Genomic DNA, 288358 nt, shown 5'->3' with positions numbered 1-288358 from the left:
TCAAATTTTTTCAGATTTTTTTACAGCGAATTTGGAAATTTCGATTTTTCGATTTTCCACGAATTCGAAAATTATCTCGGAAAATTCTGAAAAAAATTGAGAGTACTTCTTGGTAAATTTTAAGACTCTTTTGTTATTATGAATTTTTTTATTGAGTCAATAGTTTTTGAGTAAAAAATTAATCAATTTTATTCCTAGTATACATTTTTTTCAAATTGGTTTCACAAAATTTTAAAAAATTTCAAGTCTAACAATTTTTTTTTTGCTACCCTCGCTAAAAGTCAATTTTCCTGATCGCGACGAGATAGGACTTTAGGCGAGAGAGTTAATTTTCGAATTCGTGGAAAATCGGAAAATCGAAATTTCCAAATTCGCTGTAAAAAAATCTGAAAAAATTTGAGAGTATTTCTTGACTAATTTTAAGACATTTTTGTTCTTAGAAATTGTTCACTAAACTTGATAGTTTTGGAGAAAAAAATTCGTCAAGTTTAAAAAAAAAATTTTTCCTTTCGAACGCCATTTTGTGTTCGCCATTTTGAATTTCAGAAAAAATCTAACGGCATTTGAAAGAAAAGACATCTATAACACCGATAACAGTGTTTCCAATGGTGTGTGCAAACTTTTTCCATTTCAAAATATACTTTTTTTAGAAAAAAAAACGCGAAAAATTTATGAATTTTTCGGAAAACCGGCCTATAACGTTTCTGGCTTACAATTTAGGTAAATTTTGTCTACGGCATTCGAAAGAGGAGGTCAAAATCTACAAGATGTGATGCTTGATAAATTTTTCATACGATTTTTTCATTAAAAGATATGAGGATGAAAGTTAAGAAAAAATTTGTGTTATTTGGGAGGAAAAGGGTTAAAAACCGATTCTAAGAGTTGTAAGTATATATTGTTTAATCACGTAAATAATCAAGTCGTGATATATTCTTTAAATTTAATAGTTTATTTGATTCATAATTCTATAAGTATAATATTCAATTAGATTATTTTTAATCTCTGTTTTATGAATGAAATTCGTGCTATACTCGTATATTTACTACCTATTTTGTGCTCAACAATACGAGTATAGCTGTACCCTTCCAGCGAGAAGCAAAAAAATTACTTAATAAACAAAATGAATCGTTTATATACAAATTAAATTTTTGGCAATTTTTTACGTAAAGATGAAATATTACGTTTAGTTTGATAATACTTGTTTTTCATTTTTCCAAAAACTCATGATGAGTTGTATATTAAACAAACCATGGCTGAGGATGGTTGCGAAAACATTGATGAAATATATGACGAAGATACAAATGTAATACTAGTAAAACTCGTAAGATTACAAAAAAAAAGAAGCTTGATACGATAGCAACTATATCAGTGGTGGTGAATTTTCAAGAGACAATGTTAAAGAAAATGAAAGTTCTAACAACCCCCCTTACCCTAGCCTGCAAAGTGTAATGGACAGTGAAAAAAAAAAATACCATTCGAAACATCTCTAATTGAACCCTCCAAAAATGCTCAATATTTTAATTGAACCCCTTCAGTTGTCCCAAAAAAAATTAAAAACTATGATGATTTTTTCGTTTTTTGCAACTGCGATATCTTTAGTAATACTTAATATTTTTGCAAAAGAAACAAGGCAAAAAATTGAACCTTTGCTCGTTTTAATTGCACCCCTCTCACTTTTTCAAAATTATTTATATATATGTCAAAAACAACAATCTAACTTTATTGTATGTTCTTTCCAAATAACCCAATAACCCAATAATCTATTTGAAAAGAACATACAATAAAGTTAGATTGTTGTTTTTGACATATATATTAATAATTTTGAAAAAGTGAGAGGGGTGCAATTAAAACGAGCAAAGGTTCGATTTTTTGCCTTGTTTCTTTTACAAAAATATTAAGTATTACTAAAGATATCGCAGTTACAAAAAACGAAAAAATTATCATAGTTTTTAATTTTTTTTAGGACAACTGAAGGGGTTCAATTAAAATAATGAGCATTTTTGGAGGGTTCAATTAGAGATGTTTCGAATGGTATTTTTATTTTTACTGTCCATTACACTTTGCAGGCTGGGGTAAGGGAGGTGTTCTAACAATAGCTCATCAGATAGTGAAACAGAAATTTGTCCTTTAAAGTCTATCTTTGAAAGTAAATATATGATTAAAAACATATAAACATTGTACAATGAAACTTAGAAAAATGTGTATTTACTTTTGAACTGTAATTATATTTTATTCATTTTTACTTTATCGGTGCGTCTAACATTGACATCATATCTAAGAATGATTCAATGAAGGAAAACTCATCTGTGTTTGATCAAGAAGACAAGGAAATTCAAGACAAGGAATTGGATTATATTAACAAAAGTGAAAACAATGTTAATACTAGTTCAAATAGCCAAGAAAACCGTGATATGTTTATGCAATTATATTTATGTTTGAATTTGTTTTAAAAAATGATAAAATTAATCGATAATTTTACTAAATTTTGTTAAATTTTAAAACATTAAAGGCAGAATATAATGTAACATTGTAAAAAATACATGAATTAACTGATTTTATTGAAAATTCTGATGAAGCCATAGATACAAACAATGTTGACAGCTGTAAGTATAAAGTGGTATATAGTATAAAGTAACTGTTTTTGAAAATGAATAATTTTATTTGTTCAAATTTCAGCCAAAAAAAGAATTGGAGCATTGTGAAAATTGAAGAAACTAACGCATTTCATATCGTACCATCATTTTGGATTTGTTTGAATTTTATGAAATGTTCATATCGTACTGGATATTCGATGATCGTCAAGAATTTTGTAAAGCCTAGACGAGTACCTAAGGAGGACTGGCAAATGTGGCACATCATCAGAATCTATAGACAGATAGGTAAATGCTTGCTATACTTGACTGAAACCTTTGAATTATCACTTCATAGCAATACGCTTTGCCTACTCGTAATACACTAAACATATTTCTTGATTATTCGTAAAACTGCAATACCTTAAACTTCAATACATTTGTTTTAGTTATATCTCGATCGTCTCCGGCATGTGCGCGAGGGATTTATGATATAAGACCTGAGAAGCCTTTAGTGCAGATGTTGTAAGAGACCCAAGAAGCTTTTAGCACAGATGTTGTAAGAGACCCGATAAGCCTTTCGCACAGATGTTGTGAGAGACACCAGTGAAAGTATTTCACTGCGGGATTTCCCGCACGTGTCGTGGAGCCAACCGCCTAATTACGGTGAGGTCCAGCTGTGAGATAGTCCGAGGAAACGGCTATACACCCGACGGGGCCAGTTTCGGATGACACTGACCTCGTTGGTCGCTTGCTAATGAGTGGGTGGACTCTACCCTTTCCTCGGGTTTTTTCTATTCGGTGCGTTGTTCTGGGGCGGAGGCTCGTCTCTCAGTAGTTAGTTGTTACCGAGTTGTTACGGGAATAACTACGGCATCTCCGCCTCGTAGTTAGTGTAATATACGTTTTATTCTAAGTTAGTGCTTTACTCGGACGCGTCTTTATTTAAGTGTCTGTTAAAGTTTATATTTGCGTGCGTATGCGAGGTTTGAGTGATCATTGCATTGTTTGAGGGCTATATCCTCTTCTCTTCCACGGGGCTGTACCCCGCTGGATTAAGTCTCAGTTTCACTGTGTCGTGTGCGACATCTAGACGTAATAGTTTTGTATATGCATTAAGTTAAGTTCAATTATTGTAAACTTTAGTATTCGGCTTTTTCCTCCACTCATCGAGTGGAGGTTTTTTATGCCTATCTTCCTTTGTTGAATATACGTTCTCTAATTGTTTTTATCTAAATAGTTTCCTATATTTATCCTCCAGTTCACACACTCTTACACACATATATTAATTTGTCGAGGTTAACTCACAAAACTTAATCTCAAGAATAGCATTTTATAATACAGTAATAAATATTCATTTGAATTATTAATTTGTACTTGCAATCAAATACAAATTTTAATTTTTAGAGGATACTTTTGCGGTAACTAACAGAATAAAAATAAAGGCACAAGCAGACGATGATGATAACGACGTTAAAGAAACTAGAAGTACACAAACATGAAACGAAATTAACGCTGAAAATCGAAATAGACCGATAATAAAAAGTTATGTCTTGGTTCCCCAAACAAGATTGTGTATAAACGGTAGTCAGTCAGTTTTGCCGATATTAAATTGGACGAAATGGATACCAAGAATATGTTTAAAATATTGATTCGTAAGTATAACACATTCATAAATAAAAAAGTTAATATAAAATGATTGTAATGGATGACTTCACAATAATTACCTTGCATTTCGTAGGTCAAAATGAAGAAATTATAAGGAATCAACATAAAGTTTTGGTAAATGTCAAATCAGCTAATTCAAGCTCAGATAATTCTTCAGCATTATCTTTCTCAGTCTTCCCAATAGCTAGAGACATTTTTCCAATAAATAAGTTTTCAAAACTAAAAGAAATCGATGATTAGTTGAAAGATGAAGCCGACAAGTAAAAGAACCTTAAAGAATTGCCAAATGAATTTTTAACATACTATTATCATTATAACATACTTTTAACATACTATTTATTATACTTCTCATTATGTTCATTAATTTGTTCGATGTAATTTTGTAACTGTATTATTTTGCAGGTCAATTTCTTTAGGGATCAAGGAGGCAAAGACGGGCATGCTGCAGTAGTGAATATTTAAAAAAATTCTTTGGCAGATAATATATAAGAAAAATTTAATATGAAGGGTCAACGAAATAATGACAAGACAGCGTTTCAACAACTGATGTTGCGGAGATTAATGAAAGGTAATATGTCTGATGAAAACTCGATTTGAATTTTTATAATCCCTTGAGATAACATATTATTCTGATTTCAGAAGTGGTGGTGGAACACTATCGTGCCAAAAATTATAACTTGTGTGACGTAACTACTTCGTGTGCTAACTGGCTTAAGATGGTCTCAGACTGTATTAAAAAAGCAGCGGGCAAAAATGGCAAAAAGTATTTTAAAAATTATTTAGTTGTGCTCGTATGCAATTTTTTTACACGAATTATATATTATTTTACTCTAAAAATTTTAGAAATACAAATAGCAAGTTAACAGAACTAGCGAAGACAGAAGATCAAGAATGAAAATAAGCTTTTGATATATCCTTATAACGTGTAAGGAGAATAAATTACACAGGCCAAAAAAATTTGACAAAGGTTCAGAACCAGAGACCAGACATAATATATTCGAAGGATTTTGATGCGCTGAATCCAAATTCGAGCTCAGAATTGCGCCAGCACGTCAGGATTTTTAGATATCCTAACCTAAAACTGACAACGGCATCTAAAAGAGCAACTCTTGGCCTAAAAATGCACTACCGATTTTTATTTTTATGTCTTTTGGTAATGTGATATCGTCGTTTGAAATTATTATAACTCAAATCCCTGATCTTGGGGCATTGTAACCTGCGGGGCAATAAACCTTGCCCACTTAACCCTAAATCCCTTAACCCCGAGCCCTGTGACCTTCGGTGCAATAATCCCCGTCCCCTTAACTCCAAATATTTTAACCCAAGAAGGTTATAACAAGCGCGGCAATAAAACCTGCCAACTTAACCTCGAATTTCTTCACCTCGGAATTCTGTAACCTGCGATACAATAGCCCTAGATTCCTTGTGGAGCAAATTACTGGGCTCAGGCATTAAGGGATTTGCGTAACGGCATCGAGGGTTATAACATCACAGGTTTCAGGGCTACAGGTTTACGGATTTAAGGTTAAGGGGCAGTTAAAGGTTAAGGGGTCGGGGGTTTTTGGGTTAACGGATTTAGGGTTATGGCCACGCAGATTATAGCGTTCTAGAATATCTCGGAATACTGACGTGCTGGCGCAATTCTAAGCTGGGATTTGGATTTAGCGCATCGAAATTCTTCGGGTGCGTTATGTATATTTTTTGGTTCTGAAGTTTGTCGGCCTGTGACAGACAGACAAATATTAGAATTAAAAATTTAAATAATTTGTTTAAATAAATTTAAATTCACAAATCTGACATCAAACTCGTAATCAGTGACCCCTAAAACCATGGAAATGAGGTGCAACTTGCAAAAATATTCAATTTTCAGAAATTTGTTTAAACAAATGGCTTAAATAAAACAAATTTTGTAAATCTGATATCAGATTCATATTCAGCGACCTCAAAATTTAGCAGAAGTATGTGCAACTTGCAAAAACATTGAGTCTTGCAACATTTGTTTTAATAAATTGTTTAAATAAATCTAAATTCACAAATCTGACATCAAACTCGTAATCAGTGACCCCTAAAACCATGGAAATGAGGTGAAACTTGCAAAAATATTCAATTGTGCAAAAATTTGTTTAAACAAATTGCTTGAATAAAATGTGTTTTGAAAATCTGATATCCGATACGATCAGCGGAATCAAAAACCGTGAAATCTTTCATTCGTTTTTGAAATTCTATAGATAGATGATGTAGAATATTACGTAACTTGAAATGTATGATTGTATGCTGAAGCTGAGATAGGTGAAAGCTGATATAACTGATTTTGTGACATGCTAATTCTTCCGTGTTAGAGATCACGTTTGAGTGGCGGGCTAACGGTTGAATTTTCTGTAAATGCTATTATCTTATTTTCTTCTACTTTATTTATTATAAGAATATTTATCATGAGAACATTTTCTATCATCTTTTTTATTTATTATAAGAAAAATGAGTTCCAGAAGCCCTTGTGCAAGAAAAATTGATACATTTTGTTATGTTTGTGGGAAGTTTGAAACAACTTCTTATCGACGATCGATTAATGATTCAATCAAAACTCTATATATGAAATTTTATAAGGTTCCGATCAACAATTTAGATAAGACATAGGTACCATTTTCAATTTATAATTCTTGCAGACTTGCTATGTTGAAGTGGAATGATAATAGCAGCAATATGACTGTTATTGAACCGACCATCTGGCGTGAGCACAAGGACCATGAAACTGATTGTTACTTCTGCTTATGTAATACAACGGGTTTCAATAAACAAAATTTAAATAAAATCATCTACCCTGCGGTAGCGAGTGTAACACCAGCCAAAGTAGGAAAAGTAAGTAAACTCGGAAAAGAAGTTGGTTCGGCAAAAGTTGAACCATTGGATATTGATACAACTGAAGATGTCTCTTTTGAAGATAGTACTGATGACGAGAGTCCTAAGCTTTTTGACCAAAGTTCGTTAGATAATTTTATTCGAGACCTCAATCTTCCAAAGGATAAAGCTGAACTCTGTGCTTCAAGACTCCAAGAAAGGAAGCTATTATTACCTGGAACAAAAGTGTCAATTTACAGAAACCGAGAAGAGACGTTCATAAAGTACTTTACAATGGAGGATGTGATGGTGTACTGTAATAACATCGAAGAATTGGTTAACTTGTATATCCAAGATTTGTACAAGCCAGAAAACTGGCGTCTCTTCATTGATTCTTCCACACAAAGTCTCAAAGCTGTGTGACTACACAACGGAAATGAGTATGCGCACTTCCTGTAGGTCACTCAACTGCACTAAAAGAATCATACAATAGTTTTCAATTTCTACTGGAAAAAAAAATTACAAGACTCACAATTGGCTTGTTTGTGGTGACTTTAAGATAATAAATCTTATAGTTGGCTTGCAGTCGGGAAATACCAAATTTCCGTGTTTCCTCTGCCTTTGGGACAGCCGTGCAAGAGATAAGCATTGGGTAACAAAAAAATGGCCCACAAGATCAGAATGGAAAATAGGTTCTCATAATGTCGCCTACGTAGGTCTTGTTGATAGAGAGAGAGAGTATTACTGCCACCACTTCACATCAAATTAGGTTTAATGAAACAGTTTGTGAAAGCCTTGAATAAAGAAGGTAAATGTTTCAATCATTTGAAAGCCACATTTCCGAAGTTGAGTGATGCAAAAATTAAGGAAGGCATTTTCGTTGGGCCTGATATACGAAAACTCATGAAAGATGATACATTTATCGAAACCATGACTCTCGTTGAAAAGAATGCTTGGTTGAGCTTCAAAGATGTTACAGAAAAATTTTTAGGCAATAATCGAGACCCGCAGTTTGAAACTATTGTATCTAACATGTTACAGAATTTTCGAAAAATGGGTTGTCTAATGAGCCTTAAAATACACTTCCTTCATTCTCATTTGGACTATTTCCCAGAAAATCTTGAGCATATAGTGAGGAGATGGTTGAACGATTTCACCAAGACTTTAAACAAAAGGAACAACACTACCAAGGAAGGTGGGACGAAAAAATGATGGCCGACTACTGCTGATCATTGAAAAGGGATGATAATAACCCTACTAGTCACAAACGTAAATCTCTTCAACGATCGTTTGAAATGAAGCACCAACGTTTTCACAAAATGAAAGCATAACATCACAGAATTGGCGGTTATAGGTTTAAGAATATACATTCTAAAGATTGTCAGCTTCTTAGTGTAACCTCTCTAACTACATTGGAGCTTAGGTTGAAATGCTATGGATTACAGTCCACTTAAATTAATTTGTCCTGTGCTTGACCCTCACTGTTAACTGCATTTAGTTTAACCTGTTGTGAGTTTAGCGCTCGCAGATCATAGCGAACGTAAGTTCACCTGTAGTGGTCTAGAGCTCGAAGGTTACTGCGCATATAGGTTATACTGTCGTGGATTTTAGTTTGCAAGTTATATCGTACTCAATATACCTGTTGCGGATTATAGCGCGCTTAAATTAACCTGTAGCAGGTTATAGCGAATTTAGGTTAACTTGCCGTGATTTTGAGCTTGCAGGTTATAGCGCACTTGAGTCAACCAGCCGCGTATTATAACGCACTTAGCTTAACCTCTCGCAGGTCATAGAGCGCTTAGGTTAACTTGTCATGGTTTTAAGCTGAGTGTAGGTTATAGCGCACTTAGGCAATCCTGTCATGGTTTTGAGCTTGTAGGTTATAGCGCACTTAAGTTAATCTGTTGCTGGTTCTAGAGTTATAGGATTTTCAGTGCATTTAGGTCATAAACATCTGCTTTAGCCTGCCCTAAATTTATACCTGCCATTTTAGAGTGCATCTAATAAATTCAGCTAGATTTGCCGTAAATTAGTACAATGGTAGACCTTTATATGCCAGTGTAAGTTTTTCCTACTACTGAAGATTGCAAAAAAAATCAAGATTTCTTATGAGAAATCTCCAGTATAAATCTATTGATGAATGGCACAATTCAATTGACGTTATCTCTGCTGGAAAAAGATAAAAAAATCGGTAATGCATTTTGTCGGCCAAGAGTTGCTCTTTCAGATGCCGTTGTCAGTTTTGCATGAAAAAATTTATTCACAATGTTATAAGGTACCGAATATCGCCAAAAAAACGTGATTTTCGCACATTTAGGTTAGGATATCTCAAAATCCTGATGTGCTGGCGCAATTCTGAGCTCGGATTTGGATTCAACGCACTAAAATCCTTCAGGTGTACTATGTCTGGTCACTCGTTCTATAGTGTCGCAGTATAAACAAATTCATAGATGATAAATTTCAAACGATGATATCTCCATTACCAAAAGACATAAAAACAAAAATCGGTAGTGAATTTTGTAGACCAAGAGTTGCTCTTTCAGATGCTGTTGTCAGTTTTGCATGAAAAAATTTATTTACAATGTTATAAGGTACTGAATATAGCCAAAAAACGTGATTTTCGCACATTTAGTTTAGGATATCTCAAAATCCTGACGTGCTGGCGCAAGTCTGAGCTCGGATTTGGATTCAGCGCACCAAAATCCTTCGGGTGTACTATGTCTGGTCTCTGGTTCTGAAACCTTGTTGGCCTGTGTTATTAATGCGATGATTTAATACTAATTTAAAAGAAAGGAAAAATATGATCACTCTATAATTGTAGAATTTAGCGATTCTCATAAAATGTAATTATTGATGTAATTATTATACCAAATATTTAAATAAAAGTTATTTTCTTCAAATAGCATATTTTATTATGAAAAAATCACAAATGCGTTTGTTTTTTTACAATTAATTATTAGTCCCAACAGCGTTTCTGAAAAGTTGCAGCAACGTTGCATGTTCGCTCCAAATAAGTTTCGCATCGTTGCAGGAACGTTTCACCTTGCGGCGTCGGAAAAAAAATTTTTTTTCAATCGTCGCCGCAACGTTGTATAAATGAACTCATCGCGGAGTGTTCACTTGGTGACCGTGTATGAGTTTCAGCGAAATTATAGAGAAGTTTCTTTTTCGACGTTGCCACAGCGTTCCCCTGGACTTTAACAGAAACGTTTCTGAAACCAACTTTTTGCAACTTAAGCGGACATTGAGCGGTCGCTATAACCTTCTTGAAACGTTCCTAAAAGGTTTCCGCATCGGTTGCTTCATTGCAAATTCACTATTGTGGCAACGTTCTCACAACAAACTGTGTTACTTGAGGAGTGTCCACATGGAATCTGCGTCTCTCCCCGACTCCCGGTCTGTCTGTCCGAGTTCCGAATAACACAAAAACGTTTTCTGTGAAATTTTTAAACGTTTTTGAATTTGGTGAAATAAACATTTTGAGAACTTTTTGAAAATGTGAAATATGTCCGCCAATTTTTTTAATTTTGAAACTAGATAACATTTTGAAAACGTCTTGAAAACATTTTTTCAACAAAACTTCATTTAGACTTTTTTTTTTATTTCGTTTAACGTTGCTCTATTTATGCTCCATCAGTGCTAATCAACGACGGAGGCTTGCAGTGTGTTTGAGAACAAAGCACATGAAACTTTTTTCAGTGGCGCTTATCAGCAGGGACTGGGAATCGAACCCGGGACTACCGGATGCGAGTCCGTCGCCCTACTGACCAAGCCATTGCAGGCATCTTTCATTTAGACTGATTTATAAAATGTTAAGAAAACATTAATTTTAAAGTTTAATTTTAAACGTTAAAGTCTTGAAAACATTATTTCAACAAATTTTTATTAAATTTATTTTATTAAGCTGATATGAAAACCTTTTTTTCAACAAAATTTTCATTTAGACTATTTTATAAAAAGTCTTGAAAACGTCTTAAAAAACATTTTTCAACAAATTTTCATTGAGGCTGATTTATAAAATGTCTTGAAAACGTTTTGAAAACGTTTTTTCAACAAATTTTCATTTAGGCTACTTTATAACAAGTTTTAAAAACGTCTTAAAAACTTTTTTTCAACATATTTTGTTTAAGTGGTATTATAAATTTTAGAAGGAATAATAAGAAATAATATAAAAAAATGTTTTTATAGCATTACTGTGCTCTTAAAGAACTCTTCCAAAAAATAAGTCAGAAAATGCGATCATATCGTTTTTAACTGGGCAAAAAATAAAAAAGCTCGTGAACAAGAGATAAAAAAATTAACAGTCTACTTATTGATCATTTCAAAAATCATACTGAAAAGTAGATATCTGTTAATTTGCAAGATAAAAAATGCATTTTTAGTAAGCTCTGTACATAGTAACGGAGTTGCTATCGTTTAATTAATTTTATCCGCGTAATAGTATTGAAAAGCGCACGTAATTACCTATGTTCAATACGGAAGTCGGAGAGCACGAGGGAACGGGTGTCAGTCAACCAACTAACTACGAATACGAAATAAACATGTCAAAAGTACTGGTTAATATCACAGACGAAAACTCTTTATTAATTCTGAATGTTACATTACATTCGGCCCGCGTGTTTATGTTTACATACCGCGCCCGCACGGCAACGACATATGGTGTCGGATCGCTCGCCGCTCTTTGTTAGCAGAGCTATTACATGCACGCTTCGCTTCGAGTACGGAAAATTGATTATCAGGCATGCAATCGCGGTCGTGAGATTAAGCTGGCCAGCTTACCTTAATGACGAGTGTTCGGCAGCGAACGAAACTTAGCGCACACACGTTCGGATAAAGTCTTTTGTTCTCCCTTTCTTTTGGGTCGCGAACTTGCGCGCGCACGGTTTAGCCCTCGATGGCGAAATACTTCACACACTCGTGGTGGCAGGGAAGGACACCGTGTTTGCAGGCTATGGTTAGCACTCCTTGAATAACTCGGCGACAACAATCACTCGATCTCTGCGGGGCGTTCAGGCGATTAGGTTACGAGCCTCAATTTTTGCGGTCACTGTATCGGTAGCTAGTCCTATACTGGTTCGTTTTTAATCGCGCACGTTCCGTCTTCTCGCGTGCCGAATTCCCTCGTTATATTTTTCGGCTACCGGTAGGTGCTGCCCTCGCGGGCAGCCGCATGCATGGGCCGTTAGCGCTAATATGACGTTTACCGTCACAACATATTATTATAAAAAAATAATTAAATTGATGTTAACTATACGTAAATAATAATAAGACACAGAATGAATAGTAAATGTATATACTTATTTTTGAATCAACAATTTTGTGTTCTATTTATTTATTTATATCATCAATAAACAATCTTGCAATTAATATTGTATACTTCAACATCATGAAGTAGTGTGTACAATTCAAGCCTGCTCTTGTTATAATAAAATGCGACGTTGCCAAACCGTCGACTCGTGATGTATTGTCTGTATTTCTGGTGTCAAAAAGGCTTAATCGCAATATTTGGATGTGTGACGGTAAACGTCTTATTAGCGCTAACGGCCCAACCATGCAGCTGCCTGCGAGGGCAGCACCTACCGGTTGGGAAAAAGGTGACGAGGGAATTCGGTACGAGACGCGACGGAACGCGCGCGAGTGAAAATGAACCAGTCGAGGATTTGCTATCAATACCTCCAGCCGCAATTAACAAGAAAGAGCCTTTCCCGAGTTTGTCGGAGTGCAGAGACGAAAAGAGAGAAGCTGTGCCATAGCCTTACGTCCGGAAAGTGTGCGTGCAAGTGTGTGTGCAAGTGTGCGTGAGCGGAGAGTTTCGCCATCGAGGGCGAAACCGTAAACGAGAGGTATCATCGCCCGCAGATAAACATTGCCGAAAGACTAGCGTGTACCGTACGAGCCTCCTGCATCTCACTTGTTATCCGTGCGAGAGTTAATAAGGTAACCTGGCCAGCTTAATTTCGCGATCGCGATAGAATTGTCTATAACTAATCTCTCGTACTCGACAAGAAAGGCGCATGTAATAACTTTGCGAACCATGAGCGGCGAGCGATCCGACACTGCATGTTGTTGTCGTGCGCGCGGCATGTAAACATAAACACGCGGGCCGAATACAGTGTAGCATTAAGAGGCAATAAACGTTCTCGCTTGTGATTTACGTATATATTTCCGACGTATTTATTTCACGTTAGTAGATAGTTGGTTGACTGACACCCGTTCCCTCCTGCTCTCCGGTTTTCGAATTTGAACGTGTAGATAATCTCGTGCGCTCTTCGATACGATCGCGCGCAGAAATTAAATAAACGGGTATTAACCCCGTTACATTGACCTTGCGCTCAGTCAACCAGCGACTTAGGTGGCAATCAAAGTGTTGTGGTGCACACATTGTATTAAAAGCCATATAGTAAACATAGCCTCTCTATTAGTTAGCTTGCCAAGGCCCGCCGCAACGATAAATTGTAAACAGTCGCTGTAAGCGCGTGCGAGTGCGACCGGACGACTCTTAACCAAGCGTAAACACCAATAAGTTTTGAAAGTTGCCGCAAATAAATATTGTACCCGTTGGCCCGGGGAAAACTAACACCGGGAACATTCAAACAAAAGAAATTCAAATCGGTAATTTTATTTGATATCGTGTTGTCTTAACGTAAATGTAATTTTTAAATATTGTTGGCTGCGGTTATTGGTGATTACGCACATAGACGCTCGTTATAATATTTTAGATACTAACCAACACAGCCGCGCTAACAAACAGTTAGTGCGCCTGATAGGCAGGATCATTATATTGCGCAATAACGAACAAAGAGCCTTTCGGTAAATATAATAGTGAATACCCTTGGTTGAGCCTATTGTCGGCTAATAAAGTCTAAATTTTTACTTGTTCACCGATTTTTAATATAGCACTCGCACTCGCATCACGCGTGGAACAAGCATGTAAATTTACGTTAAAATTAGCCGCAACACAACTAACAGATGACAATGGACCGCACTCAAAAAGAGGTAGAAGACCGGGTGTTGACGCTCCAAGACGAGGAAATTAACGAGTACCTCGAACACCTGGAGCTCAAGACAAGCGGGAATAAGCTCTCGAGAGCTGGACGACTGCAAAACTGGTTGTTAGGCGACTACTCTGTGGCGGATTTCGCGGAAGTCGACAACCAGTACAGCAATCCGGCAAGAAGGGCAGCCCTACGCTCGGAGCTAATAGTATCCTTATACGCGGAACACACAACATCCGATCAAAGAAGGAGAACACCCGCTAGCCCAGCTAATGCAGAGTGCAGAAGTGATATCGCGGATTCAAGAAACAGCGATAAACATCACAATCGTACTGGACGACGGCGAGAGTATGAGCAGTAACAAAAACATCACGATAACGGCTAATGATGGTAGCCAATTCCAACTCCCGCCGGTATTCGCTGTGATGATTCAAGATCTCATTTTCCGGTCCAGAGAGAATGAGAAGAAGCTCGAGCTGCTAGACTCATTAAGAGTGATTGTGTCGAGTCTAACGAAAGTATTAGACCAAATATACAACAACTGCAGCAATGTGAAAAGCCAACTGGATGACCTATCTGCCAGGATGAGCGCATTGGAAAATGCCGAAAACAGAAATGTACAGCAAGACAATGCGAATAATTTCAGCGAAATGCGACAACAAGAGAACACGCGTAGGAGTGTAGCATTCCAAGATACCTTCACCTACCATTACGACACCAGGTTACCTCACAGTACTCCAGCTGGACCCGGACAGAGGCCAACGGGGGCCACCGGCAGGATCCCCCGCCGGACGCTCCCCTTCGGAGAGGGTGGACAGCATTAACTCAGTGGAGTTAATGCTGAAGTAAATAACCACCCACGGAGCACGTGGTCATCTCAGCAGACAACAAACCCTTGGTCGACTACAAGGGATGTTGGTCGCATTGTCCCAGGATGAAAACTCATGTTTTCAGGAGAGGGCAATGCTAGTATCGACACCTTCCTGTCTAGGCTGGATAACTTAAGGAACGGCGCGGGACTCACGGAAGACGAGATGCTCCTAACGGTATCGGAGCTACTCGTCGGTCCCGCCCTCACCTGGTACGAGGCGATGAAGGAGGAATGGCTCTCCTAGGCTGAGTTCAAGATGGACGCAAGAGAGTGGTTTGGGACCAGCGTGCAGCAACAACAGCGTCTCATGAGGGAAATTCAGAGCCGGTATCAGGGCCCCGATGAACCCGTGAATGTTTACGTCGCTAACATGATGGGCCTGATGAAGCAGCTGAACCCCCAAATGACGCCTGATTGTCAATTGGATCTGCTGCACGCTAATCTTCTCCCGGACATTCAAGGTCAAGTGCGGAGGTCCGAAGTGAACTCCATACGGACCCTGAACGGGCTGGCCACGGCGGCACAGAACAGCTTACACCAGCGAAAGGCAGAACGGGTGGTACCGGACCCTTAGTCAACTCTGTACCCAGAGTTAGCGTATCACCCTCGCACCGATGGAAACAAGGGCCGTAAGGGCAAAGTGACAGCGATGTCCAGTAATAAACCGAAGGTCAGCGACAGGTTGGACCGTATGGAGAAAGTGCTCGAGAAGGTAACGCACCAGGTCGTCTACACGCCGACGCGCTCGGGGGCGACACCTTGTCCGAGCCTAGAGGCAGTTGATAGCGAGAAGAAGGCTCTACCCACCGATATGCTGAGCCAAGTGCTGCTATCTCTCAAGGAGATATCGCAAGGGATGAAGAATAACTTCGCCGGGAAAAACCTGACTTCAGAAGACCGCACTAGGAAGCCGGAAGCTCCTCGAAGACGGGAGAGAGACTTCTCCAAACCACTCAAATGCATCGAGTGTGGATTACTGGGGTACAGCAGAAAGTACTGTCCCCAATGCAATAAGGGAAACGAGGAAAGGAGTGGTTAGGTGGGGTTGACCCCACTCCTTCAACCCGTAAATTAAACCCCATAAACGAGATCTCGCGGCCTTCGCCAACACAGTCAGCACCGATAGTAGCGAGCGTGTTGAGCGACGAGAGCGAGAACTCCACTGGTGACGCCAATGATGAACGTGGCGGGAAAGTGAACGCGGAGAGAGAGGGTATCGACGTTAGTAAAACCCAAGACGGCCGAGGTGGTGGCGAATGGATCGCACACGCCCTCGGGGGCGCGGGTAACGGCAGATAAACCGTCGAAGGGTAACCCCATGAAAACTCCGATCGTCCGAACCAAGGTGGTTCGAACGACAAGTGGTATCACTTTACCACGCGAGAGCACAGTGGTTAGCGCTATGGTGTGCAAAGACCAGGGCTGTGGAGCCGCCGAATCTGTTTCCCAATATTTCCCGAAACAGGAGACGCGCTGGTGGCTACAGGTGAAAATAGGAGACTTCCAGATAAAACAAATAATAATCCTTTTAATACAAAAGGAAAATTGTTAAAACGGTTATTTTTATTATTTTGTTTAATGAAATCAATTTTGTTTTCTTCAAAAATGATTTCAATTTATGTCGCATAATGGACTAATATTTTGCCATTTAATTTTTGTAATTGGTTTTTGTATATTTATTAAACTTTCTAACTCATTTAGTAAAAATAGTTTCGAAACTCTTGGATATTTTCGTTAATTGTGCGGAAACTACGTCTTTGATCAAAAAATGTGCAGGAGGTTTCAAGGAGCTGCGAATTTTTTCTATCATTCTGCTATTTTCTTAATTCATTTATATAAAAATAATTATTAAATTTTCTTTCCTATGATAAAATTTTTAGCTTCTAAAAGTGGAAACTTTTGGTAGGAATCGTGTAACAGGATGTAGTTAAAATTCCGCGGCTCCCTTACTCTATATCCAAACCTACTCAAAAAAAACTTTACGATTTTTCGGAGTAAAATTCGGAAAGTGCGTGACAAAGGGACACGTGTTTTCACGTGTTCTTTTTCCGCTTCAGCTGAATGCTCTCTTTTTCTCATTCCCAGAGTTAAAATCTAAGTCACATATTAAATGCATACACAGGAAAAAAAACATTTTCGCTAATATTAAACGGCCCGACGTTACAACTTTCATGGTTATCCACCCTGTTCTATATAATATCACATAAATCATAATATTTTAAATTTAATAAAATTATTAAAAATTAATTCATACTTGGCAAGTAATGTTTTCTAATTATTTATTTCAATTTTTTTGTAAACCCACACTTCACTAAAGTTAGGATTTCTTTTTAAATAATCATTAAATATCCGTCTGTTTATAAATAATGCTAAATAAATAACACTTAATTCTTTACGTCGCACTTTTATCTTATTTTATTACTTAGTCATTAATGTGAAAACAAAAAATTTTAAATTATTTGAAAGTAAGGAAAAAAATTATATTTTAATTTTCTATAATTCAAGCTTTGTGACAGTAAACGTCCCATTAGCGCTAGCAACCCAACCACGCGGCTACCTGTGGGGGCAGCACCTACCGGTTGGGGAAAAATGTAACGAGGGAATTCGGCATGAGACGGGACGGAACGCGCGCGAATATAAATGAACCAGTCGCGGATCAGCAATCCAAGTGCCTAGCTGCAGTGAGCAACCAAAAGACAGTTTTTCCGAGTTTTGACGAGTACCGAGATGAGCTGACGAGTTGAGAAAGAGGAACTGTGCCTTGGTGCGGCGAGAGCGAGTGTGTGAGAACGTGTGCGAGTGGAGAGTTTCGTCATCGAGGGCGAAACCAAAAAGCGCGAGAAACCTCGCCCGCAGATAAACATTTCCCAGAGACTAGCGTGCGCTGCACGGATGTTTTCTACCTCGCTTGTTGCCTGAGCGACCGTTAATAAGGTAAGCTGGCCAGCTTAATATCACGATTGCTGTATAATTGCTAATAACTAATCCCTCGTACTCAATAAGAAGCATCCATGGCGAACTCGGCGAACAATGTTATTGTCGGCGAGCGATCTGACACTACATGTTATTGTCGCATGCGTGCTTTGTAAACATAAACACGCGGGCCAAATATATTGTAGAGATAAGAGAAAATAAACGATCTCGCATGTAATATTGACTGTAATTTTGATGTTATTATTTCTCGCTGGTAGAAGGTTGGTTGACTGACGCCCGTTCCCTCTTGCTCTCCGGTTGACGAGTTTGAACGTTTAGACAATCCCGCGCGCTCTTCGATGCGATCGCGCGCATAAATAAATAGACGGATATCAACCCCGTTACAGTTTATATTAAGTATTTGCGCATTAGGTTGTCAATTTAAAAGTTATATAGAACATTAACATACAATTAGATTTATGCATATGTTAATTTATTTATATTTTCAAATAATTAAATGCATATGGTACTGTTCTTTTGGTTAATTTCGTCATTAATTAAATAATAGTCAACTAGAAATTAACAAATTAAATTAATATTTTCACAAGAAAAAGGATAATTGTACGTGGTAAACGCAGAATAAGTGAATTTTACAAATATGGTGTTGGTAATCTAGTGAGTTTATGGGAACAAGTGAGTTTATAGAGGCAGTGTGCTTAGGATTTCAGAGGTTTTGAATTGGGTGTCTTTGTCAGTTTGTGGATTTAGAATAATAGGGTGAAAAAGTTAGATACTTCAAGGGTTTATTATTTTTGGATTAGCAGATTGTTGAATTTGGTGTTTGAAAGTAAGAAAAGTTTGCTATTTTTACAAAATTTATTATGCTTAATTAACGTATATTAATCGTTACTATAGCGTGTTTGTTTGGTCGATCATGAACAACGCGTTTTTAACACTAGTATGAAAGCAATTATTTAACAAATACCAGTTTGGTTTAACCCGTTTCAGTGCTCCTTACAAATAGTTTTGTTAATAAATTTTGTTAATAATCTATTTTGTTCTATAAGAGTTTAAAAATATTGTTTAAAGTAAAAGATGTACATTGCATATTCACAGTTTTGTATCAACATTGTGAATATACTGATTCTGATCTAAAATTCTAAGTTAAACTTTTCAAAGTGTAAATGTTCCTGTTTACTCGGTTCACGTATATCGGAGATGGTTTCGCGTAAATTCGTTATAACTTCTGAAAACTAAGATTGAAAATTATCGAGCACAGAATACTATTTCATTCTTGGCTTTATAAATAACGTGATTGTCAACTATTATAAATAACACAACATAAGCATTAGATAATTCATCAGCTATCATTCTAATAAAATGAACCGCTACCCTTCAGTAAAATACTCTCGTCTTGCCTAAGAAACTCAAATAAAAAGAAAAAACAATCTACATGGAAATAAATTATTTCCAAATTTTCATCTGTCACTAGAAATTTTCCAGAACAAAAAAAGCTACCAACAGTTCGACAATTAAAAGAAGGAAATCAAATGGTCATATGTTCACATATAGTAATTAACGATTAACAATTAGCATAACTCCAAATATTCTTTGCACTCTGTACTCAATTACCAACTATAATAAATAGATAATTTTTTTATGTACATTCTATATTTGTTTTTCAATTAACCTTATTCTACGGAGCATGCGCATAATCACGGGCAACAATGTGCACGCGTCGGTGCATAATGTCGGTAAAATGTGCCATGATCACAGGGAACAATGTACATGCCTCGTTACAAAATGTCGAAAAATGAACCGATAGTTTAACAATCTATCAGTTACCGACTGTCGGTGTAGTAAAAATCAAAACTCGTATGGTAAGTGGTTCAGAACCCCCGTATATGGGAATTCTCCTAACATTATGGTTAGATGATCAGATACGAATTAATTTTTTACGGTCGTTAATTAGTTTCTTTAAAATAAAAATTACTATCTTTACCAAATTTACTCGATTTGACATAAAACTTTATTTACGTTTAGGACTGCCATGTATGAACCCTTAATATACTAAATTTTTATAGAGATAATTTATGAAATTTTTAATGTTCGATTGAACAGGTTTTGCACATTTTTATCCTACATAATATCTGAATTTTTTAATATTAATATTGATATCATTTCAATTAACATGACATAAATATTTATAAGAAATACATCGTAATTGATTGAAATATTTCTGGCTAGTTTTCATATTTTGTTTTTTTATACTATTTGTTGGTATTAGGTCGTTTTTCCATTTCATTTCCTGTACTAGACATTCTCTTTAACAAAATTTCATTACTAGATGGATCTTTTTCTGAGATACAGTATTCTATACCTTTTAAAGAATTTTCCGTTTGAACATTTTTATTTAATAAAGTTTCAAGAACTTTAAGATCAATTTCAGACTAAATAAAAGATTTATTATCTTGATTTCTGTTTTTGAAAAAACGTTTATTCATAGAAATTGAAATAATTTCTAATTTTTTTTTCTCGTTGACTTTAGAGTTTCTTTTCTTTTGACTTTGAGATATATTTTAATTGTGGATGCATAGCTCCTAGTATTAAATTTTAATCTCTAGAGTTTCTTTCTAAAATGGATTGCATATTTTGTAAAAAATTACATATATATTCTGAATCTAGTTCGATAATGTTATATTTTGTACATTTAAATCATCGATTATGATCTATTCAATACTTTTCCCAGCCATACTTACGTAGTACCCTTTATTAACCCTTTGCGGCATACATTTTTCAGAGAAACCAGTTTTTGTATAAATTGGTATACAAGGGTTTTTGGGATCGCTGATCACGATTCTGAACTCAGAATTTCAAAATTTAAAATAGCGGATCCAAAATGGCGGCAAAAATTTGGTGTATATATTTTATTTTATTGAAAGTTGGTATAAAAGGGTTTTTGGGATCGCTGATTACGATTCTGAACTCAGAATTCCGAAATTCAAAATGGCGGTCAAAATGACGGATTCAAGATGGCGGCGTAAATTCAATGTATATTTTTTATTTCATTGAAAATTTGTATATAAGGGTTTTTGGGATCGCTGATCACGATTCTGAACTCAGAATTTCAAAATTGAAAATGGCGGATCCAAGATGGCGGCAAAAATTTGGTGTATATTTTTTATTTTATTGAAATTTGGTATACAAGGGTTTTTGCGGTCGCTAACTATGAATCTAAACTCAAATTTCCGAAATTCGTAATAATGAATCCAAGACGACAGCAAATATTGATATTTCAGAATTTCTTCTGAAAATGTGCATGTAGAGGTTTTCGAGATGGGTGATCATATTTCTTCGAAAATTTCCTTTCTTTCTGCGGAAAGTTCTGAAATTTCATATTTTTAAAAGTCAACTCCTTCCATCAATAGAGGCTGTAACAAACCGGCATCTGTTCAAATGTTGTAATTTCTGTATGCTGGTACTCCATTAGATCCAATGCCAATTCAGTAAATCAGAGGATAAATCATTACCAAACTTACTTGACTTCAATAATCGTGAAATTATATACATATACATAAGAGTAAAAATATAGCGAGTGTTAAAAATTCTTTCAGTTATATAGCATATCGAACATTTCAAGTCATCTATTGGAGACCGATGGAAAAACAATTTTAGAGCGATAAAATAGATTCGTACGGATCATTGTAGTATAATACACTAAAATCTGTTGTGAGTTGCAATTTTCGTAAGAGCTTGTACCAATCCTGTAGCATTAAACATTTTTTTTATCAAGTAGTCGAGTTTTTTTATAATTACAAATATTAACGTATCTCGTACAAAATGGAAATCGCTGATATTCCTAGCGACACGGAGTCAGTAGATGGACTTGCTGATTCAGACCAAGAGGAGGATGATATAAATGTAGAAACCGAAGATCAGCTTGAAGAGAATGAAGGTGACAGCGATTCAGATGAAGATCAAGGAGAACGTTCTGGCAATGAAGTATGGAAGAAAAAAGGAAAAAATAGAGATGATCAATTCACTGCTGATTTCGGACCAAATATCCCCGAAAACGTAAAATCTCCACTAGATATTTTTTTGTGTCTTTTTCCCGACGACATACTGGATTTACTAGTTCAGCAAACAAATAAATATACACAGGAGAAAACTCAGGAAAAGCAATTGACCAAAAAAGAAGAGTTACTGATTTTTCTAGGAATTAATATTCTGATGGGAATAAAAAAACTGCCTTCTTATCGCGACTATTGGTCGAGTGACCCAAAGTTGAAGGATTCATATATAAGCTCGCTAATGCCGGTTGTTCGTTTCGAATTCATATTAGGAAATTTGCATATATCCGACAACAGCACAGTACCTAAAAAAGGTGAGCCTAATTATGATAAATTGTATAAATTGAGACCATTGCTGGATAGACTTCAAGAAACATTCAAAACTTGCTGGAAACCAAGCAAATATCAATCTATCGATGAATTCATGATAAAATTCAAAGGTCGAAGTAGCCTGAAGCAATACTTGCCAGCAAAACCAATAAAACGACGATATAAATGTTGGGTTCGTGCGGATGAGTCCAGTTACGTATGTGAATTTTAAGTTTATACTGGCAAAACCGAAAGTTCCGAGAAACAGTTAGGAGCACGAGTTGTCAAAGATTTGACGCGTGAACTTGTTGGTAAAAATCACCATGTGTACTTTGACAATTTCTTCACTGGTGTCGATCTATTAATTTCACTGAAAGAAGACAAAATATTTGCTTGCGGAACTGTACGTTCCAATCGTACTGGGTTACCTAACTCTGTAATGCTTGACAAACAAATGAAACATGGACAATACGATTTTCGAACGTCTGATATGGTATTACTTGGATAAAATGGATGGATAAGAAAGGTGTTTGTTTCCTGTCAAATTACCATGATCCATCCGAAATGACAACAGTAAATCGAACATAGAAAGATGGCACGAGTGCAGGTAGATTGTCCAGTTATGTGCTCTGATTACAACAAATACATGGGATTTGTCGATAACGCTGATCGTTTGTTATCTACATATAAAATAGATCGAAAGTCCAAAAAGTGGTGGATCAGATTATTCTGGCATTTCATTGATCTAACTATTACAAATTCATTCATCATATTTTCAAAAATAAACGCTGATAATCCTATAACATTGAAGAAGTTCAGACTACTTTTAGTGGATCGATTGGTTTCTCACAAAATTCCAACTAAAAAAGGAAGAAAGCGACAACCTACACAAACCAATCTTCACAAACCACAAGTTTCTGTTGAAAAAAGACGCTCTCTATCTGCTCATATGCCAACAGCCATTGATAATTATAGGAGATGCGCTCACTGCAGTACAAAAACAAAAGATGTGTGAACTAAATAGTCATGTAGTACGTGCAACGTACCATTATGTTTACAAGTAGACAGAAATTGCTTTTTGAAGTATCATTCATGAAAGATTGAAATGAATTAGAAAGCTAAGATAATTAAAAAATTGAAGGTGAGAAGATAAAAATATAAAAGTGAAAAAAAAACAAAAAAAAACAAAAATAGAAAAAAAAATCAATCTGATCTTGGATCCGCCATTTTAAATTTCAAAATTCTGAGTTTAGAATCGTGATTAGCGATCCCAAAAACTCCTTTGTATAAATTTTTGTGAAATTATAACTGAAAGTTTCTTCAATAATGAATTTTGTTTATAAATAGGGCTGTTTTTTCGTCTTTGTTTAACAATATTAACAAATTAATAAAAGTTGTAGCATCAATTGACGTAAATTTCAATTGTATATCATCCTATAATCGTAAAACAACAAAAAACTCAGGGTAAATTCATTAAAAACTATTCTAAATTTGCAAAAAATGCTATGAAAAAAGGTGGGAATACGTATTCCCACTGAGCCGCAAAGGGTTAACTCCATTAAAGTGGAATATAATTACTTTATAGAATATTTCTATAGAATTTATCATAAATTTTTATTTAATTATGAACATTTTTGAGACTTATATTGTCTATTCTTTTCATTAAAATGTTCATCGTAAAATAATTTGAGCTGCTAAATCAAAGTATCATTATCTATATCTTCTTTAAAAAATTATTACTTCAAGAGTGCAATATGTGTGAAATGTGCAAAGCAGCACGTAATAGAAAAATGTACTATCAAAGAAAAAATTAAAGAAGTAAGATATGCGAATTGCCAAGGAAACCACACTGCCAGCTATAAAGGATGTCGAATTCGCATACAACTGCAACAAAAATTATTTCCCAGACTAAGAAAAAAGTTACATTCAAAACAGTAAATAAGAGCAACCAAACACAAACACTAAGACTAATTCAAATATAAATGCCAACAGTATCAGACCAAATATAACATATGCCCAAGTGACATCAAAATAGAACAATCAAAACATAACAACAGCAGAATTAAAAGATTTAAATTCACAGGTAGAGCAAAATATACACTCAAATGAATACAATAACACAAACAAACTCAAACATATGATAGAGCAGCTGATTTAAAGAACGGACACTATGTTAAATCTTTTAACTGTACTAGTTAAAATAGCACAATGAACAGTCTCAAACTCGCTATCTGGAACGCAAACGGATTTTTGCAGAGGCACCTGGAATTAAAAACATTTCTAATCTACGAAAACATAGACATCATGTTGATTTCAGAAACGCATTTTACAATTAAGAACTATCTTAACATACTAAACTATACTGTACACAAAACAAATCATCCGGTTAATAAAGCACACGAAGGTACTGCGATCATAATCAAAACAAAAATAAATCACTACATCCACTCACACATTAGCGCAATTAACCTACAAGCAACCAGTGTAAATATTACGAATAAAAGCGGACCGATAACAATATCACCTGTTTACTGTCCTCCAAATAAAACAATTACTACAGAAAACTGGACAGACTTTTTCAAAACTTTAGGAAATTGCTTTATAGCAGGTGGCGATTACAATGCGAAGCATCCGTGGTGGGGATCTAGATCATCAACTCCAATATATAGAGACAAAGTACTCTATAAAATAGTACAAAAAAATAATTTCATCCCGATATCAACTGGAGAACCAACATACTGGCCTACAGACATAAACAAGCTCCCGAATTTAATTGATTTTGCTATATAGTATAAACAAGAATTATTTTGAAGTGCCATCATGCTTACACTTGTTATCAGATTACTCGCCGGTGATGATTACATTACACCAACAAGTATTTAAAAATGTATACAAACAAACTAACGTTGATTGGAAAAAAAATGCCTCCTATATAGAGGAACGCATAACGTGTAACGTTCCTCTTAAAACAGCCACAAATATTGAAGACAGCATAAATTCACTCAACCTGCTACTAACTCAATCAATAAATAAATACTCTACAGAAATAAATAAAAATAAAACACAACAAAACACGTCCAAAAAATAGCTCAAAAAATAAAAGAAAAAAGATTGTTAAGAAAAAGATATCAGATAACCAGATCAAGCCAAGATAAAACAAGAGTAAATAAAGCACCTAAAGATCTAAAGAAATTGTTATATGAAGAAAAAAATATACAAACGCAAAACTATCTGAGAATACTGAGTCTAACAGAAGCAACAGACTACTTTTTATGGAAAGCTACTAAACGACTTAAAAGACCAACCACATTTATACCGCATATCAAAATACCTGACGGAAACTAGGCAAATCATTTAAGTATAGTACAAGGTGTGTTCAAAAAATACCAGGAATTTTTAAATTTCGCGGGTCTGGAGAGTCCGATTGTCAAAATTTTTTTTTATTGTGTTGGTATACATGCCCCTGAAGTATGATAAAATTTTCAGCTATATTCACTGTTTACTTTGTCTGCGGTAGTCGCTAAGGTTTGACGTGTTTTTATGAGCTCGGCGATTTTCGTTTTTTAAAAGAAATGGGTCAAAGAATTTGTATTAAATTTTGCGTAAAAAATGAAATAAAGAGTAACAAAGTGTGTGAAATGTTACAAAAAGCCAATGGTGAGATTGCTATGAAAAAAACAAGTGTTTACGAGCGGTATAAGCGTTTCCAAGATGACCGCGAAGACGTTGAAGGTGACGAACGCTACCACGGATCTATCTAGTAGCCTAAGTGGACGGGGAGGTGAACCCCGACGTGGCGCGTCCCAGGTGGCGGATAGGGAGGCTCGCTTACTATTGGTTCGCCAATAGCGGGAGGGTCTGAGGGAAATAAAATACCTTTCGCGGACCAAACACAAACCCTGTCACGGACTAGGAGTAGGAGCTCCGAATATAAACCAATTATGGCGAGTACAACACAAAGTAAATCGTTTACGGTGCAAGGGAGGGATACCCTAGTACCGGCGCAAGTGAGGAGTGAGCAAGCGGGCTCCCCGGCGTCGTCATCACATGACCGCAGTGCTGCAGGTGTTGGTCACCTGGCCCCTGTGGCATCCAAAGCTACAAGTGACCTAGGAGAAAAACTCAACTTTCTCGAGGATGCTATAGCTGACCTCCTGCAAATGCTGGAGGACAAGCAGCAGAGAACGGTGAATAATACTACACGCGAACGTGCTCGGAAAGTGAAGAACGCCTTCAAGAGCGTGAAGAAGGAGATGCTGAAAGAGCAGGAGGAAGATATAAATCCAACCCCTACTAGAAGGGAGCTGTTCCAGACACCGGCAGGAAAACTCGGACCGTCCTCCCTCAATGGAACGCCGAAGCGAAAGGCGAACTCACCGCCCCTCGCGGAAGGCAACAGGGCTGCTAAAAGGAAAAACCAGGCCGTAAGAGCACCGCCTGAAACGAAGGAAGCTAGTACAGAAGCACGGGCTGGACGGGCGCATGACCCCGAACAACAAATGGATAAAGCCAAGGAGAACAGCAGCGGACGAGGTCAGGATCAGGGCTGGGAAACTGTGAGGAAGAAAAAGAAAGAAAAGGAAAAAAAGAAGAAGGTAACTAGGAGACACTCTCCGACCAAACGAGGTCCCCAAAATCTTCCAAACGCTCTCCTGATTCGAGCCAAAGACAAGTCATTTGCGGATTTGTTTAAGAAAGTGGAGCCACTGTTTACTGGCGGCGATAACGAAGAAGTGGGCAGTGAGCTTAAGCAAATCAGGAGAACCAAAAAGAAGGACATGCACCTCGTCCTGAAGAACAGAAATGCGAGCAGAATGGAAGAGCTCCGAAAGCAAGTGATGGAAAAGTTGGAAGGAGAAGCCGAGGTATTTAGCAAAGTACAGGAGGTTGACCTGGAAATTAAGGAAATAATGGAAGGGACCTCCAAGGAGGAGGTAGCACAGGCACTGAAGAAAGTGGCAGGCCCAGAGTGGAACATCAGAGTAGACTCGATCGAAAGACTGCGTGACTACTACGGCGGCATGCAGGTGGCATTGGTTAGACTACCTGCCCTGCTCGCCGATAAGCTCACGATCGGTAGAGCCAAGGTACTAATAGGGCCCATCAGCTGCCCTATTAGAGTTGTAAACAAACCGACTAAATGCTTTAAGTGTTGGCATCTGGGCCATATCGCGACACAATGTAAAAGTGACATGAACCGCTCGGGCTGCTGTCTGAAATGTGGTAAAAACGAGCACAAAATAGCCTAGTGCACAGAAGATGCTCACTGCATACTCTGTGCAGAGGCAGACCCGCAACAGGATTGCGACCACGTCGCAGGTAGCGTTACCTGTAGAGTACGGAGGGAGGAACTCCGAAAACAAAACCAAAGAAGAAAATGAAGGTGGTGCAAATCAACTTGAATCACTGTGCAGATGCACAGAGCATGCTGGAGCAGTCATTTAGAGAGCAGCAAGCAGATGTGGCCATCATTTCAGAGCCGTACAAACAGCTTGATCTCCCGACATGGGCAACAGATAGCTCAACAAAGGCGGCTATTTGGTCGTGTGGAAAGCTTCCTTTTCAAGAAGCAGCAGATACAATGAAAAAAGGGTTTGTTCGCCCAAAGATCGGTGGTGTCTACTTTTACAGTTGCTATGTTCCGCCACCCCCAACCTGGGAGAGTGAAGACTTCACTAGCTTCATAAATGCATTGACAAGAGATGTTGAGGAACATGTTCCTGCGGCTATTGCTGGTGACTTTTATGCCTGGGCAACGGACTGGGGCAGCAAGAGAAACAACGGACGAGGCCACATACTGGTTGAGGCAATGTCCTTACTCGATGTGATATTGATAAATGTGGGAGATGAGCCAACGTTCGAAAAATGGTAAATTCTCGATCATTGACCTAACCTTTGTTAGCAGTAGGCTGGTGTCAAACGGCAATGATTGGAAGGTGACTGATGAGTACACATTAAGTGACCACAAACTCATCACATGGACAGTATCGACCAAGCGTCAGCTAAGTCAAATCAGTCGAAATCAGTGCCACCGTGGATGGAAGATCAGCGTCTTCGAAACAGAGAGCTTTATCAAAGCACTCGACGGTACACCCACACGCTTAGAAAGCGTATTACCGATGGTAGAAGAGGTAATGAGTAGAGTTACAGATGCGTGTGATGTAACCATGCCACGCAAAGGTGGCAAAAACAACAAAAAAGCTGCTGCCTATTGGTGGAATAATGACATTGCAGCCCTACGGAAGGATTGCATCCAAGCAAGAAGAGCCGAAACAAGAGGAAGAAAGAAGAAGAGACCGAACATCGAGGAGTTAAAAGAAGAACACAGTAGAGCAAGATTAGAGCTGGTTAAAGCAATCAAGTCGAGCAAAAGGCTATGCTGGACGGAGCTAGTGGAAGAGGTTGACGGTGACCCGTGGGGGGAGACCTTACAAGACCGTCATGGCTCGCCTGAAAAAGCGGGCAACTCCATCACCAACATGCCCTACTATGCTGCAAAGGATAGTGGAAGTACTTTTTCCCCGGAGGGAAGAATACCAGTTCCGAGTTGAGCAAACCAGCATAGATGCGCCTCCACTAATATCCCTAGGAGAGTTGCAAAGAGCATGCAGCAAGATAGGTAACGCGAAGGCCCGGATGGAATCCCAAACATAGCCTTAAAAGCAGCCATAGAAGCTTACCCACAGCTATTCCTCACGATGTACAACAAGTGCTTAAGCGAAGGCGTGTTTCCTGTAGAATGGAAAAAGCAAAGACTTGTTCTCCTCCCCAAGGGAAACAAGCTACCGGATGATCCCTCATCGTATCGCCCACTGTGTACGCTTGACACAGCCGGCAAAATCTTGGAGCGAATAATATACGCAAGGATCGAAGAAATGACAAACAAACAACTCTCGGAACGACAGTTTGGATTCTGTAAGGGCCGCTCAACCCTTGATGCCATTAATCTGGTCGTCGAAACAGCAAGCAAAGCCATAGCTGGAAAAAGGTGGAAAGGTGGAAACAAGGAATACTGCCTGGTATTTACTTTGGATATAAAAAATGCCTTCAATTCAGCACTATGGAAGAGAATAATGGAAGCACTAGAAAGGTTCAATGTACCAAAGTACCTACAAAGGATGGTGGCATCATACTTCAAGGACCGAATCCTAATGTACGATACAGAAAAGGGACCGCAAGAATATAAGGTTACTGGGGGGGTGCCTCAGGGCTCTGTGCTTGGACCACTTCTCTGGAACATCATGTACGATGGACTGCTGCGAGTCCAACTACCAAGAGCTGTTACACCAGTAGCTTTTGCTGATGATGTAGCCTTGGTAATAGTCGGCAAATATCTGGATGAACTGGAAAACCTCTTTCGATTAAGTTATGGTAGGTACAAAGAGTATCTAGACTTCATCGGACAAGAACTTGCTGAGCACAAAACCGAAGCGGTACTAATATCAAGCAGGAAGATAGTTGAGACCATTACACTTAAGGTGGGACCACACGAAATCACATCCCTGCCCTCTATAAGGTACCTAGGCGTGGTGATCGACACCCGTCTAAACTTCTATGAGCAAGTTAAGCAAGCCGCTATAAAGGCATCAGTGGTTAGAGCAGCATTGTCAAGGCTTATGCCAAACACTGGAGGACCAAAGCAGAACAGAAGATTGCTCCTGGCGTCAGTTATAACATCGATAATGACATATGGCATTGCCATCTGGGCAGGAGCGTTAAAAACAACAGAGATTCGGAGAATGGCTACGTCAGTCTATAGACTGAGCGCACTTAGAGTGGCAGCAGCGTTCAGAACGGTATCTAAGGAGGCTGCAGAGGTCATCACGGGCATGCTGCCGCTGGAAGAGCTGGCTGAAGAAAGAAGACGAGTCTACGAGAGAGGGAGAAGAGGACCAAATGAGGATGCGCATGAAGTAACAATAAGGGAGAGGCAACTAAGCCTATCACGATGGCAGAAGACTTGGGACAAAGCTGAAAAGGGAAGATGGACGCACCGCCTGATTCCCGAAGTGGACAAGTAGATAAACAGAGTGCATGGTAGTAGCAACTACTCTTTGACGCAGATGCTGTCAGGCCACGGGTGCTTTCAGGCGTACTTGTATAAATACAAATACGAGGATTCCCCGGAGTGCCTAGCCTGCAGCGGACAAGAAGAGAATGCAGAACACGTGTTCTTTCCCTGTCCCAGGTTCGAGGAATACAGACATGGCCTAGAGTCATCACTGGGGCAGCGACTAACACCTGAGACTATGGTTGAAATCATGCTTTCTTCAGAAGAAGCATGGAAGAAGATGACAACCTTCGCGACTAAGGTTCTCATAGACCTACGCCACGAAGAGCAGATTCGGACGAAGAACAGGACGATACAGACCTGACGACAAAGAGAGAAGATAAGACTGAGGTGTACATCTGACGACTCGAACTCCTCCGAAGTGGGGGAGACGTAGGGAAGAGATGGCCTCTTGTCAACAAAATAGGGTGAAGAAAGAAGATCATGAAGATAATGAAGAGGAGGTCCTGGCAGAAGTCGTAACTAACGTTAGTACCTGTCAGGATCCAACATTCCTGGGGTTTCACTCAAGGTTTTACCCAGCCTTTGATGTCCCCAAAAAAAAAAAAAACACACACACACACACACACACACACATGTTCGTGAGGCTTAATTAGCCACTAACAAACATATTGGAACGTCCCGTTCATTTACTATTCGTAGTCTATGCAGGAGACCTAACGATGGGAGCTGGCCCATAATGTAATGATATGATAGGAGTTGGCTCATTATATAATTGGTACGCATGAAAGGTGGCGGTGACGCCAGGATACAGTGAGAGTTATCAGGTGATGTGATTGCTACAACGGAGGTGGGGAATGCGACATCAAGATACTGAAGAGGAGATAGTTAGTGACGTAAGGATAAGGTGACAACAACGTAAGGATATGATGATGGAAATTAGCGATAAATAGATACCCGGTATTAATCTGAAAATTAATAATGCCCATGACGTGTTTAATGGCATAGCGTAGAATAAGTGTATAGGGACCTTATGGACTAGAGGAGCTAGTGTAAGGATTGGATAGGGAAGGACAACTCTAACATAGCATTACAGAGTTGGAGACGACGCGGTCTATAGTATGCAGCAGACGATGGAGACCTTGTTGAGAGAGAGAGAGAGAAGCGTGAGATGGTGAGAGGGAGAAAGAAGCGTGGTAGTTGGACTACCGCTCGACTAGTCGAGACCGCTTTAAGAGCCTGCAATAGTATCAGTAACTCTACTCTTTATCCTTTATTATTATGTAATAAATGAAATAATTTAACATTATATCAGATAATAAAAGTATACAAGGTTTACAGGGTATTATAGAAAAAGAGACAATCATAGTTGCAAATAGGGTTTGTATATTTTTGAAAATTTATAAAATAATATAGTATACATTTTATATTACATAATTCTTTTTTCTCATTAGATATATACTACATTAATTTTTTCATATCGCCATTGACTAGTATACAATCAGTGGCTATATATCTAAGTATATATATCTAAATATTTTTGAGAATTTCAATATATTTTCGTAAATTGTGATAAACCTACTACTTCTACTATATCTATTATCATATTTTAGTGTGCACCTTTTTTCGGTAAGCCGTAAAGGCTGTTAAATGGGTATACGATTACCATTCTTATCATAATAATCTATACAGAATATTGCAGCCGCAACTTTTGATGATTCAGTATACGTTACAACTATGTATTTTAGAGATTTCAAATAGGTTCTCTATTTGAACTTTGATATAATGAGTTTTACCTATCTTTGAAAACTGTCAGAAAAAATTATAAGAGGCTGATCCTACCACTGTTATTAAAAGAATGATTCCTGAAAATGATAAGTTCAAATCCTATTCGTCAAGAGCGTTTTCTACTTGAGAGGAATTGAGTGTAACTAAAGCAACACAGTTTTCCACAGAAGCAATTCCATCAGTCATTACAAAATTTTACTAGTGAAAACATCAATTTTACCCTAGGACAGTGTTGTGTTCTCTATAAGATATAAAGCAGTTTTTTCAGAAGTATTTTCAGTGTTGTATAGAAAGTAGTTTTTATAGAAAACACAGGTCGACAAATTTTTGGTTCATATCACATTGAGAAAGCATACTCTACTTTCCTGAAGGTATTTGGTGCGCTGAACCCAAAATCGGCATCAGAGTTGCTTCATCGCGTCAGGATTCCGCAATATCCTAACCTAAAAGTCCAAAAAACACTGTTTTTCCATGATTTCGAGCTCTGATAAATTCGCTTATTCTGATTATTTTCAAAAGCTGGAAAAACTATTGGAAAAAGGAAATTTTTATCTTTTCATTTTATTATTTATAATTATGATTTGGACTTTTTTACTTGGAGATATCGGTAAATTGAAAAGTGAAAAATTTTAGTTTTTCCTGTGACCATTATATGGAAGAAAAATTATAGCATTTATTATTTTGGTCATTATTTGAATTCATTGATTAGAACAAGGCCTGACTCATGAAATAGATGACTACAAATAGGGTTGAGCTGTTATAACAAGTAATCAAAAATTCTATAACCTCAAAATTCTCAACTCGTCAGCAAGGAATCCACCACTTGAAGGGCCTTGCTTTTAAAACCTAAGTACGTAGTATCTCTTTAACTAGGAATATATATCTTTGAATTTAAGAAAGGTAGTTCTTTGCTGTTTAGACCCCAGATCTGCTGTTGCTCTGTAACCTCAAACTGTATAACATCAAACTCACGACAAATAAGGCTCTATTCTCTCTATTCTCGTTCCAATCTTAATTACACATTAACCTTATTGCTTCAAACGCAATAAAATCAAACCCACGATAGGTAGGGCTCTTCTCGGCTAATCGCAAGTATGCTGTAACCCCATAACCTCAAACGCAATAACATTAAACCCACGAAAGCTAGGGCTCTGCTGGTTTAATCCCGAAGTTCGCAGTAACCCAATACGACAGGTAAGGCTCTGCTCGCCTAGTCTTAAGTACGCTGTAACCCTACGGAAAAAACGTTCCTCATATCAACAGGAACGTCAATATCATAATTACACAATATCGTATTGAATTCGGAAAAGTTTCTCATTCAACGGAAGAATTATAAAACAAGAAATCAGGCCATACAGTAATTTATCTGTTTTTTGTTGCACTACGACTAAAATCATCTTGACTAGTATCTTTACGAGGAAAATATCTTTACTAGGATATTCGGAGTCATTCCGCTATTAGTTTTTCTTCCTATCGAATCGTAGCTTTTCAACAATTCTTTTTAGAATAGTTGAAAAGTTATTCTATGGGTGGGTTTTTTTTCTGGGACGAGTTGCTCTCCAACAGTTCTTCTCAGGATAGTTGGCGAGTAGCTCCATCAGCAGTTTTTCTTTCGAGCGTCGGGTACCTTTTCAACAGTCCTTTCCAGGATAGTTGAAGAGTTACACTTTCAAAGGGTGTTTTCTTCAGGGACGAGTTGCTCTCCAATGGTTCTTTTCAGGTAAGTAACAGTAGATACACTTATTACCTACTCGTTTCTACTTTTCAATATAAAGACACGATAATTTCCTGTACGCCACGTATTGCAAAAATCAACAAATTCTACTATGTTTGCGGGAAATATGGGATAGAAAAATTACGCATGCCAATTTCTCAGGCTATAAGGCAAAAGATTTCGGATATTTACAAAGAAAGTTCACACAACTTCGGTATACCATTAATGCCCACATCTATCTGCGATTCTCATGGAAATTGAATAACTGGGGAAGAGTTGAATCAGAAGTGATCACTCAACCAGTTAAGTAGCGTAAACCTTAAAATCATGTAACGAAAGCTCGTTCGTTCTCAGTTTTTGAGGTGGGCAAGTGAGACGCAGTCGCTCATAGTAATCGAGGCGGGAAGGGGGGGAAAGGTAAAGAAATGAAAGTGATTAGGGAATTATACACACAACACAAATTTCGCATTTAAACAAATCTAATTCAAATTGAACCAAAGTCAAATTACACCTAAATTTTAAAACCGTACATGAACAACCGCAAAAAAATAAACCGCATTATAACATGAACTCTTATAATCAACTTTTACAAACTCTTAGCCTAATGAACACAACGATGTTGCGAAATCGTCTTAACACTGTAGAATAATAGAGAACAAACAACAAGTTAACTAACTAATCGCGCTTACAAATCTAAACTATATATACTATACCACCCGTCGCCCGGCAGATGACCGCCTTGACGACGAACCGTCTTACTAGGGAGCCACCACAACCCTCCGCCGCCGATTTTTCTGTAATTGAGATACGAGGTGTGTTCAAAAAGTAACGAGAATTTTTAAATTTCGCGGGTTTGGAGAGTCCGCTTGTATAAAATTTTTTTTTATTATGTTGGTACACATGCCCCTGAAGTACGATAAAATTTTCAGCAATATTCATTGCTTACTTTTTAAGTGGCAGCCGCTAACGTTAGACGTGTTTTTCGAGCTCGGCGATTTTCGTTTGTGAAAAAAAATGGATCAAAGAATTTGTATTAAATTTTGCGTAAAAAATGAAATAAAGTGTAGTAAAGTTTGTCAAATGTTAACAAAGGCATATAGTGAGTCTGCTATGAGTAAAGCAAGGATTTATGAGTGGTATAAGCGTTTCCAAGATGGCCACGAAAACGTTGAAGATGACGAACGACCCGGACGCCCAAGTACATCAACAACCGATGAAAACGTGAAAAAAGTGAAAGAAATGGTTATGAACGATCGCCGAATCACAATCAGAGAAATCGCTGATGATGTTGGCATATCAGTTGGCTCATGCCATCAAATTTTTTCGAATGTTTTGGGTATGAAACGTATGGCAGCAAAATTCGTTCCAAAATTGTTGAATTTCGAACAAAAACAGCGGCGAATGGAAGTTGCTCAGGAGTCGCTAAATGAAGTCAATAACGATGCAGAACTACTAAACGTGTTATAACAGGTGACGAAACATGGATTTACGGATATGATGTCGAAACTAAGGCTCAATCGTCCCAGTGGAGGCATTCTGGATCGCCAAGACCGAAAAAGGCTCGACAAGTGCGGTCGAATGTGAAGGTTATGCTCACTGTGTTCTTCGATTTTAATGGCATAGTGCATTATGAATTCTTGCCACAAGGTCAAACAATCAATAAGCAGTACTACCTACAAGTTCAACGTCGTTTGCGTGAAGCAATCCGAAAAAACGCCCGGATTTGTGGCAAAACAATTCATGGCTTTTGCACCACGACAATGCGCCTGCTCACACTTCATTGCTTGTTCGTGAATTTTTGGCCAAAAACGAAACTGTAAGGATGCCTCAGCCTCCATATTCGCCAGATATGGCTCCATGTGACTTTTTTCTATTTCCAAAAATAAAGAGAACATTAAAAGGCCGTCGTTTTACAAGCATAGATGACATTAAAAGCGAATCGCTGAAAGAGCTAAAAGCTATTACAAAGATCGAGTTTCAAAAGTGTTTCGAGGATTGGAAAAAGCGTTGGCATAAGTGTATTGTATCCGAAGGGGACTACTTTGAAGGCGACAACATTAATGTAGATGAATAAATAAATATTTTTTTCATAAAACGAAAATTCTCGTTATTTTTTGAACACACCTCGTATGTTATAGTTCGTAAAAAAATAAAAGACCTGTATTTTTTTTATCGGCGGAAAAAGCTATCTAAGGGATGAAACCCACCCCCAAAAGAAGTTCTATAGCAATATCTTTAGTTGTAATGAATATTTTTTTATGAAACAAAAAACAAAATACTTATAATAAAAGTAACAGACACACATCAATTTGGTTCCCGGGGGTTGCAACCCCTACGTTGTATAGAGGAAAAACTGTATTTTTAAGTGTATTTTTACCTTAAAAAATCAAAAAATTATGTTAAAAAAATTAAAAAAATGATATTCTAGTAGAAAATGATAAAACAAAATTGACATGTTTCGGGGTTTTCCTATTATCTATTATTTCGAGGGTGAACTACCCCTTAATGTTATTAATAAAATATAAACAGTTGTTAATCGCAGATTATGCTGGTTATTTCATGTTCTATGATGTTCAAAAAAGCCAAACACGTGTATAATTTTGTTCTGCCGAATAAACTATTTAGAAGGTGAAAGCTACCCTCCAACGTTACCCCTCAACACCATTTTATAGTGAAATTATCGTATTTTGTGCAGTTTTCGACGAAACAAACTCTAACAAATTCTTTTAAAAAATTTCAGCTAAATATATGGATTTCGTCTACAGGGGTTGCAACCCCCTAAGTCGCCTGAAAGAAAACATATGTTTTCAAATTTTTTCAGAAGAAATGAAGTTTATGAAATTCCGTTTAAAATCTAACACAAAAGTATATAGTATCCGTCACCAGGAGCTGCTACCCCTTCATTGGAGAGTGAACAGAGCATTCATTTGTTACCCTGATCCCCTACTACACTGAACCCAATTTCCTTAAACCTCGAGCTAATTACCCTGCCACGCTATAACCCGTAACTCCTACACCCCAATTTCATCAACCCTCGAGCTGGTTACCCTGCCACACTCTAACCCTGAACTCCTACACCTAAAATTTCATCAATCCTCGAGCTGGTTACCGTGCCACGCTGTGACACGTAACTCGTACATTCCAATTTCATCAACTCTAGAGTTGGTTACCCTGCCACGCTGTAACCCCAAACCCTTAACTCCAATTTCCTTAACCCTCGAGCTAGGTACCCTGCCACGCTCTAACCCCGAACTCCTGCATTCTAATTTACTGAAATCCGGAACCCAGCTCCCTGTCATTCATAATCCCGATTTCGAAATATTTATAGTATCTTCAAATAAAGGGACATACGAGTATGCACATTTTTTGTAAAAGATAACGTTAAATTAATTACGTATATTTATGTATAGGTAGGAAATAGCAAATGCAACTACGAAAACATGCAAATTTTTGAAGTTCAAAATAGCTACGGGGAATTTCATTTTTAAATCATTACGTTCAACAAATATTACTACTATCCCTGAGGAAATTCGATTATTATGTTATTATGAAAAAATTCATTCCACAAACTAATTTTACCATACTAATAGGTATATGTACGTATTTCGCGAGGCGGTTTTAGCCAATATAAAAATACTAACATGAGATAATGTTAATCTTATTTTCCACCTGAAACACACTCGAGTATGTGCGTGGCAAAACAAAATCAAACTGTGGCATGACGTGGAAACCGCAACCAACGAATTCGGTTCATGTGGTTCAAATAGCAAGATTGGAACTGCAACTGTTTTTTTCCTTGATAGAAACCGCAATCAACGAATGCGGTTCATGTGGTTCAAATAGCAAGATTGGAACTACAACTGTTTTTTCCTTAATAGAAACCACAATCAACGAATGCGGTTCATGTTGTTCAAATAGTAAGATTGGAACTACAACTGTTTTTTTCCTTGATAGAAACCACAATCAACGAATGCGGTTCATGTGGTTCAAATAGTAAGATTTGAACTGCAACTGTTTTTTTCCTTGATAGAAACCACAATCAACGAATGCGGTTCATATGGTTCAAATAGTAAGATTTGAACTGCAACTGTTTTTTTCCTTGATAGAAATCGCAATCGTTGACGTATGTGATAAGCCAAGATCTAACAGTGGAGGAACCTCAGGTACCTTGATTTGATATCGGTTTGTGTGGTGCCAACTTTAAAACATGTTTTGTTCACTTACATTATATATAAGCATATTTGATCAGCCTACTTTAGTAAATTAGTAATAGAACTTTGCTTTACATCTACGTTTTTGAATATCAAAATTGTGTTAGAATGGCAATTGAAATTCACAACGTTATTCAAAAATTACTGAAAACATTCCACATAAGTGCGGTTGTAGAAAGCATACCTATATTAAACGATGCAGAGAAGCAGCTACATGATTATGTTGAAGATATATTGAGAAAAAGCATTGAAACGAAATCAGGTATTGAATGTGAGACAAGTGAGAACTTATGTTTCCTGGATGATGATTTTGATATTAATCCAGAAGTAATTGACGATCAATTTGAAGAAATACATGGTGTAGACTATGCCGAGGTATTGTCAAAATGTTATCAACCTCATAAAAACAGAATTATCAACCAATAGTGCAAGTAACATATATAATTCCGATCAAAGTGGATTCAATTTAGAAATGCATACTGGCAGAACATTGAGCGAAAAAGGTAAGAAGACAGTCGAATCAGTAGTACAATCAGTATCATCGACTACGTATAGTTATACGGTTTAACCGACAATATCTGCAGAAGGTACATTGCTATCACCCCTTTTTATGGTATTAAAAGAAACAAACGGTGAGTTTGGACCCATTGTTTCAAAAAAACTATTCAATGCACCTAATATATTTTTGCGAGCAAGTGCATCAGGAAAGCTGTCGAGTAAATTACTTCAAACATGGTTGCAACATGTATTTTTTGCTAACTGTGGGAAAACAGCAGTTTTATTACTAGACTCATGGAGTGGACAGTGTGAACGAACTGTAAGAGAAGTGACACCAGCAGATACAAATTTTCGATTGATGACAATTCCTAAGGGTACGACAGGCAAAATTCAATCACTGCATGTATTCGGTTTTCGATTTTGGAAAAACTTTGTAAGAAAAATATCTGATGTCATTATTTTATTCGGATCAGACATCAGTTTACATGAGAGGAATAATATTATAAAATTACAGTCTTTCACACATAATCAATTATCTTCACCTAGATTCAAAAGCGTATTTAAATATGCTTGGTACAAAAGTGTGTACTTGGATAAAAACCTGATTCTTTCGACAATCCTGTTGAATATTGCTTTGAAATTTCAGAACAGCCTATCTGCGAGATTTGTGAGAAAATAGCAATTATAAAATGTGCATGGTGCAAGAAACTAATATGTCTACAGCATTTATTTATAGAGTATTATTATTGTTCACCATATATACAGTGATAATGAGTGCGGATCGTCTTTTTATATTCAAAAAATGTAATCTCAATATCAGATGGAATGACAAATTAATATAACGTAAATATAACATAAAAATAAAATAAATTTAACGTTATCTTCTACAATTATTTCGCCTATATCATTTTCTTCAGAGATATTACAAATATGTCGAAATTGTGATTATGAATAACAGAGATCCGGGTTTCGGACTAGAAAATTGGAAAGGGCCGGGTAACCAGCTCGAGGGTTGATGAAATTCGGGTGCAGGAGTTCGGGGTTCGAGCGTGGCAGGGTAACCAGCTCGAGGATTGATGAAATTCGGGTGTAGGAGTTTGGGGTTACAGCGTGGTAGGGTAACCAGCTCGAGGGTTAAGGAAATTGGGGTGTAAGAGTTACGGGTTACAGCGTGGCAGTCCATCTAAGGACCAAGATCCTAAGCCATTTAATCAACTAAATTTAGATGATCTTGTCCGTAATCTGGATCTTTCAAAATGTCAGGCTGAGATGCTGGCTTCAAGACTGAAAGAAAGAAGTCTTCATTTACCAGGTACCAAAGTTACAAGGTATAGAGATAGGGACAGGGAATTTGTGCCATTTTTTTCGGTCGAAGAATCTGTTGTTTATTGTAACGATGGTGAAGGTTTCATTGCTTTGTACAAGATAGGAGAGTACAAGTCAAAGAATTGGCGACTATTTATAGATTCTTATTTAAAGAAATGTAGAAGCCTCAAGAGATCAATGGAATTGAAACGAGATCGTCCTAGCAGAAATGAAATGAAAGCCAAACTTATATGAAGATAACCATGTAGATAACACCAATGATCACGATAGATAAAGTAATGCCTGATGTTGAGAAACCTCTTTATTGGCCTTCTTATTCTCGATGCATCGCTTTACATTCCAACAATGAGACTGAACAAGCACCTTACCTTTCGTTTGTTTCATCGTATTGCGTACTTTGAATAAGAAAAGCAGAGCCCTACTTGTCGTCGGTTTGATGTTATACAGTTGGAAGTTGTGGAGTGACAGCATACTTGGGGTCTGAACAGCAAAGAACTATCTTTCTTGAATTCAACGTTATCTATTCGTAGTTAAAGAGATACTGCGTACTTAGGTTTTAAAAAGCAAAGTCCTTCATGTTGTGGGTTCCTTGCTGATGAGTTTGAGGTTATAGAATTTTTGATTACTTATTATAACAGGTCAGCCTTATTTGTAGTGATTTATTTCATGAGTCACGCCTTGTTCTAATCAATTAATTCAAATAATGACTGAAATATTAAATGCTATAATTTTTCTTTCATATAATGGTCACAGGAAAAACAAAAATTTTTCATTTTTCGATTGCCGATATCTCCAAGTAAAAAAGTCCAAATCATAATTATAAATAATAAAATGAAAAGATAAAAATTTCCTTTTTCCAATAGTTTTTCCAGCTTTTGAAAATAATCAGAATCAGCGAATTTATCAGAGTTCAAAATCATGGAAAAACAGTGTTTTTTGAACTTTTAGGTTAGGATATTGCGGAATCCTGACACGATGGAGCAACTCTGATGTCGGATTTCGGTTGTGTTCAGCGCACCAAAAAACTTTGGAGAAGTATAACCCGATTTCTGGGTATGAAATTTGTTGACCTGTGTAATTTTATTAAAATCCATTGATTGAAGTTGACTCGAAAGTAACATAACAAAGTAAATATTTTTTTTTTTTTTAATTTCTTTTTTTTTAACTTCTTCATATTTAACTTGATGATAAAGTTCAACTAGCTAAAAGAGTGAAGCTGACTACAGCAACCGAGGATCTGATAAAAAAATAGATTTTACGGTGCCACCTCCAACAATATCTGATCTATCTCCGATTATAATAATTATAAAATCTATAGAAACCATTATAGCATCATTTAATATAGTAATAATTGAAAAAAAAATTTTAAGAAAGATAAAGCATTGAAGCATAGCAAAATAATAAAACCAGAGAAAAAGAAGAGAGAAAATAAGAGAAAAAAACAGTTATGTTCTCTAGAAGTAATTTTAAAGAGAATTAGAGAAAAAAATAAAAAAGATTTAGATGATCCCTAAAGAAGTATTTTGTTGCAAAATTTAATTCTTCAAAGCAACTATCATAAAAAAGACTGCTCTATTGAAACACGGTACGGAATAGAAAAATAAATTATTAAAGAATGTGACGGTAAACGTCCGGTTTGCGCTACCATCTCGATCGAGTGGTTGCCTGCGAGGGCAGCACCTACCGGCCCGGGGAAGTCGAAAACGGGAACTCGGTCTCATATGGGAAGGAACGTACGCGAAGAGAAAAGGACCAGTGGGAGAGCTCCTTCGACACCGGTAACAGCATGCAGGAGTCGAGGAATAACGCGAAGTCAAGGAATACCACAGACTTTATCAACAACATACAACGTGTGAGAGTCTAGGAGTGCCTCTACCATCGGCAACGACGTGCGAACGTGTGACCGTCGAAAGGAGCGTGAACATTAGGCGGCCAATAGTTTTGTTGTTGCTGTGATTTTGAGTAGTTAGCCGAGACGCCATCGGAGGCCAGCCATGAGGCTGCTGGATCTGTCCGACGGAAGCAGCAGGACGACAAAGAGAGCCTCGTTTATAATTTGGAAAAGTGGCAATCTGAGCAACGCGCTAAAAGACGATGTTGAACTGCTCCCCTTGACAGCGCGACTAATCGCATGAGGTAAACTGGCCAGCTTCGCGTTATAGCTTTCGATAAGCGACCACGCATAACATCTCAGCTCTCCCCTCACGTCTGCAAATCTAGAGAAATCGGTAACGAGCGAGCATGCAAGCGAATAACTCGATCGAGCTACTTTAAAAGAAATAACGGTGCGTAAGATTGTCGCGCACATCGTATAAACGTAAATGCGCGGGCCAAATGCGTGTAGATTATACGAGGTGTGTTCAAAAAGTACCCGGAATTATCGTTTTTTCAAAAAAATATTTATTTATTCGTTTACATCAATGTGGTCCCCTTTAAAGTAATCCCCCCAGAAATAATACACTTATGCCAGCGTTTTTTCCAATTTTCGAAGCACTCTTGATATTCACTTTTTGGTATGTCCTTGAGCACTCTCAGCGATTCGGACTTTATTTCTTCAATCGAGGAAAAACGCCGTTCTTTCATGGGTCTCTTCAACTTTGGGAACAGGAAAAAGTCACATGGAGCCATACCTGGTGAAGATGGAGGTTGGGGCACGACTACGGTATTGTATTTGGCCAAAAAATTACGAACAAGCAACGACGAGTGAGCAGGTGCGTTATCGTGATGCAAAAGCCATGAATTGTTTTTCCATAAATCGGGGCGTTTTTTTCGGATTGCTTCACGCAAACGTCGCATAACTTCAAGGTAATACTCCTTATTAACCGTACGACCTTGTGATAAGAACTCATGATGCACTACGCCCCTGCAGTCAAAGAAAACTGTAAGCAAAACCTTCACATTTGATCGAACTTGACGTGCTTTTTTCGCTCTTGGTGACGTTGAATGCTTCCAGGTGGACGATTGTGCTTTGGTTTCGACATCATAACCGTACACCCATGTTTCATCACCAGTTATGACCCTTTCAAGCAAACTTGGATCGTCGTTGACGTCGTTTAAGAGCTCCTAAGCGATGTTCATGCGATTGTTTTTTTGGTCAAAGTTCAGCAGTTTTGGAATGAATTTTGCTGCCACCCGTTTCATGCCCAAATCATTTGAAAAAATGTTATGACATGAGCCAATTGATATGCCAACTTCACCAGCAACTTCTCTAATTGTGATTCAGCGATTATTCAGGACCATTTTTTCCACTTTTTTTACATTTTCATCGATTGTTGACGTGCTGGATCGACCGGAGCGTTCGTCATCTTCAACGTCTTCGCGGTCATCTTGGAAACGCTTATACCACTCGTAAACACTTGTTTTTTTCATAGCAAACTCACCATTGGCTTTTTGTAACATTTCACACACTTTGTTACACTTTATTTCATTTTTTACGCAAAATTTAATACAAATTCTTTGACCCATTTCTTTTAAAAAACGAAAATCGCCGAGCTCATAAAAACACGTCAAACCTTAGCGACTACCGCAGACAAAGTAAACAGTGAATATAGCTGAAAATTTTATCATACTTCAGGGGCATGTATACCAACACAATAAAAAAAAATTTTGACAATCGGACTCTCCAGACCCGCGAAATTTAAAAATTCCTGGTATTTTTTGAACACACCTCGTATAATGAATAAGCTAGCCCATATATGATTGAAACAGTAATTTACTGTTGTCTTTGCTATTAGTAAGTTGGTTGACTGATACCCGTCCTTTCCTTCTCCTCGGTTAGTTAACAAAAATTGATTATTTCGATCTAGTCGCACAGGTTCCGATACGACTGTGCATTGGGCGAGGCAAAGAAATTAAAACAAATTTCCACCCCGTTACATGGTGGCCAACGTAAAAGAACCTACAGCGTTTGTGATTGTTTAAAACGCCGGTTCCATTAGACACTGACCTTGCGCTTAGTCAACCAATAACCCAGGTGGCAATCAAAGTGTTGTTGTGCACACTTTTAACGTATGCCGGATAGAAATAAAGTAAATTGTAATCTAACTCGCGAAGGCCCGCCGCGACGATAGTTTGTAAACAGTGTAAGCGCGTGCGAGTGCGATCGAACGACTCTTTGTAAGTTATCTCGCAATCACCAATAGGTTTTGAAGGTTGTCGAAGAGTAACAGCATTGCACCCGTTGGCCCGGGAAAAAGACTAACACCGGCAACATTCAAAACGAAATAAACACAACACAGATGTTTTACTTCGTTTTGATCTCGATGTAGTTATATCTTTGAAGAGTTGCTAACTGTGATTATTGGTGATTGCGCGGAGATAAGCTCGCTGTATTAATTTAGAAACTAACCAACACAGTCGCGCTAACAAACAGTTAACGTGCCTGATAAGCAAGATTATTGTATTACGCAATAGCGAAAAAAAGAGTTTTTCAGCTAGCGCAATAGTAAAATAACTTGTATTGAGCCTTTCGTTGGCTATTAGAAACTAAATTTTTGTTTATGAAACATTGATTGTAGCACTTGCACTTGCATTATCCTTAAAGGAATTGTGTAATTTATTAATAAAATTAATCGCGTCGATAATAAAACAAATCGCGATATTGCAAATAAATAAAAATGGACAGCACTCAGAAAGAAATTGAAAACTGGGTACAATCGCTCCAAGACGAGGAAATCAACGAGTATCTCGAACAATTGGAGCTAAGAAAAAACGGGAGTAAGCTCTCGCGAGCAGGGCTATTGTAAAATTGGTTACTAGGCGACTACTGAGCAGCAGATTTCGTCGAAGTTAGCAACCAAAACAGTAACCCAACCCAGCAAGAAGGGCAGCCCTACGCTCAGAGCTGATATCGTTCATCTGCGCTGAGCATACAGCATCTGAAGAAGGATAACACCCGTTGACTCAGTTGATACAAAACGCAGAAGTTATATTGCGGGTACAAGAAACAGCGATAAATGTTACTGATGTATTAGACAATGGCGGAAACGGTAATAGTAATAAAAATATTACAATAACAGCTAATGATGGCAGCCAGTTTATTTGAAAATAGGAATGACTAGCAAGATGATGCGAGCCATTCAAGTGAATTAAGGCAACAAGAAAACACACGCAGGAGCGTCGCGTTTCAAGATACCTTCACCTACCATTACGACACGTGATTACCTCAAAGTACTCCAGCTGGACCCGGACAGAGGCTCACGGAGGCCACCGGCAGGACCCCCCGCCGGACGCTCTCTTTGGGACAGGGTCGACAGCATGAAATTAATGGGGTTAATGCTGAATTGGAAAACCACACTCCGAGCACGTGGTCATCTCAACAGGAAAAAACCCTTGGTCGACTATAAGGGGTGTTGGTCGTATTGTCCAGGGATGGAAACTCAAGTTTTCCGGAGAGGGTAACGCGAGTGTGGACACCTTCCTGTCCAGACTCGACAATTTAAGGAACATTGCCGCGCTCACGGAGGATGAAATACTGTTATCAGTATCAGAGCTGCTCGTCGGTCCCGCTTTTACCTGGTACGAGGTAATGAAGGAAGAGTGGCTCACTTACGCTGAATTTGAAGCAAACGCACGGAAATGGTTTGGAACCAGCGTGTAACAGCAACAGCGACTGATGAGGGAAGTGCAAAGTCGATATCAAGGCCCAGATAAACCAGTTAACGTATACGTTACCAACATGATGGGACTAATGAGAAGACTAAATTCACCGATGGCATATGAACGCCGATTGGATCTGTTACACGCTAACTCCTCATCGATATACACAGCCAGGTACGTAGGGCTGAAGTAAGTTTCATACGCGTTCTGAATACGTTAGCTACAGCGGGGTAGAACATCTTGAACCAAAGAAAGGTGGAACTTGTGGTACCTGATCCCCAGTCGACTCTGTATCCGGAGTTAGCATACCTCTCTCACACCGATGGAGCAAGGGCCGCAAGAGCAAAGTAGCAGCAATATCCAACGATAAGCCAGAGATTAGTGATCGGTTAGATCGTATGGGGAAGGTGATTGAAAAGGTAACGCACCAGGTCGTCTGTACACCGACGCCATCGGGGGCGACGCCTGGTCCGAATATTGAAGCGGTTGATAGCGACAAGAAAGCTCCGTCAGTTGATTTATTAAATCAAGTGTTATTGTCCCTCAAAGAAATATCAGAAGGGATGAAACACAACTTTGTTAGGAGAAACTCGACACCGGAGGACCGCGCTAAGAAATAAGAAGCTCCTCGAAAGCGGAAAAGAGATTTCTCTAAGCCACTCAAATGTATCGAGTACGGATTGCTGAGCTACAATAAAAGGTACTGTCCCCAATGTAATAAGGGAAACGAGGAAAGGAGTGGTTAGGAGAGGTTGACCCCACTCCTTCGTCCCCTGAAACGAACCCCGTAAATGAAATCTCGCGGCCCTCGCCAGCACAATCAGTACGAATGCGTTGAGCGATGAGAGCGAGAATTGTCCTGATTATGCTAATGGTGAGAACGTCGGTAAAGTGAACGTGGAGAAGGGGAGTATTGGCGATAGTAAAGCCCAGGATCATAGACCGGCCGAGGAGGTGGAGAGTAAATTGCCCACGCCGGAATTGGAGGCGTTAACGGTAGATAACCCCTCAGGTTATACTCCCGAAGGACCTCCGATAGTCCGAACCAACGTAATTCGATCGAATGTTGACGTCACTTTACCGCGTGAGAGTACAGTAGCTAGCGCTATGGTATGCCAAGAGCAAGGCTGTGGAGCCGCTGAATCAGTTTCGGTATATTCCCCGGAACAGGAAACGCACTGGTGGCTACCGGTGAAAATAGAAGTCTCCCAAATAAGGGCTCTCTATGATCCGGGAGCTTCCACCACGGTAATGGAAAGCAATGCTCTGCAGATAGCGTCGGCGCTGGGCATCAGGTTAGATACCACCCACGCTGGTGCGGTGGGACTGCCAGATGGATGAAATTGACAATCATCGGTCATGCGATGTTGCCGTTCACCGTGGGTGATATGACAATAACGACGAGGGTAGCTATACTCCCAACCCTTGTCGATGAATGTATTTTAGGAGTAAATTTTGTTAGATTGTTTTTTTTTTTCTGGATCATAACAATGATACGTTATTGCTCAAGAAATCGCAAACAAAGATGAAACTAGAGGTAGCTAGTTTAGAGGCTTGTTCGAGATTAGCTACTATCGGACTGGCCGAGGAAACAGCCTCACAACAGGCAATGTTGCAGAAGACCATCAACAAGGCCTTATTAGAGGCCCCCACGGGACTGGGATGTGCGACAGGAATTGAGCACGATATTCGAGTCGGTGATACAAAACCGATTAAGCAGCGCTACTATCCAGTGTCACACAAGATCGAGCAAGAAATGCATAAATTGGTAAGGGAAATGTTGGCCCAAGGGGTAATTGAGCCGGCGAATAGCGTCTGGTCGAGCCCGGTGGTAATGATACGCAAGAAGGATGGCTCATATCGATTTAGTATAGGCTTTAGGAAGGTCAACAAGGTCACCGAACCAAACGCGTACCCCTTACCATTCATGCAGGATATATTGAGACGTTTGCGTAACGCACGCTATATCTCCACGCTTGATCTTAGTAGCGGCATCACCAAATACCACTCAAACCCGAATCTCGACCCATCACTGCCTTTACCGTGCCCGGATTGGGGCACTTCCAGTTCGTGCGAATGCTATTCGGTTTCTCATACGCCGGCGCCAACTTCCAACGGTTGATTGACAGCGTAATCGGTTCAGAGCTTGGTGATTTTGCCTTCGCCTATTTGGACGATATCATCGTAGTGTCGTCGCAATTCGAGGACCACCTACGGCATCTTAGAAAAGAATTGGATAGGTTAAGCCAAGTCGGACTCTCGATTAACCGAGAGAAAAACGTCTTCTGCAAGCCGAAGGCGAAGTATTAAGGTTTGCTGATTAACCGAGAAGGAATCAGACCTGACCCTAAAAAGGTGCGCTCTATCGTGGAGTACCCCCGACCAGGAAACGTACGACAGCTGCGTACTTTACTATGGGTTGCTTCTTGGTATCGCCGCTTTTTAATGATTTCGCCACACACGCTCAACCGTTAACGAAATGAACGGGGAAAATGTGCGAATATATGTGAGGGTCAGATCAAAAACAAGCCTTCGGCAAACTTAAGACACTCATGATATCTGCACCATGTCTCGGATTACCAGAACCCGATGGGATGTACGTGTTGGAGACAGACGCTAGTGCTACGGGAATCGGCGCCGTCCTGATTCAGGGAGGAGACCGAATCATCGAGTATGCTAGTAGAGTCCATAACCCGGTGGAGCAGAACTATTCTGCCACGGAGCGCAAATGCTTGGCGGTCGTATGGGCGTTACAGAAGTTCCGCCCATATATGGGTAATTCTTGGCTATTTCGATTGACTTGTAACCCTTAGTGTAAAAATTCTTGATCCTACGTATTCCTGAGGATTTTTGCTATCGAAATCATTCATAAAATTCAAGGGCCCGACATATCGGAAAGCGTAGCCCTAATCAAAAGAAGACGCCTCGGTGTCCGGTCGCTTTCGACCGTAAGTCCGCTGGAGCGCTACCTCAGCCTTACGCCGAGGCGTCTTCTTTTGATTAGGGCTACGCTTTCCGATATGTCGGGCCCTTGAATTTTATGATTGATTTCGATAGCAAAAATCCTCAGGAATACGTAGAAGCAAGAATTTTTCAAAAAAAAAATATACTTTTTGAGATATTAGCAATTGTTTAAACAAAAAGTTAATAACTTTCGAAACAAATTTTTTATTGTTTATTGTTGTAATTATTTCGAAAGTTCAAGGTATTATAAGTAATTTGGGAAAAATCCGATTCGGTATCTTTATTAGTTTTTTAGATTAAAGCTAAAGTACCTTTCGACCGTGAGTCCGCTGGAGCGCTACCGCAGCCTTACGCCGAGGCGTCTTCTTTTGATTAGGGCTACGCTTTCCGATATGTCGGGCCCTTGAATTTTATGAATGATTTCGATAGCAAAAATCCTCAGGAATACGTAGAATCAAGAATTTTTCAAAAAAAAAATATACTTTTTGAGATATTAGCAATTGTTTAAACAAAAAGTTAATAACTTTCGAAAAAAATTTTTATTGTTTATTGTTGTAATTATTTCGAAATTTTAAGGCATTATAAGTATTTTGAAAAAAATCCGACTTCGATATCTTTATTAGTTTTTAAAATATAGCCGTTTGAAAATTTTTTATCATTTTTCTTTAATTGTTTATAACTTTTGATATAATTAATGTATCGTCTCCAAAATTTGGGAAAAATCTCAGTTTTATGTGTACAACAATTGTGCCAAATTAAAAAAAAATCCGTAACCTAAGGGTTACAAGTCAATCGAAATAGCCAAGAATTACCCATATAGAAGCATACCGATTCGAGGTAGTAACGGACCATAACAGTCTGAAATGGCTATACAATCTGAAGAACCCAATAGGAGGTCTAGCCCGATGGGCCTTGCAACTCCAAGGCCACACTTTCAAGATAGAGTATCAAAAGGGGGCTGACAACGTATTGCCCGATGTGTTATCACGCGCGTTCGAGCCCGGGAAGGCAGAGGTTAGTGCAATGGACCAGCCTAAAGAAAGGTATGACGCCTGGTACGCGGAACAGTTCTAACACATCGAAGCTAATCCGGAGGAATACCCAGATTGGAAGGTAATGTGCAGGGTGATGTACCACCAATAGCCTAACAGTGAATGAGTACGAGTATGAGGATACCTGGAAATTTGTCGTGCTACCGGAAGATCGAGAAGCCGTCCTGTTCGAGAACCACGACATTGAACCGCCGGACATTTGGGGCGATAGAAAACCTTCGCCCGCATCACCCAGTTCTACTATGACCAGGTGTGTACATGGATGTCAGAAGGTACGTCCGGAAATATCAGATCTGTTAGCAGTGTAAGGTCGAATAGCGACTACCACGCGGACTCATGAAAGATCGGATATTGTCTACGTCTTGGCAAGTTGTGGCGGGCAACATTGCAAGACCGTTTCCGAGGAGCCCTCGAGGGCACGACTACGTATTGGTGTTCGTTGACTTATTCACACGATGGGTCGAATGTATACCTATAAGTAGTGCTAATGGTAAGATGATTGTAAAGGAGCTCCGGGAACGAGTAATTCTGCGCTTCGGCACACCTAGAATCTTTTTGTCTGGTAATCGACATCAAAATTTGGGAGAAATCTCACTTTCATGTGTACAATAATTGTGCCAAATTAAAAAAAATCTGTAACCTAAGGGTTATAAGTCAATCGAAATAGCCAAGAATGACCCATATTTGTTATGGATGTTACAGAAAATCATGCGATGCAATTCCTGAGACATTCTTCGTATTATTTTATTTATGCTATTTTTTTGTAAATTCATAATCGCTTTTCGATGCGCTTCTACTCTCTTTCTACGCTTCTGTCCTCATTATCTTTATAGAATTTCTAATATTATTCATTCCAGTTATGAACGCAGTAATGTCAGCTTCACTAGTTTTTCCCAACGTTCTTAATTTTACAGCATCGTTATTCTTCTGAGGATCGGCTATATTGAAAATTATTTTGTTATCCACATTATATTATCCGTCTTTGGTCATCTTATAATCAACACCTGGCAAGTAGTGAGACCTCTTATTTCATTCTCATCCAAACATGTCAACACTTATGATGATACTGATTATGAAAATAATGCTATTTACTTTTTATATATTTTGAAAGATCATCATTATGTATTTTTACAATAGTCTCCAAATCATTGCTACTTTGCCACAATTGAGTCTTTTATTCTTGAAACTATTTCTTTCGACATCAATCAACTGATTAAGAAAATCAAAGCTTACTGCGTCGTTGGTTTTATGAGGATAAAGAACATTACAAATTCTCTTATTATCTGGTCATTTTAAACATCTTTAGTGATTTTATACCCTATACCAGGAGAATCTGGATTATCCTCCTTTTTATTTTATTTGCGACCAAACACATCAACACTCATATTATTACTGATAGATATTCAAGATAAGCAATAACAGTAAGCAATCTTAGTCGATTAACGAGCTTGATAAAAGATCTCTTCCATTAATAGTCGATCTCCGTTCTTAGCATCACCACTCAGCAATGAATTTCGTTCAATGTACCTTTTGAATTTGTTTACATGCTTATTGTAGTATTCTACATTTGCTTAACATTTCTTCTAATGAACGTCAGTGTCTTTAAGAATTTTTATAAAACACAAGCCGACAAAATTTAACGACAGCCCTCATCCAGAAATGTGACCTTATGTGCCTGAGAGATTTTAGTGCGCTGAATCTGAATCTAGCTTCAGAATTAACCGTATATGTCAAGTTTTCGGAATATTCTAAACTAAAAGTGGAAAAAAACGGTTTTTTTTGCTATATTCGAGGTTATATGACACCGTGAATAATTTTATTTTTCACAAACGGGTAATACCACCACAAAGAAACATTATTGCCCTTTGAAATATATTTTTCAGATTCAAGATAGCTTTTTTTCATCGATATAATACTGATTGAGGTTGAGTACTCACGCAGTTTTGTAACAATATTCAAACAGCCTATATAGCATATGTGAGGCTATAACCCCAATTTCTAAGTGATCGGTATCGATTGAAAAAATGTGAACATGGGTTTTCGGGAATGCTGATCGCGAATACGAAGTCAGATATAGAAAATTTAAAATAGCGAGTCCAATATGGCGGATCAAAAATTTACTGTGACCGGATTCGATTGGAAAAATATACACGTCAGTTCTTGGGATTGTTGATCACGAATTTGAAGTCAGATTATAAAGATTCCAAATGGCGGTCCAATATGGCGGACCAAAAACATTATACCACCACAAGGGTAAGAGTGCTCAGATGTGGTGGTATTATCCGTTTTTGAAAAAAAAAATTACTCACGGTGTCACATAACCTCGAATATAGCAATAGATCGTGTTTTTCGCACTTTTAGGTTAGAATATATCGAAACCTGACGTATAGGATTAATTCTGAGGTTAGATTCCGATTCAGCGCACCAAAATCCTTCGAGCACATAAGGTCCCGTTTCTGGATGAGAAGTTTGTCGGCCTGTGTAATTTTCAATATCCGATGTGCTGATTAATTTAGAATTAGGTTCTTTAACGAAAGAGAAGTTTCATTAAACCGGGCATCTTATAGTATGCTTTATCATTCACAGTTACGTTATCGTTTTCGAAGCAAATCGGAGAATAGCATATGACATGTATTTTTTTGCAGGCGAACACCAAATGTCTTGTATAAATAACTTTTCTGTTACGGTTTATGCAAGTAGCAAGTAACAACGTAGTGGGAAACTGGGCTGCACCTTAAACTCCTGGGAGTTTTTGTTTCTTCGCGCAAGTGGCACTGTTAAACCTGCTTTTCTTATTTGACCTTCCATTTTTTGGTTCGATTTTTATTTGTGTGTACAAGAAGTATCGTGTTGTGGTCAGAAGTAGCATCTCGAGATTGACAGGACCAGTAATCTGTTCCCAACCTCTCCAGTACCAGAGCGCCCTAACAGTCAGGTGGCCTTGACAGTTTCTAGCCTCCCCCTCCCCCCCAGCACGGACCCATCCGATCGCCAATCGATACTACTACGAGCGACAGGATTTCAAGCTTTTGTTCTACCAATGTGCGGGGCAGCCTCCCGTGTCGGCTACATCGGGTTCGGACCCCATCCTATTGACGCCCCAGTAGTGTCTACTGGTGTTAACGATTGTACCCTCCAGAGTGACGCCGCACACTGGCATGAAGAGGTTGTCTATTGACCGCCTTTGTCTCTCTTTCTCGGTTTGCATCTGTTGGTATAGTCTACTCGCTCTATTCTCACCCGGGATATGCTCGTTTATAGAGTCCCCGGTAAAACACATCCAGGTAGGAGGTTAACCGCTTATAGATTGTAATGGGGGAGATAAATCTGAAAATGGGAAATTTATTTAAGAACAAACTCCCACGATGCAGAGCAAACCGCCGCTCCGTTAAACACGTATGATAATACGTGTATTCGCCTTAACGTCAGATGATTTATCCTAATTGTCTTCTATCGATCGGAGTTGAACTCATCTTAAGTCACGTGTCTTGTTACACTTGATGAGTTTTAAGTGTGAGCGACTTTACTTCTAATCTTCTTAATACCCTAGATGTAATTGGATTAAAATCTAAGCCTGTTTCAAATACTTAAGCTGCCAGGAAAATCAAATGACGAAAACGGCGAATAAATTTAACAGACTTTAATTAATAAAAAATCACTACAGTCTTTGTTGGGCCGAAAGACTGACGCACGAAAATAGGATTTTACAATTTAATTATGTTCGGTGAGAAAGAGAGAGAGAGAGAGAGAGAGTAGATTTGAATTCTACCGCGAACTAACGCACGACGCGAATACAAAAAATATAACGCTATCACGAATAGACAAAATACCGAATGTATTTTGTTTCGCTTAATATGACGGAAGGTGCACCTACCATGCGGTGCAATTACGATGATCAGCCGTAATTGTTGTTGCAAAATTATCAACTGCCGCTTCACCTCGCTTAATCAGCTGCACTGCCACAATTCGCCTTATATGCTGCAAATCTGCTGCTTCTGCACCGCTGCTTGCTGCTGCAATATCGTCGTTGCACACCCGCACGTATTTGTCCCAGAGAAAACTAATTATTTTTGCGAATCAAAGTGCAAAACACAAATCGGCGGTAAACTCGCGTAAACAGCTGAGGCGTAACTGCTTATTCAAAAGATCTCGCGCCCCCTCTCTCTCTCAATAGTTCGAACTAACGCGCGAGAAGCAGAATCGCGAACGGTTCGATTAATTAAATCGACTACCGTTGAAGCCTCCTCCAAGTCCTGACTACCCGGACAGGACAAATACCCGCGATTCTCCGCCATCAGGAACCTGAAAAAAATAAAGAAGGAAAGGGATCAAATAACAAACTCCCTTCTTTATTTTGGCTAAGTTTATTGGCCTCCAGGGCCTACATCATCGTTTGGCTACACCTGTCGCTCGATGTTTCGGGTTGCGCCAGTGTGTAGCCTTCTTCGGGCACCGCTGGGAGTTGGTCACCCCAGGCTCCCCACAAATGTAGCAGCCCCTCAACTACGATCGAGATTGAGCAGCCTCCCGATCTTGTGTAGGCTGCTCAGCAGTAGGAGGGAGCTGGACGTTGGCTCCTTGGGAGGTGGTTATAGTAACGCCTCCCACCGTGGCGGTCGCACAACCATCTTGGGACCTGACAACGATTGTGGTATCTGGAGCCATACGCCCGTCCACATGGACCGTGAGCATTGGTCCAGCGTCAGTAGCTCCCGGGGCTCTCTTCTCCTGAGCCGGCGCCGGGAGCGCTGCGGGGAACTCCTGTCCTTTGTCTACCCGCAGCAGAGCCTTTCCATAGGCCCTCTGACGCTGAGCCATCTCTGCCTATTCCCCGAGCAGTTCTTCTGCACCTTGGCGGCTCATGAAGCGTCTCAGGTGCTCCTGCACCTGAGACTGGAGTTCTTGAGCGAACCGCCAGGCACTCTCCATCTCGTTGATCCCCAGACGTACGTGTCTGAAGTCGAGGAGGAGAGTAGGCTGCTCCGGGATGCGGGGATGGTTACAGACCCAGTGCGATGCCCCACAAGTTTCCCTGGGTCCTGGGCACTGGCTCGCACTGTCCGACGTCTGGGATACGTCGGACTTGAGGGTCTGCACCCCCTGGTCCACCTTGGACTTGGGACGCTCGACACTGTCCTTGTCCTCCGACTGTGTCGAAGCGTCCCGGGAAGCCTTCTTCGGTTAACCGAAGATCTTCAATTAACGCAGATCTTCAATTAACTGCGTCGCATCAGGGTCCAGCTGCAGATCTAACAGTATCTGAGTGACCACCTCGAAAGTCTCCTCTTCGACGACGATTCTCCGATCCATCTGAAACAACCAAAACAAAAAATCTCGGATAAATCTCCCGGCGCGAAGATAAACCCTAACATACGCCGCATCCCACCGAGTTATACGTCCCCTCGCGTTTCTTTGCGGGAACGTCCTGGCTCTCGTCGGTTACCGTTCGGGTTTATCGGCCCAACCGTCTTTTGCACGACGGGCACGGTCTTTCGAGGCCTACCTCTCCCTCTAGTTTCCTTCATGGGAGAGTTATTGCCTCTTACTGGATCGGTGACCGTCTCTGGGACCTTTCGAGGTCGACCTCGACCTCTCTTGGTTGGGACATATACTGGTAAATCCGACGTCTCGGTGGGATCCTTATCGACAGCCATGGGGGGCTGCTAATTCGATCCGCTCGCTATCCGATAAATCTCTCCCCGGATCTTCGCACGCGTTCGCGGAATCGTTCGCCTCCAACGGTTGTTCAACTTGCGGCTCGCGAGGATCGATGACCTCCTCGCTTTCCTCATCTTCACCCGGACCGTAGTACGGTTTAAGGTCTTTGACATGGAAGAGCTCGGACAGAATCTCCAGCTGATTGCCTAGTCTGTACGTGTTGGAACCACAAACCTCTTCAATCACGTACGGACCGGCATATTTCGGCGCCAATTTGGCTGATATGCCTTGGGCAGCCGAAGAGAGAATCCTGTTCCTCTTCCAAACCCAATCTCCGACCTTAAACTCGGGTTGCCGTCTCTTCCGGTCATAATAAGCCGCCTGACGCGCAGCTTCCTCCTTTGACTTGGAGTTGGCACTCTCCCATAAATTAGGGAGCTTCTCCATATGTTCAGATCCACCACAGCTTGACCCTCCGAACATTCAAGGGCCTGCTGATCTCGGGCTCTTCTGAACGTCAAAGGAGGTACCGGCTGACGTCCAAACATGAGCATCCCAGGACTATATCCCGTGGCGCTATGAGTTGCCGAGTTCAACGCGAAGTTGAACTCTGACAGGTGTTCATCCCAGCTCTTATGATCACGGCTTACGTAAGACGTGATCATGGTTTTGAGTGTCCTGTTTACCCGCTCTGTGGAATTCGCTTGGGGATGATACACGGGAGTCAAGGCGTACTGGATGCCGTTCGTCTGGAGGTATGAATCGACTTCCTGATTCTTGAATTTGGTTCCATTATCCGACAAGAATACCTCGGGCGCGCCAAACCTAGTGACAATTCTCTCGTGTAATTCTCTTGCGATTGTCTTCCCATTGGCTTTGCGTATTGCAACACACTCTACCCAGCGAGTAAACAAGTCTACAAAGACTAAGATGTACTCAAAACCTCGAGAGCTTTTGGGGAATGGACCAGTGATATCACCGGCCACCACCTGCCAGTGACACTTGTCTACGACTCATCAGCCCGCAAGGTGCTCTTTGTTCCACCTTGCATTGCTGACACACCGGGCAGTTCTTTACATACTCCCTGACCTGATCATACATCTTAGGCCAGTAGTACAAGCGCCTAGCCCTGGAGAACGTACGCTCTCGTCCCTGATGCCCTGCTGTAGGAGCATCATGGACCTCCTGGAGCACCTGGTGCCTTTTCTCCCTAGACACCGCAAGCTTCCACGATTCATCGTTGTCGATGGACCCTTCACCGTCCTCATCAGGCTGATAATGATACAGCCTCCCTCCCACTACCTTCCAAGTAGGGTGAGAGTGTGGGTCTTGGTATACTTCCTGGTATTGTTGCAAATACCAGGCGTCAGTGGTCTCCGGCCGACTATTTATGGCACTCACTTCAATCCTCTCCTCCTCATAGGTCCTAGACAATGCGTCAGGCACCACATTGAGATCCCCTTTTCGATATTCAATATCGAAGACATTGCCTTGCAATGCTAGCGCCCATCGCGCTAGTCTTCCCGTTGGATTTCTCATATTGTGGAACCATTTCAGGCAGCTATGATCAGTGATGACCCTGAAGTGATGCCCTTCAATGTACGGCCGGAACTTTCCAATAGCCCATACCACTGCCAGGCACTCTTTTTCTGAGACCGTATAATTTCTCTCAGCGCTGTTGAGTGATCGACTAGCGTATTCTATCACACGCTCTTCTCCATCGACGTCTTGCGTGAGGACTGCCCCGATCACACTGTCACTAGCATCAGTTTGTAGTATAAACTGACCGTTAGGATCGGGAGATTGCACTATTAGGGCGGAAGTCATCGCCTCCTGCAACCTCGTGAAAGCTTGCTCTTGCTCCTCCTCCCAAGAGAAACGTACATTCTTCTTTATCAGGCGGTTTATAGGTTCAGCGATCATGGCAAAGTCGGGTATAAAACGTCTATACTACGAGATCATTCCCATGAATCGCTTCACCTGCTTGACAGTCCGGGGTGTTGGATATTCCAATATCGGTCGTATCTTCTCTGGATCTGATCTTACTCCGTCCTGGTTTACAAGAACTCCCAAGTACCCGACTTCCGTCTTGCAGAAGTGACTTTTGGCTTTGGTGATGGTTAAACCCGCACCTAGAATTCACTTTAATACCATTTCTAGGTGCCGCTTATGCTCCTCAAAGGACGACGAAACCACAATTACGTCGTCAAGGTAAGCAAAAGCGAATGGATCCGTATCCGGGCTTATCACCTTGTCCATCAACCTCTGGAATGTCGCTCCTGCGTATAACAATCCGAAGGGCATTCTCTTGAATTGAAAGTGCCCTAATCCAGGTACTGTAAACGCTGATATCGGACGCAATTCTTCCTTTAGGGGAATTTGATGGTACGCACTGCTCAAGCCCAGGGTAGATATGAACTTTGCATCCCTTATCCGTCTTAGGATGTCGTTCATATATGGTAAAGGGTAGGCATCAGGTTTGATAATCGCATTTACCTTTTGTAATTCACACAAAACCTATATTTTCCATCAGCCTTCTTTACCATTACTATTGGACTTGACTATCCGCTGGTCGCTGGTTCAATTACATCTTTTTCCAGATTATCATTGACCAGCGCGTACATTTCCTCTCGCACTCTATCAGAGACTGGGTAGTATTTCTGTTTGATGGGTCGAGCATTTCCAACGTCTATTTCGTGCTCAAAACCCCACGGCACAGCCTCAGGAATCAATTCATTAACGAGGTCTTCTATTTCCTCCAGCTGTGTTTCCGTGGCCTCCCACAGTCCTACCGGTGCGAGAAATGCCATACCATCAATTCCAGCCACTTCCATTGGTACTTTCACTTGGGTGTCCTTAAGCCACAACTTATCCTCGTCGGGATCCAAAACTTGCGCAGAACTCTCTTATAAAGTTCGCACTTACGTAGCAGTCGTCCGTAAGCAGTGGCGTAATGGCGACACTGATTACCTTCGTGATTCCTTCTACTTTAAAGGGAAACATCACGTGACCAATTATAGGGCATGGGCGCCCATCAGCGAGCCTTGCATCGCCCGCTCTGGTCACATTCAATCCGAGTCCCATCTCTGATGCCAATCTTAGACCTAATTAACCCATGACCGTGGATGAGGCGCCGGTATCATAGAGTGCTCTAATTTTAAAGTCACCTATGTCTACCCGCAACCACCACCTGGTCTCATCCTCAGGGTCATATCCACGAGTCGCATCTTTGCCTCCCATCGTCGTGCTTTTCAGCGGCATTTTCCCTTCCGCTGCTGCAACGACGGTGGGCTTGCTTCTACTCGTCGATCCCATCGGCAGAGGAGCTTTTTGTGTGGAGAGGCTCTCCCTGGAGTCTTCCCCCTCCTCCACAATTTGTATGTGGCCATCTGGTCCCTCCAGAATGACCACTTCTCTATTCTACCGAGGGCTGGCATCAGGTTCGATCGCCTTCTGCTCCAACATACCGCTAGGCCCCGGGCTCTCTTGATGCCCTTCCAGGACCTGTTTCGATCCCTGGGTCGCCGACAACTTGCTGTTTCCCATCGGCGACCCGCAGCGAGAGGTCGAATCTACTGGAGGCGCGAAGATGACCTCTTCTCTTCGCTCTCCTTGCCGTTTCCCTTGATGCAATCTGGGCAGAATTTACGACTAAATCTCAGTTTGCCACAAGCAGAACACTGGAGAGGCTTGGTGAAGACGATCTTCCACCTCTGTCCTTCTCGCCGCTCGCCAGGAGACCTGGGAGAAGGAAAATTTTTCCTTCCCCCACGCCATCGGCTCTTACACTGTTCTGGAGGGCTGCCTTGCTTCTCATTGGCCAACTTGCGCTACATCCGCTCGATGCCCTCCAGACGCTCTTCTATCTTCTTATCAGAAGTGGAAGCTTGCGTAGCCGATACCGATGCTTGTTCGGTAGGCCTCCTGGCAGGGTTCTCCACGCCTTGTCCGCGCTGCGGATCTCCCTCATTCTTCGCACGCGCCTTCCCTTCGTTAGCCATCGCAGCGGTTTGGGATTTATTACCAGCCGTTCTTTTGCTCGGCTGGTAGGCGTGCTGAGGGAAGATCGTCGAGTTGGGGTCGGCGAACACACGTGGACGACGACCGTAAGATAAGGTGTTCTGTACCTCGGTCGCCCTCCTGTTGAATTCGCGTATCGACTTCATCTCGCTCCGACGTAGCTGAATCTGGATGTATGGGAGGAGGTTTGCATGGAGTAGGTCTAATAACCTCTCCAAGGGCCTTGGTGGTTCTAGTCTATTGACAAGAGCCTCCAGGTTGGACACGTAGTCTCGCACTAGTTCGTCCTCACCCTGGAACCAGTTCTGGGCTTCCTGCAACAGCCTTTGTTGCTGTTGCGTACTAGTGCCAAACCAATCCCGGGCGTCAGCGACGAACTCTGCATAACTGAGTCACTGGTATTTGTTGTTATCGTACCAGGTCCTCGCGTTACCTTCGAGGATCTCTGATACGGAACAAATCACTTCGTCATCAGTTAGCCCTGCGCCCACGCGCAGACCTTCCAACATTGACAGAAACGTATCTACGCTCTGTGCCCTACTGCCCGCAAACCTCAATTTCCATCCGCGGACAATTTTTCCAACATCTCAGGTTGTGGAGAGCCCTAAGGATAGTTGAGGACCGGTGCCAGATGATCTGCTACGACTCCTCTGTCGAACAGGTGCGGATCTCCCATATTCTTCCGGATCCTCTTCACCTTCTCTTCTACGGAGGGCTTCTGGTGGGGTGACGTCCCTTCTTCTGGGTAGTGGTCTTGGAGGAGCCGGTGTGCTTCCCGGAATCCCAGAATCATAGTGACAGGTGAATGTGTCCTGAAAGTCCACATTACGACCGGAGCGCGGTTGAACTGAGTCGCGCTGAGAAGAACGGCTAGCATTGGCCATCTCATGCATTGCGTCTTCCAGCTCTCGTATTCGTAGGCGCATGTCCTGTGCCTTGCGCTCCGCACACACCTATATTCCCTGCAGAGTCTGAAGGGTTTCTAGGATTCGACCTACCAGCTTGCGGTTACGGTCTGTTGATATATATATATATATATATATGTATGTATATATATGTAGACTCAATCAGCCACTTATATATATGTAGGTAAGTATATGAACGTTGTGTACGCGGTATGCAGGTATGAGAGAGAAAGAAGCGATATGACACTCTTTGTATACACGCGTATCTAATGTATTAGAAGGAGAGCAGAAGTTACGCCCTTGCACAGTTGTCGTATCGGTACGCTTGCTCCGAAAGAATGTATCCTTACGCATGTGCTCCCGCTTGCTACTATTTAATAATCATTGTGCATCAATGTTAACTTTGTTTAAACTTTTACTTTACATTAATTATTAATAAAGAGAAACATCAAGAGAATAAGTGCTCGTCTTTATTTTTGACATAAATATATATTTAAAACTATATTTTAACCAACATAGGTTATGGGCCCAGAGCACCGAGAAAACACGTGGCGATAGAAATAAGAGTGAAAGTGTTGAGAAAACGTGTGAAGTGTGAAATCCAACAAAATGGAGTCTGGAAATTCTTCACAGTTTGTTAATTTTCCGAAGCTAAATTCCGTTAATTATAATAGCTGGAAACTTGATATGAAAGTGCTTCTGATAGATAGAGGATCGTGGGAATTCGTAGAAGGTACAGCAGAAGCTTAGGCAGATACAGCAACATCTACACAGAAAAATGATTACAAAAGAAGAAAGGAGAGAGCGTATACCACCATATACCAAGGTATAGAGAGACAATTTTTACATTTAATAGCAAATACTTTAGATGGGAAGGAAGCATGGGCGATTTTAAAAGAGAACTTTGAACCGAAATCGCGTGCAAGGCTTGCAGGACTCGTAGACGAGTTTTATGATTTGAAATTTAATTCAGAAGGAGAATCTATCGGTATTTTTTGTAAAAGAGTTAATGAAAAAGCTTTGTTAATAAAAGATACAGGTTTTGAAATACCAGATATTCTCAAGTGCTTCCAATTGATCAGAAATCTGCCGATGGAATACGATAACTTAGTTCAAGTTTTATACAGAGCAGAGGAAGCTGATTTTAAGTTTGCTGATATTGAAAAACAATTGATAGCTGAAGAAGGGAGAATTAAACAGAAACGAAAAGATGATGGATTAGAAAACGTTATAAATGCATATCTCACGTCAGGTAATAAAAATTTTAAGAAAAATAATTATGACATAAAAAATAATAAAGTAGAGAATAAGAATGAGGTTATGCAAAATAAGGAGCAGCAATTTCAGAAAAATTATGGAAATATTGTTTGTCACTATTGTAAGAAAAATGGTAATATTAAGAGATTTTGTCCGATATTAAAGAGAAAAGAAGAAGGTAAGAGAAACATTTCAAATAATAATTGTGACGGAGAATTTCGGCTTGCCGGCTTCTCCTTTGTCTCTCTCTCGTCCGTTCGTTGCGCCCGGGCTGAGGGTGTATTTGTATACACTCTCATGCCTACATTTTCTCTGTTTGAGGTGCGGCGAACGGGCATTGGCGGAGCTGGAGGCGGTTAATGAGGCGACGATCTGTTGCCAGGATCGTTATGCGTGGGGGCGAGTGGAATGGGGGGAGGGCGCGACGCGTGCGCGAGTAGGATGATCGCGAATCGGTAGCGGTGACGGAGGATCTGCAGGGAGACCGACAATCGTTGCACCGGTAAGTGCGCGCGCAACAGTTTTTTTTCGTTTCGTTTTTTTTAGGATTGCCGGGCAGCGATCGCGTCGCGTCTGTCGCTCGGTCCCGTTAAGATGCCGCCCCCCGCAGCTGACGCGAATTTATACATGCGCCGGTTAACTAGGCAGCCGGAGTTACAGCACCTGAGGGCCAGCATCACCAGGGTTCCGAGTGAGGAATTGGTGAGGTATATGCGGACTCAGGGGCTGACCACAGAGGGTGGGCTCCTGGTACTCCAGGACCGCGTTTTCCGCGTGTTCTTGGCGAATACGCGATCCGGAGCTGAGGTGCCCCTGTTCCCCTCTGACTTTATGTCGGGGCGCATCCCCGATCCCTCCTCTAGCGAAGCGCGCGACGTAGTGCCGGACCAGAGTCTGCGCACACGGTTTGAGGATACTCTGGCCCGGAATCCCTTTTTCGCTCGCACGGAAACGGGTGACGTGTCCTTGCTCAGCTCAACGGTCCAGGGGAAAGTGAAGCACTCTCCTCCTGGAGTTGGGCCGGTCCTGGGCGAGGACCGGGTCAACCGTACTCTGCTCGAGGAGGAGATCCGGAGCGCTTCGACAGGCTCCGACTCCGGCGATACCGCGAGAGAGGCTGCGGTGGCTGCGGCGTTGCCACGGGGGGCCCACCTGGAGCAGGCTGAGGGCCCGGGGGACGTGGCTGCCGGACCCGCCCCGGTTCCAGCGGTGCCAGTGCCGCCTCTTGACCCACTATTTTTGCAGCAGGTGCTAGCGGCATTACAGGTCTTGGGTTATGGGCCTGTTAGTACGGCCCCACTGGTGGCCGGGATACCGACGGTACAGCCCTCCCCGCTGCGGCCCCGGCCCCCGATGGGCCCGGGCAGCCCCGCAGTTGACCCCCAGCGGGGGGAGCGGTTAACGGGTTTGGACTCTCCCAAACGCAGGTGCCCTCGCAAGCTCGCACGTGAGTGGCGACGACACTTCGCCGCCTCGAGTGGATTCGAGGAGGAGCGACGACCTGTCCTGACGAGGCCCCCGCTGCTGCTGTCCTCAACGTCAGACTCGTCTAGTGAGGCGAGCAAGGCGCATTTGAGGCCTAGGAGACGGCCGCGCAGAGGGCGGCACAGCCGGGAAGCCACGAGCTCCTCCGAATCCGAGCCCTCCATCGCTGGGAGTTCTTCCAGCGAGGACGTGAGCGCGTGCCACCGACGGCGCCATCACCGGTGTCGTCGGAGGCGCGCACGTATGGGCCATCGAGGCGCGCGCAGGGAGAGGTCGCGCGGCCGTTTGAATGGCAGGCCCGCCGATGCGATTTCGGCGTTTAGGGCCTGGAACGTGCGGTTCAACGGCGCCGTAGGATCGGGTGCAGAACGCTTCCTGGAGAAGTTGAAGCGCTGCGTGAGGTTATATAACCTCCCCGATCGTGAGGTGCTCCCGGCCCTGGATGCGATCTTCTCCGATCGCGCGGAGGTTTGGTTGGCGAACAACCTTGGAGGGTGGCATACCTTCCATGATTTTGCTGTGGATTTCCGCCACCAGTACTGCCGGACGTTGGACCGTGAGGAGCTCTACTGTGAGCTGAGCCGCCGGATGCAGGGTGAGGACGAGTCGATCGCTGACTACCTCACCGCATTCCAGAGTATCGTGCGGCGGATGCGGCCTCCCCCGTCCGACAGACGGCAAGTGCGGTTGGCGATGGCCGGGTTGAACCCGGAGTATGGGCGCTACCTCCGAGATAGACCCGTACACGACCTCCGCGATCTCCGTTATTATGGAGATAGATTGGAGAGGCACCAGGATCGCGAGAGGAGATGGCACCCACCTTCTGCCAAGGATAACTTGCTGGTGGAGGATGCTGCGTACCGAGGGAAGGCGAGGAAGACCCACGTTGCAGAGATTGCCGTCGAGGTCTCCCAAGCCTCCAAGGAGCAGCCGACCAGCAAGCCGAAGCAGAAGAAGAAGAAGAAAAGCAAGGGTGCCAAGTCCTCGGGAGCGCAGGTTTCGGGGCGTTCGTCGTGTGGCGGTTCGGGGGCTGAGGGGTGCATGGCGAGTGCAGTGATGCACCCAGCACCCGGGCGTTATCCCAACGCCCAGGCCCAGGGGAAGGTTGCCGGTGGGGGCACGAACCCGCGAGCAGCGCCGTCCCTGCAGGCTCCAGCGCGAGCCGTAGTCCTGCAGTAGGGACCAGGTGGCGCGAGTTCTGGAGGTGGCTAGGGCCCATCCCCGTTTCGAGGTCGTTGTTTTGGTTGCAACGGGGAGGGACATAGACGGTCACAGTGTCCGTACAATGGTGGCCGCCAGAACGACCAGGCTCGCGGAGCACCTGTGTGCTACCGATGCAACCGGGTGGGCCATTATGCCCCCAGCTGCCCCTTCGGAGCCCCGGCCGAGTCGTGCCAAAACTGCCAGGCGCCCAATTGCACGTTCCGCACGTGCATCAACTGCGAGCCGATTCGTCGGTTGGCGGAAAACAGGCCAGCGGGGAACGGTGGCCCTACGCTCTCCGCCATAACTCGCAGAGGGCAGCCGGCGTGGAGCACAGCGGATGGGACCTACGAGTAAGACCCCAAGAAGATTCGGGGCCTGAGACATGGGAATACTGGCGACAACTAAGTCGGCGACTCGAGAGCCGTTGGCAGGTGGCCGACGGAGGCGAGTCCCAGGAAGTGCGAGGTGAGCAGGAGAGCCCAAGGTCGCAACTGCGTGTGAGGCGACTTGCGAGCGAGCAATCGCAGGAAGTTGCCCCCGGTTGTCAGACCTTGCAGGGGTTCTTAGAGCGGACAAGTCAACTGCGTGGACGCGAGGTGCTGGGTACAGAGGCTTCCTCGTGCGTGAGAAACGCGACGAGAGAGCTGAAAGCCTCGTCGGTTCCGGCGGGGGTGGGCGTTGTGAGTGGCACAACGGGTTGCCCGGGCGCCTCTGTCAACGGAGATCCCGCAGTTGACATGGTAACGGAGAATCGTCCTCTGCTCATACTGCTCATCAATGGCGAGCCTTACAGTGCGCTGTTTGACACCGGAGCGCAAGTGTCAGTGGTAGGCTGCCGTGTCACGCAAGACTTCCAGGCTCAGGTGAGGAGAACTCCGGGAGCAGTAAATGGTTTCTCGGGTACATCAGTCAGTATGGTAGGAAAATTAAGGCTGGTGATCGAGATCGACACTGTGGTCCGGTCCATTGAGGCGTATGCGTGCGAGCAGGGATTGCAGTACGATATGCTCCTTGGACAGAACTTCATCCGTGCGTTTGGTTTCCGCATGGATGCCGAACACAATGCATGGAGTGTCGCAGGTCGGGAGAGTTGGCATGATTTTGCCCAATGGCAAGATGGCCGGGTGTACTTTCCCGACCAACCAGGAAAGCTCCAATTGACCGCGGAGGTAGGAGGACTTTCGGCACTGCAGGAGCCCCAACGACTCCAGGTTGAGACGTTGGTGCGGCGAGTGGTGCCGGAGAGGTCCCCTGCGCAAACGGACCTTATCGAGCACATCATTGATGTGCAAGGTGCCAGGCCAATTAAGATGCCGATGCACAGGTACTCTCCGCAGGTCACGGAGTTTATTCGCCAGAAGATTCAGGACTGGTATCAGAAAGGAGTGATACGTCCGTCTCAGAGCGAGTGGTGCAGTGCACCGGTGGTTGTGAAAAAGCACGATGGTAGCTACCGTTTGTGCATCGACCTGAGGCCGGTGAACAAGACCACTCAGATCGATGCTTACCCCATGCTGGGGGTAGATGTGATTCTCGATAGGTTGCGAGGAGCCCGGTACATTTCTAAGATCGACCTCAAGAGTGCCTATTTACAGGTGCCCTTGCAGGAAGATAGTAGAAAGTACACGGCGTTTGGTGCGCCGGGTTGCGGGCTCTGGGAGTGTAACCGGATGATTTTTGGTCTGGTCAATGCTCCCGCAACCTTCATGCGCTTGATGGACGCGCTGTTCGGACCAGATTTCGAGCCACATGTATTCAAGTACCTCGACGATGTGATCGTAGTCACGGAAACGTTCGAGGATCACTTGGTGTGGCTCGAGAAGGCGCTGGAGCGCATGGTCCGGGCGGGGCTGGAGATCAACGTCGAGAAGAGTGAATTTGGTTGCTCCAGGGTCACGTTCCTGGGATACCTTCTCGACAAGGGTGGGCTGCGGCCTGACTCTGATCGAGTTCAGCCTGTGCTGGACTTTCCAGCCCCGCAGAACATCAAACAGCTGCGCCGTTTCCTGGGGATGTGTGGATGGTACTCCAGGTTCATCGAGCATGAGTCACATCTGAAAGTGCCCTTAACGAAGCTGTTGCACAAGGGCGAAGCATGGTACTGGGACTCCGAGCAGCAACGAGCGTTCGATGCGCTCAAGCGAGCTCTTACGGAAGCTCCCGTGCTTGTGCGACCGGATTTTTGCCAGCCGTTCTATGTGCACTGCGACGCGTCGTCTTATGCACTGGGTGCTTGCCTGATGCAAAAAGACGACGAAGGGTACGATCACCCGATATGTTACGCGAGTCGCATGCTTAATGAGCACGAGAAGAATTACACCGTGTCCGAGCTCGAATGCCTAGGGCTGCTGTTCGGAATCCAGAAGTTCAGACCATACATCGAGGGCGCGCATTTTATTGCAGTCACCGACCATACGGCTCTGACCTGGCTGAAGAACAAGAAGGATCCGACGGGGCGTCTGGCCCGCTGGATCCTCGAGTTGCAACAATGGGACTTCGAGCTGGTGTATCGCAATGGGACACTCCACCATGTCCCTGATGCGTTGTCTCGTGGGTTTGGGAGCGACGTGGAGGCTGCAGCATTCGAAGTCATCAACGACCCGTGGTACCTTCAACGGATGAAGGACGTGGAAGCGCGTCCACTTAAGTACCGCGGGTGGAAGGTTGAAGACGGAATGCTGTACAAGTACGGCACGAATGAACTCCTAGATCCAGTGACTCATAAGGAGCAGTGCTGGCGACTCGTAGTTCCGGGTGAGCATCGAGAACGTGTGATGCGGGATGCTCATTGCGAACCGTCTACCGGACATTTCGGACGCGAGAAAACGTACGATCGCATAGCGCGCGAGTACTTCTGGCCTGGCATGTGGTTTGACGTGCAGGGTTTTGTGCAGTCTTGCCCGGCCTGCCAGAGGTACAAACTAGAACAACGCGCGCCACAAGGTGTGATGAGCAAGCGTGTGGTGGAACGTCCGTGGGCAGTGATTGCCACGGATGTTGTCGAACTGCCCCGCAGCAAAAATCGTTACAAGTACCTGGTGGTTTTCCAGGACTTGTTTACGAAATGGGTGGAGTTCAAACCACTGACAGTCGCGACCGGTAAGATGTTAGGATGCGCGCTCGAGGAACTTATTTTATTCCGGTGGGAAGTTCCGGAGTATTTGGTTAGCGACAGTGGTAAGAACTATTGCGGGGCGGACTTCATGACCGTACTCAAAGAGTATGGGATTGAACACGTGCCCTGCCCACCCTACCATCAACAGGCAGACTTTTGTGAACGTGCGATCAAGACGTTGAAGACCATTATCTCCATTTTTGTAGATCATGATCATTGCGACTGGGATAAGCACCTGCACGAGTTTCGGCACGCTATAAATACGGCGGTACAGGCGAGTACAAAGGTGTCACCGGCGTTCCTCAATTTTGGTCGGGAACCGCGTCAAGCGAAGAGCCTGCGTAGGGAAGTAGAGGTGCGGGGCCCTTTTGTTCGGTGGTCTCCTGAGGAGTGGGCGGACCGGCTGAAGCGCCTCAATGCTCTGAGGAGCCTGGTGGTCAGGCATATTGAGCAGGCGCAGGACAGGCAGAAGCGCCACTATGATCGTGGCCGCCGGTTCGTTCAGTTCCAAGAGGGAGATTTGGTCTTGCGACGCTCCCACACTCTGTCCAACGCAGCGCTAGGTAGGAACGCCAAACTTGACCCTTTGTATATCGGTCCGTATAAGGTGCTGGAGGTGCTGTCCCCAGAATTGTATATTCTGACGACGGATAGCAAGAAGCAGGTGGACCGCGTACACGTGAAGGAGTTAAAGCGATATGTCCCTCCGCGGTCGAACCGAGCGACAGCGTGTGTGTAGAAACGGCCAATAGTTTGTAAGTCGGCGAATGGTGGGTTGAGTTTTGCGTTTTTTCAGTCGTGCGAATCGTGAGTGTTTTCTTTTTGTCGTCACTCTTGTCTATGATGTGCTGGTATTGCATGTGGTCGTTGTGGTGTCCAGACAGAGGATTATGGGATGGGCTCTAGATTGGGTTGATTTGGTTGGTTACAGGTCCAGCAGCATGTCACTGGCGGACGAGATCCGCAAACTGGGAGCCCTCGTCGGGACGGACAGCGGGTCTGGAGGTGAGGGGTCGGCCCCGACCTCGACACTGGAGCCATTGGAAGGCTCCGCGGCGGGCAGTGATGCCGCGGCGGAAGCCAGACTGGTGGCCAACTCGGTTGTTGAGGTGAGTTCTGCGCGGTTCGGGGGGAGTGTGGCCTCGGTGGCCGCCGTGATGCCCTCCGAGCCCCGGGACAGTGGGCCTTTCCCCGTTCGTGGGTCTGGCGAGCCATGTCCGGAGGTGGAGGACGCCTCCATGTCCGCGTCTGCTGGGGACGCGCTGGAGCTCGGCAGCGGAGCCGCGCAACTGGAGCTCGCGGCGTACCTGGAGGAGGAGCCAATTCCCTTGGCGACTCCTTCCGGGGCGTCGTTTTCCGCTGTCCGATCTCTGCCGCGTGCTGAGCGGCTGGCGCGGGAACGCCGGGCCAGTGAGGCCTTGGTGGCCAGGATGGTCCCGGTGGAGGTCTCTCCACTGAGGGGTAGGTCGGAGTGGGACAATAGTCTCAACTCCGGCCCGGCTCGCCAGGCACTGCCGTTGCAGAGGGCGCTGGCCAACCTGGCCGCCCGTGGGCCGCGGCAGGGAAAAATGGTGGAGCGCCTGTACGCGGGCTCGCCCATGGGGCTCCGGACGGCACGGACCCGGGGTCTGCAGGCTCTCGTTGAGCCGCGCAACCCCGGTCTGAGCACCGAGGTACGGTGTCCGGGAGCCCGGAACGTGCTCCCGGCGATTTGGGAGGAGCCGCGCCCATCTCGCGGCCACTCGAGAAGGGATGAAATCCCTCTCGAGTATTGTTTCCTCCCGGCGTCGGGGGTACAAGCGGAGCAGCCGAAACGTGTGGCGCTCCCAACTGTCGCGACCGGGGGCCGGGGCCTCTACCCTCCCGCGGGATACGAGGAGGAGGCGATCCCTCAACCGTCCCGTAAGAAGAGGTCTGGGCGGCTGCCCGATTTCACCAGGGACGTAGAGTTCCGCTACATCGGTGAGAAACCAACTCCTCGACAGGAGGGGGTTCCTCAATACCGATCGTTGGCGGGGCCGGACGCGTCCGGTGAGATTGGGTGCCCCCAGAAGGAGACGGTGAGGGCCGGTTCCCCATTTGTGGGAAACTCGGATTCGTTTCCACCCGCGGGATTGGTGAAGGAGGTCTCGTTGACGCCTCCATCCGAGGCTCGGGTTGGTCTGGTGCCGGAGGCCGCAGCAACCGCGACACCTTCACCCACCCTGGAGACGGGTTTGTCCGTCCCCGCCTCGGTGTCGTCTTCGCGTCGGGTCGTGGGTGACGATGGCATCGTCTACCGCCTTTGCGGTGACGGCCATTTTCGCACTGTGACCCGAGCGGGGGGGCGGCGCGCGACGAAGGGGGTTGAGGCCAAGCGGGTCTCTCCAGCGCGCACCGCGGTCGACCATCAGACCGCCGATGGCGCGCTGGCAGGCCGGTGTCAGCTGCCTCGGCCCGGGTCCGGAGCCGCTGTCGCCAAGCAGGGCACGCCATCGCCCACCTCAGTGGCGGCTAAGCGTCGGGCTCGACGCCGGCTTCAGGCTGAGATCCGGGCTAGGGTCGAGCGGGGCTCGCCAACCATGGAGCCGCCAATGCTCCCGACGGCACAAGCGGCGCTATCAACATCTGTGGCGCCGGAGACGCCACTACCATCTATGGCGTCGGTGACGCCATCACCACCATCGGTGTCACCCGTGCCGTCGGCGCCGAGGCCGTCCTCTCGTGTGAGGGCCCTGGCCTATCTTGCAAGGCTGTCCCGAGAGGATCGCCTGCGCCTTGTGGAGGAGGCTAGCCTAATATCGCAGCCTCCCGCCCGCGAGGGTGGCCAGTAGGTGAGGCCACGCGAGACCCAAAGTAAGTGGCGCTCTGAACCCCGCAATGACGCATGTTTCGTTTTCGGGAGTATCGTTAGGGGATATCGTGTGATCCCCTGTATTTGTAGTTTCTTTTGTTGTCCCGTTATAGGTAGTGATGACCCACCATTCCTGTTCGCTCGTGGTCAGCGAGATGCGAGGCTCCCCGGGCAGAATTGCCGTCGGGCCGAGTTTGCACTCGGGACCCAGCCCGGGTGTGACACACGGACGATGAGAGCGGGGGATAGCTCCCGATCCTGGTACAGGATCGGTTGCTACGGAGGGGCTGTGACGGAGAATTTCGGCTTGCCGGCTTCTCCTTTGTCTCTCTCTCGTCCGTTCGTTGCGCCCGGGCTGAGGGTGTATTTGTATACACTCTCATACCTACATTTTCTCTGTTTGAGGTGCGGCGAACGGGCATTGGCGGAGCTGGAGGCGGTTGATGAGGCGACGATCCGTTGCCAGGATCGTTATGCGTGGGGGCGAGTGGAATGGGGAGAGCGCGGCCGAGGGGGGAAATCGGTAGTATCGTTTGGGCTGGCCGATCGCGTGCGCGCGTTTATTTTGTCGTCGCCGATTTCCGGTTTTTTTCCGTTGGTTTTTGGAAGCGGTGCGGTGCTTCGCCACGTCGTTTGTTTGTGGATGCACACCCGGTGTGTGGGCGCGCATCGGTGGTTCCATTTGGTGTGAGTGTGGAGTGAGTGGCTGGGTCGCGCCCAGCCAAGCCTTGCCGCCCAGCACCGGTGTGCGCGGGTAAGAGCGAAGCCCGTACCGCCGGCGCGCGCGCGTTCGGCAAGCGAATCCGGCGAGCAGCTGAGCAGCAGCACCAGCAGCAACAGCAGCAGCAGCAGCAAGCCGCAGCCGTTGGCCGAGAGCAGCCATCTTCGCCCGAGGTCGTCGTTGGGAAGGTCGGTGCCGGTTTTCTCTCTCTCTCTCTCCTTCTCTCGCTCTCTTGCATGTTCAGTGGTGCTCGCGGGTGCAACGGTGCAGGTCGGGCAGCGATGCCGGCCCCCGTTGCCGGGTGTTGAGGTCACGAGTGCGTTCGCGGGCGTTTAGGCTTAAGCGGATTATCGGGCAGTGATTGCCGATAATCCGATTAAGCGGATTAGCGATTTTGTATTAGGCCGATTTCCGAGACGGAGTGTGCGTGCTCCGTCTTGTTATTAATTTGTGTGTCTTTCTTTTAATTTTCTCTTATTGTATTATTTTAATAAATTTTGTTATATATAGAATATATTTGTGTCATATGTCACTGCGTCGACCCGTTCGTTTTCCGACTTTCCTTTGATTCGTGCGCGATTGGTACACACGCTCGGTGTGCCATTCAGTCGTGGGAGCATTCGTGCCTTCCGAGCCCTCCTTTTGATAAATATTGTGCGGACGGCCGCGAGCAAGTATTCTAACGAATAGTCGGCTTAAATAAATCCGTTACATAATATTAATAATAATTCAAAAAGCTTTTATACAGAGGATTTGGTGAGTACTTCAAAACAATTTAAACATCAAGAAGCATATTTAAGCAATAATTTAAGAAAAGGATGTATTGAATGGATAATTGATAGTGGAGCGACATCTCATTTTTGTATACATAAAAAACATTTCAGGAATTTTGTAGATTTGCCTTGAACAGAAGTATTGGTTGGAGATAAGAATTCAATATCTCAAATAATCGGAAAAGGAGATGTTTCATTTTATGTGAAAGAAAATAGCCAATTTGTGGAATTAAAATTAAAAAATGTGCTTTATGCTCCGGATATAAGAAGGAATCTAATTAGTGGAGCGTGCATGGACATAGCTGATTTCAGTATTATATGGAAAAATAACAAAATGGAGATTTATAACGAGAAAGGAGAATACTATTTTACAGCACATAGAAGAGAACGTTTTTATATAGTAAATGCTTATCATGAAGTAAATAATAATGAGGTATATAACATTGCAGAGAATATTAATTCAGACAGTAACACATTTAAGATGCATAGAAGATTCTGCCACATAAGTACAAATACAATAAATCAGATGAGAAAAAAAGGAATAGTCAACGGCATAGAGAATATCAACAATGAAAGTAGTACATGTGAAGTATGTCAGGTTAGTAAATCAACACGTTCATCATTTAAGGTAATTCCAACAATTATGTCAAAGTGTATATTAGAGAGAGTATATATGGATGTATGGGGACCGTCTCCAGTTACATCAGTTGGCGGTGGTAACTATTTTTTGTCGATTATTGATGACTTTTCAAGAAAGAGCTTTGTTTATATAATGCAAAATTAGTCTGAAGTTTTTAAACAATTTAAGTCTTTTCTCAGTGAAGCAGAGAGACAACGTGACTGCAAAATTAAGATTGTTCGTACTGACAACGGTATGGAGTTTTGTCATAGAGAGTTCGAGAGATTTCTACGAGAATTGGGTATAAAATCAGAGAGAACGTCAACGTACACGCCTGAACAAAATGGAGTCGCCGAGAGGTTCAATCGAACTGCAATCGAAGGTGTCAGGTCAATGTTACATGACAGTGGATTACAAGCAAGATTTTGGGCAGAGGCGTTACACATGTTTGTACATGTCAAGAATAGGAGCATGCATAAGATTCTGAAAGACAGTACGCCAAATGAGAGATGGTGGGGAAGGAAACCTTCAGTTAAGCATCTACGGATTTTTGGATCCCTTGCGTATGTTCACACACCAAAAGTCAAGAGAAACAAGTTGCAGCCTAACGCTGATATGGGAATTCTGGTAGGATATGCAGTCAAAACTAAAGGATATAGAGTTTGGTTACCTGAATATAAGAGAGTTGAAGAGACAATACACGTCAAGATTGATGAGAGCAAAAATGGAGTGGACATTTTATTTGGAAAAAGAATAAGTCATGTATATAATGAATCAATTGCTGATTACGAAGAGGAATATTTAGAAGATCAATTTGAAGAGAACGCACAAACTGGTAGTATCGTTAAGAAGAATGATCAAGTTAATAATCAAAACATTATGGACAATTCAGCATGGACAAGAGTCAAGAGACCAAGAAAATCAGGAGATAGGGTTGATGTATATTATTATTCTCCGGGAGATAATACTAGAATGAGATCAATGAATGATGTTAAAAAATATTGTGAGAGAAACGAGATAAGTTTCAATCCCGATAAATTTTGTTTTAGTCCTATAGTACCGATTGATAATGAAGGAGACGAAGAAAATACAAGTTTTGAATCAGCAGTAGGTGATACCACACTTAGAGAGGAAGTCCATTTTATTGATGTCCCAAGAACATTTGAAGAGTGTCAACTGTCACCACAGAAAGAGAACTGGAATAAGGCGATGAGAGAAGAAATTAACACCATGTATGCGAGAATGGTATGGATGCTTGTGGATCTACCTCCAGGTTGCAAGGTAATAGGTAATAAGTGGGTATATAACGTAAAAACAGATGATAAAAATAATATAAAGAGATTTAAAGCTAGGTTAACTGCTCAAGGTTTTAATCAAAGATTTGGTATCGATTACAATGATATTTTTTCACCTGTAATAAACTTTTCATTAATTAGATTTTTCTTTATATTATTTGTGTCAATTTTGATGTGGAAACATAGACAGCTAGACGTAAAAGCAGCGTTTTTGTATGGTACGTTAAGAGAGAGAAATTATATGAGACAACCTAAAGGGTTTGAAGTACCTGGTAAAGAGGATAAAGTTTGTTTGTTATTGAAAGCAATTTATGGTTTGCATCAGAGTGGAAAAGAATGGTACGATGAGATAGATAAAATTTTAGAATCGCTAGGTTTTGTAAAGTTAGAATGGTGTAACTGCGTTTACAGATTAGAGAACAATGTATTTTTACTGTTGTATGTTGATGATATTTTTATATTTGGAAAAAGCGATGATTTGATATCTGATGTAATTATAAAATTAAAAGCAAAGGTAGATATTGAGGATTTAGGGGAAATTAAGTATTTATTGGGTGTAAATTTTGAGACAATTGATAATAAATACTATTTACACCAGATTACATATATAGATAAATTGATGATTAGATTTAAGGATTTACCACGTAATTATGTAAAGTTACCAATAAGAGTAGGTATTGTACCTCCAAGAGAAGAGAAAGAGATTGTAGAGAATGATATTATGAGAAAATTTCCTTACAGAACATTAATTGGATGTTTAGCATTTTTGGCAGATAGGAGTAGGCCAGACATTTCTTTCGCTGTTAATTTAATGTCACAATTTTGTAACGCGTATAGCTATGAGCATTGGAAAATTGTAGTAGATATATTGAATTATGTCTTTAACACGAAAGAATTAAATTGAATTTATCAGATGTAAAAAATACAGGTTTAGTTGCTTATTCAGATGCGAACTGGGGGAGTAGTCTAATGCAAAGATGCTCAACCAGCGGTTATATTATATTATTTAATGATATTCCGTTTATGTGGAAATCTTTAAAACAAAAATGTATAGCATTAAGTACTATGGAATCAGAGTTTATAGCTTTAGTTGAGTGTGTAAGAGAATTAGTATGGTTTTGGAACTTGTTGAAAGATTCGTCAGTTTATAATGATTCCATTAAAAAACCTATTCAATTCTGTGATAATCAGTCTGCGATACAGTTTAGCAAAAATAGCATAGAAAATGTTAAAACTAAGCATATAGATATTAAATGTCAGTTCATAAGAGATTGGATTAAGAAAGAGAAATTCGAGTTAAAATATATATGTAGTAAATCTAATTTAGCGGATTTCTTAATTAAACCTATACCGCAGACGGATTATAAAAAATTTCTTGAAAGATCACATTTTTGTTAATTGAAGTTCAATCAGTGTCTGATTGTGGGGGAGTATGTTGATATATATATATATATATATGTATGTATATATATGTAGACTCAATCAGCCACTTATATATATGTAGGTAAGTATATGAACGTTGTGTACGCGGTATGAGAGAGAAAGAGGCGATATGACACTCTTTGTATACACGCGTATCTAATGTATTAGAAGGAGAGCAGAAGTTATGCCCTTGCACAGTTGTCGTATCGGTACGCTTGCTCCGAAAGAATGTATCCTTACGCATGTGCTCCCGCTTGCTACTATTTAATAACCATTGTGCATCAATGTTAACTTTGTTTAAACTTTCACTTTACATTAATTATTAATAAAGAGAAACATCAAGAGAATAAGTGCTCGTCTTTATTTTTGACATAAATATATATTTAAAACTATATTTTAACCAACACGGTCGACTCCCTCCTTCAGGTACTCTATTTCCCGGAAGGCTTCACTCAAGGATAATTCTTCCTGAGGTTCCTTCCGGGTGCAGGATTCCTGCGACTTGAGATCCGGATTGCTCCGTCTCCTCTCCCCCTCCTCCTGCTCCTGAGTGTGGAGGGCCTGACGGATGAGTTCGTCCTCTTCCTGGCGGCTGGCTTCACCTTCAGAACTCTCATCTGGGCTAGCGAATGTCCTTGACATATCTGTCAAGGATATTCCCCCCTATTGATAATTCTGAGGGGATGGTCGCTGTTTTCATCTGCGCTGTGGTTTTCCAACTCGTCACAGACTGTGTCGAGCCACGCTTGTCGAGTGCACCTCCTGCGCCCCGCCACCTCTTTGCTGCGTGTGGTCTCCTCGAAATCTATGACGGTGTACTCTCCTAGCAACCATCTCCCAAGCCTAGCCGCCTGCTGATGACACTTCCATCCTTGCGCAGCTCTAAATCCGCCAAGTAGCGTTCGCGATGTGCGGAGGTCAGCTCTAATGCCCAATTATCGATCTGAGCTGACAACAGAGCCATCTTGCCTCCGCACGGGTGTAGGATGCGGTCGAGGTTTGAAAGTATCGGCCTAATCGACCACTACCGCTTCCTATCACCCAAGGTATGAGCGGGGTATACACTATTTAGTGTACCTACCCTTAGTGCCTCCTCTTTATAAGGCATAAACTCGCGAGATTATGAGCGCGCGCAGTCTCCGCAAACGATCTATAAATATTATAAAAATATCCTGCCTAAGGTCGGAGCCTGCTGTTTGCTTGCTCCGCCTGGCTAATATTTTCTGGACTGCACACTTAGGTCGCGCTCTCTGCCTTTGTCGTCGATCAGGTGCTTCCAACCCCCCTTTATCCACCAAACTATAGCTGAAATGGGTTAACACCTGATTACTGCGAACGACCCGAAATCACTTCGACCTACTTATAATTATCGCTTTCGGCCCTTTTTACAATCAACTTAACAATTTTAATCAAAAGGTTCGAAGTGGTTTCGTTTTTTCCCCGGCAGAGGGCGTACCGCTCACGAGCTCGCGCTACCACCCGCTCAAACCTTCCTAAGCACTCGCGCAATCGTCTCTCTCTCTCGTGCGTCGATTACCTTCGACGCACAATCCTATTCGCACGAAACGGGTCTTAATACCATTTGGGCGCCATGTAACGGGGGAGATAAATCTAAAAATGGGAAATTTATTTAAGAACAAACTCCCACGATGCAGAGCAAACCGCCGCTTCGTTAAACACGTATGATAATACGTGTATTCACCTTAATGTTAGATGATTTATCCTAGTTGTCTTCTATCGATCGGAGTTGAACTCACCTTAAGTCACGTGTCTTGTTACACTTGATGAGTTTTAAGTGTGAGCGACTTTACTCCTAATCTTCTTAATCCCCTAGATGTAATTGGATTAAAATCTAAGCCTGTTTCAAATACTTAAGCTGCCAGGAAAATCAAATGACGAAAACGGCGAATAAATTTAACAGACTTTAATTAATAAAAAACCACTACAGTCTTTGTTGGGCCGAAAGACTGACGCACGAAAATAGGATTTTACAATTTAATTATGTTCGGTGAGAAAGAGAGAGAGAGAGAGAGTAGATTTGAATTCTACCGCGAACTAACGCACGACGCGAATACAAAAAATATAACGCTATCACGAATAGACAAAATACCGAATGTATTTTGTTTCGCTTAATATGACGGAAGGTGCACCTACCATGCGGTGCAATTACGGTGATCAGCCGTAATTGTTGTTGCAAAATTATCAACTGCCGCTACACCTCGCTTAATCAGCTGCACTGCCTCAATTCGCCTTATATGCTGCAAATCTGCTGCTTCTGCACCGCTGCTTGCTGCTGCAATATCGTCGTTGCACACCCGCACGTATTTGTCCCAGAGAAAACTAATTATTTTTGCGAATCAAAGTGCAAAACACAAATCGGTGGTAAACTCGCGTAAAAAGCTGAGGCGTAACTGCTTATTCAAAAGATTGCGCGCCCCCTCTCTCTCTCAATAGTTCGAACTCACGCGCGAGAAGCAGAATCGCGAACGGTTCGATTAATTAAATCGACTACCGTTGCAAGATTGCCATTATAAATATAGATAACATTATTACGTATAATGATGTTAAAAAAAACAATTTTTTACTGGTCTATAAGAAGAATTAAAAAAATATTTATAATAATAGTTACCTCTTTATAATTCAAAATAATAAAATAGTATTGCAACAATTTTTTTAGTCATCTAGAAATTCATATTTATTTCGAACTTGTATAATAAATAAATATAATAAATAAAATTTGTGAAAGCAAGTTATATATTGTTAATATTTCTATTCATAATGTAGATACGATCCTGTAAATTAAAAACAACATTTATTTAATAAATGCATTCAAGATTGCATGTTTAATTATAGCAGCTGTTGGATGAATTTACTTCGTTAATAAATAGTGTTTTATTCTTGATAGAAGTTGAAGATTGGGTTATAAATAAGTGATATGTTGTTATAAATTAAATGATTATTTATTTAATTCATTATTTTTATACATGCTAAGTAAGCACATATTCCACATGATTATCTAATAGCAAGTATCTCAAGGAAACACGTGATATTAGACACCTTCGATACTTAATCCAGACAATTATTATTAAATAATAAAAAAAATATAAGTTAAAATGTCTCTAACTATACAATTCAAAAAAGCTAATAAACTAAATTTTACCTACCTGGTTTAAGTAGACAGAGAATTCCTTTCGTATGTGATAAATGTTTTATCTCTTTTATTTTTTCATGTTTTTGAAAACAAATTAATTCTTTCTGGATTTGGTCAATCCTGTATGCATAACAATAAGCTAATTCTATGACTAATAGAACCCTATCAAAAAAATCCAGTTGGATATCTAGTCTAGATTTCTAGCTAGAAATCCAGTTAGATTTCTACATAGATTTATATGGATTCTATATAGAATCCTATAGAATTCCAGGAGACATTTCATGGTGGATTTTATGGATATTCCAGATGGATGATGTGAAAGTCCAAGTGGATATTTCAAGAAAATCCAGATGGATTTCGTGAATATTCCAGGTAGCATTTTTTGCAAATCCAGATAGATTTTTTCAATTTTCTAGATGGAATTTTTCGGAAATTCCAGATGCAATTTTTAGAAAATCTAGATAGATTTTTTCAATATTCCAGATAGAATTTTTCAGAATTCCAGATAGATTTTTTCAATATTCCAGGTACATTTTTCCAAAATTCAAGATGGATTTTTTCAGAATTCCAGATAGATTTTTTAGTTATTCCAGATGGAATTTTTAGGAAATCTAGATAGATTTTTTTAATATTCCAGATCGAATTTTTCAGAATTTTAGATAGATTTTTTCGCTATTCCAGATGGAATTTTTAGGAAATCCAGATAGATTTTTCCAATATTCCAGATGGAATTTTTCAGAATTCTAGATAGATTTTTTCGATATTCCAGATGGAATTTTTCGGATATCCAGGTACAATTTTAGGAAATGTAGATGGGATTTCTATAGTTTAAAGTAAAATTTATTTAGCTTACATCAATTCTTATATAAAACCAGTTGAATTGGCTTCATAGTACATGTTTATTGTACAACAAAAGTTATATTTATTTATTGAAACATTTGTAACGTATCAAAAATTTTTTCGTGATCATAAAACTACCAAAAAAATTCAAAAATATCTATCATCATGAACTACAAAAATTGGTTTAAAAAAGGTGGAGTGACGTTTTCTCCTCGCCGCAGAGAAATAAATGTAACATTTCTTTTTTTTTTAAATTAATAATAAATATTCAGTACGTCCATCGCAATATAAAGATATAAAAAAACATATATATATATATGATGATTAAATAAATAAATAAATAATATATATATTTCTTATGTACATTCTAGTTTTTAACCAGGTTCTGTTGTTTATTTCTTCGCTTTTCAGCTTGCCGACACACATTAATCTCTTCAGTCAGGAAACTATTCTTTTTTTCTATTATTTCTTCAGTTTTTGTTTCATTCACCTTCATAACTTTCTTACAATAGTATCGTAAGCACTCTGAAATCAAATAAATAACTCTAATATAATATAAATTAGACACACTTTATTAATAAACCATTTTCATAATTAGAAATCTATTCTTATAATTCACATACAAGCTACCTGAATAATGTACGTATGTATATATATATATATATATATATATATATATATATATATATATATATATATATTGTAACGGGCGACGAAATTAAATTTATGAATTGCGTACGTCCGTTGCGATTTTGAGCGATAATTCGGATCGGCGAATTACGAGGCGAGAAAACGACGCCTGAGAGAGAGAGACAATACCGTGTAGGTGCAAAAAAGACAGTATGCGAGAGTGCGAGTGAGACGGCTGCGCAATTAGTCCACATAAAAGGACAGTTCGGTTTCGGATAGCGGAGCTGCGGCACGCGTTCTCAAAAGAAAAAGAAAAATCCTTTCCCACGCGTAAGCAAGAAACAGCAGCGGTGAGTTAGCGTATACGAGCCAGCAACATCATCACCGAGGGGCAGCCGTACAACCAAGTGAGTGTGCGGTATACTGCAGCCGAGTTTCGACGAGAATCCAGAGGCCGGTAGGAAGATAGCTACCGCCTCGGCCGAGACGCCAAGAGCAGCGTACTTCCCGCTTACATACCGGTCAAAGCAATAGGAGCCGTAGACGACGCCATCGCCATAGTCGTCGTACCCTGGGTTGCGTCTGATCAACGCAACCCCACATTTCTCCGTATGAAAGTAGTGAAAGTTGTGTGTGAAAGAGCAGCATGCGTTTAGTCCGCGAAGCGAGTTGATCTCTCTCTTCGCGTTTTGTTATACCGCGCCGTCGCGAAGACTCTCGGCCTTTTAGCGTCATTCGAAGTTGTACTCTACTGGTTCTGACAATATACGGAAATCAGTGAATTGACATTCGCGAGTGCATCATTGAGTAGAATTGTCACCTTTTCTCCCAATCTGTCGTTGCATGACTTTCGCGATTACAGCCACCAACGATGAGAATACAAAAATATAGCATAACAGCAACAAGGCGGCGGCAAGCCTTGCACGGAACACTAGTTGACAATGGGCGAAATAATAAGTTAATTCCCTCCTGTTACAATATATATATATATATATATACACAGAGCCGCGGTGGCTCAGTGGATAAGACGCAGGACTCTCACGCGGGAGGCCTGGGTACGATTCCCGGCGGGTACCAATGGCTTTTTTTCAAAAGTGTATGTGCCAAAATTTAACACCGCGGTTCTCAAGTCGTTCGGATTCGACTTGTAAATAAAGGGTAGGTCCAGTAATCTGGAAGCTGACAGCCCAGATTATCTATAGGGGGTAGCTGTCAAGTAGAAGCATACCGTAGAAAGCAATCATATGACTACTCTGGAACGCGGTAGTCCGATGCTTCTCGGGAAAACGAAAGTTAAGGGATGGTAACGTAAGGCGTCTTCTATACGCTATACGCAATGGAAAAGAAAAATAAAAAATATATATATATGTATATATACACACATACATAATTGAGGTGTACAGGATAAAGCTGGATTTCTATGTCGTATTCGAGTCGGGTTTTATAGCTACATTCTTTCAAGAAGGAAAGTACGTACTCTCTATTGTAGTATGCTCAATCCAGTTGAGAGGCCTTCGTCCTGTCGATCCATTTGTCGAAACACACCTAAGACTAAGATTTTCCGTATAGCTTCCTTTCTCGTCTAAATGTAATTGTCTCAAAACACGTTTTGCAAACTTGCTCTCAGATTTCGCCTTCAACAAGTTCTTCCACTCATCATAGAGGATTTTTGTATCCTTATTCAACCAAATGTAGTCTGTCTGCAAGCAATAATATTTGTTACACAACGCATTCTTTGAGCAAGTAAATTGAATGAAAAAACTCAACGATTATTTTTATTTATTCATGGTTTCATTCTGAAAAAATCATGTTATTCGCGTAAATGAATTAATAATAGTCGACAGTCAAGAGATCGTCGAGTAGCTGTACGAATAGGTACGCGAGTGAATAGAACGTTTGCAAGGGCTTCTTTCGTTTTTTGAGTGACAGAAACAAAAGCTCAATACGAGGGTGGATTGATAAGCTTCCGGCCTTACCAAGAGATAGCGTCACTCGGCCTACCTTGAGGTGGCGTTCTATAGTACCATCCTTAGATAGATAGTAGCTATAGTTTCAGCCCGATCGCCATGTTAGTTTAGGTTTGAGAGCACACTGAACATGACGCCTCTGTGTTTTTCTTAAAAATGGAAAAGCTAAAAAATTGTGCTGTCATCAAATACTTCTATTTGAAGGGGTTAAAGCCGAAGGAAATCAAAGAAGAGATGGACTCAACACTGGGGACATCCTCTCCATCATATTCAACCATTAAGCAGTGGGTTTCCTAGTTTAAAAAGGGTCTTGTGAGCACCTCTGATGAGTCTCGCTCAGGACGCCCTGTTGAGGTCACAACTCCAGATATGACAACATCAAATAGTGCTGGAAGACCGCAGATAAAAGTGCGTGAGATATCTGGGACCTGTAAGATGTCATATGAACGTGTGCAAAATATTTTGCACCAACATTTGCATATGGAAAAGCTCTGTGCAAGATGGGTGCCGCGTTTGCTAACAGTCGACCAAAAATTGATTCGAAAAAACATTTCTACCGCCAATTTGGCGTTGTATAAGCGTAATCCAAGCCAATTTTTGCGTCGATTCGTAACCGTTGATGAAACTTGGGTCCGCCACTACACTCCTGAAACCAAAGAACAGTCTAAACAGTGGATTGGACCAGGGGAACCAACTCCAAAGAAGGCAAAAACAATTTTTTCGGTGAACAAGGTTATGGCTACTGTTTTTTGGGATGCACGAGGTATTGTGTACATTGATTACCTTAAAAAGGGTAAAACTATCACTGGTCAATACTACGCAGACTTATTGCAACGTTTGAGCCACGAGGTGAAAATTAAACGACCTCATCTGGCGAAGAAAAGAATCTTGTTTCATCACGATAACGCACCAGCGCACAAGTCAATCGTTGCGATGGCTAAAATCAACGATCTGAAGTTTGAATTGATGCTGCACTATCCCTACTCTCCAGACCTAGCCCCGAGTGACTATTATCTGTTTTCTAACCTTAAAAAATGGCTTGGCGGTAAGAGATTTGCGGACAATAAAGAAGTAATCGAAGCTGTAAATGGCTATTTTGAGGAGCTTGACGAATTAGTCTATAGAGATGGCATTACTAGACTAGAACACTGATATGAGAAATGTATCAGTCTTGGAGGAGATTATGTTGAGAAATAAAAAAAAAATTCTTAAAAACGTTGTTTTTCTTGGTCAGGCCGGAAACTTATCAATCCACCCTTGTACTTCTGCAGAAGGAATTTGGAATATTCCCATCCCAACAAAGACAAAGGAAAGAAGCACAAGAGATGATACGTGGCTTCGCGAGCTTCTTTCGTTGTATTTTACGATTGCATTTTCGTTAACGTAGGACTTAATAATAGCGAATTCGAATGAAATAACGATGATTCAAGGTGGCACTGTAGACTCTTGACTTCCACCATCCTCGATAAATGGTTTTGGGGTGGTGGTAGGATAATAGTATAGACATAGATGAAAATTTTGACTCGGCAGAGGTAGGTAGAGTTGATATCGTCGCTACATGGGGGGTAATAGAGAAAGCGCAAGAGCCGTAAAATTCCTGTGCCTTGGCCAATGAAAGTGCATCTTCTCGGAAGCCTTCTAAGTCTCCTGAGAAGATACATGAAGCGCCGGATAACGCGAGCTTCGCTCGTCTATTTTGTCACAGGCCGTAGCCTTGAGTAGACGCTCGTAACGATCTTCAAAATTCGCAGATTTTTCAAAGGTTTACGTCATTACAGTGCCACTGAGAAAAAGTTAGAGAGGAAGAGCAAATAACAGATTAGCCGAGGAAATTGAGGAAGATGAGATGAAAATTGATGAGAGCTGTTAGTCTGTTTCGGAAAGTGTATAGCGAGTCGTAGTTACGAGTATTTCGTGGGTTTGTGAATCCAACGCGAAAGCAGAATCGTAGTCGACACGGTATTGTACAGATTTGAGACTATTTGTCCCTAGTAATTTTCCGATTCTCAGTCTAGCATATCGCGCCGACCATTTCATTTCCCTTTTCTTTTAAATCTAAGTGTTAAACTGTGGATTTGAATTTTGGAAGTGAAGAATAAATAAACCAAATTCATTGAGTGATTTTTGTGTTGTACCGACGCTATTTTTCCATTCCCTGCTGCCATTTCTTTGATTTCAGACAATTTCTCCTCGATTAACTTTGCTTGCACAGTTTTTATAAACGATAAGTAGTGAATGCAGGGCCAGAAAAGTCAACTGATCCATAGAATCATATTAAAATATTCAAGGCTTCATTGTTTCGAATTAAATAAATAATTCTCGTATAAAGTTTATATTATTCCTACGTCCTGGAACGTAATTATTTTATTCTTATAATAAATGAGTTCATGGTTTTGCAATTGATCGAACGCGGCGATATTTAGTAGTCCGAAAAATGAGGCGCTTGACGACACCTCGATTTTCAAAAACTCAGCACGAATTTAATAGGCCGAAGAATCAACGTGCTTAATGACACCTTCATCTTTCGGCAGTTAATTCGCGACTCGCGACAGGTAAACTAGCTCTTCCAAATACTTGGAAGGTCTTGATATTTGTACATTTGATTTTGAATTTATATTATACTGAGCCTATATTTCTTGAACTTATATTTACCTCGAATTTATATCGCTGAATTTGTATTATTGTGAATTTATATTGAACTGATGTTACATTGATGTATATATACAACATTGAATTATTATTATTACATGAAAATAGTGATGGAGAATTGTTTGTTAAATATTAGTTTCGGGATCAAATAAATATTCTGTCGAATGACGAATATCGAGTGTCTGCGTATTTTCTTATTATCAATCTCGTCAATACTCGAAGAGTCAAGCGTTATAATTGAATTCATCTGATAATAAGTTGATATTATAATAATTGAAATCAGGAATATAAGAATGAAATAATATACTCACTGTTACATTTTCTTCATTAGTTATCGCTTCTCTGTGCCCGAAATTATAAAATTGGCTTTGGATGGCTGATTCGTTGTCATTTTTGTTCATACTCTCCGTAGATTCTTTCCTGGAACTTTGTTTGACCAATTGAATTTTTTCTGCTTTCTTATTTTTCTTTATTGAATGCATAGATTGTGCTAGCGTCATAAATTCGTTCTGAGACAATGAAACTCTATTCGAATAATTTTTTTGATTGAGATTGGCGCTGCTTCCCATTCCGGAATCCATCGTCTCACCATCAGTATCGATGACACACATTTCATTGAAATCTGAATCAGAATGTTGTTCAGAATACATTCTGTTACCATGTAAATGGTTTTGACGTATCTTTTTCGGTGACGAATTTGGCGATTTACCAAACAATTTCCCTAAAAAGAATTATTTTTATCCCGTTTTAATGCACATCTTAAAAGGGAAAGGTCCAGTTCCGTCCGGTACCCCGCAGACTCCGGTTTGTGATATGCCACTTGATTCCCGCCACCCCCTTCCGCTGATTTTCGAGGTAATAAAGACAAGACCGAATGATTTCCAGGCGGGGCAGAGTGCGTATACCAGTTTCGTCCCGAGATGTTTTCCCCCACTTCTAGTCATCAACGACACTTTCAAATCATCCACTCACCAACGAGGAAAAGACAGTGAAAAAGAAATTTTTTTTAAAACTTTGTGGTAACAAAATTTAAAACTGTCAAAGGCAAATACTGGCCTGCTTTTGCTACTGGAAATAACTTTAAAAGGAATTGGAGCAGCTATGACGAGAAGCTGAGAACAACTGACCAAAATTTAAAGGTGATAATATATGTACGTATGTAGCAGTTCATAGCTTTATCATAGACATATTTTGTATACAAATACATATTTATCGGTGTAAGAAGTGGAAATACATGAAGTTCGGAAAACGTACAGATATACAAATAACGTAAACTGGCAGAGATAGGTATACCGCGGGGGAGGAGATCAACGGGAATCAAATGGTATATCATAAACTGATGACCACGGGTACCGGACGTAACTAGACGTCATTAGCGGGACAGAACTGGCATACGCACGCTGCCCCGCCCGGGAATCATCTGGTATACTTTTATGACCTCGGGACGCAACTGGACGACAGCCTCTTAAAAAATTATTACGTATAAACGCGTAGTGACGACCGTAGACTAGTGATCAAGAAGCCATACTTGCAAATTGATGGATTTCCATGTGGAATATAGGTGGTTTTTAAGTTTAGCAGAAAATTCTATTGGAATCAAGATGAAAAAATAGCTAAGAAAGTTGAGAGTCAGATTAGAAAGCAAGAGATGCCTGGTTCGGAATTTTTTTTTAATATTATCGAAAATATATTCCACCTGTATGCATATGGAAATCATTCCTGGAATTCAATACTTAATCCTTATGAAATCCATGAGAAACTATATAGATATTTATCTTTCTGGAAATAAAATATGCCAGCTAGATATTTTAAATAAGGACGTGACTTAGATTCTCAGAGCCATCGCTCTTTAATTTATATTTAAGGATAAACACGTAACGTGACAAAATTTTAAAACGTCTATCTTGATTCTGATTCAATTTAAGGTTATTTATGGCAATTGTTTAGAAAATCAATCGGTAACAGTTATAATTAATAGTTATACAAAATTGCAAAAGCGAAACGTGCAACTTTTCGGATGTGTCACTTTCAACTAGATAAGTCTTTAATTCCACCAACCGTGGTATAGAAACATAGATTGATGCTACAGAATTTGGGAAAATTATTTTCTGATAATTCTTATTGATTGGAAACTTTCAGAGGTATTCCATAAATATGTAGGCATAATAATATGTACTTGAACACTACACACTACCGAACTTCGTCGCGTGATAGGTAATTTAAGGCGATGCCATAACGAAAAATAACCTATAAAATCGTAAAAACCATTATACGCAATTATTTTTGAGTTTGTATGGGATATTATGTTTGTTCTTGGTTCTTTATATTGTTCTTCAACGCGGATGACTTCAATAATTGATAAAAATTAAATAATGGACGAACGTGAACGATCAAAATTATGCTGCTCGGAGTGACCCCATAAACCCGCTATCGTACTTTTCGTTATTCTTCTTTAATATTCAGTTTTTGGTAATAACGAGGGTTATCCGCAATTCGTCATGAATGAAAGAAGTGCGGATAACTACGATATTTTATGTAAACTGCAAATTATTTCCATATAACGAAAAATACTGAGGTGTATATTTGTTATGGCATCCCCTTAACTCAATGACCTCGAAAACGTAGGAAAACATTATAATTAGGTAATCGGAAATTTTCAACATTACAAAGCTTTTTCTTCGAGAAAACCAAATACTTACATTTGAATTTTTCGGACGATCTTTATTTGCTGTAACCTTGTTGTTCAAACGACGATCATTTGCTTCTTGTTTATTTCCTTTTTCTTTTTCTACATCAATTTCATCAGTGTTTTAAGCTTGGTAATACTCTTCTATTATGGAGTCATGTAGTATAGTAAAAGTCCCCCTTTTTTTTCAAATTCTTGGAGCTCTTTCTTATTCTTCAATGCTAAAAATTAAATATTGTTCAAAAATATATTCACACAAAATGTATCGTCCTAGAACAAATAGTAGATCATGCACTAAGGGAATACACTAAGCAAAGTACGCAACGCGTGATTTCACACCATGCATTTGTACGTACTGCATCCCACTACCGTAAATTAATGAAATAAAGGTTCATTTTCAGAAATCTCAATATAAAATCCAATGTCAAGTATGAAAAATTAAGCGTATGTGTTTTTCTCGATTTCAAGTGGTATTTATACATTCATGATTCAGAACCATTCAGCTTTCATTCATGAGCACTATCGGTCTTACTATTATCGTTAAGGAGCCCAGCCAGGGTTTGAGGTCGAAAGAATGATGTTTTTTTTTAATGACTATTCTTATAGGTTATAAAACAGACTAGTTCAACGGCATTTTGGAGCAAAGCCTTCCATTTTTTTGATACTCGGGACATCGATTACATATATGAAGCTGATGTCTTGTGGCAAGTTTCAGCCCAAAATCATTTTTCATTCAAAAGTTATAAGCAATTTAAAAAAAAGTGATACGATCTTTTTCTGAAAATACGCGAAAAAACATGTATTTTAAGAATTTATATGAATAATAACGATTAATTCATTTATTAAAAAGTTATAAACATTTTAAATAAACAATTGCGTTTTTCCCCCAAAGGGGCAATTCCGATTTGAAAATTTTGGTTTCAATCGATTCCTTGGACAATTTTACATGGGAATACGAAATAAAAACTTTGTGTTTTCGATTAGGCGCTTGGTAATGGGCTTGCAAAGAGAAGGCCGTGCGGTGCGTGACGCTGTGGCGCGGCCGGGCTGGACCGACACCCGCTCGGCGACTAGCGCATGGACCCCCGCGGCTCGGGACACTGAGAGTTTGGTTATTGAAATCACCCGGGGGGAAGGGCCCTCGTAAAATCTGTCCTTCGTTGCAAATCTTGTTTTGCTATATTTTGAATAGCTTTTAACGGTTGTAAGGAAACTTCCGATTTTAAGTCAATACAAGTTTTTACCTGAGCTATAATCCGACTAACTTACTATTCTCGTTTTCCGGGAACTATTGACTCGTTCTAGAATGATCCAAAGCGCAGTTTTCTTACTTGACTTACACTTTGTTAACTTCTCAAATAAACGGAAAGGTCAGTTACTATTCGACTGTTGAAGTGAGCAGATTGTCAATATACCGCAACCCGCGTGATAATAAGTAGTAATTTTTGAATTCAATTGAAAATTAAATTATTTGATAATGCCATCGTTAGAGTGTCCAAATCCATTCAAAGTGCGTAAATATGAACGACGCCGAGATTCTTTGAAGTCGATTTCCAAAGATTCTTACAAAAAGTGGTATCCTAGAGTGAAAAAAGATGATAAAGTATGAGCAACTTGTCGAAGATATTGCTACGAAAAAAATCCAGATGACTTGACTAGTTCAACACAAGTTACTAAAGAAACTCAGTTTGTTATGGATGAGATGGACTGCGCGACGTTGACATTTACATTGATAATTCAAAAATATGGTAAAATGTGTGTTGATTATAAATTTTAGGACCAACGTTACCTTTGTAAACACGAATTGATCTTTACAAGCATCATTTTACTACGCGGAAGGTCAAGCGCTAGTCGCCGAGCGGGTGTCGGTCCCGCCCGGCCGCGCCACAACGTCGCGTACCGGCGCCGTTCTCTTTGCAAGCCCATTACCAAGCGCCTAATCGAAAACACAAAGTTTTTATTTCGTATTCCCATGTAAAATTGTCCAAGGAATCGATTGAAACCAAAATTTTTTAAATCGGAATTGCCCCTTTGGGGGAAAAACGCAATTGTTTATTTAAAATGTTTGTAACTTTTTAATAAATGAATTAATCGTTATTATTCATACAAATTCTTAAAATAAATGTTTTTTCGCGTATTTTCCAAAAAAGATCGTGTCGATCCGACTCATAGTTTTTGAAATATGACGTTTTGAAAAAAATACTCCCTTTTTTTAAAATTGTTTACAACTTTTGAATGAAAAAAGATATTGGGCTGAAACTTGCCACAAGTCATTAGCTTCATACGGGAGGGTGGGGCACGAGTGGCACGGCGGCTAAGTTTGGCATCCAAATATTTTATTTATAGACAAATATTAAAAATATCAATTGTACTTATACTTAAATAGTAATGCTCCTAGTATTTTTATATGAGCTTACAGTACACGAAACAAGTTTTAATAAATAATGAATCGTGTTTGTAAATTGGAAGTGAAAAAAAATGTTGGCTTCATTTTTCAAATAATCGAAGCACTAGCAATATTATCATTTTTCAAATGAAAATTTGATGCATCTTATAATTTAAATATCAAACTTCAAACCTTTACCTTTTTTTCACTCGAAAAATTTTATAAAATAATTCAATTAATGATTCAAAATTAGTACGAAATGGGGCACGAGTGGCACACGCGAGCACGCATCTGCGCGTGCAAACGAGCCGGTCTACTCTAACCTATATAGTTTGACTCGCAATTTAACAAAGGTGTAGGCCAACTACCTAACTTAATTTAAGAATTAAGTTTTAGTTTATCATAAACATTAAGTACAATTTAGAAATACTTGGCGTAAATTAAGCAAACCACTTGAATAATTGAATCAAAATTATAACTATTCACAAGTCTCTGGCGAACCGTCATTTTCAAAATCTTTGCCACACAACAATGAGAATTTTGCACAAAATAATAATTATTTGAATATACCAGAATCTGCAATTTTGAATACAGAAAAAACATTTTTGAATGGAGAACAAGTAGAAGTTGGCTACGTCAATGAAGATGCTGTGAGAGCCTTGAACTTAAACATAATGTAATAGATGCATTAATTTGCCATTGCTAATCTTAAGTTATAACAACAAATTTTATTAGTCATATGAAAAATTCCAGCTGGAAATCCAGCTAGAAATCCAGCTGGATTGATATGGATTCCATATGGATTTGACGTGGATTTCCAGGATGGATATCCAGCTGGGATCCAGGTGGATTTCTCAGCAAACCCAGATGGATTTTTAATACACTATTTACATAAAACGTCTCTTTCGTAATTTTATAATTTAAAATAGCTTGTTGCTATATTAAAATATTTTACGAAAACAAAAAACAAAAAAATATTGTAATCCTGGCGTGTGTTGAACCCAAGGTCTCTTAACACTCTACCGTTTGAGCCATTTTTTTAACGTGGTTACATGAGTTATTTTAGTTACACTATTTTTCATGTACACAACTCATTCTCAGATTTATTTTGTGTCTATACTAATTACTTTATTTATGAATCATACATTATCCTGCACGAAAAGTGGAGTGGTACATACACATAGAATATAAACATAAAAGTATATGCACATGAAATTCGTATACCATTTAACAAAATTATGATTTCAAGGTCATAAATTTAAATTGAATTTGTATGATGAAAACGACAATAAAATAACTTTATCAGATTTCTTTATAAACAAATCATTATATTTTTTGTGCGAAAAATCGCACAAAAAACTTGCGGGACATATTTTGTTATTAAATCAAGCTGATTTTTGTTTTGTTCTATTCATAAAAAATATTCGACGTAAAATGTGAAAAAAATATGGATTTTCAGTGTTTCTATTTCACAGCTAATTTTTCTTCACATTATTGTACATGTGATGGTATTTTTTTTGTTTCATAAAGATAATAAGCAATCTAATTATTTTTTGTTTTTAATGATTTTTATTGAGCCAAATTGACATTGTCATGGATGGTAATGACTACTCACTAGACACTAGCCGAACACACTCTCCAAACTAAACAGTATAAACACATGGTTAGCTCATGTATTTTCAGTCTTCTGCTAGTGTCTACTAAGCCTGTTGTTGAGTGCAACAGACATAAGTTATGAGAAAGTGATGCTACTAAGTCTTTTACAAAAAAAATGCACTGAATAATAAGCAAGGAATACATCAGCATTCAGCAGTTTCATTAGATAAGTAAATACTTGATTTTACTTCCCAGGAGGCAAAAACTAGATTCTTTGTGGATCTTTTTATTTTTTTACAGGTCAGCACTGAAGAAAAATATAAGAAGAGCGGTGGATCAGTCAAAGTGGCTTGCAAACAGGAGTGTAGTTGATATCAACAGTAGATAAAAAAATGAAAAAAATGGGGTTACTCATGATGCTGAAGGATTGTGATCTGAAATTGACTTGGCATTCGACACAGATATTCAACAACATATCTGCAATGGAATGAGCGAAACAGATTTTAAGCGCATTATGTTCTTCCTGAAAGGTCTGATATCAGAACTGGTATTAGAACTTACAAACAATGAAATTTGAAAAGAAAAAATTGTTTGTAATTATGAAAAAGACAGTTTTCCATCCAAACGAAAGGATTAGAAAGAAAATTCATCGCATTTTTATTTTTTCTGGCTCGCTTGTTTGCAAGTTCCAAAATTTTTTTTTTTTTTTTTTTTTTATTTCCAATAAAAATTACAATCTGTCCGAGGACAATAAGTAAATGTTATTAAACAATACATACATTGGTTACAATACTCGTAAATTTGTTATGATTACATGAAGGTACTTCACCGTTGCTCAGTACCTGTACGTTAATTACCGTATTTACTTAATTTACATTAAAAATGGTGTTTTATATTTTTTAAATCTTGAAACTGTTGGCGTTATATTTATTAGTTCCTTGGCGAGTTGGTTTGGATGTACCGAGATTCTATTTGTATATTTTTTGCAGAATGGTTCTATTTCTTCTCGTACGGTTACTATGTTTACGTCCTTCCTTATGTATTCGTTTGTGACAAACCATGGTGCGTCAGTGATGTATCGTAATGTTTTATTTTGGAATCTTTCTATTATATCTATGTTTGATTTTGTAGCAGTGTCCCACAATTGAATGCCGTACGTCCATACTGGTTTAATTATTGCTTTGTAAATTAATAGTTTATTTTTTATTGATAGTTTGGATTTCCTTCCGAGTAACCAGTAGTATTTTCTCGTCTGTAAATTTAATTGCTTTCTTTTTGTCCATATGTGGTCTCTCCATGTTAGTCTTCGGTCCAGGTGCATCCTTAGATATTTTGCTGAGTCTCCTTGTGGGATCAGTTTATTATTTATATATACTGGTGGGCATATTCCTTTTTTTTGTGTAGGTTACTTGGATTAACTTCGTTTCATTTATTGTAATCCTCCAGTTATTGAACCATTTTAGTGCTATATCCAAGTATTTTTGCATATTGTTTGAAGCTTCTATTTCATTAGCATGTGATATCATTATTGCTGTGTCGTCTGCGTATGTGGCTATGTTGACGTTATCTACAATTGGCAAATCGTGTGTATATATTAAATATAATATAGGACCGAGTACGCTTCCTTGGGGAACTCTGGCTTTTATTTGGTATAATCCAGTTATTTCATTATTAATTTTTACCTTGAAAGTTCTAAAGTTTAAATATGATTTTAGTAATGAATAGAGATTTTTTGGTACTATTTTATTAAGTTTATATAAAAGTCCTTCGTGCCATACCTTATCAAATGCTTGCGCTACATCAAGAAATACAGCATTGCAGTATTCATTCTTCTCAAAAGTTTTTCTTATTTTATTAATGACTCTGTTTATTTGTTCTATTGTGGCGTGATTGTTACGGAAACCGAATTGATGTTCAGGTATTATATTTTGTTCTGTTAATATTTTGTTTAATCTTTTACTTATTACTTTTTCACAGATTTTAGATAAGGTGGGTAATAAGCTGATTGGCCTGTAAGACGCGACGTTTTGGGGCGGTTTACCTGGTTTTGGGTTGAGTATCATTGTTGCTATTTTCCATACAGTGGGGAAGTAACTTAAGCGAAAAATTGAATTTATTACAATAGTTATGTACCTTATGGCTTTTATGGGTAGTTCTTTCAGTAGTTTTGCATTAATATTATCATGACCAGGGCTCTTTTTATTTTTTAAATTGCGTATTATAAAATTTATTTCTTTTACTTTAATATTTTTATTTAATTGTTCATTATCATTGTTATTTTGTATATTATTTAATAAGTTTTGTTCTTCTACTTCTGTTATTTTCCGTTGGGAGGGATTAAATACATTTTGTAGGTGTTTAGCGAATGTGTTAGCTTTATCCATATTAGTTCTAGCCCAGGTCATATCATTTTTTAATATGGGAGGTGAGAATTTTTGCGGTTGATCAATTTTTTTAGTTGCTTTCCAGAGTGAATAGTCAGTAGCGTCAGTTGCAGTTAGGTTAGTAAGATAATTATTTATATTTTCATTTTTTTCTTCATATAAAATTTTTTTAAGTTCTTTAATAGATCGATTATATTGCGTTTTATGTACTTGTAATTTAGTTTGCTGCCATATTTTTCTTAGCTTTTTTTTTTCTTTAATTTTATCCATTACTGTTTTAGAAATAGTTTGATTTATGTTTTGTTTTGATATGTTTATAGGAGTTGCATTTTTGGCAGCTTGATATATATTTTTATTTAGTTTTTCAATCGCGATATCGATATCCTGCTTGGTCTTTAGTGGTATATTACATGTAAGTTTTTCATCTATTATTTCTCTGTAAAGTTTCCAGTCTGTTTTTTTTATTATACAGTGGGATATTTTTTGAAGTTGTTTTAATTGTTGAATTAAATTTAATAATAATTGGGGAATGATCAGAAGTTAAATCAAGGCATGTTTTAGCTGTAAAATATTTAGGGCATAAGCCTTTTATAATTGCAAAATCTATTAGGTCTGGTAATTTATTTATGTCAGAGGGCCAGTAAGTCGGTTCGCCTGTTGATATTGGTGTTAAGTTTTCGTTTTTCATCACTGCGTATAGTATTGCTCCTTTAGGATTTGGAGTTAGCGACCTTGATCCCCACCATGTATGTTTAGCATTATAGTCTCCGCCAGCAAGGAAGCGATTTCCTAGGCTATCAAAGAATTTTTTATATTTTTCTTTTGTTATTGTGTGTCTTGGAGGGCAGTATAATGCAGATAGAACTATTTGGCCGGTATTATCTGAAATTGCTACATTTGTTGCTTGTAAGTAGTCGTATTTATATGGTTCTACTTCATGATGATTTATTGTATTTTTAATTACTATAGCTGTTCCTCCGTGTGCCTTGCCGTCGGGATGATTTGTGCTGTATAGTGTGTACTGTGGGATTTTAAGATAGTTTTTATGTGTAAAATGTGTTTCAGATATTAACATGACATCTATGTTATTTTCTATGAGAAAAGGTTTTACTTCTATACTTCTTTGCGCTAAACCGTTAGCGTTCCAAATTGCTATTTTTATTTCTGTGTTCATTTGATTTTGTTTATGAGCGTCGTAAGTAGATTTAGCATTGTGTCCATTCGATTCATCAACTGTGTCATCATGTTTTCAAGTTGACTGTTATTGTTTTGGTTTTCTATTAGTTGAGGTGTGTGTGGTGTCTGTGTTTGTTTTGATTCTTCTTGCGCTGTGCTTATGTTACCTCGTGCAGCTTGTGCATATGAGACGGTTGGTCTTATGATATTTTCCGTGTTTATTTCTATTTGTTTTGGTCTTAATGCAGGAAACAATTTTTGTTGTAGAATTTTTCTTGCGTTGCATCCTTTGTAGCTAGCTACATGATTTCCGCCACAGTTAGCGCATTTGACTTCTTTTATTTTTGCGTGTATTGGGCAGTCTGCCGTGAAATGATTTTTCGCACATTTCACGCAAACAGGCAACCTATGGCAATAGTTTTTCGTATGGCCATATTCTTGGCATCGCATGCATTGTAGAATGTCTCGCTTTTTACGCGGGGGCTCGAAGCTAATGATTTGGTTCATTAATTTATTGATTTCGTATATTTCTTTATTGTTTACATTGGTTTTAATTTCAACGAAAAAAATAGGTAGTGGTTGCTTTGTTATTCTATGTTTAATGTTCGAAATTCTAATTACGCTGTGGTTATACGATTCTATTTCTTTTTTAAGTTCTTGTAAATCAACCGACGGATGAATGTTTTTAAGTACCGCTTTATATGGTTTGTTTTCTTTCTTTTGGAATGTATAAAAGTTGGTGTTTTTTCTCTCTAGTTCAGTTATTGTAGGGGTAAATAATTCCGGATTTTCTATTTGAATTTTAATTTCATTATTTGGCAATACTTTTAGGGTGTATTCATTTTTTGTAACCTGATCTAAAAGGGCTTTTAGGGGACTAATATTTAATACGCCACTTACGAATATCGGCGGTGATTTTGCTGGTTTTCTGACTACCTGTGATGACGTTGGTGTGTTTACGTTTTCGTTTTCCTTTTTATTGTTTTTGTTATTTTCCGTTACTTCCAGCACTTCAAATTGGTTGTTCAGTGTAACTATGTCATTGGAATTACCAAGCCAATAGTCTTTAATATAAGTTTGCCTTTTCTTGAATAAACGATTTTCTTCTGGGCTACTTCTTAATCTTTTGTTTTGCACTGTTTTCCATACTGTTGTTTCTTCGGTTGTTTTTTCTTTTTGCACTATTTGGTTATTTTCAGCCATACTGGCTGCGTTTTGTTTAATTTCGAGAATAAATATGTTTTAAAATAATCTTAGAATAAACTTAGAATAAACTTAGAATTTCTCAGATTTTTCACGAGCGTTTCATCACACGTCCGTACAGGACGAGCTCAACAGTCGAAGTGAAGTTCCAAAATAAGGTTCAAAAAATTGGATTGGACTCCTCGCTAAGGATAGAAGAGCCCTCCTCAGACGCTCAGCTGCACGATATTAGGCAGCATGTATAAGTTATAGACCCTGTTATTCCTCTTGTTATACTTTTGTTAACTAGTAGAGTGTGAGGCAATTTTCTTAACAGAATGTCGACCTAAATTTGGTTGAAAATTTTAATCTTGCAAACTAGCGAGGAAAAATAAGTATGCAATGAATTCCCTTTCTTATGGTTTTGTTTGAATGGACCAAAAAACTGTCTTCTTCATAATTACAAACAACGTTTTTAAATATTTCATTGTTGGCAAGTTCTGATACAAGTTGTGATGCAAGTTCTCACACAAGAACTCATCTTGTATGGTATTTTCATAAATCAAAATCCTATCACAGGAACCTGTATCAGAACTTGTACGAGAGCTCATCTCAGTTCTTGTGCAAGTTCTGATACCAGTTCTGATGTCAGAACTTGTTCTCAATTTTCAGGAGGGTGTTTATCATTAACACGAAGTACTGAAATTGATATATTTATCTGTTATAGGGCCTCGATTCATTTCCATTTGACGTAAATGCTTGTTATGAGGATAGTAGTGATGAGGAAGATTTCATCAATTTGTCAAATGACGAAAGAGACTTGTTGACATCTAGATTTAAAAAATTAGAGGAACTCCTACAAGATGATGAATCACACGAATATCTTCATGTACGCATAAAAGTTAGCAAAATAGAAATGATGTTATCTATAATGAAATTTTCCTGAAAATTCTTATCAACTTGATAACCTTTTCAATCCAGACATAAAAATGAAAAAAGAACCACTCGTCCAAATCAATCTGAGTCAGCCAGATTGTTTTCAAGCAAAAATCAACGTAAAAGGTAAAGCAAGAAATTCAAGAAAAGTAAAAACTAAATACGTACCTTTGATCGATGAAATTTGAATTGCTGTAGCAATTTCAGAATTCCCATCATCCCACATGATAGTATAAATTGAATTTTTATTGAATTTATCAATTGCCTCGGATGGATTATCTTGAAATTCAATAATGTCCCTGACGGGTACAATTTGTCTGGTATTGTCGTCTATATACTTTATTTTGGCGTAATATTCTAAATCCTCCATTTTTGATAAGTACTTTTTCCAAAATAACGGACGATAAGAAAGACAATGTGGCAATGTGGTCAAATCCGTAGAACAAAGATAGGGTAAACAATTTTCTTTTGTAATCTCAAAACTTTTGTGTATAAGTCACATGACTCGCAGTCACACGTCACATACACACGAATAATGTGTATGAGTCATGGGCCTTAAATGTAATACTAAAATCGTGCTCTCGATCATAACTTATTTTTGATTGCAAATCACGCGTGACCGCAGAGAACAAAAACATATTCAACGATTTATATGCCACCGTTATAAGAACAATTATTGGAACAATTAGATTTGATGAGAAAAAATGTTTTTTCAAAACAATCGCCAACCTCAGCATTCATTGTGATACTCTGGGCTGCTCTATATTCATAAGAAAAATCTATCTAAATAATACAGACGTATTCGTGATTTTACTAACAAAAATTTGGCCACTTTATCTGTGAAAATTTATAATGGTAAGAATAAGAATAAATCTAATCTTTTCAGTAATTAAAATATCGAAACTGCAACAATTGTGAATCATCCAACCTGAAACTATTGTGATTGTAGGAGGAAATTGAAAGTATTGTCGATAACGAAAGTCAAGAAATTAGTGATGCATCTAACATGCTTGAGTTCAATTCAACTTCAAGTGCAAGCAATGATTATTTAACCCATTCAAGTAGTCACACTGATAGCTTGATAAGAAGATTACGTCGAACATTTTCAGAAGAAAATTTTGACTCTACTATACAGAATGAAAACGTATCAATAATTGAACCCTTACAGGAATCCATTCCAAACGAATTAGATGTAACTGATGAGTCGACCAATAAAGTATCACATAGATCACTAACAAGGAAACCCCCCCAACCCAACCTCACCGATTTCAATAATCTTTTGATATGTTATAGTTCATCAAAAAATAAGACATACGTCTTTTTTTTTATCAGCGGAAAAACACTTTGAGGGGGTGAAAACAACCCTCAAAGTTCACCCCCAAAAATAGATTTTCCAATGTATCTCAGCATCTAATTGATATTTTACGACCAAACAAATTTCATATCACTTCTCATGTGAAAAGCAAACTAGCACATGCAATTCCAACCACAAGGGATGCAACCCTTATTTTTTTTATTTAAAATACTATCTATTTCATGGCTATTTTTATGAAAAAAATTAAAATAACCCGAAAAAATTGGAAAAAATATTACCCTACATAAAATACAAAAATAAAGTTAATCTAGTCAAGCTTTTTTTTAAACTACCCCCTTAAAGTTGAAAAACCACCCCTAAAAAATTGTTTTCAATACATTACAGGTGGTGTTGATAATTTAGTGTAAAATTTGTTAAGTATCATTTATAATGTACAAAAACAACTATCTCGTGCAGTTTCGACCACAAGGGTTGCAACCCCTAATTTCTGTCATCGAAATTTTTACCTTCTTTGTACCTATTTTTGAAAAAAAGTTCATAATGAGCTTAAAAAAATTAGAAAAAATATTACCATGGATAGAATAAGAAAAAAAAATTTACTTCTCATTTTTAAAACCACCCCTAATTTCGAAAAACCACCCCCAAAAAATTGTTTCCAATACATTACAGGTCCTGTTGATAATTTACTGTAAAATACGTTGCTCATCACTTATAATGCACAAACACATTTATCTCGTGCAGTTTCGACCACGAGGGTTGCAACCCCTAATTTATGTCATCGAAATTTTTACCTTCTTTATTCCTATTTTTGAAAAAAAGTTCATAATGAGCTTAAAAAAATTGGAAAAAATATTACCGTGGATAGAATAAGAATAAAAAATTTACCTGTTCAAACTTATTTTCAAAACCACCCTCAATGTTGAAAAACCATCCTAAAAAAAGTTTCTGACATATCGTTGCAATCTCTTCTAAATTGAATAAGCTATGATTCCATAGCTATTTTGTTGCTCTCTTTTAAATTTTTTACGTTCTATCGTTTATTAATTCTATCAAAAAATAAATAACTTTTATTATATAAAAAAACAAGTCAAGAATAATATAATATTATAAGTATACCTAGAAGATAAGTATAGTTTCTCGGATGCGCAAAAATTTTGGTATATGAATGATAGTATTATCAGAATTTTATTTACGTCCTACTATCAGCGTCTCTGACGATTGTCTGTTATTTTCATGATTGATAAATATGAGTAAGTAATTCTTCATCAGTAGCCAACACAACTTTCTTGTTGTTGGACGTATTGTATCGACTGTTGAACTAACAGCATAATAAATAGTAATAAGAATATAAGATTATAAGTACAAATAATAATAAGATACTATTTCGTTAATTCGTATTTCGTAGTACCTGCTACGTAAGTATAACTATAAAATTATTTTTTATATGCAAATAATTTTACGGCTTTTTAATATTTGTTATTAAAAAAATTGAAATTACACTGATTATGAGGATTTATTAATTAATGATGTTTATAATTATTGTTTACTTATTGATTTGTTTATTATTATTGTTTATTAATTAATATGTTTACTTTTTAATTTATTAATTAATTTTTTTCATGAATGTTTTCTATAAGTTTGTTTATCATTATTGTTTACTTATCAATTTGTTTATTTATTTGTTTTTATCCTATTTTGTTTATTTGTTATTCAGTTTAGTTCTTATTCCCCAGCGATATTAGGAGAGACCTATACAGAGGAAAAATAAGGAAAAAAAGGGGATGAACGGACGCACGGAGAATTTCGCGCCTTCTGTTTAATATAATAGAAGATATATAAGATATATATATATATTTTTTTATTTCAGATTAAAAAATGAAAATTAACGCTCTGAACGTTTTAAATTTATTATTAGCTTACTTTCAAACTCTACAAATACCTGAAAGTGAGACAAATTATAAAGAGATTCAATTGTCGGAAAGAATTAAAAGCATTTTAATAGATTCCGTGAATGATTTTAATGAAGTAGATATGATCGTTGAAGATACATTAGATTTTCAAGAAGATTACAAAGATCATGCTGCAAAAATAGTAGAAGATGAAGTTCAACACCATTTTCCTGACGATTTCGAAGCACCCACCGACCATTGTACCAAAGACAATGAAGATGTCAGTTTTGAATATAAGCAAAGAGCCGTAGAATACTGGAGAAGTGGCAAAAAAAAAAAATTTAAGTGTTGAAAGTGTACGTCAAAAATTTAAGAAAGTTTCATCTGTGAGTCAGTTGAAACGTTGGGCTCATACAGTCAACAAAGGTGGTACTTATAGAGAAAAAATTGCAAGAATTTGTCAGTACACTTTTGATAATTTTAAAGCAGCAGTAGACGCTGGTTACATCATTCATGATCGTGACATACGTCGATGGGCATTGCAAGCTCAAAAGATTATAGGATCAGAAGATGTAAGATTCAAAGCTTCGGATAACTGGCTTTGTAAATTCAAGAAAGCTCATAGAATAGTATCCCGGAAAATAAATAAGTTTATAACCAAGAAAACACTAGAAAGTAATTCAGAACTAACGATTAAAGCAAATACTTTTATTGCTGATGTTAAAGCAGGCATAAGAATAATTGGAATTCATAATGTGTTTAATTCTGATCAGAGCGGATTACAACTGGAAATGCACTCCGGAAGAACGCTAGCGGTTGAAGGAGAAAAGCAGGTACAGTGTTTAGTACAGTCAGTTTCTTCAACAACCCACAGTTATACTATACAGCCACTCATATCAGCCACAGGAGAATTACTGTCACCACTCTTTTTAGTTTTGAAGGAATCTAGCGGTGAGTTTGGACCCATTGTTGAAACCACTTTATTTAGACCCGAAAATGTTTACGTAGAAGCATCTAAATCTGGAAAGTTGACTACAGGTATACATAATCCCATCTAGTTACAATTAATGTCATTATAAATGATTTTACAAATAAGATTTTTGATTTTAGATCTCTTTAAAATATGGCTGCAAAAAGTATATTTCCCTAATGTAGGTTCCAATACGATGCTGTTGCTTGACTCCTGGAGCGGTCATTGTGACAGTGCCGTAGAAACTGTAACTCCACGTGATAAAATTATAAATTTTAAAAAAATACCGACTGGCACAATAGGAAAAATTCAGCTACTTGATGTTTTTGGATTTCGCATATGGAAGAACTTTGTCCGCCAATTTTCAGATACCGTAATTTTGATGAATTATGATTTGGATTTACATAAAAGAAACCACATTATTAAACTTCAGTCGTTAGTCCACAATCAATTATCTTCACCAAGATATACTAATCTTTTTAAATATTCCTGGTTCAAGAGTGGTTACCTCACTAAAAAACCAGAAAATTTTGACAATCCTGTTGCTTACAGTTTTGGAGATTCCTGCAATACACATTGTGACATAGAAGGATGCAAAAATGTGGCTATTATACGTTGCGGTTGGTGCAAAAAATCATTATGTTTCGAGCACTTCTATGAAGAATATCATTATTATAAGAAGTATGAACAATAAATCCGTCCTAATTATTTTGATTGTTTTTAATTGGTAACTGAATGAATTATAGTAACGCATATAAAAATCAATTAAATATATATTACTTGGCAGTTTACAATTTTAGTCACAAGAAAGGAGAAAAACTCAACCAACAAAAACAATGGCAATGCTATCAACCCTCCTAATCACCGAATGGCGATGGTAATAAACCTCCCCCTAATAACCCTCCTAATATCCCCCAATGGCATTGCTTACAACCCCCCATTAACCTCCTAATAACCCCCCCCCCCCCCCAATAAGACCCTCCCCCTAATAACCCCCTAATAACTCCAGTAGTTAGCAGGGTTGATAACGTTGCCATTATGTTATTCGGTGGGTTGCAAGCATTGCCATAAGGTTGCAAGGGGGCTCAGCTATGTCTTCGGGCTATTAGTAGGGGGCTAACGGCATTTTCATTGGAGGTTTTTAGGGGGTTATTAGGGGGGGTTGTAAGCATTCTGATAGTGCGGGTTAGTGCGGGAAATTGCCATTGGGATATAAGGGGAGTTTTAGAAATTACTACTGGGTGATGGATCATTTTTCCGGACAGATTCGGAATCGGCGCAACAAAATACTTTGGAAAAACGTTGTCCCAGTTCTGGGTCTTGTTGGGTGATATAATCTTGAATTGGTACATATTTTTCGTATTCTATCCACGATAATAATTTTTCCAATTTTTTCAAGCTCATTATGAACTTTTTTTCAAAAATAGGAATGGAGAAGGTAAAAATTTCGATGACAGAAATTAGGGGTTGCAACCCTTGTGGTCGAAACTGCACGAGATAGTTGTTTTTGTACATTATAAATGATACTTAACAAATTTTACACTAAATTATCAACACCACCTGTAATGTATTGAAAACAATTTTTTAGGGGTGGTTTTTCAACTTTAAGGGGGTAGTTTGAAAAAAAGCTTGACTAGATTAACTTTATTTTTGTATTTTATGTAGGGTAATATTTTTTCCAATTTTTTTCGGGTTATTTTAATTTTTTTCATAAAAATAGCCATGAAATAGATAGTATTTTAAATAAAAAAAATAAGGGTTGCATCCCTTGTGGTCGGAATTGCATGTGCTAGTTTGCTTTTCACATGAGAAGTGATTTGAAATTTGTTTGGTCGTAAAATATCAATTAGATGCTGAGATACATTGGAAAATCTATTTTTGGGGGTGAACTTTGAGGGTTGTTTTCACCCCCTCAAAGTGTTTTTCCGCCGATAAAAAAAATACGTATGTCTTATTTTTTGATGAACTATAACATATCAAAAGATTATTGAAATCGGTGAGGTCGGGTTGGGGGGGTTTCCTTGTTAGTACAGAGTGTTGCCGACTGGGGTCCACTGTATGCACATAGCGGCTATGTATTTGAAGCAGGAAATGGGAGAATAAAAAAAACTATTTATGCAGCCAACGGCGTTTTGAGCCAAGTGTGTCGGTATTTATCATACGAAGAGAGCATACGAAAATTACGAAAATACATAGAATCTAACGAAGAATCACCGTGTCTAGAATACATCAGATACTTAGATAATGATGTCGTTGAAAAATGTGTAAAATTTACATTTAGATATTTTAGAAGAACGAAAGTTGATGAAGACGTTTTAAGACAATTCGACATTCCAATGTTGAACATAAGAGCCTACAAAAAAATTGTTAAGGATGGATGTCCTTTCAAATCATGTGAAAAGATATTATACAGATCAGATAATTCATTTGCGGTTCTAAAAAACGGCGGTTACGTAGAAATTCAACAATTTTTAGTTAATATTGAGGATGGAAGAGAATATATCACATACAAAACGGTTTCAGTATTTGGAAATGGTCATTCTATTAGTGATGAGTTACAGTGCATAAAACAAGTTACCGAAATCAATGGTAATATTGAACTCACATATACAAAAAATATTGATAAGACATGTATTTATCTTGAAGTCGGTGGCAATAATTATATTTCAAGTGTCCCCAATATGTATTGGAAATGAAATGTCTTGACCAATCATATTCTATTTTGTACATGTACTTTAGTTGATTTTCATTTCTGATTGAATATATCTGAAGAAATATTTTCTTGATTATACCAATGACCACCAATCATTTATTTTTATAATATAATAACATAATATAATAAATATAATAACACGTTTTAAATGTTTCTCTCCACGAAGAATGAGATGGTAAAATCAATTTTATGAAGAACGTTACGTAAAAAATGTTGTAGATCAATCCCTTTGATAGTTATTCCTATAAAAATATAACAACATTTCTGATAATTTATCGATTCTAGCTTTTTCATAAAATCGATATTACCATAAGCTAAATAAATTCTACCTCAAACTATAGAAATCCCATCTACCATCCTAAAATTGTACCCCTTATAAGAAGCAAATCCATGACGATATCCAGATATATCCATTTGCATTTACAACAAATCAGATTTGGTGGATAAGATCTATCTAGATTAATTATGAAATAAGTCGTCTGAAATTCCATTGAAAGCCAAAACACGCCGACATTCCACCTGGAAATCCAACTGGAATTTCCAAAAAAATGCATCTGGAATTCCCTCAAAATTCCATCTGGAATATTGGAAAAATCTATCTGAAATTTCCAAAAAATTCCATCTGGAATATTGAAAAAATCTATCTAGATTTCCTAAAAATTCCATCTGGAAAAACAAAAAAATCTATCTGAAATTCTAAAAAATCTATCTGGAATTCTGAAAAAATCCATCTGAAATATTGGAAAAATCTATCTGGAATTCTGAAAAAATCCATCTGAAATATTGAAAAAATCGATCTGGAATTTCCGAAAAATTCCATCTAGAAAATTGAAAAAATCTATCTGGATTTGCAAAAAATGCTACCTGGAATATTCACGAAATCCATCTGGATTTTCTTGAAATATCCACTTGGACTTTCACATCATCCACCTGGAATATCCATAAAATCCACCATGAAATGTCTCCTGGAATTCTATAGGATTCTATATAGAATCCATATAAATCTATGTAGAAATCTAACTGGATTTCTAGCTAGAAATCTAGACTAGATATCCAACTGGATTTTTTTGATAGGGAAAAGTTGTAATTATTCTTTTTTTCTATTTACTTTATTAATTATGAAAAAGTAAAAATGGTGTAATTAAAATTAGTTAAGATGTAACTTTTTTATTCAATTACTTTATACAAATATTGAATATTTTCGAAGTTTTAGCTGTTTGGAAAATTCGGAACCGTGAATTAGTTATACATTTCTTTAGAACATCTAGGAGGGTGCAGTTAAAGTCATTAGCATTTTTGGAAAATTATTTTAGAAAATCTAGGAAAGTGTAGTTAGAGTTATTGTAACTGCTGGTTTTTTTATTTTTTTTTATTTAGCAGTAGCTGTCTAGCGGAGGTAACGGAGATTTTTGAGATTATATTGTCATTTTTAGGATTGTGTTATTTATTCACATATTTCAATATACCGTCTCAAATTTACATTACAATCTATAAAATAATACAATTTATAAGATTAATATGTAAAAAAATATACAAAAATTCACAGACAAATTTTCACAGCCGCAGTGGATCAGTTTACACACTTAATTGCTTAAATGAGCACAAGTAAACCTAGAGTAATTATTATTATTTAGGCTTACAAGATAGCTTCCTCTCCACTCTCTTGCTTTCAAATATTAATATACGAAACGTGTGCTTTAATACGTGGATTGTATTGCACCCAAATGTGACATGACTGCTCCGTAACAGAAACGGGGCTCGATCTGTAAACTTGAAGTCTTGACCTCTAAATCGTTGGAGTTCCTCTTATTACTTTTTGTCATTTTTATATATTATTTATGTTGGCTTACATGATGTACTTGTACTCTGAATCATCGTGTCTCACACTACGAACATACGTGACATATGCATTAATTCCTAAAGTACAATTCTTTTCTATTCACCTATTTCTGATTTGAGGATGAAAGGTTCTCTTTTGCAATGGCTAGGGTATAACTTGAGTGATGACCAAGTAACAACAAGCAAATGACTGACACAAAATTTCAAATATATATTATAGAATTAGCGGCAACGTTATCATAACTTTTATCGAAACGTGTTTACTATTATTTCTTTAATGACCGAAATTGCTTTTTTATACAAATTGATTTTCGGACATACTAATTTACATCAGAAATCAATCTTTTTGTTTTGATGGAGGAAAGCTTTAGATTTTTATTTTAATTTAATAAAAGTTAAAATCTGAAAAACCTCGATTCATATTGTTATGTTATATTTTGTTGAATTTCAAATGCTTTAATTATATCTACACCTGATTTTTAAACCTTCACGTTTCATGGTTATACAAAAAAGACGACCTACAATTTACGGACGAGCAACAGAATCAACCCACCAGCGGCTCCATAGCCTATGTTGAGTAACAATTATTTATTACCCATGAAAGTCAATTGACAAACAGCAAGGAAAAGAGCAATTTACGGAAAAATTTGCAATCCGGAATTTATTAGTGATATTTTGACGAGAGCAAGTAGTATGGTTGTCCCTTATCTGCCTCTTTCCCTCTCCCTTCTGTACTCGATAAGGAATGATGGCGAGCGTTTAGGGAATAATAAAAATGAGTCTAACGATTGGCCTTTTGTTTTAGCCATTGATAATTGCTGAGAAGCAGCAAAAATGTTTATTTGCTTAATGACTAGGCAATTACAATTTATTTACAGGTACAAATGAACTTATAAAATAAAACCTTAAGATAATGGTGACTAACAGAATGTGTAGCTCAAGGGAGTATCTCGTATTCTATCGTTCTTTTTCTTATAGTGTTGTACAGAAGAGAAAATAAGTAGAATACAGCTAAGGTAAATTTGTCTAAGTGCTTAAATTATATTTGAGGATGTATGATGCTCGCAAAAAATAATGTTTGGTGAAATCTGTGTTTCATTATCAATTATGCCTAAGACTAAGAAGATATAAAGCTATAAAAATAAATTAATATGTATCTAAGCTGTTAGAGACAGTAACATTTTGGTCAAACATTGAACAACAAGAGTTTTATGAACATATTAATGTGTTGACAGTAAATACATATAAAGCTATGAAATTGCGCAGAATACTGTTTATTTCCTCTTGGAATGACGCCGTAGATCATCAAGGTGTTTGGCATTGTTCGAAAGCCACCAATATTTTTTTGTAAAAAGTCTATAATTAACTATATAATCTATTTTAGAAATAAAATGTAGTCTATAAGGTTATTTTCATTATCAATATCGTAAATTGTGCTTTTAAACGCAGGACTCTGTTTCTTGTGATAAATAATGGGTATATTATTCTCATTTTGAATATAGCCCATTTCGTCGAAGTACGTAAATAAATGCGAAGAAAAGTAGCCAGAGAGCGCAGTATCTCTTATAACCCAGTCCGACAAGATTTTTGCACAAGCAAACCATACATGGTTTCCCGAAGAATTTTTGGCGCTGAAACCGAATCCAGCCTCAGAATTTCTCCAACACGTCAGGATTTTGAGATATCCTAACCTAAAAGTGCAAAAATAGCGATTTTTGCCTATATTTGTTATGTTATGTAGCACTACGACATTCTCTATACACAAAAAATTATAAACGACATCTTAAAGTAGCAGCCTAGCCCTTTCAAATGCCGTTGAGTTTGCTCAAATAGCTTCTTTTTTCTTTGAGATATTGTATTTTAAAGTTTTTCGATTTCATAAATATTGTATCTCTCAGAACATACAGCTTTGAAAGTTTCGACGTCGAATTTTATGTTAAACGACTTCAATCAACTACTGTTCTGCAAGAAAATTAAGATATATACCATAGACAGGCTAGTATACCTTTAACCTAAATTATATCATTCCCACAAATCCTTACGACCCTTAAAAACCACCCCTGCCAACCCTCAAACAGGCTAACCTACCTACGATAAATCTGGGTAGAGCGAGTTTAATCGACTGCTTTTCTATGAGGAACCTAAGATCTCAACCACAGATAGGCTTATCTGTTTTCTCCTTGACGTACTCTATCTCCAGATACCCTTACAACCCTCATAAACCGCCCTACCAACCCCCAAGCAGGCTAACCTACCTAACCCTTGGTAGAGCGAGTTTAATCAACTGCTTTTCTGTAAAAAAATGAATATCTCATTGACATTGTCTCTGATATACCCCACCTCAGGTAGGGGTGGTCTATAAGGGCTGTAAAGGTTCGTGGGGATGACATAATTTAGGTTGAAGTTGGGTTAGCCTGTCCATGGTATATATCTTAATTTTGTTGTAGAACAGTAATTGATTGAAGACGCTTGACACAAAATTCGACGTCGAAACGTTCAAAGCTATATGTTCTGAAAGGTACAATATTCATGAAATAAAAAACTTTGAAATTTAATATCTCAAAGAAAAAATAAGCAAACTGAGCAAACTCAACGGCATTTAAAAGGACTAGACTGCTTCTTTAATATGTCGTTTGTAGTTTTTTACGTGTAGATAATATTGTGATGCTACATAATGTCAAATATAGGTAAAAATCGCTATTTTCACACTTTTAGATTAAGATATCTCAAAATCCTGACGTGCTGGAGCAATTCTGAGGCCGGATTTGGTTTCAGCGCCAAAAATTCTTTGGTAAAACATATATGGTTTGCTTGTGCAAAAAATTAAGGTATTTTGTAGGACTGTGTAATCAATATTATCACAGGAAAGTAGTTTCTGAATATAGATATTTTTAATTGTCTTCAAGTTTGCAAACTAATCTCTAGATAGTTTCAGAATGAAGTTATTAATGCATAGTACATTAGAAAAATTATAATTATAATGTACATTAGAAATCTACATTATAGACTTTTTACAAAAAAATATTGGTGGCTTTCGAACAATGCCAAACACCTTGACGATCTACGGCGTCATATAAAATTTAATTGCTAATAAATTCTTTATTAAAAAATTTTACGATTTAGGTGGAGCTAAGCTCTAAAATAACTTCTTTCAAATTTGCGGAGTTTTTACATCTCACAAGCGCTAATGTTCCACCATATTGAGCACACATATGTGATTATTGGTCTAATTTAAAGTAAGTAGCAGATGATCTTAGCGCGGTGAGACAGGTCTTCATTGAAGAACAATTGTTTATATGCGTTAAATGAAGTTCTGGCTTTAGAGAGTTGAGTATTGATATGGGTATTCATATGGAGTAGGTAATCAAGTTAAACACCTAAATATTTCACAGAATTTTTACGTTTGATCGAATGATTTTCTGTATATGAGCAAGATAAATTCGGAAGGTTTTGCTCGTCTCTTTTTTTTTGAGATATTATCCTAAGAGGCTTATGGAAAATAATAGTCTCACACAGGCATATACCAGATGAGTTGGATAAAGTTTAACGGGTATTTGAGTAAATACAGTATATAGAGGAGGCGGCTATGTATCCAGACTGAGTCGAATGCTCTTTCCAGGTCTAATAAATAAGCGACAATGACCTCACCCTTATGCAAATAATTATTGGGCAGTGGATGTAATGAGCGAAAGCTAAATTGATTATCAGGTAAAAATTTTTTATTGTGTGGCTTTGTAAAGTAGCATTAATTGTAGTTTTGTATGCTTTACCAATAGCTGGGGTTAGACTGATGGGACGATAACTAGAGATTTTACTGTGTGAACAGCCTGAGGTACTATGATCAACGCGCTGGCAATTGGTGCATTAGAACTGATTTCTCTTACTAAGGGTTTTAACTTTAACTTTCTGGTAACGCAAAGATTCTACATTAAAAATATTTTCAGTAATACTACGGTTACAAAGTTGAACTAAAAAGTGAGTAACGTGAGGCTTGTCTTTAATTAAGTTTGCTGTTCTGACTTTCAGAATTTCAATATTAGATAAATTTAAGTTTTTAATTTCAATTTCAACATCAGTAGGCCACCAATTATCGTTAATACCTGTAATAACAATATATTTTGGCTTCAAACTTTTTGGAGTATAAGTAAAACATTTGGCATTCTTTGTTTTTAGAATATCGATAATAGCGCTATAAGTGAAGAGATTATTGGAAAACATAGTTTGTCAATCAAATAGTTTGTTTTCAATCGTAAAAACACTTTTGGACAATTTATCTTTTAAAAGATCAATAACGTCATTCAGGGTTTAGTCTTGAATATGTATCGGCGGTGGCCTCTCCTTGGGTTTAACGGTTGATGGAACGGTCGAGTCTATTATGTCGGTGTTGCGGCAACATTATGCTGTGAGTGTTGACGACATTGCTGAACTAATAGCGTCTTGTTATTAGACTTTTGCGTGCGATGTGACTGTTGCTTCTGTTGAAGAAGCTGTTTATGTAGCGTGATTTGCTGAGCAATTTCAGTTTCTTGTCTAAGTGTAGCTGATTGGAGTTCATATCGATTTAATGTATAAATCGATGAGGTAACGGGTCCGTGCATACGCTGAGCTTTGGCAAGCCATTTGGTTGTTGCCATCCATATTCGGATGTTTGTTACTGAGATGAGCCGATATCTGAAAAATTATGAGTTGGTGATTTAGAGAGCGTACGTTTTCTGGTTGCATTGAGATTAGGCGTTACAGAGAATCGCAAACATACACGAAGCTGCTTTTTTGCCTTCTACCATTCTTTTTAAATTTAAAAATATTTGTATCCTTAATACTAGTTGGAGGATAGACTCTTGGCTTTATGTTTGTCGGTATCTATAATGGTGTAGTTGTCTATGTTCCTATAATAGGGTTAGATAGTGTACTAAATGTTATAGTGTTGACAGAATTCGGGATTCCATCTTTCTCTATACCTTCATTATAAGTGTTAACGGGATCATTCTGGCCATTGACGTTCATATAATCGTAGTTGGTGACTATTAAGTTTAAAATTATAGTATGGCACGTGCCGGATGATGGCACACAGCCACGGGATTTTAGCCTTTAAGTGAGCTGGTCCGAACTTTTGCGGAGGAAAAGACAGTAGAACTGCATTTATTCAGAAGACACTCACTGAAATTAAATACTTAAGTTATGCAAAATTACTTTTGTATCTCCGAATAGCGATACAAGAGACCTATGATGGAACAGCGCTCACGTATAAATGACCATTTTCCACGGAGCGAAGGGCAAGCGTACCGTTCGCTTTCATAACTCCGTGTGAACTTACGGTATGCAGGTCTAGACAGACGCGTAACCTACGGCCGATAAGAGCCGCACCGCGTAGTCCTAAAAATTAAATCAAGAGGGGATGAGGGGGAATATGAACCAATAACCGTAAGTAGGCTACGGCCGGCAGTTAGACCTTATTCTGCCCTTTTTAGGAGAGAGTCGTTTTTGTATATTCGGAATTTTTTTGATCTGGTGTTATCGAGTAATTCTGAAGGTAGTAAGAAGCCAGACCAAGTGGTTCAAACAAGCAGTAACTGTCTGGATGAGTGCTTCAACTTCAATACCACATAGAAGACTTAAGATTCTCTATACCGCCACTTCAAAGATTCAGCTCATCACTAAGAAAAGGTTGGGTTCTCTGTCTCTTTCTCTCTCGCAAATTATTTCCTGTCACGTTATGACCGGCATCGTTTGTCGGTATATTTAAAAGTCGGTAAAATATAGGTAGAATACAAAGCATTCATTTGCTGGGTGCCTGTATCTTTTTTTATTAAGAGCAGCGGCTTGCCATTATAGTTTAAGTGAACACAAGACGTGCTATCAAAACGATCACTTCCCGGAGAGTTCTCGTTCGATTTATAATTTAATCGGTTATTACGGTATTAATGGTGAATTGTTTATTTAGTTTAATACTTTGTTTATATATTAGTCCGTAAGTCATAAAGTGTTCGTCGTTTGTCTTTGTTTGTCAGTTAAAATAAAGTTCATAGTTTGATTTTATTTTTGTTGTGCAATCATTTCTAGAAATTTCCTCTATTTCCTTCTTTTGATTGCTGAGAATGAACGTGCATTTTTATCTCCCTTTTTAAATTACTGGTAATAAGGTTATAGGATCGTTACATCACTATTATTGAAGAATGTTCTATGCGATCATTAATAACGCGATGATGATCCCTTGTAGCCACCGGTGTAAACTATATACTTTTAAGAAAAAAAAGGTACATCAAGATATTTTTAACAAAATAATATTGAAATTACAATTAATAACAGTTTTTATTTTCTTTCGTCAATCTCAGCTGAGCCCTTAGTACATTATTTTGTTACACCAGTTGTAAATAATGGAGGCATACAATATGTATATCGTAGCTGATTTATTGTATTCAGAGGGCGATAAATAGATATTTTACAATGACTTTTTATAACATGAAAGCACAAAAATCATTTACATATTATTAAGAAAAATATTCTTATGACTCAATATATAATCATAGTCTGGTGGAATACTATTCTGAAAACTTATAACTTTTAATTTATATTGGATGTAATTTATTAGATGTAATGTATTGGATTGTAATGTATTGGATGATATTTATTTTATTACAAATTACAATTAATGATATCGATATATTTTATTACATTTTCATCTCAATAATATACAGTAACGAATAAAGTTTATAATATTTACAAAATATTTTTCTGTACAAATTTAATATTATTTATTTACAAAATATGCTAGAAATATTTTAGTTATCATAAAAAATTTCAATATTAATAAAATTAAAAAGCGAAAGAAGCATACTTAATTACGATTACTACTATTAGCTTCGCGTTTTAATCTTTGCTTCAAATGAACTTTTGCATGTCTTTTTTTTTCGTCACTTCTAGCAAACTTACGTCCACATTGATCACAGCAAAACGGTTTTTCCCCTGTATGTGTTCGAACATGAGTTGTCAAGTGGTCACTTCTTGAAAATGATCTCATACAAATACGACATTGAAATGGTTTTTGTCCTGTATGTATGCGTATATGGCGGGTAAGCTCATCACTTCTTGAAAATCTACGATCGCAGCCATCTACAGGACACGCGTATGGACGTTCATGAATAGGTGTTTTACTAGGCCGATTAGGATATTTTCTGGGCTTAACGGGAACTAATCGAAGAGGAGTGCTACTTTGCTGATATACTTGTGATAAAATTTCGTGTCCTTTAGAAGTACTTGGATTATATTCAGCTAATTGTACACCAGAGTTTGATGTTTGCTGCTGTAATGATTGATTTGATTGAGAAAAAGAAGAATCTCCGAAATTAGGTTCTTGCTTGAGAACTGGATCATGCATATGTTGGATTGTATGAGTGGCGATATTACAATCATATGTTTCTTCTTGTGTAGTCAACCAATTTGCTTGTACAGGGGTTGAAGCTTCAGCGTAATTCGTAAGAATAGATGACTTAGAATCTACTTGTAAAAGTTCAATATTTTCTGATCCGTAACTACTAGTTGATAAAGATGGATGTAAAAAAGATTGACTACTTAAATGTAATGTTGGAGAGGGTATAGTACCCCAAAGTTCCTGACTTGGTTGAATTTGTGATTGTTGCTGATGTGGTTGATTATGAAGATTATTTATCGTAGACGCTTGTGAACACGAAGCAGAAAAAACAGCACTGTATCTTAAAGTTGGTACATTATAAATATTATTCGAAGATGATGATTGATTTCCAGATGGTGCAGAATATAAAATAACGCCACCTTGTAATATATTACATCGACTGTTATTATCTTGAGTTGAATCAGTATGAGAAGAAGTAGAATGAATTGTAGTTTCCGTACTAAGTTCGTGAGTATTATTATTGTGATGATTTCTTGAATTCATATGATTTTGCCTATCTGCTGAACTACAAGATGTTTCATTTTCTAGAGTAGCCTCTTCCAAGGACAGATCTTCGCCAGTTACAGTTCCTATAAAATAACAATTATTTTAAATAATGATAAGATTTAAAAACATTTTTATATCAGTAAATCATAATTCTCAAATATATAGTATTTTAAATATTCTACTAACAAGGGAACCACTTCAACCCGATCTCACCGATTTGAATGATTTGGGGATATGTTGTAGTATTTGAAAAAAAATTAGATACGTGTTTTTTTTTTATCGGCCCATAAGGGCTTTTAACGGGTGAAATCCACCCTGAAAATCCACCCCTAAATCAGTTTTTTTTAATATTTCTTAGCATCAAATGAATATTTTTCAGTAAACTCAACGTTAAAAAATTTCTTATAAAAAGGCGCTTTTAAGGACATAACATTTAAACCGAAGGGTTGCAACCCCCTTTTTAATAGGGGTAAATACACTATTTTTGTACTGTTTTACGACGTGTAATATAGTAAATCAGCTCGAGTGATTTAAAAATCACACTGATAATAAGAAAATACCAAAATTAAATTGACGTGTTTCCGGATTTAAAAAAAAAATATGTTTAAGGGGTGTTTCACCCCCTAGAAACTACCCCCGTCAAACTATCAGCAGGTTAATCCACCTAACCCTGGGATAAACAAGTTTAGTCGTTTGTTTATTTCTTGAAATAATTTAATCCTATGCATGAGCGAGCTACCTCAACTAACCAGCCTGCCTCTAACCTACCAAACCCCTATAAACCACCCTTACCGAACCACATGCAGGCCAACCCACCTAATCCTGTGAAAAGCAACTTTAGTCGTTTGTTATTTTTTGAATATTGTATAATTGAATTTTACGCCATAAGCGAGTTATCCCAGCTGAATCATATACCTCTTATCCACCTACCCCTAACCTATCTAACCCCCACCCTTATAAACCACCTTGACCGAACCACATACGGGCTAACCTTATATAAATAGCGAAAAATATATGTATTTCTTGAATAACATTTATGTTGCATAACAATATGTCCCAAGTATTACAAATTTTATGTAATAATTATAATAAAAAAGGGGGCACGTGTGATTGATGAGAAGTCATGAGTTTCTTGATAAATCAAGTAACGAAATAACATGCGGAGTTCTCAGTACGATCGTGCTTTGTAAATCTAAGTTATTTATGAGTTGTGTAGAAAGCAAATTGATATAGCAAATGATAATCGTCCGACGTGGACATCACACGTAACACTCCTGGATATACCAAAAGTATCTCTACACTTGGACAAACTTTCCAGGACTACATTTAATAAAAAAATTTTTCAAACAACAATTGTAAGGTTTGATCCAAAAAAATCATCAACGACCTTCATTTTTACCCCAAGGCCATTTCAAGGTCAACCTTTTTTCAATGGAAACCCGTATTTTCAATTTTGGAAACAAAAAAGAGTGGCATATGACCTTCAAATGAGCCTTATGGTTTACTTTAACTCAAGTTCAAATGCATATCTGAAAGTAAAATTTTCTGATATTTTCATTTCCGAAATAAAAAATAGAGGTTTCCATTAAAAAAAAATTTGATCGTGAAATGATCTTCAAAAATGATCTTGAGGTCAAAGTTAATGTCATCAATTAATTTTTTGAACTAAACAGTACAACTATTATCTAAACAATTTTCTTGGAAAATGTGATCCTGAAAAGTTTTTCCAGGTGTATAGTTACTTTTCGTACACACTATACAGGGTGGCCCATTTTAAGTGATCCACTCAGATATCTAGATTGGAGTGAGTTTTATCGAAAAAAGTTTCAGACAAAAGTTACTCAACTTTGAGGGGGCCATGTTTCTATGACCTTGGATTTGACCTTGGAGGTCATGTTGAAGGTCATTTCAAGGTCAACTTTGTTTTTTTAAATAGGAACCCCCATTTTTGACTCCGGATTCGGAAAGAGCGGGAAATTTTACGTCCAAAACGGTATTTTTAAATTTTTTTTCTTGGCCTAGAGAAGGTCGATTTAAGGTCAAATGCTTGAAAAACTGCCTAAAAGCGTTTTTTTAATTTTTAAGATATCGAAAAATGACCTCTACAAAATGAGGATAATATGAAAGTTTTACGACGTGTAATATAGTAAATCAGCTCGAGTGATTTAAAAATCACACTGATAATAAGAAAATACCAAAATTAAATTGACGTGTTTCCGGAATTAAAAAAAAAATATGTTTAAGGGGTGTTTCACCCCCTAGAAACCACCCCCGTCAAACTATCAGCAGGCTAATCCACCTAACCCTGGGATAAACAAGTTTAGTCGTTTGTTTATTTCTTGAAATAATTTAATCCTATGCATGAGCGAGCTACCTCAACTAACCAGCCTGCCTCTAACCCACCAAACCCCTATAAACCACCCTTACCGAACCACATGCAGGCCAACCCACCTAATCCTGTGAAAAGCAACTTTAGTCGTTTGTTATTTCTTGAAATAAATGAATTTTACACTATAAGCGAGTTATTCCAGCTGTATAATATACCTCTTATCCACCTACCCCTAATCTATCTAACCCCCACCCTTATAAATCACCCTTACTGAAACACAAGTAGGCTAAACCTCCTAACTCTAGGAAACACGAGTTAAGTCGTTTGTTATTTCCTGAAATAATTTAATTCTACGCCTGAGCGAGCTACCTCAACTAACCAACCTGCCTCAAACCCACCAAACCCCCATAAACCACCCTTACCCAACCAAATGTAGGCTAATAGACCTTACTTTGGGAGAATTGAGTTTATCAGTTGCTTTTTCTTAAAATAATTGATTTCCACACCGTACGTGGTGTATCCCATTTTTTTTTATAAAATATATCTATAGCTCAAACATAATTTATGACAAATAAAAATATGTTTAATACATTTTATTAAAATAAACACGAGAATAACACGAGGTCTAATTATCATTTATAGATCTATATATATATACGAGGTGTGATCAAAAAGTAAGGTGAATTTTGAAATTTAGCGGGCTACGTCCGTTCGATCTTCGACTTTTTTATTTGGTTATGTCGGTACACTCGTCTAGAACATATGTTCCAAATTTCAGCTTTGTAGTATGTTTGGTTTGTTTGTGAGAGGCATCAAGGTTAGAAGTGTTTTGCGTGCTCCACGATTTGCTGCTGTCTAAAAACATGGATTAAAGAGTTTGCATTAAATTTTGTGTGAAAAATGGAATCAAATGTTCCAAAACACTTGAAATGCTGAAAGTGGCATACGGTGAGTCTACTTTAAGCCAAAAAAATATTTACAAGTGGTATAAACTCTTCCAAGAAGGCCAAGAAGACACCGACGACGAACCTCGTTCTGGACGCCCCAGCATATCAACAACTGATGAGAATGTTGAAGAAGTGAAGAAAATAATGTTGGGAAATCGTCGAATTACCATTAGAGAAATTGCTGATGATATTGGCATCTTATTTGGTTCGTGCCAATCAATTTTGACGAGTGTTTTAGACATGAGACGTGTGTCAGCGAAGTTTCTTCCGAAATTGCTCAATTTCGACCAAAAGAAACGTCGCATGAGCATCGCCCAAGAGCTACTGAATGACGTCAACGATGATCCAAATTTACTCAACAGGGTTATAACAGGTGACGAAACATGGGTATATGGTTATGACGTCGAGACTAAGACTCAATCGTCCCAGTGGAGGCATTCTGGATCACCAAGACCAAAAAAAGTACGCCAAGTTCGATCAAATGTAAAGGTTTTGCTTACAGTTTTCTTTGACTGCAGGGGCGTGGTGCATCATGAGTTCTTACCACAGGGTAGAACAGTAAATAAGGAATATTACCTGCAATTCATGCGCAATTTGCGCGAAGCAATCCGCCAGAAATGTCGGAATTTGTGGAAAAATAAAAATTGGCTTTTGCACCATGATAACGCCCCTGCTTACACATCGTTGCTTGTGTGCGAATTTTTGGCTAAAACCAACACAGTAACGATGCCACAGGCACCGTATTCCCCAGATCTGGCCCCCTGTGACTTCTTTTTGTTCCCAAAACTGAAGAGGCCCATGAAAGGACGGCGTTTTACCACGATTGAGGAGATAAAGACGGCATCGAAGGATGAACTAAACAAGATCACAAAAAATGATTTTTTTAAATGCTTTGAGGATTGGAAAAAGCATTGGCATAAGTGCATTATATCCGAGAGGGATTACTTTGAAGGAGATAAAATAAAAATTGATGAATAAATAAATATTTTTTGAGAAAAATAAAAATTCACCTTACTTTTTGATCACACCTCGTATATTTATATTCGTATGTAGATACATAAATATATTTACGTAAGAGCCATCGTACGCGATACTACATATATTTTGATTTTTCATAATAATTTTCATCTTTTTCTTTTTTTTATTTATTGGTAAATTAAAATGTATCATTTAACGAATTCCTTACAAAAATGATAATCATCGAAAAAGTGTTTGAAACATAATGATCTTTTACACCAACCACACCGTATTATAGCAAAATTTTTACATGCTTCTACTTCGCAATGTATATTGCAAGAATCTCCAAAACTAAAATCAACAGCATTATCTGTTTTAGCTGGTTTTTCAGTAATGTAGCCGCTTTTATACCAAGCGTATTTAAAAATATTTGTATATCTTGGTGAAGAAAGCTGGTTATGGACAACAGACTGCATTTTTATGATGTAATTTCTTAAATATAGATTCATTTCATAGTCCATCAAAATTACTTGATTTGATAAACGTCGAACGAAGTTTTTCCAGATACGAAATCCATACACATCGAGTGGTTGGATGTTCCCTGTCGTTCCTGCGGGAATTTTTTTTTATATTAACAATTTTGTTTATCGGTATCGTTTCCCTAACAGCTTTATCGCAATGTCCACTCCAAGAGTCGAGTAAAAGTACAGATTGAGGCCCAACATTTGGGTAAAAAACTTCTTTCAACCAAATTTTAAAATGATATCAAATAAAAAAATGTCAAAATTATTTTATGTCATTGCATTATAATAAACAAAAATATAGTAACTGGTTGTTAATTTTCCAGATTTAGATGCTTCCACGTGCACATTTTCTAGTCTAAATAATGAAGATTCCACTATGGGACCAAATTGACCACTTTTTTCTTTTAATACTATACAAAGTGGTGATAAAAGTTTCCCGGTTGCTGATATAGTTGGCTGAATTGTACAACTGTGCGTTGTCGATGAAACTGACTGTACCTGCTTTTCTCCTTCAACTGCTAATGTTCTTCCCGAATGCATTTCTAATTGGAAACCACTCTGATCTGAATTATAAAAGTTTGCAATGCCGATTTCTGGTATACATGATTTAACATCAGCTACAAAAGCATCAGCATTAGTTTGTAGTTCTACTTTACTTTCTAATGTTTTTTTGGTGATAAATTTATTTATTTTTCTAGATACTATTCTATGAGCTTTTTTAAATTTTAGTAACCAATTTTGAGAAGCCTTATATCTTCATGGCCAACAATTGTTTGAGCTTGCAATGTCCATTTCGGTATATCTCGATCATGCATTATCGTACCAGCTGCAATAGCGGCTTTTAAATTATCAAACGTGTATTGGCAAATTTGCGCAATTTTTTTTCGGTAAGTTCCATTTCTATTAATTGTTTTCGCCGAACGTTTAAGTTGACTTATAGATGAAACTTTTTTGAATCTATGTTGTACAGTATCCAGTTTTAAGTTTTTGTTTTTTCCACTCCTCTAAAATTCTACGCCTATTTGTTTATAATCAAATGTGATTTCTTCATCATCATTTGTGCACTGATTTGTTGGTGCAAAATCAGGATCAGGAAAGTGATGTTGAACTTCATCTTCGATTATTTTAGCATCAGTATCTTTATAATCTTCATGAAAATCTAACGTTACTTCAACAATCATATCAATATCATTAAACTCATACACGGCATCTATTAATATTTCTTTCAACTTTTCTGACAATTTAATTTCTTTGAAATTAATCTCGCTATCTGGTATTTGTAAACTTTGAAAATATGTTAATAATAAATTGACTACGTTCAAAGGATTGATCTTCATGTTTTAATCTAAAAGAAAATCAAGATATAAATACTCTTTTTTGCAGTTGAATAATTTTACAAAAGACAAAAGAAAACCTAGTCTATAGATAGAATTCGATCATACGTTTTTAACAGTTATATTTCACTTGTTTACAAATCAAAATATTTGAATAAAATTATATATGATCAGTGACATAAATACTTACGTAGTAGACAAAAACTTTTCTTCTTGTTATGTACTATATTTTCGTGTTCGGGAAATTTGTATCGGATGTCTTATTATCGTAAGCGGCGTAGATTTGATATAACTTATCTTTTTTGAGCCATTGATAAGACAAAATTGTAAATGAGATAAAGTGTAGAGCAAAGTAATGTACCAACAAAAAGTAAGCTAAACCACAAGTGAAAATTGAAAAAAGTAAACAGTTTAGAAGTATAGGATATGAGACTATAATAACTATTTATAACTATTAATATAATCAATTATTTGTTATAGTTTCTTTTCTCATTGACAGATGGTAAATAATTAAAAAAGAAATAATAACTATATTAAACTTCCACTTTTGAAATTAATAATTTTTAACTGTTATTACTTGTTATTTTTCATTATTACGAATTAACTTTACGTTCAAAAAATAATAACTATTATTATTACTCTTTTATATACAGCTATATGTAATACAATGCAAATAATATTTAAATAAAAACTGATACTATAACTGTTATTATTAATTTCGAAAAAACAAAATAGTTAATAATTATTTATAATTTATTTTAGTCTCAAATCTTATATTTATAAGCCGTTATTAATTATTTTTATCTTTTGTGTATTTATAATGAAAAGAAAATAATAATTATTACATAAAATTTGTAATACTTGGGACATATTGTTATGCAACATAAATGTTATTCAAGAAATACATATATTTTTCGCTATTTATATAATGTTAGCCCGCATGTGTTTCAGTAAGGGTGGTTTATAAGGGTGGGGGTTAGATAGGTTAGGGGTAGGTGGATAAGAGGTATATTATACAGCTGGAATAACTCGCTTATAGTGTAAAATTCATTTATTTCAAGAAATAACAAACGACTAAAGTTGCTTTTCACAGGATTAGGTGGGTTGGCCTGCATGTGGTTCGGTAAGGGTGGTTTATAGGGGTTTGGTGGGTTAGAGGCAGGCTGGTTAGTTGAGGTAGCTCGCTCATGCAATTATTTCAAGAAATAAACAAACGACTAAACTTGTTTATCCCAGGGTTAGGTGGATTAACCTGCTGATAGTTTGACGGGGGTGATTTCTAGGTGGAGAAACACCCCTTGAATATCTTTTTTTTTGAATCCGAAAACACGTCAATTTAATTTTTGTATTTTCCCATTATCAGTGCGATTTTTTAATCACTCGAGCTGATTTACTATATTACACGTCGTAAAACAGTACAAAAATAGTGTATTTACCCCTATTAAAAAGGGGGTTGCAACCCTTCGGTTTAAATGTTATGTCCTTAAAAGCGCCTTTTTATAAGAAATTTTTTAACGTTGAGTTTACTGAAAAATATTCATTTGACGCTAAGAAATATTAAAAAAACTGATTTAGGGGTTGATTTTCAGGGTGGATTTCACCCGTTAAAAGCCCTTATGGGCCGATAAAATAAAACACGTATCTAATTTTTTTTCAAGTACTACAACATATCCCCAAATCATTCAAATCGGTGAGATCGGGTTAGGTGGTTCCCTTGTTAGTATTCTACTAAAAATTCTTACGTCATTCAAATACAAGAAATATTGTTTGATTTTGAAGAATGTTTATATTCCTATTTTTTATATTAAAACCTGTTCTAAGCAAAATTCAAAATATATAAAAATGACTCGTAACCTTTTCTTACAAATTATCTAATATAAAAAAGATTTTCAAAAGGATCTATTTATTTTTACGTAATATATTACGTATGAAACTGTTAATACGTTTATATGATATAATAAGAATCGTTTTTTATGCTATAAGACAGAAAGTCGCTGTAAATATTATTCAAACTTTCAAAGTGAACGAGATTTCTCTCAAATAAATCTTAAAATATTTCAAAACCATGCTGAACATTTAAACTTTCAAACTTCAAGTCAACGATTCATATTATGCTCATTTTAATATATAGTGTGTACGAAAAGTAACTGTACACCTGGAAAAACTTTTCAGGATCACATTTTCCAAGAAAATTGTTTAGATAATAGTTGAACTGTTTAGTTCAAAAAATTAATTGATGACATTAACTTTGACCTCAAGATCATTTTTGAAGATCATTTCACGATCAAATTTTTTTTTAATGGAAACCTCTATTTTTTATTTCGGAAATGAAAATATCAGAAAATTTTACTTTCAGATATGCATTTGAACTTGAGTTAAAGTAAACCATGAGGCTCATTTGAAGGTCATATGCCACTCTTTTTTGTTTCCAAAATTGAAAATACGGGTTTCCATTGAAAAAAGGTTGACCTTGAAATGGCCTTGGGGTAAAAATGAAGGTCGTTGATGATTTTTTTGGATTAAACCCTACAATTGTTGTTTGAAAAATTTTTTTATAAAATGTAGTCCTGGAAAGTTTGTCCGAATGTCGAGATACTTTTGGTATATCCAGGAGTGTTACGTGTGATGTCCACATCGGACGAATATCATTTGCTATATCAATTTGCTTTCTACACAACTCATAAATAACTTAGATTTACAAAGCACGATCGTACTGAGAACTCCGCATGTTATTTCAGTACTTGATTTATCAAGAAACTCATGACGTCTCATCAATCACACGTGCCCCCTTTTTTTGATCTACTTGTATTATTGTGTATAATGCTATTCACGATTATATAACGCCGCCTTCGAGCTCCGTACACGCTTTTATTCACCGTTCCGCACTGCTGTCAAATACGAGATTACACTATCTATCCGTATATTAGACAGAGGCTAATGCGACACGTGTTCTCTCTCTTTCTTTCTCTCTCTACCTCTCTCTCTCACTCTCTCTCTATCTCGCTCTCACTCTCTCTCTCTCTCTCTCTCTCTCTCTCTCTATCTCTCTCTCACTCTCTCTCTATCTCTCTCTCACTCTCTCTCTCTCTCTATCTCTCTCTCACTCTCTCTCTATCTCTCTCTCTTTTCAAAGTATCCAAGTAACTAATAATGAAACACACGTTCAATCAATCCTTTATTCAATTATTTTACAATCATTCGCAATAACCTTGCCTAATTTCGGCTAGAAGATATGTAGAAATTAAAAGACCCATTATTCTGTGCGACAGGGATAATGATCCAGGAAATCGCCACATGTAATTATATTAAATTAGCTTTTTACAAAGATAATAAAAATACCTTTTATTGTTGAGCATGGTCTAATTTTACCAGTTTCAACAACAAAATATCTTATTTGTAGCTGGTTTCTACAATCATTATTTGTTTCACAGTATTAATATATATAAAAAAGGTTATAACTTGTTTAGTATTTACTTATTTATTTAATAAATAATACTGGTGTTAGGATGTAAAATAAATGTATAGAAACAGAGCAATTTTAAAAAGTATAAACTCGCAAACTTTGTTTATTTTCTCATGCTACCAAAGCAGTAACAAAACAACAGTATTTTTTAATAAAATCTATTAAAATTTTTTATAAACTCTAAATTTCTTATGAAAGATTTTACATGATAATAACCACAGACCCTTATGTAAGAGGTTAAGATGATCTAAATGCCTCTGTTCTGGGATTGAGATAGTAGGTATGTGTCTGTATTTGTGTACTCATTTGAAAATGTACCAGCCAGTTATCCTCACCGCTTCTAGGTTCAAAAACCCTAATTATAGATTATATTTTCTTCTTTAGAAAAAAAAGATAGCGATATCGGGTTTGTGGCATTATATTATACATGTGATATGGTATAACTGTAATTTTTGCCAAGGTTACGGCCATAGTCGTTTTAGTCTAAAAATATAGGAAACTTATAATCGCGTAAATTTTTTAACGAAGATAGGTGCAGGTTTGATTCTTTCACTATTTGACGTCTTTTTATATTTGCTTTCTGTACATATTTTTTTCAATTTTTTTAAGTTGTGAGCCATACTGAAATACTCGAAAAACCAGGTTTTTTTGTGAGTTTTCGCTCTAAGCACTTCGCACGTAGGTTTTATGTAAAAAACTAAGAGCACTATCGTATTCTATACCAAAAAATCATCAAAATCATGTATCATACTTGCATAATTAATAATATTATACAATGACAAAACGGCAATTGAACCATCGAGTACGTCTACAAAATATTAGAGAACTTGGAGTTTGGAAGTTCGACTGCCGATTTATTATTGTATCACAGCATGATTATAAAAGCATATACATTTTTTCTATATAATTTTTTGCGTAGAAAAAAGGTAAAGGTGCTATTAATTTTAACATGAAACTTACCTGTGAAGCGCTAAAAATGAATAATCACTAAAAGAAACTACTTTTCAGTAATTTTCAAAAATTCGAAACTTGAATGTACATAGGCAGCAAAAAATTGAAAAATCACCTTACTTTTTGAACACCCTTTTTATATATTCTACATTGATTCGTATGTAATGTAAAATGATACTTTAATTATACTTGTACTTTATTTTATTCTATATATGAGAGTGACCTTATTACACTTGACGAGAGCCGGGACTTTGCTTCTTAATTTCCAAAAGATTTTTTTTAGCGGCAGTATAATTTCCAAGATATTATGAGGAATGTTTTACAGTAAAAAATATGTTTTATATAATTTGGCAGTATTTTGATCGAAGATTCAGGTTCAATGGAGAAAAAATGTAAGAAAATATGTATTGTGTTAAGTTTCAAAATTGTTTAGTTTATGGCCGTTGAAAAGCGTTGATAATAAAAGTATGATACATGATTGCGACTTACAATTAGTTTATTGCGTAGAAGTCAAAAATGCTACGACCTTTCTGACAGAATGGACTTGAAAAGCGCTAAAGGAAAAAGACTACGGAAAAGGAGTATTTTTCAATGGTTATTCGTTTTAAGCACTTCATAGGTAATTTTTATGTCAAAACCAATAGCATCATTGTATTCTACTCAAAAGATATATTCAAAACATGTATAATACTTTTATAATCATTTTATGATACAATAATAAATTGGCAATTGAACTCCCAACCTCCAAGTTACTTAGTGTCTTGTTAACGTACTCCAAGGTTAAGATTTCAATTGCCATTTTATTATTGTACAATATTATTGATTATATAAGTGTGATATACGAGGTGTGTTCAAAAAATAACGAGAATTTTCGTTTTATGAAAAAAATATTTATTTATTCATCTAAATTAATGTTGTCGCCTTCAAAGTAGTCCCCTTCGGATACAATACACTTATGTCAACGCTTTTTCCAATCCTCGAAACACTTTTGAAACTCGATCTTTGTAATAGCTTTTAGCTCTTTCAGCGATTCGCTTTTAATGTCATCTATGCTTGTAAAACGACGGCCTTTTAATGTTCTCTTTATTTTTGGAAATAGAAAAAAGTCACATGGAGCCATATCTGGCGAATATGGAGGCTGAGGCATCGTTACAGTTTCGTTTTTGGCCAAAAATTCACGAACAAGCAATGAAGTGTGAGCAGGCGCATTATCGTGGTGCAAAAGCCATGAATTGTTTTGCCACAAATCCGGGCGTTTTTTTCGGATTGCTTCACGCAAACGACGTTGAACTTGTAGGTAGTACTGCTTATTGATTGTTTGACCTTGTGGCAAGAATTCATAATGCACTATGCCATTAAAATCGAAGAACACAGTGAGCATAACCTTCACATTCGACCGCACTTGTCGAGCCTTTTTCGGTCTTGGCGATCCAGAATGCCTCCACTGGGACGATTGAGCCTTAGTTTCGACATCATATCCGTAAACCCATGTTTCGTCACCTGTTATAACACGTTTTAGTAGTTCTGCATCGTTATTGACTTCATTTTGCGACTCCTGAGCAACTTCCATTCGCCGCTGTTTTTGTTCGAAATTCAACAATTTTGGAACGAATTTTGCTGCCACACGTTTCATACCCAAAACATTCGAAAAAATTTGATGGCATGAGCCAACTGATATGCCAACATCATCAGCGACTTCTCTGATTGTGATTCGGCGATCGTTCATAACCATTTCTTTCACTTTTTTCACGTTTTCATCGGTTGTTGATTTGCTTGGGCGTCCGGGTCGTTCGTCATCTTCAACGTTTTCGTGGCCATCTTGGAAACGCTTATACCACTCATAAATCCTTGCTTTACTCATAGCAGACTCACTATATGCCTTTGTTAACATTTGACAAACTTTACTACACTTTATTTCATTTTTTACGCAAAATTTAATACAAATTCTTTGATCCATTTTTTTTCACAAACGAAAATCGCCGAGCTCGAAAAACACGTCTAACGTTAGCGGCTGCCACTTAAAAAGTAAGCAATGAATATTGCTGAAAATTTTATCGTACTTCAGGGGCATGTGTACCAACATAATAAAAAAAAATTTTATACAAGCGGACTCTCCAAACCCGCGAAATTTAAAAATTCTCGTTACTTTTTGAACACACCTCGTATGTTTTCGATTTATTTTTTGGCGTAGAAGATGAAGGTGCTATTACTTTTCATATAAAACGTACGTGTTAAGCGCTAAGAACGAAAATCCACAAAAAACCTGATTTTTCAAGTATTTCAGTACGGCTTACTACTTAAAAAAATTGAAAAAAAAACAGACAAAAAGGGGAGGTGGGCTTCCACTCGTGGAAGGGAGTAGACGTGTCTTCACTGTGAGTGCGAGTTTTGGTGAGAAAGTTTAAGAGGAAAAGTGTTTGAGAAGAGAGATAGAGGTGAAAACAGCATGGAGGAGGAAGAAAAGTGGAGTAGAGAGAGAGGGGCTTGTAAAAGAGCAGGAAAGAGCAGAGAGAGAGGAATATAACAAAGGGAAAGTTGAGGTTAAGAGAGAAAATTAAGAAGCGGGAAAGGCAAGTAGAGAGGAGGGGCGGTAAGAAGTAAAGACGAAGACAGAAAAGGTAAGACAGGGAATAAAGGTGAGATCACGAGTAGAAGTAGAGAGACGAATTAAGGCGTATGGGATAGTGATGGAAAGATTGGTGACAACAGAAAAATTAAGAGATAAAGGTGGAAGGATGGATAAAAAAAATCCAGAGGAGGAAAAAAAGAAAAGAGTAAAGGCGGTGAGGGGGAGAGAGAGCGGAGAGGGTCTATGGGAGAATATTAGAAATGAGAGAGGCAAAAAGATGCAAGAGTGAAAGTGAGGGGAGTGAGATGGAAGGGGAGGAGGGAGAAGGATTGGACAACACGATAAGAGAAGTGGGAAAAAGTAGTGGTGCAGAAGATATAATGGAAAAGATACTGGCGGAGATAAAGGAATTAAGAGAGGCAAGCGAGGAAGAAAGGAGAGAAAAAACAGAAACGTTTAAAGAAATAATAGAGAAAATGGAAAGAATGGAGGCAGAGGGGACAAGACGAGAGGAAAGATGGGAGAAAGAAGTAGGAAAAGTCAGGAGAGAACAAGAGAAAGAGAGAGAGAGAGAAAAAAAAGAAAGAAGGAGAGAGACGAAAGAAGAAAGGGAAAAAGCAAAACTCAGAGAAAAGAAACTGCAGGAAAAATGGGGAGAGAGGATGAACCGTCGGAAGAAGCGGGCGAGAAATTAAAAGAAAGTAAAGGAGGAAACGAGAAGCAAAGAGAAACAAAAGTAGGCAATAATGAAGAAATAGAGTATATGAGAGGAAAAATGGATAGAGAAAGTAGGATAAACAATATAATAGTGACAGACTTAGAGGGTGGGTTAAGATGGGAAAAGAAGGGTGAGGCAGAGGACTGGTTAATAGAAGAACTAGAAATGAAAGGGGAGATAGTGAATCTGAGAAGAATAGGAGGGACAGCGGGGAGGGATGATCAGAGAGAAAAAGGAAAAAAGATGTGGCAAATTAGATGCACTTCATGGGAACAAAAAGAAGGAATTATGAAGAGGAAAAAGAAGCTGAGGCAGAAAAAGATCTCTATAGATCAGGACTGGACGTGGAAGCAGAAGAAGATAAGAAAGAAAGTAAGAAGGAAAACGAGAGAAATAAAAAGTAAAAATAAAGAGGTAAAGATGTGGCATAACGGGTTGAAGTCAGAAGAAGAAGAATGGTGGTGGAGCGAGAAAGAGGGAAAAATGGTAGGAAAAAAGGAGGAAGAGTTTCGAAAACAATACGGAAAAAGAGAGAGAGGAGGAAGGGAGAGAGAGGGAAGAGAGGCAGTAAAGATACTATTCTGGAACGTGGCGGGGATTAGGAGCATGGAGGAATACGACTGGGAATATGTTAAGGAATTTGATATAATAGGGCTAACTGAAACCTGGGTGAAGAGGCAAGGAGCAAAAACTGAGGTGGAGAAGCATCTGAAAGGGTATAACATAAGATGGAGACTCTAGAAGGAAAGGAAGAAGGGGGAGAGAAATAGGGGGAGGAATAATGGCGGTAAGAGATAGGAAAGGGATGAGTAAGATTGAATGGAAGAAAGAAAGGACAAGTGAGGTAATAGCAGGAGAAATAAAGATCGGAGGGACGAAATACGAGTACATGATAGCAACGGTGTATATGCAACATGAGAAAAAGGAAAACTATGAATACCTAAGCGAAGAGATAGAGGAGAGCAGAGGAAAAACAATAATTATAGGAGGAGACTTCAACGCAAGAACAGGAAATGAAGGGAGAGAATGGGAGACAGAAGAAAACCTAGAAGAAATAAAGGCCAAGGATAAAGTGTTAAACGCAGAGGGAGAAGAAATGATAAAATGGCTAGGAGAAATGGGTTTAGTGATAACGAATGGAAGAAAAGAAGAAGATGAAGAGGGAGAAATAACATATATAGGAGCGAGAGGAATGTCAACGATAGACTGTAGTAGGTAACGAGGAAGGTGATGAGGCAATAAAAAGGGTTCAAATAAAAAAGAGGGTAAAGTCGGACCACTTACCTGTAGAAGTGGAATTGGGAGACAAAATAGTAAAAGAAAAAAAAGAAGAGGAAGAAAGAATGATAGACGACTGGAGCGAAGAAGATATAAGAGAGTATCAGAGATTGATAGACGCAATAGAGGGAACAGAAAAATGGAAAGAGATAAAAAAAAGAGTGAGGAACGCAGTCATAAAAAAGAAGATAAGGAAAAAAAAGTATCGAAAATAAGAAAAGCGAAAGAAGCTGAGGGGAAAAGAGTGGCAGAAGAAATAATAAAAGATGAGACAAGAAGAAAATTCTGGGAAAAAGTGAATAGCAATAGGAAGAAAAGAATTGGATTAGATGAAAATATTGGAAGAGAAGAATGGTTAAAACACTTCAAGGAACAACTGGGAGAGAAAGAAAAGGAAGAAAGCAAAGGGGAAGAAACCGAAGACAGCGAAGGAGAGGAAGGTGAAGAAATTAAAGAAAGAGAAGTAAAAGAGGTAATAAGAAAAATGAAAAAGAAAAAGGCGACAGGAGAAGATGGTATAACGAATGAAGCGTGGATGGAAGGCATGGAAGGCTTGTTAAAAGATCTTACAAAATACTTAAATGGAATATGGAACGGAGAAGGACATCCGGAAGAATGGAGGAAGGGAATAATAGTACCAATATATAAGAAAGGGAGGAAAGAACAAGTAGATAACTATAGAGGAATAACGTTGATGGACGCGGGATATAAAATATATGCGGCAATATTGAGGAAAAAGCTGGAAAGAGAACTAGAAGCTAAAGAAACGCTAAGGGATACGCAGATGGGATTCAGGAAGAAAAGAGGAACAATGGACGCAATATATATATATATATATATATATATATATATACAGGGTGAGTCATTTTAATTTCCCCAGTCTAATAACTTTTGAAACAAGCAAATTACGCAAAAATGTTTCAGACCAAAGTTGTAGGGGTTCAAGAGGGACGTCTAGGGGTGACTTTGAAATTGACCTTGAGCTTGACCTTGACGGCTTTCTCAAGGTCAAGTCTATTTTTTTATTGGGAACCCCTATTTCTGACCTCGGAATCGGAAAGAGCGGGAAATTTTACATCCAGATAACATCTTTTAACATGGGTCAAAATAAACCCTTAAGGTCATGCTAAGGTCAAAACTATCCTGGAACAAGAATCGAACAATGTAAGCAAAATACGAAAAAATGACTCAGAAAAAAGTTGTAGGAGTTCAAGGGGGACGTCTAGGGGTGACTTTGAAATTGACCTTGAGCTTGACCTTGACGGCTTTCTCAAGGTCAAGTCTATTTTTTTATTGGGAACCCTTATTTCTGACCTCGGAATCGGAAAGAGCAGGAAATTTTACAAGATTTAAATTTTTTAAATTTAAAAATTTTTTAAATTTAATTTTTTTAAATTTTACGGGACTATTCTTGTTTTCGTTCCCTATCCTTTTTTATTTTTCACCGGACTGTATGATTATTATTAATAAATTTCAAATATTGGAAGTTGTTGCTAATAATTTGCTATTACAAGTCTATTAAATTAATGAAACTATTTCAGTATCAATCTGATGTTCTGCAAAGAAATAAGAGTAAAAGTTAAATACATAAGGATAAATTTCATGTTCAATGAAGAATCTATTACATTTGGAAGTCGTTTAGAAAGTAATCACAATACGTTCAGTCGTGATTTCAATTTTGAAAAAGCTTTAAATATTACTTTTGTTTTAACCATGCTTGTGTTCATTGTATCACTATCATTATTTCTTCATATTTGAATAAGAGACCTTTCTTATTGCCATCGATCATATGAAATCTAATTTGGACAATATTGCCTCTGTTTTCAGTAATATTTAATTTGTATCATCTTTCTATGATCTTTGCCTTTGTTGATTTGTATTGAGGTTTTTTGAAAAAATCTTTTAAATATGGCTGATTTTACCCCAACAGAGATAGTTGATATGATTTGGATTTTAGGAGAATGTAGAGGTAATTACCGTGAAGCGTCAAGGTTGTATCGAATTCGATACCCACAAAGGCGCCATCCTGATCACCGTACCATTCATCGTCTTGAAGAAAGAGCTCGACAAGGGCATCTACGAAGAAGTCGACCAAGACATGAGTATGATGATAGAGATGCTAGGGTTTTGGTTGTCTTAGGATTGGTTCACCTAAATCCTCATATCAGCAGCCGACAAATAGAGAGAGAAACAGGAATACCTCAGAGAACCGTTATTAAAATTTTAAGAAGTAATAGATATCATCCGTATCATATTACCTTAACGCAAGCATTAAACGCTAATGATATGAGAAACAGAGTAAATTTCTGTCGGTGGGCTCTACAGATGATTTTGCAGGATCCGAATTTTTTTAATTATGTCCTTTTTTCTGATGAAGCTACGTTTTATAGTACTGGCCAATTGAATCGTCACAACAGTCATTATTGGTCTGATCAGAATCCTCACTGGTACAGACCAGTCGATAATCAACATCGTTGGAGTGTAAATGTATGGTGTGGAATAGTTAATGGTCATCTCATCGGGCCATTCTTTTTTGAAGAAAACGTCAACGGCAATGCTATTTTAGAACTTTTAAGGGATCATCTCCCACTTTTACTTGAAGACGTAGATCTTGAGACTAGACGTCGAATGTGGATACAACTGGATGGTGCAGGACCGCATTTCGCTTTAATTGTACGAGAGTTTTTAAATAGAAATTTCCAACAAAGGTGGATTGGAAGAGGTGGTCCAGTTGCTTGGCCTGCACGATCACCGGACTTACCTTCCCCAGATTTCTTCCTTTGGGGATACTTAAAAAATACTGTGTTCGTCGAAGCGCCCACAACAAGGGAGAATATGATAGAAAGGATTAGAGTTGCATGTAGACAAATCTCTAGAGATATCTTACTGCGCACTATTGAAAGCTTCGAACAGAGGCTCAGGCAATGCATCGACGTAAATGGTAATAATTTCGAGCAAAACCGATAGGAAATAAGTTTATTCTAGTTTCATCACGAATTGTGAGAGGCAAGGGGACTCACATTAATAAAGCACCCCAAATCGTGAGAGGCAAGGGGATTCACGTTAATAAAGCACCCCGAATCGTGAGAGGAAAGGGGACTCACGTTAATAAAGCACCCCAGAGGGAACATAATCCTATTACGTCCACGTCGTTGTTCCTGGGTAGTGCTAAAGATAGGAAGTTTATGATCTTAAACATCAGCATCGTTAGTACATGGCCAGTCCCTTATTCTTTGGAAGTTTATTTAACAACGGTCATATGCGATAAAAGCTTCGCCTCGAAATGTAACAAAAATAAGAGAATTTTCAAGAATTTGACCTTTGCTTCACATTGAGAATAGAAGTACGACAAAGGTCTTCGATGCTCGTTAAACCTTTTGATGTTTGAAAGCGGCTTCAATTTCTTAAGTAAAAACTGAAATATTGTTTATGTTCTTATGAAAAAAAACTAAATAGATACTTGAACGTAAAATTTCCCGCTCTTTCTGATCCTGAGATCAGAAATAGGGGTTCCCAATAAAAAAATAGACTTGACCTTGAGAAAGCCGTCAAGGTCAAGCTCAAGGTCAATTTCAAAGTCACCCCTAGACGTCCCTCTTGAACCCCTACAACTTTGGTCTGAAACATTTTTGCGTAATTTGCTTGTTTCAAAAGTTATTAGACTGGGGAAATTAAAATGACTCACCCTGTATATATATATATAATAAAAACAATAATACGGAAGGAAATAAGAGAAAAAGGAGGAAAACTGTTTGTATTTTTTGCCGTCATGAAGGCCGCTTTTGACAAGATAAAGAGGAAGAAAATATGGGAAACAATGAAAGAGAAAGGGATAAATAGAAAAATTAGGAAAAGAATAGAAGAAATATATAGGAAAACAGGGAATAAGGTAAAAGTTGGAAGAGAAATAATTGGGGATTTCGAGTCTGACAAAGGCGTAAGGCAAGAGTACACTTTGAGCACCACGCTATTTAATCTTGCCTTCACTGACCTAGAAATCAAGATCAAACAGGTGCAAGATGGAGGGGTGATAGGAAGGAAGAAAATATGGACATTAGGATATGCAGATGATATAGCGATGATGGCAAAGAATGAAAGTGGAATGAAAGCAATGCTGATAAAATTAAAAAGGTACCTGGAAGAAAGGGGATTAGAGCTAAATGTAGGAAAATCAAAGATGATGAAATGCAGGAGAAGAGAAGGAACGGGAAAGGAAGAAGAATTCAAATGGAAAGGTGAGAAGAGAAAGCTGGTTAAAGAATACAATTACTTGGGATATATGATAATCAAAATAATACAGAAATAACGGAAATAAAATGCAGATAAAGAAGGTAGAAGGGAAAAAAAATATGGGACTCGGAAGACTATGGGGGGGCTAAGAGAAAAACTATTTAGAGAAAATTGGGAGCTAATGATTAACCTGTTCGACGCACTGGCGAAAAGCGTGATTATGTATGGAACAGAAATCTGGGGATATAAAGATGGAAGAGATATAAAGAAATAAAGAGATTACAACTAAAATACATAAAGTGGGTATTGGGATTAGATAGAAACACGCCAAGTTACTTAATACGACGGGAAACAGGAAGACAAGAAATGAAAGAAACAGCATTAGAAAAAGCAATGAGGTATGAAAACAAAATAAGAGAAGAAAGAGATGTCTCAATAAAAAAAGATGCATGGAAAGAAAATATTATTGTGATTGTGCACCTTTGATTATAATGGTTTATAAGTGGTTTCAAAATTTTCGGAGTGGCCATTTGAGTACAAAAGACGCTGAACGTTCTGGACGCCCTGTTGAGGTTACCACTTCAGAAATCATTGATAAAATCCATGATATGATGATGGCTGACAAAAGAGTGAAGATGCGTGAGATTGCTAGTACTGTAGGCATCTCGAGCGAACGGGTACATAATATTCTGCACCAACATTTGGATACCAACATGGGTTATCAAGGGAGAATCTGCTCCAAAAAAGGCGAAGACAATTCCTTCGGCCGGGAAGATTATGGCGACTGTCTTTTGGGATTCGCAAGGAATAATCTTCATCGACTATCTGAAAAAGGGTAAAACCATTACAGGCGAATATTATTCATCGTTATTGGATCGTTTGAAGAGTTGCTAGAGAAATGTCCATGATTGGCCCACAAAAAAGTCCTCTTCCACCACGACAATGCACCAGCTCACGCCTCAGCAGTTGTGGCCGCAAAACTGATGGAGATAGGGTTCCAACTCGTTTCACATTCCCCTATTCTCCAGACTTGGCTCCGTCGGACTACTATTTGTTCCCTAATATGAAAAAATGGCTGGCGGGGAAAAGATTTTATTCAAACGAAGAGGTAATTGCAGAAACGAATGCCTATTTTACAGACTTGGACAAATCCTATTATTTGGAAGGGATTAACAAACTAGAGCAGCGTTGGATGAAGTGTATAAGCCTAAAAGGAGACTATGTTGAAAAATAAAAAAGATTTTCAAACGGACTTTTCAAACGACCCTCCTAAGTTGTAAATAAATAAACTGCAACTACAGACAAAAAGGCAATAAAAAAGACGAATAACAAAAGAATCAGATCTGCTCCTATCTTCGTTAAAAAGTTATCGTGATATTAAGTTTTCTATAATTCTTTTAGGTTATACCGACCATGGCCAAACTTAGTGTCGGTGTTTTTTTGAGTTCCAGAGAAAAAAATATAATTTATAATATGATGTTTTTGCCCCCTCCCCGAGAGGGGAGATGGCATAATCAGCTGTTACACTTGAAAATGAGTAAACAAATACAGACCTATACTTTTTTGGGCTGATCTGGGGGAGAGGGTCTTAAGTAACGTTTTGAAGCCGATACAGAGTGCGTAAAAATAGCACAGGTTTACAAAATAAAAAAAAATCAGGATTATTTGACCGGACCATTAATATTTATGTACTTCTATGCGCTGAATACGAATCCGAAGTCCGTTAACCTATATCACGTCAGATTCAAGGTCATTTCAAAGTCAAATTTGTTTATAACAACGAAAATAAAAATTTGATCACGGGTACGGAAAGAGCGGTAAATTTTCCGTTCAAATACATGTTCATCTATTTTTTCAACATGACTCTTAGAGATAATCTGGAAGTTAAACAAGTGACAGATAGGCCAAATTTCTTTGCAACTCATTCGATCCGGTATTTCAGACGTCCTATGCACTTCAATCACGTATTTTTGTATCCTGAGTGCAAACGTTGTATACATTTGATCCCACCGAGTTATTGTTAAGGTCATTTTAAGATCAGTTCGTTCATTTTACAAAAAACAAAAATAACCTTATGCCCTCCAACCCTAATTTCATTAACCTTTAAGTCTTGTAACATTTGCATATATAAGTTCAGACCTTTAGTTATAATTTCCTTAACCTTCGAGCACATAACCTTTCTACGCTGCAGTCCCTACCCTCTTAATCCCAAATTCCTCAACCGGATAGTGCCTAATCCTACCACACTGTAACCCTAACCATCTACACCCCAATTTCCTTAACCCTCGAGAACACAACCCTGCCACCAAGTAACTTCGATTCCTCACGCCCTAATTTCCGTAACTTTTGACCCTTTTAAACTGCGAGGCTATAATAACTCCATGCTCTTAACCGAAATTTGTTTAACTCTCGAGCACTTAACCCTGCCACGCTGTAACCCCGAATCATAATTAACCCGCGCCCTACTTTCATTATTTCTCGAGACCCGTAACCTTCGAGGCTGTAATTTTAGACTCTTAATTCGAATTTCCCTAACCCTCTGGTCCTGTAATCTCATCAATAATAACAAAAGTAATCGGTATAAGAGCAATTCCAAAATTTATACAATTGAAATTCATTGCAACTTACTTTTGGTCGCTGGTTTGTGAGTTTACAAAAGGAAGATTTTAAGAATTTATAGACGTTTCATCCAAGACTGTTGGATTGAACTCCTCAATAAGTATCAAGCAGTTCCTCTTCGAGGCCTGACTATTCGATGTTTAGTAGGTAGGCTAATAAGAGGAATCTGATTATTTCTCTTGAGAAAAAATAAGCCCTACACTGGCAACATTTTCAATCGTATTAGAAGATTTGTAACTTTCTTAAGCTTTTTGAATCATAATTCAAGATTATTTAACTTTCAAAAGTCGTTTACAGGTCAATTTGTGAAAAACATAGAAAAATATCTGGTAATAAATATATCACTCTCTAATGTAAGCACGCTTTTTTCTTCGATCTGCACGTTTCATGAAATGTTCTTTTCAGCGCTTTTCTATTGTGTTTCATTGAGGTATCTCTTTTCAGATTCCAGCAATAATCCGACATCATATTGATATCCCAAAACTCTTGGTAACGCCTTTCTATCTCTTTCATATCTTGGTGAAATCTTTCTCCTTGCTCTTTACTATAATCTCGAAGATTTTCTGGAAATTTGTCCGAATAAGAATCTAAAAAATGAAGCCTTGTAGTTAACGATCAACCCTAACTACTTGTTTATAATTTGAATCCCAGTTATTGCCTAAAAATTTTGTGCAAACATCGACAAAGCTTTGCCAAGCTTGTTGTTCATCCAGCAATATTTTCTTCAAAAATTCTAGATCTTTCATCAATTTTCTTATTTGAGGTCCATCGAAAATTCTTTCCTTCATTTTTGCTACTGATAACTTTGGAAACTTTACAAGGAGATACTGAAAAGCTGTACTATTTGTATTCTTCAAAACCTTCACTAACTGTTTGAATTCTATGAAAAGCAGGCAGTATTATATTAGTCGGATCAACCAACTTATATTTTATAATATTTTTTTACTCTACAACCAAGTTATTTCTTGCGGGCCAGTCCTTTTTTCTGTAATTATTATCACGAGCTCTGCTAACCCATTCACATAGAAAACATGGGAATTTTATATAAATCACTCTGTTGACCCAATAACTCAAAATGATTGTGACAACTTTCAAATCCGTTTAGATTTTCAATTTATATGTCTCGTAATTAATTTTATTAAGTAAATATTCCATGTTAATATAATTTTCATTCATTGTCGTTAAGTGAGCCAATAAAACACATGCTAGTTTATTCCCATTATTCAGTAATACAGCTTTGAGACTTCTTTTGGAAAAATTGAAGAATAACCGCCACTCTTTAGAATCATGTTCAACGCCGAATGCACTAAACAGTAGGGTGGATCGTTTTTGGGTCATGTTCGAGAATCGCTTCGTAATAGCAAAAAAAAGTTAGTATTACACGTGACTTGGAAGTACCCGAAGCCTGGATTCATAATTTTATGATCTTCTGTCCCCACAATTTGAAAATACACATTTTTTGAGCTTTTTTCGTCATTTTCACGTTTTTTTTGGCAAATCTGCTCCCCTAAATTGCAAAATCAATATTTAAATATTCTTGGCACATTGCTGCATCGACAAATAGTATAATAAAGCTTTTCTATTCATTGCCGAAGCTGTATAAGCCGGAAAAAAAATTTGTGGAGCTTTGAAAGTCATTTTTTTTGCTTATTTTGACCGATTTTGGCTTATTTTCACATTGCTATCAAAAATAGAATTTTCCATGTATTTCAATTTTGTTGACGGTTTTAGTTTTCTTATAACATTAACTTGGCAAAGAAAAAATTCCCGAGGGGATTCACCGAGTAGAAAAAATTTGGCGGGCCCGATTGTAAAGGGTTCTTTACGATTTATCGAGACATGAAAAATAATGTTTTCGAATATTTCAATGAACGTAACACCGAATTTTTTTTTCATTTAATCATCTTTGTAATTTGAAATATGACATTAGTTCTAGTTCTCACCATGGCAGCGCCATAGTCGGTTGATCGAACAGCTGACTGAGCTGAGCGAGTAATCCTTCGTCGCCGGCAGTGTTGTGGTTTTGATGGATTGAATATAAATATTATGTGCACATAGCATCGTTATACTTTTGGTATTGATTTACTACTTTGCTAAAAACAATCAGTTGGATTTATAGAATACTTAACCTCTTAAAAATATACGAAACATTGATAACAATTATTTTTATAAGTGAGTAAGTAAATTGGATTACTTTCAAACTTTTTTTGTTTGATTTTTTTCGCATGGTATTTGTAGGTTATGTTGTGATATATTTTAATCGAAGGAATTTTTCGAATGACAAACGCCTTTGCTTCGTTTATTTTAGTAATATAAAAATGAAATCAATAAATAAATGCATTTTTCTCAATTGAATAATACATGATTTTTTTTTTAGCATTGCATCGATTTGGAAATTATATACAAGACATAGTTCTGTATATTGGTGGCTACAAGTCGTTCTAGCAACACATTTTGATTTTCATTGCCGCCGTATGGACAAAATTATTGTTTAATTTATTCGATTTCATTAATTTATTCCTGATAATTATTTCAGATTTTTATGATTTGAATTGGATATAACGATGCCTGCAACTATGTCAAAATTCACAAGGACAGCATGTACCTGCCCTTTGCTTGGTAGACCGAAGGAATTATGTTCTACAATGTTGCCGACATATAAAGATGTACTACTTTTTTGTAACAGTCAACGGTTTATTTTAGGTAAACTATCTAAGAGTAATATAGAACCAACTTTCTCAGAGATTTGTCAAACAGTAGCTGAAAAAGTGATCGAAGTATATGAGAATGCTATGATTCCTAATGTAAGTTTCAATAGAGTTAAGCAGTTGGTTGTTAGCATTCATCAAAAATACAACGACATCAAGAAAGTTTTAGCAAATGAGAGAGAGTCAGACAAAACAAGAATTGATGAATTCGTTCAGAGTTTGAATAGACTTTTTGACATTTCTTCATGCAAATATTCAGATTTGACAAATTGCCAATGTCCGGCTCAACAGAAAATACCAGAAAGTCTATGGAATTTTATACTCGATCAAAGAAATGAACAAAAATTGAAAATTAAGTATAATAATGCTCTTGCAAAATGTGATTCACAAACTTCAGTCCAGACAAGTCAATCAAGCCAGTCATCTGATCCGGACAGCTTGGAGGTAGTGAAAAATGATTCTCAAGGATTTATAATACCAGAAGCGAACGTGAAAAAGAGTAAATGTAAGTTATCTGAAACAGTTATTGTTGGCCAACGGTTTAATGTCAGCGACAGAGCTATTGCAGCTATTTCTTCAGCTACCTTAATCGACCATGGTTTAGTGTCAAAACAAAATAATGATTTAGTGATAGATAGAAATAAAGTCAGACGTAGTAAGAGAAAAGTCAGCACGGAAATTCAAAATTTGCAAGATGAAAGTGTTATCCGTGGTTTATATTTTGATGGTCGAAAAGATAATACCATTGTGCAATTGAAACATGGATCAAAATACCGGAGAATGACTGTTATGGAAGAACATATCTCTGTATTATCGGAACCTCAATCATGTTACGTTGGTCACGTTGTAACAGAATCATCTAGTGCCGATAATATATGCAATGGACTATTGGATCTTGTTTCGGAAAAAGGAGGCTTTGAAGAATTAATTTTAGATGGATGTGACGGCACTGTAGTAAACACTGGGCATAAAGGAGGAGTGATCTGAAAGATTGAAACGAAAATTGGTAGGCCAGTTCAACGGAGCATTTGTCTTCTTCATTTCAACGAATTGCCTTTTCGTGCTCTCTTTCAGCACCTCGATGGACGAACTGATGGACCAAAATCATTTACTGGTCCAATAGGTAAACAGTTAAATTCATGTGAAACTTTGCCTGTAATTCGCTTTGAAAAAATCGAATTTACTTTGCCGGACATTGACTTTGACGATTTGAGCACGGATCAAAAGTATTTCTTGCAAATTGCAAAAGCCATTGGAGCAGGTGAATGGTCGGAAGATTTGAGCACAAATCAACCAGGTTGTTTAAACCATGCACGCTGGCTCACTTGCGCGAATCGCATTCTTCGATTATATATTTCAACACCAAATCCAAGTTCTGAGTTAATAACTTTAGTTACTTTCTTATTAAAAGTATATGTACCACAATGGTTTTCTATCAGGAAAAATAAGTCTATTGCAGAAGGATCTCGGCATCTTTTTGAAACAATACGCTTAATAAGATACCTCTTTCCAGCACTATTGGATGTTGTAGATAAAGCTATTGCAAGAAATGCATTTTTCGCGATGCCTGAAAATATTCTATTAGCTATGATGATGGATCAAGATTTGACTATTTGCCAAATTGCTTTAGAGCGAATTATCGCTGTTAGATTAGAAGCAAACAGTTATACAATAGGTGAAAAATATCAGAAGCTTCCAAAAATTAACTTTTCTACTGCAAATTACTATGAAATGATTGATTGGTCTAGTTATTATACATCACCGCCAGTTTTGATGAAAATCAGCAATGAAGAACTAACAGCCAGATTGTTAAGTCAAGAAGTTTTCATAGACTGGGATTTTTGCCGTTTTCCATGCCATACCGTAGTTGTGGAGCGTCTAGTTAAACTCGTTACAGAAGCTTCTAGCAAAGTATGCGGATTAGAAAATAGAAACGATTTTATTATAACAACTTTACAATCCAGAAAAACATTCCAACGATTTGATACTAAAAATCAATTTCCAACTACGAAATCAGATTAAATACAAAAATAAGTTATACCAATATAGTCTAAAGATGCAATAATAACAACTCTCTGAAGTACTGTTATATTAGATTGAATAAATTGAAAATATTGAGTTCTAATAATCATCTTTATAGTGTTTTAGTTGATACCTCATAACTTTTGTCGCAAAATACAATAAACGATTTATAAAGACCGAGCATTTGTCGATCTTCAATTACACAGCCCCACGGGGAAAAAAAGTGGCCTGTGCGAAAGACAAGACCATGATACCTTTACGTTTTCGAGGTCGCTGAATCTGATTCCGGGGTCCGCTTGACCAGGTTGGCTCTCGTTCAAGGTCAAATGAAGGTCAAATTCAGAGAATGCATTGCAAATAAAATATACCAGTATGTTTACATGTTTTTGAGGTCGCTGAATTCGAATCCGAGGTCAGTTTAACCCGGTCAGGTCAGGGTCAAGGTCAGGTCAAGGTCAAAATGATAAAATGCATCACATTTAAAGTGAACAAGGTATCTTTACATGTTTTCGAGGTCCCTGAATCTGATTCCGGGGTCCGTTTGATCCCATTGGCCCTCGTTGAAAGTCGAATCAATGTGAAATTTAGAGAATGCATTCCAAACAAAGTAAAAGATATATTTACATGTTTCTCGATCCATACTCTCATAAAACATCTTTCTATTTTATTTTCCTTTGCTATACCGCACTCGTTTATTAAGAAACGATCTCGAGAGTGGTTTTCTTTTGCGTTTGGCGCCCCTTTTCTCTGTTTCTCTTTTTAAGTTCCAACAGAAATCTGCCATCATATTGACATTCCATCGTCCTTGATACCGTCTTTCCATCTCTTTGATGTCTTGATGGAATCTCTCTCCTTGTTCTTCACTGTAAGCACCTAAGTTGATCGGGAAGTAGTCAATGTGAGAGTCAAGAAAATGTAATTTCAAATTCATATTGTAACCTAATGCCCCAAAATTTGTAACCATTTCGGCTATTATTTCTTTATAGTTTTCACTTTTTTTATTACCCAGGAAATTTGTTACAATTTCTTTGAAACTATTCCATGCAGCTTTTTCTTTATCATTCATGTGTTCAATAAAGCTATCATCTCTGAGCATTTTTCTAATTTGTGGTCCATCGAAAACACCTTCTTTCAGTTTTGCATCAGATATTTTTGGGAATTGTTGTTTTAAAAACTTGTAACAATTTCCTTCCTCTTCCTTATTCAGAGCTTTAACAAACTGCTTCATCAGACCTAATTTAATATGTAGGGGTGGAAGGAGTACTTTTGTAGAGTCCACTAGAGCTTTACGGATTACATTCTTCGAATTAACCTGAAGCGAAGTCCTTTGAGTCCATACTTTCTTGGAATAATGATTCTTACGATCACGACTATCCCACTCACATAAGAAACAAAGATACTTAGTAAATCCAGATTGTTGCCCTAAAATGACTGTCAAAATTATGAGATCTCCGCAAACTAACGACTTATGTTCAGCATATTTTATTTTATTTAAAACTAACTGTATTTCTTCATAGCTCTCTTTCAGTTCTGTCGAATGTGCTACAGGTATTGGTGTGTAGACGTTCGTATTATGAAGTAGCACTGCCTTCAGACTTCGCGTTGAAGAATCCAAAAAAAGTCTCCACTCATCATCTTTGTAAACACCAGGTGCTAACTCATCCATAAGCCCATTTACATCGTTACAATATACTAATGAGGGATCTCCTGACATAGTAAAGAATGGCCTGAAAGAATGGCCGTGAGAAATCTAGGTCTGCCAAAAGATAAAGCAGAATATTTAACATCATATATGAAAGAAAAAAATTGGTTGGAGAAAAACGTGAAAAAAGACAGTTTTCGTAATAGAGAAGAGGCTTTCAGGCCATTCTTTACTATGTCAGAAGATCCCTCATTAGTATATTGTAACGATGTAAATGGGCTTATGGATGAGTTAGCACCTGGTGTTTACAAAGATGATGAGTGGAGACTTTTTTTGGATTCTTCAACGCGAAGTCTGAAGGCAGTGCTACTTCATAATACGAACGTCTACGCACCAATACCTGTAGCACATTCGACAGAACTGAAAGAGAGCTATGAAGAAATACAGTTAGTTTTAAATAAAATAAAATATGCAGAACATAAGTGGTTAGTTTGCGGAGATCTCATAATTTTGACAGTCATTTTAGGGCAACAATCTGGATTTACTAAGTATCTTTGTTTCTTATGTGAGTGGGATAGTCGTGATCGTAAGAATCATTATTCCAAGAAAGTATGGACTCAAAGGACTTCGCTTCAGGTTAATTCGAAGAATGTAATCCGTAAAGCTCTGGTGGACTCTACAAAAGTACTCCTTCCACCCCTACATATTAAATTAGGTCTGATGAAGCAGTTTGTTAAAGCTCTGAATAAGGAAGAGGAAGGAAATTGTTACAAGTACTTAAAACAACAATTCCCAAAAATATCTGATGCAAAACTGAAAGAAGGTGTTTTCGATGGACCACAAATTAGAAAAATGCTCAGAGATGATAGCTTTATTGAACACATGAATGATAAAGAAAAAGCTGCATGGAATAGTTTCAAAGAAACTGTAACAAATTTCCTGGGTAATAAAAAAAGTGAAAACTATAAAGAAATAATAGCCGAAATGGTTACAAATTTTGGGGCATTAGGTTACAATATGAATTTGAAATTACATTTTCTTGACTCTCACATTGACTACTTCCCGATCAACTTAGGTGCTTACAGTGAAGAACAAGGAGAGAGATTCCATCAAGACATCAAAGAGATGGAAAGACGGTATCAAGGACGATGGAATGTCAATATGATGGCAGATTTCTGTTGGAACTTAAAAAGAGAAACAGAGAAAAGGGGCGCCAAACGCAAAAGAAAACTACTCTCGAGATCGTTTCTTAATAAACGAGTGCGGTATAGCAAAGGAAAATAAATTAGAAAGATGTTTTATGAGAGTATGGATCGAGAAACATGTAAATATATCTTTTACTTTGTTTGGAATGCATTCTCTAAATTTCACATTGATTCGACTTTCAACGAGGGCCAATGGGATCAAACGGACCCCGGAATCAGATTCAGGGACCTCGAAAACATGTAAAGATACCTTGTTCACTTTGAATGTGATGCATTTTATCATTTTGACCTTGACCTGACCTTGACCCTGACCTGACCGGGTTAAACTGACCTCGGATTCGAATTCAGCGACCTCAAAAACATGTAAATATACTTATTTGCAATGCATTCTCTGAATTTGACCTTCATTTGACCTTGAACGAGAGCCAACCTGGTCAAGCGGACCCCGGAATCAGATTCAGCGACCTCGAAAACGTAAAGGTATCATGGTCTTGTCTTTCGCACAGGCCACTTTTTTTCCCGTGGGGCTGTGTTATTACTATAATTTTTAAAAAAACGTTATCAATTGATTTGTTTTTTTAATTTTAGTTTTTTTAATCTGCGAGACCGTTGAAATATTCCAAGTTCGATGTAACATTTCTCCTGAATTGTTGTTCAGTTTAATGGAAAAAAACTAATAATTCGTAAAAAATACTCTTTACAATCGGGCCCGCCAAATTTTTTCTACTCGGTGAATCCCCTCGGGAATTTTTTCTTTGCCAAGTTAATGTTATAAGAAAACTAAAACCGTCAACAAAATTGAAATACATGGAAAATTCTATTTTTGATAGCAATGTGAAAATAAGCCAAAATCGGTCAAAATAAGCAAAAAAAAATGACTTTCAAAGCTCCACAAATTTTTTTTCCGGCTTATACAGCTTCGGCAATGAATAGAAAAGCTTTATTATACTATTTGTCGATGCAGCAATGTGCCAAGAATATTTAAATATTGATTTTGCAATTTAGGGGAGCAGATTTGCCAAAAAAAACGTGAAAATGACGAAAAAAGCTCAAAAAATGAGTATTTTCCAATTGTGGGGACAGAAGATCATAAAATTATGAATCCAGGCTTCGGGTACTTCCAAGTCACGTGTAATACTAACTTTTTTTTGCTATTACGAAGCGATTCTCGAACATGACCCAAAAACGATCCACCCTACTAAACAGCCCATCTACGAGGTGTGTTAAAAAAATAACGAGAATTTTCGTTTTATGAAAAAAATATTTATTTATTCATCTACATTAATGTTGTCACCTTCAAAGTAGTCCCCTTCGGATACAATACACTTATGCCAACGCTTTTTCCAATCCTCGAAACACTTTTGAAACTCGATCATTGTAATAGCTTTTAGCTCTTTCAGCGATTCGCTTTTAATGTCATCTATGCTTGTAAAACGACGGCCTTTTAATGTTCTCTTTATTTTTGGAAATAGAAAAAAGTCACATGGAGCCATATCTGGCGAATATGGAGGCTGAGGCATCGTTACAGTTTCGTTTTTGGCCAAAAATTCACGAACAAGCAATGAAGTGTGAGCAGGCGCATTATCGTGGTGCAAAAGCCATGAATTGTTTTGCCACAAATCCGGGCGTTTTTTTCGGATTGCTTCACGCAAACGACGTTGAACTTGTAGGTAGTACTGCTTATTGATTGTTTGACCTTGTGGCAAGAATTCATAATGCACTATGCCATTAAAATCGAAGAACACAGTGAGCATAACCTTCACATTCGACCGCACTTGTCGAGCCTTTTTCGGTCTTGGCGATCCAGAATGCCTCCACTGGGACGATTGAGCCTTAGTTTCGACATCATATCCGTAAACCCATGTTTCGTCACCTGTTATAACACGTTTTAGTAGTTCTGCATCGTTATTGACTTCATTTTGCGACTCCTGAGCAACTTCCATTCGCCGCTGTTTTTGTTCGAAATTCAACAATTTTGGAACGAATTTTGCTGCCACACGTTTCATACCCAAAACATTCGAAAAAATTTGATGGCATGAGCCAACTGATATGCCAACATCATCAGCGACTTCTCTGATTGTGATTCGGCGATCGTTCATAACCATTTCTTTCACTTTTTTCACGTTTTCATCGGTTGTTGATTTGCTTGGGCGTCCGGGTCGTTCGTCATCTTCAACGTTTTCGTGGCCATCTTGGAAACGCTTATACCACTCATAAATCCTTGCTTTACTCATAGCAGACTCACTATATGCCTTTGTTAACATTTGACAAACTTTACTACACTTTATTTCATTTTTTACGCAAAATTTAATACAAATTCTTTGATCCATTTTTTTTCACAAACGAAAATCGCCGAGCTCGAAAAACACGTCTAACGTTAGCGGCTGCCACTTAAAAAGTAAGCAATGAATATTGCTGAAAATTTTATCGTACTTCAGGGGCATGTGTACCAACATAATAAAAAAAAATTTTATACAAGCGGACTCTCCAAACCCGCGAAATTTAAAAATTCTCGTTACTTTTTGAACACACCTCGTATATCATTGCAATATTCCAAAGAATTATCTTGAATGAAGTATTTTCGAAAAGGTTCATCTCTGTTTCTATAGGGTGTTACTATGCAGGCATCCTTTCTCCTTTAGTCATGATGCTAGTAGTTCAGATCGCGCCTTGGATAGCTCTAAATTTCCTACCAAATCGTTGAGTTCGCTGTGATCAAATTTAAAGAGATTGTGGGGTAACTCATGGTACTGACATCAAAATCAGTTTTCTCGTCATTTTCTTCGTTACTTTCTTCGTTATCTTCTTCATCATCATCGTCTTTTTCTTCATCTTCTTTCCATTCTCTTCACCTATGTTATTCTAGAATTCTGGAAGGTTTTCGTCACTTATATCGATTTCTATTGTTTCACCGTTATCATTACTGGTATCACTTACTAATACTGGTATTGTAACGGACAAAGTTATTTTGTAAACTAATAATTTACAGGTTTTCGAGTTGATTCCGAATTTAATATTTATACAAAAGTAGCTGATCAATATTGTGATTTTGAGCTGCACCCCAAATCATAGACGAAGAGAAAACCATCCCTCGCGTTCCACTTTTCCAACATCTTAAACGCGTATCACAAACTTGACAAATGAGTTTCGGGACCAAGGATTGATTTAAAACAATATCAGTAATGTTAAAGTATTCTACGTATATCTCTCAAATTTTATCAAAGAAAGAAACTATGTTTTTGTTGATATTATATTTACCGCACATAAAACAAAAACTTTTCAAACATTTATTCATTTTTAAAAAAGATGATGAATTAAATTTTATTTCGAAAGAAACAACTCAACAACCACTGAAAAAACCACTGATACGATGGATATCCAACTATCATGACAAGGTTTATTGGAGACAACCACTACACTACCGGATACCCAGCTATCCTGAAAAGGACTGTTGGAGAAAACTGATGTTGCACGCAATATCCAACTACCTTGAAAAGGACCGTTGGACAGAGCCGCTACAGCATGGAATATTCAACTATCTTGATTTGGGACCGGTGTTATAGAGTATTAAGGTAAGAGATTTAAGATATTCGGAATGTAGGGGTTACATAGTAGCAAGGTTTTGGGCTTCCGAGGTTTAAGGGAATCAGGGCGTGAGGAGTCGGAGTTACTAGGTAGCAGGATTGTGTTCTTGAGGGAAAAGGAAATTGGGGTGTGGGTGGTTTAGGTTACAGTGTGGCAGGATTAGGTACTATAGAGTTGAAGAAATTGAGATTAAGAGAGTTGGGGCTACAGCGGAGAAAGGTTACGTGCTCGAAGATTAAGGAAATTGGAAGTGAAGGTCTGAACTTACACTCCCGTTCACCTATTCCCCCCCCCTCCTCGGACAAAATTATTAAAACTTTGAAATTCTTCATTTTTGGTACAAGTTAACGTACAGAGTTGGGCGGGGGCGCATTGAGAGATCTTGAAAAGTGCTTTTAAATGGTGTAAATCATGAACATAATAAAATTTTTTTTCAATTTTTTGCAATCGATAATTGAAGACTGAAAATTCTAAAAATTCTTGTTCATCTTTGATCTCCCGCCAAATTTCGAAAAAAAATAACATAAAAATTTGGAGCACGGCATTTTGTGGCTCTTTTCAAACCCTATCTAAATCACTCGTTAAAAAATCATTTTCATCGTATATGATGCCGGCGTCAGCTGCTTTCCCAAAATTTTACACTGTACTTCAGCTTTTCATATCTCCGTACATTCAACTGATAGAAAAAAACTTATATAAAAAAATGTTTCGTTTTTTACGTAGAATAACGTAAAATTTTGTTTTTGATTTTTTTTTTAAATTAAATTTTTCGACTTTTTTGGCTCTGGGGAAAATGTTTCCACTCTTTTTTTTTAATTTCCCATAAATAAGATTTAATGTAAAAAATATTCCCTGAGTAATAAAAATGAAAAATAAAAATTTGCATAAAAATATTTCAATATGAGCAAAAAAATTTAACTAGCTATCATAAATATACACAAGAAATTCATTTAAAAATAATTGCCTACTTAGTATATAATACGCTCAAGAATACTGAAGGTGTTTACAATTACAGTATTTACAAGACCCCTACTCTGATCAAATCAGGTATAATTCAAATATTTCTATACTTCTGGCTATAAGCGTATCATTCTGTAGTGAAAATTTCGAGCATGAATAACGAATTCCATACTATGCAGCGATCATGGGAAAATCGAGAAATTTAAGTATCCATGAGCGTAATAAGATTATTGCCCTTGAGAATGAACTCCAAATGAGTTATCATGCCATTGCAAAAAAATTGAAAATGGATAGGCGCACAGTCGTTTATAATGTTAAAAAGTACAGGGCAACAGGTATGGTAGAAAATGGGTGCCGAAAGCCAAGAAGAAAAACTACAGCCAAAAAAGACATTTACCAAATGAGTTTGCGAAATCGAAAAATGACCACCTCAGAACTTACCGCCGATTTTAATGAACGTGCACGAAGAAAATCGGTAAGTGTGAGTACAGTGAAAAGGCGTCTTCGAGAGAAGGGACTTCTTGGTCGAATTGCTGTTAAAAAGCCACTACTACGAAGAATTAATAAAAAGAAACGCCTACAGTAGGCAAAAACATACAGAAACTGGGAAGTTGATGATTGGAAAAAAGTGCTTTGGTCGGATGAATCAAAGTTTGAAATTTTTGGAAATAGAACAAAAGTGTATGTAAGAAGAAGAGTTGATGAAAAATATATCGATGATTGTTTAGTTTTCAGTGTAGCATGGTAGTGGTTCAGTCATGGTATGGAGTTGTTTTGCTGGGTCAAATGGGCGATCTGGTTATAAAATTGATGGAATTTTGAAAAGAGAAAGTTACTAAAACATTCTAAAAAAGTATGCAGTGACGTCATGTTTACGATTAGTTGGACGACAGTTTCAATTTCAACATGATCATGATCACTAACACACTTCCATATTATGTAAAAATTATTTGTTGAATTTAGAAAGACAGAAAAAGCTGAAAGTCATGTAGTGGCCATCACATTTGCCTGATTTTAACCCCATCGAGTTACTTTGGGAAGAACTTGATCGATATGGGAGAAAGTGTTGTCCAAAATCTGCATCTGTTTTATGGGAAATTTTACAAAAAAAGTGGAAAAATCTTTCCCACTCAACATTGAATAAACTAATTGCAAGAATGCCAAGGATATGTAAAGCTGTAATCAAACACAAAGGAAGACATTTAGATGAGAAAAAAGTTTAATTTTTTCATACAAGTATAGTTTGGTTATGCAACATGTGTATATTTTTCATTAACTTTCGTTACTTATTATTGATACATCACTTGGTGCATCTACTTATTTTAAAACTGTTTAGTTTGAAGAATATTTTGTGAAAAAGTTATTTAGTTTATGCTTTTATTTTAAAGTTGATGAACAGTCTACCTAAGGTAGTAATTGGAGTATTTCATATGAATATCTTATTTGAATTATGATACCTACTTACTTATTCGTGCAAATTAAACAAGTTACCCAATTAAACAAGTGTTTTTATTTAAATCCTGATACTATAATTTTGTCACCGAAAATTATTCTAACAATATTATTATTTTATTAACCAATTAATTTTTGTTACCGAAAAAAGACAAAAATTTTTTTGCACATATTGAAATATTTTTATGCTATTGTTCTAAGAGTGAAAAAGAACATTTTTATTACTCAGGGAATATTTTTTACATTTTATCTGATTTATGGGAAATTTAAAAAAAAGAGTGGAAATATTTTTACCAGAGCCAAAAAAGTCGAAAAATTTTTTTTTTTTTTAAAATCAAAAACAAAATTTTACGTTATTCTACGTAAAAAATGAAACATTTTTTTATATAAGTTTTTTTCTATCAGTTGAATGTACGGAGATATGAAAAGCTGAAGTACAGTGTAAAATTTTGGGAAAGCAGCTGACACCGGCATCATATACGATGAAAATGATTTTTTAACGAGTGATTTAGATAGGGTTTGGAAAGAGCCACAAATGCCGTGCTCCAAATTTTTATGTTATTTTTTTTCGAAATTTTGCGGGAGATCAAATATGAACAAGAATTTTTAGAATTTTCAGTCTTCAATTACACAGGCCTGCAAAATAGAGAGTCGTCACTGTTCTTTTACAACTTACGGTCATTTCCGAAGTAATTTTTGGCGTAGAATTAGAATCCGTCGTCAGAATTGCTTCATCACGTCAGGTTTTTGAGTAATCGTCCCCTAAAGGTCGAAAAAACACGGTTTTTGGCCATATTCAAGGCTTGATTACATCGTGAGTTTATATTCTTTTCAAAAACGGTTGACGGCATCTTAAAGAAGCACTCTTACCCTTCAAAACCCATTTTTCAAATTTAAGATATCATTTTTTTTATCAAGATATCATCAATTGAAGTTTGCCATTTTTGAGGTTTCACCATGAGCTTAAAAGTTCGGCCAATTTTCCTGGAAGAATACGATATATTTCTTAGTTTTTTTTTTTATAATGATTCTAGAATCATTATCCAAAAAATACTAAGAAATATATCGTATTCTTTCAGGACAATTGGCCGAATTTTTAAGCTCATGGTGAAACCTCAAAAATAGCAAATTTCCATTGATGATATCTTGATGAAAAAAAATGATATCTTAAATTTAAAAAATGGGTTTTGAAGGGAAAGAGTGCTTCTTTAAGATGCCGTCAACAATTTTTGAAAAGAATATAAATTCACGATGTAATCAAGCCTTGAATATGGCCAAAAAACGTGTTTTTTCGACCTTTAGGGGACGATTACTCAAAAACCTGACGTGATGGAGAAATTCTGATGACGGATTCGAATTCTACGCCAAAAATTACTTCGGAAATGACCCTCAGTTGCAAAAGAACAAAACCTTGCAGGCCTGTGTTATCGATTGCAAAAAATTAAAAAAATTTTTATTATGTTCATGATTTACACCATTTGAAAGCACTTTTCAAGAGCTTTCAATGCGCCCCCGCCCGACTCTGTACGTTAATTTGTACTAAAAATGGAGAATTTCAAAGTTTTAATAATTTAGTAAAAGTAGGGGTAAAATTAGGTGACCGGGAGTGTGTATATGCAAATTTTACAGGACTTTAAGGTTAAGGAAATTAGGGTTGAAGGGTATGAGGTCTATTTGATTTTTGCAAAATGAATGAACTGACCTTGAAATGACCTTGACCATAACTCGATGGGATCAAATACGAGGGTGGTCCGATAAGTACTTAGCTTCACCGCCCGATGGCACCACTTTCGCAAAAGAAATATTCTATCACGTAGTACAACCTTCTCGATGATTACTGTCAAGATTTTAGCTGGATCGGAGTTGTAGTTTATTTTTGAGAGCGTGTGAAAGCAAGTGTGTCCGTTCATTTTTGAAAAATGGAAAAACAGCAGTATCGGTAGGTGATTCGATTCTTGTTTTTGGAAGGGAAATCGCGCAGCGAAATCAAAAAGCGCTTGTATGCTGTGTACGGTGACTCTTCTCCTTCGATGGCGACCGTCAAAAATTGGTTTAACGAGTTTCAACGTGGTCGCACGTCGATTTTTGAAGAGCCACGTCCAGGTGCTCCGAAAACGGCTACCACGGAGGATAAAGTGACAAAAATTCACGATCTCGTATTGGCAGATCGACGATTGAAGGTGCCCGAGATAGCTAAGATCGTAGGCATCTCAAAAGACCGCGTGGGTCATGTCCTGCATGAAATTTTGGGCATGAGAAAGCTGTCGGCGCGATGGGTGCCGCGTTTGCTCACTCCGGACAACAAGCGCAACCGTGAGACAACTTCAGAGCAATGTCTGACGATGTTTCAGCGCAATCCGAAGGAGTTTCTGCGTCGTTTCGTGACAGTCGACGAAACATGGATTCACTGGAATACACCAGAGACCAAGGAACAGTCGAAACAGCGGACTTTACCCGACGAAAGTGCTCCGAAGAAGGCGAAGACTGCCTCATCGGCCGGAAAGGTAATGGCCACCGGTTTCTGGGATTCACAAGGTGTGATCTACATCGACTACCTGGAGAGGGGCAAAACGGTCACAGGACTGTACTATGCCGAATTATTGGGCCGATTCGACGTCGAATTGCAGAAGAAACGGCCCCATTTGGCGAAGAAAAAAGTGCTCTTCCACCATGACAACGCACCCGCTCACACGTCCGCCGTCGCCATGGTCAAATTGGTCGAATTAGACTACGAACTGCTGCCCCATCCACCGTATTCTCCAGATTTAGCCCCGTGCGACTTCTTTTTGTTTCCAAACTTGAAAAAGTAGCTCGCCGGGCAGAAATTTGAGTCGAATGAGGAGGTAATCGCTGCCACGGAAGCCTACTTTTCAGACCTCGAGGAAACGTATTTTTCAGACGGGTTAAAGAAGTTGGAGCATCGCTGGACAAAGTGTATCGAACTAAAAGGAGACTATGTTGAAAAATAAAACGACACTTTTCCAAAATTTTCGTTTTTCTTTTGTAGGCTAAGTACTTATCGGACCACCCTCGTATATACCACGTTTGCACTCAGGATACAAAAAGGTGCCCTAAATAGCTGAACTGTTGCATGAGAAATTTACACACTATTAATTTGTAACTTTAGTTTCGCTTCCCTTAATCGCTCAACTAGTAACTTAAATTTTCGATCGTGTTCGTCAATACTGTTGGCATAAATGACTATATCGTCAAGATAAACAAACAAATCGGGGCCTTGGAGTCCGCGTAATAAGGTATCCATAAGCCGTTGAAAGGTTGCAGGTGCATTCTTTAAACCCAATGGTATACGCACAAATTCGTAATGACCGAAAATGGTGTTAAACTTTGTCTTATGCGCGTCTTTTGGGTGCATCTTAATTTGATAAAATCCCATGGTGAGATCAAGCACGGATTAGAACCTAGCTCCTCCTACTTGGTTAAAAATTTGTGTAATGTTTGGAAGAGGGTAAGAGTCGGCAATGGTTTTTTCATTGAGCCCTCTCATGTCGAGCACCATTCTGCCGTTTGAGTCTGTAGCTTTTGGGACTATCCACATATATTATATGGTGAATTAGATTCCTTAATGATACCAGCTTTCAATAATTTGTCAACCTGGTAATTAAGCTTATCTTTCATTACATGTGGAAACTGATAGTGTCTGCACTTCACAGGAATATCGTCAATGGTATATATTACATGCATTACTAGTTCTGTACCTGGTATTTTGTCTCCTGGTAAATAGAAAACGTCAGCAATTTTATTGACTAAGTCCACTACGTATTATTTTTCTGTCTTATCCAAATAACTCAAATCTAGATGATCTTCTATTTTTTTACTAACATTGTTTGTTTCTTCTTTGACGTATAAGTCGGCTATGTTGAAATTGACATCGTCAAGTTCTTTAATGTTAAGGTCTTGGAAGGTTTCGCTTTGGGATATGATAAACACATGGCGTACTGCGGAACTTGGTAGTTCTATAGGGATCAATTCCTGTATTAACTTATCGAATTCTGCAGGCGTGAGTTTCTTGACCGATTATTTTACGATTAGTGACACTAAAAAAAAGTATTATCAAAAGTATTATTAAAAGTATTATCTTTGAAATTTATTATCGGTTTGGTATCTTCGAAAATTACTACACCTAATATTCCAGCATGTACCATTTCAAAATCATCTTCAATTACATGAAAAATTGTATCTGTACCAAAGAGTTTAATTTCTGTTGTTCCCAGGGCTAGTTGCATATTTCTACCTATTCCTTTTAAGTTAATGATGAGTGAAGTGTCAATAGTATTGCCGGGTGGTAATAAGCCTTTGTTAATCAAATTACATTCTGATTCTGTATCTATTACGAAATACTCTTTTGAGTCAGTGGGTAGATTCTTCACGTTGATTCTTGGAATATCTCGGTCTATTTTTGATTCATTTTTGACATTGTACATACGGCAAATACCAGTCTTAATTAAATCTCTGACTTCTTTAAAATTTATTGTTCTATCTGATAAAATGAACTGTCGGGTTTCAAAATCAAGAATAACTTTGTTGGATGAAATATAACTAGCTCCGAATACTATATCACAGGAAATTGGGACATTATTCTCAACTATCAGGAATTCAGTCTTTTTTCCATATACGTGAAGAGTAATTGTTCCTACAGTTTGAAAACTTTCTAGGCCAATGCCTTTCAATGTGTGTCGCCTAGTCATATCTACGTATTCTAAATAATACCGTATTACTCCAATCTTCATAATATTAACTTCTGATCGCTGTCTAGCATTGTATCATACATGGTTTCAAAAAATCTGACACTTATAATAGGTACTTTGGCAGCAAATCGAGTTTGATTCATTATGGGAATAGTTGAATATCCTCTAATTCTTCATTGTAGTTTATCCAAGTTATATTCGTCCTCTGTGGAGGACAGCTTGCTGTTTTCCTGATCCTGGGAATTTAACCATCCGTGAAAAGATTTCGTATTCTGATAGTTTAAAACTGGATATTAGAACATACATATGTGCACATAGTATGTGTAATTTATACAATAAAAGATCACATAGAAGAATAACAATATACAATTTATGAAAGATGAAATCTAAATCCACTGAAGAATTTAACAAGATAATTAAAATAGCAAGAGAGTTTACTAACACTTGGTACAGGAAAATGAACTTTAATATTCAAATAAATAAAATAACACAAAAAACAAACAATGACAACTTCACTAAATCTGATAACAAAGATTTTATTAAAATACTATTCGTTAAAGTAACCCAGGTATTCGATAGACCAAGTAACTGTAAAAATTCAAACCATGTTGAAGTAAACAGTAATATTTCGAAAGCTAAAATAGCATGGCCTACCCCGGGGAAACCAATATAGCAAGCTAACTTAAATCCTCTATTTGTCATTTAACTGTCCAAAATAAATCAATGTTTCCCTATTACAGAATTATTTTTATCATAGGACTCACTTCTCCGGTAAGATTAAATAGCTCAGATAAAATAATATGTGCAAGAAGCAGAAATAAAACTATGGGACATTTTACAAGTGCAAAATAAATAGTTATAAGATATTGGAAATAAAGAAATATCAAAATATATAAGTGTAATATTTATCTGTCTGTTTACTCTCGTGATGATATGTGTAATTAAGCTATGTATGTTCTGGCGCATGACATTATCAAAATAAAGCGGGAGCTGGCGACGTCCTTAGAATACAATGATGGTAGCTGATGATAAAATGATAAGTATTAATCGCGCAATTTATTATTGATAGATTTAATTTGTAGTACTATTATTGATCAGACCTATTGAAAATAAAACTCAAATTATTAATTTTCAAAATAACCTTTTTTTATGAATGAGAGTATTACGTATGAGTTAGTAGTATTCGGGGGGGGGGGGTTTATCGAACTAGCGTATAGCGTGGCGTGAGTTTCTATTATACTAGGTCTTATCCTTCAGCTTGCATAAGGGAGGAGAACAAGACAGAAAACCAAGGCTTTTCTAGCTGATTAGATGTTTTAACATCCAAACATTCTTCGAAGTAAGAGGTAATTTTAGATACTCATACAGTTCCCACATCCGATATTATTATTATTTTATCGCGTTCAATATAATTTAGTAATTTGATTTTTCTTCTGTTAGCCACTATTATGTAAGACATTAAATTAATTAGTTAATTAAATTGAAATTAATTTTTAACTTTTCTAAAGTGGCAGGATTTCCTGACGGTGTAATTATTCCAACATTCAAGTCATCTCTTGATCTTGTAAAAACGAGTTCATGTTTCACATTGACAACAATTTCTCTGTAATCTTCAGCAAATCCCAAGAGCATACTGAGAGGGATAGTTGCATCAAAGTAATCTGCTTCATTTGTTATCAATATATTTTATTTATCTGCAATCCAACCAGCATTTTCGACGCTAGAGCTTTGACTTGGATTGAGCGAAAGCCAATTTTTAATAAGACTCGTTAAGCTAACATTTTTAGCTCTATCTATTTCAATAGCATTTATCTCATAACGTATTTAATCAAACAAATTACAGAGGGCACTGTTAGCCAACTTAGTATTTTCGACTACAGTAGCTCTATTTTCTTGAATTAATCATCCACATATATGAATCATACTACGAGATGGAAGTAAAAATAAATCTTGATTTTGAATTGAAATACGAATTTCATCACTATTATTGAAGTGTGCTAATGAACAAGTCTGATATGCATGGATTTCATAGTGAGCAATAGACTCATCGAAGTTGACACCTGAATGAATGATTGGAATTTTGTCCATATTTGTTGTTGTTAGCAGCACACTAATATTTTCAAGATATTTTCCTCCACGAGAACGATTTTCATGACTTTAAGTCTTAGATTTTTCAGGAACTGAATGTCCTGACTTATAAGCGCTATGGTAGCTCTATGTCATTTGATCCTTGGGAAATATTTTGAACTCTTAATATATCCTCAATCAACCTTTGTGTTGTAAATCACATCCATTACTATATAGGGTGATCCAATTTAAACGGGTATCGCAAATAACTCGTCAGGGACGGCCCCAATCGAAAAAATGGCAGAGACCAAAGTTGTAGGATATCGAGGGCGAAGTCTGATAGTGATCTTGGAATTGACATAGTCCATTAAGGTCATTTCAAGGTCAAATTTTTTTTTAAACAGTACCCTTACTTGACTTTGGATTCTAAAAGCGCGTAAAATGTTACGTTTTAAACGCAGTAGTTAATTTAAAATAAAAGAAACGATTTTTATCATTTAGATTCCTGCTTTCGTTATCATTATAAAACTTGATGTCCAGGACCTATGACGAGGACGTAGCAGGCTATTTACGTTCAGGTCCCATTGGGATCCGGCCAATGAAGGTAAGAATTAAAGCCCAGCCGATGAAGGCAAGAGGTGAAGGCACCGGCCGATGAAGGATTGAAATCATACCCTGGCCTATGAAGGTAAGACATGAAGACATCGCCAATGAAGGCAAGACGTGAAGACACCGGCCGATGAAGGCAAGAATCAATAATCACCAAGGTCAAATCCAAGGTCACTACCAGACTTCCCCCTCGATATCCTACAACTTTGGTCTTTATCAGTTTTTTGATTGGAGCCCTGCTAGAGGACTGTGCTGGTGGGGTTTAAAACTGGCTGCCTGACCTTGAGATGATCTCCGGTACCGCAACCAAAAATAATATTCTAAACGTACAATTTCCGGCTCTTTTCATTCCCGCAATAAAAAAGTAGGGTTCCTATTTAAAAGCCCAAGTTGACCTTTAAATGACCTTGAAAATCTTTAAGGTCAAATCCATGGTCACTATCTGACTTCCCCTCGATATCCTATAACTTTGGTCTCTACCATTTTTTCGATTGGCTTTGTCCTTGACAAGTTATTTGCGGTGCCCGTTTACATTGGGTCACCCTGTATGGTTTTAATAAACACTCGCATGTAATAACTTCTCCTAGAAAGTTAACTAGATTTCCGCCTTGATTGACAATACGAATTTGTAAATGATCAATGCTTCTGACGGTGACTGGAAAGTAAATGACGTAAGCAGGCATTTCTATGATCTTATATCCAGATGGAACTGCTGAGAAATTCATGTATAGTATGCATTTTGCGTACTTTTATGTAATATTATACTCTACACATAAAGCGTTAACTTTAAAAATAGTCACAGGTAATTCAGAACTATGCATTTCGTTTTCAGCAAGTTTATGATGATCAAAGCCTATTGATTCAATAGAATTATGTGATTCAAAATTTATTTCATGACAGCATTACTATTGAAGTAAAGTATTACTATTTGGTTTTAAACTGAACGTTATATCCTTGAAAATTAATGCTTCCTTAAAAAAGCTTTCAAAATCTTCTATTTCGTAGCTACCGGTAGGCAAAATGATCGCTTCTTCACCTTCGACGTAAAATTTATTATTACCAACGTCAATGTTTGGTATTGAATTAAATGTCAATAATACAACTAGTCCAAGAACGTACTTTTCGTTTGATATCAGTTCGATCGGGGGATAAGAATGTTTTCCAAGTATTGATGATGTTCCTGAGAGACTCAACGTTAGTATATTCTTTATAACGACCATATATTAAATGAGAGTTGTTCTTTAAATGAGCGTTTTTATAGCCAAGCATAGCTCTTCTACAGTTTATTCATAAGAAATTTAAGACAAAAATGGTCACAATTATAGATATTAAAATCTTGATATTTAACATAATTGTACTTGATTCTGTTGACTCTGAGATAAAATAATAAATCTATAAGCGGCTGAAGATCTCCAAAATTATCAAAATACGTAACCTCATCGATTTTCTTTTTATATACTACTTTATGAGTATCTCCACCATTTTTATTATCTAAATTTTTAATAGCTAACTCTTTATATCGTGGTCCATCAAGTAGTAGAGCATTACGCATGAAAACTCCATGAAAATTTCTAATTTGCAGTATTTGGGCATACTTTCTTATATCTAGATCTGTTAGAGTTCAATTAGTTAAAGCTACTTCGAGTTTGTTTTAAACTTTTTCCATTTACATATGACTCAAGGTAAAGATCATAACCTTTACAATGCTGTTTCAAATAAAGTTTTTTACCAATAGCAATAGCTTCCATAGTTTTATTAAGTCTATAAGTTTCTTTCCATTCATTTTGTGTAGCTTTAGCACTATTGATAGTTTCTGCTATTGAAGCAGCCATCCTCCACCAATAGTTCCAGTGGTGCTCAGACCGGAAAGTAATGAAATTAGGAAAGGTAAGGCTCCACTAACTGCTCTTGGAATCGGTAAAATACATGGTGTATTTATTTGACGTTTTTCTCCAATTTTTTTACAGCTTCTTTAACACTTTTTATAGTCGAACGAATAACTAAAAGTGATATGTTACTAGACACAACACCTTTTAAAGCCACCTTTTTGATTTGCCTCGACGTAATCGTTGGCTTTTTACTTTTCTTCCACATTTCTTCCGACTTTGTCAACTATTTCTGAGTCCTTTACCTCGTTTAGTATTACTTATACCAAGCTTACTTTCAACTTTCATGATATTAGCTACAGCGAAAGTGGTGGCTTTTTCTCAAAAATTACTATCTTTCGCTCGCACTCTATCCTAGGTCTTTTTACCTAGAATTTCGTCGGCGTCGTTTCTTAATGCACTGTTTTCAAAATTCTTCGAATAGGTAATATCGTAAACTTTAGAAGTACCATTTAGCGGATTTTTTCAGGATCACCTCTAGAAGACCTCGAGCCAGTCGTTTATTCAATTTAGTTCCTAGTCCACAGAATATTTATATTCAGACAAATATGCTTTGAATAGCAAGTTATTGATGATAATTCATTAAGCGACAACCAGTCTTTCTTTGAATGATCATTTTGCGTTGAAAGACGAAGCCTTAATGAAATTAAAAAGTATATAAACAGCCTTTCTATTGGTTCTGAACTCATTCGTTGTTGAATCGGCAACGTGCAAACAATATGACAAGAGCAACCGCTTAAACTTCAAGTTATAAATTTTGATAGGCTGGTGGAAACGGAAAAAACGAAAAAAAAGATATGATGAACTACTACCTGACAGTATAGTACGAGCAGTTTTCTGCGAACCTAGTAACTGTAAGAAAACCAACTGTTTGCTAACACTAAATATTCACCCTAATGGACTTAGATTTGAAAATGTACTCGTATACGTCTACTCAAAGTCTCTGAACTAACCTAGGTATACATTGTTAGAAGATTTATTGGGGGTAATTGATGGTATATAGTATCATGCATCCAGCAAGATGAAATAGTTATTTCACCGGACAAAACACAACCAAAGTCTATAATGATTTTCGATGTTATAGCCATGGAAAAGCAGGACAATACGAGTATAAGAGCATTCTTCTGTATAAGAAGGCATAAAACAATGGATAGTTTTTATCTCTGTCAATCATACACCTGTATTCCAAAGCATCTCATTCGAGATAATTTGAATTTTCTTGTTTTGTTTTAGCAAGATGATGTGAGTATTAAACATATTTACAATGATCGTGTTAACTCAGACATTCTTTTCGAGAAGTTTAAAGAGATTTATTCAAAATGTTGGAAAGTCGATAACCATGGATTCTTAGTTATCGATAGAGATAGATTAATAAATCATGGACGTTATAGAAAGGGATTTGAGACTTTGCTATAAATACGATGGAGTGAGTGGATAATGATTATTTCCCTTTACGAATTATAAGTGTCAACATGGTTGATTTTAATAGAGAAAAGGACGTACCCAAACAATTATCCGAGGCTCGTGATGTCATCAAACGCAAGTATCAACTAATTAAACATCATAAAGTTGATTTAGAAAAAACATTGATACTTTTAAGCCTATATTTGATACATTGATGGAGCTCGTAGGGGTGGCTACTAATCAAATTAATACTACTATTACTAAACAAGCTTTAGAAAAGAGAAGAAAATCACTTTTGATAACGGTTTCAAATCACGAAAAGCTCCTTCCGCTTCCAATAAATCTCGCTTCTTCAATTGTACTACTGATGAATTTAATTCTGCGTTATAACCGGTTGATACTACGAGGGGGGTCAATAAGTTTTTACAAAATCCAAGAGATGGCGCTCGTCACGCTCAAATTATGATGTTTTTGGCAAGCAATACTACTAACTAGATATCGTACAAAGTTTCAGCTCGATTCATTAAATCGTTTTTTTGTGAGCGTTGGTTGAACAAAAAGTTATTGGTTTATTTGAAAAATGGAAAAAATAGAGTTTCGAGCGGTGATAAAACATTTTCATTTAAAAGGCCTTACACCAAAAGAAATCGCAGTTGAGTTGAACACCGCTCATGGCAAGTCTGCCCCTGTGTTTAAGACTGTTTATAACTGGGTAAATGAATTTGAACGCGGCCGTACAAAAACAAAAGATGAACCTCATTCAGGACGCTCTGTAGAAGTGAGTACGCCCGAAATGGTCAACAAAATCCCCGATATGGTGTTGAGTGATAGAAGATTAAAATTGCGAGAATTAGTTGAGGCCACAAGGGTATCAAAGGGTATAATTATTTCAATTTTGCATGAAAAATTGAAGATGAAAAATATATCAGCAAGATGGGTGTCGCGTTTGCTCACTGTTGAAAACAAACGAACCCGCGTGGTCACCTCTGAGGCTCTTTTGGCACGCATACGTCGTAATCCGGAAGACTTTTGGCGTCGACTCATAACTGTATACGAAACATAGATCCACCATTACATTCCTGAAACCAAAGAACAGTCCAAACAATGGATTACCGCAAGAGAACCAATTTCAAAGAAGTCAAAGACAGTAAAGGCAGCTGGCAAGATTATAGTCACGGTTTTCTGGGATGTGTATGGAATCATCTACATCGACTACTTGGAAAAGAGCCAGACGATTACTGGACAGTATTATGCGTCATTATTAGGTCAGCTGAAAGAAAAAATCTGAGAAAAACATCCTCACTTGAACAAAAAATAATGCCTCTTAGTTCAAGACAATGCTCGAGTTCACACGTGTGCAGTTTCGATGGCAAAAATTAATAATTTAAAGTTCGAATTAATTTACCATGCACCATATTCGTCTGATTTAGCTCCCAGTGACTTTTTCTTATTTTCTAACCTTAAAAAATGGCTTGCCGGGCAACGATTCATCGAATGAAGAAGTCATTGCCAAAACAAATGCCTATTTTGAGAGGTTTTAGAAATCATATTTTTCTGATGGCTTAAAAAAACTGGAAGGCCGTTTAGTAAAATGTATCGACCTTCAAGGAGATTATGTTGAAAAATAAAAAAGAAATTATATACGCAAAACTTTTTTTTCCTTCTTTTTGTAAAGACTTATTGACCCCCCCCCCCCCTCGTACGTTTAAATCAGCAATAGCTAAAAAAAGAAATTTAGACATTACATTTGCTGTTCATCTGCAAGAAAACAGTTATATAATGGTTAAGTCTTCAATTTATATCGAAAAAGATAAAGTGATTGTGAAACGTAAAAAATACAGCAAGTCTCCAGGTAAAATGGAACTTATCTTTCGTAAAGAATCTGATTCCAAATTAATTAGCTCATTTGATGTAGAAGACTATATAAAAATTCTTGAAAACAGTAACGCTCATCGAAAGACATGTGAAACAGATGAAGAATATTGAAATAAGAATGTCTATTGAATCTAATTTATCTCCGAGAGGTGGTGCTAAGAAATAAAAGTCATCATTTATTAACGGAAGAGGTCTTTTACCTGATTACAAAATAGCTAAGTAAGCAATATTATTTGATTATATATTAGGATGATTCAAATGAGCTTATCAATCGACTAACATTGTTTATTTCTGAACAAGCTGCTGGTAATCCAAGTCATTTTAATGAAATTCATTCAATCATTAAGAATTACGTGAAGCTGGATATATATATATATATATATTAAGAAAATCATGTATATCTATCAGTATTAAAATAAGTGTAGATGTGTTTGGTCGTAAGTTTAATAAATAGAAGAGTAATCGAGGTCCTTCTGGAATTTGTAATATAGCTTATCGTCAAGAAGACAATGAAGTATTAAGCTTATACTTTGTTAGTCAGTTGATTGAATCTGTGTGACGGGGAATTTCGAGGGATCTCAGCCGTGCACTCGAAATACTTCCGCCACAAGACCTGATTGGACCGTTTCCCCGACTAGTAATAAGAGCGCCAGACCGCAGTTCCTAGGTTACGGCAATCGTCGGGGAAAAGATCGTAAATCGGAACAGGTTTTATCTGCCCACTGTGCGACTGTGCAGAACGGGCAAGTTGGTGAACTCACACCGATATCTTTTTCTCAGGCCGTGGTACCAACCAATCATTGATCTTCTCCCCCCTCTCACATCCTGAAAGTGCCGGCCGCTCAGCATACAACTCCTCGTCTCTGGTTAGGGGTTCGCTAGATCTAGCGCATAAAATACCTAATTTCGGATTCAGAAATTGCGAACAAAGAATTCTCGCTATCGACTGTCCGCGGCTGAAAATAATATCAGCATGCAATGAAAGAAGGGTTAACGAGGCGTAAATCGGCCACACTTGACTTTTCTTTATTCTGAAATTAAAGTACAGGTATGGTCGGAATGGCGAATGGTTAGCGCAACTCGATTGGAGCACTCAATTCCCGGCGTCGACGGATCCATACGTCGCGATGGTATTATTTGCACGAGAAAAATCACTCACCGCACTTTACAATTAGTATTAGTGAGTGGCACTTTGCCTACTTACAGATTTCTGCTGAAGAACTCGGCAAAATGGAACTGTGACAGCTAATCTAGGAAATTACTTCCTCTCAGTTTAGCGATCAGCGGCAAAATTGACGAGAAACGGCTTTTCGCGGTCATAGATCATTTTTCCTCTCCTCTTTCCGAGAAGAAATCCTATTATTGGCCGATATGCTAATTCGGATATCGGTAGCGCCCTCCGAATATTTCGTTATTGGTCAATATATAAATTAGAAAAGTACAGAGCCCACATTATATCTCATACTTTGTCACTATTTACCTTCTCTCACTGCCCACTAAGTCGGTCAGCATTGATTGATGACAAAGATTTACCCCTACTCCTTTTTATTTTTCGGTACGGACGGAAATCAAATTCATTCTAATTCGCTTATTGATCGTAACGTCACTGGCGAGTTTCGTCAGAGGTTCAAATTTCATCAATCAATTATCAATTTACTTTGCCAGACTAATTGTCGCTTATGAGTACGTGTAAGGGAGTATAGCGGTCGCGTACAAGTATTTCCAATTTTTCATTAGTACGTTTCACATTTTAAATCGCATCTCTACATATTTTACAATACACGGTGGCCCAGACCACCCGTCCACCCCTTCCAGTTTTTCAAAAATACATCTTCAGAAAATATGAAACATACAAAATTTCAGTAAATCAGTGAAGGATTTCAGCAGTGACCTTTAATTTGACCTTGGGAATGATTTTCAAGGGCATCTCAAGGTCAACTTAGTTTTTTTAAATAGGAACCCCTACTTTTGACCTTGAATTCCTAAAGAGCACGAAATTTTTAGTCAAAAGTTCAGTCAAAAGTTTAGTCAAAAGTGGTCAAAAGTCACATGTTAAATTGCAAATGTTAATGAATTTTTTTCTCAATAAAAAAAATTATAACAACACTTTTTACTCAAAATTTCGTGCTCTTTAAGAATTCAAGGTCAAAAGTAGGGGTTCCTATTTAAAAAAAACCAAGTTGACCTTGAGATGCCCTTGAAAATCATTCCCAAGGTCAAATTAAAGGTCACCGCTGAAATCCTTCACTGATTTACTGAAATTTTGTATGTTTCATATTTTCTGAAAATACGTTTTTGAAAAACTAGAAGGGGTGGACAGGTGGTCTGGCACACCCTGTATAATACAATACTTGTAGGTCAGTTTCACTTTTGTAGCGCCTTTATCATCGAGTTTGCGTTTAAATTAGTATTGTATTCTAGTTCGCTCGCTTTCATATGGTCTGTCTCGCTTGCTCTTGGTTATTCAGTCTCGCTCGCTCTCATCTAATCTGTCTCGCTCGCTCCCGCTTAGTCTATCTCGGTGCTTTAAACTGGCCGCTCTCGCTCTCGTGTGTAAACCTCGTGCTCTGCTGCCGGTCTCCGGAGCGCCTCCTGGAGCGCTCCCCCTCGGTCATGTGGTGTATGTGTGTGTCCGGGTGTTGAATGTGCTCATCAGCATCGTGTAGGGCGCTCAGGATGTCGATGATGCGCAGCAGCCTGACACAATTGATGGCCAACTCCGCTTCATCGGCGATTTTCTGGTCGCCCCAGATGTGACAGATTCCTCAGTGTCTGCACTAGTGCCTGGATGTGTAACGTGTCCTTGGGTTTCGCTCGCATGCATTTCCATTGCATTTAATAAATAATTATTATTATTTAATTAAAAATACACCGAGAAGCGATTGTAGAATTAGACAAAGATAAAGAAACGATCTCAACGATTTCATTTGCTTAATCTCTTTTTATATTAGTAATAAATATCCAACATCAAAGAGTAGTTGATAAGCTGCATAAACCAACATATTATAACTATCCACGGCGAAAAGTTAATATACGTGGATTGGATGAAACGTGACAAGGTGATCTTGTTGAGATGTAAAGCTATTCGAGAGAGAACGAAGGCTTTCGCTTTTTATTAACTATCATAGATACATTCTCAAAATATGCTTAGGCCGTTCCAGTAAAACAGAAAACTAGTATCAATATAGCTAGTACAATGAAATCTGTATTAAAAAAGGGACGCATTTCTAGAAATCTTCAAGTAGACAGAGAAAAAGCATTCTACAATATAAATTTCCAAAGTTTAATAATAAAATATAAAATAAATTTGTATTCTACCTATAATAATATCAAAGCGACTATTTGTGTACGTTTTAATCGCAAACCCAAAAATATTATGGAAAAAATTTAGCTTAAAAGGAAATTATAAGTGGATTGATATTCTTTTTGATATAATGGAATCTTAAAATAATTGAAAACATCATATAATAGACATGAAGCCTAAAGACATAACTAAAAAAAATGAAATGCAAGTGTTGAGACAATTCTCTGACGACCAACGCTTTTTCATCAATAAACGGAAATTCCGAGTATAGAAGATACAGTCCGAGTAAGGAATTCCAAACATGTTTTTCAAAAAAGATATACTCATAACTGGTCTACAGAAATTTGTACTATTCATAGTATTTCGAGAACAAAACCCATAACATATCATCTGCTAGATTACCAAGAAAATTCTATTTTTGAAGGTTTTTATGAACAAAAACTGCAGAAGGCTATGTATTTCTATGTCTATCTTGTAGAGAAAGTTTTGATAAAACGTAGCAACAATGAAGTTGTAAAATGGCTTGGATTTGACAACACTCATAATTCTTGGATAAATAAGAAGGTTTTTAATCAATGAAATACAGAAACTATTTTATATATATATGTAACTTTTATTCAGATAAAAATATTTTTTTTTACGTTAAATAGTCAATAAATAGTTAATATCTTTTTAATGAAAAGAGATCCAACTTTCGATCTGAAATGTGAGGTACTTCCATTTTTAATCCATCACTTATGAATCCATTAAAATAAGTTGAAACCTGCTTTAATGAAAACATGCATGATTCGCTTACCTCTTCATAAAAAAAATTTAGAGTCGAACTTTCTTAAAAAAGAAAAATTTTAATTACATTAAGTAATGAATTAAAATCTATTACATCTATGATATTGTAAAAATAAATTGTATTTTTGAACATTTTCTCCCAATTCTATATGAAGATCATAATCATGAATAATTGCTCTTAAAATTCGGTCTGGTTGAATAATTAGGAATTCTAAAGTCCTTTTGTTTTATATTTGTTATTATATATTTCAGATCTTCATACAACTCACAATAATTCTTTTCAGAAAGTGAATCGAAGGGTTTCATTGCCAATTTATTGAGCATGTCAAAATCCATTTTTATAATTACTGAGATTTGTAGACGAAGAGTAGAAAACAAGAACACACTACTTCTTTTAATTAATTCTTAAGGCGGAATGAGGTTATGTCGAGGCTCACGCTTCTTTTTAAAACGTAAGAACCCCACTACTCCGCTTTTCGAGCCGATGAAACCACCTCCCTCTTTTTACTTCTTCTTTCACCTCCAATTAGATTTCAAGTTTGTTAAGTAGACATACTGTACAATGATTTTTGAGTATAGGTTCAAAAATGTAATTCACCATTATTTTACATTTTTTGAACAGTGCTCGCGATATTATACTACTTAGTTCTTCATCTCGTGCAAACAGCTCTCATGCTTCTTTTCTAGAGTATTTGTCTTCAAAGGAAGAGAGTGAACTAGAACTTTTTCTGAGAACGATTCATGCTTCGAAGAACGAATGCTCTTCTTGTTTCTAATAGTTGCCATGATAAACAAATAAAGAAGATAATGTTGCTATAGCCGAATCTCCTGACTGAATAATACTAGAACAAGCTATGCATCTTTCATATAAATATATCAGGATTAGTAAGATTTAAAATAAAATAAGATTTGAGTTAGTATAAAAACATACCTTTATTCAATTAAATTTAAAAAAGTTTCATATTTATTTTATACAAATTCAAAGGTACTATCTTTAACGTGAAGTATACATAACAGTCCCTATTAGTTTTCAAACTAAGCGCCTTTAGCATAGGTTTATTAGTCTCCAATACTAAACTAACTCACTTTGGAATAAATACTTGAAATTGTTCAACAATCGTGTTTACTACGTTCAATCCAAATCGAGTATTCAATCGTCGAACTTCGGTAATCATGTATTTACAATCATTATCTAAGTTTCTCATAGTCTTCTTTAGAAGGTAGACTTTCTTTGCCACGTTGATTAATGAAGATAAATCTGTTCTATAAAAATAATTGAGCAATCCTACTTTATAAACTCGAACCACCGTTTATACTTCCCTCTTCATCGTTCTCGCTTTTCAAGCTCTTTTATATTGACAATCAATAATAATATTATTAATAATATTAATTATAATAAACAATAATAATAATAATAATGCAATAGGGATCAATCTAAATCTCGAGCTGCTGCTGCCGGGATCGGTTAACTCTCCAACTCGAGTCTTGCCCTTTTCAGTGCAGAATCCATTCTCCGATTGTCTTGAGTCAACTCCTGTTGCTGCTACTTTATCTGTTTCTTGATATCTGATGATGGTGTTTCGAGAAAAATCTTGATTGATTTCTGATGCAATAACTATGCTTGGAGTCTTTGACCCTCTTCGTGCTGCGACTCTATCTTTAAGTTGAGATATTTCTAGTATTTTATAGTGACTCCGGGGGAGAGTATTTGGATCATTAGGATATATACAACGTTTATTATCATTAAGACTTAATGTTACCTTTTATTTTCGAATTTTTCGAATTATATGTAAACTGCTACTTATATTACATTGATCCCGTTTGATAATATCTAATTGTTCTAAACACGACGATAATCTTCATGATTAATACATCTCTTAAAAATGTATGTTTTCATTCCCTTTGCCTTTTTCAAAATTGCCTTTTAAAAATACGTTTGAAATTGAAAAGAATAATTTTATTCCATTTCTTAACTTAAAATTAATCAGAAATAATAATAAATTAAAATTTGCCTGGTTTAGGAAAACAACACAAACTGACAGAATTTTGAATTTTAACTCAGAACATACAATTCATTAAAAAGTTAATATAGTTTCAAATTTAGTTGACCGAGTGTTTTTACTTGCTGACAAAAAATTTCATTCCAACAATTTAAAAATTATTACTAATATTCTGAAAAAGAATAATTATCCATCTTTATTTATCAAAAAACATATACAAAAACGTATCAATAAATACAAAAAAGGGAATAATAATTCTAAAAAATTAGAAAATAAAAAATTTCCCACAGTCTCTATTCCTAATAATTGCAACATCTTCAAAAAATGTTCATCTGTGTTAAAGAAACATAACATTATGCCTATCCCGTTTTTACAAAAACCATTACAAGAGCTTATCCGTTTAGGATAAGACAAATCTGATTTATTAGACAACACTGGTATTGTCTACAGTTTTAACTGCAAATAATGTTCAGCGGTCTATATAGGTGAAAGTAAACGTTCATTAAAAATTAGATTAAACGAACACAAAAAAAAACATGGATTCAGATACAGAAGTAGCTACACATAGAAGAACGTTCTCACACGAATTTAACTGGAAAAAAGCTAAGATATTGGATTATGAAAAGAATTATAAGAAACGAAGAATATCCGAAACGTTACACATTGGCTTACATAAAAATACGTTAAACAGAAATGAGGATATACAATATCTTAGTCACACCTATAAGCCTTTATTAAGATCGATAAGGAAGGGACAATAGATGAAGAGTATATATATGAGTTGAAATACTTGATTTCTCACTTTAATTTTGACGGTGTTACGATTTATTCGTTTTAGCCTGTAATAATTTGACTACGAGAGAAATCAGGTATACACATACTTATAATTATATACTTTTAAACTTACTTGTGCAAATTCTATTGTTAATAATTTGTTGTGTTTTTTTATTAATAAAACCTGAAGAGGTCAGCAAATGTGTTGACGAAACGTTGCTGAATATAATTAAAATTAAGTGATTTTCCATCTATCACTATTTCCCTTCTTTTCATCATTACAAATTTATCATTTAAACAAATCATAAGAGAATCAAGACAATATGTTACGTATATATTGTTTTATTTACATTTACGATTGTCCATGATAATTGTATTGCTTCTAAGTTTTCATCAAAAATAGCATTACTATGAAAATTAGGTTAAGCAATACGGGCTTCTGCTCCATATCGACCCTCTCATTGTTAAATAAGTTTCAAACCTTTTCTTTTACGTTCATTTTTCATCGTATATACTACATTTATCATAAGCTTATAGAACAGTTTATTCAATTTATTTCTAGCTTGTTTTCTTTTTTTCGGTATTTAACTCTACGTATGGTTTAAGCCATTGTGTTTTTTTTTAAATCAAAGTGCTCGATGTATCTTCTTAAGCTCAAATCCATAATGCAGAGCTTGTTTTAATGCCCGATATTGAATTACATATTGCTTTTTATCATATAATGTAGTTGAAAGCTTTTTTAGGTTTGAAACAAGAGATGTTCTATATTCTAGGCATATTTTTGTGAGAGAGATCTTTATCATGTGCATTATATAGTTTTTTTGGACACTTCAAGTCAACTTCTAAAACACATTATCGTTTACAACATCATTATCATTATCAGTACATTCAAAACTTTTATATAGTAAAGACTGTGTCATGGGCCAACTATAAAGATTATTAACATTATAATATTTTAAAACTTTACGTGATTTATCTTCTTTAAAGTCATTACTCATATATTTATTATTAGCTTTTGCATATCTATTACAACATTGGCTGATACCTCTATGTATACCTTTTTGAAAAAATAATATCATGTCTACGTCAATAAGAAGCTCAATCTCTATTCCAGTATTCTTTAGCATAGCGTCCCATGTTAATCCAGAAGTTGGATAATAATGTGCCGAATCAAGTTTATATGACATCAAACATGTTTTTCAGAAATTTAAAAAAATATTAGCTAATAGAAGCACATCTGTTTTCAAATATAAATCAGAGTACATTCCTAAATTTGTAACATTAAAAGTATTCTAAACGATTTGTACATGCTGATATTCAACTTCAGTGATATTACTATCGGTTAATTGACTATGAAATGATTCTATAAGAGGTATTTAAGTCTCATTTAATCTCTTAAAACTACTCACATACTCATGGAAAGATACCTTTTCTTTTCAATAGAGCAACTTGTTCTTGGGTGTAAGTGTCTTTCTCAAATTCCAACATGACAAAATCTAATTCTGTTAAATAAGAAGCTAGTTTATCAAGAGATGTTGACATAAATCTAAATAAATCAATAAATCGGAAATGAATGTGACTGTCCTTAACTTTCTTTGTAAACGATATATATCTCTCCTTATTTTCAGCTAATATTTTAACATTTCTTTCAAAATCAGGATGTGTAGTAATTTATTTTATAATGAAATGTGAGTCGTAGCCTGGAAAGTTATGAAATACAATTGTCATGAAACTAGTACTTCTATACTGAAGATTACGAGTATATTTATTATGAGCAGCTCCTCTAAATTCATGAGTTAAATGACAATCTCTAACTCTTTTTTTACTGCGTTCAAATTTCTTTAGGCGTATATGACATTTTCTAGCTATTTGGAAAATACTTTCTTCAAATTCTGATCGTTCCATCTCTACAGCATTTTTATATACTACTTCTAAGTGAGCCAACTGTAATTTAAGTTGCTTTTCAATCCATTGAACAGGAGTCTCATCATCAGTTATTTTCTTTTTAAAAGTTATATATACATAGACTTTTTATAATTAAAACTACATTTTTAATACAATCCTATGCTAAAAGCTTCATGCTCTTGGAATGCGTAACCACCTTCAACTGGTTATAAGATACATTCAAAATCGACATATAAGGAACTTGTTCTCCTCGTTTTGATCTTCTACATTTTATTTTTTAATCATGAACTGAGCCCCATCTCAGTGTTTATTTTCTATGCATTATGTATTGAAAGTAATGTTTTTATTTGGAGTTTTAAAACTTTGTATCCTTCACTTAGAAAAGTATTCATATCTAAATGGATTCGATTAACAATAATAGCTGTTTGAATCCGACTTTTAAAAGTAGTTTGAATAAGACACGATAGAACGCCTTCAACTTTCTGAAGTTGATGTTCTTGTATATTACCACTGACTTTTATAAGACTATGAAATTTAATTTCAAGAAAAATAAAGTGAGAAAAGCATATGTCTGGTATCTCTGTAAGAGTTCTCTAGCTGAATTCGAATCACTTCTCATATACTAATTAATATAAGCTAATGCTGCTTTTCTAATATTCTTCCATTTAATAAAATCTTTTATATTTGAAATATTTTTTAGAAAATATGTTTTCCATTAATTTATTATAGTTTCTTCAAAATATTCAATAGAAGGCATTTTATTAAATTAAAGTCAAATTAATTATATAATACAAAAATAGAAATGTATTGTGACGGTAAACGTCTTATTAGCGCTAACGACCCAACCATGCGGCTGCCCTTGAGGGCAGCACCTACCGGTTGAGGAAAATGTGACGAGGGAATTCGGCACGCGACGGGACGGAACGCGCGCGTATGAAAATGAACCAGTCGAGGATCAGCTATCGATATCGCCTGAGAGGAGTCGAGGATTAGAATCCGATCGCCAAACCGTGCAGAAAATACCTTTAACGTTTTCTCGAGTTTCCCGGAGTGCAGAGACGACAAGAGAGAAGCTGTGCCATAGCCTGAGGGAGTGGAGTGTACGTGCAAGTGTGAGTGAGTGGAGAGTTTCGCCATCGAGGGTGAAACCGTGAACGAGAGGTACCATCGCCCGCTCATAAACATTTTGCCGAAAGTCTAGCGTGTGCTGTACGAGCCTCCTTCATCTCATTAGTTTTGTTACCTGTGTGGGAGTTAATAAGGTAAGCTGGCCAGCTTAATTTCGCGATCGCGATAGAATTGTCTATAACTAATCTCTCGTTCTCGACAAAAAGCGTGCATGTAATAACTCTGCGAACTATGAGCGGCGAGCGATCCGACACTGCATGTTGTTGTTGTGCGCACGGCATGTAAACATAAACACGCGGGCCGAACAGTGTAACATTAAGAGGTAATAAAAGTTCTCGCTTGTGATACTAACGATATTTTCGACGTATTTATTTCGCATTAGTAGATAGTTGGTTGACTGACATCCGTTCCCTCCTGCTCTCCAGTTTTCGTGTTTGAACGTGTAGGTAATCACCCGCGCCTTTCTATACGATCGCGCGCTTAAATTAAATAAACGGTATTAACCCCGTTACAGTATATGTTAAGTAATATTTTTGTAGTTCAGTTTCTAGTCGAGTGACTTGAAAAACTATGCTGACTATGAGTGGATCTCGGCTTTTAAAGTGAGATGGTGATGCTGTAAGCAGCGGTTTCGGCGCTGCGAGTTGTAGAAAGGGAACTATATAGTAGTGAGCATAACTAATAGCATTAGGAGAAAATATTTGGTACAAACCATATGAAAATGTTTTATAATATTTATACAAAAATTTTGTATAGTTGTTTTTATAAAAAAATGATTCTATGAAATCTTTATAAAATGCTTCGTTTTATAATCTATTTTATAAAGTTTCTATAGAATGTTTATAACATTTTATACAAATAAGGCAATTTTATATTATTTTTATATTATATATTTTATATAAAAAGTCATATATTAATTGAAAAACATTCAAAGGACGAATGAATTATTTAACACTTTTAAATATTTTATAAATAACTTATTTTTATTCTTTAACACGCTTATCGTGCAAAATTATTGTGTCTTTATCTTCAAACAACTTTTGGCGCATAGTTCCTAGTACAACTTGGTTACTCATAGGTTTTCATTTTTCATTTTCACGTGTTCCCGTACATAAGCTTAAATAATTGAAAAAAGTTGTTCATTTAAAGGCATACGAGGGTCGTTTGAAAAGTCCGTGCAAAGTCAGAGAGATGGCGCTATTAGTGCGTATCAAGGTTATTTTCAGTTAGTGGCATATCTTAGAAGAGCACACACCAAGTTTCAACCAGATCGGCCAATTACTTTGCGTTTTACATTCGTTTCAATCAAAGAAATCGAGTGGTTGTAAAAAAATGGACGAAAATTTCGTGTATTGATTAAAATTACTTTCTCAAAGGCAAAAAGCCTCAGGAGATTAAACAGAAGCTTGATAAACATTATGGTGATTGTGCACCTTCGATTAGAATGGTTTATAAGTGGTTTCAAAATTTTCGGAGTGGCCATATGAGCACAAAAGACGCTAAACGATCTGGATACCCTGTTGAGGTTACCACATCAGAAATCATTGATAAAATCCATGATATGGTGATGGCTGACAGAAGAATGAAGGTGCATGAGATTGTTAGTACTGTAGGTATCTCGAGCGAACGGGTACATAATATTTTGCACCAAAATTTGGACATGAAAAAGCTATCCGCTAGATGGGTGCCGCGATTGCTCACGATTGACCAAAAACGAGATCGTGTGAAGTGTTGCAAGAATGGTTTGCAGCTGTTCCAGCAAAATCCGCAAGACTTTAAGCGTCGTTTCATCACTGTAGATAAAACATGGATACATCACTACACTCCTGAGACCAAAGAACTGTCTAAACAATGGGTAACCAAGGGGGAATCTGCTCAATTAAGACAATTCCTTCGGCCGGGAAGGTTATGGCGACTGTCTTTTGGGATTCGCAAGGAATAATCTTCATCGACTATCTAAAAAAGGGTAAATCCATTACAGGCGAATATTATTCATCGTTATTGGATCGTTTGATAACCGAGTTGCTAGAGAAATATCCACGATTGGCCCACAAAAAAGTCCTCTTTTACCACGACAATGCGCCAGCTCACGTCTCAGCAGTTGTGGCCACAAAACTGATGGAGATAGGGTTCGAACTCGTTTCACATCCCGCCTATTCTCCAGACTTGGCTCCATCGGACTACTATTTGTTCCCTAATATGAAAAAATGGCTGGCGGGGAAAATATTTTATTTAAACGAGGAGGTGATTGCAGAAACGAATGCCAATTTTACAGACTTGGACAAATCCTATTATTTGGAAAGGATTAACAAACTAGAGCAGCGTTGGATGAAGTGTATAAGCCTAAAAGGAGACTATGTTGAAAAATAAAAAAGATTCATTAAAAAAACTCAAGCAGTTTTTATTTTTGCACGGACTTTTCAAACGACCCTCGTATATAAGTATTGCTTCCGCTTCTTTATTGATATTCTTACCGTACCGACAATAGAATTCATAGCAGATTTATAAATGCCCGGTCTTTCATGATCTATTCCAAGGTTATTAGCTTTTCTACCCATTAAAGAGTAGCTACATAATACTTCTGGTTTGAAAACTGTGTCCATCAAAACTCGCGCCAACGTAGTTTGATGAAAACAGGTGTCTTTAACATTTTTCAAATCGTAAGCATATACACGTCACAATTATTCGATAATTTGATAATCTGAAAAATATTTCTTTTATTTATAATATTTTTATTTCTTTATTATTATTTTACCTCGCGATTTTCTTCTTTCGAATCATCATCTACACTGCCCGTCAATCACTTTTGCCATGCTTACCTCAAAATTAGGCAAACTTGAAAGTTTTGTATCTCGGTCGGAAATCATCGTATCACAAAAAACCGCAGGGCATTTTAAAGGTAATTGCAAAAGCTTCCATTTAAGACGTGCAGAGACTTAAAAATGAAAATATGTGTTTTTTACAGTAAACAAACTGATTAAAAAAATTTTTTTAAGCTCGACTTAAATCAATGCGAATTTAGAACCAGGCGTTAGAGGACAAATCGACCTGAGGGGTTCGGAGGGTAATGTCTTTCCCTTTAAAATGAGCTCCCGCGGGGTTCTATCCGATGTTTTTTAACCGAGTTACGGCGATTTTTGTAAAAAGCAACCTTTTTTTTCCAATCCTCAATTACTTCGACGTGCGTACGTTTTGGAAAAAAATGCCAAAGAGAAAAAAGTTTCATTTTGTGTCCAAGAATACGAAAATGAAGTCAAAATAAAGAAATTTTTTTTTTTTTTCATTTATTTCCTAAGTATATTTACAATCTGTCGACCAAGTAAGACTAAATGACAATAAGTAAATTATTTAATACAGAGAATTTTACTAGATATCAGCAGAGTACTCCAATAAGTATTCTATCTTGTTTTTTTGAATTAAAAGGTTCATGAATTAAAAAAGGTTCTATTTTTTTATCTTGAGTTATGTCATGGTTTCATTATCTTGTGTTTCTTTAGTCTTGTATTTGTAATCGATTCCTCCAGAAGTGTGCTAATGAGTTTGTTTGTGTGGTTTTGTAGTCTTGTGTAATATTTTGCGTAGAAGGTTTGAATTTCTTCTTTCACTGATGCAATTTGTAAATCATTTCTAATGATATCGTTGGGAGCGAACCACGGTGCGCGTGTTATATTGCGTAGGACTTTCGCTTGAAATCTTTCTAAAATTTCAATGTTCGAGTTCGAAGCGGCTCCCCATAGTTGGATACCATAGGTCCAGACTGGCTTGAGTACAGCTTTGTACAGTAAAAGTTTATTTTCAATTTGCAGCTCCGATTTTCCTCCAATTAGCCAGTACATTTTCCTCCATTTTAATCCTAATTGTTTCCTCTTGGTGAATATGTGTTCTTTCCATGTCAGTCTTCTATCCAAGTGTATACCTAGGTACTTAACATGGTATTTGTTTTTCGTTCAGCGAAATAGATGGACAGGTATCTTTACGCAGAGTGAATGTGATGTGAATTGATTTCCCTTCGTTTACTATTATTCTCCATGAATTTAGCCAATTTTGAAGATAGTTATTTATATAGTTTTGAATTGTTTCCGATGCTATTTTTGCTTCTTGGTGTGTTGTGAGTATTGCTGTATCGTCTGCATATGTTGCTGTCGATATATTTGAAGATTCTGGTAGGTCGGATGTGTATAGCAGATATAGTGTTGGGCCTAAGACACTGCCCTATGGTACTCCTGCTTTGATTTCTTGCCATGTTGACACTTTTTTGTTGATCTTTACTTGAAATGTTCTATCCTGCAGGTAAGATTCTAGCAAATCACTATAGCATTTTGGAAAAGACCCCTTCAGTTTGTGTATTAGCCCCTTGTGCCAGACTTTATCAAACGCCTGCGCGACGTCAAGAAATATGCTTGTACAGAATTGTTTATTTTCTATTGATTTCCTTGCTATTGATACGATTCTGTTGACTTGTTCGATCGTAGAATGTTGGCTCCTGAATCTAAATTGGTGGTCCGGGATGAGTTTTTTTTCTGTTATGATTGGATTTATTCGTGCGAGTATGGATTTTTCATAGATTTTAGAAAGTACAGGCAGTAGACTGATTGGCCTGTATGATGTTACAAGTTCATTTTCTTTACCTGGTTTTGGTATTACGATGATCTCAGCTTTTTTCCATTGTGATGGAAAGTAGCAAAGACGGAAGCATGCGTTTAATATTATTGTTATGTATCGAGTTGCTATCATTGGAAGCTTTTTAATCATTTTTCCTGTAATACTATCATAACCGGAGGCTTTTTTATTATTTATGGTATTGATGATTTTGTATACTTCCTTTAGTTTAACTGGTTTAAACGAAGTGCTGTCCTGTGCATTATGTTCTTCGAGTAATATTTCCTCTTCTTGGTTTGTGATTTTCCGTTTATGTGGTTTGAATACTTCACTTAGATGTTTAGCAAAAGTTTCCGTTTTCTCTTCGTCCGATCTGGCCCAAGTTCCACAGTCTCTACGTATGGGTGGAATGAATGAGGTTGGTCTCTTTAGCCTTTTTGTTGCTTTCCACAGTGAGTAGTCCGTTGCATCAGTTGGGCTAAGTGTTCTGAGTTTTTTCTGTATCGCTGCATTTTTCTCTATAATCAATACTTGCTTCAGTTCTTTTACTGCTCTATTTAAATTCGTTTTGTCATGGCTCGATCTTGTAATCTGATACCTTTACCTCAGTAGTCTTTTTTCTTTGATTTTTTTCTCTACTATTGAGGAGATACTTAGTTGAGATTCTCTCCTCGTTACAGTAGTAGAGCATTTATTGATGGCTTCAGTTAGAAGAGAATTGAGTGTTTGTATACTGTTTTCTATATCCCTTGTTGTTTTAAGAGGGACATTACATTTGGTACGTTTCTCAATGAAGCTTGTATATTTTTTCCATTTTGTTATTGTGAGATTATTTACTGTTCTGTTTACTGTGGAATTTAAAGTGACTATTATCGGCGAGTGATCTGAAGTAAGGTCTAAGCATGAGGAAGCTGTGATGTGTGATTTATTAATACCCTTAACTATTGCGTAGTCGATCAAATCTGGTTTTTTTGTCATGTCAGTTGGCCAATATGTTGGTTCTCCAGTGGATATTGGGGTGTAATTATTTGTTTGTATTATCTCGTATAGCACTTTGCCTCTGAATGTTGGAGTTGATGATCTCGAACCCCACCACGGATGTTTGGCATTGTAGTCGCCTCCTGCTATGAAGCGATTTCCTAATGAGTGGAAAAAGTACGTCCAGTTTTCTTTTGTTATTGCTTTATTTGGGGGGCAGTAAACAACTGTTACAGTTATAGGACCGTTGTTGTCGTTGATGGTTACGCTAGTTGCTTGTATATTTATTTCACTAATGTGTACATTGACGTAATGGTTTATTTTTGTTTTGATGATGATTGCGGTACCTCCGTGTGCTTTGTCGTGTGGATGATTTGTTTTGTATACTGAATATTTTGGTATGTGTAGAAAATTTTTGCTTGTGAAGTGAGTCTCTGAAATCAGCATGATATCAATGTTTTCGTACGTTAGAAATGCTCGTAATTCCTGATGCCTTTGCATAAGACCGTTTGCGTTCCAGATTACAATTTTTAGATATTCCATTGTTTTGCCATATTATTTACTAGTATTGTTAGTAAGTTTACCATTGTGTCCATTTTTTGCATTAGATGTTCCATCATGCGTACAAGTTTGTTATTTGTTTGGTCTTGTGAGTAATTATTTGAGTCTGTTTGTACATCTATTTGTTTTGGTATGTCTGTCTCTCTCTGATCATTATGTTTTGATTTTGAAACAGCTTGAGCATATAATGTGTTTGGTCTGATACTATTGTTGTCGAGATTTAAATTTGAATTTAACTGAATTTGAGTATTGTTTTGATTTTGATGTAATATTTTTTCTCGGAGTCTAGGATATAACTTTTGCTGTAATTGTTTTCGTGTAGGGCATCCTTTATAGCTAGCAGTGTGATTTCCTAGGCAGTTTGCACATACTATTTCTTTGATTTTTTCTTTTATTGGGCAATCTTTGGTTAAGTGATGTTTAGCACATTTAACACATACTGCGCTCTTAAAACAGTAATTTTTTGTGTGTCCGAACTCTTGACAGTTATGACATTGCGGTATTTCTCTTTTAACGTTCGGTGGTTCGAATTTGATTACTGTATTTAATAGCCTGTTTATTTTATAAATTTCTTGACTTTTGTAATCGTGTTCTATTTCCACCGAAAATAATGGTAACGGTATTTTTGTGGTACGATGTCGAATGTTGCTGATGTTCATCACTTTATGACCGTGTTCCTCTATAGCCTCTTTCAGTTCTTTTATGTCTACTGAAGGGTGTATACTTCTTAAAATTACTCTAAATCCTTTTTCTTCTTTGCGTTGATATGTGTAAAACTGCGTGTGTTTTTTTTTCAAAGCGCTAACAATTGGCAAGTATTTTTCAGTTATTAACGGTTGTATTTTTATTTTGTTTTGCCCGGTTATCTTTAAGGTATAGCTGTCTTTTGCTATCTCATTTAGCAGTTTTTCTAATGGGCGAATATCCTTTACATTATATACGAAGATCGGAGGTGATTTGACTTTAGGTGTATTTAAATCTTTACTTACTCCGTTTTCTTCTTCATTTCCTTTTTCATTATTTTCCTGTAGAAGCTCGTACCTGTTTTTCGTGTTACTTAGCCAATACTCAGGTAATTTTGATTGTCTTTCCCTGTCGTGGGTTTGATTGTCAGGGCTAACTCTTTTTCTTTTGACGCTTGCTATTTTCTAGTCCTTGGTGTTTTTATTGGGAGTAATGTCTCCCGACTAAGTGGCCATTTCTGCCGTTTCTTTTGTGAACTTTGTTAATTACATTCCTTAGCTTCTTGATTACAATCAGTTTTTGTAAATTCACTGTCACCTCACTTAGATCGGTTTATACTTTCGCTTTTCGGCTAGAGCGCTGTATTTGCACGTCTGTACACTACAGTGGTCAATCGCTGAATGAAAATAAAGAAACAGAGAAAAAATTTTTTTTCGGTTTTTTAAAAAAATAGAGGAATTTAACTTTTTTTTTACGCTTAGTTTTAAAATGTCTAGGGACGTAGTAAATCATAAACAAAATAAAACTAAGCGTTTTTTGTGATACGATGATTTCCGACCGAGACACAAAACTTTCAATTTTGCCTAATTTTGAGGTAAGCATGGCAAAAGTGATTGACGGGCAGTGTACAATGACAGTCCTATTTGGTTTTCCTTTCGATAGATAATTAAAGATCGGCGAACTCTTAGGTGATAATGGAGAGCTTGAGTGCATCTGCTCTTCGAAATATATAAAACATTATGAAAGATTTTATTAATGGTCTTAAAAAATAATCATACTAAACACTGAGTCTTCCATATAAAGTTCTACTCGTACCTCTGCTTCATAATCAGAGAGTAATCAGCAGAATAATTTAACAGATCATCGCTTACGTTGAATTTCATTTCATTTTTCAACTCCAGTTTTAGTGCTGGTTCTGGAATAACAAATGACCTTCGCTTAGTGGATGAACTTTTTTGCTGGAATGTTGATAGTTTGTTTGCAAAGACTTGATTTTCGCGGGCAGTCATCAATATCATTGAATGCAATTCCGGCAGCTCTTTCCTCAGCAGGAATGGTGTAAAAACGTCTATTTTTTTACGTATCCGAGGTGGCAATACTATTCATGTTTCTGGATTCAATCGATGGTTTTTCAACTTACCCACTGCATTGACATTTGTATCGTAGCTTTTTATAATTTCTTTGCAGTACGCTACTTTCTAAAATAATATAACTACATATATATTAATAATAATATAAATAATATAATAATACATTTTTAATAATTTGCCATACCTACTGAATTAATACTATTTTCGTTTAAAGTTATGTACGTAGCAGTATAAGCATCAGTATGGAAATAGTATCGAGTTCAGCCTTCAACCACTCGAGACCTGATGGTAACTGAGAAATGATATCTTCTCCCGGGATTTGACTATTTATTCCAGCTGTAATTTTCTGACAATTGCTAGAGCTTTTCATATTAATAATTTGCGATTCCATCTCTACTACGATATTGTTTGTAATCAAGCTATTAATCTTGTTTTTAGAAGATCATCAATAGCCTATAATTGAACATTTTCTTATTAAAATGTGAGAACATAAAAAATAACAATATACATACTATATTCAAGGGCGTACCTTTACTTTAGCTTCTTTCGTAGTAACAGTTTTCGTTTCCTTATCATTTATTTTCTTCTTAGATTCTTTTATTTTTGACAATTGTTTTTTTTTTCAACTCCTCTATTACATCAAAAAGACAGTCTTCGTTATCTTCAAAAGTAATTGAAATGAATTTATTTTATTACATATCGCAGATAACTACTTCGCGTGCAACAGTATCTTTACACACAGATTGTCCCCTTTTTATGGAATTACTCGTCTACATTTCGCGCACGAACAGAATGCAATAATTATATAATGATTACGAGATTCTGATATAAAAAAATGTCTCACAAATCGTATTCAAACTTAATTTTCAATTGACTTTACGTTAAATAAGCTTGAAGTAATTTAATCGCTAAATTAGTATGTACCTGACATTTTCAACGTTCTCGATTTAGAAAATACAAAAGTTGCAGAAATTAATGACAATAAATAATAATGTTAAGATATCGAGCATGTAAACATAAGACTAATAGGGTAAATATTATAATTTTTTCATACGTAATCTTGTAATTATAATATAAAAATGTTTACATACCTGATCTTAGACTAATCAGCTCATTGAGCCTTCTTTTTGCGATTAAAAATTCATAAACTATTTTCTTTATGCGTTTTTAGTTGAATGCACAAATTTTATATTATGCGGTATTTATACAATTTGATGATTTTATGGTTGGTTAAATTCCACTACCAACCTTGCGTCGTTGGAATTGACTGCAACTACTACCTGTTCAACAAGACGCAGTTATAGAGGTGGACAATTAAAACCGAGATGAAAATAATTATATAATGGATTATAATGAAGTACGTAATTAACTTCATACTTGTTATTTTTTTTTATAATTTAGGATTATGCCAAAAATATCAACATAAAACTTCATAATATAACTCTTTTAAGTTAAATTCATTGATATACACATGTAATTATTGATTTAATATATTTAATGTTGAGCAGTATATTTTTGATTAAAATACACGCAAACGCGCAAAATTAAAATATAATCTTCTCATAGCAGCATGCGGCTCTTCCGCTTGGGTACGAAATGATGCGTGCTATAGTTGGCTCGCGCGTCTTTTTAATTTTAGCTGTATAATAACTTTGAACAAATATCAACTGGAAATAACGAAAGTAGCTTATGTCCATCACCAACAAGATCGCTGTCCTTTGAGTCCCTGCATATCGATCTTGAGACTGAATCAAAAATTGACAACGATTAACTTGATGAAGATTATGGTGACGATGATTTTCACAATAAACTGAATGAAGGCTCCGATGTTACGGTTGGTGAAGCAGTATACACGATTTTAGATTTCTATTTATGCTGCTACGAAAAAATATGATTATATATATATAATCGATTGTAATGACCAGATATTGAGGAATTTTATGTAGTATTTGATACGTTCGTAGTCGTTGCATAATCCTTTCTACGTGGCTAAAACTATATCTCCATCTTTTAATAAATCTATCAAACCGGATTCGATTGTCACTTTTTCGTCCTTCAGCCAATTTTGACTTTAAACGAATAAAACCCGCTGGAGTTATATCGAATAACAATTTACATGTAAAATTTTTTTATAATTAGAATAACAGTAGACTTAATTGTCAACATTAAGAGGAATTTCAGTTTTTAATTCTGTGCAATCTATAATAACCCTCGTATTTATATAATCTGACTTGAAACATTCTGGCATAATTGATTGAACTACGTGCTTCTCTGGCCAAAATACAAAATTTTTTGTAGTACCAGCTAAAATTTCTAATGTTAAGAAAAAAATTCTTGAAGTAGATGTTTTGTGTACAGAAAACAATACACTAATTGCAGCAAAAGTCAAGCCAAGTTTTATTTTCATTAAAAATATTAATAATCGGTTTTCAAGAGAAACTTTGATATTTGAATATGAACTGTATTTCTTCAATCTAGTTAATAAAAGTTAAAAATTACTAAAATTAACACCAGCTAAATCTAAAAGTTGCTCCTCAGTTTTAACGGACTTAAAGCCAGAAAAATGTTCTATTGAACTTTCCGTATGCTCGACATTAGACCCAGCTACTTGATCTACAAAAGTTTTATGTATAGTACCGCACTTTTTATTTTTGAACTGCATCAGATTAAATATTTTTACAATTTTAAATTCCTGAATCTCTGTTTGGATTTCAACATCGCGGAAATCATCGCCATTTACATAAGTATTAGAAGTCAAAGTTTATCGTACAACGTTGTCAATAAAATAATTCACTTGACACTCCTTATCACTTGTAACTACTTTGTTGTTAACTTTTCCTATTTCAATATCACCTGTATCGACCATATCTATGGGATTAGTTTTAATGTGTTTATGAGTTGTTGTTGATTTTGATTCCATCCTTCACTTCATAAAACGATCATGCCTAGAAGTTATAAATAATTATTATAAATATTGTTTATTTAATTAATTAATTAATTATGTACCTTGCTATTTTGCTTTGCTCTCGAACTCTTTTTAATTTGTTCTTATTATCAGAAGAAAATATAGTCGAAGTATAATTAGGACTCAACGTACTATCAGACTTTTGTCCATCAATAAAATGCTCACTGCATATATATTCATAAGATTTTAGATAACAAGGTGATCTATCTGCATTATCTGGTCTGCAGGGTAAAAGCAAATGATGTGTCAGTTACTATCAACAAATCTGATTCATTTTCATTAAGTACTGGAAGTTAGGTTATGGTAATTACTTTGCTTTTATTACATTTGCAATCCATTTTAACTTCTGCGGTATTTTATGTTTTACTTTCGGAAATGTATAAAATTTACACGAACTGTTTTTACCATTATTCTTACATTTGTTTACACAACAACTCCAATGTCCCATTTTAATTCGGAAATTCAATACATTAGATACAAGAATTTTCCCACAATACTTCTCTTTTTTGCCACCTAATGCGCTTGGATAGACTCTTCATCCTCTCCCTCTGCATACTCAGCTCGAATACGCTAGTTCGATAGCCCCGTCCCCACATACTACTGACTCACGCATAATACTCTCATTCATAAAAATAGGTCATGTTGAGAATTAATAGTAGGTAAACTAGAGGGGCATCAACTCAGAGGGATACTAGCTCACTGAGTTGAAGCGTGTGAGTTGAGGTGTGTGCATGTTCACCTCACCCCCCCCCCCCCCCCCGATCGGCCCGTGCGCTGACGACTCACCCCCCCCCCCCTCTCCTACTGAGTTATACCGGTGCGTTCTACGCACTCCCCCTCCCCTACTGAGTTGATCTGATGTGGCGTATACCGGTGCGTTCTACGCACTCCCCCTCCCCTACTGAGTTGATCTGATGTGGCTTGATCTGATGTGGCGTGCGTTCTCTGCATTTCCCCTTCTCCCACTGATTTGATTCCTATGCACTGCGCGCGCGTTCTGTGTTACGCGTTTTGATTGTTTTATTGTATGTGTGTGTGTGTGTGTGTGTGTGTGCGCGCACGCGTGTTAAAAATTTTTAGATTTATCTGAAAAAAAACGGACGGATCGGGGGATCGAACGCGCGACCTCCGGATCCGCAGGCCGATGCTCTACCGCTAGAGCTACAGCCACTGTTACCACGGGCAATACCGTATTGTGTATACTGGCTACACACGCGATTGATATGTGGGGGGCGGCGGCGCCGGCGGCTGCTGCTGCTGCTGCTGGGGAGGGCCCAAGCGCTAATACATACAAATGATAATAAATTTTAATAAATATTTATTATAATTGGTATATAACGAATAATAATTTTTTATGTTCGATGTGTGCGCGCGGGCGCGCGTGTGTGCGTGCATGCGTGTCTCATCTACCGAAGATGGTTTAATAGAAAAAAAACGTGCAAGTACCTGCTTACTTTCTTTTATTTGTAGACTTCGTGGTTGTAAGCTACTATAAATAGCACAGTGTAAGAATTATCGAATCTTTCATCAACCAGCATTCCAATAAAATGGATCGCTACTCTAAAGTAAAGTACTCTCGTCTTCCACAGGAAGACCCGGACGAAAAGAAGAACAAAGAATCATCGACATGGAAACAAAGTATTTCCAAATTTTCGAGCAATACTAAAAATTTTCCTGGACAACAAGGCTATCAGCAGTTCAATAACGAAAAGAAGAAATAATCATATTTATACATGTCATCATTGTACACCACCTCAACTAATAAATAAACATTTTTTTTGTCTAAATTCTATGTTGTATAAATTTTTTTTGTTGATAAAAAATACAAAATTTATTATAAAAAAGATGAACTGCTGCTGCTGCTGCTGCTGCTGCTGTCATCGTCAGAGTCAGCGAAGAATTTTGCTTTTTTTTTTGTTGGATGGTTTAATAAAAAATAAAAGAATATTTTTTTGTATCAATTGAAACAAAATTTTTTTATTGATAAAAAATATATCTTATTCTACATGTTCTTAAAAAAATACATATTATTCTACAAAGTATTTACTTAAAAACAAAATCACTATAGAAATCCTTCAACGACTTCATCGCTCTCTTCCCAATCCATACAACAGCCATCAATATAAAACTTTTTCATTATTTTAACGTTTTGATGTGCACATGTCGTTACGTATTTGCCGTTATGATTAGGGCACACGGTAACTGATTTTAATTTTTCGAAAGGCGAATAGCCCCAATCATTCAAATCGAAAACTTTGAGGCCATATCGTTCTAACCACTCTTTTTTCAAATCTCCGGAAACGAAAATTTTTGTGGCATCTTTGAGTGTATCTGTGATGATGAATTTATGCTCTTCGTATTTATAATCGCCAGAGTTCCATGTTAATCCATGATAGTAGAGTTCTAACCAGAGATTTTCTCGCTTATATTTCTCCGTTAGCCTTCGCCATGGAAAGGGAGGTTTGAACAAGCGTACGAGCGGTTCTTCGTTGTAGTTTAGTGAGAGGATCGCTAACTCTTTCACGGCATAAGTTTTTCCAGGCATCATGAAGCCTTGCATATCCACTACGTACTCCATTGCGATAGAAAGCTACTACTGAGCTGCTTAAGGAAAGAGTCAATTCTTTAATACCCCCCCCCCCTCTCCTAAATAAGTTTCTTCACATCTCCATTTATCGGATTATACTGAACGATGCGATCGTGTAGAATAAGACAATACGCTGTAGTTCCTTCGGGAATATTTTCTCTGGTTTCGAACTCCAAGCGCACATCTACTGGAGCAGTCTTTAATGATTCGTTTTGTTTCGAACAGTCAATCACTACGAGTGGCATGTAATTTTTATATTCGAGTTTTTTGAGCATCGGTTCGGCATCCTTACCGTAGTATACGTTTTGAAAATTGGCATACATATCGTACAACATTGCGTACTGGTTTTTACTGAAATCAATGTTGAGATTACCGTATGGATAGCACTGAGAGTTGAGGTACAGTTTTACATTTCTGATGTTACAATGATCAAATATACTAGCGTTAGAGTTTGGTTCATTTTTTCGATTGATTTGGAAGGCTAAGATGACGTAGCGTGGTTTCTCCAACTGATTTGTCGTTTTAACTGTCCAGACGTGATTTGTGTTTGCAGGCAGCGCTGGATATTCGTACAGTTCCCAACTACGAAAACTCATTGAAATACTTCGTTCGCTTTTTAGAAAGTCGAGTAGACGTATTTTCTTTGCATTCGATGCAGTCACATAGGGCATAAGCCATTCGAGACGTGTTACATTAATCTTGAATTCTTCGTAAGCTTCAACGTTGGCCACGGTCTTCTTAGTTTGATAAACTGCATTTAAATCAGTACTCGATCTTACGAGAATTAATTCATGTTTCATATTCACTAGCACTTTGCGATAGTCCTCAGCGAATCCAAGTATGAAGCTCAGAGGAATCAAAATGTCAAAGTCGCCATTCGCATTAGTTATTTTACGGTCCTCTTGTTCTAAGGTATTTATCCATCCGGCATTTTCGGCAATCAAGGTTTGACTTGGAGTGAGAGATAACCAGTTCTTCATAACGGTTGTGAGACCAACGTTCTTACATTTATCTATTTCTATAGCATTCAGCTCATACCTAATTTCTTCAAACATGTGACAAATGGCATTATTAACAAAATCAGTATTCGTTAACAAAGTGTTATTGTTGCTGCGTAATCGTCCACAAATGTGTAACGAGCTGCGAGATGGTAAAAGGCACAAGTCTTGATGTTGAATTGATATACGAATCTCGTCACTATTTTTGAACGATGAATTGGTGTAAGGTTGATGAGCGTGGATCTCGTAATGAGCCAAAGATTCATCGAAGACGGCAGGTGACTGTATTTCGAGAATGTTCTCCATTGTTTCGTTGAAAGCAGCAGCAAAAAGAAAATATTGGGCAATTTATTTTCCACCTGGAACTACTCTTAACCCAAGACTTTTTAGGAACTTTATGCTTTGACGTGTTAAAGCTTTCGCTTTCCGATGACGATTGATGACTGGAGTTCGTCGTGTTGACGTTTTCAATTTCAGTCGACGACTGATGATGGGTTTGCATTTTTCAATGCTTATATAGTCCCTACCACTCTTTGAATCGTAAACAATTCCCATTATACGCTTTTGAGGTGTAATCTGATGGTTATGACTTCACCGCGAAAATTAATTAAATTTCCGTCTTGATCGACGATGCGTAATTGTAAATAATCTATAGACTTTTTCGTAACTGGAAGATAAATCACGCGAGAGGGAATTTCAATAATTTTATATCCAGGCGGTACTGCTGGAAAAAATTCGTGAATATCGTGAACGGTGTTTCCGTTCAAGTAAGCTCCAGCGGTTATATTACACTCGACTCTCACAGCGTTCACTCTGAGAATACTGACGGGAAGATCAGAGTTGTGAGAAACGTTTGCCTCTAATGTACGTTGTGAAAAACCCAACAATCGTCCGATAGAATTTTGCGGACGAAAATCGATAGGTTCGGAACACTTGATTGTACAATGCAAGGTGTTGTTGTTTGGTTTCAAACTAAATATTATATTATTATTATTATCAGTACGGAGAGGCTGCACAGCTTTGCGAAGAAATTTATCAATGTCGTCGATCTCGTAGGTCCCGACAGGTATGTCGATAATTTGATTTGCGACGTAAAATTTATTATTATGTACGTCGATATTAGGTATCGAGTTGAACGTTAGAAACTCGACTAAGCCCAACTTGTAATGTTTATGCTGTGATAGTTCGATTGGTGGGAAATAGTGCGCTTCCAACAGTGAAGAATTATCCGAGAGCGTCAGAGTTAACGAATCCTCCATGACTGTGTGAACATGACTACCGATATTTTCACGTTGATATTTTCACATTAAATCAATAGGTGGTCTAAGATCTCCAAAGCTATCGAAATATGTGACGTTTTTTCCGATTTTGCGATAAGCCACCCAGTGCGTTCCTGTTCCTTCGACGCCGTCAAGATTGACTATAGCTGATTCGTGATAATATGGTCCAGAACTCGGTAAGTCATTTCTCATGAAGACTCCGCGAAAATTTGGTATACTCAAAACTTTTGCATACTTCATCAAGTCGGCATTTGTGAGGGCTCTATCTGGTAAATTTATTTCGAACTTTTTTTTTTTTTCAAACCTGATCCCAGATAAGGTTTGAGATAAAGTCCATAGCCTTTTTTATAAGGTTTGAGATACAGACCTTTTCCCAGAGTAATGGTCTCCATCGTTTTGTTGTGTCTCTTGTTCTCTTCCAATTGCTGTTTTGCAGACTTTGCATCGTTCACGGCTTTTGCGATTCCCGCGGCGCCACCAGCTAGAGCGCCAGTTGCACTCAAGCCTGCAAAAAGTGGTATGAGGAAGGGCAAAGCTCCACCCATCTTAGTTGATATTGGCAGAATTCGTGGAACATTGATGTTTGCTTTTCCACCAGCTTTTTTAACGGTTGTACGAGCTTTGTTCAAAGCAGAACCGATAACTTTGCGCGCACATTTACCCTTGGACCATTTGAATATGGCCGCTTTGATCACGCTTTTCAAATTAACTAACTTTTTCGTTTTCTTGCGTCCTGTCGTCTTGGTTTTCTTTCTTCTCTTCGCGAGACCCATACCAAACTTTGATTTTAATTTCATGGCGTTAGATATAGCGTAAGCAGCTGCTTTCTCATCAAAACTAGAATCCTTAGCGAAGACTCTTTTGATCGCTTTTTCAGCTAAAATTTTGTCTGCGATATTTCTAGCCTGGATATTTTCTCGATTTTTCGAGTACGCTATATCGTGTTGCTTGCAAGCTGTGCCGAGAGGATTGATTCCTGGATCGCCGCGAGCTAAACGTGTCTGTAACTTAGTTCCTGGTCCGCAATATTGATAGCCTGGAATATGGAGTTCAAACGGAAGTTTATTAATGATATTATTGACGAATCCTCGTCCTTTCTTTGCTCTTTGACGTTTGCATATGATCATCCCTCGACCAAGTCCAACACACGACTAACGTTTTAAACTATAAAAACAGGTATATATATAGCCATGTGGTCAGTTATCGTTCGAACTCTGTCTCGTGAGTATGAATTTCAAGAAACAAACTGTGAAACTTCCCGTAGAAAATTTTGACGTCATCGTGCGGGAGGATAAGCAACCAAAGCGTCATGGAGATTTACTGCCGAATAGCATCAGAGCTATTTTTTGTGGTCCGTCCAACTGTGGCAAGACCAAGAGTCTTTTGGCGCTTATCACTCACCCCAATGGCGTTAGATTCGAAAATGTTTACGTGTACTCGAAATCGCTCGATCAGCCAAAGTATAAATTATTGGAAGAGATGTTAAAGCCGATAGACGGAGTGAAGTATTTTCCGTTCAAGGAGCACGAGTCCGTGATCGATCCCGAGCATGCATTGCCTAATTCAATTATGATATTCGACGACATCGCCTGTGAGAAACAGGACAATGTACGCGCTTTCTTTTGTATGGGCAGACATAGGAGCGTCGACTGTTTCTATCTCTCGCAAACGTACGCGCGTATTCCTAAGCATCTCGTGAGAGATAACGTCAATTTATTAGCAATTTTTCGACAAGACGAAGCAAATATGAAACATATATACGACGATCATGTGAATTCAGATATGACTTAAAATCAATTTAAAGAACTTTGTGCAAAATGCTGGTTGGATGATAAATATGGGTTTTTAGTGATCGACAAAGACAGAACTATAAATTGTGGAAGATATCGAAAGGGCTTTGATTGTTTTGTTATAAATATATCACGATAGTAATGCGGTACACAGTCTCTCGATGATCGTCGAAGCGTTAACATGGCTGATCATCAAAGGGAAAAACATGTGCTTTCTCAACTCGTAAAAGCGCAAGACGCGATAAGACGAAAATATAGTTTATTGAAGCATAACCGAGAGTATACCGACGAAGTCTTGAATAAGACATTCAAACCAATAGTCGATCCTCTTAAAGTCATAATAAGTGAGAAGGAACACAAAAAAAAATCTTCCCCCCGAAACTCCCGTTACAGTTATTAAAAAGCCGAAATTTCTAAACAAAAAAAAATTAAAATACGAAATCAATTCGGCTGATAATGTCGACAAGTACGAAACCGCTCAGTCTAGTGGCGGAGATAGCGATGCTACTGTCACGCACAATACTACACAATTTTATAACAGTTTATCCGACGAACCGAGCGAGGATGAGCATTTAGCTGGCGACAAGTACACGAATGCATTGGATAAAAGTGATTCGAATTTTGTGGACTTGATTTATGGAGTACGTAAAGAACGAAATGGATCATACACGCTTGGTAAATCTACGGTGATTTTTGACAAAGATAACGTAGACGTCGATGATTTCAAGTATCCAAAAACACAGGGTTTGATGGAGTTACTGGTTGCAAAGCAACCTGATCAAAGTTTAATCACTTCCAATGATCTCAAGAGCTACAAAGAAATCTTGGAGATATCTAATATTCATAGGAAGAAAAATAATCCAAACGAGGCTATACGAGCGCACAATAGTAATAAATTCAATAACATAATTGGTCCGTTATTTGGTTTGACTAAAAAAAATACAAAAGGAGGCGAGGGGCTGCTACAGACGACTGATACGTCTTTGCCTACCTACAAGATTGCTCGAAACAATACTTCTATGGATTACGTATACTGGGATGATCCGAATGAGCTCGTTGATCGTCTTCGATTGTTATTGGCTGAGCAATCAGCTGGTAACAATAATCACATCAACGAAATTCATTCGATAATCGAAGAATTACGCGAGGGTGGATATATATACTAAGAGCACACCTATCGTTCGAGCATTATCAAAATGAACGTCGACGTATTCGGACGTAAATATAAAGAGCAAGGAGTTCACGGTCTTCGCGGTCCGCCCGGTATTGGGTTCAAGCTCACGAGCGAGTATCATTACGATCTAGAGAATAAAAGATTGGAAAATCTTGCTCCTCCGCGGAAGGCTAAAGATGCTATAAATTGGGAAACTGCGGAAAACATTGTTCAGATGGCAATCAAATCTACGAGAGACGTGATCGCACGATTAAGGAATGATCTTGAGGATTTGGATGCAATTATCAAAGAGGAATTACCACGAATAAAGTCAAGTGTTGAAAATTTAGAAAACAGTCGATTAGATGGAAGCGGTGGTGGAGGAGTTGCACAAACCAACGAGACGTAATTATCCAAGACGAAAGTACGACGTTCGAGGTATCGATGAGACGTGGCAAGCCGATCTCGTCGATATGCAGGCCTATTCTAGACAAAATCGCGGCTATAATTGGCTTCTCACGATAATTGATAATTTTTCCAAGCACGCGTGGACTGTGCCAGTGAAAAGGAAAACCGGTCGCGAAGTGACAGCGGCCATGAAATCTATTTTAGCGAAAGGTAGACGGCCAAAGAATCTTCATACGGATAGAGGCAAGGAATTCTACAATACAGATTTTCAAGCTCTCGTGAAAAAATATAATATCAATCTGTATTCTAACAATAGTTCTCTCAAAGCTTCGATATGCGAACGATTTAATCGCACGTTGAAGAACGCTATATGGAAAAAGTTTAGTCTCCGTGGGAACTACAAATGGTTCGACGTACTACCGGAGCTCACAGCTGCTTACAATAATCGCAAACACAAAACTATTGGTATAAAACCTATCCAAGTTACAGCGGCGAATCAAGCTCAAGTATTAAAAAAATTTATACAATACGTGGGAAGAAGAAAGCCAAAGTTCAAAGTTGGCGACAAAGTCAGAGTGAGCAAAGCGAAGCAAGTATTTGAAAAGGGATATACACCAGATTGGTCAACGGAAATATTTACAATTGTGCGCGTGGCACCAACAAATCCAACTACTTATCATTTGAAAGATTATCAAAATAAGCCTATCCTAGGTGGCTTCTACGAAGAGGAACTTCAGAAAACCAAATATCCCGACATCTATCTAGTGGAAAAGGTTATTAAGAGGCGTGGTAATCGAGTTTTCGTAAAGTGGTTAGGATTTGATGATTCGCACAATAGTTGGATAAATAGAACCGTATTGTAGAGAAAAAAAGAAAAACTATGTAGATTGAAGAATTAATAAATAAACACACACACACATATTTTGATTTGAAAAAAATATAAAGGAAGTTTATTCTCTTCTTTTTTTTTTTTCTTGTTATACGTACATTGATATACATATATTTATGCAGTTGTAAATTCTATACAACCATTACCCTTATGGCTGAGAAATAATTTAAGTTTATTAGCGTAATCCGACATATCGTTGTACAGCTTTTCATTCACGATCAGCGCACTCGATACCTTGTTTGGTAGAAACAGCTGAAACTCCTCGTTCACTTCGGCTACGATTTTTGCACCGTATCGTGTTTCAACTTGTTTGAGTCTGGTGATCATATACTTGGATTCTGTGTCCAATTCACGAATCTTCATAGTGGGTTTGAATTGATTACAAGCTAAATTATTCAGCTGCGCGAGATCCATCTGTAGAAAAAAACAATGATATTTAAACTCAGTCGACTTGAAACAAAACACACACACACACACAAAATCACAATTACCTCGTGTAATTTTTTTTATTTTTTTCTAATTTTATCGACGAACCGAGCTTCCAGTAACTTTCTTTTCCTCGGTGCAAGTTGACTAAGAATGAAATTCGAAGACTGCTGCTCGCTACTCGTCGTCGTCAACGTTGCTGGTAACTTTGTCTCGATGAGAATGAGCTGCGAAGCCTCGGGCGTCGATTGATATAACCCGTCCCCCACTCCGCTCTTTTTCGGCGACGGCGGCTCGGCAGCGTCGGCCGGCGGCTCGACGGCGGCGGTTGGCGGCTCGACGGCGTCGGCCGGCGGCTCGATGGTGGCGGCGGCGGCGGCGGCGGCGGCAGCAGCGACCGTTGGCTCGACTGCGATCATTCCCAACGCCTCTATCCGCCCCTCCCTCTCCACCAACGGAATGCCGTAATGGCCCCAAGGTAGCGTATCGGTGGTTCCGGGCAGCAAGAATCGTTTATCGTCGTGCGCGCTGAGCGCGATCTTTGTTTGTCTCTCGCTGTACAATTGGTGATGACGCGATCTGATGAACTTTTGCTGTCGGCTCAAAATCACATTTTCTCGGAGACATTTGACGTAGTCGGCGAACGTAATCGTGGTATTCAGCACCGAATTCTTGATCCCCTTTGCCTTCTTTATCGCATCTCTATTCCGAACTCTCACGCTGTACATTTCGCTTCTGAGTCCCACGAACTCGAGCATGAGCATTCCGGCGTTCTCGTCCTTCATCTTGCCGACCACCTTCTTATTGGCTCTGGGAATCGGGAAGCGATTCGGCTCTGGAAAATCCGACTTATCGAATTCGTGAATATCACGACGCATGAGCTCGTACATGTCTACATTGGTGATCTCGTACACGAGACTGTCCGTGTCGGTGTACAGAAGCTTGCAACGCTCCTCGCCAATGGCGGCACCGAGCATGTAGTCGTAGTGGAATCGATACACGAGCGTCTTGGACAAGTCGAGAACAGCGAGACCTATGTAAATGGGTTTTCTCACGGTGATTTCCATACGCAACAGTTGAATCGCCACCAGTTCGTCGTCGAAAATGTCGCTACTGTGGAAATTTGGTCGAGCTATCAGAGCCTCGGCACCGTATCGCCCCTTCCACTTGTTCACCAACTTCACGTCGATGTGTTTCTTCTCGTTTTCCATGGTCTTGTCGTACACCGCATTGTTGAACAGTTTGTACAGCATTTTTTCGAATTCGTTTGCCGCTCGCTTACGCAAATCGATGTACGTCTTGAGTCATGGGCTCTGCTTAAACTTTAAAACCCGATGTATCTTCGCGAGGTGCAAGCCATGCCCTATTGCTTGTTTCAGAGCTCTGTAGTGGATTACGTAACGCTCCTTATCATGGAGAGTCGTCATGAGCTTTTTCTGCTTGGATCCCGGAGCGGCTTTGTGCTCCGGACAAAATGGCATATCTCTGTGCGCATCGTGAATTTCTTCTGGATACTCCAAATCCACCTCGAGTATGTAACCGAAGGCTGAGTCATCGGGAATATCGAAGGAAAAGTTGGCGGTGGCGTCAATGTCGCACCATTCGAAATCACCGAGTGGAAGTGGCTCGGTCATACTCCAACCGTAAAGGTTATTGACGTCAAAATACATCAAATATTTGTCATCTTTCTGTGGATCGTAGTTGTCGTCGTCGTCGTCCATGTATGGATTGTTCGCGACAGCGTACCTATTACAACACTGGCTAACTCCACCGCGAATGCCGCGCTCGACAAACATGAGCATGTCGATATCCGTCAAGAGCTCCAACCTTACACCCATATACTTCAACATGGCGTCCCAACTTAATCCGGGCGTCGTATAGTAGTGGGCCGGATTCAAACGATACGCCGTTCGACACTTGGCTCTGAAATTTTCAAAAACTTCGGCCAACAAGAGAACGTCCGTCTTGAGATACAAATCCGAATAGTTGCCGAGATCGGCGATGTCGAACGTTCTCCAAACGTTCTCCGCGTGACTGTACTCCTCGTCGCTGATATCCGAATCGTACAGACTGCTGTAAAAATCTTGCTTTTGTAGAAGCGTCGTCGTCTCCTCGAGTTTTGTAAACGACGACACATAGTCATACGGAAATACACCTTTTCTCTTGAGTAGGGCAATCTGCGGCAGTGTGTATCCGTCATCTTGCTGAAAATGTCGCTCTAGAATATCGTGTTTTTCCAAGTACGACGATAGTTTGTCGAGCGAGGACGCCATAAATCGAAACGAATCGACGAAACGCAGCTTTATATCGGTACCTTCCACGTACTTCGTAAAAGATATGTATTTTTCCTTGGTTTGAGGAATGAGGCTCACTCGACCGGGAAATTCGTTCGCGATTTCCCGGATAAATAGATGCGCATCGTATCCGCTGAGATTGTGAAAAAAAACGGGTATAGTTCGCGATTTTTGATAAGCAATGTTACACGTGCTGTGAGCAGCTCCACGATACTTTCCCGTAAAGTGACAATGATCGCGAACTTTTCTGTCTTTTTTTTTTTTTTCATTCTCGACAAAAGGCCTATTACATATATGACATAGCGTAGCACGAAGAAAGCTAAGTGCCTCTTGAAACGTTAAATTTTCCATAGGCTGCGGGCTTCTGTACAACTCTTGCAGATACTTGGCCAAATCGTGAAGATTGCGAACGAACCACTTGACCGGACCAACGTCATCGACGGTTTTCTGTCTGTAGCTTCGATAACGCGAAAGAAAGTCATCGTAGCTACACTTGACGAAAAAGCCAACGCTGTAAGGTTTGTGACGTTGATAGATCCGCTCGTCGTTGGACACCGCTTCCAAGAGACTCTCAAAATCGGCGTACACGACGAACGGTACCGCGCACTCATTTTTAAAGTTTTCAAATTGTAAATATTTATCCTTGACACTGGGAAGCATAATTTTACACATATTCACATTTTTACAGTCGATCTCGTGCGTTTTCAATCTCTCTTCAGTTAGAAAATAGTGCAAGCAACGATCGCATATGTACGACTTACATTTGCGAAATGACAACTGTCGATACATCAATCGAGATAAGTCTTTTATCCAAACGTAGTGCACTTTGTATGGTATACCGGGACGTTCCATTTGCTGCTGCTGCTGCTTTTCGTTTACATCGATATAATAATTTTCCACTAGAAGAAGATTCACATGCCTGTCTTTTTTCTCATCGGTCAAATGTTGCGGCAACACATCGTAGGATCCATTATTCAAATTTAAAAAGTACACGTTCACTGAAACGTTGTTTTGCTTTTCAAATTTCACGATTTCTTTCGGGTGTACCGGAAATGATAGATTTTTGAAATTATATTTATCTTGATGTGCAGTATAGGCAGTGACACGGCATGCATTCCTTGCGACTGGATGTAACGCCGAAAGGATGGCCCATTTGAAGCATTCGTTATCGTTGTTCCGCACGTTCACACAGGCTTTCTTATTTTTAACAGGCTTGGGCAATTCAACGTAAGAACCAACTCTCATAGGATTGTACTTGCTGATATTTACGGTTAAGTTTAATATAACGCGAAGAGACCAGCCTGAGTCTTGCTCTTGAAATTCTTCCGTGCTCTTACTAATTGGTTGTAAAACGTTTTCGACGAACCACTCGTCTATGTCTGTGGTTAGGTATATCGGCGCCATCTTCGTATTGAAATGCTTCACATCGAGCTTTTCATCGCAATTATTCTTTTCGACTGCATACTCGGCATCCAGTACGGCATTAACTTTTAAAGAACTATGTTTCTCCAAGGTCTCCTTAATTTGAGCATGGAATAATGGTATGGCATGCCTCAAAAACGCATTCAAATCCAGATGTTTCAGATTGGTTATCACACCAGTCTTTATTCTGCCTTTGAACGCACTATTGATGTCGTTCCAGTGAACTGTTGAGTCTTGAGCTGGATTAACAACAGCCGGTGTAGTGGTAGTAGTGGAAGTAGTAGTAGTAGTAGTAGTAGTAGTAGTAGTAGTAGTAGTAGTAGTAGTAGTAGTAGTAGTAGTAGTAGTAGTAGTAGTACTAGCCGGTTCGAGACCTTCACCAACTACATCTAAAATAACGAGAGGTTCGTATATGGATTGTTCGCTATGCTTGCTCACCACAGGTTCGGCAATCGATGAGGTGGCAATGGGGGGCTGTGCCAACAGCCTACTCTTGTATTCGTTTAGCAGATGTAAAACGCTTCTAATCATGCACATAGCTGCCTGCAGCTTCTGTTTGCCAGACACGACCAAGCTAGGCGAACGAGAAAGCTCATCGGCTTTGCGCAAAGCCAATGAACCCAGTGTCAACCATCTTTCGATGTCTTCGACACTAGCATCACCTGCATTCGCCAGACGATGTGCGCGCAAGAGCAACAAAGCTGTGTTCTTGAAATACTCAGCCATGATGCTAGTTACTCAACTGAGCAGATTTGACAAATCCATCGCGTTATATTCATTACTCGTCAATGCTGATTGGTTGGAAAAAGTATAGAGGGGGGTGAACGATTGTGATTGATCGAAAAATTATAGTGGGGCATCAACAAGTGCAAGCTCAGTATAAAAAGACATTCATTCGTCTGTATTGACGCAGTCGTCGACGTCGATTCCTCAGTTACTACGATGGATTTTGTTGTAGACGTACAGGGCTTCAAAACTAGCTTAAACGAATTCGTATTCAAGGAGATTGCTGTTTGTCCTCTGGAAGAAGATCCAACTCCATCGGTGCTTCTGTTTAAACCACCTTACCCATGGGAGTGGTTATTAAAGAAAAATCAGTGTGAAAACCGGTGGTTAGCGAGAAATTTTCATGGTATTCCGTGGGAATCTGGCGATTTACCGTACGACGATCTTGGAAAAATAATCAAAAAAACGCTTTTTGGAGCAACTATTTTTGTCAAAGGTCTTGAAAAAACAAAATGGCTGAGAAATTTGTTGACCAATGCACAGTAAGTGTCTTTTCGTCGCGTATCATCTTAAAGAGAAAAAAATGATATCTAATGATTTTTTTTTACAGAACGACTGTGGTTAACGTTGAAGATTTGGGTTGTCCATCACTCAAGAATATTTCAAACGATAGCATTTCCGTATGCAGTAACCACAACGCGTATCTATCAAATCCACCGTGTGCCTTTAAAAACGCGCTGGCTATCAGTAGATGGATGCTCGCTCGCAAAAGTCGTGATATGTAATTTGATTTTTTTATATTTAAGTTTGAAAAATAAATTTTAAAAATTAACGTATCGATCAATCCTTGTTATAATATATAAATATAATAATAATATAATACTCACTTGTAATATATAAATTTTAGAAACAAAAAAATATAACATTAAAATACAAAAAAAATATTAGATTAAAAGAGAAAAAAAGTACACAAACATTTTTTAAAAATAATAGGAACTTTATTAAAACCAAACAAGAACAAATTTACGCAAAATAAACACGAACGCGTTTGCTAATAGTTTGACGACATATTGGACAATCGTCAATTCTTGATGCACATTCCATGCATACAGTGATATGTCCACAAGGTAAAAAAAGTACAGCGATCCTAGCATCCAAACATATCTTACATCTGGTAATTTCAAGTTGACGCAAAATATTGCCTATATCTCGCTGAGACTTTTCAACCCTTTCGCGAATTTTATTCATTTTTTCATTTTGTTTATCGATACTCTTCTTATAACCGCGTACAAATTCTTCGCAAACAGATACCATACCAACAGTTGCATTTGCTATGGTTTTCGAAGCACATTTCTCCGTCAAATGTAAATCGGAAAAAAGCTTTGTAACAAGACTCTCAATCGATAACGATAACGCAGGCTCGTCTGTACTCGAAGGTGGGCTAGTTGTTACGCACGCTGTTGCTGCCCGATACTCGAGCTTATACGGTCCACAAACATCTTTACTTTTTCTTCGAGGAGGAGGTACCGGTACGGGGCTCAATCCGATCGGCACATTGCCACAACTTCTGTTACGAATGAAAAGGCAGCCGCCATCCCAGCGCTTATGTTCCGTCATAGGGTCGTCACCTTCTTCCCAACGACAGATTTCCATACCACATTCAAAACAGCGTACTTGATCGATCTGCCCCGTATAATAAAAGCCGGCCGCAGCAAGATCTGCTGGTCGTACGTGTGCGCATGTCCATTGAGACGTGAAGCTATCCAGCCTCTGCATCTGTATCTGTAATCTGCACAAATAAAAAAATTTAAAAAAAATATATAAAGTGTGTTCTATAAACAATAAAACAAATAATTACCTATAGTCAATCTTGTTGGAGCTCATTGTAGAATGTTCGTATAACCTTTCTTCTTTCACACTTTACACTAGTTCACTCTGGATGCGAATGCAACTGCTGATGAGATGCAGCTCATTTTTATAACGAACGATTGAGATGTCCCCTTCCATCCTCCATTAAAAAATTCCATACATGCCATACGTGCCATACATTCCATTCATTCCATACATGCCATACATTGCATAAAAAAATTCATTTAATTTTTATGAGTTATACGTACACGTGCGCACGCGTATGCGTATGTAAAGCATACAACTTGTGGGGAATTGACTCAACGGCCTATGCGAGTGACGTCATTTAAAACTGTCGCATATACGCACTGATTTTTAATAACGATATTTTAATTATTTTTAATTGAGAAGAAATTACCTATCCTTTCTGTTGAATTTAATTGTTGACAATTTACATATAAATAATTAATTGTCTACATCTAATACTCTATAAGAAAAAATTAGTAACATTATTTATCGAATTTTTTTCTCGTAATAATCTTTCGGTAATATTAAAACTGTCGCATATACGCACTGATTTTTAGAGACATTTTTTTTGTTGTTGTTATTTTTAATAACGATATTTTAATTATTTTTAATTATTTATCGAATTTTTTTTTCTCGTAATAATCTTTCGGTAATAGATATACAGGAGAATCGAACCTAGCCTCCTTTGCATCTATACGACAGTGCTCTACCGTCTGAGTTATTGTCGCTCTTTCTAAAGATAGTGCATACTAACTGTATATTATTTTATGATTTAGGAAAAAAATTATCGTTTTTTTTAGTATTATTTTGAACACTGAATTAAACGAACTATTTTTATTGTGTATATTTTTTAACTAATTAAAAAAATACTTACCTTATACTTACCTGCTCGTTTCGCTGAAAATGGAGGGGGGGGGGGGTAAGAATAAAGAAAAACACAAGGTTGAATTTATTCGTAATTTCAAATTGTTATTGTTTTAGTACTTACCTTTGCGGCTACGATATATTTGCACATACGTTTGAATAGCACTTAAAAGTGCTGATTTTTAAAAAAATTATATAAGTTTTTTTATTAAACAAATAGTTAGTCTATGTTATATTTAACCATACGTTTGAATAGCACTGAAAAGTGCTGATTTATAAAAAAATAATATAAGATTTTTATTGAAAATTTAGCACTGATATATTTGCACATACGTTTGAATAGCACTTAAAAGTGCTGATTTATAGAAAAATAATATAAATTTTTTTTATTGAAAATATAGCACTGCAAAGTGCTGTTTTAAATTGATCATGATATCGATTAACTGTCGGGATTGTACAGCTTCGTCAACTTGAAAAAAAAAGTGGCCCAGAAAAGGGAAAAAATACTTACCTTATACTTACCTGCTTGTTTCGCTGAAAATGGGGGGGGGGGGGGGGGGGGGTAAGAATAAAGAAAAACACAAGGTTGAATTTATTCGTAATTTCAAATTGTTATTGTTTTAGTACTTACCTTTGCGGCTACGATATATTTGCACATACGTTTGAATAGCACTTAAAAGTGCTGATTTTTTAAAAAAATTATATAAGTTTTTTTATTAAACAAATAGTTAGTCTATGTTCTATTTAACCATACGTTTGAATAGCACTGAAAAGTGCTGCTTTATAAAAAAATAATATAAATTTTTTTTATTGAAAATTTAGCACTGAAAAGTGCTGTTTTAAATTGATCATGATATCGATTAACTGTCGGGATTGTACAGCTTCGTCAACTTGAAAAAAAAAAGTGGCCCAGAAAAGGGCCGATCGTTCGTTCGCTGCAACTTGTCACTGCCAACAGCTTGCCACCACCTACTCTTCGTCCGTTGCGTGAGAAATAAAGAGCGTACGCGCTATCGCGATCCTATATTAATACACGACGATGATAATGATGATGGCGAAAAGTAGGCATTAGTTTTTTTATACATTTTTGTACATTTTTTTGTATTTTTTTTGTACATTTTTTGTATTTTTTGTAGATTTTTTATATTTTGTTATATAATAAATAATTATTAATAATAATGTCTTTTCTTATAAATAATTATTAATAATATATCTTTTCTTATTTCAGCGATCAGACACACACACACACACACACACACACACACACACACACACACACACACTGATAATATATCTATATAATAAATATCTATTTATAACATTTATTAAAATTTATTGTATTAGCGCTTGGGCCCTCCCCAGCAGCAGCAGCAGCAGCAGTAGCAGCCGCCGGCGCCGCCGCCCCCCACATATCAATCGCGTGTGTAGCCAGTATACACAATACGGTATTGCCCGTGGTAACAGTGGCTGTAGCTCTAGCGGTAGAGCATCGGCCTGCGGATCCGGAGGTCGCGCGTTCGATCCCCCGATCCGTCCGTTTTTTTTTCAGATAAATCTAAAAATTTTTAACACGCGCGCGCGCGCACACACACACACACACACACACACACACACACACACACAATAAAACAATCAAAACGCGTAACACAGAACGCGCGCGCAGTGCATAGGAATCAAATCAGTGGGAGAGGGGGAAATGCAGAGAACGCACGCCACATCAGATCAAGCCACATCAGATCAACTCAGTAGGGGAGGGGGAGTGCGTAGAACGCACCGGTATAACTTAGTAGGAGAGGGGGGGGTGAGTCGACAGCGCTCGGGCCGATCGGGGGGGGGGGGGGGTGAGGTGAACATGCACACACCTCAACTCACACGCTTCAACTCAGTGAGCTAGTACCCCTCTGAGTTGATGCCCCTCTAGTTTACCTACTATTAATAATTTGAGTTTTATTTTCAATAAGTCTGATCAATGATAGTACTAACAATAATCAAACCTATCAATAATCAACTATCCGATTAATACTCCTTATTATTTTATCCAAGAAGCATCGAGAAAACTATGAAAGAAACGGAAAATTCAGAAAATAACGAATATAAGAAAGTGTAGAATTAGAAAACCCAAAAAATAATTCCAAATGAAAATAATACGAGTCAATGCATATTCGAAAACATATACTTTGGATAAAACAATAAACAAAGAAAACATACTTACTGAAAATAAAGAATTGACAAAAATCTCTTATGATAAGATCATTGAACAAAAATCAAAGTTTAGTCATATAAACACCAAAATAATTGGAAGAAGAAACTGAAAGAAAATTGCTGAACTTCATAGAGCAAAATTATTTTTAATTTTTCAATATTTTACAACTTTTTTATTTTTTAACTAGTTAATCTACAGATATTCTTTTATTGAAATATTTTTTGTCAAATTTGTTTAAAACAATAGCTTACTATTAAGACTCAAAAAATCTCTAATTTAGAAGTTCTTTGTAATATTGTTCTAATTGTTTATTGTAATGTTAAATGAATCGCTAATATATTTTATAAGATTTTTATAAATTACTTCAAGATTCAACAAACGCTTTCATTTATGTACTTCTCCCTAATGAATCATTTTTATTTTTCATATTACTATATCAGTCGCAATCAACAAAAACACTCAACCGATTACGAAAAAAAAAGTATAGGAGGTTCGATAGATTGTGGTTGGGCAGAACGAGGAACTGGACGTACTTAGAACAGCACAACTGGTAAATGTAGATCAAAAATTAATTTTTTAAATATTTTGTTTTATATAAAATATTAATCTCTCATCGAAAACATGTCATTCTAATAAAATTTATTTTCTACAAGCCAAACTTCTTTGTTTGCTATTAAATCAAAAAAGTTTATAGGAGTTGCTATAAGACAAATAAAATGTAGAAAATATGATACAGGTCATAATCCAAGCGATCACGATTGTCCAAGAAATCACTTTGACAATGCGAAATCAATGGAGTCCGATATGATTGTGGAACTGGTAGTAGAAAACAAAATTTTAGAAAAATGTTATACCGAGTCAGGTATTATTGTACAAGATAATGACTTCTTTTTTAGCCGTTATTCACAAAAAATCTGATGTTCGTGAAAAATAGTTAGATATTAATCATGCTAAAAAACCTTTACCTCAAAACTATACAAATTAGGTTTGAAAAAGCGACTGATCGATTACATAGGAAGGTGTTTTTCATGCACAATACATCAGAATAAAGGAAATCCTGACGCGGTTCGAATTAAGTGCATTACGGAATATTATTCCACATATCTACGACGAACATAATAATTGTGGAGTTTGATATAGGTACAAAAATCTTGGCTGTAATTACGTTTATAAAAATTTACCTGGAGAGAAGCTGTTGGAATATGCAAATTTACGAACAAAATTAAAAAATTTAATTCAAAATCCCATTAAAAATGCTGTATAATTGGCTTCATGCACTTTCAGTCAATAAAATGAATCTTTTAACAACATAGTTACAAGCAAAAATTGAACAATAAATTTTTTGGAGTATCAAAGACTTTTATTTGACGAATAATAGCATCAGCTAGTCAAACTAATATAGGTATGAAATACGTTGTAAATTTTAACAAAATGTCGAAACTGTCACCTGGTAAAAACGGAACGGTTTTGATTACTAAAAGATAAGCAGACAGCTGTCAGCAGCATATAAGAAGTTTGTTGTTAGATTTAAACGTCGTTGCCTTATTTTGAAAAAAGAGGGATCTCATCAAACAACAGAAAATAAAAAAGGACCTATGAGAGCTGATGTGCCTTCGAAGACTTAATAATCTTAATAAACAATGTACAATTGAATGGAAATGTCATGATTAAATTTCGTGAGATTCAAGAATTTTATTAAAAGTTAACTAAAATATATCCAACATTTTTTTAGGTAAAAATTCGTTTGATAATTCCATACTAGTGATTTTTTATTTGGAAACAACCGGTTTTGGTAAAACAGCAGAGATTTACCAGGTAAACATTTCTTACAATGTTTATTTTGAAATACATTTTTGAAAAAGTACATATCAAATGTATATTTTTATTTTATTATATATGGTATAAATTGTGATAAATGACTTATGTTTTCTTTATTCGTTATAGATCGGATCTATTGTAACTTCAAAATTATCGACGTTTACATAATGCCTAAAAGATCTATACCTCTAATCAAAGTCACGTCAAAGACAGGATTGAAAGTAATAGAAGGGAAATTGTATTTGAATGACAATCCTGTAACAGTAACGCCCGTTCAACTTGCTGCTTCTAAATTTTTAAAAGTTTTCAGAGCTCAGAGATTATCTGTAATATTTGTTGCTCATAATGACTTTAGGTACATTTCTTTTATAAAAACGATTTACGGCCCTTTAAAAAATAGCAATATTGCACGTTATAATCACCGAAACAGTTTTTGTGGAAATCAGCCTGTATCTTCATAATAATTTTTAATACAGTTCATACTTATAAGCCTTCTTTTGATTAATGTATCGATTATTTGTAGGTTTGCTGTACCGTTAATTATACAACTTATAATATCTTTCAATCTATTTGAAGAGTTCAAAGAGGTTATAGAAGGTTTTGCTGATATTCATTCAAAAAAGAACTTATTAAAGACTTTAACGCCAGATTACCGCGAGGGAGCTCATACGAGGTGTGTTCAAAAAGTAAGGTGACTTTTCAAATTTCACGGGCAACGTACTTTCGATTATCGATTTTTTTGTTTTGTTATGTTGGTACACTCTTCCCGAACATCTGTACCAAGTTTCAAGTGTATAGCATTTTTTGTTTGGTTGTGAAAGGCGTAAAGGTTATAAGTGTTTTACGTGCTCGGCGAGTTCATGCTATCGAAAAATATGAATCAAAGAATTTGCATCAAATTTTGTGTAAAAAATAAAATAAAGTACTCCGAAACACTTGAAATGTTGATGGTGGCATACAGTGAAACTGTTCTAAGTAAAAAAAATGTTTACAAGTGGTACAAACTTTTCCAAGATGGCCGGGAAGATGCTAATGACGAGCCTTGCTCTGGACGCCCAAGCACATCAACAACTGATGAAAACGTTCAAGCAGTGAAGAAAATTTTTCTGGAAAATCGTCGAATCACTATCAGAGAAGTTTCTGAGGATGTTGGTATATCGCTTGGCTCGTGCTATGAAATTTTTTCTAACGTTTTGGGCATGAGACGTGTGTCAGCGAAGTTTGTTCGGAAATTGCTAAATTTTGACCAAAAGAACCGTCGCATGAGCATCGCTCAAGAACTGTTGAATGACGTCAACGACGACCCAGATTTACTCAAAAGGGTCATAACTGGTGACGAATCATGGGTATATGGTTATGATATCGAAACCAAAGTCCAATCGTCCCAATGGAAGAGCCCAGATGAGTCAAGACCGAAAAAAGCACGCCAAGTTCGATCAAATGTCAAAGTTTTGCTCACTGTTTTCTTCGATTACCATGGCGTGGTGCATCAGGAGTTCTTACCATATGGACGTACGGTCAATAAACAGTATTATCTTGAAGTTATGCGCTGTTTGCGAGAAGCAATACGAAGAAAACGCCCAGAATTGTGGAAAAACAATTCATGGCTTTTGCATCACGATAATGCCCCTGCTCACTCATCGTTGCTTGTGAGAGATTTTTTGGCCAAAAACAGCACCACAATCATGCCTCAGCCACCATATTCACCGGATTTGGCCCCATGTGACTTTTTCTTATTCCCAAAACTAAAAAGACCTATGAAAGGACGAAGATTTGCAACGATTGAAGAGATAAAGACTGCATCGCTGGAAGAGCTCAAGGCTATACCGAAAAGTGCTTATGAGAAGTACTTTGAGGATTGGAAAAACCGTTGGCATAAGTGTATTATATCTGAGGGGGATTACTTTGAAGGGGACAACATAAATATTGATAAATAAATAAATATTTTTTCTTAAAAATACAAAGTCACCTTACTTTTTGAACACACCTCGTAATGCAAAATATCATGTCTTTTCTCTTGCTGCACTTATATAGAAGTCTAACGTCGATACATAATACATAAAGACAAATAGTAGAAGTCTTGTAGATCAAATAATATTTAAGAGATCGCACAGAAAAGAGTACTAAGTACAAGTGCTAAGAAGTAATTACAATTTTTGAAAAATTATTCAGTAACTTCAAGAACGATAAATAAATTGTCAACTGTTGGCATAGATCAAACTATTTTGATGAAAGCATACAGAAAATGATACAGAGAAAGACTTAAAATATAAATACTGGTTGCAACTGATAACAACAAGAGCCCATTAGTCACCAAAAATTTTTAAAATCATCAGTCAAATTTTTGAAGCATTAAAAAGTTATTTGGATAATTAAGGAAGTATACTTATGTTAAGAAATGTAATATTACGATTATGCGTCGTTTCTGTATGTTTTTCTAAAGTAATATATGTAAATATGTGACATTTTAAAGTATTACTGATGTTTAATTTAATTTCAAATAAGTAATAGTTGGTATAACATATAAATAATTTTTAGTTGATGTCAAAAACTGTGATTTGTGTGTTTATAAATACGTAAATAAATAACAGAATACTATATTGTAAAATTAAATTTGTTTAAAATGTATGCAATAAATAAAAATACGTTTATTTTCCAATAAGATTGATATATTCATAGAGAGCCTAAAATATTGTCTGAAATATTATTAAAACAAAACTTTTGTTGTGTGTGTGTGTGTGTGAATAACGTCGTCAATCATTTTTGAGATTCAAATTTCACATATTCGCTCGTTTCCCGCGTTCAGTTACAGCAACCTCCTCGAATACAATGTTGCCACGTGTATATATTTGACATTCATTATTTTAACATTTAATACAGTAATCTATTAATATTTTAATGAAAAATGAATCTTCAAAATTTCATCTTTCAACAGTCCGTTTCTTATCAAATTCTCTTGGGTAGAACTATTTCAAATCGTAAGTTACGATATGCATAAGTACGCCTCTCCATAATAGACTCTGTTAAATGTAATACTTCCATGTTTAAATTAACAATTGTAATGACCGATGACATCGTCTAAAACTTAGCACACTAGTTCAGAAGTAAATTTACTTGTGTTATTTAAGTATTTTAAAAATATTTCTTGTTTTTCATTTCATAGCTGGACTACTTTAAGTGGTATGAAATATAGAACGATCAAAAGAAACATCGCTTGGAATTAGAATATCTAACAGAGCAGGAAAGGAAGCACATACGAGCAAAAGTGAGGGAGCTTCTTTTCGAGAGATGATAAGAGAAATACGATCCTTCAAAGGATGGATGATGGGCGTATATACCCTCATACCGTTGATTCGGTTAATTTTCGGTATGAAAAAATATATTATTAGGCGGAAGTAACAGGTCATTAGAAACCAGAATTAATGAACATAAAAAGTCAATAGAAAAAATAACAATGATGGACCGAGGGAATGAATTTTCAGTAATTCAAATTTTAAAACATATTATTGTAAGTTCTAATCACAATTTTGATTTTAAAAACCTAAAAATTATTGATAGAGAACATAGTTTTCATTAAAGATGAATTTCTAAAATGTTACATATAAAATCGTTTAAACGTACTATTAATACACAAGAGTATATAAATGTTTAGTTTTCAATATAATAGGATTTTAGCTACGATTAATGTAACTGATGGTAAATTTTATAAGACAGCTTTTATAATTCGGATTATCTTATTATACTTAGTTTCTCAAATCCCCCTCCTCAGTTTCATGTAAATTTCTTTTTCTTTGTATAATATTCAGGTTTGCAAGTATAGCTGACAAATATACACATAATATGTGTTTGTTTCTAACATGTGAAATCATATGCAGAATTTTAGTTTACACAAGTATGTGACAATGTAGTTTTTAGTGTGTTTTCTGAAGTAACTATTGACATAAGGTTTTTTATTAAATTGTGATTGTTAATTGTACGATGTATAATTATTATTTTGTCTAATAAATAGATTCTGAAGAGGCCACAAAACGAGTAGCAAAATATTGATGGAGAATCGTACAAAGTTTTAATATTCAGTATTAAATATTTTGTTTATTCTCGGTTGATCTTTTAAAAATCGTTTTTATCGCTAAGACTGGTAATATAAAATGTTGAAGAATATTTATATAATAATTTTTATCATTCAATATACCATTTCCGATATCTAACAGAAAATTCGAAAACGAAAATTCATTTTTACTTTTTAAAACTCTTATATTAGTAGTTAACTCAAGTGTTATAAAATGCTTTCGCAACGGGCTTTACTTTATGAATGGATTTTTAACTTCATTTCTTATTTCTCTGACTTTAATAGGTAAAGAGATATTTAAAATCACCTAAGATCACAATTTTTCCATCAAATTGTAAGTCATTTTCCATAATACATTACAGGAACTTATTTCCAATATCTAAAACATATCAAGTAGCTTCATCTCAGATGAATACTTTTCTTTTTCTTAATTTTTCAGCTCTCTGAATTGTACTTTGATATCCGACAAAAAATATAATAAAAGTACCTTGAGCATTTTGAATGTCACAATATATAAATTTGTCAGTATTAATTCATAATTTGGTTAATTTATTTATCTAGAAAGTAACAGCTTAGATTCATTCATAATTTTCTATATGTAAATTATGACTTAATAAGTAATTATATTTTACAATTAGATTTAAAAAAAGGTCAATGATCAATTGAATGAAATAATAACTCTTAGTTACTCAGGCAAAAAATCAATCTTTTCATTGTAGCATATACCACTATTGATATAAACTATTTCATTTAAATAAAAATTACACCTAAATAAAATACAAATGTATAAAGCATCAAAATGCAATATACTGTTAATTCTTTGACACTTACAGTGGCAAACTGATAAAGTATACGTGTTCGCTATACCCTCTTAAGGGGGTTATCGTGAAATTTCATTTTCTGTAGAATTTTTTAGAAAAATTGGTATTTATAGATTTCGGTGTCCTCTATAATATATAAAAAGTTCAGGGACCCTAGCTTCACTGAATACGAGAAAAAAAATCGTAAAGTTGAATTCTTATACATGGCGTCTTATGGGGAAGAGCGTTCCCGCAACGACATAATTGCAAATAAGTCTGAAAGTTTAATGTAGATTTAAAAAAAAAACTAGTGTGATAATGAGCAAGGTTGTAGCTATTATATAAAAAAATAAAAAATATCTTTTACTTCACCGTTTCAGAAATAATAGCTTCAAAAATACATACTTTTTTCGTAAGTCTGGTATAACATGTGGCCACGTGTAAAGAATTGGCAACACCGCTGACAATGCAGATTATTGTAGTGAACTGCGCCGGCGCAGCGTATAGGAATTCAAACGCAACATGCTATAGACCAAAACTACTTTGATTTCGATATGATTCATTAAATTCTTTTATTTAATTTTAACATGAAAATAGATGCAAATTATTTATGTGAAAAGATGGGGTAATTGAATGAAAAAACAAATAATAAAAAACACCTTTCACTTTTAGTCATTATTTGTGTAGTGTATCTGTTACATGTACACGCGTAAACTTTCACTGAAAATTGAAAATGAAATATTCCTAGAAAAACACTTTTATCAAAAAGTTGACGAAAATATATATTATAAAATATTTAAAGCTCAAAATATCTTTGTACGATTGTTCTTTCATACACGGAGAGAAGGATCAGCGTAAAAATTACGGTGACCGTCCCGTAAAGCAGGGACATCTACATCGTACTAGTAATTTGTACGTAGAAGCCCCAACAATAATTACGAAGATGTCCCAGTGATTTTTACGTGATGAACAGTAATTTTTGTGTACTTGAATATTTACATAGAAAATCTTAAAGTTATTGCGCAGATATCTCCGCACTTTTTACCGAGTGTCCTGTAGTTTTTACCCGTACACTTTGCGTGCTCAATGGTCACGTGGTCGGTCATGAGTCGTTCATGTGTTGAATGTTTCGACCGCTGACCGGCAACTGATTGCTTGCTTTTCAATATAAAATCTCTAAGTAAGTACATAATTGTAATAAAAGTAATTATTAACAGTAGTGTCGATAGTGTGCATCTTTGGATAAATAGTATTCTATAATACGTATTTCTGTCAGGTAACACGCACTTTTCTCGAATCTATTTCGTAAACATAACCCCTTGTATGCACTCATTATTTTTCTTGTTATTTATTTACAGAGTGTCGTAATGGTAATGGTTGACTATTATAAATCACCAAGTCGTTAATAGAATTTCATTTATCGCTATGTATATCATAGAATTTCTAACCTCTATCTTTGTTTGAAGGATCCACGACCTTGGCCGGCTGGACGTGAAAATCTTGTGAGTTTTTCAGATGAAAAGTTTTTTATTTTTAATTTACTATTTTTATTTTCTGCAGCCGTTATTTAGATTACTTAATGACAGTGTTGATGGGAAATCAGTTTTGTCAGTGTACAAGAAAAATGGACTGTTATATAAAAATAGTAGAAATTTGTTGTCAAGAATCATAATAAAAGAGGAAAAAGACAGAATTTTTGAAAATATAGTGATAGGTCAAGAGCCTGATCATTTAGAGAAGTTCATGTGAGTCAAAGATTGCAATAACAACAAAGTATTGAGTATTACACTATTCATATGATATGTAACTGATGGACTGATGTCGATTCTAGCATTTCTCCAGACACATTCAAGCGTTTAGCTCAATCAATTGTTGATCTTTTCCCCAGAGAATGTACTGAAACTTATTATATACCATACCATAGAGTGAATAAGAGAAAAATAAATCCATCGGGCACTCTATTTGATCACTGTGATTACACTAGAAGAAAGTTGAAAAGGATAGGTTTGGTGGTTCGCAACCAGGAAGAAGATCCTTTAGCAATACCACGGCTTTTATTTAATGGTGAGTCATAATTGAATAATGAATAGTCTCTTGCATCATTGGGCATATACTCAGTCGAACATTGTTTATTATCAGAATAATTTTTATAGCATAATAGTTTGAGAGTATAAGAAATCAACTAACAGAATTGCACTTGAATATTTTATACTGATTTCTGTATAGATCAAAACCGAGATGACATCGACTGGCTTTCTACGTACATTGAACCTGAAGAAGAAGTTGAGTTGAGATGAGAGAGAACTTTTCCTACTAGGCAGAATTCACTAAGACAAGAGAAATGTCCCATTCATGAATATTATGATAAATTCAGGTGTCTTCAGACAAGCCAAGGAATATCTATGGTAATGCATATTAATTCTATATAGAATACAGAACATGATTCGATTGGAGAGGATTATAATTTACATTTTACTAGTTGCTGTATAATTTCAATCGCTTGCATCCTGGCCTAGAAGAGCGTTTTTCACATAACTAGACCATTGTAAAACCTCATCTCATTCGCACAATACAAGGATCTATTGAAAAAATCAATAACGTCAATGATAACGCCTTAGCCAATCTTATACCTGCTTTATCTCCCAGTAAGTTACTCACAAAATAAATTACTTTGAAATTTACTCTGTTGTAAATGTACTGCAAGTAAGTTCTTAAGCCATGATATTAATTAATATCCAAAACCTATTGCTTTTCTCATAGGAAATGTGGATGCAGTAATTTTACATTTATTACCCTTATACATAATAAAAGGTACTAGAAAGAGGAACGGGACAAAAAATAGACCTAATGAAAACGAGCCTCAGAAGTTGACGATCGAAGAACGTAGGGAAGGTTTTTTTCTGCACAGCCAGGTTTTTTCAAATTATATTTTTTTGTTTAACCTAATCTTTAATTGTGATGATTGAAAAAATAATCACAACATTTATTTCAATTCGTAGATTGCAGCTGATATTCAACCATCGATTGGCAGATTAAGAGATAGATTAAAAGCAGCCAATTTGACTCTGCAACCGACACCGATTCTCGTTGGAGATCTAGTTAACATTAATTCAGCTTATATATCTGTTAACGAGACATTGTATAAAGTTGATACGACTTTACGAGCTATTGACTTGTGTTTCAAAATCATTGTTGCTCTTGACTGCGCTTATCCAGAGCGAGCTCTACCCTTCTGGCTATTTCTTCAAAGAGGATTGTATGACATCGAATTCGATACCGATGTAACTAATAATAGGTCTGTAAACTCATTAGTTGGCGAAGTGAAAAACATTATCAGGCAACACAACGGAAATGTCGTTTAAATTATTCATTATATTTATTATGCTAACTTGTTCTTTCTGTGTTGAATACTTCAACACCAATGAAGAATTTTTCAAACACGTCCAATATGTACATAAACAAGATGCTAATTTTTCTTGTGAAAAAAATTGCGGACGAATTTTTCAGAATTTTGACTCATTTCGCAAACATTTTCAACTGAAACATTTTCGTTATGTAAATCTCACAAATGTGATAAATGCAAAGCAAACGAAATGTGATACAATTGATAATAATCCGTTCTTAAATCTAGATTGTAGTAAAGTAAGGTGTCAACTAACTACCGATGTTAGTAATAATATAGAGTTCATAAAAAAGTCGACTGATGTGAATAGCACTATAGATAGTCTTTCCAAAGACACTAAAAAGTTATCAAATAAAAATGAATCTAACATTGTTACTCAAAAGATTAGTAATTTTAATAATGTTGATAATCCTAGTAATGTGAGTGATAGTATTCAAAATTTGACTGATGATTCTCTCGATACTAACTTGAATGTTACTTTTGAGGAAGTTGATAGTTTGAGTATCAATTCAGTGGATGAAAGTGATGCTAATGCTCATGACATTAGTTTTCATTCGAACAATTTAGCTGAAAGTAATAATGCTCGTAGTATTGAAAACTCGAGTAATATAAGTTTTCACTCTGTGCCATGCAGATCGTATAGTAAACAAAGGAATATTGAGTTAAATGAAGGAGCACTATTTGCAGCTAAACTGTACAGTCATCCCGATGTCGCTCGCAGTAGAGCGCAAGATATTGTTAAAGATACCCGAGTATTAATTAATAACGTAACAAGCGCAATAAAAAAAGATTTACAAAAATCTCTAACAACTAGCGAAAATGATACTTTGACTTCGAAAATTGAAGACGTTTTTGCAAAACATGTTAATCCATTGAATGAATTATCAAGCGAATGGCGTAATTTTCGAACGTTTGAAGATTTAAACACGTTTATTAGACCACAGTCATATTCTCTTGGGGAAAGAAAGGAATTTATACTGCGTAATGGTATTCAAACCTTAGAACTAGTCAAAACCACAGCAGAATTCATTCCGTTGAGATACGTATTTAAATCTTTTTTTGAGATTCCTGGTGTATTTGAAAACACACTCAATTATATGAGCTCTTTATTGCAAAATAAAAAAATTATTTCAAACTTCATTCTAGGCTCATTATGGGCGGAGATCAGCAGTACTTTTAACGATAAAATTGTAATACCTTTATTCTTATACTTTGACGATTACGAAACAAACAATCCGTTAGGAAGTCACAGAGGAATCGCAAAATGTGGTGCTATCTATATTTCTATTCCTTGTCTTACTCCAGAAATGCAATCAAAATTAGAAAATATTTTTCTATTTGTTCTGTTCAATACATTGGATCGTGCAGTTTTTACAAATAAAATTGTTTTTCAAAGAGTGATCGACGAGCTAAAGTTTTTGGAAGAAGAAGGCATAACTGTCAATACATCAAATGGCCCAAAACAAGTTTACTTTGTATTATCTTTAGTCTTAGGAGACAATCTAGGTTTAAACCAAATTTTGGGATTTACAACTGCGTTTAATTCTAATATCTTTTGTAGATTTTGCTACATTCATAAAAAATATTTAAATACAGTATTTGATGCAAACCAGTGTAAACTCAGAACTGAACGCGACTATGAACAAGACGTACTTAAGAACGATAAAAAGTCTACAGGTATTGTGGAAAGATGCGTATTTAATGTGTTAAAACATTTTCATGTTACGAAAAATTTGTCTGTGGATGTAATGCACGACCACCTGGAAGGTGTGCTTCAATATGACTTATCACTTTTCTTGTATCAGTTCATATATGTGTATCAATATTTTACTCTTGATGTTTTGAATAGTCTTATTAAAGGCTTTCAGTATGGTCAAAGTAGAAACAAGCCTCCCGAAATAACTGAAGACCAATTAAAAAAAACACATATTATTATGAGTGCATCAGAAATGCTATGTCTAATTAGGCATATTTGTCCTATGATTGGTCACTTGATTCTAGATAGTAAAAACGAGGAGTGGGATCTATTAAAACAGATTTGTGCACTCACTGAATTATTTGTAAGCAGTGATTTGCCTGCGAATGCTGCCGAATTGTTTCGACGTAAAGTGGCTGATTATTTGAGGGGTCTGACTAAAAAATTTCCTACGTGGCTAAAACCAAAACACCATTTTTTTATCCATTATTTCATAGTATTTTTGTTGGCGGGTCCTCCATGGAAAATAAATTGTATGCGCTTCGAGAGCAAAAACCGAGAAGGGAAAACTATAACTAAAGTTTCTTTGAGTAGGGTTAATATATGCCATACGATAGCCGTGAAACATCAACTGCGATTTAATTATCGGTTGTTGGAAGAAATTGATTCAGAGCCCGTAGCAAAACCAGCCGAAAAATATACTACAATCTATAGCATCCCAGAATTTTTTTTTATTCAAAATTTACTTCCCCAAGATATGCGAAATTCGAAAAAAATTGTTCTAAAACACAATTTGAATATTGAAGGAAACAATGTAATAGTAGACTGTATTATAATGATTCCCAATGAATATGGACCAGAATTTTATTATGTTAAAAATATTATTTTCGAGGAAAGTAAATTCTTTGTAATATCGCATCACCTTTTAGATGTAAGTTTAGATAATCACACAAATTTATATGAAATACATTCGTTTGAATTTAGCTGGTCTGTATTAACGAATGAAGATTTGTATGGATTCACGGTATCTTATATTGCAAAAACCTGCGGAGGTAAAAATTTTGTAATAAGAAATTGGTTTTAATTGTAAGACTTATCATCAAGAAAATAAATTACTGTTTCTGTAAGTTTCTTCAATTGTGTTACATTTATTCTTGTTCTTGATACTTCCATTTCAATAACCAATGAATTTGTTATTTTTTATTGATATTTTAAATCTATTTTAATTATTAATTATATCATCAATTCAAAAACTGAGCCTTTTTTAATCAAACATAACCTCCAATTTCGAGTTGGTTGAGTAATTGGAAATTTTATGGTGCTGTCCCGTAAAATTTACTAAGACTCAACCATACTTTTTACAAGCAACCCATTTATGTCCCAACATTACGGTGCGTCACTGTAATTTTTACTGGTACCATCTCCGCAATTTTTATAAGAAACTTCTTTCCGTGTAAGAAATATCTTTTTAAAAATAGTTTTGCACTTTTCATAAACAAGATAAATATAAATATATTTTTTGCATCCGACTACATATTTCAAATAACAATCACGTAACGATTAAATAATATTGCTATACATATCTTCAAGTTTTTTTAGCCAACATATCACCTATCACATTAATTATAAGTACATGTAATACCAATGTTTCCACTATTTGTAACTGGCCATAAAGTTAATTATTTTTCCGAGAGTTTTTTTATCTTTAGTAACTATTGGTTTTCCATTTATATTACTCTTTTAAGAAAGCAAATTGACTATACTATCGCAACCTTCACTTTTATACTTTGTAAGTAAACTATCAAAGCTGATGTCAGCCAAATTCATTTTCTGTAGAATGCCAGCGCTTGCGATATTTTTCAAAGGACCTAATCGACTGTTAATTAATTGCCTAGTTATAAAATTCTTTACAGAAGTATAAAAACTAATTTTATTAGCAAATAGTTTGTTCTGTAATTCTAGAACGTCTACAAGTTCTTGTAAAACTTGCACATCAAATAGAGCTTCATTAAATGCAGACTCTTTATCTAAACCCAAAAAGTCGTGAGTCAAGTCTCCCAATTTATACCTTTCATGACTAATTTTTCGTTCGGGATATTCCATTTTGAAAACTCGAAGAGTATCAACAGAGCTGTCGATGACTTTAAATTCTTCATAGAGATCCTTGTTATTTATCGCATAAATAAGTCGATTCGGGTCAAAAGAAGAATTATGTGCAGCTAAAGTACACGAAGGTGAAACTTTCTTCAAGAAAGCTGAAAAGGCCATCAGTGCATCATTTAATTCTACGGCTTCAACTTTTTTTCCATTGAAAAATAAATTGCCTGAATGTCCAGATAAACCATTGACTTTTATCACTTGCGTAGGAATATTCCGAGTAGGCAGAGCGTACGTGCAAAATTCAATAGTACTTGAAGCTGCAGCTATTTGTAATATGTCACACGATTCTTGAAGTCCTGACGTCTCTAGATCGAAGAAAACAAGTTCCGATGCAGTATCATTTATTTCTACCACTTTATCCAAGACACTAGCCGATATCACAGTATTCGTGGAATTGATTCCAACATTTCTTTGGTACGTGACACCTTCGGATTTCTCGTTTTGCTTGCGCGAGTTGATTCTTGTAGCTGTGAGTTCGATTCTTCTAAGTTTACTTTGCCTTGTAGTTTTCTGTAATGATTTCCTCTTTCTTAAATTATCTAATTTTTCACAGTAATGCAACATATTTTGAGTTCCCAACTGTAACATATTAGCTACCATGACTAGTCCAGAATCTCCTTCATTTTTTGTCAAAACCGAAAAAGCGACTCTATAATCACATGCTGCTGTTTTAGAGCGACATTTACTCTTTCGAGCTCTGGAGCATATTATACTATTTAAACTCTCGTTCGCCTGACTAGAAGCAACCAACGCATATTAATCAGATTTGCTTGCGTATCTGCTCAATACTGCTTTAATTTTTTCATATGCGCATTTATCTTTCAAAATAATTGTTTGCGAGTAATCGCTCTCAAAACTTCGGCACCACGACCCACAATTTTCATGTTGGTCATAAAAATGATCTGTTATACTCAATATTACTTTTTTTAGATTGGCTGATTGGCCTTTATTTTGGGAAATAGCATATTGAAAACATTTTTTCATGTGTGGAATAACTCCAACTTTTTTAATTCTTTACAGGAGTTGTTAGCTATTCCATACAAATCACTAACAAAATTTTTCACAAGGTGATTTTTGTCCGACAAATTATGAATTGTTTTATCATGGTTTCTATCACACATGGCACACTGACGATTACGGGTTGTATAATCAATGACTTTTTGACTAAGAAATCCTATTATAGCTGCGTATCCATTCAAACTGTCATAGCTGCGATCATTTCCGCGTTTACTCCAGCCCATATCAAATGATACTATTATATTACAATTTCTCCACACAATGCATTAAATACATCAACAGTAATAGATTTATTTTTTATTGTCTGCAAACAACAATACACATTTGCAAATATCTCAGGGGGCCTATAAAAAAATACTATATAAGATGATTGTATAATTTTTTTATTGAAAAATTTCGGTCTCAATTGTGTTTCAATTAGGCACACTTGTAAGACTTTGCATTTCTTTATAAATACAGAATTCAAACTGAAAAAAAAAGAATTTTTTTTATATAGTAAGTCGCACGTCTGTCGTTCATGTTAAGTAGAACGTTTGTAAATTAGACGTATATAAAATTATTGATCACAATTACATATAACTTCATTTAGTTATTTATGCTAAACAATACTCATATAATATAGGACATTCATATAAGTATCTTTTTCTGTAGTATAAAATCAGACGTATTGGGTTTAATAACCACGTGTAAATTAGTTAGAACAAAAAAATACATTAAAAAAATCAGATAATAATGAAATTGATCATGATACAATTGCTGCAATAAACAGCATGACACAAATTAATCACTCATGTAACCGGTATGACACTATTCTACTGATAGGTCATATCAGGTGAACTTACAAATTTTCACACAATTTTTCTAAATTCTCAATGACCAACTTTCTCTTCTTCAGCAGCTCTTTTGCAACTCTCTTTCGCAGCCTTCTCAATTGCAGGTCCAACAACAGCCTCATACCGTTTATATAAATCCATAGAAACACCTGGTAAATCCAAGCAGCTCAATAGTTTGTTCAATTCAGTATAACCCATACCAGAATACATTGTGCCTAAACATAAAATAACATGAATTTAGAATAACTTATTATATAAATTAACTGTAACTATAATATATAAAGTAATCAACATACCCAAAACAGCTGACATATTTACATCTGAGTAAATTGCATTGTTTATCTTAATTTTTTTGCCAGTGTGCACCACATTTTGCATACCACATTTCAAACAAGCAACTTTCAAAATACAGAAAAGTCCTTCACGGATTTCGCTTTTTATATTTGCAAGACTCAAAGTTTCTTTACATTGAAAGCAAGTCAAATTGTTTCCTAGTTCTTTGAGATTAACCACGCGCAATCCTTCGCACGTGTTGCTTTCCACCTCTTTTATTTTCTTCTCTCGTTTCTTTGTTTTGGCTAAAGCCATTGCTTTTAAACATTTTGCTCTACTTTCTATTACTTTGAGTTTAGTTAATCTGCCGTTTTTGAGTCTAGGCCTGTCACTCATTTTTACGTATTGAAAAATAATTAGGATAAACGCAGAAACCAGCATAAACACTCTGTATATCAATGACGGCGAGTGTATGTACTACTTACTGCTTGCTATGCGAGTATAGGTCCACCAACAGTAGAACGGACAGTAGCTCGCAGTACAGTCTTTGACTTATACTTTTGAAGAGTATTGTAACACGATAACCTTAAGAAATGAGATGCCCTAGCGAGTGAAGCCAGTTTATTCGTGATTTGATTGGCTGAGACGGAGTCACGTAAGGATCTATGATGTATATATCCTGTATATATTGTATGTGTGTATACTATACTATCACATGACATATATGGCGCTAATATCGCTAAATGTTTGAATGTACAAATTGAGTATAGTCTTAGTGTGTCGTGTCTATAGGCAGTGCAATTAAGTCATTCATGGCAATTGATTAGTCCAACGTACGTTGCTAATTATCCATTCACATCTGATATTTGCATTATTGTTCCCCGGATAATAAGGCTTATTTTGGTAAGTTATTTCCAATTATTATTATCGTTTAAGATAAGTATTATTATAATATTTAAAACCAATATTAATAACAACGGATATTAGAAATAGTACATTTGTTAGGTTATAGTGTGACCACGTGCATATAAAATATTATTATATCTACTATGCTATAAAAATTATTGATGCAATTTCACGTTTAATACGAGTATCACTATTCGGTTGTTAGTCTAGTCACCAGAGGGGTCACCGTGGCCTTTTTAATTTAGATGGGAACACTAAGGTTTTTTTTATGTATTTTGACTCGCTGAACACGAATATCGATAGTGTTTAACGATCTGACAGTCGAGTAATTTGTTATAAACAATTTAAATGTTTAAAGCGCTGTATCTTTTGACCTAAAAGAGATAGAAAGATTAGAGTAAGTACATTATGTTCCTTATTCAATAACAAACAAATCTCATTTTTATTTTTCATGATAAAGTTATTAGAACCGGAGATATTGTTAATTAAGTGCATAAAAGCGGGGTGACGCCGAGGCGCCTGGATAAATTTAACTATAAAACTCGACTTCTAAGCGATATTTTTCATCAGCTAACGTATCATTTTGAAGGAAAAAGTCTATACTATCTTTATATGCAATAAAAATCCTTTTTTATTCACGTGATAACAAGCGGAAATCGAAAAATGTCGTTATTTTTGCTGTTTTTTTGGTAGTTTATTTGTTTATAAGAGTATAAATCAATGTTACAGATAAAAAACTGGCTTAAAAATTACACGTCACGATCGGGTTTTTCTTCTAGATTAATATCCATTTTAATTTTTGAAAAAATATTGGTTACAACTAAAGCTATCGTCGTTTTAACGGCCGCTCGCGCCGCGGCGACGCGTTTGTGCTCGCTTCCGCCGAGCGGCCGCTATCGATGGTAAAGGAACGCATCTCTCTCTAAGATTATTTTTACATATTTTAAATTGTCACACGCTAATTTTGAGAGTGACTTGAACTTTTATTTAATTTGCGTATCGTAAAATATAATAGAAAGTTAAAGTAATATATTTTAATATTATAAATTAAAGATTTTACTTTATTTACATATATTTACATAAAAATCTGTCTATATATTTACATATTATTCAAATGTTTTCTTCGATGGTTTTTGGGTTTTTGCAAGATTTATTTTTCATACAGGCACAGAATGTACAACATTTAATGCCTTTCTTAATACAAGGACATGCTTTTGTGCTGCATACTTTACAATTGCAAGGTGGCAATAATTTATCAGCCGGTGGTAGTAGAGTTGTAATTCTTCGTATATTCAAATTTCCACCTTCTTCAACGAAACCAAACGAATTCGGATCAAGTTTCATTGTTTCCTTATTAAGGCAAGTTAATTGACCGTACACTACATAAAATGCTCGAAGAATATGCAATTGTATTGAATTGGATGTTGGGGGCAAATCTTCAATAGAACCAGATTTATAATTGTATGACCATAATCGAAGTTGGTCAAAATTCATACAATTTGTACCATTATTTATGACACGAGCTAGATAGTCTTCAGCTAATCGTATACTCTCGCGTATTGACTCATCTGATATATCTATAAGAATTAAATAAAAATTAAATACTTGATGAAAAAAAGCATAGCAATGCACAACAATAATTATACATATATACATAGATGCTTACCTCTGCCAAAAGTCAGCAAAAAATGTTTAGGATTTGCTTGTAAACCTTTTAATTTGGTACCAACCTTACTGGTATAATCTGCACCAGTAAGATGATGCACGGCTGGTAAAACATCGCATAATTCATCGCCATGAAATTCGGCTAAAAGATGAATGGGTATATTTCTTATGGTATTACCTATTCCTGCATGAACCATAGTGCATAGAGTCTGAAATAATACAAAATTATACATATTTGGCAAAGAAATTTTTACTCTAATTAAAATTATTACCTGTAAACCGTGGTGCTTGAAAAACCTATAAAAGTGTATAACCAAAACAATAACATCTGTGTCAGACGATATAACAAATACGTTATTGAACCCCTTATTTACAGCATGATCAATGTGTATTAATATTTTTACGTCTGCTTCTTCAATGTCTTCTCGCTGTAATTTAGAATCAACACTGCCTCGATTCGAGATACTTGGTTCGTCATTTATTGTGCTGAATATCAAATGGATTGATTGTAAGTTTTTATCTTGTTTTAAGTAGTCACGTAAAAAAATTTGAAATAAGATTTTATTTCTTGATGATCCCTAAAAAGTATCTGGTTTTTTTGGCAATGCAGTTTTCTCGTTAATCGTACTATAAAGTATTGTCGTCGATAAATTCAATCTTCTTTGATGTTCTGACATTTTTATTGATGAATCGAAGTATGAATCGAATACAAAGTCGATTTGCGTTACATTTTGGAGTGTAGTCAAGTAATCAATATATTTACAAAACTTAGCAACTAAATCACCAAATGTAAAACAATTTTTCCATGAAGTTCTTCTCATAGCTAACATGAAATCGACAATCAAACAAGTATTCATATTTATATCCCAAGTTTGCTCTGTAATAAAATTTTCAGATTCTAGCCACGTAATTAATTTTCTTTTATCAGCTTCTTTTTTCATCAAACCATTTTCATCGAATAATGTATTTTTGTCTGATAATTCATACTTGAAAAGTTTTTCCAATGGATAGTTTCGCTCCCCTGCAAGGGCTATGATATGATGAATGTCGCTAATTTTTATTTGTTTTTGTTTTGGAGATTCTTCAGGAGTAGCAGGCATCGTTTTTAAACTTGGCAAATTATTTTTTTTTATTGTAGCTGACAATGGCTTACTTTTTTCCACGAATCTTTCTTCTAAGAAATTTTCATACAATTTCATTCCATTTTCAAAAATATTTAAAATATCCTGCCTTACAGATTCGTAAGCGATTTCTTGCGATATTAAGTTTCTAAGAGGCTGGTTATCGTTACGAAAAGGATTTACATTATGAGATTCAAGATATTGTAAAACAGTGTGAACTGCCCTTTCTGAATTAAGGGTTGATGTCTCTGAAAAATCATGCTGAACCTGTAACTCTTCATCGTTGTTAGAGAAATCAATAATTTCTTTGAAGAGATTACTAGCAGCCAAAAACTCATGGTAAGTCAAGTCATAAACTGCAACAAATTCTTTTTTCTGCGTCGAACCTTTTACGCCACCAGGATTTTTAGATGTTCTATTGATAGTTTGTTCGAGGGCCTGGTCTGAGCTTACTGATGTATAAGGTACGTCAGACCTCTTTACCGTAAAACGCCCTTTCATGAGATGCTCGTAAACCTCTGGGTACTTTTCCTGCAGAGAGCGCATATCGGCTAAGTAAACTTGCATAATTAATTCAATCCATGATGTGAAAAATAGGTTGAAGTTTCTCTATAGTATTCAGATGTAAAGTGAAATCACCTGTGCGATCTGCACGAATCAAATCTAATAACAAATTTATTAAAATTAAAACATTATTCCAATATTTGAACATTTCAGATTTTACGCACGATTCTTCAACGAACTCATTGAAGTCGTCTAGTAATTTCTTTGCATCACCTTTCAAATTATCAAAAATTCCTTTAAACTCATCAGTTTCCTTCGTTTCAATAGACTCTTGTAGCATATTTATCATTTCTATAATATTTGCGTTTTCTTCGAGTCTTCGCTTCGTAAAAATTCCATTAGTTGGAGTCTCCTTTTGATTTGATACAACGTTGATTTGATACAAATTTGATACAACGTGCATAATTCGTTGCATCAAGTATTTGTTCAATTAATTTACTTCCAAATAAGTTCGTTTCTACGAAGATTTGTTCAACGCCACTATTTTTCAAGTATTTTCCAAGACAGCCTAATACAACTTTAATTATGTGAAAATCGCCAAGAGCCAAAATAATATTTTCGAATTCCGCTCCACATTCAAACTTGATTTTACGAGCTAATTTGTACACACCTTCGTCGCAATAAACTACTAAATACTCTTGATCAAGCTGTTTTAAAATATCATTAAAATTCTTTAAACACGTATACACTGTGCTTGCTTCGGTAATAGGTGCTGGAATAACTGGAAAGTAGCTAAACTTTTGTTTAGGGCGATCATCTCTAGAAATAATTGAATTGAATGAACTCTAGGTAGGAACTTTTTGATAACTGAATCGTGAGAAGAATGAAGGCCTGAAGTTGTAGCTTCATTCCAGTCGAAATTATCGAAAACCGCGGTCACATAGTTCGACGTATTAAATTGACTAGGAATGGGCGCCGTACTGAAAGAATTTTTCACGGTGTAAGAAGCAAGTTGAGTCCTAATTCTCGAAATTTCATCATATGAAATTGAGAGACCCAAGCGATTCAACGCTGTCAAAATATTTTTACTTTTTGTATTAAAATAAATAAAAAGTCCTAAGTTTGTGAGTAATGGACTTTTTGTCAATGGGCGACAAATGGAACATATTATTTGGAAAGTACTCACAACTTTCAGTAACTTCGAATTGTACCTTTTATTTTTATCAGAATCCGTAGTTATAGAGTCAAATATACTTGATTTTTTCAACATGTTCATACTTCTGTCTGACAATAATTTCTTGTCAATATCGAATAATTTTGAAAAAAATGTAATAAAGGGCTCTGGCATATTTAATGTCTCCCACGAACTTCGTAGGTCCGTTTCATCGCAGAATTTGTCATTGAGTCCAAAATCAACAGTTTCGATAGACTCACTCAATATAGATGCACAGCTCGATATACAGTTATGTTCATAAGCCTTTAATATTACATTGTCTGTGATAATGGAATGAAAAATTTCAGATTTATTTTTTTGTTTTCTTTTAATGAAAGCAATGCGATTTCCGAAATAATTCTTCAAGGCAGATTTGATTTTGGAATGTTTCGCGTTATCAATCCCATATTTGCTAGAAATAAGTTTTGATAAATCATCTAATGAAAAAATTTCACCTAAAAGAATCCGCGATTCAATTGATTGAATGGTATTCAATATCTGTTCATCTGTTACGGTAGAATTTAGTTGAGTATTTCTTGAATTCTCTAAAAGTTCATCTGCATTCTCATTTAAACATGATTTTTTTTCCTGTTTTTGCTCTAGCTTAGCATTATATTTGTACATATACAAAACCATGCAATTTCTGTGATACTTCAAGCTGGCGGCTAGTATTTGTTCAGCCCTATTATAATGTGCAAGCTTGAGGTATACATCATCGCGAATAGCAAGAATTGCATCGAGAAAACGTTTCGCGAAATTTAGTTTTTGAATTTCACATAAAACCTCGTCATTTTTTTTTCTTATACAACCAAAAATAGTACACAAATCAATACGTCTCATTTCTGTTTGAAGTTTTAATCTTTTTGATTTGCATATTTGTTGCATTGAATGAGTATCGTTGTCGCTATCGCTGTGTTTATTATTACGCGTACTTTCACCAGCGGTTCTCTTATTTTTTATTCTGCTTAATGCTCTTTGATCCGTATAAGTTTTATAGCAAGTTTGCGAGTGATACTGAAAACCAGTTAAAAATTTATAAGCCTACATGAGTATACATTCTACTTAAACGAGCTAGTCTTTTACTGTGTCAAACCATCATTCATCGAATGAATTTATAAAATTATAAATAAGATAAACATACCTTCGCTGCCCAATACTCGAAGTCGTAGAGAAACATCATCTTGGCGCACAGAAGCAGTTTCTCGTATGCGAGCACAACCAGTTTCAGTACTAGTGGTTTTAGTATTGACATTTTTTTGACAAATCAAACACAAATTAATATCTAACAGCGTATTCATTACTCTTTCTAAATGCCATAACGATCTGTCCAAAAAGTTTACACTACCATAGCAGACCGCAGAATGCCTTGCACGAACGAAACAAATGTAAGTTGTAACTTGCAAAACGCAATAACACAGAGTAAACAAGTGAATAGCGTTTACTCTAGCCGCGAATTTCAAAATGTGTATTTTACAAGTATTGTAGCTAGGAAATTTGTTACCCAAAATAAAATTATTTGATTGCTACGCAAAATAAATAATTGATATGTTTTCATCACAAATAATATCCTTAAAATTCATGTATTTATACGGCGAAAATCCCGGCTTCTTGTTCAATGACTTCTTAAAAAATAACAGACGGCGACGTTGAAATGCCGTTTCTATATTTTTAAGTTAGATTGAAAAATAAATTATCATATTACAAATTTAAAGGTAAAAAATCGTTGAGAGATAGAGAATATTTGGCATAATTGTTAATATTTCTATTATACTGTGGATCATATCAATATAAATTTTACGTAAATAACAACTAAGTGATTAGGGGGATGATAAGTCACTCTCAAAATTAGCGTGTTTCAATTTAAAATATGTAAAAATAATCTTAGAGAGAGATGCGTTCCTTTACCATCGATAGCGGCCGCTCGGCGGAAGCGAGCACAAACGCGTCGCCGCGGCGCGAACGGCCGTTAAAACGACGATAGCTTTAGTTGTAACCAATATTTTTTCAAAAATTAAAATGAGTATTAATCTAGAAGAAAAACCCAATCGTGACGTGTAATTTTTAAGCCAGTTTTTTATCTGTAACATTGATTTATACTCTTATAAACAAGTAAACTACCAAAAAAACAGCAAAAATAACGACATTTTTCGATTTTCGCTTGTTATCACGTGAATAAAAAAGGATTTTTATTGCATATAAAGATAGTGTAGACTTTTTCTTTCAAAATGATACGTTAGCTGATGAAAAATATCGCTTAGAAGTCGAGTTATAGTTAAATTTATCCAGGCGCCACGGCGTCACCCCGCTTTTATGCACTTAATTAACAATATCTCCGGTTCTAATAACTTTATCATGAAAAATAAAAATGAGATTTGTTTGTTATTGAATAAGGAACATAATGTACTTACTATAATCTTCCTATCTCTTTTAGTTCAAAAGATACAGCGCTTTAAACATTTAAATTGTTTATAACAAATTACTCGACTGTCAGATCGTTAAACACTATCGATATTCGTGTTCAGCGAGTCAATATACATAAAAAAAACCTTAGTGTTCCCATCTAAATTAAAAAGGCCACGGTGACCCCTCTGGTGACTAGACTATGTGTATTTTTCAATATATATTAATCAATTACTTTAATTGTAATGAGATGAAAGTTTTTTGGGTTAGTGTGATCACATGTTTGAATTTGATGCGATTACGAGTACTGTTATTTGGCAATCAAAAATAAATAAATAGTTTTAAGTTGGTGGCTTACAGTCAAAAATATTTTTTTGCTATAGCGATTATTGAAAATTATTTTACTGTCAAATGTGAAAAATATTACTGTTAATCGTTATTGATTATAATTCAAAAATACAATCATGGATGGGAACATGGATCTTCAAGTGGACGAGGAGTTAGTGTTCACACCGGATGTTGATTTCAAGGAGCTGAAGGATAAAGATGAAACAACGTAAGTACTATGATAAGAATTTTTTCAAGCTTAGCTATAATAGAACTTAGTTGAAAATGATAATCTTTATAGAACTGTCATGGCCTACGTTGATGAAATCCATGCTCCCACTGTCGTTGGTACAAAACAAAAGTATGATTTGTTTAAATTTATGTTAAACAATGGAGGCACTGTCAGAATAACGTGTTTGGTCTGGGGAAACCTTCAATAGATAAACATGTAGAACAGATCACTATTGGTAAAGTAAGTATAGTTTTAATTTAATTTTATTATTGTGTACTATTAATATATACAGGGTGTCTCAGACCATCCGTCCACCCTCCAAAGTATGCCGAAAAAGTTTTTTTTTTTCAAAAATTGATAACGCAATTATATATAAATCGAGTACGCTCTATCGATTGGACATAAAATCAACTTCCGGTTCCAACGGGAAATGGCCTATTCAGACCGGAAGTGCATGAAAATCCATTTTTTTAAATGGAACATGCATACTTTTTTTCAGATTCAGATTCTACGGTAAAAAATACGAAAATTTCATAAGAAGAATTTTTTGAAAAAATTTGATATTTGACCTTTAATTGACGTCTGAAGTCTGTAATCCACCAGTTCGTACTCAAGCTACGAATATGCACGTTTTAACAATGGAATAGGATAATGTGGCTCCTCTAAGAGGTTTTCGGGGTCGATGAGTCCGAATCCAAGGTGAGTTTGATCTTATCAGGTCATTTTGAGGTCAATACAAGGTCATTTAGAAGTAAAACAAAAAAAAATATTAGATTTATCAAGAATGAAGTACTCTTAAAATTTTAGCCTTAATATTACAAAAATATGAATCTCGTCGTTTTTTCATTTATTCTTGTTATTATTAATCTATGTATTTACATAGCGTACTTTTATGAAATTATGGGAAATGAAATTCCAAAACAAATTAGTTTAGCGAGATAAAAATCTTTATTCTCAAAACATAATAGACTTCGTTGCAGTAGCAACATTTGTTTATAATAACATAAATAATGATAATTTGTTTTATTAGAACCTAACATAATGAAAATTTTTATAACATAATTAGATTTTATCTTCTATTGTTCTGTAAATAAAATTTTTTTATGAATAACGCTGAAATAACTGTGCGAAAATAGACGGTGAAGATTTGACAAAAACTTTTTTCAAAAAATTCTTCTTATGAAATTTTCGTATTTTTTACCGTAGAATCTGAATCTGAAAAAAAGTATGCATGTTCCATTTAAAAAAATGGATTTTCATGCACTTCCGGTCTGAATAGGCCATTTCCGATTGGAACCGGAAGTTGATTTTACGTCCAATCGATAGAGCGTACTCGATTTATATATAATTGCGTTATCAATTTTTGAAAAAAAAAACTTTTGCGGCATACTTTGGGGGGTGGACGGGTCGTCTGAGACACCCTGTATATATAATTTTATTTATAATTTTTAATGGAAAATTGCAGAAGCTTCTAATTGAAGGTGATGTAACCAAATCTGTATCACAAACATATCACAAGGAATCCAGCAATCCTGTGCCTTTCGAAGTACTAATCAAAGATGGAACAACTATTACTGAACTAGGTAACCATGATATGTCTGAAGCAAATGTAGGTGAGCCACCTGTTGTGCAAGATGTAACTTTTGAAAATATAGGCAAAACTGCAGGGTTAATAGGCAAGTATATAGTTCTTATTATGTAGTACAATAAAGTTTGTTCGTTAGCTATGTATTGATTAATCCTTTTATTACAGGTATTGAAGGTTTCCTGAAGATGCAATTCTACAAGGCAGAAAATAAGTTTAAACCCGAAGTTTATGGTGTTGGATGTTTGACAGATGGAATATTCAAAGTTACAATTCATGTTGCAAATTACACTGAAATTCCATATGCAAAAGGTGCTTGAGTGAAAGTGATTGGTGAAGTAGACTCAAGTGGTATGTATTACATATACATATATTCAAAGCTACGGCTCACTGTTTCGATATTTTTTAAATTTGTGTATATTTTATCATTTTCAGGCGCAGGGCCCATTATCATTAAGTACCGAGACCAGAATTATATCTCTACAGTCGAAGGTGTACTAAATATGACACCTGTTAAACTTGCTCGGGGAGTGAAGACACCAAAAAGGGGACATGAGTAATTTTCTCCCTTCTTTCTTCAGAAAACATTCATTCTTATTTTCATTTATCACTATTTATCACTATTCAATTTATTTATTGCCATAATTAGTGTGTTTCGTACATTTTAGTAATTTATTTTTCAAGTTTATTTAAATACTTTTACTTTTAATAGTTAACTTATTTATTTACTTAATAAGTAAAAAATTAGCTAGAACACAAATGATGAGAGACTGAGCAACAAAGATAAAGTTCCTGTAGAGATCCCTCTTAAGAATATAAATATATAACTGAATTGTTGCTGTATAGTATTATACCTTACAATAAGGAAAAAACATAGTATCATTTTTATAAATACATGAAAAATGTTCATAAAACGTATGTACAGTTAACTATAAGAAGTTGTTTTGGCATACTCAATTTTAATCGTTGTAAAGAAAATTTTTTTCACAATAACAAAACAGAAGTAGTTTGTATAAAAACTTAAAATGTTTCAAATATTATATCTATCATTGAACATTACATTCTCATCTTAATTTATTGATTCATCATAATAATTTATTCTACTGCATGTGTATAAAGTGAAACTTACTCTTTAAGCTTTAACAATTAACAATTAGGGTATTATGTTTTATATCTGTTTAATATGTATTGACTACATTAATGTAATCAACAAACTTTTATTTATAGCTACAAAGAAAGCATTCAATAAATTTTTATAACAAAAATAAATTGATTAATTAAACATATACGAAAATTTTTATTTGTACTTTTTTTTTTACTTTATAGTATTCTTATTCGCTTTATATTTTAACCTACAAATCTGAAAATATTAATGTTTCCGTTATTCTGCTTCTACCAAGTCATAGTTTTTATAAAATCGCGATTTTCATTTACGATTACATTGATGATTTACATTTATGTTTAATCTTTGAATAGAAAGAACATTTTTATAACGAGTGTGAGTATTACGTTATTTACTTTTTTCTCCGTTCATTATCACGATACGTTATGAGAATTAGAAACAGATGATTGAAGGTTATTGTTGTACTTTAGTTTATAAATTTGTACTCTTCCATGTCATGAACATACCGGTGTTAAATGTTTATTCCATTGTTGCATATTTAAAATTATATAAATTACTATAAAATTAATCTACATATACCGCAATTAGATAATCAAACTATTATCAAAACAAAATTTTTATTCAGATTCATTATATCGTTTCTGACTTGGTAATCTTTTTTAGTGTAGAAAAGTGCATAGCAGTTGAAGCCTTAATTCTTTTTTGGTATGTATAGCTACCCACACAGCATGAATTAATTCTAAAATAATTCAAAATTAATTCATGAAATAATATAATTATTTTAGAATTAATTCAATGAATTAATTCTGTATTAATTTTATGTCCGTTTTTTTTCCTTCAGAAATATAACGAATATTATTACTACATTAATTGACTAAAATAATTTTCAAATATTACATGCATTTTAGAAGAATTATTTTATGAAATATTAACGTAATAGTTTTGAAATTATTACAGTTAGAATATTTTGAATTGTTTCAAAATTAATTTTCAAAATGATATTGAAGAAATAAAAAGCGGACATAAAATTAATACAGAATTGATTCACTGAAATAATTTTCAAATATTACATGCATTTTAGAAGAATTATTTTATGAAATATTATCATAATAATTTTGAAATCATTACAGTAAGAATGTTTTGAATTGTTTCAAAATTAATTTTCAAAATGATACTTAAGTAATAAAAAGCTGACGTAAAATTAATACAGAATTGATTCACTGAAATAATTTTAAAAGATTATATCCATTTCACAAGAATTATTTTATAAAATACTATCTAATTACTTTTAGAATTATTATAGAAAATATTTAAAATTATATAACACAACTAGATATACTATAAATAAATTATTTACTGAATATATAAATAAAATTTTAAAAATTATTAAAAGTGCTATATTTTATATAATTATAGAAGAACACGAAATAAAATAATTGATAAACGTACAGTATTTTATTTAATGTTTACTTTAATATTATCTAGTATATGGTGTAACGGGGTTTCTTACCGTTTAATTATTTTTATTCGCGCGAGTTTATTGAAGGGCGAATGTAATCATCTATGCTCAATACATAATCCGGAGAGCATGGGGAAACAGGTGTCAGTCAACCAATAGATCTACTAATCTACGAAAATGAGTGGAAGCAATGTGGAATAAGCGAGTCGAAAGCACTTGTTAATAACACGAACAGAATCTTTTATTGTCTATCAAATATTACACTGGATCGGCCCGCGTGTTTATGTTGACATCAGCGCTCGCTCATCGAGGACACACAGTGTCGGGACGCTCGCTGCTCTTTGTTAACAGAGCTATTGCATGCACGCTTCGAACACGAGAAATTAATTGTTATACATGCAACCACGATCGCGAGATTAAGCTGGCCAGCTTACCTTTGTTTTGAGGACGCTCGAAGATGACACCAATAAGTCGCACTCGGAAAAGGTCTATTGTTTGTTTGTGTCGCGAGTCGCGAACTTAAAAGCACGTGGCTTTGCCCTCGATGGCGAAATCTCACGCACGCACTAGCGTTATCACCGTGCACGGCGCCTATGTCTGCTGGCTCAAGCCTTCGCCCTTGTGAGCTGCACGGCACCTCGGCTGCGACGATCTCTGGAACTCAGGTCTTGGTGCTCTGCGAACGGAATTCTGCTCCGGTAACTCGGGTAGTGACAGCTGGTCTCGTACACACCGGCGAACTCGTTGATGGTCAAAGCTTCACTGGTTCAATTTCGATCGCGCGCGATCCGTCTGCTCGCGTGCCGAATTCTTTCGTTACGTTTTTCGTCTCCCCGGTAGGTGCTGCCCCCGCAGGCAGCAATTAAGTTATATTATTAGCGCTAATTTGACGTTTACCGTCACAATGGATATATATTAGATATACATTATAAATATTACATAAAGCAGATTTCTTATCGAATTTTCACATTGAATTTCTTTCAATTTTAACGAAAAATAATAAAAAATGGAAGTGCTTAACGCAATGCTAGGGGTTTAAATAATCCTGAATTCAAATTCCCTTAAGGAGATATGAAACGCCCCTGATAACACCTCGAAGAAATTAAGATTTGGTGCTGCTTGACCAAATTTTGAAAGAACCACTCGATAGAATTGTGTGAAATTTGAACTGAGTAATTCTTGGACATATATCTACACCCTAAAAAAGCGTTTTTATTTTTAATCTAACTTTGATTCTACAATATTTCAAGTTCTGTAAATGCCGGTAAGGTAGGTGCTTTCATGAACGTTTCATATGCTCAGTAATGCGTACAAAAGCTTTTTTACGAGATTAAAACCTATAATATTTCTTGGATTATTGGTACGTTAATTTGTAAATTAATTAGTGCATTTTTACAAAAATCATATCAAGAATTAATTCAGAAATAATTTTGAATTATTTTCTGAAATAATTCGGGTGAATCGAAATTTTGCATTTTCATTTAATTCAAAAATTAATTCAGAATTAATTCAGAATCATTCCTTCCGTTAATTTCGAAATTAAAACCTATAATATTTCTTTGATTATCGGTACGTTAATTCGTAAATTAATTAGTGCATTTTTACAAAAATCATATCACGAATTAATTCAGAAATAATTTTATATTAATTTCTGAAATAATTCAGGTAAATCAAAATTTTCCATTTTAATATAATGCAAGAATTAATGTATTGTTACGTTTAAACTTAAAGACTTAGACTTTACTTTATTAATTTTAAAAAGTGTTTACAAACAGATAACCAAGTGTTAACTAACTATTCTGTGTTTTCTATCACAAACATAAACAAACAACATATACAAATTAATGTTGCAGCGGATACATATTCGAATAAGAACTATTCGAAAGATGCACTCGTAACAAAATAATTAATTTATAATTATATCTTACGTTAATTTGTAACTTTAAACCTATAATTTTTCTTGGACTAATTCAACATTAATCCGTGAATTAATGTGTATATTTGTACAAAAATCATATCACGAATTAATTCAGAAATAATTTTGAATTATTTTCTGAAATAATTCGGGTGAATCGAAATTTTGCATTTTTATATAATTTAAGAATTAATTTTAAATGAATTCAGAATCATTTGTTGCGTTAGTTTCGAGCTTAAAACCTATAATATTTCTTGGATTAATTCAACATTAATGAATGATTTAATTTATGTATTTTTACAAAAATCATATCACGAAATAATTTTGAAATAGTTTTAAATTATTTTAAGATATAATTTTAGTTTTATGTTGTAAATTAATTCATGGTTTCTTTCAGAATCCTTTCTAAATTAATTCATGTATTAATTTGTTTATTTTTACAGGAATCATTACCTGAATTATTTTTAATAGAATTTTAGAATATTTCTTTGTAATATTTCATGTATTAATTAAGAAATAATTTTCTTTTCTTAGAAAATTATTTTTATATTAATTCTTAGCGTTAATTCAAGAATTAATTCAGTGAATTAATTCATGCTCTGTGGGTATTTATACTATTTTGAAGTCAGAATATTAATAAAAAAAAGAAATGACATGCCAAGTCTTTATTATTCATAAAGTTTGATAATGAAAAAATAATGATAAAAGAGTATAATTGCAATATATTAATTGCATTCATATTGTAACATGTTACCTATTTTTATCTCTTATATTAGAATATATATAAATAATATAAATCTCTCAAGATTACAATGTAAACCACTTTTTTAATTCATGAATGAATCATACTTGCTTCGTACAAAGACTTGATAATAGTCTATAGCTCCCTGTATCATGACTATCATTTAGTTTAGGCAAAAGCATTATAATTTTAAGACAATTACTATACATTTCATAACAATTAAAAACAAAAAAAGTTGATATTGTCCAACACAATTACATTTAGATTTTGATTCATATTATATTACGTTTAAAATAAAGTAAACTTTTTCTGAGGACGAATAATTGATTATCAGTCGATTTCAAGACCAGTATCAAAGGAATTAACACATTTTTATACCGAACTCACCCCGAAAGAGAAAAATTTTTGTCCATCCCTAACATTGAATTGAAAAAAGTGAAAAAAAGTGACATTTTCCCCTTTTTTGGTTACTTGACTGTATCTTCGGTAATATGGGCGGAAAAGGTACGGTTAAAGAGAAATTTTACAGTCTAATGTCCCCCAAAGAACCCCCTAAATTTTTGGAGCGATCGATTCAGCGGTTTTTCCGGACCAATTGATCAAAATTTATAAAAAATTAAAGGAACAAGGTTTATGTTCCTTAACTTGAAGCAAACTTTTTAAAAATCAAAAAATTCCATTTTTTTTTGTCTGTTTACACAATTTTATGTCTGTTTACGATTAATTTTGAAAAAAATGGAAAACAAAAACACTTTTTTTTCAAAAATAAAAAAAAATTTTTCAAAAATCTACAAAAAAAAAAATTTTTCCGCTGACTATAAAATATTGTTCTCTAGCGATTAATGACCGATTTACCGCCGGCATTAGCGTTATCCAAAGCATACCACGTGGAGGTTGCTCGGTCGGATTTATGCTTCTTTTGTGCTTACGCACGTGTGCGAATGATTTTTGGTAAAAAGAGACCCCGTGGCTCGTCAGCTCCACAGTATTTTACGACTCCAAACTCACTTTCCAAAGTGTGTGTGTGTGTGTGTTTAGTATCGAGTATTTCCGCCTCTACTCTGAATCACAGCTTGCAATCGCTGCCGCATATTGGAAATGCAATTGCGGATCATCCGCTGAGGAATCTGACGCCAAACTCTTATCAAAGCAATCTCTAATTCAGCTAAATTTCGGAGGTTTGGGTAACTCTGACGCAATCGGCGGCCCAAAATGTCCCAGACATGCTCAATTGGATTAAGATCAGGACTCATTGTAGGATGCCTTAACAACTGAATGTCGTTTCTCTCGAAGAATCGATGAGTGATGTTCGCCTTATAAGGCCTTGCGTTATCCTGCATAAGAATGAATCTTCTCGAGTTTCTCCATATTGGTAACACATGAGGTCTCAGAATCTGGTCGATATAACGCCTGGCATTGATGTTATCTCGAACAATAACCAAAGGAGTTCGAGATCCTCGTGAAACTCCCGCCCAAACCATTACTGATCCTCCATTGTAAGCCGCTACTAAACGCATCAAGCGTTGTGCATAACGTTCTCCTGTACGGCGCCAAACTCGAGGTCTTCTGTCGTTACCATACAGACAAAATCGAGATTCATCTGAGAAAAGAACATTGTTCCAGTTTCTCATGGGCCAGTTCACATGGTTACGAGCATACTGCAAACGAGCTCTACTATGTGCAGCGGTCAACATCGGCCCACGAGCAGCATTTCGAGCACGCAGTTTCGTGAAGACGATTCCTTACTGTTGTTCGAGAAATGTTTCGAGGCGGTCTTTGTTGTTGTCGTTGTCGTTGTTGTTGTTGTTGTTGTCGTTGATGTTGACGGTTAGGGAAGTTTTGGGCGATGATGTTTGCTGGAGCAAAAGGTTCTTGAAGGGCGTGTCGAATGATTGCTCGATCGTCTCGGCGAGTCGTCTCTCGATGTCGGCCTTGTCCAGGGCGTCGATTTGTTTCCAGGTATCAGTTGTAGACACGAGACACTACCGAGGGACTGACATCAAGTCGTTCACCCACCTGCCGATACCCCTTCTGAACAAGAGTTACTAGCTGAGCGACTTCTGGGGCAGATAAATGCAGCCTGGGAGGCATTATGAAAAAAATTAATGTTTACGAGAATCAAGCAGCCGTCAAAAAGTATTTTAGAATTTACGAAAAGAAAAGTTTAGTTTTGAAAAAAACTGTTGAGTGGTTTTTTACTAAAAAGTCGAAGAGTTTAGAAAAAAACTGTTTTTTTTTTTATCACGTTTTGGCTTCACAGAAGACGTTAAAAACTTATCGCGCGGAATTTCACAGACCGAGTAATGGATACGCCTTAGGGGTATCAACTTTGATTTTTTTTAAATCAATTTTTTTTAAGCGTAATTGAGGCTTGAATGTATCCATGACCTAAATGAATCAAAATAAGTGATTAATCGATAATTAATTTTTTTTCGGGAAAGAAATTGAAAATGTTATTTTTTTGTTCAAAAAAAAATTTTTTTTTTTTCAAGGGTAAATCAGTTACCAATCACGATGGCTAAAGAACCATATTTTATAGTCAGTGGACAAATTGAAAACAAATTTTTTTTTTAATTTTTGAAACATTTTTTTGATTTTTGAAAAATTTTTGTAGATTTTTGAAAAATTTTTTTTTATTTTTGAAAAAAAAGTGTTTTTGTTTTCCATTTTTTTCAAAATTAATCGTAAACAGACATAAAATTGTGTAAACAGACAAAAAAAAATGGAATTTTTTTATTTTTAAAAAGTTTGCTTCAAGTTAAGGAACAAAAATCTTGTTCCTTTAATTTTTTATAAATTTTGATCAATTGCTCCGGAAAAACCGCTGAATCGATCGCTCCAAAAATTTAGGGGGTTCTTTAGGGGACATTAGACTGTAAAATTTCTCTTTAACCGTACCTTTTCCGCCCATATTACTGAAGATACAGTCAAGTAACCAAAAAAGGGGAAAATGTCACTTTTTTCACTTTTTTCAATTCAATATTAGAGATGGAAAAAGTTTTTCTCTTTACTAACGTTTGACTGTATTTCATCGGAAAATGTATGCAGATGATGAAATTTGGTGTCCGCTCGCTGTGCGACCAGTAGTTCCAGAGATATCGAATTTGGAATGCAAAAGGATCCTTTTGCATTCAAAAGTTCGATATCTCGGAGACAAATGATCGTAATTGAGCTCCACGAAAAGCAGCGTAAAGCTGAATAAACAGGCTGAAAGACCTATGTATTGGCGTAGCTCGAACAAATTTTTCCATGCCCGTAGAGTAAGAAACAAAATGTAAAAAATTTGGATAAAATTTTTTTTGCGCTTTGTATAGGGATTGCATGAAATACGGAGCTCCAAAAAATTTTTAACCAAAAAAACTATAAACTAGAGTCTTCAAGCTTCAACAGCTTTGTTTTTTTATTTCCTGTACGACCATTTCTCACTGAAATACCGCCTGTTGAAAATCAGCCAAAAATTTGACAAATTTTTTTGTTCCCTTAATTTTTGCGAGGAGTATAGTAATGTTAGTCAGGAATATAAGTATCAGTGAAGGATTATGTAATGGAACAAGATTACAAATAATTGATTTTTCAAATCACTTATTACAATGTAAAATATTAACTGGAGATAAGTCTAACAATATAATATTCCTTAATAGAATTACATTGTATTGTGAAAATATATATCCATTCACTTTTAAGAGACGACAGTTTCCTATTCGATTAGCTTTTACTATAACTATTAATAAAGCTCAAGGACAAACATTAAAAAAAATTGGAATCGACCTTCGAAGAGATGTTTTTAATGACGGTCAACTGTATCTCGCTATGTCCAAAGTAAGATCATGGGATTCATTAAAAATTTATTTAGGAAACCAAAGACAAAATTTAATGGTTAAAAATTATGTTTACACAGAATTGTATCATGAAAAATAATCTACATGAACATGTGACCTGCTATTTATGCAGAGCTTAGAAAACACATTTAAGTATAAATAACGTATTATTCAAACATATTTATGTAATATAATTTCGGCGCACGAAGCGCGCTGTGGTGTTCTAGTGTAAGATGAATGAAGATTCAAAATCCATGATAAATTTCGTAAGTAACACAACTAATTTTTTATAACATTAATAATTTTATATGATTTTTATATTAATCATAGAAAAGAAATAATCAATTAAATAAATTTATACCCCAATCACAATCTAATCTAACCTATAAACATACATAACGGACATCACGTACGTGTTATTTAAAAAATTTTGCATCAAATTACATAAAATCGTATAGACCAATCAAATGTCTAAATCTCAATCTTTAACCGACCAATCAAAATATTTAAAAATTGTACTTTTCAAGAAAGGATTCTCTTTTCTAAGAAAAAAATAAAGAAACTCGCAACGTATAATATGTACATGAGAAGAATTTTTAGTCTTGAGAAAAAATAAGTGACATTATGGAAACATTCTTTTTCGAATAACTTTCTTAAAACTGCATGGATGTAATTGAATCTTTTTTTGGGTGATAGGTGATTCTAAACTTTCTATTTAACTTGTTGAAGTGTATGTTTCAAAGGCATGGACATAAAAAAATAATTAACGTCTTAGGAAAGTATATAGTCATAAATAATATGAATTATATACAATATAAATCGTTGTGTAATAGTATATTATATTTTTTACTAAATCAAAAGTGAAAAAAATATTATAAGAAGAATATCTATCAATATTAAAGTTTGTACGATTTTTACAATTTTTTAAATTCGGTTTCGAATTACATCTTCAATTACATCACTCATTCAATATGATCTTAAGTACGATAGTCATGTTATTATAATTAATGTGGTCATGTAATTGTAATTATAATTAACGTTTGTAAAAGTTGTATGTTTACATTTGAAATAATTAGATTTTATTCAATAAAAAAGAATTGCTCGTTAGCTCTACAAAATAGCCATATTAGAAATAGAGCAAAAAATTTATAACTTGCAAACTTTGCTATAAATTTCAACTAGAATTCAACTAGATATATTTTATATTAGTAAAACCAATTTTAAGTCATAATACGTCGAGAACTTATTGAACCAAATGTGTTTTTGTTGGAAAAAACATATTTCCAAAAGTAAAATCTACTTTTAAGTTTTACCATAATTTGTTTAATCTTTACTAGATCAATTTGAAATTTGGTTCAGATATTATTTATAGCAAACTATAAAGCAAGTACGTTGCGCATAACATTCCGTTATTCATGAGTTGTCGAAATATTCAAGATTCAAGTTTTTTCAACTATTTGTACCTATCCTACCGTCCATAAAGATTTGCCATCCCCTTGCTGAAATCATCGAAACTTTAGAGTTTTATGGCTCAGTTTCTATAAGTGCTAGAAAATCCTGCGGGGTCTCATTTGAAAGGTCTTGCCAAGACCTTTCAAATGTTGTAAAACATGATTGATTTTATTTGTTTTTTGTACAACTTGTGACGTCATAAACAAATTGTTTTTTTTCAATTTTTTCACATCAACTTCGACCCTGATTTATTTATATAACGGATTGTACGATGGAAAAACTGTATAAACCATTCGATAGAGCTTTCAAAAAGCTACAAAATCCATATCCGGAAAATTTTGTTACCTTTATTTTTTATGAGTTATATGGTGTTTTATACATAAACAAAGATTTTCAAAAAATGGGCTGTATTTTTTTTATTTTCAACTCTAAAGAAAAAACTCTCAGAAGAAAAAATGTAGTATTTTGCTATCAAATGCGCCACTCAGAATTAAAAAAAAAAAAATTTTTTTTTCACGTTTTTTAGAATTGAAATTTTTCTAGAAAAAAAACTGAAATTACATATATTTAATAAAATTAGTAAGTAACTAGTATTTATAACTGAATGGGCTTACAAACAATGATAACAAGATACATTTATTGTATTCGACGTTTGTAACAGAGGAATTTGCATTGTTTTCATTTTTAATGACTTTCTACAGTATTGTGCTCACCGATAATCACTGTGATAATCACTGAGTGTTTACGTGATTTGATTTACTTGACTTTCATGAATGTATACATATAGCAGAGAATACGTATGGAAATTCAGTCTCTTATCAGCTTTAATGAGTGAAATATCAATGTGTCCAATCTAGTCAGTAAATTGAAGCATGTATCTTTTGTTCATTAAAAATGACGAAAAAAAGAAACTTAAGCATTGAAGAGCGATCTGAGATAGTAGCCTTGCATAAAGTGAATAAAAGTAATAATGAAATTTCCAAAATTTTGAATATTCCAAGAAGAACAGTTGATTGTAACATTAAAAAATTCATAACTCAAGGAACTATCAAAAACAAAAAATTTCAGGAAGGCCTAGGAAAACTTCGAGCGCTACTGATAAACACATTTGTAGTACAAGTACACATAATCCAAGACTCACGGCACCCGAACTTGCTGTTGAAACTCAAAAAGCGTATGATGTTAAACTTAGTGTTACTACGATAAAGAGACGACTTCATGAAGATGGATTATACGGTCGAATAGCAATTAAAAAGCCTTTACTAAAACCGATTAATAAAAAGAAACGATTGGCTTGGGCCAGAAAACATAAAATTTGGACCATTGATGATTGGAAAAAAGTTTTGTTCAGTTTTTATTCAGTTATAAATACTAGTTACTTACTAATTTTATTAAATATATGTAATTTCAGTTTTTTTTCTAGAAAAATTTCAATTCTAAAAAACGTGAAAAAAAAATTTTTTTTTTTTTAATTCTGAGTGGCGCATTTGATAGCAAAATACTACATTTTTTCTTCTGAGAGTTTTTTCTTTAGAGTTGAAAATAAAAAAAATACAGCCCATTTTTTGAAAATCTTTGTTTATGTATAAAACACCATATAACTCATAAAAAATAAAGGTAACAAAATTTTCCGGATATGGATTTTGTAGCTTTTTGAAAGCTCTATCGAATGGTTTATACAGTTTTTCCATCGTACAATCCGTTATATAAATAAATCAGGGTCGAAGTTGATGTGAAAAAATTGAAAAAAAACAATTTGTTTATGACGTCACAAGTTGTACAAAAAACAAATAAAATCAATCATGTTTTACAACATTTGAAAGGTCTTGGCAAGACCTTTCAAATGAGACCCCGCAGGATTTTCTAGCACTTATAGAAACTGAGCCATAAAACTCTAAAGTTTCGATGATTTCAGCAAGGGGATGGCAAATCTTTATGGACGGTAGTGTATGTATAAATAAATAAAATATTTTGAAAACTTCTAAAAAATATTTTACGTTACATTAACTCAAATACGAATAATAAGAATAATTATTATCATTTAACTGTTTTGGACAATTTCACACTACAGAAATCATTTTTAGTTAATTTATATATCCAGGGCAGTCTGTAATTATTTAAAGGTTCAGTTATCGAAAGAGTGCATTATTCCCCTCGTATTATGAACCAATAATTTTTCATAAAAATTATTTAAACGCACAATTAACATCATTACCCACCACATTCGAATATTCGAAATCGTTAAACGAAGTCAAAGTCAACCCGTGATTGTAAATATAAGAGTTAAATAACGTTCCTCTAACGTTTCTTTGAACTGGTTGTTAGTCTCTATAGGAAAATTATTTATTCAAATATATTAGAAGATAATATGTTTGAATTTCATAGCAATGACAAAATCAATCTTGAAGAATCTTGAATTAAATTATTAATGTCGCTCAATCATTAATTATTTAAAACCATAAGTCAACAGTTTACTTCGATTAAAAATTCTTAAAATTAACTATTTTAAACACTCATTCGAGGCTGAAGCACGGTCATCTTTTACAAAGCGACTCAAAACAATATATTTCCCGTCTTATAATAGACTTTTACATAACTATCTTCCAGTTAATCAAATAATGAATAAATTGGATTCATGTCACCAAGTTTTTTTATTTAAAAGGGAAAATACAGCAAGGTAGAAAATTTTTGTAGCATAATTAATTAGTTTACAAATCAGTTCTAAATCATTCCGTTAGCTTAATTTGTGTCAAAAATTATATAGTCTCACGTTCATAATTCACATTTCTTTTTATCTTTATATTGCCAAATAACAGTACCATAGATAAACAAAACAAAAGTTCGATATAGTACAGAAATATCACAAATTATATACATGCTTATTTAAGTTTTTATTAATAACTAAATTTATAAATTTAATTTTCTAAGAGGTGAAACAAACATTTACTTGCGTAAATCTTTGTATAAACATATAAGATTGCACCATAGAGTTACATGTGAATTAATAGTTGAAAACAGTGTTGTACAGTGAAGATGAGATGTTACGAAAACCAACAAAGGTGCTTTCTATAAGATTTGATACTATTGAACATTATATTATACGAACAGTATATTAGCTTATTCAGGGGCTTATTATCCTCAGAATTTTTCATTAGCAACATTCTATTATAAATTAACTCGTTGATTTAAAACTCGGGCATTTATGAATGGCTGCATTTCGTATAAGATGCTGGAGTAGGGGTAGTTTTATTGGAGGGGAGAAACAATTCTGAATGTCGGGGTCACCAAGTATTGATCCGACTCAACACGTTCAACGTTAGCTGAGTATATTGCTCCAGCAATCTACGTCATCGTATTCATTCATAGTACCAACTCAAATAGCTTGGATAAAAGATTGTTTTATACAACTATAATGATGATTTTAGTTTTATAGAAACCGTATAATTATTATTTATTACATGCAGTGTCTTTAACAAAACTTTACCTTTAAATATAAACGTGATAATGTACAACAAAGTTCGAGGAACTCTTTAAACTGCTTCTCTAATACAATTGAAATTTATATTAGAATTCTATAATGCAATTCAAATTACTCTGCATATAATAAATTTTAGTTTAGAATTTGAAAGAAACTGAATTATTATCTTTCATAAAGATTTTTATGAATGCAGTGACAATCATACACGTGCGCACACGTATTCGTTATAAATATAAGTAAATATAAAATTATAGTACAATATATATAATTATACACAAATATATAAGTATTATAATAAATTATATTAATAAATTCTGATTGAACCTGAAATAGGTGGTGGCTCGACAAGTGTAGCAGGTCCGAAGAATGAAGGCAAATCACTGGTAGTTGTAACTGGAGTATTAAGATCGCCTTGTTTATCTTTATCGTCCAAATTTTGGGCATCATTTTTACATTCTACTGCACATTCTTTGTTACTTGCATCAAAACCAGAACGTTGCAAACGTCGTTTTTTAATATTACTTTGAGAATTGTCAAGAGATGTAGTTCTTTCTATATCTAATTTTTTTCTCATTTCTGGATGTTGGTCTTGACTATGGATCTGACGAGGTTCCATAGGGCTTAAAGTAATGCATTGTTGGAGTATAGGTAATGTAGTCAAAGTTGAAGAAGATTTTGAATTTAATGCCGATATGTTTGATCCTGTTGTAGTATTTGCTGATGAAGTTGAAGTTACAACTGGTGCAGATGTTAAAGGTGATAAATTGGATAAAAGATTGACACTACTTATGCAAGTATTATTAGAATTACTTCCTGTTGAAGTATTATACGTTAAACATGCATCAAAACTCAACTGTACTGCTTGTAAATTGAATGTTGTATGATGGTGTCCAAGTGTCGGCGATGGCAATAAAAATGGGCTTGCTGCTGCTACGTGAGGCTGAGAGCCTAATATTTCTATACCATCCATAGTCATTATTCACTTTATACACTTTTCATTTATTTAAAAATAATTGTAAATTATTAAAAAAAATAATTTTTTTTGTAAATTATTTAATTATTATTTGTTATTGAAGATTCTCTCGCACATATTACTTTAATTTAGTTCTTCAGAAAACTTTCTAAACTTTTTACACACTTAATAAATTCTGTTATTATTGAAGTAATGGCTACTTATTTATGTCTATAAATTGTATAATGCTTTATCATATTTTATAATTCGTTTGAATCGCAACTCAAGTTAAGGTATTCATCTACTTCATTATGATATTAGCTATAATTGAGAAACCGCGCGGTAGCATTTATATGACTAAGATGCTGTATGTGGTACTGCGGCTACTAAATACGTAGGGGTAACACACAGACTGAGCTCAACGGCGGCGCGCCCCGTAGTTTTATGAATGGACCGCAGAGACTGTCCCATATTTGGAAACGCTGAGCAGCTGCCAACCAATCCCCGCTCTTCGTATCAATCCGCGCACGCGTGCATAAGTGTGCGTATATCTTTGTATATACCAGTAAGTCTCTCTTATCGTCTTCTCCCTTTTTCTTCTTGCCTCTAGACCTCTGACGACGTCAAACCCCCTCTCTCATTGATTCCTCTTTACTTCTCCTTAGGAAACACTCCCACTTTCCGGTGTTTCTAAGAGGGGTTACCTCTCCTTACCCGTTCTTTTTGACTCCCACTGAATGCTTACTGTTCTCAGATTATACATATACTGCTATAGTCGGTTCTCCAGTGACGTCGATGGTTGTGACGTATACCACTACTCAGCACAGAATCGATTTACTATGCGTAAAACAGTTAATGCTTTAAGCTTGCACCATAAAGTTATTTATTTATTTACAATTGCTTAAAATTTTAACCCGTCTTAATATTGAAATATGGAAAAATCAATTATTTGACAATAAATTAAATGAATTTCATAAGACTAAATGCTAATAAAAATTTAATATATTTCATACCTTTTAAAACTACAAATATCTAAGGATATTTTTTTTAATATTTCTATAACTATTCAACCGAAGGAAAACAAATGGATATATTTGATTTTAAAAAAATATTTTCTTTTATTTATTGTAAAGAATCACAGATATTTGAAACGATTACAATAAATGATATACTTTATTGATAATATTTAAAATTACAAATACAAAAGAAATAAATGAAACTTTTGATCTTCATTTAAATTTCCTTTTTTTCAAGGCGGGAATTTCACGAAAAAACATAGATTTCTAAAACATCGATTGTTGGAATGTATTACAATTTTAGTTGATAATAACTTCTAGATAGCGCTATTTTGTATTTGATCAATTGATTTTTGTTATTGTAACGTTATATCTATTACATAAATATTTCATCATTGGAGATATTTTTACTAATTTGAGTAAAAATATTTGTTTAGTAAGTAGAATGACTATATATATTCAAAATTGTAAATTATATTGCACACATCAACATTTATCTAGGAATAAATTTTATGTAAATCTCATACGACTTCATTTATATTTTTTTAAATAAGTCCTAATACTAAATATAAAACTCATTAAATAATGAATAATGCATAATAGTCCACAAGAAAAAAGAACATTTAACAAATTCATAAGTATGAATATTTTTTTAAATAGTTTTATTTTTTTAACGATTAAACTATATTTTATCTATTACTTGATAATCAGTGATTAAAATATATTTTTATATTATTAGTCATTTTGAATCATACTACGTGTATCACAAAATGGTTTTAAATTGTTTCTATTGAAAATATTTCAAATTATTACGGATTTTATTATATGATTATTTTTATTTAAACAAGTATGGTGTATTGAATTTTTTCCCTTTCTCCTTTTCGATAGCATTCAAGATAGGTAATACAAAGAGCTATATCACGGGTAACTCATTGTTTATTTAAATGTAACCTAAGACTATAAATTCTACAAATAAAAGTTTTAGATCAATAAAAGAAATAGATAATTGAAAAACATGTCATTCGAGATTAAAATAAAAATAATAAACTAGTCAATTTTATGAAATCAATTATTAACACGTAAGAACAGAGAAAGCGTGAGTCTACAAATAGTTTGATACTGCAATAATTATAAAAAACCACCCATCGTCAGTGAAGTATTCATGTTAAGTATTACAGATATTTTTTAGTAAAATTATTAACTTTCAATAGGCAAGTTTACAGATATTGTAAACAATAACATTGGTAATAACTATTTCATAAAGAGATATATCATTACTTTATTGTTTATTAAAAATTTATAATCCGCGAAATTTGTTCGTTGAGCAACTTTTATACAGAAAAAGGTGAGGTCGAAATTTCTACTATACAAGTTGCATTGCTTATATATTTTTGTTTTTAGTTGGTATTTCTTATAAACCCACACAGAATCGATTTAACTGGTGAAGTAAATAAAACAGTCTTGAGTGGATAGAAATACTAAACTAAAATTATACTAGGTACCGATGAAAATTGATAAAATGCGGTTTTATGACCAAAAATTCAGATAAGATAATTTTTAATTCTAGATAAGTCCATAATTATTTTCTGATTACGTTTACCCTAATGGAAGAAAAATTAACTTTACTTATTATTATTTTCCACTTCAAAATTTTAAGAAATGTGGATTTTTTCTGTATGTAATTCTCATATTGTTAGTTGATATTAAATCTTTAAAAATAAAAAGATAAAGAATAAAAAATTTTTTTACATTAGGAGACAAAATTTATATTCTGCTATAATAGCAACTCTAGAAGTGAAATTAAAGAGTATAAAAAAACCATTTTGATCGTTGATAAAATAATAAATTTGGTTTATATTTGGCAAACATGGTAATGATATTTATTTAAGAAGATCAGCTAGAGTTAAACAGTGAAAATTATAAGTTTATTTACTGTGACGTAAAAATCGTTCTAATAAAGTTATAAACCTTTATGAATGTTTTTTATCTTGAAATACTCGGTAAATATTTTCTTTTTTTTTTTGAATCTTGAAATTTCGATTAGATGCCCTAGAAACTCCATTTATCTATAACCTCTTATTTTTAGAAAAAAAATGGTTTACCTGATCGTTAAAGTAAACGAATATCATTTTTGAAAAGTTTATTATTTTCCTTTGGATCTACTTCATATACTATACGTTCATATACGTATACTTCAGTTTGATTAAGAATTTTTCGAAATGTTCTATTTTATTATTTATATGAGAATTCTTAGAAAGATTTATCAACATTTTTTTCGGACAAATTTTTAGAAAGTTCTTTCTATAGTTTCAATTTTTATTTCTCAACTTTTCTCTTTGTGTCATATTTAAAATACTTTATTTCTCATTTCTTTTCAAATTTGTCATATACATTGACATACATTCGATAGCTACATATTATATTGACTATCTGGACCTTTTATCGATAACCTGAAGTATACACTATAAAATAAGATAGAAAATAGCAAGAAGGGAAATAGAAGACTGTATTATATAAAATTTATTTATTTCAATTATGAAACAAAAATAAATAAATAAACAAATTGTGCAGGATGTATATAATATTACACACTTTGTCATGTAGTAATTGAAAAATTCGCGATAAAATACAAAAATGAAAAAATAATAGAATTGAAAATTGATCTTGCAAAGCATACTTTTCAATAACTCCAAAGTTATGAACAAATACCTTAGTAATCAAGGTGGCTCCAGCGTTGAGGTACTTAAAATTAGTCGGGTTAATCAAATTTTAATATCGAAATCTTGTAAAATGGAGTTGTTATCACGTTTGATCAATGTATAAATTAAACGTAATTATTGACTGACAGAAAAGAAAATAAAATATTTTTTATTTTTTACTTTCTTTATTTTAAATAACACGTTTTTTCTACGTCACTGTCACCGCATTTGGCAACGTCGTAATAATTCAAACACGTATTTTATATTCTAAAGTTATAAAATAAAAATATAATATAGTGTACGTATAAATATTGATATAAATAAAGGTCAGTTTATTAAGAAAAAACAAATTCCAGCAATAAAGAGAGATACTGTAGGGAATTAAGGATGAATTTACCATGGAGCTGGTAAATATGAGATTAGAATGGATTAGTGCAAGTTGATTTTCTTTGACTTGATCCAATAATTAATTAATCAATAATTCAACGTTCTTTTCCCTTAAACATTTACGAATTATATTGTGAGTAATACAAAACAGATGTTTATTGAATGATTATATTATGTTAATACGAAGATATGATTATGATCATTCACCCAACAAATCTAGAAAGTAATATACAATATTATTTTTTAATTACAGAATTTGGCTACTTCACTAGAACAAACAGAACAGTACTGATCATTCAATGATCGAAGACTTGTCAATGTGAACAAATTAGCTGAAAATCCCTGACAAGGTCTGTGAGAAATTTAAGTCATTGTTTTCAATAAAACAGGTACATTGAAGAATGGCTAGTAAATGTACAATGAAATGTCCGAATCGCAGCATATACGATTGAAACAAAATAAACTACGAAAGGTTACTACCGCACCAATTTGAATTTACAAAACGATAATTTGAAAATTCTGATTTTCCTTCAATGAACCTATATATTTTCTTCTATTTCAATTCTAGTTACTTGGATTTTCTAAATTTGTGCTCTTTCCATGTGAGCCTCTGGTCTGGGTAAGTTGACATTATTTGACCAAGTACTTGACATTAATGCCTTGTAGTATATGTATTTATCATTGAGTTTAATAGGTGGACAGGTGTATTTACTTTCACTTAGTTTAATGCTCCATGAGTTTAATCAGTTTTGTAGATAATTATTCACTTAATTTTGTATTATTTCTGTTGCTATTATTACCTTCGAATGTGATATGAAAATGGCTATATTGTTTGCATATGTTACTGTTGTGATGTTTGGAAACGTTGGCAAATCAATAGTGAATAACAAATACAATGTTGGCCTTAACATTATAACGAGCGGCCAGACCCTCGTTATGTCTCTCTCTCCCTATACATAATTATAATTATTCTTATATATATAATTGTCTTATAATTATCCCATATGTATGGCAGCCAAAGGTAAGTCAGAGAGAGCGCTAATAGAGGGCGAGCTAGAGAGAGAGAATTCGGGAGGCCGGCGCGACGCGCGCGAGTAGAAGAGTTCGGAGAGGCGCGCGATAAGGACTCGCTCTTGTACCGGCGACGACGAAGCACGTGGACGTGTGACGAGCGGCTATACTAGTGCTTGCGACCTTTTGTTACTCGACTTTTCGCGACTAACTCTTGTGACTGACATTTTTCTGACATTCGGTTGCCTGCGAATACGCGAGTGTCCACTCGGTGTGAGATATCGGTGCCGAGATTACCCCTAGTGCCTTTGGCGGGCTAGTTCCTGTGACCGCGCGTGCGAGCCCTTAAGGCCGCCCGCTTCTTGACTGTACCCGAGCTGTACACTGCGCGTCATCGCGAGCCACGTGCGAGGCTGAGGATATCGCCTGCAGGGCTAACGCCGAGACGTTATTGTAAGTACCTTCTCGAATACATGTTTCTCTCGCTAGCTTTTCGCCGCTCTCTCTCCCACTTACGCTGCGTATTAATTTTGTATTACTCTCCGTAGTAAACTCGATGTTATTTGTATATCTGTTTCCTTCTTTTGCGCTTCCTTTTACCTATCGTAATCAATCCCGTTCCGTCCGGCTTTCGCACCTAAATTTCGTGATTATTCCAAAGCGCCCATAGGACTACACGACGCTCTCCGCGGGCCAAGGTAACAGACGCTGCACCACGACGTTCCTGTTGCCGCTGGGCTAGGCTTTGCGCAGCCTATTACGAGGCCCACACCGAGCTGTTTATTCCCCTCGTAATTTATATAACGAGTGACCCGCGCTGGGTCAAAACCCCGTTATAACATGCTACTTTGAGGTACTCCTGCTTTTATTAGTTGTCGTTTTGATATTTTTTTATTTATTTTGACTTGAAATACTCTATTTTGTTAGTATAATTGAAGTAACTCGTAATGTCTTCTTGGTAAACAGATTTTAGTTTATGTACAAGTTCTTTATATCATACTTTATCAAAATTCTGTTCGACGTCAAGGAATATGCATAAACAATATTATTTTTTTTCAATAGATTTTCTTGCGGCTGATACTATTCTGTTTACTTGTTCGATCGTGAAATGATTACACCTGAAACCGAATTTATGGTCTAGGATAAGTTTTTTGTTGATTATGATTAGATGAATTTTAGCTAATACTATTTTTTCAAAAATTGTTGAAAGTATTGGTAAAAGACTAATCGGTCTATATGACGTAATCAGTTCAGTTTCTTTACCGAGTTCAGGGATGAATATAATCCTTGCTATTTTCCATTGAAAATAAAATAGATTCCATTAATTAAAATATATTTCCATAAAAAATAGAATAGATGAAGACATACATTAGGAACAATTATTAAATATCTTTTGTATTGTTAAATATTGTTAAATATCTATCGTAGGTAACTTTTTGATCTTTTCTCCTGTACACGGTGATCGTTTACAGACTTTAGGTTTACCTGAAATGACGAAAAATTTTGAGTATGGTATTCTATGGTAATTGACCCGTAGAATCCAAAAATAAATGTCCCGAAATCGCATTTGCTCCCCTTTCAAAGAAATATTCAAAAATATCATTTTTTCTTATTTTTGATCAAAAATTGTACATTTGACAGAGGAAAATGAAGTACACTACTTAATTTTGATACAAATAGCAAACATTTTTATTATTCTCGTACAATTCAGTGTTTTATAAATGAAACGAAGAAAATTCTATAACAGCATCTTTCAATCTTTGAGGGTAGGACAAGTCACTTATCAAATTTATTTTCCTTTTCTCCCAAAATCGTAAAAATTCTCTGTGTGCAGATTCGCCAGCTTGTTCTGACCATAGTCCTAAACCTTCTGAAAGTTCGAAAAATGTTAAACAATCTTTAAGATGCTCAAACAAAACATGTAGTTTCAAAGTGATCAAGACATCTGTTGCCATTACTGCGTTTGCTAGTTCTTTAAGTAATTTGTCTAGCTCATTTATATTCCCAATTTTTCTTGTAGAAAAGCAAAAATCGACTACTTTATTCATGGTCTTGAATGCACTTACGTAAGGTATCAAAACAAATTGACCTACATCTCTATAAATATTAGGATCCAGTAATTCATCGGGTTCTTTTAGTAATTTTCTGCATGCATTACCTTCAAAAACTTCACCGTGATAATTTTTGGATACTAATTTCAGTTTCATTGGCCAGAGTAGTGCTCTTTCTCGACCAAGTAGCGGTACTAGACCGTCGCAAAAAAGATGGTTGACATACCCTTGCAGAATATGTAGCTCAGGTATAATGCATTTTTCCAGTATACATAAATCATTTTCCTCTACAAACAGTGGCTCATTTACTGTACTGTGACAATCTCTTGAGAATTTAGTTTTACAACCTAAAGTAGTAACATATTTCTTTCTATCTCTTTTCAAATCTCCATATGTTTTCAGAGCATAACGTTTGTCTCTATCAGTATTATTAATTCTTTCTTTATTGGCTCTCATGTCTGATAAACTAATAAAACAATAAGGACACGGAAATGTCGCTGTCGCTGTTTGTTGGCCATTTATCATCAATAATACTTTGAAATCTGATGTGAATTTGAACGAAATATCATTTATTTTTATCAAATCAAAAAGAATTTTAATATTTGCATGTGATTCTTTTATCTCTGGCCCAATACAAACTATTATCAACTTTTTAACACTAGTCCAGTTATTAATAGGATTTATTTCATTATAAACTACTTTTCTTCTTTTTTCTAATGGAGGATCTGTAGATACACCAGATATCACGGACATGCAAATTATAAAAAAGCCTTGCCCACCATCAGCCATAATTTTAACACGGTAATCGCCGATAATATTGCTCTTTTCTACTACATGCTTTAATAATTCTTCAGCATTTGCAAAAACTACAGGCAATTTAGTTTTATCATTATTTTTTCCAGTTTCGAACTCTAAAACCTCACTTTTATATAAATCTTTCAACAACTTCGATCGTTCACTTACATGCATTGCATAATTTGCCGGTATAGCTTTTCTCCCTACAGATTTACGAATCAAGCCAGTCATTTTTTTCATGTGATTGTTGGATACACCTGTGGTAGTTTGAAATTCATCTAAGCTTGCAGCAGTAAATACGTTTCTAGGCTGATTTTTTTTAGGGTTGAGTGAGGCATATTTCGATGGGCTTTCCTAAAGTATGAAGCTCTACTGTCTTATGTGCACTTGTATTTCCTTTTTTGCCAATTTTGTTTTTTATTATTTTAGAAGCAATTTGCTCTTGATTTTTATCTGACAGCTTATCTACTAAATTTATGAGATTTTTACATGCAGCTGATGATGAAGTACACTCGGCAGCAAAATTATCGCAACAAAGATTTTTCATCGAAAAATTGCCATTTTTCAAATGCTTGTAACTCGGTCAATTTTTATCGTATTGAGATCATTTTTTTTTGTTTTGTAGAAAATTATGTGTACTTTGAGAAACAAATGATATCCACCGTCTGCAAGATAATGTCACATTGCTATGTCTTAATCAGGCATACCAACTTTTTTTTCTTAAAAAATTCAATAGTTTGCACGTATGCCTGGATTACCAAAATTTTTTTTTCGAAAAACTACAGATTTCCTTTCAAAGTGCACTTTTCAACGAGTATTTTAAATCAAAATTCGACACTCCACGATTTTTTTCGACCGAGTTATGCCATTTTAAAGATATTCCAATGTTTTAGCCAAATACCGCCAACATCAGCATTACCCGATGTGTACCGCGAGGAGGTTGTTGGTCGGACTTACGCATCATTGTGGCCCTGAAAAGGGCCGATTGTATAAACCGTTTTTAACATTAGGGATCCCGTGGCTCGTCAATTCCGCAGTATTTTTTGACTCCAAACCCTATGCGCTTAAAGCCTTTAGTATCGTGTATTGCCACCTCGCTGACGAATTACCTCTCTTAAACGTTCTTGCATATTAATGCATGCTCTAATTGAATCCTGAGGTATCTCGTGCCAAATTTCATTCAGAATTCTCCCAAGCTCTTGGAGGTTAGCAGGAGGTCTCTGTAAGTTACGTAATCGCCTACCCATCGTATCCCACACATGTTCTATAGGATTGAGATCTGGGCTACAAGCAGGATGAGGCAATACCTCTACGTTGTTTTCTGCTAAGTAAGTACGAGTTATCCTTGCAGTATGAGGGCTTGCATTATCCTGCATCAAGATAAAATTACGACCCATTTGCCGACGCATTGGAATTACGTGAGGACGTAAAACTTTGTTTATGTAACGTCCCGCTGTTAGTCCAGGGGTTGGGATAATCACTAAATCTGATCGATGATTCATTGATATTCCACCTCAAACCATAATGGATCCTCCACCAAACGCACGAGTTGGATCAACGTGATTTGGTGCAAAACGTTGTCGTCGACGACGCCAAATTCGAATCCTAGCATCATTTCCGTACAGGCAAAACCGAGATTCATCTGTAAAAAATACATGTCTCCACTCTCTTGGTGTCCAATATCGATAATTTCGGGCGTAATTCCGACGAGCTCGTCGGTGGACTGCTGCTAAATTAGGCACTCTAGCACGAATTCGTGATCTCAAACCTCTGTCATGAAGGCGTCTCCTTATCGTCTGAGCGCTAATTCGTCTGCCTGGTAAAGCATTATTTCCAATTTGTCGCGCAACCTGCCTTGGATTGCGCAGAGCTTCATTAACAATGTTGCGATCCTCTCGATTTGTAGTAATCCTATGTCGACCTTGACCAGGTCTCCGACGATAAGAACCTGTTTCTTCATACCGACAAAGAACACGTGACACCGTTGAACGATGAATCCCCATTCTTCTGGATATTTCGCTTTGATTCAATCCCGCTTCTAGCAGGGCAACAATTTGAGCATATTCGATTTCAGTAAGCCGAGGCATTTCGATTGCGACGGTAATGGTTAATTGTTGTGTGACGTCGGGGTCACTCTCAGGTACGCTTGGAGCAAGCGTAAACTCAGGGTTGCTCTGATTTGGCTATCGTGTAACACACAAGCCGGGACGAGCAATATTGTTGCGTTGAGAAAACTGTATGCTAACGGGGAATGTAATAACCAAATGTTATTACGAACACACCAGACTCACGCTTAATGTGTTCTTAAGGGACTTTAATGGAAATTCACCAGACTCACGCTTAATGAATTTCCAAAAGAAAGGCGGATTACTTAAAGAAAGAAAAGGATAGCTAGATTTAAGATTTTACTTACTTTTATTTTATCAAATCAGTTATTATTATTAAAGTTGCGTTCTCTCTGCTCTTTGGCCTCTTTCTCTCTCTCTATGTGCTCTGAATATACTTGGGTGATTTTTCTTCTTTGATGCTTCCTCCGGGACTCACTCACTGGTAAATACTTCTTATTAGGGACTTCCTGGTGCTCACTCCGCACTTACTCTGACTTCCTCTAACTTCCTCTGACTTCCTCTCCAGCCTTGTACAGAGCTTTTTATAACCCGTAGGTGGTTGGGTGGAAATCCCTTTCCTCAGGCCCATGAAGCGATAACGGCCAAATTTTGTATTGGTAGGAAATTTTCTAATCATATCCAGAATTTCTTTATTGGTCGGTGGGCGTGAATTTTCAGAGAGAGAAAGGGCGGTCCCTTTTTAACTTGGGCCCTTTTCTCCAGAGATGGCTCTCGGAGTGCCACTTTTAAGAGGAAGAGTAACGCTATAGCTTATAATTACTTATACATAATTGTACTAGACTTAATTAATTATGACGATACATAGTGACTATTATAAACATTCAGAAAAATTCAAACCTTTTACGATTTATTATAAAATACATTATTGTTCTATTTATTGGTTATTCGGTGACAAAAAGATGCGCATTATAATGGCTTACAAAATTGGGAAAAAAAAGATAGATTGCATTTTTATGGTCCCCTTCCATTATCAGCGTGATAACACTTCACGATGTATACGCGATGATCGTAGGCCCCTGTCAACACATGCGTGTTGGACAAAGTAGGATAGAGCGTTGATTGTAAGCTTGAGTACGCAGGCTCGGGCCACTATCAAAGTTTATATTTCGAATGCGTTTTCATCGTGGGAAATCAGGAAGGTTCCCACTCCGTTCGTCATATTTAATAATTAAAAAAATAAAAAAACTAAGTTACGGCTAGCCGTCACAGTTGTGGACGCTGTATAGTAAAATTAATGTTGAATGATTTTTTGCCTTAACTCTTGGCCAGTATGCTACCTTAAACTGTTATTTTATTTTTTTTAATTGATTTGTCGGTAAGGTTGACTAAAACATTGGAATATCTTTAAAATGGCATAACTCGGTCGAAAAAAATCGTGGAGTGTCGAATTTTGATTTAAAATACTCGTTGAAAAGTGCACTTTGAAAGGAAATCTGTAGTTTTTCGAAAAAAAAATTTTGGTAATCCAGGCATACGTGCAAACTATTGAATTTTTTAAGAAAGAAAAGTTGGTATGCCTGATTAAGACATAGAAATGTGACATTATCTTGCAGATGGTGGATATCATTTGTTTCTCAAAGTACACATAATTTTCTACAAAACAAAAAAAAATGATCTCAATACGATAAAAATTGACCGAGTTACAAGCATTTGAAAAATGGCAATTTTTCGATGAAAAATCTTTGTTGCGATAATTTTGTTGCCGAGTGTAGTACAAACGTGATTTTTACCTTTGCCTATCTTTTCATAATTGAATTACTTTTTGAGATTTAGATGTAGAATTCTTACATTTTTTAAGCTGTGTTACTTTTGACTTACATGAGCCATACAAACCATTTGATTCGTTCATCTTGTTTCGTTTATCTCGTTTATCCAGTATTTCTTTCTTTCTTGATTTTGCATGATCAGTACACTTAGCAGTTACGCAGATGTAACAATTACAGTTACCATTCACAGAAGATGTTTGAGCTCGAGTATCTTTCGCCAAGACTATATCTTTATAGTTTGGTATTTGTGAAATTTGTCTTTGAAAATTTCCTTTTTTTCGCTCTTGAAGGGCAAGACGACATGAGACACAAATACTCAGGGGAAATCTTGCATCACTTAGATCATAATTTTTATCACAATACCCTCTTACTAATTTTTCAACATTGTCATTAATTAAAAAACTATTCACAGTTTTGTTTCGAAAAACAATTTTTTGCCCACAAGGGCCACACACCTTTTTTCTATTATCTTCATGATTGCATTTATTCACAGGCATAATTTCAATAAAAAAAGTAAATAAGTCACCGACGAAAATGCTTTTTAAGCCGTCTTAACTACACAGCGAAACAGCGAGCAATGTAAATATAAACACAGCCGATCCCAGAGATAAACAACTAGGAGTATTTGTTTTATATACGGTGATTGAATATGTTGGTATTTAATGTATAACCAATATATTAACAAATATGGTACCTTAAAAATTGTCTAAATTTCTTGCGAACGTTTTTTTAACAATAATCATCAAATATTACCATGTAATAAAAATGTTTACTATTTGCATCAAAATTAAGGAGTGTACTTCATTTTCCTATGTCAAATGTACAATTTTTGATCAAAAATAAGAAAAAATGATATTTTTGAATATTTCTTTAAAAGGGGAGCAGATGCGATTTCGGGACATTTATTTTTGGATTCTACGGGTCAATTACCATAGAATACCATACTCAAAATTTTTCGTCATTTCAGATAAACCTAAAGTCTTTAAACGATCACCGTGTGTAACATTGTCAGGGTCGGTTTTTATAATTGATATTTTTAATTAAGTGTAATACTTCTGTAATAGCGTCGGCGTGCAACGCCGATATATTCACTACTATTACCAATTATTTATAAAGGGGGAAGGCAAGGGAGGCGGTGTATCGCTCCAAGCAAAGCAGGAAGGAGAACAGCGGGCAAAATAACTTCACACACAATTCGCTAATACACGTTTATTATAAACGCACTACCACGAGTGCCGACGAAAATACAAACACTTATTACTATTAACAACACACGCACTTATTCTAAACGAGATGACCGGCACGTTAGCGCCATGCCACCTCGTTAACCGGCTTAAACAATAACTTGAATCACGCACTGTCGAGAACCACGCCGGCTCGGGAAAGCCTGGCGTCTCAACGCGAACCGTGAGAGTCGCCGAGAAAGGGAAGAAATATAGAGAGAGAGAAGAATAGGTGACCTGACCGATGCTAGTAGACGTCGCTGTTGCTGAAGGTCTGAAGACGTTCCACCGGCGGCCTGACAAGGAGATCCTTGGCTGTTTGTGTGGCCGGCGATCTGGCAGGAGAACCTGCCGAGTACCGTCCTGGCGATGGCTTCTTGCCGGAAAAACTTCCCGACGATCGCTTCACTGGCTAGGAGGATCTGTCCGGCTACTTTGTCGAGAAAATGCCAACAACTTCCCGAACAAAAAAAGGGGAGGGCAGGCTTCGCAGCAATGGTCACCGAGTAACTCGCGGCTGATTGCTCTCGCGTGCGTACACGTCACTAACTGTCGCGAGTCTCTGAAAGCCGGCTTCTCACGCCGTCTCCCACCACTCGCCTCCTAATCGGCGACACGCGGCTATGCCGGTCGTGACAAGTGCCGCGCGCCAAGCCCAACCTAAACTATAGTTTCTCTCTCTCTCTCTCTCTCTCTCGCACTCTCAATATTCGGCAGCGTCGTCGCGTCCCTGGCCTCGTCCTCCGCTCTCGTGCGTTGCTGAAAATGAAAAAGGGGCAGGCATCAGGCACGTGATAAAAACGTGCGCTTGATGCCGGCCGTGCGCACTTTGCCTAGGAAGGAGAGGGAGATAAGCACACGGTGCAGGCCATGACCAGCCTACACCGTCACACTTCCTTTATTATAATTTATGCAATTAATGTATTGTTTTGGACGACCAAGTCTTCTAGTAAGGAAACTTCTTGTTTGGTTATTATTCTTTAATGAGGTTAAATACAGTGCATAGATGATTTGCAAACGTGTTGATTTTTTTCTCATCTGATCTTAGCTATTTGCACAATCCACAAGATTTTCTGATAGGTGGAATAAATGTAGTTGGTCTTTTAAATCTCTTGGTTTTTATTTTTTAAAATTATTTTTTCTGACATAATATTTTCTTTAACTCTTCGGCTGCTTTATTTAATTTTGTTTTATATTGACTTTAGTATATTTTTTTCAGTAATTTTTTTTCTTTTTCTTTAATTTTGTCAGCAATTTTTTATTGACAAAAATTAATACTAATTTGTAATGTAATATATGTAATATAATGTAGTGTAATTAATTATTGTTATTGTTAATGTTATAATTTGTAATATAATATAGTGTAATTAGTACTAGCGAATGGTCTGACGTTAAATTCAAACGTAATGAAACTTCGAAAAATTTTACTTTTATACCTTTTACAATCACAAAATCTATGAAATTTGGCAGCTTACTTAAATCTGTTAGCCAGTATGTTCTCCAGTGGTTATTGCAAAGTAGATAATTTTTTGTAATATTTTATACGGTACTATGCCTCTGAATGTTGGAGTTGATAATAATGAATTCCACCACGAATCTTCGTATTATAATCACCTTCTGTTAGAAAGCGATATTCGAGAGTTTGGAGGACGTCTGTCTAGTTTTCTTTTGTCATTACTTTGTTCAGGAGACAGTAAACAGCGGATACTGTTACCGTTATTATTATTAATGATTACACTAGTTGCTTATAAATAAATTTCACTAGTATGGTGTGGGAACGTAGTGGTTGAACTCGGTTATTTACCTTGGAAGTTAACGAATGTTCCATCTTGGTCAACGATACGTAGTTGTAAATGATTACTAAACTTAATTGTAACTGGTAGATAAATCACCTGTAAAAAATTTCAATGATTTTACATCCGGGTGGTACTACTGAAAATAACAATTCGTAAATATCATGTACGTTCTATTCTTTTATATAGATACCAGGTCGGTAGGGCGACGGACTCGCACCCGGTAGGCCCGGGTTCGATTCCCAGTTCCTGCTGATTGATACAAGCACCACTGAAAAAAGTTTCATGTGCTTTGTTCTCAAACACATTGCAAGCCTCCGTCGCCGATTAGCACTGATGGAGCATAAATAGAGCGACGTTAAATAAAAAAAAAAAAAAAAAAAAGATACCAGTGTTGATATTATACTCTATTATTACAGTGTTACGTTGAGAATTTGGATCAAAAGATAGAATGATGAGTAAGGATTTTTTTCGATTCACGCGGTATATAGTTCAACAGTCTACCAATAAAAACTTCTGGTAAAAATTATAAAAATGAGCACGTTAACTTATACTGTGGAACATTTTATTGTTTTGCTTCAAATGCACATTTGATTTTATAGTATGTTCCAAAATCTTGCGAATAAATTTGTCGATATCTTCTCTATTGTAACTACATACAGGTAAATCAGTGGTATTTGGTTCCTTACTTTCAATTTCCTGTAGTATACATCAATATTAGGAATCGAACTTGATGCGAGGAACTCGACGAAGTTCAAAACATAATTTTTCTCTGGCGATACTCCGATTGATGGAAAATATTGTGCTTCATGATTGTTCACATAGGACTGATATTATTTTTATACTGCCTCTTCTTATATAGCTCTGCATGAACTTTAAACATAAACAACCACAGTTACCTATGTGTATAATTAGAAGTATTTTTCATCTACACAATGTTTATAAAATTAAACTTGTAGCGCAGTCCATTACTGTGTAACTTCCTACTATAATATCATTTGAAGGAGCTGGGGTATCGGAATCATTATAATTCTACATCGGTATACGAAACTCTGAGTGTAATTGGTACTGGTACGAAACCATCCTATGCTTTACGTAGAACGATAAATGTAGCCGAAGATGTAACAGTTCGATGGAGTGACATTAACAGTGCTTTCAAAGATAGAATCAAGACTAGTGTAATTATTAATCTGAAGCATTTCAATTTAACTATGTTTTTGAGACATGCTAAACGACTGTTTTCTTGCTCTAATCGATGAAACCTTGAAGCGACTTAATTCCATAAAATTGAATGTTGTAATAGATGCTGAATATAACATTACAAAGAATGATGAAGAAACGTTCGATGTAAAGCATTTTTATACTAAGATAATGCTGACATACATGACTACAAACACAAACGAATGTTATATTAAGAATGTAAAAAAGGCTTACAGCGCTAGCATGGAAGAATTCCAAAAGCAAGATTCAGGGTGGTCTCTTCGCGTTATCCTAAGTTTAACTGTTAGTATTAGTAAATACAATCCTATTGTTTAAAAATGAAATTTGCTATGCGATTGCCTGTGTGGAGTGCAGAAGGTTGCATGATCTACCTGTAATTGACTCTGGTCACTTTGCGATGATTTCTGCGTAAAAACATGTAATGCGGTACATTACAAGACTTTGGCTGAGTGTTGCATTGTTTGTAACACCTCAGGAAAGCCATCCCCGTCCCTTGCCGCCCCGTAACCAGTCGCATAACACGAACACAGACGCGCCCTAAAACAAACACTCAACTTTTTCCATGTCCGAACAACGAAACCGGAGAAATTGGCGAAGCAAACTAGATGAACGCGATCCGACGGACATTCAAAAATGGAGCGCACTACAAAATAAGAGAGCGCACGCACACACTCACTCACGACCACGTGTTGCCGACTGGCGAAAAAGCACGGGAAATGCAACGGAAATGCATGTTGATGACACATGCAGATCCGTTACACTCCCAGACACTAATACTAACACTCGTGGAACACTGACACATCTGAGGCGAGCAGAAAATCGCCGATGAAGTGGCAGCCGGCAATCAGCTATGTCGGGCTACCCAGCACCATCGGCGACATCCTGAGCGCCACACATTCACAACGATGACCACTAATGACACCCGGTAAAATAAACACTCGGAAACACATCACCTGACCGGAACAGGAACGCTCCAGGAGGCGCTCCAGACCGTTACGGGAACACGAGGTACACGCGCGAGAGAGCAAGCGGCCATTTTGAAGCACCGAGACAAACTGAATATGAGCGAGAGAGACAGACTGAGAGCGAGTGAGCGAGACAGAGCGAGCGAGATAGATTAAATAAGAGCGAGCAAGATAGATTATATGAAATAAACGAAATGATAAATAGAATTATATGTAAATGCGAAGATGAGGGCGCTACGAATGAAATGACTTAAATAATATTATTACTCACACCTAATCCCCTTATAAAAAAGTGATGGAGGCCATATTGAAGCATTTTATTCGTGACCTGATTGGCCCAAATGAAAAAAACCGCGAGAATTCAAATTGATTTTAGTTGATTTTTTATTTCAGATTTTATTTAATTTATTTTTAGCACAAAAATAAAATATAAAAAATATAATCTTTCATTCATCATTTATAATCATAATGTAGTTCATTGTTTATCAGTTTTATTCCTTATAAAAAAGTGATGGATGCCACGCTGAAGGATATACGAGGGTCGTTTGAAAAGTCCGTGCAAAAATAAAAACTGCTTGAGTTTTTTTAATAAATCTTTTTTATTTTTCAACATAGTCTCCTTTTAGGCTTATACACTTCATCCAACGCTACTCTAGTTTGTTAATCCCTTCCAAATAATAGGATTTATCCAAGTCTATAAAATAGGCATTCGTTTCTGCAATCACCTCCTCGTTTGAATAAAATCTTTTCCCCGCCAGCCATTTTTTCATATTGGGGAACAAATAGCAGTGCGACGGAGCCAAATCTGGAGAATAGGGGGGATGTGAAACGAGTTGGAATCCTATCCATCAGTTTTGCGGCCACAACTGCTGAGGCGTGAGCTGGCGCATTGTCGTGGTGGAAGAGGACTTTTTTGTGGACCAATCGTGGACGTTTCTCTAGCAACTCGGATTTCAAACGATCCAATAACGATGAATAATATTCACCTGTAATGGTGTTATCCTTTTCCAGATAGTCGATAAAGATTATTCCTTGCGAATCACAAAAGACAGTCGCCATAACCTTCCCGGCCGAAGGAATTGTCTTCGCCTTTTTCGGAGCAGATTCCCCCTTGGTAACCCATTGTTTAGACTGTTTTTTGGTCTCAGGAGTGTAGTGATGTATCCATTTTTCATCTACAGTGATGAAACGACGCTTACAGCCTTGCGGATTTTACTGGAAAATCTGCAAATCATTCTTGCAACACTTCAAACGATCTCGTTTTTGGTCAATCGTGAGCAATCGCGGCACCCATCTAGCGGATAGCTTTGTCATATCCAAATATTGGTGCAAAATATTATGTACCCGATTGCTCGAGATGCCTACAGTACTAGCAATCTCACGCACCTTCACTCTTCTGTCAGCCATCACCATATCATGGATTTTATCAATGATTTCTGAAGTGGTAACCTCAACAGGGCGTCCAGAACGTTCAGCGTCTTTTGTGCTCATACGGCCACTCCGAAAATTTTGAAACCACTTATAAACCATTCTAATCGAAAGTGCACAATCACCATAATATTTATCAAGCTTCTATTTAATCTCCTAAGGCATTTTTTCTTTGAAAAAGTAATGTTTAATCAATACACGAAATTCTTTTTCGCCTATTTTTTTACAATCACTCGATTTCTTTGATTGAAACGAATGTAAAATGCAAAGTAATTGGCCGATCTGGCTGAAACTTGGTGTGTGCTCTTCCAAGATATGCCACTAAATGAAAATAACCTTGATACGCACTAATAGCGCCATCTCTCTAACTTTTCACGAACTTTTCAAACAACCCTCGTAGTGATCTGATGGCTAAGATATAATTGCGTGATATACTTATGTGGCGGGAATTAAGCATGTAGGTTTGGTTTTCAGTTGAGATTTTACTAATAAAAATTCAAATCATTATAATTTATCATACGGATAATTTTGAAGATAAGGAAGTAAAAAAGTAAACTGTAATATTGCTTATACATCATAATATGAAACTAACAACGAAGAAATTGTTTCATACAAATAATATAGGTTGAAATTACTCTAAATATTTTCTATTAATAATTGAAAATTTGGTTTTTGAATGTGTAAAATAAAAGTTGTATTGTTGCAATCTTTATTCAAAAAGTAGAATAAAAGTTTAATAATAAATTAACCCGTTGAGAAAAAAATAGTATAAGATTATATTTATTGCAGTTTTTGATATAATAAATCATAAATTTGAAAACGTGTTTCATCACTAATACACATTTTCCGCTATGATATAGGTTTTTAAAAAAAATTGAAAAATCTACCTTTGAAAAAAGTAATTTGTTATATATGTTAATATTGATTGTGACGATAAACTTCTTATTAGCGCTGACAGCCCAACCATGCGGCTGCCTGAGGGGGCAACACCTGCCGGTTGGGGAAAGATGTAACGAGGAAATCCGGCACGAGACGGGACGGAACGCGCGCGTATGAAAATGAACAAGTCGAGGATTAGAATCTGAATACTCCACTGCAGCGAGTTACAATTAGAGCCTTTTTTCCCGAGTTTTTCTGAGTGTCGAGACGAGCTGACCAGGACCGACAGGAGCTGTGCCTTCGCCTAACTGGAACGAGTGCTTGCAAGCGTGTGTGAGGGAGGGGTTTCGCCATCGAGGGCGAAACCGAAAGCGCGAGTTGCTTCGTCACAAAAGCGGATTGCCCCGAGACTTGATTGCGAACTGTTTATTCTCGTGTTAACTGCGCAACTGCTGATAAGGTAAGCTGACCAGCTTAATATCGCGATTGCTGTATGATTGCTAATAACTAATCTCTCGTGCTCAGTAAGAAACGTGCATGTATTAACTCGACGAACAAAGAGCAGCGAGCGATCCGACACTGCATGTTATTGTCGCGCGCGCGCTTTGTAAACATAAACACGCGGGCCTAATATATTGTAGAGATAAGGAGAAATAAACGATCTCGCATGTGATATTGACTGTAATTTTGATGTTATTATTTCTCGCTAGTAGAATGTTGGTTGACTGACGCCCGTTCCCTCCTGCTCTCCAGTCTACGAATTTAAACGTTTAGATAATTCCGCGCGCTCTTTGATGCGATTGTGCGCATAAATAAATAGACGGATATCAACCCCGTTACATGATATAACAATAAGAAATAAAAAAGAAGATAAAAACGCGTAAAGTTTATCTAAACCTATATATTTTTATTTTCCTATATGAAAAAGTGATGCTGAATGAAGTAATTTTATTTATGACCTGATTAACTGAATTTCGTCACGTGTGTCACAATTATGAGTAAATCGGTCATAATAATAAATCGAAGTACTTTACATCTATCAATACAAATAAGTATAATAATTTATAGGCATTAAACAGTAAATGACTTCCACATTCTCTCAATGGCCTAACCTTAAAAAATACGATAAAGTAATCTTAATGCACTTCAATTGCATTTATTTATTGGACATATAAATTAATTGAATATATCTTTATTGTAAAGTTTAGCTTCAGATAAATATGATCAATATTGAGAAGAATGCTAAATTGATATTTTATATGAAATTCTGCGAATTTATTTCGGTGCAGTCGGCACCGTTAATTTATTTTAAATAAATTTTAAAATTGAATTTATAAATGTAAACAAACTCTCCAAATGGTTTCAGATGAACAATGGAAAAAAAAGTTAAATTAAAATAATATATCTGTTGATATGGAGAAATCCTATGGAAAACTTGATATCATGAACCAATACGTTAAAAAAGAAACAAAATTAAATGTTAGGAGCAGCTGATGGTTCTATCCTATTATTATCCTTGCTTTATATTTATTTTTATTTTTTATTTTTATACTTTTTACATATTTTATTCCTATCTTATCTTTAAAAAAAGATGAGTCGCTGACATCCAGCGTTGTGATTTGTTGATGTAAAAATAGAACGCGAAATTTTGAATTTTCCTATACTTTGAATTATTATTATTATTATATATCAAAGAATGTAATATTTCTATTTTAGCGATAAATTCAATTTATGAATAATTAACATGAATAATAAACTGCAAGAATGAAAATATGATAGTAAATTGGTTTAAGAACATAATACGTTATGTTTTGAAATTATTTGTACAAATTGTTAATTTTATAACCATCTCCGATACTACAATCAATATCGTTGTGTTAAAATTTGGTAGAAAGAAAAAGAGAATGAATAAAAATAAAATAGAGACTACATATTTATCTTTAGTATATTTTAAATTAAAATGTATGCGAACAAAGGAAATTAATTATCAAAATATTAAACCCGTTAAATTAGAAGAATATTCACGGAAGTTTTCATAGTGGCAGCAAAAATTACACGATGTTAAATGTATTACTCATACTAATCTTTAGCAGAAAATTGTAAGTAGGCAAAGTGCCACTCACTATTAGAAATCGCAGAGTGCGGGTGCGAATTTCTCGATATAACAGGTCGTCGCGACGCGTGGATCAGTCGACGCCGATACTTATTATTTCAAGTGATTCGCGCTGACTTTTCCGTCATTTATTGGAATTTAACGTGAGTGTTAAAATCGGGCAAGAGAAATCGGTACTTAGATCATTCGCGTTGACCTTTCGCCAGTATTTTAATTTACCGCGATTGTTAGAATTAGGCAAATAAAATCAGTGATTAGATCGTTCGCGCTGACCTTTCACCCGTATATTAATTTACTGTGAGATTTAGGCACGAAGAAGATTAATATTTAACTAATTCGTGCTGACCTTTCGCTTTATCGGAAGTTAATGTCAGTGTTAAAATAATCGGAGGATAATTAATTAATAGTTGGGTTAGGTCACGCTAACTAATTGTTCGATTATTAGGACGTAGTTGTAAATTAAACCAGGTAGTAATTCTTTGATTACGTCGCGCTGACCATTCCGCCATCTTCGTTAATCAAAGACCGACTGAAAGAACCTTAGCTTTTCTATTAATTCGTGTCCTTGCTGTTACGTAGAATTGTGTTGAATTATACTGACCTTTAATTAATTAGACCACGTGCGTATGAAGGGTAAAATAAGTTTAATAAAGAGTGATCAATTTTTCTTTATAAATTTTGCCTTTTGTTACCCTACCTTATTTGCATATTGGTTATTTTCAGCTGCGAACGGTTGTAATCGGAAAACGCTGGTCGTTATTTTTTGGTTCCCACGATAGGTGACATACGCGCGAATTCGAACGAACTTCCAACCTGAGGTAAAGTGTCACAATCTGAGCTGCCGGCATATTATAAACGAGAAGACAAAAAGAAACCAAATTGTTGGACATTAAGGCCTGGAATAGAGGAGATCGCGAGTTCCCATACGTTTGCCCACACTGCTCAGTCGCCCTGAAAGCAAACCGGTGTACGTTGCGACCTTTAGGCCCTATCCCCGACGATCGCCCTAATCAAACGGCGGTCTGGCACCCTAAATAATCGGGGATAAAGAGCCAAACAGGCCTTGTGGCGGAAGAGATTCGAGAGCGCGGCTAAGACCCCCGAAATTCTCCACCACAAACAACATAAAAAGGGGATTACTGATATATCCACGAAATCAATATACTTCATTATATTCAACGCTTCTTTGTTTCAATCTGATCACGCATCTATATCATCAACTAACAGGACGTAGTTTTTATAATATAAGGTGACCAAAGCATAGTAAGGCAACTCCATGGGTATAAGACGAGTATGCTACTCTTGCGAGGAAATCAGTTCTATGTCGATGCTCACACGCTACACACTTTATTTCTTTCTACAATAAATACGTAATTCATCATATTACCCATTTTTATTTTTAAGCACATTTATTCGAACTCACCAATTTAACTTTGATAATTCGATATCTACTCAAATTTATACGTTTTAAAAATTAATATTCTCGTGAAGGTAGAATTAGCGAGAAAATGTCAATATGGTAAAAAACACCTATGATAGCTGGTTTTTAAGTTACCTGAATCTATCAGAGAAACGAGGGCCTGTATAAATGTGCAGAACTATGATGATGAGTGTTTCAAATGGGCTATCATCTCAGCATTACATCCAGTTGCGATGAATCTAAATTATGTCAGAGCATATACTATGCATCAACTTGAATATAATTTTAGGAATCTTACATTTCCCGCGCATCCGCAGCAAGTCGATAAATTTGAAAAAGAAAATGATGTTCCGGTATATGTGTATTTTCTAAATTTGAAAAGTGACATCTACGAAGTTTTACCTTGACATTTGACCGCTGAGAAAAAGGAAAAGCACGTGAGCCCTCTTCTAGTGGAGAATTATTACGTTGATGTAACTGCTGACGAGAATAAAAATCAAATACAACGTCCTTATATGCCTTGTAAAGTAAACTATTTATAGATAAAAGACTTGTCTCAAATGATGTACAGTTGTCATCTACGTAAGTAATATATTTATGATTGTTGTCTTCACTATTCTCCAACTGAAGAAAGGTTGAAAATACATGATATTAATTGAAAAATGTGAATATGTGTAAAATTATGTTCCTGCACACGTTATATAAAAATCCACAGCCTATGAAAAATTTAGCTTTTCATGAGACATTCAGCTTTCTTCATGTTACGATATGTCACAAATGTAAAAGCCTCTCGAAAATGAGAAGAATACAAAAGTTCGCAATCATTTCCACTTTAGTGAAAAATATCGAGGACCTGCTTACATCATATGTAACATTGCTTACCAAGAATCAAGAACTATACCCTTATTTTTTCATAATCTCAGCGGATATAATGCACATCTATTCATTAAAGAGATTGAGAATGAGTTCCCTGGTTGAGCAAGCATTTTTCCTCTAACAAAGAAAAATATATATCTATTACTAAATACGAGGTGTGTTCAAAAAGTAAGGTGACTTTGTATTTTTAAGAAAAAATATTTATTTATTTATCAATATTTATGTTGTCCCCTTCAAAGTAATCCCCCTCAGATACAATACACTTATGCCAACGGTTTTTCCAATCTTCAAAGCACTTCTCATAAGCACTTTTCGGTATAGCCTTGAGCTCTTTCAGCGATGCAGTCTTTATCTCTTCAATCGTTGCAAATCTCCGTCCTTTCATAGGTCTATTTAGTTTTGGAAACAAGAAAAATTCACATGGGGCCAAATCCGGTGAATATGGTGGCTGAGGCATGATTGTGGTGTTGTTTTTGGCCAAAAAATCTCTCACAAGCAAAGATGAGTGAGCAGGGGCATTATCGTGATGCAAAAGCCATGAATTGTTTTTCCACAATTCTGGGCGTTTTCTTCGTATTGTTTCTCGCAAACGGCACATAACTTCAAGATAATACTGTTTATTGACCGTACGTCCATATGGTAAGAACTCCTGATGCACCACGCCATAGTAATCGAAGAAAACAGTGAGCAAAACTTTGATATTTGATCGAACTTGGCGTGCTTTTTGCGGTCTTGGCTCATCTAGGCTCTTCCATTGGGACGATTGGACTTTGGTTTCGATATCATAACCATATACCCATGATTCGTCACCAGTTATGACCCTTTTGAGTAAATCTGGGTCGTCGTTGACGTAATTCAACAGTTCTTGAGCGACGCTCATGCGACGGTTCTTTTGGTCAAAATTTAGCAATTTCGGAACAAACTTCGCTGACACGCGTCTCATGCCCAAAACGTTAGAAAAAATTTCATGGCACGAGCCAAGCGATATACCGACATCCTCAGCAACTTCTCTGATAGTGATTCGACGATTTTCCAGAACAATTTTCTTCACTGCTTGAACGTTTTCATCAGTTGTTGACGTGCTTGGGCGTCCAGAGCGAGGCTCGTAATTGGCATCTTCCCGGCCATCTTGGAAGAGTTTGTACCACTTGTAAACATTTTTTTTACTCAGAACAGTTTCACCGTATGCCACCGTCAACATTTCAAGTGTTTCGGAGCACTTTATTTTATTTTTTACACAAAATTTGATGCAAATCCTTTGATTCATATTTTTCGATAGCAAGAAATCGCCGAGCACGCAAAACACTTATAACCTTTACGCCTCTCACAACCAAACAAAAAATGCTATACACTTGAAACTTGGTACAGATGTTCGGGAAGAGTGTACCAACATAACAAAACAAAAAAATCGATAATCGAAAGTACGTTGCCCGTGAAATTTGAAAAGTCACCTTACTTTTTGAACACACCTTGTATGTAGAAGGTAGTGAAATTAACCTATTATTTTTTTATTTATTCCGATTTATGGTTTCGTCTCTCGATTAACTGTCATCGTACTTGAAAAAAACATGATATTCTAGAGCACCACTTCCAACAAGAAAATGGATACACCATGCAGCAGATCACTTTAGTGAAGAGAAAAGGTGTCTTTCCCTATGATTGTGTATCATCATTTGTAACAAATGCTCGTTCGATAACCATTATTTAAAGGTGGGCAAGTGAGGCACACTCGCTCATAGTAATTGAGGCGGGAAAGGGGAAGAGGCAACGAAATGAAAAAAGTTAATTAATTATACACACCAACAAATTCGCATTTTAACAAATCTAATTAAACCAAATAAAAGTTAAATTACACTTAAACTTCGCAATACCGCACATTAACAAACCGCATAATGATAAACCGCATTATACATACTCTTAACCTAATAAACACACAACGACCTTCTTAACAACTATTACAAAGGAGAACAAGTTAACTAACTAATCGCGCTTATTAATTTATACAAAACACGACGCGAGTCGCCCGTCAGATGATCGCCTTGACGACAAACCGACTTAAGCTATTAGCTGAAAGAGAAAGTCGCCCGGCGAGGGATCGCCTGGACGATTTCTATTTGAACGATTTATGACGCCGACCGTAATTAGAGCAGGTAGCCGGCGTGTGCACGCCTTGCTACCTACCTAATATTTAAATTTACGCGTAGTGCCGTTGATGATGAGAAAGAGATTAATTTGCAAACTTGACCTTTGGTGCTGGAGCGGGAGTCCTAGCTGCACCCTGCGCACGGTGTTGCAAGTCCTCCCTGGGCAACTCCTGCCGGCTTCCTAGATAGCGTCCCGAGTAGTTACAGGACCAAGTCGTCTTCTCCTCTCGGTTTCTTCTCGTCCCTTTGTCCTCGGCTGAAATTCTGACTTTTTCACCGTTGGCCGTCCACCGTCTTGCTCCGATCAACTCGGAAAATCTTCTTACTCGCTACTCGACTTACTACCGTCTGTGTCGCTCGTTTTTCCTCGCGATCTACAACTTCTTCGTCGATCTTTTCTCTCCCCACTTGACCTACTTATTAAGCGGCGCGCGACCAATGCGCTAATTGGTTCGAAACGCGCGCCTGCCTAATCTTGCGTAGGGCACGCACGCCCCCGACTATTTCTCTCTCTCTCTCTAACATCTCTATACTCTCTGTCGCCAGCGTAGCAGCTTCGGGCCTGCTCGGCCCGCTGGGCAATCTCCGTCAGCTGAAACAGAGACCATGCATTAGACGCATTCTTAAATGCGCCTAACGCCGGTCACTGTGCCTTGCCGTGAGAGAGGGGAATTTGGGAAAATTCCGACGAGAACAAGCGCAACGCTTGCTCTCGTCACACATTAATGAAACTTGAGGAGATATCTCTTACGCAAAAAATAAGACTTTTACAGCAGTCTTTATGATTCGAATATCAGCGATGAGAAATAGGTTTGAAGAACGTTCAATATCACCTATCTCGATAGCTATACGGATCTATATCCCAAAACTGATGTTTTCTTATTGACTGAAGTATTTGAAAATTCTAGGAATAAATGTCGAATTGCTTTTATATTTAAGAATATAATAAAAATTTGAATATATATTATATATATAATATATATATAATATATATATATATTATATATATAATATATATATATATTATATATATACGACCGGAGACCGGACAGCGACCGGACACCGAGGCGTCTTCTTTTGATTAGGGCTACGCTTTCCGATATGTCGGGCCCTTGAATTTTATGATTGATTTCGATAGCAAAAATCCTCAGGAATACGTAGGAGCAAGAATTTTTCAAAAAAAAAATATACTTTTTGAGATATTAGCAATTGTTTAAACAAAAAGTTAATAACTTTCGAAAAAAAATTTTTATTGTTTATTGTTGTAATTATTTCGAAATTTTAAGGCATTATAAGTATTTTGAAAAAAATCCGACTTCGATATCTTTATTAGTTTTTAAAATATAGCTGTTTGAAAATTTTGTAGATTCGATCTCTCGCTGCGGATCGTCGACGAGAAACAGCAAGTTGTCGGCGACCCAGGGATCCAAACAGGTTCTGGTACGGCATTAAGGGAGCCCAGGACCTAACGGTACATCGGAGCAGAAGGCGATCGAGCCCGATGTATAGGGGAGTGGTCATCCTGGAAGGACCAGGTGGCTACATACAAGTTGTGGAGGAGGGAGAAGACTCGATTGATGTGAGGATCGAGGAAACCAAAGACCTCAAAGGTTCGCGTCCCTCCACACAAAAAGCTCCCCTACCGAAGGAATCCACGAGCGGAAACAAGCCTATCGTCGTAGTAGCAGCGGAAGGAAAGAAGCCGCTGAAAAGCACGACGAATGGAGGAAAAGATGCGACTCGTGGATATGACCCAGAGGATGAGACCAGGTGATGATTGCGATGAGACACAGGTGACTTTAAAATTAGAGCACTCTATGATACCGGCGCCTCATCCACGGTCATGGGTCAATTAGGGCTAAGTTTGGCATCGGAGATGGGACTCGGATTGAATGTGACCAGAGCGGGCGATGCAAGGCTCGCTGATGGGTGCCCATGCCCTATAATTGATCACGTGATGTTCCCCTTTAAAGTAGGAGGAATCACGAAGGTAATCAGAGTCGCCATTACGCCACTGCTCACAGACGACTGCTACGTAGGCGCGAACTTTATAAGAGAGTTCCGCACAGTTTTGGATCCCGATGAAGATGAATTATGGCTTAAGGACGGCCAGGTAAAAGTACCAATGGAAGTGGCTTGAATTGATGGTATGGCATTTCCCACACCGGTAGGACTGTGGGAGGCCACGGAGACACAGCTGGAGGAAATAGAAGACCGCGTTAATGGATTGATTCCTGACGGAGGTCAGGCTTTAGGCTGTGCCGTGGGGGTTGAGCACGAAATAAATGTTGGAGGTGCTCGCCATCAAACAGAAGTACTACCTAGTTTCTGATAGGGTGTGAGAGGAAATGCACGCACTGGTTAAGGATATGCTGGAAAATGATGTAATTGAACCAGCGACCAGCGGATGGTCAAGTCCAGTGTTAATGGTAAAGAAGGCTGATGGAAAGTATAGGTTTTGCGTGAATTACCAAAAGGTAAATGCAATTACCAAACCTGATGCCTATTCTTTACCATATATGAACGACATCCTAAGATGGATAAGGGATGCAAAGTTTATATCCACGCTGGACTTGAGCAATGCGTCCCATCAGATTCCCCTAAAGGAAAAGTCGCGTCCGATATCAGAGTCTACAGTACTAGGGTTGAGGCACTTTCAATTCAAGAGAATGCCCTTCGGACTGTCATACGGAGGAGCGACCTTCCAGAGGTTGATGGACAAGGTGATAGGCCCGGATATGGATCCATTGGCTTTGGCTTACCTCGACGACGTAATTGTGGTTTCGTCGTCCTTTGAGGAGCATAAGCCGCACCTAGAAATGGTATTAAAGAGAATTCTAGGTGCGGACCTAACCATTAACAAAGCCAAAAGCCACTTCTGCCAGACGGAAGTCAGGTACTTGGGAGTTCTTGTGAATCAGGACGGAGTAAGACCAGATCCCGAGAAGATACGACCGATATTAAAATATCCAATACCCCGGACTATCAAACAGGTGAAGCGATTCATGGGAATGACTTCGTGGTATAGACGTTTTATATCCGACTTTGTCATGATTGCTGAACCTATAAACCATCTGACAAAGAAGAACGTACATTTCTCTTGGGAGGAGGAGCAAGAGCGAGCTTTCACGAGATTGCAGGAGGCGATGACTTCCGCCCCAATACTGCAACCGCCCGATCCTAGCGGTCAGTTTGACTGTCACAAACTGACGCCAGTGACAGTGGGATCGGGTCAGTCCTCATGCAGGATGTCGATGGAGAGAAGCGTGTGATAGAATACGCCAGCCGATCACTCAACAGCGCTGAGAGGAATTATACGGTCTCCGAGAAAGAGTGCTTGGCAGTGGTATGGGCTATTGGAAAGTTCCGGCCGTACATTGAAGGGCATCACTTCAGGGTCATCACTGATCAAAGTTGCCTGAAATGGCTCGACAATATGAGAAATCCCACGGGAAAACTAGCGTGGTGGGCACTAGCATTGCAAGGCAATGTCTTCGATATTGAATATTGAAGGGGGATCTCAATGTGGTGCCGGAGGCATTGTCAAGGGTCTATAAGGAGGAGGGGATTGAAGTGAGTGCCATAAATAGTCGGCCGGAGACCACTGACGCCTGGTATTTGCAACAATACCAGGAAGTATGCCAAGACCCACACTCTCACCCCACTTGGAAGGTAGTGGGAGGGAGGCTGTATCATTATTAGTCTGATAAGGACTGTGGAGGATCCACCGACAATGATGAAGCGTGAAAGCTTGCGGTGCCTAGGGAGAAAATGCACCAGGTTCTCCAGGAGGTCTATGATGCTCCTACGGTAGGACATCAAGGACGAGAGCGAACATTTTCCAGGACTAGGCGATTGTACTACTGGCCTAAGATGTACGATTAGGTCAGGGAGTACGTAAAGAGTTGCCCGGTATATCACCAGTGTAAGGTGGAACGAAGGATACCTTGCGAGTTGATGGGTCGTAGATAAGTGTCACGACTCTGGCAAGTGGTGGCCGGTGATATCACTGGTCCATTTCCCAAAAGCTCTCGAGGTTTTGAGTACGTCTTAGTCTTTGTAGACTTATTTACTCGCAGGGTAGAGTGCGTTGCGATACGCAAAGCCAATGGGAGGACAATCGCAAGGGACATGAGATGATTGTCACTAGGTTTGGCGCGCCAGAGGTATTCTTGTCGGATAATGGAACCGAATTCAAGAATTAGGAAGTCGATTCATACGTCCAGATGAACGGCATCCAGCGCGCCTTGACTCCCGTGTATCATGCCAAAGCGAACCCTACTGAGCGTGTAAACAGAACGCTCAAAACCATGATCACGTCTTACGTGAGCCGTGATCATAAAAGCTGGGACGAACACCTGTCAGAGTTCAACTTCGCGTTGAACTCGGCAACTCATAGCGCCACTTAATTTAGTCCTGCGATGCTCATTATTGGGCGTCAGCTGGTACCTCCTGTAACGTTCAGAAGAGCCCAAGATCAGCAGGCCCTTGAGTGTTTGGATGGTCAAGCTGTGGTAGATTAAACATATGGAGAAGCTCCCTAATTTATGGGAGAGGGTCAACTCCAAGTCAAAGGAGGGAGCTGCGCGTCAGGCGGCTTCTTATAACCAGAAGAGACGGCAACCCGAGTTTAAGGTCGGTGATTGGGTTTGGAAGAGGATCAGGACTCTCTTCAGCTGCTCAAGGCATTTCAGCCATATTGGTACCGAAATACGCCGGCCCGTTCGTGACTGAAGAGATTTGTGGTTCCAACACATACAGACTGAAAATCCTATCCGAACTCTTCCATGCCAAAGTCCTTAAGCCGTACTACGATCAGGGGAATGAAGAGGAAAGCGAGGAAGTCATCGATCCTCGGGAGCCGCAAGAGGAACCGCCGCTGGAGGCGAACGAATCCGCGAACGCGTGCGAAGATCCGAGGGGGGATTTATCGAGCGAGCGGATCGAATTAGCAGCCCCCACGGCCGCAAGCAACGATCTCACCGAGACGTTGAGTTTGCCGGTATCTGCCCCAACCAAGAGAAGTCTAGGTAGACCTCAAAAGGTCCCAGAGACGGTCACCGGTCAAGCAAGAGGCAACAACTCTCCCTTAAAGGAATCTAAAGGTGAGGTAAGCCTCGAAAGACCATGCCCGTCGTGAAAAAGACGGTTGGGCCGATAAACCCAAACGGTAACCGACGAGGACCAGGGTGATCCCGCAATAAATAACGAGGGAACGCATAACTCGGTGGGATGCGGCATTTGATAGGGTTTTTCTTTGCGCAGGGAATTTTATCCGAGATTTTTTGTTTTGGATGTTACAGATGGACCGGAGAATCGTCGTGGAGGAAGAGACCTTCGAGGTGGTCACGCAAATGTTGTGGGATCTGCAGCTGGATCCTGATGCGACGTAGTTAATAGAAGATCTACGGAACTATGCCAGGATCCAGTTGAAGAGGGCCACCCAAAGGGAGCGCCACAATATATCGGTGGCGGACATTCTCCGAGACGCATCGTGGGTCGCCCCGAAGAATGCTTCCAGGGACGCTTGTACACAGACGGAGGACCAGAAAGAGGTCTAGCGTCGTAAGTCCACCGTGGACGAGGAGGTGCAGACCCTCAAGTCCGGCGTACCCAAGACGTCGGTCACTGCGAGCCAGTGCCCAGGACCCATGGAGACTTGTGGAGCATCGCACTGAGTCTGCAACCATCCGCTTATCCCGGAGCAGCCAACTCTCCTCCTCGACTTCAGACACGTACGTCTGGGAATCAACGAGGTGGAGAGTGCCTGGCGGTTCGCAAAGGATCTCCAGTCTCAGGTGCAGGAGCAGCTGAAACACTTCATGGACCGCCAGAGCGCAGAAGAACTGTTCTGGGAGTGGGCAAAGGTGGCTCAACGCTAGACGGCCTTCGGAGAGGCCCTGCTGCGGGTAGACAATGGACAGGAGTCCCCCGCAGCGCTCCCGGCGCCGGCAAGGAGAAGAGAGCCCTGGAAGCTACTGGCGCTGGGCCGATACTCACGGTCTACGTGGACGGGCGTATGACTCCTAACACCACAATCGTGGTCAGGTCGGAGGATGGACGTGCGACCGCCACGGTGCGAGGCGTCACCATCCCGGCTCCCAGGGAGTCAGCGCCCAGCAGTCCACTCGGTCTGCTGAGCAGGCAACACAGGATCGGTACGCTGCTCAGTTCTGTCAGTTCGCAGCAGAGGGGCTGCTACATATATGGGGAGCCCGGGGTGACCAACTTCCAGCGGTGCCCGAAGAAGGCTACACACTGGCGCTATCCAAAACATCGAGCGCCAGGTGTAGCCAAAAGATGATGTAGGCCCTGGAGGGCTAATAAAGTAGCCATAATAAAGAAGGGAAGTTTAAATTCATTTGGTTCCTTTCCTTCTTTTCTTTTTAGATTCCTGATGGCGGCGAATCGCGAGTATTCGTCCTGTCCAGGTAGTCAGGACTTGGAGGGGGCTGCAACGTTCGCGATTCTTTTACTCGCGTGTTAGTTCGAACGATTGAGAGAGAGAGGGCGCGCGAGAGTTTGAAAATAGGCAGTTAAGCCTCAGCTGTTTTCAAGAGAATACCGCCAATTTGTTTTGCACTGTGTTTCGCCGTTTCAATTAAAGTATTCTGGGATTATTTTGTTACGTGTGTGAGTGCAACAGCATTATAGCGACGGCAAGCAGTAGCAGTATAGCAGCAGCAAATTGCAGCCGATTGAAGAGCGAGGCAGCGCAGCTGATTTATTGGAGGAGTATCGGCAGTTGATTCTTTCATCAACAATTACGGCTGATCACCGTAATTGCACTGCAGGATAGGTGCACCTCTCTTTATTGTTGCGCGACAAAATACTTTCGACAGTATTTTGTCAATCGCGATCTTGAATTTTTGTATCCGCGCCGAGCATTAGTTTTCGCGGAAATTTTCAAATTATCTCTCTCTCTCTCACGTAATTATAAGTTATAATTGTGAATCCTATCGCGTGCGTTAGTCTTTCGGCTCATAAAAGACTGTAGTTTTTTATTGATTAAATTTATTTAAGCACAAATTCCCACGATGCAGAGCTAACCACCGCTCCGTCAAACACGTATAGTTGTACGTGTATCCGCCTTTAGGTCAGATGATTTCGTTTTGGTGTCTTCTTTCCAACTGAGTTGAACTCACCTTAAGTCACTTGACTTGTGACACCCGATCTATCTTAGGTTTGATTGACTTTATGCCTAATCCGCCTAATCCCCTAGATAAAATCGGATTAAAAACCTAAGCCTTTATAGATCGATTAAGCTAATAGGAAACGAAACGACGTAAACGACGAATAAAATTAACTAAGTTTAATCAATAAAAAACTACAGTCTTTTATGAGCCGAAAGACGAATGCACGAGATAGGATTCACAATTACAACTTATAATTACGTGAGAGAGAAAGAGAGAAAGAGAGAGAGAGAGAGAGAGAGAGAGAGAGAGAGAGATAATTCGAAAATTGCCGCGAAAACTAATGCTCGGCGCGGATACAAAAATTCAAGATTGCGATTGACAAAATACTTTCGAAAGTATTTTGTCGCGCAACAATAAAGAGAGGTGCACCTACTCTGCGGTGCAATTACGGTGATCAGCCGTAATTGTTGATGAAAGAATCAACTGCCGATATTCCTCCAATAAATCAGCTGCGCTGCCTCGCTCTTCAATTGGCTGCAATTTGCTGCTGCTAAACTGCTTTTTCTACTGCACTCCCGCACGTAAAAATCGTCCCAGTATAATTTTATAAAACGGCGGAACACAGTGCAAAATAATTTGGTGGTATTGTCGCGAAAACAGCTGAGGCGTAACTGCCTGTTTCAAACGCTCGCGCGCCCTCTCTCTCTTAAACGTTCGAACTAACGCGCGAGTAACAGAATCGTGAACGGATCGATTAATTGAATCGACTACCGTTGCAATATAAATATAATAATTTAATTACAAATTTTTTTGAAGATGTAATTCTTATTTGATTATATATATAATAGTTGAATACTTATAGTTACATATTTAAAAATAGACTTTAATTTTAATTTTATTAGAAGTAATTAATTAATTTTATTGGAATCAATATGAAAATAAATTCAATAAACGTGATCAACGTTGTTCTTATAGCTTTTCAATCTTTAAATATTTCCGAAAGTCAAGTTAACTTTAAAGAAATTAAGGTCGCAAATAAAATTGAAACGATTTTATTAGATGCAATGAATGATTTTAATGAAGTGAAAATAATAACAGATGAAACGTTAGATTTCCAAGAACCATTTAAAGATATGGTAGTTGAAATTGTTGAAGATTAAATCTTGCATCATTTTCCAGATAGTCCTTTTTCACCAACAAATGAATGTACTAAAGATGAAGAAGATATATCATATGATTATAAATTAAAAGCAGTGGAATACTGGAGAAGCAGTAAACAAAAAAAAATTTGAGTCTTGAATCGGTGAAACAAAAGTTTAAGAAAGTAAATTCTATAAGGCAGTTGCGAGTTTGTCCCGTACGAAGGCTCTTTTAACAGCCGAGCGGCCTTAGACTCGGGCGGTAGTCAGGCTTTCGGGCACCCCGGCCCGTTCCCGCGTCGATAATGAAATCCGTGTTAATTATAACTTGACACTCGATATCGTTTTCGTAAAATAAATAATTGAACGTTTATAACGTTCTTCGGTTATTTATTAAAAGCAAAATTGTAATAGCGACTCTCTCTAATATAGCGGGGAAGCATATAGATACACTTAAAGATGTTTACAATTATAATATTTATTCTAGTCTCTTTTATAACATAAATGAATTAAACAGAATAGAGATATATATATGTATCCTGAGGCGCGTAATTTTCGCGTTGCGATATCTAGTATTTTTTTGTTACATAAAATTATAATAGTATTACTCACTTTGTATTAGTACAATAAATACGATTTGGTCCAAATTATTATTCGGTTTGTGATAGCCAATCATCTTTCCTTTCAATCTGGTCAGATTCAATCGGTCCAATATGTTTTTACAATGGTGTAGTAATGCACAGGACAATGATAGTTGCTATGACTTTATTTCTCCAAAATCTTCTTTATCTAATGACGCAGTAACACGCAAAAATAAAAGTGATAATTCCCGTGATTTTCTGTTTATGTAAAATTATCGAAGCAGTCGCACTCGATACTTCTAATTTTTGATTAATACTCAAACAATTAAAACAACTCAGATTTTTATTATAGTTTTAGCTTCAGTAGGATATGCGGCCTTCTTAATTGAGCGCTCGCTTCTTACTGACTAATTCTCGTGCTCTGCTTTCGCTGGCTTATTATATAGCCTTTGTCCCTAGCATATCGTCTCTCTCTCGCGTATATGCTTCGGATGTTTACGCTTCTCGTAGCGGGTCGTCTTACCTAGCTAAGCACGCTGACTGCAGCATGCAGTCCCAGCATGCTGGCTCAGCGTGAATCAGCCTCTGCCGCTCATTCCCACCGAGTCGCGCATACGAATACTGCTAGCTATGCTATATCCGAACGGAAGTCCCGAGAGCAAGGTTTTATTCGATAGTATATATTTGTAACATAATAAGACGTCACGTAACAGAGGGACTTATAGAGAGGAAATTTCTAGAATATGTGTAACGGAGAATTAGCGACCGTTCCCGTCTGGGCAGCTCTCGGCCGTAGGCACAAATTATTTATTCGGGGATTTGGGAAGCAAAAGACGTTCCCACGCCTGAGTAACGCGTCGAGCATAAACACGTTAAATGCACAGATTCGAAATCGGGATGAGGAGTGATGCAGCGGCGAATAAACACAACAGCGGATTAACACAGTAACTCTTTAATCGTCAACAATAGGTTACAAGACGGCGATCTCCGGCTTGTATAGTACGAGCGGCACAATAACAAACGCGAACGCGAATTTGAATCGGTGGCTGGTCAGCCTGACGATTCCCTGTCTAAAACAAAATATTACAACAAATGCCCGACAAAACACTTTCCGCCGTTAATTAATCGACCGGGTAGCCAGCAGGTCTGTCGTGCTACCACCCATAAGCTGGCGCCTAAACATGCAAGAGAGAGAGAGAGAAACAAGAGAAAAACACGGCAACGACCTCGACCTTCAGCCTCTCCGACGGCTGGAACGTTCTACAGTGTGACGTCACTGGTGCGCTCCTTCTCGCTGACCGACTCGCTGGTGCTTGTTGTCGTAGCTGTTTATCTTCTTGCTCGTCCTCTCGCTCTCTCCACAATACTGCTGCCTTAATCCGTTGTTTCGCTCGATGATTGCTGTTGTCGTTGTCTCCGCCGTCTCTCTGTTGCTCGATACTGCAGCACGTCCAAAACTGCTCGAGCGCGCATCCGCGCACCTCGCCAATTACCCACACGCACCGGTGCCGGGTATCCTTCCAGCCTCACACTCTAATACTCGTCCGCGCACCAGCCGTGTCTCCGAAAATGAACAATCGTCGACGAGGTCGTGAGGCCAACTTCTGAAAACGGTCAACTTTGGTTCAATCCGCGCGCGCGACTTCCTTTGCTCATAGCCTAGTAGAGACTACCTAATTTTCCGCGATTCGAGCGCTCTCTCTCTCTCTCGTTCTCTCTCTCTCTTTTCTTCTGCGCCATCTCCATCGCTCCAGTCGTCAGCTCAGCCCGTGTTCAGAACCTAGTAAACAAAAATCCAAGCATGAGTGTGTGTACCAAACGCACATACTCTCAGCTTGGCGCGGCGCACGGACATTTGTGAAAGCCGGACGGATGAAATCGACCTAGACGAGATTCTCCGTTACATATGTGAATTGACATTGAAAAATTTTAAAGCTGCAATAGAAGCGGGTTTGGTCGTTCATGATTCAGACTTACGTAAATGGGCATTACAAGCTCAAAAGAAGATAGGCTATGAAAATATTAGATTTAAAGCTTCGTATCACTGGCTTAATCGTTTCAAGAAAACACACAGTATAGTATCAAGAAAAATTAATAAATTTGTAACCAGAAAAACTTTAGAAAATGTTGCAGAGTTAGAAAAACATGCAAATGAATTTGTAACTCATGATAAATAATGTGCAGAAGAGGTAGAAATGAAAAATGTATTCAACTCTGATTAAAGTGGATTCCAGTTAGAGAAACATTCTGGTAGAACATTAGCTGTTGAAGGCACAAAAGAGGTCCAGTGTGTTGTACAATCAGTTTCGTCTACAACACATAGTTATACAATACAGCCTCTAATATCAGGTGATGGAGATTTACTTTCACCACTTTTCCTAGTTTTAAAAGAAAAAAGTGGCCAGTTTGGACCAGTTGTTGAATCTAATTTATTTCGACCTAAAAATGTATATGTTGAAGCATCAAAATCTGGAAAACTGACTTCAGGTATTTATCAATATTTATTTACCGAAAGTAAAATTTTTTCGAGAATACCCGCAAACTATACAACAACATTAAAAAACATAATTCTTTTCAGATCATTTTAAAATTTGGTTACAAAAAATATATTTTCCAAAAATTGGTCCTGAAAGTATATTATTATTAGCTTCTTGGAGTGGGCATTGTCCTAAAATAGTAAAAGTTACACCTGTTAATAAAGAAGTAAATATAAAAAAAATTCCTACAGGAACTACAGAAAAAATCCAACCTTTAGACGTATTTGGCTTTCGCATTTGAAAAAATTATGTTAAACATTTTTTTGACAAAGTAATTTTAATGGATTATGATATGCAATTGTATAAACGTAATAATACGTATTATTAAACTACAATCTCTAGTCCACAACCAATTTTCATCTCCAAGATATAAAAATCTTATTAAATTTTCTTGGTACAAAAGTGGTTACCTTGATGTAAACCCTGGAAAATTTGAGAACCCTGTCGACTTCAGCTTTGCTGATTCTTGCAAAACGTATTGCGAGATTGATTGATTGATTGAAGGCTGCAGTAATATTGAAATAGTTCACTATACTTGGTATAAAAAATCTTTATGCTTCAAACGCTTTTTTGAAGACTATCATTATTATTCATCATTTAAAGAATGAATAAAACTAATTGTGAAAGTTCATAAAAGTTATTGAAAAATAAATGAATGTTAGCTGATTAAAGATGACACGTATTCTCTACTTTTCAGTGTTCTATAACAAATCACAATTTTATCAAAATCAGGGATTCATTTATTGTATTATTTATCTAGATTGCTTTATAATAGGGTTTAGGGGTAGTTCACCCCCGTAACAAAAGATTTTGCGGAAATACCAAAACACGTGAACTATTTTTTGTCATTTTATATTTGAAAAACATTTTTTTATATTTTTGTAACAGTTCTGTAAAATTGTACACGAAACAAATACTACGAAATACAGTTTTACCCCTATTAAATCCAAGGGTTGCAACCCTTATTATCGAAACCTATATGCTGTTCTTGCGTTTTTCATGGCAATTCTTTTCCATTTTGTTTTATTGATAAATGTTGAATAGAACCGAAGATATTGAAAAAAAATGTGATTTTGAGGGTAACTTTCGAGGATGGTTTGCACCCCCTTAAAGTGCATATCTGCCGTTAAAAAAATACGTGTCTTTTACTTTTTGATGCACTAAAACATATCTTAGTATTATTGAAATCGGAGAGGGACACCTGGGGTACTTTCCTTGCTAGTGCTTTCTGTCTAATTTATTTAAATGAATTTTAAAAAAGTTATAAATATTATTTATAATTTAATTGCTACATTGAAAATGAAATGAAAAGAAAACGATAATTGAAAAAAAATGAAGAGACAAATCAGAGAATCGAACCGGCATTCTCTGGGTTGGCAAGCTAGCGCTCTACCACTAGAGCCAATGCTACATGTACTTTTAGAGGATACTTATTGTGTATATTAGCTACAAGCACACTACACACACCACACACATACATTTGGTATAAGGCCCGAGCGTGCGGAGGAGTGGAGCGCATTCTGTCTACAGTTCTGACTTGGGGATGCGCTGCTATAGTAGTAAATGCGTGCTCTCTCCACGGTGGGAGCTTCACTTACTACCATAGCTGTTTTCGATAGACTGCTAGAGACTGCGAGCGCAATCGCTCGACTGGCACCTCCTTGAGATGTTCCTCCTAAACATCTCTACTAGGAGAAAACCCTTATTCCCATCCGTTCACTCTTGTAATCGCTTGAGATATAATGTCTCTACTAAGAGAGTATCCTATTCTTCTCATGCATGACTATTTTATTAATGTAATTAGTTAAATATTATTTAAATAAGTTCACATTTTATTGTTTATTTAATATTTATTATTTTGAAATATACATTGAGTAGAGTACACTTTATCTATAATCTTTATGTTCAGTGTCCGACAAAGCTATCTGAAAATATTCAGTCGAATTTTTATATGAATTATAGTCGTCTGTAAATCTTTCGACTATATCGACCCCTTTTGATTTTGCTTGTTTTTGTCTTTCCATCATCCTATTGAAGTCAATTTAAGTAAAACTATAAATCCTGGCGCAAGTATACACCCATTAACAGCTATTCAGGATGAAATTTCAGGAGATGGAGTTGTTTGGAGGACTTTGAAAATGGAATTAGTACAGCCTGTATAGTCAATCAACATCATTTAGATAGAAAAACATTTCTAGTTGCTCCAAATCAACTTTTACAAATTTCTTACTATCCACAATAACTTTAAAATAAATACAGAAATGGCATCACAATTTATCCTAAAGAAAAATAAAGAAGATGTTCAAATCAAGTATTTCAATACAGAAAATGTTTGCATTTATAAAACTACTTATCTTGATAGATAGTTTCAAAATAACGTTAAAGATATTATACTTAAACAAATCGAAAAATTTCAAGAAAGAGACTCAGGCTGGTCATTAAAAACTATTGTTAGACTATTTATATTATTTAAATTAATATAAATAAGTATTTATATTAATTTATACTTATTCATGTTAATATAAATAAGTATTTATATTAATTTATACTTATTCATGTTAATATAAATAAGTATAATCTATTTAAATCATGCTCATATATACCATTACCGTCAAGCTTAAATAATAAAAGAGCCTGTGTTAATATTAAAAATAAAGACAATGAATGTTTTAAGTAAGCTATACTTTCATGCCTTCATCTAGTTAAAGAACATTCATACAGAGTAAATAAGTACAAGCCCTATGAAAATGAACTGAATTTTGACGGTATAAGCTTCCCAGTAAGAACAAAAAGTATTACTTAATTTGAAAAGTTAAATAATATACGTGTATATTTATATATTTCTCAAAAATATAGATCAAAATATGAAGTCTCACCATGCTATATAACGAAATTAAAACAAACAAAACATGTGAACTTACTCTTAATACAAAACGAATATATTGATGAAAATGATACTAATAGATCTCGAATACCAATAGACGATGAAAAATTCAATTAAACACTCACTACGTATGGATTAAACATTTATTTGCTCTTCTTCGTAGTCCGATTACTCGACATACTGAAAAAATTTATCTTTGTAAACGTTGTCTTCATAATTTTACTAACGAGGAAAATTTGAAATCTCATGAAGTTGACTGTTTCAAAATAAATAAGTATCGGATTAATTTACTTGACGATGCCACTTTAGAATTTAAAAATCATAAGCCATAGAAATCTCGATGTTAAGAAATATAGTTAGTAGATAAGCACTGTATGTTCTGGGACACAAAGGAGCCGCCCGATGAAGGTGTGACGGTAGTGACACCTTTTAATTTATGGTCAGACCCCATGCTGAGTTTCTAAAAGGCATTTGATGTACCTTTGACACCTTCCGCGTGCCAGTGGGCCCCATGCTGAGTGTTTAAAGGGCATTTGATGTTCGTTTGACACCTCGCGCGCGCCGCCAATGTATAAGGAATATGTATATGTTCTGGGACACAAAGAGGCCGCCCGATGACTATCGCGACACCTTTTAATCGCGATAAGGTGAGTCCCCATGCTGAGTGTTTAAAGAGCATTTGATGTTCGTTTGAAACCTCCCGCGTGCCAGTGAGCCCCTTCGACAGTGCCCCCGCCCCACCCACCTTCAGAGGTTGTTAAGGTAGGATGCTGTAGAAGTCGGTAGGGTGTTTGGTAAACTATATGATGGTCTCTCTCTCTCTCTCTCTCGCTCTCCTTCGATAGTAGGGCGCTTATGCTGGCTGAGTGTGGACCCTCGGAGAAGGGGTAGCGTCTCTAGCTTGCTAGGCGCGAACACCGTATAGTGCGGATGCTGTTCTCTCTCTCTCTCTCTCTCTCTCTCTCTCTCTCTCTCTTTCTCTATCCCTCTCTCTCGCTCTCCTTCGATAGTAGAGCGCTTATGCTGGCTGAATGTGGACCCTCGGTGAGGGGGTAGCGTCTCTAGCTTACTAGGCGCGTACGACGTATAGTGTGGATTCTGTTCTCTCTCTGTCTCTCTCTCACTTTCTCTATCCCTCTCTCTCTCTCGCTCTCCTTCGATAGTAGGGCGCTTATGCTGGCTGAGTGTGGACCCTCGGAGAGGGGGTAGCGTCTCTAGCTTACTAGGCGCGTACGCCGTATAGTGTGGATGCTGTTCTCTCTCTGTCTCACTATCCTTAGTAAGCTTATGCTGGTTGAGTGTGGGCCCTCGGAGAGGGGGTAGCGTCTCTAGCTTGCTACACGCATACGTCGTATAGTGTGGATGCCGTTCTCTCTCTCTCGCTCTCCTTCGATAGTAGGGCTCTTAGTAAGCTTATGCTGGCTGAGTGTGGGCCCTCGGAGAGGGGGTAGCGTCTCTAGCTTGCTAGGCGCAGCCACCACCCACCCACTCACCTCCTACCTTTCGTCTGACTACTCCCTCTTCAACCTACAGCGCCGAAACCGCTGCTTTCAGTGCAACCATAGTGCTTAAAAGCCGTGCTCGATTGGAAAAGAGCGCAGTTTTTCGAGACAGCCCGCTTCACTAGCTTTCTCAGCAGTGACAAGCAGTAGTAGTAGTAGGAGTAGTAGTAGTACTAGTAGTAGTAGTATTACTAGTTATCCTACGTGCATTTTCATTACAATGGCTTCTATTTCTTATTTTGAAAATACAGTACGCGATTTATGGAAAGCCTATTACAACTCAGACGCTAATAAAGATGATTTTATTAGATGGAAAAATATAATAATTACCGCTTTGCATTCTCTTGAAGAATATATATTACGGCCTAACTTAAGTAGAGCAATACGACAGAGATGTCAAACATGCGCTACTCATTTGAATTCAATCGAAATTAATTTAAATAATTCCATAAAAGTCGGAGGAAATGTTAATTCATTACGAGTCATTCCAAACCAAATTGAAGAGGACGGAGTTATTTGGCGTGAAATAAATCAGCATTTGAAAAACGTATCATTACTACATTCATAGCCAATCAAGAACATACAGATATAAAGTCATTCTTAAAAGCAGCAAATAAACTATTACAACTACAAATACCAAAATATCTTTCAATTCATAATGCTCTAAAAATGAATACAGAAATGTCAGCTCAATTTACCGTAATAAAAGATAATGTAGAGTAATTCAAGTAAAGTATTTCAACACCGAAAATGTTTCTATTTATTGAACGACAGATCTTAAATTATGGTTTACAGAAAATATTGAAGATGTTATACTTAAAAATTTAGATGAATTTCAAGAAAAAGATTCCGGTTGGACATTAAAAACTATCATCGGTATTACTGTTAATATAAATAAATTTAATCCTTTCAAACCTGGCTTATATATTCAACTACCAAAACAAATAGCAGATAAAAAAGCAATTATTAACGTTCAATGAAGGTGTGACGGTAGTGACACCTTTTAATTTATGGTCAGACCCCATGCTGAGTTTCTAAAAGGCATTTGATGTACCTTTGACACCTTCCGCGTGCCAGTGGGCCCCATGCTGAGTGTTTAAAGGGCATTTGATGTTCGTTTGACACGTCGCGCGCGCCGCCAATGTATAAGGGATATGTGTATGTTCTGGGACACAAAGTGGCCGCCCGATGAAGGTGTCGCGATAGTGACACCTTTTAATCGCGATAAGGCGAGACCCCATGCTGAGTGTTTAAAGGGCATTTCATGTTCGTTTGACACCTACCGCGTGCCAGTGGGCCTTTTCGACAGTGCCCCCCCCCCCCCCACCCACCTTCAGAGGTTGTTAAAGTAGGATGCTGTAGAAGTCGATAGGGTGTTTGGTAAACTATATGATGTTCTCTCTCTCTCTCTCTCTCTCTCTCTCTCTCTCTCTCTCTCTCTTGCTCTCCTTCGATAGTAGGGCGCTTATGCTGGCTGAGTGTGGACCCTCGGAGAGGGGGTAGCGTCTCTAGCTTGCTAGGCGCGTACACCATATAGTGCGGATGCTGTTTTCTCTCTCTCTCTCTCTCTCTTTCTCTATCCCTCTCTCTCGCTCTCCTTCAATAGTAGGGCGCTTATGCTGGCTGAGTGTGGACCCTCGGAGAGGGGGTAGAGTCTCTAGCTTGCTAGGCGCGTACGCCGTATAGTGTGGATGCTGTTCTCTCTCTCTCTCTCACTCGCCCGATAGTATATGTTATATCTCGTATGTCCTCTCTCTCTAAAAGGTATTTGATGTACCTTTGACACCTCCCGCTGAGTACCTGAAAGGTAGTCGATGTAGCTTATGGGGCCCCTTCGACAGAGTGAGACCCCATGCTGAGTGTCTAAAAGGCATTTGATGTACCTTTGATACCTCCCGCTGAGTACCTAAAAGGTAATCGATGTAGCTTATGCATTGAAGATGCACCGCCAATGCATAAAGTATATGCGTATGTCCTGAGACAGAAGCCAGTGGGTTCTTCGACAGTGCCCCCCCCCATTCACCCACTCGCCCACCCACCTACAGAGGTTGTTAAGGTAGGTTGCTGTAGAAGTTGTTGCTAAGAGTCTAAAGTACAACCGATGTTCCTTTTTAAATGAAGATGCGTTCTAGCAGCGTGCACTATCCTTTTTCAGGGCCACATATAATTTAGGAAACTTTCGACCACTCACACCAGCTTGCACTTTCTCCAATAACGCTTTACCTCATGCTGAGGGTTAAAACGCATTCGATGTTCTTTTTTCAGTGAAGATGCGTTCGAAAGTATGTATTACGCAGCAGGTGATTGGAGATAGAGTAATCTTAATGACGAATTGTCTGTCAGTCATTTTATTGCTTTTTTTTTTGCCTTAGAGATAAGGTTTTTGAGTTAGCCTTGTTTAGTTGCGTTGACATCCCCAACATGTTGAGCGTCTATGCTTTTCTTTTTTTTTTTTGCCTTAGAGATAAGGTTTTTTTTTAAGTTAGCCTTGTTTAGTTGCGTTAACATCCTCCAACATGCTGAGCGTCTAAAGCGAAATCAATGTTCTTCTTCCTTTAAAGATTTTTATTAATTTGACTAGAGTTTCTTTTGGAGAGTAGGAATCATCCTGATTTTTCCGAAAATCTTTTCTGGAGTCAATCGTTCGGTAGTGCTCAAGAAGAATACATCGACGAAGCATTTAGTATTTTTTAGTAACTATTGTTTGCTTTTTATAAAAAAATTAAAATGGATAGTGTACAAATAATAAGTACAATAAATGCCATGATTATTTTCATGGTTAATGTAAGTATTTTATATATATAATCTATTAATTATTTAAGATAGTTTTTATAATAAATTTTTTATTTTTTTAGACTCCGCCGATCCTGCTAGCTAGTTTACCAACTAGCATATTTTATTGTTTATTGATTGCGATTTTAAGAGTGGTAAGTATTTTTTATATAATATCAAATATATTTATTTTTAATCTTTTTATTTTTTCTTTTCAGCTAAATATAATCGTGACGAAGCCATCGCATAGGCGACATATTCAAAATTTATTAAAAGTAGTTATAAAGGTATGTATATAAATAATTATATTTAAATAAGTATATTTAAATAAGTATATATATATTTTTCTTAGTTACAGAGCGATGTTGAGAGGACAGAAAGGGCTGCGGCCGAAAGAGCTGCGGCCGAAAGAGCTGCAGTCGAAAGAGCTGCGGCCGAAAGAGCTGCAGCCGAAAAAGCTGCAGCCGACAAAGCTGCAGCTGAAACGGCCGTAAGCGAGAGGGCCGCTGAGCTCGAAAGGGCCGCGACTGAAAGGACAGCAAAGGCTGCAAAATATTCAGCTGAAAGAGCTGAAAGGGCTGCTAAAGCTGCGGCCGAGAAGACGGCGAGGGCTGCAAAGTCTGCAGCCGAAAAGGCTGCGAGGGCTGCGAGCGAAACAACAGCCGTAAAAGCAGCCAAAAAAAGATGTGTAAACGCTGTTCCGTTACCAGCGTTTACATCTCATCCACCAAAGAAGAAATTTCTTAAGGTAAGATTATTTATTATTATAGATAAATAAATTTTTTATTTAATAACTAAATTTTAAAAATGAATATTATTTTTTAGATGAATGTTGCTACTGATGTTGTGGATAGACACCCCATGAGTAGCATCGAAAATGCCCTTCCACCGGCAATCATCGCTACCAGCAGCAGCAGCAGCAGCATGATTTTACCTACCGCTAATACCACGAGCACACAGAAAGTAGTACCTAAGGTAAAATCTATGAAAATAATCCCGGACCCTAGTGTATTTTCTTGTTTTAACAGGAAACCTACACGACCTACCAAACCATGTGGTAGGAAAAATAATAGTAGGGTATTTGAGCCCTTGGAGAGAGGGTAGCATATAGCTTGGCAAGCTATATGCTGCTCTCTCTCTCTTTCTCTAAGCAAGCGCTATAGTATTTTCATTAGATTTCGGGAGCCTTTCAACCTCACAGTTGATTTTATTCGAATATTAATTAATAAAACTTATAGAATTTTCGTTTAATTATTAATTTATTGTTCATTCAACTATACATTGAATATAATACAGTCTGTCTATAATCTTTATTTTCAGTAGTTGACATCGCTATATTGAAATATTGAGTTGAATTTTTATATGTAATATTGTCAACTTGATCAATACCTTCCATTTCAGATTGCTTCAGTCTAGCTTTTATCCATAAAAACAATCTTTGTGCATTTGTAACGGTACATACAAAGTTAGCTGGTTTATTGTAATGATATGTACATATTGTTTCTAATGGGTAAGGTAATGCGCTCATTGGTGGATATCTCATCTCGCTTTCAAGTTCTAAAATTTTTCTAAAAAAGGAAAAAAAATTTTTAATTAATAATCATTTTAATTTCTAACAAAAAAAATAAAAAAATAAAAATACTTACTTTTCAGGTAAAATTTTTTGTAACCATTGTTTCTTTTTTAATCCTTTTACATAAATATTTCTAGAATTATTTAAATGATTGCTTAGTACACGTGCTAAATTTTTATATGGAATAAGACCAGATCTCCATAATAAACCATGATGACACGTTTCTAAGAAATGATTCACTTTTCGACACTTGAAAGGAAGTTGAAACCAATGATATGGTGGTTCGAAGAAAAACACAGTTGGAACAGTATCTACATCTAATGGTAGATATGCGAGTTCTTTACAAACAAAAGTCTCGTTTAAACTTTGAAAGCCTTGAAAATCTATTACGAAATCCATTTGAAAAGAAGCTGAAGTTAATG

The 288358-nt window shown here is 36.7% G+C and overlaps 3 protein-coding genes across 4 annotated transcripts; 2 read left to right on the top strand and 1 right to left on the bottom strand.

Moving 5' to 3' along the window:
• Positions 1 to 27608: 27608 nt before the first annotated feature.
• On the top strand, positions 27609 to 28782 carry LOC131675585 (uncharacterized). Its single transcript, XM_058954618.1, has 2 exons — positions 27609 to 28087; positions 28134 to 28782. Exons 1-2 carry the CDS (start codon positions 27609 to 27611, stop codon positions 28780 to 28782), a joined length of 1128 nt encoding a protein of 375 aa, XP_058810601.1.
• A 39147-nt stretch (positions 28783 to 67929) lies between these two features.
• LOC131675584 (uncharacterized) lies at positions 67930 to 69852 on the top strand. Its single transcript, XM_058954617.1, has one exon. It carries the CDS (start codon positions 67930 to 67932, stop codon positions 69850 to 69852), a length of 1923 nt encoding a protein of 640 aa, XP_058810600.1.
• A 41542-nt stretch (positions 69853 to 111394) lies between these two features.
• LOC131675573 (early growth response protein 1-B-like) lies at positions 111395 to 242482 on the bottom strand. 2 transcript variants are annotated; one of them, XM_058954601.1, is made up of 3 exons: positions 241799 to 241902; positions 241269 to 241682; positions 111397 to 113009 (listed from the first exon to the last, which is right to left on the bottom strand). In XM_058954601.1, the coding sequence occupies exons 2-3, from the start codon at positions 241558 to 241560 to the stop codon at positions 111847 to 111849; spliced, it is 1455 nt and encodes a 484-aa protein (XP_058810584.1). In that variant the 5' UTR covers positions 241561 to 241682; positions 241799 to 241902; the 3' UTR covers positions 111397 to 111846. The 2 variants fall into 2 exon arrangements, with proteins under 2 accessions (XP_058810583.1, XP_058810584.1); XM_058954600.1 differs by having other exon boundaries at positions 111395 to 113009; positions 241269 to 242482.
• Positions 242483 to 288358: the final 45876 nt, after the last annotated feature.

Source organism: Phymastichus coffea, unplaced genomic scaffold, assembly GCF_024137745.1.
Source record: "Phymastichus coffea isolate CEN01 unplaced genomic scaffold, Cenicafe_Pcof_1.1 PCOF00026, whole genome shotgun sequence".
NCBI classification, from domain to species: domain Eukaryota; kingdom Metazoa; phylum Arthropoda; class Insecta; order Hymenoptera; family Eulophidae; genus Phymastichus; species Phymastichus coffea.
This window is presented reverse-complemented; position numbering and strand designations above follow the sequence as displayed.

Bases quoted from the DNA above. Each gene is read 5' to 3' on its own strand.
- LOC131675585 (XM_058954618.1), top strand. From the start codon at position 27,609: ATGAAGGTGGTGCAAATCAACTTGAATCACTGTGCAGATGCACAGAGC. The intron at 28,088-28,133 runs GTTCGAAAAATG...AACCTTTGTTAG, and splicing joins AATGTGGGAGATGAGCCAAC to CAGTAGGCTGGTGTCAAACG.
- LOC131675584 (XM_058954617.1), top strand. From the start codon at position 67,930: ATGGGATGGGCTCTAGATTGGGTTGATTTGGTTGGTTACAGGTCCAGC.
- LOC131675573 (XM_058954600.1), bottom strand. From the start codon at position 241,920: ATGACTATGGATGGTATAGAAATATTAGGCTCTCAGCCTCACGTAGCA. The intron at 113,010-241,268 runs GTTCAATCAGAA...GTTATTTTATAG, and splicing joins CGAGCCACCACCTATTTCAG to GAACTGTAACTGGCGAAGAT.